General features: G+C 43.7%; 8 protein-coding genes and 1 long non-coding RNA gene across 26 annotated transcripts in view; 5 read left to right on the top strand and 4 right to left on the bottom strand.

Moving 5' to 3' along the window:
• Positions 1-10713, top strand: part of map3k12 (mitogen-activated protein kinase kinase kinase 12) — an 11951-nt gene extending 1238 nt beyond the window's left edge. The window contains exons 2-14 of one of the 3 annotated variants that reach the window (XM_056423088.1): positions 202-722; positions 2139-2322; positions 2447-2638; positions 2730-2888; positions 3592-3750; positions 3906-4014; positions 4890-4999; positions 5212-5328; positions 5829-5960; positions 6062-6785; positions 6872-6939; positions 7108-7405; positions 8808-10713. In XM_056423088.1, the coding sequence (XP_056279063.1) occupies positions 263-722; positions 2139-2322; positions 2447-2638; positions 2730-2888; positions 3592-3750; positions 3906-4014; positions 4890-4999; positions 5212-5328; positions 5829-5960; positions 6062-6785; positions 6872-6939; positions 7108-7405; positions 8808-8957 (2862 nt within the window). In that variant the 5' untranslated portion in view covers positions 202-262 and the 3' untranslated portion in view covers positions 8958-10713. Of the gene's footprint in view, positions 1-201; positions 723-2138; positions 2323-2446; positions 2639-2729; positions 2889-3591; positions 3751-3905; positions 4015-4889; positions 5000-5211; positions 5329-5828; positions 5961-6061; positions 6786-6871; positions 6940-7107; positions 8003-8807 lie in introns of those variants that run through there. The other 2 variants (XM_056423089.1, XM_056423087.1) reach the window with 2 other exon arrangements.
• Positions 10714-10798: 85 nt separating this feature from the next.
• pcbp2 (poly(rC) binding protein 2) lies at positions 10799-17649 on the bottom strand. Of its 3 annotated transcripts, XM_056423093.1 has the most exons (14): positions 17523-17649; positions 16849-16972; positions 16578-16704; positions 16392-16415; positions 16265-16297; positions 16009-16125; positions 15159-15290; positions 14944-15072; positions 14751-14825; positions 14448-14507; positions 14057-14129; positions 13902-13957; positions 13605-13774; positions 10799-12034 (listed from the first exon to the last, which is right to left on the bottom strand). In XM_056423093.1, the coding sequence occupies exons 3-14, from the start codon at positions 16644-16646 to the stop codon at positions 11998-12000; spliced, it is 975 nt and encodes a 324-aa protein (XP_056279068.1). In that variant the 5' UTR covers positions 16647-16704; positions 16849-16972; positions 17523-17649; the 3' UTR covers positions 10799-11997. The 3 variants fall into 3 exon arrangements, with proteins under 3 accessions (XP_056279068.1, XP_056279065.1, XP_056279067.1); XM_056423090.1 differs by lacking the exon at positions 16849-16972 and having other exon boundaries at positions 17523-17613; XM_056423092.1 differs by lacking the exon at positions 16849-16972 and having other exon boundaries at positions 14466-14507; positions 17523-17613.
• An 80197-nt stretch (positions 17650-97846) lies between these two features.
• On the top strand, positions 97847-126256 carry dlgap4a (discs, large (Drosophila) homolog-associated protein 4a). The gene is made up of 10 exons (XM_056423379.1): positions 97847-99031; positions 99666-99901; positions 101329-101476; positions 103585-103831; positions 118806-119266; positions 119372-119469; positions 121451-121896; positions 122811-122902; positions 123301-123453; positions 123845-126256. The coding sequence occupies exons 1-10, from the start codon at positions 97847-97849 to the stop codon at positions 124061-124063; spliced, it is 3285 nt and encodes a 1094-aa protein (XP_056279354.1). The 3' UTR covers positions 124064-126256.
• Positions 126257-128581: 2325 nt separating this feature from the next.
• LOC130199582 (6-phosphofructo-2-kinase/fructose-2,6-bisphosphatase 2-like) lies at positions 128582-141145 on the top strand. Of its 8 annotated transcripts, none has more exons than XM_056423221.1 (17): positions 128582-128665; positions 129527-129713; positions 130685-130810; positions 131884-131980; positions 132231-132297; positions 132383-132457; positions 132540-132596; positions 132725-132849; positions 133523-133730; positions 134683-134829; positions 134916-135020; positions 135423-135552; positions 138333-138395; positions 138475-138539; positions 139381-139566; positions 139928-139979; positions 140067-141145. In XM_056423221.1, exons 2-16 carry the CDS (start codon positions 129614-129616, stop codon positions 139961-139963), a joined length of 1587 nt encoding a protein of 528 aa, XP_056279196.1. In that variant the 5' UTR covers positions 128582-128665; positions 129527-129613; the 3' UTR covers positions 139964-139979; positions 140067-141145. The 8 variants fall into 8 exon arrangements, 5 of the variants coding, with proteins under 5 accessions (XP_056279196.1, XP_056279201.1, XP_056279198.1 ...); XM_056423222.1 differs by lacking the exon at positions 128582-128665 and adding an exon at positions 128686-128817; XM_056423226.1 differs by lacking the exon at positions 138475-138539.
• A 1834-nt stretch (positions 141146-142979) lies between these two features.
• LOC130199562 (complement receptor type 1-like) lies at positions 142980-148591 on the top strand. The gene is made up of 11 exons (XM_056423182.1): positions 142980-143099; positions 143196-143393; positions 144376-144475; positions 144562-144635; positions 145863-146066; positions 146161-146352; positions 146597-146693; positions 147708-147781; positions 147867-148049; positions 148130-148306; positions 148404-148591. The coding sequence occupies exons 1-11, from the start codon at positions 143045-143047 to the stop codon at positions 148427-148429; spliced, it is 1380 nt and encodes a 459-aa protein (XP_056279157.1). The 5' UTR covers positions 142980-143044; the 3' UTR covers positions 148430-148591.
• A 2-nt stretch (positions 148592-148593) lies between these two features.
• scube3 (signal peptide, CUB domain, EGF-like 3) lies at positions 148594-225723 on the bottom strand. 2 transcript variants are annotated; one of them, XM_056423180.1, is made up of 23 exons: positions 225410-225723; positions 205988-206110; positions 201993-202118; positions 192752-192886; positions 180859-181005; positions 178097-178213; positions 172743-172790; positions 168167-168283; positions 166368-166490; positions 162027-162143; positions 157257-157379; positions 157011-157127; positions 156817-156912; positions 156591-156707; positions 155548-155709; positions 154843-155046; positions 153887-154048; positions 153630-153797; positions 153373-153534; positions 153088-153285; positions 152819-152971; positions 151320-151399; positions 148594-151046 (listed from the first exon to the last, which is right to left on the bottom strand). In XM_056423180.1, exons 1-23 carry the CDS (start codon positions 225507-225509, stop codon positions 150894-150896), a joined length of 3048 nt encoding a protein of 1015 aa, XP_056279155.1. In that variant the 5' UTR covers positions 225510-225723; the 3' UTR covers positions 148594-150893. The 2 variants fall into 2 exon arrangements, with proteins under 2 accessions (XP_056279155.1, XP_056279156.1); XM_056423181.1 differs by lacking the exon at positions 172743-172790.
• Positions 225724-233532: 7809 nt separating this feature from the next.
• LOC130199949 (specifically androgen-regulated gene protein) lies at positions 233533-240261 on the bottom strand. Of its 5 annotated transcripts, none has more exons than XM_056423822.1 (4): positions 240171-240261; positions 236029-236220; positions 235383-235533; positions 233533-235233 (listed from the first exon to the last, which is right to left on the bottom strand). In XM_056423822.1, exons 2-4 carry the CDS (start codon positions 236131-236133, stop codon positions 233864-233866), a joined length of 1626 nt encoding a protein of 541 aa, XP_056279797.1. In that variant the 5' UTR covers positions 236134-236220; positions 240171-240261; the 3' UTR covers positions 233533-233863. The 5 variants fall into 5 exon arrangements, with proteins under 5 accessions (XP_056279797.1, XP_056279796.1, XP_056279798.1 ...); XM_056423821.1 differs by lacking the exon at positions 240171-240261 and adding an exon at positions 239504-239594; XM_056423823.1 differs by lacking the exon at positions 240171-240261 and adding an exon at positions 239431-239500.
• On the top strand, positions 240098-241639 carry LOC130199950 (uncharacterized). Its single transcript, XR_008832916.1, has 3 exons — positions 240098-240184; positions 240262-240337; positions 241335-241639. It is a non-coding gene; the product is annotated as an uncharacterized LOC130199950 (long non-coding RNA).
• A 581-nt stretch (positions 241640-242220) lies between these two features.
• On the bottom strand, positions 242221-269139 carry LOC130200120 (ankyrin repeat and SAM domain-containing protein 1A-like). 2 transcript variants are annotated; one of them, XM_056424108.1, is made up of 14 exons: positions 268599-269139; positions 260177-260233; positions 258928-258997; positions 255918-256030; positions 249901-249999; positions 248974-249120; positions 248454-248561; positions 247540-247710; positions 247331-247468; positions 247117-247188; positions 246915-247001; positions 246402-246539; positions 246123-246305; positions 242221-244736 (listed from the first exon to the last, which is right to left on the bottom strand). In XM_056424108.1, exons 1-14 carry the CDS (start codon positions 268878-268880, stop codon positions 244620-244622), a joined length of 1782 nt encoding a protein of 593 aa, XP_056280083.1. In that variant the 5' UTR covers positions 268881-269139; the 3' UTR covers positions 242221-244619. The 2 variants fall into 2 exon arrangements, with proteins under 2 accessions (XP_056280083.1, XP_056280082.1); XM_056424107.1 differs by lacking the exons at positions 258928-258997; positions 260177-260233; positions 268599-269139 and having other exon boundaries at positions 255918-256310.
• Positions 269140-281083: the final 11944 nt, after the last annotated feature.

Raw genomic sequence — 281083 nt, 5'->3', positions numbered from 1 at the left:
ACAGAAGTAAAGGGATCAGTCGTTTCAGCACTGGCCAGCTCTACACGGCCATGGAGCTGTCCAGTGCTGATATGAACCTAGACTTGATTTTTATCTTGAAAAGCCTGAAGCATTAACTATTAACACAAAGATAAAATACGGCCATGATCACGATTATAAATAATTCTGCTGTATTTCTTCTCGTACCTCTTCTTTCTTCAGGCTTACTTCTCATCGTTCCATCCTCCATCCACCCTAACCTGCCGTGTTGGGGAAACCGCTAATGAGTGGGACCTGTATCCATGAGGCCCGTGCCCCTTCCCCCTCCCTGTCAGGCTTCAGCACCCCCATCTCAGAAACACCCTATCGAAGAATCGATGGAGACACCCCCGCCTGCACGCCCGAAACGGACCTGACCCCCACACAGTGTGTCCTCCGTAACGTGCTGTCCATCGACACCGGTGGGCAGGCGGCGCCGAGCGGCAGCAGCCCCACTGCCAGCGATGGACCCTCAGCCCACTTTGACAACAGCGTGCTAAAGCTACATGAACATGAGGCCTGCCAGTGGGGCGGCGCCGAGGCCGGGCACAGCCCCGAGGCCGGTGCTGTCCGGAGCCAGTCGGACAACATTCGGCTACAATCGGGAAGTGGAGGATTTTTGGAGGGACTGTTTGGGTGCCTGAAACCAGTCTGGACCATGCTTGGAAAGGCCTACTCCACTGAAAACAAACATAGCTATGAAGGTATGTGACTGCGCATGTTTCACCTCTGCTGAGTTTTTTTTGCAAGTGTATTTGACAAACAAAGAGAAGTGTGCGACTTAAACATGTGATGAAATTATTCCTGTGCCTGCGTAACCATGGAGATGCACAGTAGGACATAAATATCTGAGCTGATGGACGAAGCTTGAACTCTCAACATTGGTTGAAGGAGTGTTCAGATCCTTTATATACATTAAAACAACACGTCAAAGTCCTGCATTTGAAGTCCTCAGTGAAGTGTTATTAGCAAAATGTACTGGAAGTAACAGTTGTAAAAGTACTTTGCAGAAATATGTGACGGATATATTATTTTATAGTACGTGTGTTTGCGACGCATCGATGCATACTATAAAATATAATATAATATTTTTATATTTAATTTAATTTTACACTGCAGTCATTGGTATTGTATTGTGTATGCATATATGTTGTATATATACATATATATTTTACTTTGTATACTTCTTGTATACATCTATATCTTTCACTTGTATACATCTATATCTTTCATCCCTGTTTTTTATATTTTATTTTTTATTTTTATTCTCGTGTGTTTAGTTTATTGGTGCTGCTTACTGTGACGACAAATTTCCCCTTGGGGATTAATAAAGTATATATCTATCTATCATACGCAGCCGTTAGAGGCCTCGATGGTTTATCTACTTTATCAACAGTCAGGCGGCTTCTATGGAGCGTAAGATGAGTCATGCAGAAAGGAAGAAGGAGAAATGCAGTGTTAAAGTAAGGTATTTTTAAAATCGTACTTGGGTACAAATACTTTGTTATTTTTATTGCTCTCTGACCGCCACCATCAGCCGGGTTCATCCACTATCATCATGCTGCGGGGAGTTTTCGCAGCTGGCCAAGCAGGAAGCGTCATGTGCATCTGCCTCCTGCTGCAGCAGCTCTCCAGAGATCTGGAGACTTCAGTGGACCTCATGAAGAATTGATCTGCCCGTCTCTTTTATTCCGCCCGGCCCGTCTCTCTCCTTAGTGACCGCCGCTCGCGCAGTCGCTAAAGTCGTGTCGGTGTGACGGATGACAGACAGATTGGACCGCGAGTGGATTGTTGTTTCTCCCTCGACTCTTCTCTAATCTCTAGATGTCAACGTGCTGCTCTGATGGATAAGTTGTCATTGTCGCATTTGTTTGAACATGACAGGCTCTTTGTGGGACGTAATTGTGCCCTGCCAGCCTGTTCTAATGTGTCGCATGGACAGCAAAGCCTCTGACTCTCCGCTGCCCAAAACTGACTGGAGTGCCGATTGACATTTGGAGGAGAACAACAAAAAAACAACAACAATCTGTCCCATCGCCCGCGTTAATTCTGTGTGACGCTTCAGGCGTTCACATTTATTCATTGGGCTTCTTTCTGTGGACTTGTTGGTCTGAGTTCAGAGTCCTGGGAGGTGCCTTTTGAAGAAATCTCCGACCTGCAGTGGGTCGGCAGCGGGGCGCAGGGCGCCGTCTTCCGCGGCAAGTTCCACGGGAACGACGTGGCCGTGAAGAAAGTGCGGCACATCAAGGAGACGGAGATCAAACACCTGCGCAAACTCAAGCACCCCAACATCATCACTTTTAAGTGAGGAGAATGCACGACAGCCACACAGGGTCACGTATCATTTAGCTGCATGAATCTCTTGTGCGTTCCCGTTTTTTTTGTCCACTTGCGCATCGTCTCATCTGACTGCCGTGCTTCCTTCCAGGGGCGTGTGCACCCAGGCTCCTTGTTACTGTATCTTGATGGAATACTGCGCCCAAGGCCAGCTGTATGAAGTGCTGAGGGGGTGTCGCAAAATCATCCCCGCGCTCCTGGTTGACTGGGCCATGGGCATTGCGGGTGGTATGAACTACCTGCACCTCCACAAAATCATCCATCGAGACCTCAAGTCCCCCAAGTAAGTGGACAGGCCCAGCGCGGCTGCTTTAATGAGACACTCGGACAAACACGAGGCCTGATCACTTCCGTGTAATCTCCCCCTTTTGCAGCATGCTGATCACACACGATGACCTGGTGAAGATCTCAGACTTCGGCACCTCGAAGGAGCTCAGTGACAAGAGCACCAAGATGTCATTCGCCGGCACCGTAGCCTGGATGGCTCCTGAAGTCATCCGGAACGAGCCGGTGTCGGAAAAGGTGGACATCTGGTAAGTCCGACGAAAACATCAGCAAATAGACTTCCCCTCCAGCAGGAGAGCAGATCAACATTGTGAGTTACTAGTTTGTTATTTCGCTGATTCAAAGACAGATATCTGATATTTTGTGTGACTGTCCAGTTGCGATGTTCTACGTGCATATTTTTTATTTTTTTATTCCTCTAATCCAGGGGTCAGGAACCTTTTTGACTGGGAGAGCCATAAAAGCCAAATATTTCTAAATATATTTCATTGAGAGCCAAATAGTATTTTTAACGTATAATAAATTAAAATGTCTCGCTTTTAATGCGACTTCTGATGCTGCATGATGCTAGGGGGGGGGGGGGGGGGGCTCACACGCTGGCATCGGAGCTCTGTGGCGTGCAAGACGGAGAGCCGAGAAGTGTTAACGCGACACGTAGAGACAGAATTACATGCTGCTGTGTAGAGACGATCAATAACAGACTTTTAGTTTAATAAAAGAACAAAGACGTCTTTAAGAAAAGGACCTTAAATTACTTCTGCTGTAATCTGGGCTATAGAATTTTTTTTTTTTTTCAACTCAAAATTGTCTCAGAGCCATATGCCGTCACCGGAAGAGCCATATTTGGCTCGCGAGCCTTAGGTTCCCGACCCCTGCTCTAATCCCTTTGGTTAAAGAGGTCTCAACCTCAATGAGACTTCCTGAAGGAATACAGCTTGACTTCCCTTTAAGGTCCTTTGGAGTGGTGCTGTGGGAGATGCTAACTGGAGAGGTCCCTTACAAAGACGTGGACTCGTCTGCCATCATCTGGGGTGTGGGGAACAACAGCCTCCAGCTGCCCATCCCGGAGAGCTGCCCCGACGGCTTCAAGGTCCTCCTCAGGCAGTGCTGGTGAGTGACGTCTGAAAAAAATAATAAGGGAGGACGAGAGAGGCAGAAAACAAGCAGCTCAGAGTAGTAACCACGAGGAAGGCGTTTGCCTCTGTTTCAAGGACTTTGTGAATTTGACAGTGTGTTGTCAATGTCCCTTCTTGTTTTATTTGCAGGAACTGTAAGCCACGGAATAGGCCCTCTTTCCGTCAGATCCTTCTTCATCTGGATATCGCGTCGGCCGATGTGCTGTCCACTCCGCAAGAGACGTACTTCAAGTCTCAGGTATGGTTGCTTTCCTCCGATGAATCCCCATCTGGATGTGGAAGCTCTGCAGCTGCACGAAAAGACACAAAAATAATACATCGAAACATTACGGACACAAGGCTCACGAACAGTGTGTCATCAGACTTTAACTGTTGTTGCGAAAGGGTGAGTTATGATGTGGGTCTCTCGCAGCTCAATGGAAATCAGGACTAGGATGCGGTGAATCAAGTTTAACAGTATTTAATGGCAAGGAGTGTAAACGAAAGTTTAACAAATAACCAAAAGCTCACGATCGTGGGTTCCGGTAAAAGCTCCAAGGAAACAGGTGTTGCTGCCTAACCAGCATCAAGACGAAAATATTGATTTCCCCCCTACGTTGTGTTGTTAGTTGCATATCAGCCAATCACCTTTTCTCAAAGGTTAGTTAAACCTTTAACACCTTCTCGTTGGTTCAAAGTCCCGCTAGGAGTCAAATGTCATGAACCACGGGTCAAAACGTAACTTCCGGTCAAGTCACTTAAACGAGTATTTTCACAATAAAAGTCCCGTCTTGTTATTGTCCGCATTAAAGTCACTTTCACAGGCTTCAACTGGCTCCGACAGTTCTGAAATACTAAACTAACATTCACTCCATGCACATACATAACATTACCTCTTGCCATTGACATACACATAGAGTAAACATTACCCCTATGCTTCATAACACATTAACAACAATATCAATATTCTCCCTGATATTTCCTATATTACAAAATCTTTCTATATGTATTCATTTAAAGCATAAGACTTCCTCTGTACATGTGCAATATCAAAATAAACTATTACAACCTAACATTGCGAAAGGGAGTTGGTTTGAAAGTCAGCTCTGGTTAACAGCAATGTGCTCCCATCAGGCTGAATGGCGAGAAGAGGTGAAACAACACTTTGAGAAGATTAAATCTGAGGGCACTTGTATCCACCGACTCGACGAGGAGCTGATCAACCGACGCAGAGAGGAACTCAGGTCTGTTTTTTCTTCTTTTATTTTTAGATCTCGCATGCGTAGTCGGCTTAGATCGGGGTTCACTTCCATGTTTGAGGCCACTTCCACACACTCACATTGCTCCATGTCACGCGGGTGAAATGAGCGCGCTGAGTGCAAGTCTTTTGTGGAGGATTCGAAGCTCCTCATGCGGATGCACAATGACATCAGCAGCCTCTTTTCTTTTTCTCAAGGCATGCTTTGGACATCCGCGAGCACTACGAGAGGAAGCTGGATAGAGCGAACAACCTTTACATGGAGCTCAGCGCGGTCATGCTGCAGCTGGAGCTCAAAGAGAAAGAGTTGCAGAGGTACAGATGCAGCCACGGACAATAGGTACACACAGCAGGGCTCTCAAGTGTCACGCATTGAGCGTGACACTCACGTATTTCGGTCTTAAATCACGCACTCCCGCCACACATCGTATTTCTCACGCTGAAAAAAACTCTCGGCTATTTAATGTTTTAATGTGCCAAAGCGCGCAAACATGAGCTGGCCGCGCTGCCCTCACCGTGGAGGAATCAAGCGCTCCCCTGGAGTTCTGCTGTGAGGAGCCACTTATCAGCCAATCAAAAAAAAGAAATGGGCTACACAATAGCCAATCAGAAAAAAACCCGTATCTGTTGTATCTGGGTAAGATTTAATCCAGCAACCAATGAAAATAAAGCATCCTGGAATTGTGCGCGACTGACTGATATCCGAAAATTTCGTTCTTGCCTGTCTTCAAAACTTGAGAGCCCTGCACAAATTCTTGTAAACGAGCCACAACTTCGTCACACTTTGGTTTTCTGTGGGTGCTTTTTTCTTTAAGGAGAGAGCAGTCTTTGGATAAAAAGTATCCCGGTTTGTTCAAGCAAAGCTCCAGGCAGAGCAGCTCCTCCAACACCATGGACAAACTCATCAATAAGAGAAATGTGCCACAGAAACTGCCCTCAGGAAAGAGGTGCGAGATCTCATGTCACTCTGTATTTAATTGAACGATTGGTACCGGAGTGAACATTGTCGTGGACTGTCGTTGTCGACTAATCCCTCCCACTCTTCCAGGCCAGACATCCTCAAGTCTGAGGTAATCATTCCAAAAATGGACTCCTCTGTGACGCAAGTGACGATACCAGCCTGTCCCAACAGAAGCTCCACTTCTCCCAGTCGGTCTCGGAGGGTGAAGACCCGCCATCGCAAGCCTGGTAAGGGCAGCAGCGGGGACCTGGCTGGACTTAAGGCAAACCAGTCCTCCCCGAATCGGGACAAAAGCGCCGAGGCTAACGGATCGACCACCAACGCCTCCAAGCAGCTCCTGGAGCCCTCCGCAGCCCAGCGGGGCCTCGGCCACGAGCAGCAGCAGAGGCAGCTGTCCTCCTCCAGCCCGGACCTCATCTGCACCGCACTGGAGGCCGAGGGCCAGAGGAAAGGGGAGGTCTTTGTGGGCGGGCTGGAGAGATCGGGGAGCCTCAGCGCCTCCGCGGGGTTAGGGGGTTCAGAGGCGGGGGCGGCCGGTCTGGACGACCTCACAGAAACGCCGCCGCGCAGCGACACGCCGAGCGAGGACGCGGCGTCGTTCCCGTTCTCCAGCAGCCCCGACTCGCCGTGCGGGAGAGGGGCGGCGGCAGGGCGGGGCTCTCTGGGATCTCCTCGTCTGCCTCACGACGGGGAGGAGAAAGAGGAGGGAGCCGGCGCCGTCCGGTCGCCCCGCGGGGCGTCCGGAGGGATCGGGAGTCAGCACCTCACTCCTTCAGCCATCCTGTACAGGGCGGCCATCTCACGCAAACAGGTACGCGGCCGGACGTCCGGTCATGTTCCTCTGGCGACGCTGTGACACACGCTCAGCGGTTCATCTTTTCCTTTTTCTGACTACAGAGGCGTGGAGTGTCATCAGAAGAAGAGGAGGGTGAAGTTGACAGTGAGGTTGAGTTACCACGGAGACGGTGAGTAACTTCCCTCGAGCCGTTTTTCCGCTCTCTGACAGAGTTTCTGATTCATTCACAGAACAAAAGATTTTTTGGGGGAGTATTTGCGTCATTCTTGTACGTCCTCAATTCGGTGATATATAAAATAAAATAAAACTTTTCCGGTTTATTTTTATTCTCTTTCAGACGTCCGACGAGCATCACCAAGTGCCCGTCGGTGTCCACCTTCAGCTCAGAGAACCTGTCCGTGTCGGACGGCGAGGAGGGCCACACCACTGACCACTCTCACAGCGGCACCCCCGACGTGGTCAGCACCAACACGGACGACCGCTTGGACGACCGCAGCGACGACCTCCTCTCTCAGGGGTCGGAGATCCCGGCGGACAACACTGATCCGGCGCAGGCTTCCGGTGGCCTGTTGGAGAGAGACCCAGCGCCGGGGCCGGCCAGGGCTCAGCTGGACATCGGGCAGAATCCTAATGAGGTGAAAGCTGTCGGTCTGTGTCTTCTACATTTAAAAATGACTAAAGTAGATTTACTCAAGTTGAATATTAAATGTAGCCCTGCCTGTACTTTACATGGGTATATATATATATATACACTACCGTTCAAAAGTTTGGGATCACCCAGACAATTTTGTGTCTTCCATGAAAAATCACACTTTTATTTATCAAATGAATATAAAATATAGTCAAGACATTGACAAGGTTAGAAATAATGATTAATATTTGAAGTATTAATTTTGTTCTACAAACTTCAAGCTCAAAGGAAGGCCAGTTGTATAGCTTATATCACCAGCATAACTGTTTTCAGCTGTGCTAACATAATTGCACGGGTTTTCTAATCAGATATTAGTCTTCTAAGGCGATTAGCAAACACAATGTACCATTAGAACACTGGAGTGATAGTTGATGGAAATGGGCCTCGATACACCTATGGAGATATTTCATTAGAAACCAGACGTTTCCACCTAGAATAGTCATTTACCACATAAACAATGTAGAGAGTGTATTTCTGATTAATTTAATGTTATCTTTATTGAAAAAAGTGCTTTTCTTTGAAAAATAAAGTCATTTCTTAGTGATCCCAAACTTTTGAACGGTAGTGTATATATTTATTTTTTATTGTTTTATTATTTATTTATATATTTAAAAAAAATTATATATATATATATATACAAAAATGAAAAAAATTAGAATATTGTTATTATTTTATTTTTTATAATTTGTAAAAAAAAAAATGTCATCATTTCTGGATTCATTACAAATCAACTGAAATATTGCAGCCTTTTTTTTCTTTTAATATTGCTGATTTATGGCTACAGCTTAAGAAAACTCTAAATCCTATCTCATAAAATTTTAATATTTCCTCAGACCAAGTAAAAAAAGCTGAGTGTGAAGGTTTGTGAAACCCTCAAAGTGTTGTGGGTGTTAATTAGAATTTGTATGATTTGTTTAATTGTCTAATAGTGTACTACTTTTTTAAATAACTTTTTTAATAGAGAGAATATATTTTTTAAGCTTGCTGTAGCTAGCAAGCCATAATCAGCAATAAATCAGAAAAAAAGGCTTGCAATTTTTTTGTAATGAAATAGAATGCACAATATTTTTTTTTTTTTTTAATTGCATTACAGAAAATAAAGAACTTCATCACAATATTCTAATTTTCTGAGACAGTCCTGTATATATGAAAATATATTTATATATATATATATATTGTATATATATCCATTTGATGTTACTCCACATTTCAGAGGGAAAAAAAGTGAATGTTTCTCTGCCTCCTTCCCCCCCTCCCCCTCTCTCTCTCTCCCTCCCTCCCTCCCTCTCTCTCTCTCTCTCTCTCTCCTTCCCTCCCTCTCTCTCTCTCTCTCTCCATCTCTTTAGTGTCGGGCCCTGTGTGACGACTCTGACTGCGACAGCGCAGAGCTGGACCAGTCGGGTAGCGGAGAGCCAAGTCGTCCCCCCAGCGCCGGAGCGTGGGGGTCTCAGCCCCATCAGGGGTCTCCACTGGGCCCCGCTACAGGACCTCCATAGATCACTGGCTGCGAGCCAACACCTCAAACTACTAGTAATGCAGTACGTTACCGTGGTGACGAGGGATCACACCTCCTGCACCACTCAGACTATGACAAGTGGACTTATGGTGTTGGCATAGGACATTTGTCATAACCTGACATCCGATATTTTGGCAGCTTGTGACATCCGATAAATGTCATTTAAGTTCAGTAGTTTTTTTTTGTTTCAGGCAAAATAGTTACCGAGGTAACCATAGTCACTGCTCCAGCAGAAACCCTTCCACAGACGCACACGCACGCACAAGGTACCACACTTGTTGTCCTTTAAACATTAATCCTCACTCTGGGAGCATCCTCCATGATACTCCGCACACTAATGCATCAAATATCCATGACATACCACATGAGAAATATCTAACTTTATTTTATTTGTAAGATATAAAAAAAAATGTAAACAGTATGCAGCCCTGGGAACAAATGCATGACTACATGTTTATAATTTATGATTCGAATGTGTCGGTTTTATATTTTGTGAAAGTTTACACTTTTTTAAATCCTGAAAGTATTACTTCAGTTACTTATTTTTTGTTTTGTTAATAAATGTCAGCACTCAAGAAAAAAATAATGGAAAGAAAATCTCATCAAGATGTCAATCATGATGCTTAATTAGGATTCTCAGTAGGTACTATATTATTTTTTAACCCTCCTACTACTGAGTTTCAAATATACAAAAGACATGAGTTTTTTAATTTATTAAGATTTATCAAAGAATGATATGAGACCTTTGGGTTGACTCAGAAAATGCACTTTTGCCATTGTATGGTTTGAACATTGTCGTTTGTGATTTTATTCGTAGGATGTGAAATGAGTCCCTACCATTGCTAACCAAGGTACTATATAAGTAACACACTGGTGCTCTAGTAAAGGAGTACTTGCCCTCCTATAACATTGTCAGACTCCTAATGAACTGTTTAAGAAAGAAAAGTGCAGAATCGATGCAGCAGAACCAGAAATAACGGCATCTTTAATCTTTCTTTCTGGTCAAAGCCTCGCACCTACATTACCCACAATGCAACTCAATTCAGTTTAGCATTACGCTGGCAGCGACTGACGTATCCAGTGATGAGGAGCGTAAGAACACCTCCATTGTAACTCCACACCTCTTATTTTAATCCATTTCTCCAAAAACAATGCAGACTCAAATGACATCACACGTAGATGTATAAAAAAGAAAAGGAAAAAAGATTTATACAACTTTGTAAATCTTCGCGTGTAAAATGGGTGAGAGTTCCCCTTTAAGTTTAGAACCAAAAGGACTCCTGTAGTTCATAAGCTTCATAAGAACCTCGACGTTCCCTTCACCCTTTAAGATAACTGCTGATAGCCAGATAAGGAATAGAGCACTTCTCCGTGGTGGTTATTAGAACTGTAAGTATCCTTTGGGTTTAAATAGAAATGTTTTCTTTTTATACAGCATTGCACATTGTACCTGTAACATAGGAATTATATCGAAAGCAAAATATGAGTAACAATAAATAATGTATTGCTTAAAAAAATAATAAGTATGATGTTTGTTTAAAAAAAAAAAAGCGGGTCGTGTCATAGCTAGTTTGTTCTGTTGCGTCGATAAAGACAGCTGAACGAGAAATAAATGCCTATTTTCAATGACTTTAAGCATGTCCAACCTGTTCAAGTGTCTTTTCTTGATTTACAACATTTACACACTTTACGATAATAATAATAATTCCACAAGACAGAACCATGTTTTTTGATTAACAAATCGGAGCTTGACATCAGGGTAATGTAGTCGTCTCATCAGCTGCCTTTATGAATACGTGAACAGTACAACATACAAAAGGATTGTTTAAGCATTTCACATCTTTTTTATTTCTGCATTTCATTTCTTCAACAAATTAATTGCACCCAGATCTACAATAGTTTGAAAACGTGCACAAAAAACTTGAGTTTCTTCATCCTGCAAAGAATAATAAAAAATAAATCTGACCCAGGCAAAAAAGGATTGCAAGAAACTAGTGTTAATTCTATAATTCTCCTTCTAGTTCATAATGTAATACCTCAGCATAATATACTTATAAAGACCAATACGTCTTGTAGTTTTTGCCCCTTGCAGCATTCCCCAGCCCTGCAGTTAAAAAAAATATTTTCTCTATTTAAAACAAACATTTCAATGTTATTATCGTCATCATCGTCATTACTGTGGTCTTAGTAATTTCAGAGAAAAGAAAATATTTTCCTCTCATTCAGGCCCACACCTGGTGACCATGGCCCACCCACCCTTATCAGAATCCAATACACAACAATGCCAGAAAAGTCCTGATTGAGAAATAAAACGGATGGAAACACAGGAATGACACAAAACAAGTACTCAGCAAATTAGAGCAGAGACAAAACGTAGCTTAAAATTCTCCTTTGAACCAGCACTCAACGAAGGATGAATTACCTTACGACTAAAAAGGTTGTTTTCCTGCATACAGCTTCACCTGGACATCATTTACACCCACCGAAACCCGTTAAACCCACAATGCCTCATTTCGGAAGTACAGCTTCAAATAGAAGATGGCAAATATCAATGAATTCTACTCTTACACAGAGCTGTGTATTAAATAAAAAATAAATAGATATTTAAAAAGGGAAAGAACAGTCCATCTATAATGTTACAGTGTGTCTTTTTTTCTTCATTTTTTACATTTTAAGAAAAATCTGACATAAGAGAAACATTACTTATGCCTTTTCAGATTTTTCTAAAACTTTTAACTATATCAAGAAGATCATACAGATATACAGTAAAATAATAGGAACACATACAACAGAAGGAAGTCTTTAGAAACTATCAGCAAAGGGAATTTAAAAACATAATAAATAAATAAAATACCAATATTATGATGATGGGGTAATTACAACTGAGGAGATGTCAAACCAAAGCAGAGGAGAAAACAGTGAGTTTATAGTACTTGGTTTTTGCATTTAGTTCAATAAGGGACCTCTTGGTAAAAAGTAGGGGGAGGGGTTACGTTAGGTGCTGATGAAGATCCTCCATGTCAGTTGGCTGCGAGTCCAGTGGCTTCAGAAGAGAGCCTGAGGAGGAAAACAGGAACACTTTAATACCGTAATAATGTTGGGCTCTAGATACTTAAGAACACATAGAGCAAACTTAAATGTGACAAATTGCTTAATGGCTGCGTCTCTCGTGCAAGTCGCGTCCACACAGACCGCGCGCGTTGCTGCAATCCAAAAGTCTAAAAGCCGGTAGTCTCCGTGTCCACGGAAAGACATGGGAGGGCTTTTACTTTGAAATGTAAACAGGAGCCGCAGAGTTGAAAATAAATATTGTTACTGGTTTGATGTCAACACCCCGCCAAAAGAGCGCATTATTGTATTTTTGCTGAAAACGGCGTGCCTCAAAACAAATATTTAAGATCTCGAATCTCTGTGTGGCCCGGGAAGTACGAGCTCCCTTCTGCAACTCAGCAAAAAAAAGCCTCCCAAAATGACTAAGTGAGGAGCAAGATAAATATTTGATCGTTTACATCCTCTTTGGAATGTACCCAATAGTTAAAGCTTTGTTTACAACATCGCGTGCCTTTCCCTTCCGTTTAAACAGCGTTTCAGCAGTTGCAGGTAAAGATTAGGAGACGCTAATCTGTTATCTTTAGGTGTATTACAATATTTCAATAGTGGCGATCTAGAATTTAGTTGCGGGCACTTGTGAACCACATATTTATTAGATATTTGAAACTTAATTCAAAAACATCAATAAAAAATTAGGGTCAAAATATTTGCATGTGAACATTTTTTTAATTTATTTTTTACATATTAAGTACAGCCCTTTATTTTCTGATATTTTCATCCTGAACCAATGGGACTTCCTGGCTATGAACAGCGACCTGGTCAATGCAATAATGAATACATTACCCCTAATAATAATCATAATGGATTCAATTTATACGGCACTCTTCATTCAAGAATCTCGGAGTACCCCTCTTCGCACTCTAATCCCTTTAATAAATCAATCACACTTTATTTGTACAGGACCTTTCATAGAGGCAACTGCTTTACAAGCACACAGGAGACGGTGCCAATCTGAACAGTAAATACATTTAGACTAATGCACATTACAAAATGGTTCAAATGAATGATATTAATGGAATTCCAAATGAAGTAAAATAGATAAAAGCCAATAAACAAATAGTCTATAAGAGGGAATTTAAAACCAAGGCCGTACACATTTTAATAAAAAAAACAAACAGGCTAAAAAGGAAGGTTTTGTATAATCAAGTTATTTTAAAACAGACATCATTTACTGATGAAGTTCAAAGTTTGACGCCAATTACAGTATCATCACCAAAGTAATGGAACGGTCAGTTTGTACCATTTGTGATCTTTAAAGCATCTTCTCCAGTCTTTTCTCAGACTATCATGAATAAGGATGAAGTGTATTTTCCTTCTTATGTCATTGACATGACCAAAAGGCAAACTAGACATACTTTAAAAAAAAATACTCCAGAAAATAAATTGAAAGGAACCCCATTATCCAGTGGATGTTAAAATTCCTGTAAACGGCACACTAGATTATTTAAAAATGTCATACACAAAGTAATCCGCCTGCTGCTCTGTGGATGTGTTGCAGTGGCACAAAGCCGCTTACCGGGCATTGATCAGGTACTCAGCCAGGCTGATACTGGCATGGGTGCCGGTGATGGTGACCTGTCTGTCAGTGGAGCCCTCCACGGGGTTGGCAATCTTGATTTGAGCCCCTGACATCGAACGGATCTCGTTGATCTTGGTGCCCTGACGGCCAATGATGCAGCCGATGAGCTGAGGGAGACGAAGAAATATGTGAAAAGCGCATCGGCACCTCCGAGCCCACGTGGGCAAAAACACAAACGGCAGTGAGAAATAAAACAAAGAGTAAAGTGGCAAAACGGACACGAGCGAGACTCACGTCGTTTGGAATGGTCAGCTCGTGAGAGCCAGTTTGTGCAGAGGTGTCCATCCCAGCTGAAGAAATGCAAAGAAAGCGCCATGAGAGTGTGTTGACGAGGTGGATTATTATAAATCTACAGTCATCGCGTTCCCTCTTTCAATCTGTCCACCTACCCTGGAAGCCCTGGTTGCTATGTGCAATGGGGAAGGGGCTCTGCTGCATGGCCAGCTGGTGAAGTTTGGTGAGCTGTTGTCACAAACGGAGGAAGGGACGCGGAGAGCGAGCAAAAGCACGAGTGAGGACATTCCAGAATGCACGTCAACGCTGAAATTATTTATTTTTTGCTAAGGGGTTATAGTCATGAGGAAAATGTGAAATGGGACTCAGGGGTTAGACAAAAAAGGGGGTGCAATATATATCATTGTCAACATGTTTAAAAAGTTTAGGATTGTTAAGTGGATATCAGGCAGTAGAACGGGGGGGGGGGGGGTTGTTTGGAAAAAGTGGGATGACAAAGGAAGGTGGCATGGTTTCCAAAAGATTCAAATATATTGGATCACTTACAGAGGGCCCTTCACTTACATCAGCCTGTGGCATGGCGTGCTGCCCTTGGACAGCGTATGCCTGCAAGGAGACAACAGTGCTTAGGGTACGTGGCAGTGTCACACACGGTTTACTCAATACCCATCAGGGCCCTGTCTCACGACCACAAAGCCCCGGGCACGCTACACAGACACAGCACAGCGGCAACTAGAGGATAATTAAATTGCATTGGAAAGTGGAAATATTTCCACCCCGAATCGCGAACACTGCCGGTACAAATAAAACGAGCGACAGATGAAGAGAACAAAAACAACCGTTGTTTACCTGACCACCCGCAAAGATGACAGGAGAGCCTGAGGGTTTGGGTCTGTACGGGATGGTCACTCCCTTTGGTGGGGACTGAAGAACACAGAAATAGCCACCACTTTGTATTAAAGAGGCAACTTCAACAGGAACACGGGAGAACAATAAAGCATCAAAAGCGTCGTGAACAAATCATCACAAAATGTGTCCGTACCTCAAGCATGACGACGCAGATCTGCTTGACACACTCGATAATGGACTGGGGGGTCCCTGCAACAGTGATGGCACGCTCCGTTGAGTTGGGCAACATGTCCCCTGCTACTTGTACCTGAGCTCCTGCCGACTGCAAAGACACACCCACAAGCAGACAACAAGGGTGAGGACCAATCAGGGATGAGATCAAAAACAAAAAGCAGCGCGGCGACAAACCTCTCGGATTTCCTTGATCTTGCAGCCACCCTTGCCAATGAGTGAGCCACACTGGCTGGCAGGCACGACGAGGCGCATGGTGACCGGCGGTTTGCTGGTGGCTGTACTGTTAGTCATTGAGGTGCTAATGTCCTGCAGGGAAGGAGGGAGCCCAAGAAGAGTGAACCCTCCTGTTACCTTAGGGTCAATTTGACCCCATTCAATGTTTAACCCTCCTGTTACCTTAGGGTCAATTTGACCCCATTCAATGTTTAACCCTCCTGACCTTCTCGTACTCTTCCTCACGCCTCTCGCACGCAACCACACAGAGAGGAGAATATTCTGAGAACATATATGAGAGCACACATAACAGTTCACCTCTCCACCAGATCACCTAACCTCTTTATATTTGTGTTTTTTTTTTTTCTTGTGTGTGTGTTGCTACTATGACAAAAATTTCCCTTAGGATTAATAAAGTATATATCTATCTATCTATCTATCTATCTTACCTTTATATTTACTGACATATTTTACCCTCGGGGTCAATTTGACCCCAGCAATTAAAACCTCCAGAAAATTATTAGAATTAATATTGTTTTCCAAGTTTAAGTGTGAGGTACTTTATGTTTGTTTGATGACTACCTAAATAGCCCTTTAAATATATAAAAAAGTTGATATTTCTTATGTTTGACACAGTGAAAAACAGCCTGGGGTCAAATTGACCCCAAAGAACACCGACATTAAACATTGAATGGGGTCAAATTGATCCGAAGGTAACAGGAGGGTTAAGAAAAAAATTAAAAAAAAAAAAACCTTGAGTGTCAAATCTGTTGCAACGTGTCAGATTTAAGATTCAGCGAGGAAAACTAACCTCCTCCAGTTTCTCGATGATCATGGAGAAGGCTTTAAAAATGGAGGTGGTGGGTCCCGCGAGGGTAATGATCCTCTCCGGACAGTTCCCCTCCGAGATGTTGATGCGAGCTCCACTCTGCACAGACGGGAGGGAGGGGGGAGCAAAACAGGAAGTACCTTCAGACACAGAGGTATCATATGACACCTGGTCACTGAAAGTACAGACATATTTCACCTCTTTTACACGCAGCTTCATGGAAAAACTAAACGCTTACCTCCTCTCTCATCTTCTTAACCGACTCTCCTTTCTGTGAGGAAAGCACAAATACACAATATTCACAAAACACACAGAGGGGGCCAGATGTAGATAGTAATCATTCTGGCAGTGAAAGAACAACTCACCTTGCCAATGATGCTACCGACCTCCTGCAGAAGTAAACACAATGCATGTTAAAGCAATGATCCATCACTTAGAGAGTACGAAAAAAAAACAGTTATTTGTGTACATGGAGATTGCTCTCAATAAAAATGCAAGCTTATGGGGTCTTTTGAACTTGCTATCAAACAATGCATGCAGTCACAACTCACCTTTCCATGCATGAGTAGCCTGATAGTAAGGGTGACATTAAGTCCTCCTTCGACCAGGCTAGAGTCCATTTCTTCTGATAAATCCAGGCTGAACGACGAAGTGGGTCTTTGGTCACTGGGTGAATGTCTGAAATAGAGTGGAAAGTGTGACCGCCAGGGACAAATATAGTGGCTGGAAACTATGAGGACATCTCGGCAGAAAGCCTCGTTTTCTAAAAATAAAATAATGTCAAGAAGGTGCCGTCAGTGCAGCTGTAACATCGTAGTGTACCTCGATAACTTCAGCGCGTCACGCCTCACTAGTGAGTCGCTTCGGTGCAGTAATTCACTGGCCCCGGTGCACTCAGTCACATTAGCACAATGACCCACTGTCTCTCCGAGGCGACGTCTATGTCCTGGCGTCACACAGTTGTGGCGGCATTTGCATGACGATTTTGTTTTTTAAAAAGAGCATGAAAGCAATCGTTAACAAATAAATAAAACACACACGCGCGCGCACAAGGTCTTAGCCGCCTTGAGCCGGAGCGCGCATCGATCGCGTGCGTAGCGACAGGGCTCGTGAACGTGAGCACCGTGGAGCCGATTTCAGAAAGAGCATCGCAGCCAGTCACGCAAGCAACAAATGGAGGCGAAGTAAAGCGTCGTAACATTCCTATATTTCTACAGCACCGTGAGAATAATTACGTCACCACGTCTGTGAAACACACTCGAACGAAAGCGCCTCGCAACTCACTCCGAACCGGCCATGGAGTAAAAAAAAAAAAAAAAAAAAGACATCGCTATGGCTTTCCACCCAGGTCGCTAGCGTTAGCATCGCCGGATCCAGGAAATAGTCGGATCCCGCGGCCTACAGAGGTAACGCCGTGTTATCCCCGTCCTTCACTCGGAGGAGGGGAAGCGAACAGAAAACAAAGCCATGATGGGGTGTTTTTTGGAGGGTCTTACCCGAGCGGTCCCTCGAAGTGCGTGCAGGGGGTGGGTAGGGTGGAAGGGGAGAGGTTCGGGAGGGAGTTTTAAAAGGATCCGGGGAAGAGGGAAGAGACGCCGCGGCTCGATCAGACTCCACTCTCCTGCTTGGCACAAAAGACAAAATGCGTTCAACTTTGACCTCTCAACTGCCCCGCCCCCTTTCCCGGGTCAGGCCCGCCCCCCTTCACACAGGATCACATTGGCCAGTCCACATAGGAGCTCAATAAATGTGGAAAATGTATTACGTTTTAGACAAATAGTAACAAATCAGTTGAAAGCTGGTCAGAGCTGTACTCATTGAGCACAATTATTATGGCTCGTATTAATTGCTTTTAATCGTTTTTATTACTTACTTTTGACAATTTGTATTACTTACTTTTAATGTTTCTATTACTTACTTTTAATGGTGTGTATTACTCTTAACGGTTTTTAATACTTACTTTTGAATGGTATATTTTTCTTGAATTTAAAATGATGTACTGCAACTTTGCATTGTGTGTATTTATATTACTATTAACAAATATACTATTTGTTATTGTTTTATGTTTTATGTTGAAAGGTCTGTCAGGGGACTACAGATGCAAACTACACTCTGGTACAGTGCATTGAATGGTGACAACTTTGTTTTAACTGTACATGGCCCCTTTTAAATAAAGATAATAATAATAATATTAAATTTAAATTAAAATAATAAAAAATAATATGTATATTTATATATATTTCATTCAGGAAAGAAAATGCTTAATTTTCTTTTTCATGGTGTTTAGACTTGTTTACTTTAAGACAGATACGCAGAGCGTTATTAATATTGGTGATTAATAAAGAGCAGATTGATGTATTTTATGTGATGTTGTATTTTTTAGGCAGTATTGGAAGTGGGTATTTCATATATCATTAAGTTCATGATCATTTTGGATAACATTTCACATTTAAAAACAACATCCAACCCAAAATTCACCGCTCTCAACCAGGTAAATTTGCAAATTTCATTCATCACATGTTGTCAGTCGACATGGCAGTAGTTATTGTTTCCATTAGTACAACTTTAATAACAAGAGTTGGACTGCTGAAGCATTCCAACTAATAGTAGTTATTGGCTCACTGATCATCATCAGACAATGTGCTGCCACGGACCCCACCAACCACACACTCTGCTGCAGTTCTCTGGAAATCCAGCAGGTGGCAGCCTAACTCTGTGAGTGTCTGAGATCTGAGCTGGTTGCGGTCCTCTTTTAAATCCTACATCATTTCTGACGTTTATTGAACAATAAATAGCACTCACCGTAGCCTTATTTAAAAATAATAATAATAAAATGTTCACTCAATTAAATATATAACGTGAAACGTTATCATTCCCAGGAATATTTGGTTGAATGAGTCAGTGTTGTAATAGGCTGCTAAAATAATTATATTAATTATCTTAATCTCTCAGTACTGACCTGGAGGCTTCTGTAGGCTTCAATGTTTCTAATGTAGATTAGACAGTTGGTCAATAATTGGATTACATGGTTAGAGCAAGAGCAGAGAATTAGCCATAAAATGGGCCTTTACTGTGGATGGCAAATTGATTTCACTAAAATCCAGAGGCATGTTCACTAATGTATTTTAAATCTAAACTAAATATCAGTGTGATGTGGTGCCCACCAGGCTGTTTAACCCTGATGATATTTGAAAACTGCTGATACAGTATCAATGTATACCCAAACGGCAGAAATAAGAAATTTTAGCTCTATTATAAGGTGTTTAAAAAAAAAGAGTAAACAATGAATATTGACTTTCTGCTTTATGGTTGTTTTGTGTTTTTTGTCACATGATTAATGGGATACATGAGGAACACGATTGTCAGAAGACAATCAAAACACTGCGTTGTACGGTTAAAACTTCCCAGCCGTGATGTTTTTATATCAGAGCGCAAAACAAGTCAGGAAAGCAGAAGAGATCAAATGGAGCAGTAGAGCCCTAGACCATGTGTTCATGGTCTGGTTGACAGCATATCTTGCCTGAACTCACTCAGCTCATGCTCATTAATCTGGTGCAGATCAGAGCACCCACAATACAATGATGAGAATAGCTCGCTATTGTCTGTAACTTATCTTCTTTTCTCCTGAATCGTAAAATCTTCCATAAATCCGATTCTGTATCAGAGCTGATGTCCTATACCCAGCCAGGATTTCACACTGTTGTTTACATGCGTGACTTATGATTCACGTCTCAGTTTCTTGGGTTCAAAATCACCCTCCGTTGGATGGATCGCCTCCTCGCTGGAAGAAATCGAGCTCAGCTATTCTGAAAGTAGTTTCTTCTTCTTTTTTATTTTTTTACTCAAACATGAATCCAGGCTGTAGATGTTGGAGCTTGTTTTACAAAGCCATCTGTAGTCCAGCCTGGAGGATGCCAGGCGTACGAGGCTGGTGCTGTTTTTATTTCAATAGAAGCAGAACCAATTTTTACCGAAGACAATATTAAGCTATAGTAACAAGTACAACATCCACTGTAAGCTCTCTTCCTGCACACTATACAGACACTGTTGGTTACCTTCGCATTGAAAATGCGGAAGGTTATGTTTTGATCGCCGTGTATTTATTTATTTATTTATTTGTATGCGTGTTACTCGCATAACACAAAAAGTATTGAACCGAATCGCATGAAATTTGGTGGGATGATTGGTTATTATCTGGGAACTATTTGATTAGATTTTGGTATCAATCGGGTCAAAGGTCAAGGTCAAGGTCATGAAAAGGTCAACATCTTCTTTTTACCATAGCACGGTCAATTGTTATCCAATTGGCAGTCGACTAATGCCAACATGTTCATAATTCAATACCCAATCTTGTGATATACGAAGGTATGTGCTACCGAGTGCCCGTTATAGTTTTTAGTACACTGATGGGTAAATAAATGGAAAACACACAAGAACAAAGAACACATGTCCGAACAAAAGACATTTAATTAGGGGTGAAAAATAAAAGAAAGAAGCTTGTTTCTTTGATCTCAAGAGCGATCACCGAGAGAAGGATTATATAAAAGACAGGAGGTGCGAGCTCTTCAGCTTTTTCAATCAGTCCTCTGGCCCTTCATCTGTGTCTTCCCCTGTCATGTAATAATTTATATAATCATCTGCTTACTTTAATCTCAGAATATTTCCCACATTTTGTGCTCTTTTTTTCGGCGTCCCAACTTTTCTCAGTCGTACCCCTTTCTGTCAAATTCAATGCAACCGCCTCTTGTTCCCGTTTTTTTTTCTCTCCTTCAACACTTTTATCTGACATGCCCACTGGCACTCTCACTCTCTCTCTCTTCGGTCTCTCTTCCCTCCACCAGTGAGTGGTCATTGATTACTGTCCATGAATTGTATGATGAAATGCCACTCGCCCACCTAACATCCTCTTGTCGGCTGCCCCTGACATCCCACTGCCTCTGCAGACTGTCTTTGCCCGCCTGTATAATGCTCACCATGTTACATCTCTACGTGATGGCCCTTTGATTCTGGCATCCCCTTTCTGTTTCGTGAGTGCAGCGTAGCTACGGTGATCACGCTTATTTGCTGCACAGGTGCAATTTTTACATCATTGTTTACAATGACAGAAATCCTATGTGTTCTCCTCCGCTGTTAATTGTCCGCCCGAATTAAAGTCAATGATCCGGATTACAGTGGGAAAAACCTGATGACACACTCAAGGCCAGAGAGAGGTATCCAATTAGTCATCTAATTAGCAAGTGAGTGCCGTTTTAGAAAGCAGAGGTCCTGAAAAGAGATAGAAAACTAAAGGACAGCTGTATTCAGAATATGGTATCACAATCACAGTGTATTCGCATTTCTGATTTGTGTTGCATCCACATAAACACTGAGTGTGTGTATGTGTGTGTCTGTGTGTGTGTTGCAGAGGAAAGGTTGGGTGTCATGTTTGACAGAGCCGTGGGCAACTTGTACAGATCTGTTAACTCGCTCAAATGGAGATGCAGAGCTGCACAGTGGGACTGAATTCTCTCTGCAGGGGTGTGAACACAACCAAAGAGCTCGAGCTCGTACGGCGACCGCTGCAACGTCACAATACCTTTCCACAGCCGTCGCGGGATGGTGGGCCTGCAGGGGCCACAGCGAGCGGTGACACGGCGCCCACGTGAACTGTCCAGTCGGGAGCCAGAAGGAATATCGAGTGGCTGCGACTGCCCACCACCCTTATTTTAAGGAGATCTTTCCACAAATAGGTTGCTCCCACCGAGAAGAATAATTGGCGCGATATCTTGGGGGCTGGAGCGCGACGAGTAGTGTGCATTGTAATGCCAATCCTCCGCAGGAAAGAAACGCAGTTTTGCATGCCAGTGGGCTCGCTCTCTGGACTCTTTATACTTTTCATTTTTTCCAAGCTCAAAATGAAATATTCTTTGAACACAAAATCAGCATTTTTAAACACCATGCAATTAAACAAATCATTTCACCATTGCCGTCTTTGGGTTGAACCGTGGAGTGACCTGAAGCGTCCTCTCTCTGCTGCTTGTCTTTACAAAATGCATCAGAGCATCCCCACAGGTGCTCCTAATAAGCAACACTGATTGCTGCTGCTGCTCCTGCTGCTGCTGCACTCTGGGAAATGTAGTCTCACACAACTACCTCAGATTCAGCTCAACAATTTGACCCCAGGCTGTTTTTCACTGTGTCAAACATATAAGAAATATCAACTTTTTTATCTATTTAAAGGGCTATTTAGGTAGTCAACAAACAAACATAATGTATCTCACACTTAAACTTGGGAAACAATATTAATTCTAATAATTTTCTGAAGGTTTTAATCGCTGGGGTCAAATTGACCCCGAGGGTAAAATATGTTAGTAAATGTGAAGGTAACAGGAGGGTTAACCATATATCAGTATATGGTGATTCATACAATTATTTCCAATTATCATGGTTACGTGAAAATATTGTGATTGTGAAAATGTGCAGTTCAGTTGTATCTTTTTTAAATGTCTTTCCGATATATTTGTTGTTTTCTGTGTGTTTAACAGTTGATGACTCGGATGGCAGCTGGAATACACAGCTCACCCTTAGTTCATCTCCACCTTACATTATTGACTCTATCTCCAACAATGTTGGATGGATTACCATAACATTTGGTGCAGAACATCCTTGGAGCCCACAGCAGTTAGAGTCCACTGATCTCCTGACCTTTCCACTCCATCATTAGGTGACATTCTCCTGGTTTTCTGTGAAATCTTTCAACAATTGTTGGATGGATTGCCCTGAAATTAGAGGCATTGTTATTCCCTTCAGGCTGAATAACCCCAGTAATCACCTTACATTTTATCCAATGCCTTCATCAGGTGGAAATTGCTTTCAGATTTCTGATCGGAAAACCTGCAGAAGTACAGCGACGTTCCGATTGGCCTCGGCCGTACACTGTGTTTACTGCTATAAACCTCAGCATATTGTCACTGATCATGTTAGCATGCTGTCTAGACCTTTCTTATTTGACCCTGTTACACTAGAACAGCAACACACACATCCCCATTTAAACCCAAAAAAAATCGCAGATCCAGAAAGTGTTTCTTAAGCAGCGGCACGGCTTAGAAACATGGAAAGGGAAAGCAACATGCGCACAAACACCTGGCAGATATGTTTTCTGAGTCATACTAGAATGCAGTTTGTTCGTCCTGGAGCGAACACCGAATATGGGAATTGTTACGTGAAACAGATTGTCGATGACAGAACGGACCGATCTGACCAAGCTCATAAAGAGTTTGGCAGTTGATGGTGGAACAGCTTTCTCCCTCCTCCAAAACACTCACTATACATCATACAGCACTCACTGGGAGGCCAGAGACAAAGCAAGATCCATCCCGCTATTTTCACTCCCTCTGCCAACTGCTGAAAAGAATACCTCATTTTGTTACTTATTCCATTTCAAAGGAGAACAAACCCGCACGCTTCGCTTTCATTTGAAATCCCTGCCCGCGGACTAAATGAACCACACAAAGTACACTAACAATGACGAATGGGTCGCGAAAGCAATTCCTGTTTTTCTCCATCGGGAAAATAAATTGTCGAAGATTGAATGGCGATAGTTGTCCAAACCGCTGCATCTTAAATATTGAAATCAAATGTTGCAAGGAGACTTTTTTAAATGTGTTTGTTTTGCCTCTACCAGCTTAGCACCCAGGGCGCTGGGTGCTAAACTGGTTAGACGTGGTCTTCTTATCTCATAAGGTTGAACGGTTTATTAAAGAAAAAATAATGTGCCACATCAAAGCTGTTGAATTGTATTTAACTCCTTGTATTTTTGTATTATTTGGTTCTCAAATGAAAAGCAAATCTTATGCAGTGTTATATGGCAGTGTTTGGTTTTAATGTTTGTCGAAAAATATTTAATTCAAAAGAAATATATATATATTTGTTATGCATGAAATGCAATCGAGAAGACAGGCCATGACCAGATGAAGATCACTTTATTTGTTTTTAATTTTGCTACGAGGAAAACACATTGGAGCTCCTGCATCTCGTGAATACCTGTTACTCAATTACTCTCAAGCTAAGCTAAGCTAAACATAAATAAGCTAAGATAAGTTAAGATAAGATACAGTCTGAAGATAAAAGGACACAAGATAAGATACCTATAGATAAAATAACATACAATCATTTCAGATATAGTCTAGAGATAAAATAAGATAATATACAGTCTATGGATAAGATAAGGATTATAGATAAGATAAGAAACAGTCTATAGATAAAATAAGATAAGATACAGTCTATAGATAAAATAAGATAAGATACAGTCTATAGATAATATAAGATAAGATACAGTCTATAGATAATATAAGATAAAATACAGTCTATAGATAAAATAAGATGAGATACTGTCTATAGATAAAATAAGATAAGATACAGTCCATAGATAAAATAAGAAAAGGATTATAGATAAGATAAGAAACAGTCTATAGATAAAACTAGAATGGGCACTCGGTAGAGCGCATACCTTCGCATATCACAAGATTGGGCATTGAATTATGAACATTTTGGCATTAGTTGCATGCCAATTGGACAAAAATGTATCGTGCTATGGTAAAAAAAAGAGTTTGACCTTTACATGACCTTGACCTTTGACCCGATTGATCCCAAAATCTAATCAAATGGTCCCCGGATAATAACCAATCATCCCACCAAATTTCATGCGATTCAAGAACATTTTGACCTGTTCATGACCTTTGACCTTGACCTTTGACCCGATCGATCCCAAAATCTAGTCAACTGGTCCCCGGATAATAAACAATCATCCCACCAAATTTCATGCGATTCGGTTCAATACTTTTTGAGTTCTGCGAAAGATTTTGACCTGTTCATGACCTTTGACCTTTGACCCGATCGATCCCAAAATCTAATCAACTGGTCCCCGGATAATAAACAATCATCCCACCAAATTTCATGCGATTCGGTTCAATACTTTTTGAGTTCTGCGAAAGATTTTGACCTGTTCATGACCTTTGACCTTTGACCTTTGACCCGATCGATCCCAAAATCTAATCAACTGGTCCCCGGATAATAAACAATCATCCCACCAAATTTCATGCGATTCGGTTCAATACTTTTTGAGATTTGCGAATAACACGCATACAAATAAATAAATAAATAAATACACGGCGATCAAAACATATCCTTCCGGCATTTTCAATGCGAAGGTAATGAGATAAGATACAGTCTATAGATAAGATAAGATACAGTCTATAGATAAAATAAGATACAGTCTATAGATAAGATAAGATACAGTCTATAGATAAAATAAGATAAGATACAGTCAATAGATAAGATAAGATACAGTCTATAGATAAAATAAGATAAGATACAGTCAATAGATAAGATAAGATACAGTCTATAGATAAAATAAGATAAGATACAGTCTATAGATAAGATAAGATGAGACATAAAGGTAAGCTGAATTCAATATCTTTAAACTCTGATACAATACCCACTTGAAATATTCTTTTGAAATATGTTGATGTTATGTACAAATTTGTCAATAAGTACTTGCGATAAAAATGTGAGATGCAATTCTGTGCCAGGCGGTTAAGACAGACATCATTTCACTACACTTTGTCAACACATGGGCTGTGCAATGTGCATACAGGGCATTTTATTAGAAATATGCTTCAGACAAATTGTAGTTTATTTTAAAAGAAAATCTCCCACCAGAGTGTGGTCACTTCAGGCCGAATGGCTGGTGGTGCACATGTCACATGACCCACATCCAGTCAGGTGTTGCAGGCTGTTAAAAGACACATCGGATGCCTTTTAATAACAACTCAACCCCCCGGACCAAAAGGCTGCTCATGTAACGATCAGCCAAAGGTTGAATCTCACCGTGCAGATGCAGTCACTGTCCACTAGGGCTGAATTGTTTTATTATGACAATATATGAGGAGACCACTGTCAGATAACTTAACTCAGCCCCATGGAAGAGGACAAGTTGAATCAAGAAAAGTGTTCATCTTACGACCGGGGCCCCCTTTTTGGATATCTGCTCTTGGATCAGATGTAGAGTTATTATTCATGGTTTTATCCAATCAGCCATCTTTATTGCCTGACAGATTGTCTTTTATTGTCGGCTTGATTTCCAACTGGAGATTAGTCGTATACTCACACATGCAGCTGTTGGCCCACACCTCTCCTTATGTGTGTGTATGTGGACGTAATGTTTGCGTGTGTGCCATCAAACATGTGTGCGGACATCATTCACTTTGACAAACGTTCATGAGTCGCCATGGAGTCAGACACTAAAGGGTATGTGTGTTATTGAGATGAACATAAACATACACACAAAAGAAATGGAGCAACTGTGAGCTTTATAACAGGGATTTTGTCTAGAATATGGAGACAGTATATGATAATGATCATATCCTCTATCCTCTATTTTTTCATTGAATTCGGGGGTTTGACTCCAATTTAATTTGACTACTTTGAAGAAAATATGAATCGATAATGGACTAATCAGATGTTGAAAGAAGAGGGCTCTTAAACAGGCCTTGGTTAATAATTTTTACTATGAAATACAATTGAACAATTGACAGAATGAAAAGAAGATGACAATACACACACAATTATGAATAAGAAGTCTCATACAACAGTCCTGCAATAGAGCCTCGGTTCAACAAGGTATACTATATGGGTAGGGTATAAAGTATATATAATATTAACTTTAAATACAACAATTTGAAACAGTTTATTCTGTTATTGAGGCTACACTCATTGAAATGTATTATCACGGTGCTATTAGAGTGGACCCAAAAGCACGACTCAGACAGGAGTAACAAAGATGACTGTCTTTAGTTGAAAACAGGCTGGGTCAAAACCAGGAGATCAGTCCAAGAAGCAAACAAGTCCAAAAAGGAGCGGGGCAGAGAATCAGAGGTCAGGACAGGCAGGCAGGGTCAGAACAGGCAGGTCAGGAATATACTCTAATAACGCTGGAGAACTTGGCACGAAAACACAAGACAATCTGGAAGAGGACAAGTGGAAGTGAGGGAACCTAAGTAGACAGGAACTAATGAGGGAATGGGCAACAGGTGAGATGGGCATGAAGACCAGGTGAAGGGAATGAGGGACTAACGAGGGAGTGATCAGAGGCAGGTGAGGGGAGTTGGACTGACGAGATGGGAAGCAGGATCTGGAATGACGTGATAGTTAGTGAGACAGGATGAAAACAACTAATACAAGAAGGAAGGTGTGGAGCTAAACTGTTACATGAATGGGGTGGACAAAACCTCCAAAATGACCATTAAGTTAAAAACAGCCCCTTCTCTAAAACATTTTAACAAAACCAGAACAGCTTCTAGCAGATATATTGTATTATTTAAACTGCATTTATTTTAGCTAGATGTACCTATTATACTAACAACAGAGTGTGAGGTTTAAATTGAGAAAAACACCATATCATTTATTTCTCAGCTCGTTTTTTTGGGCCACATGGGGGCAGTATAAACACGCTGTGAACAGGACCCGGATGTCTCTTCAATATGTCCAACTTGTTAGCATTCAAAAACATTATCATTCATTTGGAGTTGTGTGTCTCAGCACATGATGAATGTACGGCCAACGTTTGCCCTCTTTTCCATCTGTTTTTGGTTTCTCCAAACTCCTGAAAGAAAGAAATATTCCTGCTAGCTGAAACGCTTCTATTGCCGCTGGAATTGTGGCCAAAACAACTGCCTGCTATTGTGAACAATATGAGAGTGAACATAAATAGTAAAGTTTGAGCAAAATCCATCTATGATGACCACAATATATACTGTATATGGCTGAAAGTTGCAGAACAAATCCAGTATAAGTTCCATTATTTGTTTGTGTTGGAGCTCAACACGATCATCATGTCAAATAAATATGAAAGCAGCTTGTTCTGTGTTGTCAAGCATTCAGTATGTAGATGCCTCACAAGATAATTAGTATACACGTCAACACTTAAAATATGCTTACGATGACATTACGCATGTGTTGTGGACTCTTCAATATGTGCTTAGGCCATACTGCTTTTAAATGAGCCCGTAAAGCGATGTCACTGTCACCAGCATGTGTTGCTCTTGACGTCAGTATTCCTGTTGGGGATTTTTTTTACCTCTGACTCATTCACATAAAACTCATTTGAAAAGAACATTTTACACAAAAAGGGATTGAGTCCATGAGTCAGTATCTTAATATATATATATATTATATTTACATATATATATGTGTGTATATATATACACATATATATATATGTAAATATATATATATATACATATATATAGATATATATTTATATACATATGTATATATATTAAGGATTGTATATACATATATATATAATATATAATATATATATATATAATATATATAAATATATATATCAAGGATTGTTTGGACAAAACAATCCATTGAATATGACACTTTTCTCATGACGACTATAAACGATTAATCGAGAAAATAGTCGGCACATTAATGACAGTCGCAGATACTTGACTGCAACGCAGGTATTTTTTTGAATGAATGTTCCTCTTTCCTTGAGTCATCAGAGAGCAGCGCTCCTCAGACACGAGACACGCGCATGCTGCCTCTCCGTGCGCAGAATGATTCATCAGCCACCGTTTGCTGCACGCGACAGTGATTTCGGGTCTGATAAGTTCGTTTTGGTATAGCTGAGCGTTTTGTCGCGCCTCCCCCCCCCCTCCTCGGATGCCTCCCTCACCCAACACCACCCACCCACCCAACACCACCCCCCCACCCCCACCTCGCTCATCCCGCGTCTCGACGGACCCAAACGCTGCTGCTGCTGCAGCGTCACCAGCAGCCTCCAAACTGCGTTTTCCCCGCCGCGATGGATCCGTCTGTAGACCGGTGAGACCGGCTGAACTGGCGGCGGACAGACCGAGAAGAGCAACGTTGACCGCTGCGAAGATGTGCCATACATCTAAGGGATAACAACAACAACAACAACATATATATTCGTCTTGTTTACCTTCCAGACAGACACATACAGCCGGGGTGACAGTGATATTACGGCCGACATGTAAGTGCTGGATAACTATTCCTGCGTGACCAACACCCATCTGCAGCAGATCGCAATACAATGAAAAAGGTAAGCTTGTTGTCAGCCTCAGGATTTAAACATCGGGCGTTGCGGGGTTTCTGTCACACACCAAACAACTGACGGCTCGGTGATCGGAGCTCATCCGGCTGCGTTGTTGCGTCGACTATCCATCTCTATCCTGAGTTGAAATGGAGAATATATATATATATATATATATATATATATATATATATATATAGGTGCAAGATGCCGGTGTGTGACTTGACGTGTCAACAGTCAAGTTGACTGCCAGAGCCAAAGTCCTTTTTTTTTTACCGTTCAGGGGGGGGGGTTAAATCCGTCGCGTTCGTGATGTCTCGAGGGGAAAAAAGAGCAAATTTAATTTTAGAGTTTTGAGAAAGGAGAACTATTTTCTCTTTTGGGAACAACTATGGACGCTTTTTAACTCGGTGCAGATTTGTGAATGAATCAGCGCTGAATTACCATTTTACTTGCACTTGGTTGCATGGCATCTCCCCCCCCCCCCCCCCCCCCCACACACACCCTCCTGGCTTTTGATGAGTACAACACCAGAACGACAGCAGCATGCTCCTTCTGTATATATCTCTCATCTGGAAAGTTTCCTCAATCTCGCTGCTAGAATATTTAGAAGTGACCACTGCTTTCTGGTACCTACATGTTACTGGAGGCCCCAGAACATCCTCTGGATCCCCGAGTGGATATAAAGCACGCTTCTCTTCTGTTGCTGAGGATGAGGCTGCACGGAAGGTGTGTGTGTGTGTGTGTGTGTGTATGGTGGGGTGGGGTGTGTGTGTGTGTGTGTGTGTGTGTGGGGGGGGTGTTGATCAATAGCCAGTTTGTATCGAGGGCCTGTATTTCAGTAGTAGTTGTCGAACACGAGTCACTACAATTTAAAGCCCATTTTTACATAGTGGAAGGCTGATTAATAATTCATCCGCGGCTCAATGGGACCGCAAATCTGTGGATGGCCCACTGAAGGACGTCAGTGTGGTGTCGGGCTGCCAGAGGAGCGCTCTGGGCAGGCTAATGGGTTCACACGTCATGATGCAAGCTTCATATTTGTTTCCATTTCTTCTGTTTCATGAACCTGTGTGATAAACAGCGAGAAATTTCAAACACACACACATGTATAAAGCAGCTCTGTGGTGGTGGACTATCGGCTCTCACTCGGGTGTCAAAGTCATATCTGCTGCCAACAGCCGTGATGATACTGTACCAGAGAAAAACTCAGCTGGCTCTGATCCAGAATGAAGGGTGCTTTTTAAAATATATATATAAAATATATATTATCTGGCTTAGTCAGCGCTACTGCAGGGAGTGATTAGACTTAGTATGACGTCAAAGGGCACGGAGCTTTAAAAGTCTTTTCACACCAGTACCCTGTGGAGTCTTGCAATAACTGAACCAGTGCTGCGCAAACAGTGATATTGACTACATTAAAGGGACAGTACACCCCAAAATCAAAAGCACACGTTTAGCCTTTTATCTGTTGTGATGTTTATGAATATAGGTCATTTTTGGTGTGAGTTGTAGATATCGACCGAAGGGATGTCGGCCTTCTCTTTGATATAATGGGACGAGACGGACCTCCACATTTATCTTTCCAGAAATCATGACGCGGTTAATCAAGATAATCCACAGGCCGGGTCATGAGATACTGGAAAGCAGCGGCTGGCTTGTGATTTAAAGTATTGGGGAGGACAGGAGGAAACCCAAGCCGCCGCATCATGTTCCTATATTTACAAATTTTCTCTAAATTCTTCTTTATTATATGTATGCTTCCTATATGTGCTCTCATGCTCCAAATGTGTGTTTTATAGGTTTCTGCTGTTTATTTTTTAACTACTAATCTTTTCATTTGGAAAGCCCTGCTCAAAACTAAATGGTTTAATATGTCAAAGTATAATTAATAATTTATTTTCTAATGTGCTACTATCACTTAACTCCCAGTTCGTCACGTACATCCCGAGAGAGAGAACTAAAGGTGATGTTTGGACCAACGCAATGTCCATACTGTATCCTGGTTGTTGATTGGTAGCTTACTTTGACGTGTTTTGGCCCAAGAGACATTGCTGTTGAGTTTTTTTAGATGTATTTTTAGTCCAGTGCCCTCCAATTCCATTATATTTGAGAGAAGGCCGACATCACTACAGCCGATATCTCCAAAACAAACCAGATTGAGGAAATATGTATTTGTGATTTCGCGGCGAACTGTCTCTTTAAGTTGACATTTAGATTCCTGTCATGCAAATTGTCGGCGTGAATGTTTAAAAAAGCGTCCAGAAAAGGTTGTTGTAGTTGGATTGTGTCCTCTGAAAGCTCTTTACAGACTCACTGTAACCAGCAGAGGAAGAACATTTTCTGTCCCTAAATACAATGTTCAAGTACTTGTTAACTTAAGCGCTCATTTTATGTTTTTTTATTTTTCTATCCCATGATATATTTCAGACGTAAATTACTTCAGTGATAGTACATAAGGTATTACCATTAAAATATGCTTAACCCTTGTGTTGCCTTCGGGTCATTTTGACCCGATTCAATATTTAAAGAAACTAAATTAAAAGTAGTCATTATTCATGATGGAGCATTTCATATTATATGTAGCCTATTAGATGATAATTACGGATGCCTTAATGTGTGTACTTTAATGTGGCAGCTGGTAAAGACAAAGCTAATTTTCATTATTTGATATACTGCCGCCTGGTTTAATCCATAATAATGCAGCATAATTGATTGATTATGTTTTTATGAACAATCTGAATCTCCAAAGTTAATGTAGTTAAAAGGTACAATATTTCCCTCTGAAAAGTGTAAAGCGGAATACAATGAAAATATCTTAAAATCATACGGAAGCACAGCATGAGTACATGTAATTAGTTTATTTCCACCACTTTGTTTCATTTGACAGCTGTTGTTCCAAATTACTTAATAATATACTTAAGATACAGACATAAGATCGATTTATAAAACATGACATGTTAAAGATTACCCAGCAGGATACAATTTAGTAGCCAGCTTCAACAATAAAAAGCATTTCCACATTAATACCTCGGTATCATCCAGAAATGTAATGAACAGCAATTAGCTGAGCATCTAAATGCTTAACAAAAATAAACTACATATTCCAGTAAACATCACTGACTAAGTACAATAGAAAATGTGTGGGTGCATGAATGAATACCCCAGTGCGTACAGACAATACAATAAATATTAAACACAGTTACACTATAAAAACTATTTTAAAACATGAAACTAATCTGCAGGCATATTTACAGTCACATGTATGTACATATGTACAATGATAGGGGAAATCTATCATGTAGCTGACTGTTGACTTTTTACCAATAATACGTGTATTACTATTCTGGATGCTTTTTATTGAAGTATTTTTTACACTTCAGTAAAAGGTCCGAGTACCGGTCCTCTCGAAACAGCAAATTAACGAGAAGAAGAGTTTTCCAGAAATGGAAACAAAGCAAAGAGTGTTAACATCTTGTGTGTGTGTGTGTGTGTGTGTGTTGGTGTGACTTAGAGCAGGGGTATCAAACTCATTTTCAGCGTGGGCCACATCAGCATCATGGCTGCCTCTTAAAGGGCCGGTTGTAACTGTATAAACCAGTCAAACATATTGTTAAATAACTCTCTTTGCATTTGATTATTGTTTATTTGAATGTACAAATATTGTACATAGGAACACGTCTCTAATATTATAACATATATCCATTGAATTTGAAACCTTCAAAATAAAAGCGCAGGATAATTTTCTTCAATTTCTTTAAGGAAAGGGGATCGCGTGTCTTTCAAGCCGCCAGGGGCCACATGCAATGACGCGGCGGGCCCAATTCGACCCGCGGGCCGCGTGTTTGACACCTGTGACAGAGCGTTCGAGCCGCGTTGTGCGGCCTACTGAAGTACGCCTGCCCGGGGCGCGTTCGCTGCATCACGAGAAGAGAGAGAGCAGGAATGTCACACGGTACTGGCCGCTCCAGCTCGGGCTCTTCTCTTTTCCCTCTTCATCTTTCTGGCTCTCTACGATATCAGGCGTACATTACGGTGTCAGGGTGTAAGGTCATCCGACAAACACAACAACGTATAGTCTAAATACAGTCGATTTTCCCGAGCTGTTGTTTGCCATAGCAACAAGCCGTCGGCGTAACTCGAGTTCAGGCCGCTCCGAGCTCAGAGACGTGCACACTTCCCGCTCTCCGTCGCGTCTCAGAGCTCCATCTGATCGGCCGTCGTCTCCTCGGCCACGTTGGGAGAATCCGTGGATGAAGAGGATTCAGACGGAGGAGCAACGCGGTGGGATTTGGTCCCGAGGAGGAGCGCCTCCGCTCGCTCTACAGCACTTCAGGGGAGAGATATTTTATGACCTCAGTCATGCAGGAGCTGATGAAGTGTTTGGAGGTGATTAAAGTCTTCCTCCTCCTCCTCCTCCTCCTCCTCCGAGGCCGCCCTGTGCTGCCGAGTCAACGACCTTTCCTGCCATCGGGTCACACTCTCCCTCCTCTCCTCTTTTCTCTTCTCCTTTCCATTCATCTCCTTTTTCTCCTCCTCTCATCCCATCACTTCTAATCACCTCCCATCGGCTTTCTCACCCCACCCCTCTCTTCTCCTCTCTCCATCCTCTCCTTTCCTTTAGTCTTTTCTTACCCTGCACCTTTCCCCCCCCTTTCCCCTCCTCTTTTCTTCCCACCCTTCCTTCCGTCTCCATGCCCGTTTCCTCCTCGCCTTCCTTCACCTTCCTGCTCCTGCCCTCTCCTTTTTTCTCTCCACTCTACTCCTCTCCTCTCTATCGTCTCCTGTCCTCATGACTCCTCAATGGTCCTCTCCTTTTTTTTTCATGCCCTTTCTTGCTTTCGTCTCCTCCCCTCTCCTCTCGTTGTCTATCCTCACACCCTCTCCTCTCCTTTCCTGTTTTCAGCAGTGTTTTTTAAGGACAAACATTTCGCTCCGTCACACCGAACAACCGTCTTTCCCTTTTTTTTTTTTTAAAGCATCTCAGTATTCGTCCAATCCAAGTTCCACTTCTTGTATAAGAGCTCAAAATAGAAACAACTGTTTTACAGGAGGCCCCTGACAAGCATCTTGTTATCTCGCCTCTATGTGTCATTTGACAATGAGTCCCTGCCTGGGCTGCGTTCGCTGAATGGATGCTCTGACACAAATTTGCATGTTAAGCCGAGCGCTCCTCACCAGGGACGATTAATCAGCACACAGCGATTAATGAGTCTGTGTCCCCTGGGGATTAATTATGTCTCATGTGTCCAATGTGAGGAGGTCCCAGAAACAGCTGTTTGTACATGTCAGTGTTGTATGGAAGTCCATATTTTTCATTTGACTTTTTTATTTATTTATTTATTTGACTTGAATTACAGCCTTCTCGGGGATATTAAAACATCCAAATTGGGTATACATCTTGTTGATGAAGATTTGGCTTATTTGTTCTGCTCGCGGTTTATAATTACATGCAATAAGAAAAACCAACGGACAAGAAATGAAACAGCCTTGACGAGGAAGCTGCCTCGCACGACTCGGAGAGGGATTTGCTGTGTGAAAGACTGGTGAACTCCTTTTTGGTTTTCAAGGGAATTATTTATAAAACAATTCTTGAGAGTTATAAATGTAATTAAAAACGTATTAATATGGAAGATGTATGTGGTAGTATATATACATATATATTGTTTTTTATTTTGTTTATTGTTGTTGTTTTATTTTCTTTATTTTATATTAATTTTCTGATTTATTTTGATTTCAATTTAGGATAGGAATTTATAAGCATTTTTTGCTTCTACCTATACCTTTTCAGTCTTTCTCTTTTGTATATTATAAAGGAGAATATTGTTTTGTATTTGATTTGATTGACTGAATAAAATACACAAACACAAAGAAGAGGCAAAGGATGCTGCAGGAATAATGCAGGGTGTTTTTCAAAGCTCAGGGATATTTTGTTTCGCCACTACAAAGAGAATTTCTTTAACCTTTGCTTGAATTTCATGGGGCACTTCTTGGTGATTGTGTCTGGTTTGTGTGCATATGTATATAAATATACTTGTTTGCACGGGGACAAAGCTCACAGGGGTTCATTGTAATATCCGCTACCCTTGAATCAGAAGTTGGCTTCAATTACTTCGCTGCAAATAAAAGAAAACTGGTGTTCAAAACAGATTTTTGTTTGTTTTGCCTTTTGGAAACCTGCTTCCCTCTGGCAGGTCGAAATCAAAAATGCATAAATTCACATCCATCGTCCAGAGAGCCGCAGGATGGCGGAAAAACATATTGACTTCAGTGTGTTGATGGACCCAGCATGTGGGAACACTGTGGCGACAAGAATGCAGACAAGATGGGAGGGGAAATCAGACTTTATCGGAATATTATTAAGTTCTTGCTGCATCTGTGCAGAGAGAAATAGGAACATTGTCGTCTCGCAACCGGCCTGCGGCAAGAGTCCCTCCTATTAACGGCAAGTTAAATAGATCGCGCCTTCATTAATCTCACTCGCTGACCGGTGATTGGCTTTTCTTAGCTGAAACGTCCGCGTGCCGCTTCACTGCGAGGTCTCCAGTTTGATAGGGAGTCAGAGAGCAGCTCTGTGCCCTCTGAAGATTAACACCATGGGACGGCTGCCTTCTGGCTTCTGCCGACGATTACATTCACTCAAACCGAGACCTGACCCCGGGTGTGTGTGTGTGTGTGTGTCACAGGCCCCCCCTGCCCCCCGAGCACCATATGGACGCAACATCTCGTGTTGCCACGCCAGTTGCCATCGCTGCTTCTCCCTCACCACGCCAGAAGACTGGCTTCACCTTTTGACACGCACGGCTCCACATTGTCTTCATACCGGCGTCGATCAGTAACGCATGCGACCAATGACCGGCGTCGATTGGTAAATGTGGCTGCAGTTGCATTTTTTTAACATTTTTTTTTTTAAATGAAAGAATAATACATTTATCAAATTTGCTAGAATACATGCTTGGCGGCTACTCACCTTTACACGGTATCGGCACTTTTGGCGTATCGTTACGTTCTCACTTTTTTTTCCGCCCTCGCCGAATCAGTTTCTCCGCCTCATGAACATAAACACACAATTCATCGATACGGTGTTCACGCCCCTTTCGTTAAATAGTTCATGAACTGGTTCCATTGGTGAATAAATATGAATAATGACACATTTTTGTCACCAGTTTTCTAAATGTTCTCAAGATGATAAACAAGGGCAGAGATTTCCAAAAGACTCAAATGTTGAAATGAAGTCGGTGAAGCGTGTTAATAATAAAATAATAATGTAAATATAGAAAGTTGTGGCTTTAAGCTTTTCGTCCGTTTGCTAGTTTGAAGTCAAAAGCCTTTGAAGGACCCCAAAATCCAGTATCTTTTATTCATCTTTTACACACGTCGACATGTGAATCTTTTTTCGGCGCTTTGGCTTCAGAGCTGCAGGCTGCCTGCTGATTGGTCCTGAACGCGTCGTTACTGGATCCAAGTTGTGAGTTGTTGAATAATTACGAGGCATACAGGTCCGTTTAAAATATATATTAAAGAAAACTATTATATATCTTGCAGCCCAAAATATAAGAGCAGAGTCTCTGTCATAGTTCACGTGAATGTTAGACCTCAGGTAAGTTTTCCCCTGAACTTGACATCTGGCAACCGAAACGCAACATCTGGACTGTGAAAGTTCCCCACGCCTTTGTGATTTAGACTTCTCATCCCACATGAACCACGAGAGATTGTCAGAGTGTACAAAGAAATCGAGGTCTTCATGTGCTAAAAACGTTCCCCTCTCATTAGTCGGCTTTTTGATTTGAAAGAATCTCCCATAACCCACGGAGGACAATGACCTTTAATATGTTAATGTGACTCTAGTGCGACAGCAGTAACCCGGCAGTCAGTATCCTACTCCCATTAAATGATTTACCCACCACAAATAGACACTAACACACACACACACACACACACACCATACTTTGCATTTTGCACACTGTCTATATTTAATATTTTTATATTTAATTTAATTTGTCATTAGTATTTTATTGTGTATGCATATATGTTGTATATACAGGACTGTCTCAGAAAATTAGAATATTGTGATGAAGTTCTTTATTTTCTGTAATGCAATTAAAAAAACAAAAATGTCATGCATTCTGGATTCATTACAAATCAACTGAAATATCCTATCTCTAAATATTAGAATATCATGAAAAAGTATACTAGTAGGGTATTAAACAAATCACTTGAATTGTCTAATTAACTCGAAACACCTGCAAGGGTTTCCTGAGCCTTGACAAACACTCAGCTGTTATAAATCTTTTTTTTTACTTGGTCTGAGGAAATATTAAAATTTTATGAGATAGGATTTTAGAGTTTTCTTAAGCTGTAAGCCATAATCAGCAATATTAAAAGAATAAAAGGCTTGCAATATTTCAGTTGACTTGTAATGAATCCAGAATGCAGGCCTTTTTTGTTTTTTTAATTGCATTACAGAAAATAAAGAACTTTATCACAATATTCTAATTTTCTGAGACAGTCCTGTATATATTTTATTTTATATTTTACTTTGTATACTTCTTGTATTCATCTATATCTTTCATCCCTGTTTTTTATATTTTATATTTTATTCTCGTGTGTTTAGTTTAGTTTATTGGTGCTGCTACTGCTACGACAAATTTCCCCTTGGGGATTAATAAAGTATTTATCTATCTATCTATCTATAAAAGGGTCGTTCTTGGAGGGCGTATACAATGTGTAGCTGTCATGCTAAGAGAGTGCAGGAAGCATCACACCCAACAACCTTCCAGCACTTCAACTAGCATTTACCGGCCGCGTTAACTGGTAATGTAATCACTTAAGGTTGATGTGCACTTTCATTGGCACTTTCACATCACTACACACACACACACACACACACATATACACACACACACATGCATTTGAGTTTGAGGATTTCAGCAAGGAATACTGTAGGACGTCTTGGTGAACTGCAGATTAAACTAAGCTCGAATCGGAGACTCGGAATCGGAAATGACCCCACGGGTGATGTCATCCTGCCCGTGCTCACAGTGGTCTTGCATAATAGCGTGATGTCACTGCCATGGTGGCTTGAGATAACAGGAAAGTTAGAAAAACTGCAGCGATGTAATAACTTTCAGTTGCAGCGTGCCAAAGCATCGATGTCGTACACCCTCTCGTCTCCGAGAGACGACGGCCGCGAGAACCCGAACCTCTCTTTTGTTTTGCTGAACATGTTGCGTAACGTCAGTGCCCGTGGATTATGTTCAGCGACGTGTTTTTTAAGGAGGGAAATTCCACATGCAAATAACTTTAACTACACGTGGTTTGAGTGCCGGGAAATAACCATAAAAAGTAAAAAGACGAAAATCATGCTTTAGTTTGGAGTTGATACTGTTATCGGATTTATTTTGTCATTGACGTGCTGCTGAATTAAAGTGTTCATGTTGTTCAGTACTAATTATTAGATATCCAGTAACCATCACCTGGCTGATTTGTCTAATTTATTTTGTTTCTTGTGTGTGTTTTTGTAAAGTGCTACCCGCCTATTTTTTGGACATTTGTATTTGTACGTCAGATTCCTTAAATCTTCAATAACGTTAAACTTTGTGAACACATCAGTTATTTATTGTGTCTTTCATGTCAGCAGTTGCTAGTTTAACCCTCCTGTTACCTTTCGGATCAATTTGACCCCATTCAATGTTTAATGTGGGTGTTCCTTGGGGTCAATTTGACCCCAGGCTGTTTTTCACTGTGTCAAACATAAAAGAAATATCAACTTTTTTATATATTTAAAGGGCTATTTTGGTAGTCCACAAACAAACATAAAGTACCTCACACTTAAACTTGGGAAACAATATTAATTCTAATAATTTTCTGGAGGTTTTAATTGCTGGGGTCAAGTTGACTCTGAGGGTAAAATATGTTAGTAAATGTGAAGGTAACAGGAGGGTTAAGGAGCATTATCATTCATTTGCAGTTGTGCTGGTGGACAACAAAATATTTACTCTCCTTTTTAGTTCTGCTAACTGATGAGTTGTCTACTTTGAAATTCATCAGCAACTATTTTGATAATTGATGAATCGGTTGGAGTCATTTTTTAAAGAAAAAAAAGAGTCCAGCTTCTTAAATGTCCTCGTTACTTTAGCTTTACAACAGTTAACTGAATATCGCAAACAAAACAAGACGTTTTAAGAAGTTATCTTGTTCAGTTTTCATACTTTTCTGATGTTTCTTGAGACTAAACAACTCATCGATTAATTGAGAAAAAAATCAACAGAAACCAGCATGAAAACAACCGTTAGTTGCAGCGAGACGTGTACTGTATCGGTTTGATTTGATCAAACATTATGTCGAGAGCAATTTGTATTGTTTTGTATTTTACGTTGCAAATTAGAACTCTACCTGGTTCCGACATGTTTCGTCCCTTATTGAATTACTTCGCTAACTCGCGGCTGATGTTGGGATCAGGAGGGACGCTCGGGCGCGCCCACACAGCCCCTTCAGCCAGGGCCGCAAAGAGTCGACAACAACACTCGACCTTGTGACTTCACAACACCCGCATCCTTTCACCGTATCGCTGGAAGGAGTTATCGTGCGCTGTGTCATCCTCAGCGGCGAGGCGATTTGAAGTCCGTCTGCCTCTTCACAGATAGATGCAACACGCCCCCGAGGACTGCTAAGCACCAACGCCCTCATGGTCACTCACCCTCACTATAACCTTGAAGCTAAGTGGAGCAGTTTGCCACATGGCACAAGGTGTGCGACTATTTATTTATTTATTTTTTTGTGAAAGTTTTCGTCCCTCAGTGCATCTGTTGTTTCAGTCCGGGAGGCAGACACAGTCACCTCATTTAAGAGTAGTGTTAAGTATTCAGAAATCCCCTGGTGCTGAACCGAAGAAAATGTCCGGAGTCGAAAAGTTCTAATAAAATGTATGACTCAAGATTTTCCTCTTTGATAGTCTTATAGTTAGGGCTGAATCAGGTTCACTTGGTCCAGCCCCTAGAGATGCTGCTACAGGCTTATAGCTGCTGGGGGAAGTTTAGGATACACTGAGCACCTCTCTCCTCTTTTCTCCCTCCTTATGGATGCATTTTCATCTCTCCATCACACATTACTAACTCTGCTATCTCCCCGGGGTCCTTTTGACTTCACGCCTCATAGGGTCATCGGACCCTATGAGACGTCATAGATCCCATCTGCCTGATGGATCGTCGAGGTCTGGATCGTGGAATATGACTCCTCCCAACTATTCATACACTCTGTCATATTCATTAATTGTGTTGTTACTGTGTTTTAATTTGTGTATAATGATTCCTTCTGTACATATGGCATCTATTGTTCTGTCCATCCTGGAGAGGGATCCTCCTCTGTTCTCTCCTGAAGGTTTCTTCCCTTTTTTCCCCGTGAAGGGTTGTTTGGGAGTTGTTCCTGATCCGATGTGAGGTCAAAGGTCAGGGATGTCTATGTGTACAGATTGTAAAGCACTCTGAGACAAATTTGTAATTTGTGAAAATGGGCTATACAAATAAACTGAATTGAATTTAATTGAAATTGAATTGAATTGAATTTGATTGTTCTATGAGCCTGGATGCAGTTAGTGTATTAAGTGTGTTGCCTTATATAACAGTTTATACCTGTGTCTATATGGACAGACTACTGTATTTTCTCAACTGTGTTTCAATTCGCGAAACATCGTGCTTCATTCTTTGGCATAAATAAATCCTCTCAAACTAAATTGAGACACGATCCACTGCTCCGAGTTTTTTTATTTTATCTTGCAAGACATTTGCATGACAATGAGATCCCGTCTTCACGCTTCTTCTTTAAAACTTAAAACGGCGTCGGCACACGGACGTCTGCCCGCGTGCGTGTGCTTCAGTGTCCTCTCAACATGTATTATTCACGGATGCGTTCGTTCGCTGCCCAAAGTGGAGCTTGTTGTGTTTAAGTAGCACTCGAAGTCGCGGATCTTGACGCGCGAGCTCCAGACAGTGATTGTGCAGTCGCCTCGTAGGTTGAATGACACAGTGAATATTTAACAAACAAAATAATATCTATTAACCAACCGCAGTGTTTAATAGATGCATTTGTTCCCTGTTCTTGACATCAGCGCTGTGTGTTTTCACTGGATTTAGAGATGTGTGATGTCATAGAGAAACTTGTGTTGCTCGGCCACTGCGGCAGGATTAGCAGCCGAGGCGAAGAACGGACTTCTTGCAATTCCTCTGCTGTCTTGTGTGTGTGTGTGTGTGTGTGTGTGTGTGTGCCTAAACCTCTCCGTTTGCCACAGCGGGCTGTCTGCATTGCTTAGAATATTTCCTCAACATGACTTGACCTCCGGTCTCACTGTCATCCAGTGTGGAGCGACGTCATTCTTGGAGCAGGTCACCCTGAGCTGTAAGTTCCTCTCGGGCTCTCCGGTGTCGGTGTGTGTACGTCCTCGTTTGTGTTTCAGCTGTGCGCCTTTATTGTAAACACCTCTGTTGCATACTTTACAGCAGGAGGGAGGCAGCTGTTCCCGAAGACTGGCAGGTAATGGGGCAGCGAGGTGCTGTGCCTGAGCCTCACAGGAGGCTGGAGGGCAAATCCAGGATGACTCGGAGATGGAACGCAGTTCCAGCCTTTCCTTAACCCTCCTAAGGCATTAGGGTCAATTTGACCCCATTCAATGTTTAACCCTCCTGTTACCTTTATATTTACTGACATATTTTACCCTCGGGGTCAATTTGACCCCGGCAATTAAAACCTCCAGAAAATTATTAGAATTAATATTGTTTTCCAAGTTTAAGTGTGAGGTACTTTATGTTTGTTTGTTTGTTTGTTGACTACCTAAATAGCCCTTTAAATATGTTGATCAAATCAAACCGATACAGTACACGTCTCGCTGCAACTCACGGTTGTTTTCATGCTGGTTTCTGTTGATTTTTTTCTCAATTAATCGATGAGTTGTTTAGTCTCAAGAAACATCAGAAAAGTATGAAAACTGAACAAGATAACTTCTTAGAACGTCTTGTTTTGTTTGCGATATTCAGTTAACTGTTGTAAAGCTAAAGTAACGAGGACATTTAAGAAGCTGGAATCTTTTTTTTCTTAAAAAAATGACTCCAACCGATTCATCAATTATCAAAATAGTTGCTGATGAATTTCAAAGTAGACAACTCATCAGTTAGCAGAACTAAAAAGGAGAGTAAATATTTTGTTGTCCACCAGCACAACTGCAAATGAATGATAATGCTCCTTAACCCTCCTGTTACCTTCACATTTACTAACATATTTTACCCTTGGGGTCAATTTGACCCCAGCAATTAAAACCTCCAGAAAATTATTAGAATTAATATTGTTTTCCAAGTTTAAGTGTGAGGTACTTTATGTGTGTTTGTTGACTACCTAAATAGCCCTTTAAATATATAAAAAAGTTGATATTTCTTATATGTTTGACACAGTGAAAAACAGCCTGGGGTCAAATTGATCCGAAAGAACACCGACGTTAAACATTGAATGGGGTCAAATTGACCCTAAAGGTAACAGGAGGGTTAAAGTCGGCGGAGAAATACGAAAGTGGGTCTTTGATAAGCTGCCTCAGACTTTCTCTCGGAGCGCTGTACATCGACAGCAGCGGAGGAGTGGAGCATTCGCAGCTGAGTAATGACAGAAGCGGTCCTCTCGGATTTGCCACCTGCATGGAGAGCATCTGTCCGTCAACACCAGGCAATCTAACTCGTTATTAATCTGTTGGTGGCGGTGGTGATGAATCTCATCTGGAGAAGTGCAAGGGCTCCCAAAGGTCACTCTATGCACTCTTTGCTTCCTCTCATCTACCTTCATCTCTCCATCTAATCTCTTCGACTTTAATTTGTACATCACACAGAAGCACATGCGTGTGGAGAGTAAATGCAATCGGGTTGTGGCGTTGTGTTTATTCTCTGCTGTGCAGGCTGAGAAAGGATCCCTGAAGTTCAGTCTTGTTTTGACTGCATGGTTGGAGAGACAAAAAAAGCAACAATGCATTACTAAAATAGAAATCGTTTTCTAGAGATAGATGGTACAAATTCATGCTCATGAAAATATTTATTTCACACAACTTCAGCATTTCGACATTATATCTTTGACGTGAAACAAACAAAATCCATTTCTAGAGTTCATGCCTGATTTGCTTCAAAAAACAATTAGAGACTGCAGTCTTTCAAAAGAGCAAAGATACGTTTTTATTGTGTGTAAAAAAACAAAAAAACATGTGGAAAAGAAATAAATGTTATAACTAAATAAATATACACCACTACTTAACAGTTTCATATTAACTCAAGCAGATATCGGAAATATATTTGTTTCAGCGCACGGCCGAAGCGACCACTTAAAATTGCGATGCAAAGTATGAATGTAAGATGAAAATCTATACGTGTAATATTTAGATGAAACAAACACAACAGGGAGAAATGGCACAAATATCGATTTCTGTTCCAAGAAGTTAAGACGGAGATAATGTTTCTAAATTCTGTCAACATCCAGTGTTTGAACTCGGATGTGCAAAATGTCCCAATGCAATTTATTATATGCTCACGAAACAGTGCAGTTTATTTTCCACTGTAGTTTGGCCACCAAATACATTTGGATATATATATATCTATATTTATTTATTTATATATAAATATCACAATACTTATAACAGTTTGAAATTAGCATATAAGCAGAATAATGTTATCTTCTTTCTACATCGTCACTGTGCTAAACTAAGACATTTTTATTAATTCATCACTTCAGGGTGCAGGTGCATTTCTCTGAAAATGTTAACTTCTGTAACAGTTTAGCTCCACACCTTCCTTTTTGTATTAGTTGTTTTCATCCTGTCTCACTAACTATCATCTCATTCCAGATCCTGCTTCCCATCTCGTCAGTCCAACTCCCCTCACCTGCCTCTGATCACCTCGTTAGTCCCTCATTCCCTTCACCTGGTCCTCACGCCCTTCTCACCTGCAGCCCATCCCCTCATTAGTCCCTCACTATTTAGCTCCCTCACTTCCACTTGTCCTCTGCCAGATTGTCTTGTGTTTTTCCGGCGAAGCCCTCGAACGTTCCATAGTTTGATTATGCTGTCTGTTCCGATCTTGACGACGCTTTCAGTAAAGAATCTTTATTTGAATTATCTGTCTCCTGAGTCGTGCATTTGGGTCCACCTTAATCCCGTCGTGACTCGTGACAACTTCGGCCTCACGCCATACAATATTACATTTGTTACACACCGAAGTAGCTTCAAGCGAGCCCGTTGTGTTTGACTTCTCATCTTGATGATACTGAATGAAAGGTGGTGTTTAAGTCTTGCTGTCATGCTGCTGTATAAACATTTTTTTTGAACAAATAAAGATGTATTTCTTCGTCTCCGTCAAAGGTCAGCCCCCGACGGGGAGAGAAAACCAACTCGGCAGTGGATCCATTTCAGCAATCTGTAATAGAATATTAGGCGGCCTGCGCTCAGCCTGCAGCATATCCTTGAACCGGCTTATGCGAACAGCGGTTGTTGCTCCTGCGGTAACAAGATCGATGTGTGGTCGTTGTCGGGGAGGTGTTGTTGTGAAAGGGTGTGCAATAGATTTGTCAAAATGCTTCAAAGGTTGAGAAGATTGAGACGGAAAGAGAAGTGAGGGAATCACTTCTTCTTGTTCTTCCTGAACGACGGAGGGTTTTCAATGAGGCACTATGCTCTCTGGTGTAGCTGCGTGTGTTTCTGCCTGATCCTCCTGGTCACTGCGCCGCGTACGGTCTCATTAGTATGGGTGTCAGTGCCTCTCCTTCAGCTGAACCTGCCATGGCACTACTGTCATGGAGCCGCTCGCCCGCCTGCCGCATTGTCCCTGGATGGCCGATGTGAGGCTGCCAGCTCTCTCTCTCTCCTCAAGGATGACTGAAATGTGGGCGAGTGTCAGAAGCTGAATGTCATGATTCAAGAAAAGGAAGTGTGTGTGTGTGTGTGTTGTTGCAGAACAGGCCAACATGAAAGAGGCCTTTATCACTATCTAGCGTGAACAAGTACAAATGTAAAGTCTATATATATAATATTAACTTATGGGCTGTAAATTAATATTTAAATGAATGTGAGAGGGAGAAGACAGTTCTTTGCACACATCTACTGTATGTTATAAATGTACTGTGTGTATGGTGATTGGAGGCTGGAGTTGTTGTATTGAATACACAGCTTTCACCTAAGGAGCTAATCACAATGTCGATTCCAGGCTGCGATTTATTGCATTTCATACCCGTCTCTATCCCTGCCCTCGTTTCCTGTCTCTCCTTAGAGTTTCAAAATATGGGCGAAATGAAATAAATATATATGTTCTAATAAAATAAAAAAAACTGAGCCGTGCTTTTGAAGAATCTGATCTCTTATTCTCCTTCTACGAGTCTCAGTTCCACCAGGAGAGACTGCATTTTAGAGTAGAAAAATATATGTATTTCATAATGCACAATAAAGTAAGAAATGTGGAGACTCTTTGGCAATTAGACCCCATCGGGGGGGGGGAGGGAGGGGGTCATTATTATTCCTCACCTGCAATTATCGCTAAAAAGTATTTTAAAAGCTGACTAATGCCCAGTGGCCAGTTACGCAGAGCCTGTCTACACGTCTGATTGTGGACCTAAATAGACCCCCTCCGGCCAGATGTTACCCACCCAGTGCCTTTTGTGAGGACCTAGAATAAAGCAAGACATTGTCCCTCAACTAGAAGAAGAGCCTCTCTGCGTCCGGTTAACGAGAGACAGACGAGAGCTGCAGTTTGTATTCTGTTGCAGGTCGTTGTTATTGTTGTGCGATATATAAATATTAGGGCTGTCAATCGATTTAAAAAAATTAACTAATTAATCGCACAGTTTGAAATTGCGATTAATTAATCGCGATTAATCGCGATTAATCGCAATTACAAGTTAAAAGTTAAAAGTTAATTCTTTTTAAAGACAAAACTTCACACAGAGCTGTGTTTTCAAAGGGGCTCCTACATATACAGTGCCAGCGAGGTATTTAATATCGTGGATGATAAATTGTTTCTTCAGTGAAACATCAGATTAGTAAAAAAAAAAGAAGTATATTGAGACCCCATTGGTCCTGTCATCTTTAACATTGAACACAGCAGAACCAGTGGCCTTGATAACTGACTGACATTCAAATATGTCACGTTAACCCTCTGGAGGCTGGGGGCATTTTACAAAATAAATTAAATTCACCGTTTAAAGTTTTTTGCATGTGACACACCCCCACGTGTTTTACATCAAACATTCCAGAACAATCTCAGCTCTGAAATGAGGCTCATTGTCCTCGCGCCGTGTCCTCTGGTTCTCTGACTGAAAGGCTGCTAAATGAGCCTAACCTGTGAGGTAGTCCTTGTGATTTACTGAGTGTTCATTGGTTTTCCGAAATGTTGGACACAAACGGATTGACCAATCACGGTGAAGGTTTCGCACGAGTTCTTTCCGCGCTGCGTGTGTATCAGACAGACGCCCTCCGTTCCCGATTCATCCACGATTTCGCCTTATTTTCGCGGAGAAATGATTGTTTTAAAACACAGTGTCAAAACCGTACTGCTGCTTAAAAAAAAAAAAAAAAAAACTTGCGTTAATTGCGTTAAAATATTTTTGTGCGTTAACGCGGCCAAATTAATCGCATAGATTAACGCGTTAACGCTGACAGCCCTAATAAATATACATATATACAGATATATTTACATATACACTACCGTTCAAAAGTTTGGGATCACTTAGAAATGACTATTTTTCAAAGAAAAGCACTGTTTTTTCAATAAAGATAACATTAAATTAATCAGAAATACACTCTCTACATTGTTAATGTGGTAAATGACTATTCTAGGTGGAAGTGTCTGGTTTCTAATGAAATATCTCCATAGGTGTATAGAGGCCCTTTTACAGCAACTATCACTCCAGTGTTCTAATGGTACATTGTGTTTGCTAATCGCCTTAGAAGACTAATGGATGATTAGAAAACCCTTGTGCAATTATGTTAGCACAGCTGAAAACAGTTATGCTGGTGATATAAGCTATAAAACTGGCCTTCCTTTGAGCTTGAAGTTTGTAGAACAAAATTAATATTTCAAATATTAATCATTATTTCTAACCTTGTCAATGTCTTGACTATATTTTATATTCATTTGATAAATAAAAGTGTGATTTTTCATGGAAGACACGAAATTGTCTGGGTGATCCCAAACTTTTGAACGGTAGTGTATATACACATATACAGTATATATATAAAATAATAATAGCCCCAATGATGTGTCTTCAAAGTGTGTAGTCTTGTTGTCTTGTCTCGGCTTCCATGAAATCTTGAATATCAAGGATTGAGTCTCCCCCCTAGACCCCTAAACCGCCAACAGGGTATTTCTCACACTGGGGAGAGTGAAGCCAATGTTAGTACTGAGGAGTGTTGACAGAAGATCTGGATGATGAGATGAGAAGCGGGATGGGATGGAGACTGGAGGTGAAAGAGGAAGAGGAGGGTGGCCTGTGTTCATTCTGTAACTACAACTGACAGCAGAGAGAACACATTGTATTTAGTTGACAGCGATGATATGATTGTCTTTTGGAGGTCGTGATAAAGAGTGAACTCCCAGAGTCAGCTGTTGGAGGATAAACTGGAGAGCGAGAGGTTTTTGAATGATGGATGGCTTAAAAAGAGTCTTCTTCCTGACTTCTGAGCTTTGTGTGTCGGGAAACTGGCAGCCTGACGCGGTTGTTTGTTCACCCTGACACCTTCTTCTTTTTTGCTGTATCTCCACCGTCTTCCAGGTTGTTACGTACGGTAACAATCCAAGGACAAAACAAGCAAAGCGAGTATTCATTCAGAAGATCCAATACCTGTCTCGGAACTAAGCATATGCGTTCGCGGGACAGGCGACGCTTTTGGGAAAGGGAAAAACAACATAACAAGAGTGTGAAAAGGAGACATCTGGAGTACACACTGAGAAAGAATAACACCAAAGAAAAAATAAAAGACACGCCAAGTCGTCAATCTCAGTTCAATTGCAAAGGAGCGAACCGCATCGTGGATCGGGACGGAACCAGAACTGACTCGCCATGAAGTAACGCGATGATGTAACTTACTTTAAGGAATGGTTTGACGTGTTGGGAAATGCTGGTATTCCTGGCTTAAAGTAGGATGAAAAGATTGATACAATCTGAATGGAAATATAAGGCAGTAGCCAGTTAGCTGAGCATATGTAATGAAAATAGCTGACCTGACTCCACCTACCTATTCTGTGCATCTTATTCTGTCTGTATATATATAGTATTCAGTTATTGTGTATTCTTTACTGTTTTTATTGCTGTTGTCTATTATTTATATGACTTGTTTTTACCCCCTTTGCTGCTATAATCCTGTACATTTCCCCACTGTGGGATTAATACAGGAATAACTGCTCTATCTCTTACCAACCCTCAGCAATTAAAATGTCTTTTTTATTTACTCTGTAAAAGTCAAAGTGGCCTCCTGGAGTGTCGCCATGACCGCGAGGTTGCAGCAACCAGCGGAGACGTCCTGGAAAACCACAACGTTTTCAAAAGTAACCTTTAGAGGTGATAGAAGGCAGGTTTAGTTCCCTTTGGACAGTGTTTCCAGTCTGTGTGCTAAGCTAAGCACCTGCTGATGAATCCCAGAACACATAGCTCCTTGTCAAACTGTTCCTTTAAAAGCAAAAATCCCAGAGTAATAACAAAGTAGCCCCACACCTTGAGTATTTAATAATCAGGCCTGAAGAATTTGGATGTAACAAGACTTTTAACACGGCTTTCGATTTAATAGTCAGCGGTCCGAGACCTGAAGCATCTGCAGTGGCACAGACGTGACTTGAACTTGCCCTGAAGGACTCGAGACTTGAGCGCATGATATTTGTCTCATTTGATCAAACTGCTTACTGAGCAGCTCTGTTGTGATCTTCCGTCAAGACAGACGGACAAACAGGCTGCCGGCCTTTCACGAAGAGCCCTCACTTAGAACTCAAATTCAGCCTGACGGGGCTTTCAAGCTCCTTGTTCAAAGCATTCAGGTAAAGTGAGGTTGATACTGGCAATGAATGGGAGGAAAGGATGATTGTATAAGCGTGGAAAAGAGCTGAGTGGTGAGATGTTTATACATTCTCTCTCTCTGTGCACTCAGAGTCATTGTCCTTTGTCCCTCCTCGAGGCCAGAGGATAAACTCTCTTGTCACTCCCTGCTGCTATGTCATCGCTCCTGGCCTTCATTCAATCAGTGTGACAGTAAGACAATGAGGAAAAAAATGCACTGCAAAGTCACCCGATTACGCAACATTCTGTTTTTAGCCTTCACCGCATCGGCTCATTGATTCACGTGTCAACACAGGAAATCCCAGATAAAAACCTGTTATTATGAGGACTTTCACGTGGAGGTTCATCGATGTAATATTGCATTCGTCGGCGGACCACGTTTGGCGTCGCCGTGCTGCACCGAGGCCCCGCTGCGTGGTTCGCCATGTTCCGACGAGATCGAATTTTTGATATCACATTTCCGTCGTCATGGTTTCTTGGACCCTCCTCCCACCTGCTCCATGTGGAACGCACGCCGCCGCGTGAGAGTTTTTTTTCCCCCAGGCATGACTGAGACACGTTTTTGTTCCTCGTGCTCACAATAAGAGATATTGACGTCTTGTCTCAGTGTCTGATGATGCATTCGGTCCCTGCAGATGAGAGGCCCATACGTCAAGCCCGACAGATCCGTCTCGCAGCAGCCTCACATCATCGCTTATATTCTGTCACGTCGTCTCTGGCACTTCCACGCATTCCTGTTTACCTACTTTTTATTTTCTGCTCTCTGTTGGATGTTTTTCCATCTTAAACGCTCCCTCTTCATTTTTCGTTTCTCTTTCTCTCAAGGGTTTCATCCTGGCCTCCGCCCTTGTTAGGACTCGATCACACCAGACGCGACTCTAAAAAAACGCAGCCGCACCAAAGACGCCTTTGGCAAAAACCTGCCGGGCAAAACAGCGCGGTGCGCCTGTGGAGCGGACCTGCGTGCGCAACCAACCATTGATTTTGGGTTCAATATATTTTTTTTAAAAGAAAGGAAAGAGTACGGCGAACACCACCATCTATTCCATGAGTTGTGTTTCGATGGCGAGGCTTTCAGCTGCACTTCCGACCGAGCAGGAGTCAGTTTGAGTCGTGTTTAGATTTAGAATTATAAAAATCTTCGGAATTAAATACCGCTAATATAATATGAGGTTCTCCTCGGGAAAACAGGAAGGAAAGCCCGCCTCCTGCTCGATTCGATTGGCTGCCTTGGCCGAGTGTGACATTGATGAGCGGCGCGCCTCCGCGCCTCGCGATTAAAGTTGAGAATATTTTAATTTTTAAGCGCGCCTGAAAAACGCAAGAAAACCGCGCCGCGTGGCGTTTAAAAGGCGCGTCTGAAAGTTGCGCGTACCAGAGGGAATCAATGGTTTTGCGCGCACTGAGACTCGAATTTCGGTTTCTCAAACTTTCTTCTCTCCTCCTTGTGGCTCCTGAATGACAACGCCGTTCGATGTTCCCCTCCTTCTGGTATGGACGAGATGAGAGATGGAAATACCTGATGGAAAATGTGTTTAAAAATTAGGGAGGCCTGGTTTTGTAAATTAGCAGTGTTAGCCACTCCTGGGAGTAAACAGGGCAGCAGAGGCTCATTTGTCACCCGCTGAAGCCTTACAGGCAGAGAGGACTCCTATGCCACGGAGGAAAATGTCTGCTTAAGTAATGGAGGTTGTTGCATGGAGATGAGGCTGTGATTCATTTCTGTTGGTATATTTGAACGTCACATGTCGGTTTTAAATGACGCCGTCTGTCCTGGCGCTGATGAAGATGAACATAGTGGTGAAATGCGTTAGCTAAACATTTTATTTCCCCAAGCGTTGTTTTTTTCCCTTCACATGTTGAATCAGTTTACATTTCAATAGTTTGTGGACTTTACGAATAGCATATATATACTCCGTGTGGAATCTGAGGCTCTTTGGGGGAAGTTAAGACTTCCGTCAGCGTTAGCTCAGATAGCCTTACGCTACGCTTGGCAAACAAAATGGTTGATGCTAATCCTTGAAACATTTTGTCTTGAAAACATTCTCTTTCAGGAACTAAGCAGATATGTTTGAATGTATTAGTCTTACATGTTTTCTTACCGTACATATAATAGGACTATATTTCGTTCCATGTCTTATACATCAACGATTCCAGAGAAGGTGATTTCAACTAACTTATCTTATGTTAGCTGAATTAGCTAAGTTAGCTAGAGCTGATAAAACCTGCCACTGACAGTTGTCATTCTAGCCAACAAACTCCAGTCGTTGGTTGTATACTGTAAGTGTGACTAGTCTGTGTAGTCTGTGTGTGTGTGTGTGTGTGTGTGTGGGGGGACAGTTGGGTCACGGGATTGGTTTTTGTGCTCGTTAGCATTTAAGTGTTTTTATTCTACTTGTAGTTGGGCGTAGAGGCCGCACTTTATAGAAAATTGCACAATGATATCGATTCTCCAAAACTCATCAGTGTCGGTTCTGGCCGGGTTTGATTCACGCCACCTCCTCTATTGATTAAGCCCGCTTTGTTCTGAGATCAAGGCCTCCCCCCCCCCTGACTCAACATGTGGTCACAATTTGCATTCAGTGTTTATTATCAAAGACTATTCAGCACGCTGGCGCCCAAAATGCTGAGCCCTGGTCCTGAGTGATGTATCCTTGAACAAAGAAACTGTAACTTTTGCATTATTTATGTGCTCGATGTTCGGTATTCTAATAGTGAACATTATTATTTTCCCCATGACATATTGCTGCTCTCATCTTACAGTTTAAAGTTTACAGAGACCGTCTGTGATACAATAAACCTCTATTTTATTCCCAATTAATAACTTATAATACAATTTGAATGACAGTATTTAGAAGTCACCTTCTAAAAATAAGGTGTTCCTCCCCAACTTTATTATTTTGCTTAACAAACCAATCTCTTTTTTTTATTGTATCAACACCCACGAACAGATAACACACAAGTGCCCGTTTATCTTTTAACGAGCAATTTATCTCTTGTATGAGAATTTAACCAGCGAATCTGCTTATCAGAAACTGGGCGGCTGCAGCACAGTGGGGTAAGGGGGTCGTCCTGCAACCCCAAGGTCATCGGTTCGATCCCCGCTCTCCCCATTAGTTGCCAGTCGAAGTGTCCATGAGCAAGGCACTGAACCCCCAGTTGCTCACTGGGCGCATCACTGCAGCCCACTGCTCCTTAATAACTAAGGATGGGATAAATGTCACGACGGGATTAGGGTGGACCCAAATGCACGACTCAGGAGACGGATAATGCCGATAAAGATCCTTTACTGAAAGTGTTGTCAGGAACGGAACAGACCGAATAAACAAACACACTGTGGAACGCTCAAGGGCTCGGTCTGAGAAACACAAGACAATCTGGCAGAGGGCAAGTGAGGGAACCTAAGTAGACAGTGACTAATTAGGGAATGGGCAACAGGTGAGATGGGCATGAAGACCAGGTGAAGGTAATGAGGGACTAACGAGGGAGTGATCAGAGGCAGGTGAAGGGAGTTGGACTGACGAGATGGGAAGCAGGATCTGGAATGATAGTTAGTAAGACAGGATGAAAACAACAAATACAAAAAGGAAGGTGTGGAGCTAAACTGTTACAATAAATGCAGAGAATGCATTGTGTTACCTGTGCAATGACAATAGATTTAATCCAAACTACTGCAGCATCAAGATGAATTTTAGGTTTGTTAATGTGAATCATTACTGTTTAACTGGCTAGCTGACTGGTGGCGTGTTATTTGCTGATCAACCAGTAGTGCTGACGTCAGTAATTATTCCAGCTCGACTCTGCAGTCACTTGTCATGATTCACCAAGTGCTTTTTTTTAACCGTGTAAAGTTTGATGTTTATCTGTTTCAAACTGATTAAGAAAGAATATGTCTTCTCAAATTAAACACATGCTCTAAACCATTAACACACATAAGTACTATATAGATGTGACCTTTAATATGAGCACAATTAACACAAACATAATAATGTGCTTGACAACAACAGGCAGAATAACACAATTGATGGTCCACAGCTCCAGTGATAAATAGTTAATCTGAATAGATACAGCCTCATTTATATTTCATTTTATATCAGCGTATGCTTCCAGACATTAATCCTCTAAGTAACAAAAGACATGCAATGAAATACATAAATTAATAATCAAACAGAAGCACATTCAGCCAATGGAAGCTACATATTAGGCTGTAAACATGGCCACAGCCCAAGGGTGGAATAACTGCAATAACAATAGCTGACAGATTATCAGTTTAAGCCAAAACCACTTTGACAAATTTCCCCTTGGATTAATAAAGTATATATCTATCTAGATTTCAGCACACAGCTATATCATATTCTTTGATTATTGGTATTAGAACAATACAAATGCTCTCATGTTTCTTTGGTTTGTAATCCCTTCAATATAAAATCTCACTTTAAACTCATGAAAGGCCACTGGTGGCCGAGTGTGGTCTTAATGTCGGACGCCAATGCCAAATCCTACGAACAGGGATAAACTAATTGAATTCCTCTATAGTGGTTCTTTTTTTCCGGCCTGTCCTTAAATCGAAGGGACCTTCATTCCCATAATCAAATACATTTTAAGTCATTCAAGACATTTGAGTCATGCAAAATCATAGGTTTAAACCCATGACATATCTCTGAAATTCAAGATGTTTTTTTATCAGTGTTGATATGGTTTGACCTGTCTGACAAGCTCGCCGGAATTATAGTAAAATGACTTTCTTCAAGCAGAATACTGTAAATACACTAAATACAATTTACAAGTTTCCTCATTCCAGCTGCACATTAAATCTCTTCAATCTGAACTGTATTAACATATTTGTTGATGGTAGTGGAAACAAGCTGTAAATATGGACTTATTACCTCGTGAAGTTGGTGTGGCAAATGTGTACGCAAACATTTGCTTATTTGCACATTTGGCAGTTACAGAGAACGTTAAAATGAAGGAATGTGAGTCCAATATTTACTTTTTTGTTTTTGGTCTCCACCAACTCCAGTAAACCCTAAATACTCAGTCATGTTAACCAGCTATGCCAACTTGGTTTATTGGGCTTTATAGCTGCGAGTATGAACTAAAGCAGTGAAGTTAAGAGGTACAAAAGAACAAAACAGTGAACCGAAAGACACAAAAATGCTCATAAACAGAGATAATTTGCAGTCGTTTGATAATTCTCTGAGTTTTTATTCCTACCAGCAGCTACTCAGCTTTAACTAAACTCTTTCCTGCTAATTACAGTACATCCGTGTTATGTAACACATGGAATATGTACAAATTAGATAGTTCCCCTTTATTCCATACTTTAAAGTAAAATCTTGAAACCAGTGACATGATTTCACAGCAATCTGAGATTTTATTTGTGTAATTTCATGAATCAGTAGATTACAGCCAATTGATCATCTGACGAGAGCATATCAATCACAATGCCTGTGATGAACACTGCCCGCCAACGTGTGTAATCCTGGCTGGAATGTCCAGATGATTGGTATTGATTAGGACATTGCTCACTCTCCCGTCAGTGTTTAGTATTCCTTCATAAAGATATGACTCAGCAGCAGTGTGCACGTCCAGTAAGAGCAGCGACTACGCGTCAAGTAAGCCATTCAGGTTCCTCTCATGACGAGTGCGAGCGCCACTTTTAGTTTTTGACTAACTCGTGGCGTGAAATGCTCGGTGATAAGCTGTGGAACCCAATACTCCTCCTCCTCCTCCTCCTGTGTGTGTGTGTGTGTTTCGGTGCAGCTGGCTTGACAGCAGCACGACGGCTGTGTGTGATGGAGTGCTCACAGCAGGCTGACCAGAGTAATGAGAAGTGCATGGCTGCAGCTGATACTCCAGGGCCCGACTCCACCCGAAACGCTCAAAGACCCACACAGCCTTAACCTCGCCCCAATACAATACACTTAAAACACTTTAGAGGACGCTCATATCACTTCATTTATCAAGCTTCTTCTTGCTTTCTTTTTTTTACCACCTTGCCACCGTGAGCAGGATTTATGTGTGATGCTATCAAGGCTTTAATGGCGTAAACCCTTCTTTACTTTCTCAGGGATATTGACCAATCTTTCATAAATGCTGCTGTGGGAAATTGCGCAGTTTAAGAGGATTGCACCCTAAGGAGACGAATGGATGAATCCCTCCTCTATTCGCCACGGCTGTCGCTGTGTCAAAAGCTTGCATGTAGTTCCTGTGGTCACGCACTCGCCGGTTCAGACTTCAGGCCGGCCACTCTGGCTTGATCTCACTGTCAGATCAATACGATGTTTGGAGCTGTCTCCTGGGCGTTGTCCTCTAGAAGCCCTTTGGCGGACCCTTGCTCCGGGGGCTGGGGAGGGGGAGGAGTTATCTCACACGGAAAGATAGTGAGAGTGGTTAGTGTAGCAGAGTGACCAGGTGGTGGTCCACTGATCCTCCAGTGATTGTTGCTTCCTCGTGGCTTGATGGAGCCGGTATGACCGAATCAATTAGTTGCTTCTGGCTCTCCCTCACACTCATCGAATACCGACACTTGGTGAGTGGCCCTCAGGTCCGAACTGGGATGTTCTGGACCTGGACGGCATATTAGTTGACACTTGGTACATGCATAGTGTCCTTTCAAAATAAACTTCTGTCTTCACGGGAATTTGGATTTTGGCAACAAAAACACGACAGCAGTCTTCTCCAAGAAGGTGTTGCATTCTGATATGATGTTCTCACAGCAGTTGCACAGGCAGTGATCATATATATATATTTCGGATTTAGGAAGTATGAAAAGTGGACCAAGTCTGTTTGGAAAAGATGTAATTTAGTGTCATGGTCTGGGTTTTGGTGTCTTATTCCCTTTGTTTTATTTTGAAGTCCTTGTCTCTTGTGTCCTCCGCTTCCCTGTACTTCACCTGCCCTCAGCCACCCCTCTGCCTCCTGTTTAATTGCTGATTGTTTCCACCTGTGTCTCGTTCCCCTGTGTATTTACTCTGTGTCTACTCCTTGTTCTGCACCAGATAGTTTGTGTACTTCCCGTGTTCCTCCTCGTCGTCGTGTGTCTTTTTTGTGTAGTAAAGAGTTTTTTCTGCCATTGCCCTCAGAAATGTTTGCGAATGTGACATGTGCCACATAAGAGGAAATAAATTGAAATGTGGACACAGTTGGATGCACTGAAAAGAAGTCAGACAGGTTTTCACAACTCTGGGTGGTTATCCCTTTTGTTTTCACTTTCGTCATGACAAAGCACACAAGGGTATCAGTAGAATCTCGGCGTAATGGAACAAAGCGGTGGACCGACTTTACCTTCCTGGGAGCCATGTTTGTCTAAAAAGCCGTGACGTTCACACATTCGATGTAATGATTGGGTTCTTCTGCCAAATGGGCAGATCTTGCAAGTAGATGTTCTCGGGCTGTGGACTCCACGTGGCGAGCACGGCCACCATTACAAATACCCACGTTCAGGGTAATGGAGAAGGGACTCGGCAGAGTAGTGAGCGCCATCCATATCATCTCCTCGTTCAAATAGAGGCGATGCAGCTTTAAGACCGTCCCTTTGTAGCACATTGGAGCTGCCGCTTCCCCGCGGGGTGTAATCATTTGCGTCGTAAGAATTCTGCCTCACGTGCAACGGCGACAACAGCCCCCTTCCCATCTGTCCATGTGCTGATGCATGACGTAATGTCACACACTCAACCAACGACGTCTGTCAACTTTAATGTGCAAAGTGAATGGCTTTCATATCAGGTGCCGCAGCCCCCCGAGGGGGCTCATGCTGGAGTTTGTTTGAAGTGCCATTTTGTTGTGAGGCTGACCACTTTCTGCAGGCACACCTAGATATGAAAACATTTTACACATCTGCGTTAGTATGATTTCTGGAGAAGCTGCATTTATACTTAATCAACTACATTTGTTTTTACATAGCTAGCCAAATATCATCGATTTTTCTCCAGGGACTCATCTGTGTCCGCTATGGTAGTCAATCACAAGGTGGCCACGCCCTAAAATATTCCCTGTTTTCTTGTCTATTTTACTGTAAATGGGATCATAGTTTAGTAAACTAGAACGGGCACTCGGTAGAGTGCATACCTTCACATGTCACAAGATTGGGCATTGAATTATGAACATTTTGCCATTAGTTGCATGCCAATTGGATAGAAATTATGGTAAAAAGAAGATGTTGACCTTTTCATGACCTTGACCTTTGACCCGATCAATTCCTAAATCTAATCAAATGGTCCCCGGATAATAAACAATCATCCCACCAAATTTCATGCGATTTGGTTTAATACTTTTTGAGTTATGCGAGTAACACGCATACAAATAAAATATAATAAAAATAAATAAATAAATACACGGCGATCAAAACATAACCTTCTGCATTTTCAATGCGAAGGTAATAAACATCAGGCTGTAATGAAGAATACTTGAAACTAGAGATTTAAATCCAAAACTCATGTTTACAATGTTTACTGAGAAGTAGGAATATTTGATCATATTCTTCTATACAATCAGAATTTTATTTTTATTTTTATCAAAGTAGTCGCCCCCTTATGGCCTTTAGAGAGAATGCAAGTTTATGGCACTTTTGCATTGGATTGACTTTTCAGAACGGCTTCAGGAGCACTCATTGAAACAACTCGTTCTCTCACATATAAACACAACCAATTGAATATGAACTGTCTGTTGTATCTTTTCTTTGCACAAAGTTTCGCACTGCGTCTCGTGCCTCTCTCTCTCTCTCTGTTTATTTCCTCCACACACTCGAGAGATAACACATGGCAGATGCATGCACTGTGTCAGAGCCGCTGGTTTCCCTGACAACATTAGCGGCAACATCGGTTGCGCTCCGCTCCTCCGAGTGTGGGGATCACACTCTGTTCAACCGCCAGTGCACCTGCTGTACAGTATTTATTAGCGATTTCCCGGCATGCGGAAGTTCCTCCCGATCCGAGCACAACCGGCATGCCCGCAGGATATCATTACGGCTTGTTTTGCGGGCCGTAAACGTCGAGCAGCGCCGCACGCCGTCGGTGCGGGGAACCGTGCTGCATCGCTTGAGAGCGCCGCTATCTCCCTTCTTCTTCTGAGTGATCTCGGTGGTTCTTCGTGGGTTCATGCTGCTTTACACTGAGAGCCTTTATCTGTTGTATTCCTTTGTATTTTACCTTGTTTTGTTAAAAAAGAAGAAAAAACGCCCCCGGGTGCCTCGGCTCATCGGTTGGCGTCGCTGCTTCCTGTTCTTTCCACTCCACAGAAGTTGGTGCCACATATTTGTGTTTGTGATGCAACTGATCAGCATGATGCCTGTGCAGCGCACAGATTTTGTTTAGCTGTTTGCAGTCTGCTGTCATGTGCCTCTCTCTCTCTCTCTCTCTTCAGATCCTGGCTCATTGAGTCTGCTGTCACTGACATCCCCCCCAGCCCTGCTTATAGATGGCTGAGTGATATTTGAGAAATGTATCCTGGTGCTTATTTTCCTCTAACTTTAGCTCAGGATTCAAGAATCTGTCGCACACAGAGAAGATAAGTATCAACTGATTTTGCTACGCTCACATGGTTAACGTATCTAACTTCTAATTAATTGACTCTAAATGGCATTACTGCGCACACATGCATGCTCACACACAGATTCTGCTTTACACCCTGTACCTATTTTAGGGAGAATAAGGTCTCTGGAAGACGTTCCTATTAGTGCATGATTGACAGTGGAATTTCTTATGTAACCCCGTGGAGGGACAAGGACATTGTTATTGCTCGCTTTCTCTGTCATCCGAGTTTAGCGGCGGAGTTTGTCCCCTTTTTGGTTCGGCTCCCAGGGCCAAATGATTCAGAGATGGCGTCACATGACACACGATAATGAGTAGGCCTGGAGGTCTGCTCAAATGCATTGCGGCAAAGCAAATGTATTGTGTGTGCGTGTGTTTTGACTCGTATTCATTGTGTGTGATGTACAAGCGCCTGTATGTATGTGTGTGAGTCTGGGAGTGTGTTCTACGTCCTTCATACCAAATGCATATTAATATACTGCCAAGGGGACATGTCAGTGCAGCTTCAACTTGACACTCGGTCTCCTTCATCCATATGAAATACAAGTTGGATGCAGATTTTGGTTTGTTTGATCCACCAGGCGGCCAACCTCCGGTTCTGTATCGTGAAGCCAATGCGTAAGTTCCTAAAAACCTGCATTATTTCTAATAGCCAATCATGGGGCGACTGATCTGGTTTAAAAAAGAAGTCTAATTGTCTTTGATGAGAAAATAACCCAATTTCTCACCGGATTCATTACCTCAGTTAACATTTTAAATCTCGATCGCTCGTTTCAAGTCTTCTCTCATAGAGGATGATGCATGATGGTCCCATTTACAGTAAAACAGACAGCGAAGCAGGCTCTGCTTCCGGGCCTGGCTCCCTTGTGATTGACAGGCCGCTAACACGGCGTTGTCAGGTCTGGGAGTTGTCCGTTGTTTTGTCTTTCAAGTGTGTTTTCAGTTCATGAAAGTTACTGTAACATGTTAGTCGCCTGAAAATGTCGTATCCAGCGTTCGATTGTACTCGGCTCTCTTGTGTCACTACTGGTTGCAAAAAAAACAAGACGGCGACAACCAAAATGTCGATGCTTAAAAAAACGTAGTCAACAAACCGCCGGGTGACGTCCACTTGTGTGTGCCATCCAGTCCAGACCTGGTTTGAATTGGAACATAATGCAACGCATCCTTGGATATTTATCTTCCTGAACTGAATCCCTGAGGACCACGGTGAGTTGCCAGATGTGCTCTTTACCACGTCTCATTTTGTCTTAGTGCGCTGTGAGATGTGATGTTTGGAAATGCTTTGGAAGTTTATCTCCGCCAGCTGCAAGGGAGACAATCGTGGCATGACAGTTATTATCAGCTTGCTTTTACAGACGGTTCCATTGGAGATTGCAGCAGTTCTCTGGAGTATAAAATTGAAGTTACCGGGTATGACTTCTTTCTCGGGGTACAGGAACAAAATGGTGCATTTAATCACGGCCCTTTCATGAAGAGTTTCTGTTTTTCTATTGTTGTTTTTTAACAGACAAACTAGTCAGAGGAAGGCTTTCATTGACGTAGAGGTTATTTGGTAAAGCAGATAACAGAAGACAGCTGATTCTTAAAGGAGCAATTTATCACCCCCGTAAAAAAAAGAGGATCAAAATGAAGACTTCAATATATCCTCACCTGTAGACTTTAATATGGACCTACACCTCCCACAATGCAACTCAATAGCCCCAGCTTGACATCATAACTCATATAATCACTCAAAGATTGTGACATGTATACAGGAAAATACTTTCAATTTGATTAGATTGCAAATGTGGGGAAAGACATATCTAAATTGGAATATAGCAGCGCATTTATTTGTGTACATTTTGTAAATCTCAATTTGTCTTGAATTTTACTTAATAAAAACCTAGATAAATTAATTATAAACCTAGATACATATAGCTGTGTACATCATTGTACTATAAAGAGTTGTGAGATAAGACCTCTGACTTTTTATATATATATATATTTAACTTATTGTTTATTTGATAAAGAATTGTTCAATATTATTATATATATATAAATTATTTTATTATTACAGAATCACAGAAGACACATCTGTGCCCCTTTTAATGTTGTTCTCCGTCACTTGGGCTCTATTTACAAAGATTTTAAATTGACATTGTTGCCATCCAATTTCATGCAGCTCAAGTTATTGTGTATTACGCAACATCCTTTTTAATCTTTAAAATGCCTGCTTATTTTCTGCTGATTACTTTGGCGAAATAACCGCCTAAATATAGCAGGAGAAATAATCAGAAAACCTACATTGAACTGAGACTAATAACAACAGGAGTAAAGTACCGGCTCTGCACTCTTTTTTGTTCTGTATTTGCGAACGCTCCACTGAACCTTGAGACGGACTATTGGCCCATGTTCTCATAAATGTAATATACATGTCTATGTTCAGCGTCTTAGTCTTTTTTTTTCTATGCAGAAAGAGCAGGGGAAAGATCAGTCTGGCCACTCATGTGTATTCAGGCAGAAGGAACAACAGCCGGGTGCATTCTGTAGTGACTTCTACCTCCCCTTCCCCATTTAGAAAGACCATGCAGAATCAACCTGCCGGAGACGAACACATCTTCTGTTCCCTCACTCCCAACGCTCACACATCACACACGCGCATTTATAGCACATAAATAAAAGCACACGCACTCTGCATAAGCCCCCATCATGAATATAGAGAGTAATGAGCTTTTCCTCTGTGTCTGGGTCCATGCTGCTGAGAAGGGATTGTCCCTTATGGCCGCGGTGGCACTGTCACCAAATGAAGATATGCAGTTCATCTAAAATTGAATATCACCGCGGATGGGATCCATAATTCATTATCTACGTGAAGACGTGACTCTTGTGAAGTGGATGAGATTTAAAGGCTCAGTGGGAGGGGTTGATGGAACAACGGCCCGAACCAGGTGCCCTCATTCAGACGGCAGCTGAGATCGCTCCCTCTGTCTCTCCCCGTATCCCTTTGAGAGGTAAAGTTCAAGGCTTGTCATTCCAGGAGGTTATCTCTGTCTTCTAAAGAGTGCCTGCCATTCGGCACTTATGCTAATGAGCACGAAGAAGCACTTAGAAGCTTTTCATTTCCGCTGTTTGACACCGTGCCACATAGGTGATACGTCTGATACGCGGGCGGCGCGGTCGTACGCGAAAGAAACACCCAGGGGTGTCAGTTTGCTTTTATTTGCATTTATTTCGCGGCGGTGAATCAAATTAAAGTGTCTCCTCGGGTTTTTCCATTGTGCTGGTGAATACACGATAATGTGGATGTATTCTGCCACGTTATGTAACGGGAGCCTCCAGGGGCCCGCTGGCGCTCCGAGGGAGATTCTAACGTGAGCACGCACTCACAGGGGCGACGCCAACACGGTGTTTACCATCATTCGCCACCCTGGTTTAGCGTGCTAGCATGCTAATGAGGGATAAATGCAAAGTGAAGCTGAGGCTGATTGGCGTGTCATTTTAGGTAATGTGTCAGAGGAATTTAAGTGGTGACCTGATGGTGACACTAGACAGAAGGCAGGCGTCATCAAAGGGCTTAGGATTCAACCCCGAGGGGGACGTGAGCGTCTGAAACGGGTTTCAGGGCAAATCCATCCAATAGTTTTCCTTCGAATCGCTCGCTGGCTCGAAGATACGTCGATGAATACAAATCATGAATCCACGCATCCGATCCATCACGTAGACGTTGAGACATTTCACTGGATTAGGGAAAACGTTGACCCGTTGATGGTCACCAAAGACAGTAGGAGTCTTCATCTGGGGACTATCAGAACATGTGATATTTAAATCTGGACCAACACACAAAGAACTAGAACGGGCACTCGGTAGAGCGCATACCTTCGTATATCACACGATTGGGCATTGAATTATGAACATTTTAGCATCCAACTGGATAGAAATTGACCGCTATGGTAAAAAGAAGATTTTGACCTTTTCATGACCTTGACCTTTGACCCGATCGATCCCAAAATCTAATCAAATGGTCCCCGGATAATAACCAATCATCCCACCAAATTTCATGCGATTCAAGAAGATGTTGACCTTTTCATGACCTTGACCTTTGACCCGATCGATCCCAGAATCGAATCAAATGGTCCCCGGATAATAACCAATCATCCCACCAAATTTCATGCGATTCGGTTTAATACTTTTTTAGTTATGCGAGGAACACGCATACAAATAAATAAATACACGGCGATCAAAACATAACCTTCCGCATTTTCAATGCGAAGGTAAAAAGTGTTTTAGTTACAAATATTAGTCTTTTAACTTTACATTAATTTCGACCTTTAAACAAATGTCTCACACACACGGCTGTGGTCTCTGCTTCCTACCACGCAAATTCAACCCGTGTAGCTGAGAGTCGTTCAAAGATGAATGTAGAAAAAGATCGAACTTGGCCTTTAGCGTTTCGGTGTTTTATTTCCGGTTCACATTTGCAAACGTGAATCTCCCCAGTTGGCGGGATGAGGTCCAGATGAGGAATCATGTCCACATTTTCACCCTGCAGCAGGTGCCACTTGTCTCGGTCTGTAGATTCAGGATCTCATGTCCGGAGTGTTTCTTTATGCCCCTCTGTCTGTTGGGAATTGAAGAGTTGAAGGCTTAATTTCACGACTTTGCTTCTGACGACACCGTCTGTGAAGCCAAAGCTTGGCCCGACTTCTCCCGGTGACAGCGCCGGCTGGGAAGCTGAAGGCTGCATTCCACGGGAGGCAGAAAGAGACGAGCTCCTGAGGAGAAAGACCCGACGTAAGACAGTCGGATATAATCACAGGGGAAATAGGTTTTAACAACACTAACACCGTTGAAAATAACAAACAACAAAATCCTTTCAAGAAATAAATAAATACACTTAAACCTGCATTATGTTACAAGAGGAGGAAGAAATTGCCGTTTGTTGTACATACACACGGCTGTGTATGAATATTCACGAGTACGTGCAGTATGTACTTTTTATGCGGACCACATACCCTATTTCAGTAATCTAACCAAAAAAGGATAATACAAATAAAAAAGGGCAAAAAGTATTTTATAGGACTTACTCCAGCAGCACTCTATTATACCAACTATATTGTCTCCATACAAAAAAAGAAAAGAAAACACACACAGTAAAAACCAGTCAGGCTGGTCCATGGGATAACATTGTTATAAACAGCTTGCATAGCCATCAGTGATCTGCAGGCAGGAATTAATAAATAAACTTTAACCTGCATTATGTTACAAGAGGAAGAAGAAATTGTCATTTGTTGTGCATACACACTGCTGTGTATGAATATTCACGAGTACGTGCAGTATGTACTTTTTATGTATATATTTATTTTTCAGGCCCAGTGCACAAGTTAGTTAGCTATAATCTAAAAGCTTCTGTCGCGCTGGGTGGAAAACCCAATAACATTGTAGTGTAAAAACACAATAACCAGACAGTACATCTTCTCTCTACTATAAGAATACTGTGTCGCTGTATTTGACTTTGCTGGTTCGATCTGTACTATGTTTTTTGTTTTAATGTTAAAGTCTACATCTGCATACGTGGTTTTGTGGGTAACTGTTTGTTTGCACATTTGATGCTATTGAAGTATCTCATTCATTTTGGAGCGTTGTAGGCCGGATACAAATTAAATCCATGCCTCTGAATCCTTTAAAAGGACCGTCGATCATTTATTCCTTGAACACTTTCACCGGAGTAATCCCCCCGACTGTAACTGTAACTCAAAGTATTCTGTAGTCGCAGCTGCATCCAGTTTCCCCTTATGAATAATTCATACCACACACAAGGCCCCTTTTAATTTAGATATTCAGAGCAGCTATGTTTACTGCGTCACCCCTTTCACAGTCAGCACTTTTTCTATTTATTTCCTCATTTTGTGTTACGCTCTCGGAGCGGGGTGGGGGGGGGGGGGGCGAGAGGACGACAATGAGATGAAAGTGGAGGTGTCACGGGAGTATTAGGGTGGACCCAAATACACGACTCAGGAGACAGAACTGGAAAATAATTAACTTTACTCCAAGTACCGGCAGGAACAAAACAGACGGGAACAGATAAATACACTTTGTAACGCTGGAGGGCTTGGTCAAGAAGAACACAAGACAATCTGGCAGAGGGCAAGTGAGGGGACTTAAGTAGACAGGGACTAACGAGGGAATGGGCAACAGGTGAGATGGACATGAAGACCAGGTGAAGGTAATGAGGGACTAACGAGGGAGTGATCAGAGGCAGGTGAAGGGAGTTGGACTGACGAGATGGGAAGCAGGATCTGGAACGATAGTTAGTAAGACAGGATGAAAACAACTAATAAAAAAGGAAGGTATGGAGCTAAACTGTTACAGGAGGAGAGCGTGAGGAAGCATTTATTCTACAGCGAAGTAGAGCGCGGCGTCTTTGCGCTCGCGGCTCTCGGCTTGATCGTTGAGATGCGTCTCCTGAACGTCGCTCTGATGGCACCGTGACCGAATGAATAAACGGGGGGAATGCACCGCTGACACAATCCCCAGCATCACTGTTGCATAAAACCGTCCTTTCACCGTTGGACTCCCTAATTGAGAGTCCTGCCCCCAGTTAGAAGAATAATTATACCTGCAGTTTTGTCGGAGCCATTCAACTCCAGGGGGTTAAAGGAAATGTTTTGTCTGTACAACTTCCCCTTCAAATTACCACAATGATGCCATTTACTACACTGTACAATGAAATAAAAACACAGTATTGTCAGTCTACTACATTACATATCGATTTTTAGGGTTACGTTATCTGTAATTATTCGTCCGTCTTGCAGATAACATTAGATTGGAGCCGACTGAGTGAATGAGGTCTGCTGTAAGAAATCATGGCGGGCAAAGTTGGATGGAGAAGGATTTCTGCCTCTGTGAGCATTCGCCTCTCGCCTGCCTGCACTCGCAGCTTTAATCATCCAGAAAGATGACTTTGCTGCTCATCGGGGCTCAAGCAGCAGACCGGTGATGGGCGTAGTGGACGCAGGAAAACACCACGCAGATCCACCGCCCACCTCTCAACACGGATCCCGTGTCAAAGGTGATCAGCCCGGTGAAGGAGGAAGTAAACACAGCGTCCAATTTTTTTTAGTGCCTCGTATCCTCAGTGAACATTTGTACATTTAAAGACTTTTCTCAAGGAAGCCGAGATGCGGAGACTGTTTGCACTTAGAGTAAAACGTAATGGTCTCGGGCGCACTTTCCCTATTCTGAATCAACCCTTTTATCAGGGAATATTTTTAGACTGACATTAGTTTTGGGAAACATAAAGAAAAGCTTTCCCCTTTGAATAATTGATAACTAACCAGAGACGGAACCCAGTCTATGGTTTGTTTAAAAGTTGACTTGCTGAATCTCTTAACTCTGGAAGTGCGTTTCCGCCACTGTGAGAGAAGAACATTAGCATTCTGTAAGTCATAATAATGAGATACTATCTCATAATAAAGAGATAGTCGGGCTTCCATACTTAAAAAGCTCAGTGTTGACCAAGTAATTTTTTTTTCGACGGGAAAAAAAGTGTCTGGGACAGTGTATGTATGCAGTAGAAAAGACAGAATTGTCACATCCTGTGTGAGACAGCTTGAAAGTTTTTCAATTTCCCTCTAAATATGTATTTTTTAAAACAGTGTCCTCTGGCTGCCACAGCTCTCATCATGACACACAGTCTTGGCACAACCTTGTGGCCCCATAATTAGCAGCAGTCCAATGAGGAGCCGTCTCTCCCAACGGCCTGACAGCCCCGTGTCCACGTTGAGCCAGTGTGTCGGATCTCTGCCCTCTAAACTCTCTGCTGTTTCATGAACTATTATATCAGTACAGTGACCGGGCACGTGCACCGACATGTTGGAAGGGCAGGTGCTCACACCCCCAAAAAAGGGCACCCATCGCCAAAATTATTTTTATATTCACTGTAACTTAAAGTTAGCAAGTAACACCTGAGACACATTGTGTCGTGGGAAGACATGAGAGCTGAACAAAATGACAACGGGGACTTAAGAAACCGAGCGCTCGGCAAGATTTGGCACATTTTTGTCACTCGCCATGCTCCGGTAACCCATGTCACACACTGGGTCGACGTAATCCACCACGTTTCTGCAGAGCTATTTCCCGGAGCCGAAAGGACGATAGAGTTCGACGTGCAGCTGGGGTCCGTACGTGTGAACCAAAGCCACACGGGTAACAGGATCTGGCTCTGGTGTGGACGAGCTCTGACGTGTTGGGGAAAAAAGTCCAAACGGCCGGGTTTGATTCACTTCGTATTCAGTGCCATAACCTCGATAACTCTATCAATCGATGTCTTGACATGGTTGTTTACTCTCACAACAGCTCCTCCCTCTCATCAGCATCCATTTCTTACTTTACCCTTCACGTCCACACCTGGACCGCAACACACAGCGAAGCTGCAAAGACGGGGGGGAAAAAAAGTAACTTTGAGAAGCTGCCTCAACTGCAAACTGTGGCATTATCACCTTCCCTTGGGATGCTCTGATGAACTATTCCTAACCACAGAGATGTATGCGCTGCTTCTTTTACATAATTCCTTATCTCTGCTGCAATGAATAATGCATGTGAAACTGGAGAAGTGAGAAGACATTGAGCTCGGGAAGGCCGGGAGATGAGCGAGGACATCTCGCCTTGTCTTCTCTGCAAGTTTGGGACCTAAAGTTAATACTGGGTTTGTAATTGAAGCACTTTTCAATTGGAAAACCACAGAAGTCTGGTTCAGTCCTGAAATTAAAATAAGGCAACTTCAGCATGTTTGTGTTAGATATTCATAGCCTTGAAATTAATGAAGTCATACACAACGTCGTATACAGATTAGTTTGCCTGCAAATGGGCGCCATTTGAAGCATGTTTTTGTCATATTTTATCAATCTCCTTCCCATTATGCAGGGCTACATTTCCATTCAAACTTAGCAGCACTTACTGGATGTACTAAAAGCAGAAGAAAAAGCCCAGTTTGGAACAAACCTCAAAACTTCTATATTGTCTTTAAATTGGCTTTTCGATTCACGATTCAGGAGTGGATAGACATCGTAAATGACATCTATGCTATGGAAAGGATCACCTTCTCCCTCCGCCTTCAGAGAAGTATGTTTATTCAACTCTGGGACAAGTGGGTGAAATATGCAAATCCAATACGGACAGATCCCGTGGAGATAATAAATGAATGACCCTGCAACGCTGCTCTAGTTTAGGAAACCTCTCCGACCTCTATCCCTCTCCCTCCCTAGTCTCCCCCTTGTCTGATGTATTTCTCTGTTTGTATGTACACTCTCCCAAAAATGTTCAATGTTATTTAATTTGAAAGACTGGATGGTATATATTGAATACTACACCTGTGCTGATGTATACTTTATAAATTAAGACACTATCCAAAAACGAAAAATATAAAATTATAAATAAATAAATAAATTGGCTTTTCACCACCTCTTTTGCGCTGCAGGGATGACGTACTTTTAAAGACACGTAAAAGCTCCTGAATGCACCAACAGGATATTATCTGATGTTTTTTATTCCACAGACCCTATTTCAGGAATCTAATCAAAAAACAATCATTAAAAAAATAAAAACTTGACTAAAGGGCAAAAAGTAATTTCCATGTTAGAGGACTCACTCCAGCAGCACTCTATTATTCCAACTATATTGTCTTCATAGAAAAAACGAAAGGAAAACACACACAGTAGAAACCACAGTCAGGCTGGTCCATGGGATAACATTGTTATAAACAGCTTGCAGAGCCATCCGCGATCAGCAGGCAGTAAACATGATTGCAGATTAGCTACCGGCGGCGCTGAACGACTTGCAGGTCCGTTAACTCCTCCTCCCGGGGTCGGATGTGAAGAGTCCCCGGTATCTTTTTCTGGTCGATGCCTCTTCACCGACGTGGTGTTAAACCGATGGTTGTTGCATGTGGTGTTGTGTACTCTTCCTCTCAGGCTGGGTCCCGTCTTTAAGGTGGTAGTCACAGATACCTGGGGTGCAGTTTAAAAGCAAGAGTGGAAAGTTAGTGAGTGGACCTAGAGTTGGGAATCTTTTGTGCCGTCAAAACTGACGGGAATAAATCCCAGTGGCAGAGTTGCTTTCGTCTCCTGGGTAAACTAGTAACACTGTCACATCAAATTGTGTCATGTCACTCACACCAGAGGTGGTCTTGTGTCTCTTTTGTGTCATTTTTCTTACGTTTGTGTCTTGTATTCAACGGTGTTTTGGTGAAGGCTTTTTTTTCCTCTAAAAATGAATTCAAAATCTCCGCCAAATGACTTTGGGTTGGAGCTATAAGTCTTTTTTTTCTTCCGCCTTATGCATTTTCAATCTCAACTTCTAAATCTTTCACACAAACTCTTTTTTCTCTCCGTCAGCCTGCCTCACTCTTCTCCGCTGGCTTCATATTCAATTTTTCTTCTGCCTTGAAAGTCAATGATTCAGCCAGAAAGAATGTCTCTGGGGGGAAAAAAGACACCAAGGGCTGGTAGAGACCTCGAGGGCCTATTCATACATATACAATGACAGAAGGTTCGCTAAGGTCTCCTGGGTTTAATGTGTTGGTGCTTAATCCCCCTCAATTCATGCAGACACTGAATAGCTTTTAAAGTAAACTGCTTATTGTGCCTGTTGTTTGCTATTTGGTTGTAACACTATTACAGATGCAAAGTACTTGCCTTATGCTACCCGTCCAGCCTTTTACATATGCCAGAAAACCAGTTAGAAAGTTGGTGTTAGTTCAGGTTTGATAACTCTGATTGGGATCAACTTGATGGTTCATTTGCCAGACATGATATGTATTTACTGAAGAGTTGTCATAGATCAGGTTAAAAGCTCTATGCATCTTTTTTATTTTCAAAACACTTTTTATAAGTTCAATAATGAATGTTTTTGAGATGGATTCATTCATAAAACTGGAGGTGCATAACATTATGTACTATCAGCTGTTCAGTTGCTTGAGAAAACCTTTTTGTTTTTGCAATAGTTTATTGAATTTTCCTTTAACTGTTTAAAAAAATAGCCTAATCCTCCGAATAAAAATCCAAGCTTAGTCAAATTGGTGTCGATGAAGGATTTAGTTTAGAAAGGGAAAACTTTGCTTAGTCATCTAGCTTTTTCTTTTTTCATGCGGATGCATAAGAAATTGTAATATTTCTGATTCAACGTTGATGGCGTCTGATTAAAGCTTCACATCGTGGACCGGATTCCAATTAATTTAAATGGTTTCATGTCAAACACAACAGCTTTTTGGGGGGGTTTGCAATAAAGTGAGGCCAAGTTCCTGTTGGGGTTTAAAATATAGTGAAATACTAAAATATATTGAATATTATTGCAGAAAAAATGTCACAGTCGATGTAGATACTCTGCTTACGGCTCGTTAGATATATCATATGAACACAATTGGTTTGAGTGTAGTCTTCATGTTGTGGCATTAATGTCCAAATTGAAATTGGACAATTGTTTAAAGAGGAAGTTAATAAACATTTTGAGAAATATGCTTATTCATTGTCTTGTGAGGTGTTCAGTGGATTTCGTTACCTTCGGACAGAGCTAAGCTAGCTGCTGGCAGTATCTATGCTAAGCTAAGTTAGCCGGCTGCTGGCTGTAGCTTCATATTTAGCATTCTGGCTTCAGTCATCTTGAGGAATGTGTGTCTTTGTGTGTTATCCCCAATAACTGGGGAAGAGATGAGCTGCTACTGCTGATTTTCACTTAAAATAGTTGGTGTTGTTTGTTTGTTGTTTGGTGTTACCACTTTGTGAATAATAACACATTTCCACATTTCTGATTACACATGTCAATGTTATGAGTAAAGTGGATTGTGAAGGAGTCCTGTGCTGTTTCACTGTCATGTTTACATTCAGTGTTACTCACCAACGTGAATTGTGACATGAGGATAGAGTCAATGTTTATCTTTTTGTACTATTTTGTGTGATGAGTGTGTGTGTGTGTGTGTGTGTGTGTGTGTGTGTCGCTGAAGAAAACTGACTGTCTGAACGCCAGTGAGGTGGTGATGGAGGTGTTAAAGAGGTTAAGAGAGAATCTCATTGTCCTTTCGCAAAGCAATCACAGGGACAGAAGAAGGGTGTGTGTGTGTCTGTGTGTGTGTGTGTGTGTGTGTGTGTGTGTGTGTGTGTGTGTGTGTGTGTGTGTGTGTGTGTGTGTGTGTGTGTGTGTGTGTGTGTGAATTTACAGTCTGTGTATGTGTGTGTGTGTGTGAGACAAAGGAAAAGAGCTGGAGAGAGGAAGAGGTAAAGAGAGAAATGGGTAAAAGAGAGAGGGAAGGAGATGAGGGGATGCTGAGGAAGAAGGAAGCGAGGTGGCAGGCAATAAAGCGCCCCATCAATCTGGTAAATGAGTGTCCTTCCCCCGGAGGGTACTCCGTGGAAAATGCAGCCTGCTTGGTGTTCATCAGTCACAGGTTTAGCTCTCGTCCGCGATATCTCACCCTCCGCTCCAACACTTCCTTATCGGAGGAAAGTGGAACAGAACAAGTGCTTCGCGTTCGGGCCGCTCTGCCAATGAGACCTCGTGATCCGCCACGGGATGAACCGGTCCACGGGACCCCTCCAAGGAGAGAAGCAGCATTAGTTTGTGGGGTGTACCCACTTTTAGTCAATTCTGTCTTTATCATCATACTTTTGTATATGATATTACGAGGATCAACACAGGACTCTCACGTCTGTTTATATCTGCAAGGATTCTTCATCTGCAAATGGTGTTAAATACCCGGTAGTTGGCATTGTTCTTGTCAAAGAACACAGCATGTATAAAACGTGTACTCCAATTAAATATTGAAGAATATTGGCAAAAGTGTCTCGGTAAAATGTTCCCTTCGGATTAACACTGAATCTCCGGTAAAAAGGTCTGAAATGGATCAAACTGCTGATAATGAAGCTGCACTAATTGGTATTTTTGATGAACAATGGCTCCAGTCGCTCTGCGTAATGGGACATGTGTGATGTATACACACCTGACTGCACTTCCTCTCAGTTCTGCTGATGTGCTTTTTTACGCCTGTCGTCTCTTCGTTGTGGTTTTTAGTTTTTAAAGTCTCAGACTGTGGTTCTGGTTCACTCTTCCCGCCTTTTTCAAAGCAGTTTTTGGCTACGGCCTGCTGCTTTTTCTTCAGCAAACAAGCGTGGATAAACCACCGGATGCTTCATTCTCTGCACCAAACAGCAGACAGCGAACATTTAGCAGCTAATTTCCTGAAGTAGTCGGCGGAGACCGGACTACTACTACTGTTAAAAGTGAGTGAGTAACAATCTAAAAATCACCACGTAGGACCCAAAACATGAATAAATTAGTGCAAATGTTGCTCTGGATTTGTACTCTGGACTTGTACTCTGGACTCGTATTCTGGACTTGTAGTCTGGATTTATATTCTGGACTTGTACTCTGGACTCGTATTCTGGACTTGTAGTCTGGATTTATATTCTGGACTTGTACTCTGGACTTGTATTCTGGACTTGTAGTCTGGACTTGTATTCTGGACTTGTAGTCTGGATTTATATTCTGGATTTGTACTCTGGACTTGTATTCTGGACTTGTATTCTGGACTTGTAGTCTGGACTTGTATTCTGGACTTGTAGTCTGGATTTATATTCTGGACTTGTACTCTGGACTTGTATTCTGGACTTGTAGTCTGGATTTATATTCTGGACTTGTACTCTGGACTTGTATTCTGGACTTGTAGTCTGGACTTGTATTCTGGACTTGTAGTCTGGACTTGTATTCTGGACTTGTAGTCTGGATTTATATTCTGGACTTGTAGTCTGGACTTGTATTCTGGATTTGTAGTCTGGATTTATATTCTGGACTTGTACTCTGGACTTGTATTCTGGACTTGTATTCTGGACTTGTAGTCTGGATTTATATTCTGGACTTGTATTCTGGACTTGTACTCTGGAGTTGTACTCTGGACTTGTACTCTTTGCTAATATGTTGGACACATCATGTTTTTGCTCTGTTTTTGATCTCCACCTCCTCCTGACATGTTTGGCTCCTCACTATGTTCACCGTGTTGATGCTAAATTATTTTGTGATCTGTTTGGCACCGAGCAGGTAGTGTACAGAGAGTTTTTAGATATATATAATATTTTTGTAATCGTTACCTTGTCTGCAGATGCAATGAGAGCGGAGTGGATCAAAACATGAAAGTTGAGTCAGAAAAGCAAAGAAAGTTCTGGAGAGTTTGAGAAGAACTGCAGTCAGCCAAATAATTATCTGTATAGGTTCAAGCGACACCTTTCACATGCATGCAGTCACGTGATCCATTGTTAATGTAAGGATATTGTTGATAGCAACTTTAAGGAAATAAATGGTAGCGGCAGCAGAAGCAGCGGGTACTTTCTGCCTCTTACATCATCACGTCTCAACCATCGAGCCTTCTGACCGTGAACTCATCTCGGGAAGAGTTTGGATTGTTCTCGGCGTCAACACAAATCAGCGTCAAAGGCAACAGAAGGCGCACAAATGTGGCCGCAGATGGACAACTTTCATGAAATGAAATCTCTGAGGAGCAAAGGACCCACACTAGGAGAGTTTGTACCGTGAATTATTTGCTCAGTAAAAATGTTATGCGTTCTTGGAAGCTTTTGTCATTTATTTTTCTTAATTTTTTTTAAAGAAAGGCTGGCGTCAAAGGCTGAGATTTCTATCGGTGGAATTGCTTTGCGGTGATCCGATGCTCGTGGCGTACAGCGAGCCGAGGCGTCCGTCATTGTTGTTGCGAGCATTGTGACTCGACCGCAGATTCCCACGGCTTCTCGTGGTGGGGACAATATGTGAGAATCAGCCACTCACTTCTGAGAATAATGTTTAAGACTCTATCTAAACTAAACACACAATGGAGTTTGATGATTGGGGCGCGCCGCTGTTCACGTCTGCGTGATTTTGTGTTTTAATATAGACTTTTTGTGTAAAAATTAAATATTTACCGGAGGTTACTGCCGTGTGGTAGTGAATGTTTGAAAGCATCTATTTTTTCTCTATTCCTGGGGAAAATATGACTTGAAAAGTGTCCCACGAGAATGTCTTCAGTGAATAATAAGATATTTGTTTACTGATTTATTTTTCACCTTTCACAAGATAAGATGGACGATGCCCAGTCAGAGATAAAAAATAAAAAAAGTGTTCCAAATCATTTTTAGATATTAGACGTCTGAAAAATAAAACAAATGACTGTAGAAAAGAGAAGGCAGATTTTAGCTCTGGTTCGGCATCACCAAGAGCTCACCGCATTAATTTAACTATATACACACCCACTTAACAAGCACGATAGCCAATATGTTAGTTGTTATTTATATATCCAACTAAACAGACACTCTAATCACCAGGATATATCTTCGTGAATCCCCAAACGGCAGCTTTAACTGTCGAGACTTGTGAAACTGCAGCCGCGGCAGCTTCCGCTGACCTATGAAGGTCACGCTGATGGAGTTCAACGAGGATCAAACAAAACTTCTTCAGTCATCCGGTGACGTCAGCTCATGCAGATGTCTGGGCTCTGTTTGAAGCGCTTCCCCGATAACAGTAATTTACTGGATGCTGTGATTGCTTTTAACAATTGCTGTGATCCATGTGGTCCACACACATCTATCCACCGCCCACACTGTGTGTGTGTGTGTGTGTGTGTGTGTGTGTGTGTGTGTGTGTGTCCAGTGCACCAGGCTCATGGAGACACGAGTACCCAGGAGACGGGCCTATCTCCAAGCTCCGTCCCGAAGCTTAAAAAAGTCCCACAGGGATGGACTCTCACTTCCCCCTCTGCTTTTCTTTTTTAAAAGCTGCCGGACCATCTGGCTGCAGATGAAGCGAGAGCAACCTGCCCTCGGCTTTTGTCCCCTCAGCTTCTGTTGTAACTCAAAGTCCAAGTGAAATGAAATTGCTTTTTTGGGGTCTGCTACAGAACACAGAATCACTTTCCTTGTGTTCACCTTTAAGGGGGGAAAAAAGGGATTTCTGTATATTTTTAAATGTGGGTTGATGATGGTGCCCCCCTATCTTTACCTTCACATTGAAAATGCGGAAGGTTATGTTTTGATCGCCGTGTATTTATTAACTAATTTATTTGTATCTGTGTTACTCGCATAACTCAAAAAGTATTAAATCCAATCGCATGAAATTTGGTGGGATGATTGGTTATTATCCGGGGACCATTTGATTAGATTTTGGGATCGATCGGGTCAAAGGTCAATGTCAAGGTCATGAAAAGGTCAAAATCTTATTTTTACCATAGCGCGATCAATTTTTATCCAATTAGCATGCAACTAATGCCAAAATGTTCAAAATCCAATGCCCAATATTGTGATGTGCGAAGGTATGCACTCTACTGAGAGCCCGTTCTAGTACACTGAGAAACAGCCAGCCAGCAGCCTGCTCCACGGCACAAGAGACAGCCACCCATGCAAGCCTTTCCCGCTAGTGTCGTTACCCAACTCACAAACAGAAAGGCTAGATAGCTCATTATCTGGTCAGTTGCATGACAACATACCTCCAAATGGCACTAAGGTGCATTTATATATGACTGTTCTTCAACAACTCTGCTCAGAGTGTCTGCTCATGGCTTGTGTGGCTCGTTGTACAATTAGAAAACGTGTTGCCGGCAGAACTCAACAATAAAGATTACCTTGGGCAAGTGGTGCAAAAAGAGTGAAACATAAGTAGCTAAGGAGGGAGGTATCTTGCTTTTTTCCCATCTCTGTGGAGACTCGCACATGGGCATCGATACTCAAGGATGATCTGGTTTTAGCTCGCTCACCATAATGCTGCAACTCTTGTCCCTCACGCTTCATTGAGCTGACTCTCGGTTAATCTGCTCTAATCTCAGGTGGACGTCTCCCTTTCAAACACTTTTTTCTTGTGTCTCTTTCAATATTAGCCTTGCTACACTCTTTGATTGCCCAATGTGGCAGAATTACTCAAATGATTGATTTTGGCAAGAATAATTGTACGCCCTTGCTGGTGCCGTTGCCATGGTAACAGTCCTATCAAGCTATTACTGAAATGCGATTTCTCAGAAACAGAGTTGGAAAGTTAGCAGATATAATATATGTATATAATACATATCTGTACAGCAGGTGTTCATAACATAACCTTCTATTGTGGTAATAGAAGATAATCTTTTTTAATTTAGGAATCCATTACCTTCAAAAATATAATATAATGAGGAAGAATACTTTCAGAACCAGCCGTATCCCCTGGATAGTATTTAGGAGCGACTTATTATCGGAAATAAAAGCCACAGACTTAAGTCTGTGGCTTTTATTTTCGTCTATTTTCTAAAGCTTTGATCATAAAAGGCTTTTTTTCTTTCATAATGACACAGCTCTGCATCACTGGGAAAGTAAATTATGTAGATGCTCCACTGTACGATAATCCCAGTGTGTTACACATTCGCAGACTCGTTCTTCTGCTGTTGCCAAGAGCCGTGCCCGACCAGCGACATCTACAAAGCTGCAGGATAAGCAACGTGACCGTGGATACATTCATGTGCATAAAAAACCTGGTTCTTTCAAGAAGCGGGGGGGGAAAAAACAAGAACAGAAAGAAGAAGAAAAACATCAAGCTGTGTCCCACTGTCTTTACTTCTTTCTGCTCGTGACTAAAAATACATCTAAACCCCCAGAAAGATGCTCTACGTCCACGTTGCCCGCTCCACTCATCTCAGTCGCAAGATGACAGAAGCAGTCGAGGATAAATGAGTCTAAACGCCGGCCGTCGTTCCTCGTCTCGGTGGCGCGTCGTTGATCCGCGCTCACTCTTCACTTCATGGCCCTTTGTGTCGAGCACACATGCGATCACAGACCAGCTGGAGCGCACTGACTGACGAGCTCCGTCAGCAGTGCGATGGCGGCGGCGGCGGGCGATGGAAGCGCTCCCGCGTAGGCTACTGGCGAGGCGTACCGGCAAGTATATGCAGCGTTCACCTCCAGTTCGTCATCACGGCACAAGCTGCTCGGAACAGGTGTCTGAGGATTTATGGACGACGATGGCGGAAGTCAATCAGGGCTCTGGTTGTCGGATTTGATGGGACGCATTCCTACATCGGATGACGCGGTCGCCGCAGACTCTGCGTCAAGTCGGGCGAGAGACTTGGCGACTGGTCAAGCTCAACACACGTCTGGCCGAGGAATAGGAGCTGGTGGAATGTGTTTACCAGATGTTCAGATCCGGTAACCCTCATCGGGATACAGAGACAGACACGTTGACCACGTGTTCATCGCCCTGTTCTCACTCATCGTTCGTCTCGACAAGATCTCCCTTCAACGCAGGAACAGGAACGATCTCAGAGCATCCCTCCTCCTCACCGACATGGCAGCATCGGGGAGAGAGGGGGAGAAGGAGGAGAGGGGGAGGAGAGGGAGGGAGAAGGAGGAGGAGAAAGAGTGGGGGGAGAAGGAGCAAAAGAGAGGCGAGAGAGAGAGAGGGGCAAGAAGGAGAAAGAGACAGACGAGAGAAGGAGAGAGGGGGAGAATGAGGGAGAGAGAGGGAGGTAGAGAGGGGGAGATATAGGGGGGAGAGGGGGAGAAAGAAGGAGAGAAGGAGGGAGAGAGAGGGAAAGGGAGAGAGGGGGGAAAGAGAAAGAGGGAGGGAGAGAGGGAGAAAGAAAAGGATAAAAAGAGAGGCTAGAGAGGGGGGGGGGGAGAAAGAGACAGACGAGAGAGAGGGGAGAATGATGGAGAGAGAGGGGGGAGAAGGAAAAGGATCAAAAGAGGCTAGAGAGAGAGAGGGGGGGGGAGAAAGAGAAGGTGAAAGAGAGAGACGAGGGAGAGAGAGGGGGGAGAGAGAGGGGGAGAGAGAGGTAGAGAGAGGGTGGTAGAGAGGGATATATAGGGGGAAAGGGGGAGAGGGAGGGAGAGAGAATGAAAGGGAGAGAGGGGGGGGGGTAAAGAGAAAGAGGGAGGGAGAGAGAGGGGGGAGAAAGAGAAGGAGCAAAAGAGAGGCTAGAGAGAGAGAGGGTGAGAAAGAGGGTCGAGAGGGAGAGAGAGTGGGGAAAAGAAAGAGTAGGAGAGAGAGAGACAGGCTGTAGAGAGAGAGAGAGAGAGAGGACATCTGCTCCTTTAAACGCTGCATATTCCAGACATCTTCGTGGAGCAGAAGACGGGGCGTGTTTCTGCCTGGAAGGAGAGCGAGTGCTGAGCCGTGGCCTCGCACATTGTGTCTTGCTCTGACCCCCAAAACTGTCCGGCAGCCCGAGTCTGCCCCGTAGTGACCGATGCTCTGGACCTCCACCGTCCTCCGGCTCTCACAGTATCACCAGCCTGCTCTCGCAGCTGGTCAACAAGAGGGCTTGTGGCCGAGGAAATGTTCCTATTAGTTTACACTATTTCCTTATTGAGCGTGATACATGAACAGCTCCCATCTAAAGTTTTTTCCTTTAGTGACCGTTGTCACTACATGAAAGATGTGCAGATAATTCACTCATAACTAGATTAACACATTTTAAACTAGAACGGGCACTCGGTAGAGCGCATACCTTCGCATATCACAAGATTGGGCATTGAATTATGAACATGTTGGCATTAGTTGCATGCCAATTGGATAACAATTGACCGTGGTAAAAAGAAGATGTTGACCTTTTCATGACCTTGATCTTTGACCCGATCAATCCCAAAATCTAATCAAATGGTCCCCGGATAATAACCAATCATCCCACCAAATTTCATGCGATTCGGTTTAATACTTTTTGAGTTATGCGAGTAACACGGATACAAATAAATAAATAAATACACGGCGATCAAAACATCACCTTCCGCATTTTCAATGCGAAGGTAATGCCGCATATGGGGAGTTCAGATGTACACTTCTGTAGAGGGGGAGCAGTTGGAGGAGTAATTGGTTGGCGGGGTTCAACCTCAGCCTCAGTTGTGACATGGAGAAACTGTAGCAAGAGGTTGTGCTGCTGGTCAAATGGAGGCAATGACAACAAAGTAAGCTCATAGGGCACCTTCACTTATTTCCATTTTGATCATTCATAAAAGCAAGTTCATGATGAAGTGAAGGACTGATGGAGAGCACTGTCTGCATCATATTACCATGTGAAGACCTGCCAACACTGCTCTATATGCAGTACTAATCGTCATAAATCTGATCCTGTTACGTCCATTGCCGGCTAAACAAGCTTTCATGTTCACTCTAATAAGACCACTTTGCAGCACAGATGAAAAAAGAAGAGAAAAAGGAATCCATGCATATTTGATATGACCGTGTCATGCTCTCAACAGTGTGTCCTCTTAATGGTCAGATAGGCTCCTCCGCATCTTCCTTTTTATTTATTTTTGGAGTGCCGGGGACAATGAGCAGCGAGGAGACGCTCGCTGTGTGGCTGCCGCTCTGATCTTGCGTCCCGTGGGATTTACGTCGAAATATCTCTGAGAAATCCGTTTAATGTGAGACCCCGGGGCTCGAATATGATGTGGATTATGGTAATGCAACATGCAAACCCCCAATGCAGCAATATGTTGCTCTTTATATTTACACAGGAGGTCAATTTCAGGGCATGTTTTTGTGGATAGGTCGTCCAGATTGGAAATATATTAATTGTTTTGCTGTATGTGCGCTTGATGAGAAGATGTAAACTGCGGCATATTAAGTCTAGTCCTACTCAGCTAGCATCAAAGGACATAATTCACACAATATTAATTGGATATATTTAATCCAGCCTGCAAAGATTTAACCCCCCATAGTGGGTTAAATTTAGAACAACTCGGAGCTACTCGTATCTATACTCTGATTTTCTGCTTGACACAATAATTGCTTTGAAAAAAGATGTATTGCATTTTTAAAACAAATACATTTTGATCAGAGTAGAATTTACAGTATATTTAAAGTATATCTAGATATTGTTTGTAGAGCAGTTGTGTTTACACATGTTGACAACAAAGTCATGATATAAAGTTATTAACATAGCCATCTTTGAATCGAGCCTATTAATTAATCCTCAACCAAAATTACACTACACCTCATTTGAAAGCCTTGTTCTTAGTCTTTCACATCCAACCTGGAAAACACTACAGCCAATTTGATTTGTGATTCTGTACCGGCCACCAGGTCCATATTCAGAGTTTATATCTGAATTCTCAGAATTTATATCAAGTTTGGTTCTTAAAACCGATAAAGTTATTATTGTTGGAGATTTTAATATCCATGTGGATGTTGATAATGATTGCCTTAGTGCTGCATTCATCTCCTTGTTGGACTCGATTGGCTTCTGTCAGAGAGTACAGAAACCCACTCACAGCTTTGGCCACACGCTTGATCTTGTTCTTACTTATGGCGTGACATTGAGCATTTGAACGTCTTCCCACAGAATCCTCTTCTGTCAGACCACAACCTCATAACTTTTGAATTTATACTACCGAGGTACTCCGTTAGACAAAAGTTTCTACACTAGATGTCTAACTGATAGTGCTGTAGCTAAATTTAAAGAAGCGATTCCTTCTGTATTTGATTCGATACCACGTCTCAATATAACAGAGGACTCCTGGTCTAACTTTAGTCCGTCCCAGATTGATCATCTTGTTGACAGTGCCATAGGCTCTCTGAGAATGACACTGACTCGATAGCCCTCTGAAGAAGAAGACAGTGAGGAAGAGGAGGTTTGCTCCTGGTATAACCTCAGACCCGCAAACTGAAGCAACGTCACGAAAGCTTGAACGCATATGGCTCAACTAATCTCAAGAATCCCGCTTAGTTTGGCGAGATAGTCTTAAAACATATAAGAAGGCCCTCCGTAATGCCAGAGCAGCCTATTACTCATCAATAATAGAAAAATAAAAACAACCCCAGGTTTCTCTTCAGCACTGTAGCCAGGCTGACAGAGAGTCACAGCTCTGTGGAGCCGAGCATTCCTATAAACCTTAGTGGTAATGACTTTATGAACTTCTTTAATGAAAAGATTTTAACTATTAGGGACAAGATTAATAATCTCTTGCCCATAACCAGTGCCAATCTGTCCTCAAGTGGAATGGCCTTGGAAACCGTTGTATGCCCTGGTGTATATTTTGTGTGATTTTCTCCTATCAACCGTGACCAATTATTTTCAACGGTTTCTACTTCGAACACGTCTACCTGTCTCTTGGACCCCATCCCGACGAGGCTGCTTAAAGACGTTTTGCCTTTAATTGGCGGCTCTCTATTAGATATTATCAATGTGTCTCTGCTAACAGGCCACGTACCACACTCCTTCAAGGTGGCTGTTATTAAACCTCTCCTGAAGAAGCCCACTCTGGATCCAGAGGTATTGGCTAACTACAGACCGATCTCTAACCTCCCCTTCCTCTCCAAGATCCTTGAGAAAGTGGTCGCAAATCAGGTGTGCGACTTTCTACATCATAATAGTTTATTTGAGAAATTTCAATCAGGATTTAGAAAACACCACAGCACCGAGACGGCACTGGTGAAAATTACAAATGACCTCTTAATGGCAGCAGATAAAGGACTCCTCTCTGTCCTGGTCTTGTTAGACCTTAGTGCTGCATTCGACACCATTGACCATGACATCCTGTTACAGAGACTGGAGCAGTCGATTGGCATTTCAGGCACGGCACTAATTTGGTTTAAATCCTATTTATCAGATCGATCTCAGTTTGTATTTGTAAACGATGACGCCGATAACCACCAACGTTAATCACGGAGTTCCACAAGGTTCTGTGCTTGGACCAATTTTATTTACCTTATACATGCTTCCTTTGGGCAATATTATCAGGAAACACTCCATAAACTTTCATTGTTATGCAGATGACACTCAACTATATTTATCGATAAAACCAGAGGAGAGCTACCAACTCTGTAAAATTCAAGCATGTCTTAAAGACATAAAACATGGATGACCTGCAACTTCTTGATGTTAAACTCAGACAAAACCCAAGTAATTTTAATCGGCCCTGAGCACCTCAGAGATCAATTATCTGGTGATGTGGATTCTGTAGACGGCATTGCCCTGGCATCCAACACCACTGTAAAGAATCTTGGCGTTATCTTTGATCGGGACTTGTCCTTTAACTCCCACGTAAAGCAAATCTCAAGGACTGCATTCTTTCATCTACGTAATATTTCAAAAATCAGGCACATCTTGTCTCAAAAGATGCAGAAAAATTGGTTCACGTTCGTTACTTCGAGACTGGATTACTGCAACTCCTTATTAGCAGGCTGCTCTAATAAATCTCTTAGGTCCCTCCAGTTGATCCAGAATGCTGCAGCTCGTGTTCTCACTAAAACTAAGAAAAGAGATCACATCACTCCTGCACTAGCTGCTCTGCACTGGCTCCCAGTAAAATCAAGAATCACTTTTAAAATTCTTCTCTTAACCTACAAAGCCTTGATTGGTGATGCTCCATCATATCTTAAGGAGCTTGTCGCACCATATTGCCCCACTAGAGAGCTACGCTCACTAAATGCGGACTACTTGTAGTTCCTAGAGTCTTAAAAAGTAGAATGGGAGCCAGAGCCTTTAGTTATCAAGCTCCTCTTTATGGAACCAGCTTCCAATTTCAGTCCGGGAGGCAGACACAGTCACCTCGTTTAAGAGTAGACTTAAGACCTTCCTCTTTGACAGAGCTTATAGTTAGGGCTGAATCAGGTTTGCCCTGGTCCAGCCCCTTGATATGCTGCTATAGGCTTATAGCTGCCGGGGACGTTTTAGGATGCACTGAGTACCTATCTCCTCTTTTTCTCTCCTTAAGGATGAATTTTCATCTCTCAATCACACGTTACTAACTCTGCTTTCTCCCCGAGTCCTTTTGACTTCACGTCTCATGGGGTCATCGGACCCTATGAGACGGCATAGATCCGATCTGCCTGATGGATCGTCTGGGTCGTGGTATTCCTGCTCATGACTACGCCACTGTCCTGTTGAGACTCCGCCACTCCTCCTCCCCACCGCCATCTGCCTGATGGATCGTGGAGGTCTCCATCGTGGAATATGCCTACTATGAACTATTCATACACTCTGTCATATTCATTGAATGTATTTTAACTCTAAATCTGTCCTTCTGTACACATTACATCTATTGCATCTGTCCATCCTAGGAGAGGGATCCTCCTCTGTTGCTCTCCTGCAGGTTTCTTCCCTTTTTTTCCCCCCTGAAGGGTTATTTGGGAGTTTTTCCTGGTCCGATGTGAGGTTTTGGGGCAGGGATGTCTATGTGTACAGATTGTAAAGCACTCCGAGACAAATTTGTAATTTGTGAAATTGGGCTATACAAATAAACTGAATTGAATTGAATTGAACATCTCACTAACAATAATAAAAAATTGATGTTTATAAAGATCGAAGAACACACATCTATCTAGTTTATGTTATTCCTCTGTCCTCTCTCCTCTGTCCTCTGACTTCTGTCCTCTGTCCTCTGTCTTCTGTCCTATGTCTCCTGTCCTCTGTCCTATGTCATCTGTCCTCTGTCATCCGTCTTCTGTCCTCTGTCCTATGTCTTCTGTCCTCTGTCCTCTGTCCTCTGTCATCTGTGATCCGTCTTCTGTCTTCTGTCTTCTGTCTTCTGTCATCTGTGATCCGTCTTCTGTCATCCGTCTTCTGTCTTCTGTCATATGTCTTCTGTCCAGTGTCTTCTGTCCTCTGTCCTCTGTCCTCTGTCATCCGTCTTCTGTCCTCTGTCATCTGTGATCCGTCTTCTGTCCTCTGTCCTATGTCTTCCGTCTTCTGTCCTCTGTCATCTGTGATCCGTCTTCTGTCCTCTGTCTTCTGTCCTATGTCATCTGTCCTATGTCTTCTGTCATCTGTCCTCTGTCTTCTGTCCTGTGGCATATGTCTTCTGTCCTCTGACCTTTGTCCTCTGTCTTCTGTTGTCTGTCCGTTACCAGTGTCCTCTGTATTCTGTCCTCTGTCCAGTGTCTTCTGTCTTCTGTCCTATGTCATATGTCCTCTGTCATCCGTCTTCTGTCCTCTGTCATCTGTGATCCGTCTTCTGTCTTCTGTCCTCTGTCTTCTGTCATCCGTCTTCTGTCCTCTGTCCTATGTCTTCTGTCTTCTGTCCAGTGTCCTCTGTCTTCTGTCCTCTGTCCAGTGTCTTCTGTCATCTGTCTTCTGTCTTCTGTCCTCTGTCTTCTGTCTTCTGTCTTCTGTCCTATGTCATCTGTCCTCTGTCATCCGTCTTCTGTCCTCTGTCATCTGTGATCCGTCTTCTGTCCTCTGTCTTCTGTCCTATGTCTTCTGTCATCTGTCCTCTGTCTTCTGTCCTGTGTCCTATGTCTTCTGTCCTCTGTCTTCTGTCCTGTGTCATATGTCTTCTGTCCTCTGACCTTTGTCCTCTGTCTTCTGTTGTCTGTCCGTTACCAGTGTCCTCTGTCTTCTGTCCTCTGTCCAGTGTCCTCTGTCTTCTGTCATCTGTCTTCTGTCATCTGTCTTCTGTCATCTGTCCAGTGTCCTCTGTCTTCTTTCCTCTGGCCAGTGTCCTCTGTCTTCTGTCCTCTGTCCAGTGTCCTCTGTCCTCTGTCATCTGTCTTCTGTCCTCTGTCTTCTTTCCTCTGTCCAGTTTCCTCTGTCTTCTGTCCTCTGTCCTCCTGTCACCTGCCCATCAAGACTAACTAACATTCACACAGCTATTGGAGGACACATTGACATAGGCTGGCGGAGCTGGGGATCGAACCGCCGGCCCTCTGATTGACCCCGCTCACCACTGAGCCTCAGTCAGGGCTCATCGATACTCCAGTAAGTCGGAGTCCGTTCTGAGCTGCCGTGAAATACACGTCGCCGCAAGATGGCGGACACCGCGGAGGACGACTCGCTCCCTTTAAAAACGAGTGCCCTTTTCTAAGCTGACGAAAACGCTACGATTCTCAACGTAGGTTTGAATATCAATGTTGCAGACTGTTCCTTTAAGATATAATTGCCAGAAAGCAGAACACCCAAACAGAGCACGTGTGCTCCATCCTCTGGCGTAGCGCAGTCTGTTTCGCCTTTTCTGTTTCCAGAGTCGACTGAAGCGTTTCCTTTCTCAACCCAAAGCCCCCGGGACTATTAAAGCTTTGACAGTATTTTAAACGAGCACCGGCGGAGGTCCCTGGCAGCGACTAACCGATAGCGTGCAATAACTCCCAGAGGCCCAGGGGCCGTGCTGAATGTACGGGTCGCGTGCTTTAACAGCGAAGACACTGGGCTGTGCATGTTTCAGCATGCATGACACAACGGCACACGACTGCAGAGGCTAACATGCAACAAGCAGCTTATTGGGTGCTTTATGTCTTGTTTTCGCCCGAGACCAATAGAGTGTCAAAGTAATTCTGTCAGGGAGGGAAGTTCACAGTTCTCATCACTCACCCTGCAGCGCCCGCTACGGTCCTGCTTCATGAAGACAGAAATACTCATTCCAACTCCAGTCCTTTCTTTTTCAAACCTATAGAATTGGCCCCTTTTTCCCCTTTTTTATTTCATTAACTAGAACGGGCACTCGGTAGAGTGCATACCTTCGCATATCACAAGATAATTATGAACATGTTGGCATTAGTTGCATGCCAATTGGATACAAATTGGCCGCGCTATGGTAAAAAGAAGATGTTGACCTTTTCATGACCTTGACCATGACCTTTGACCCGATCGATCCCAAAATCTAATTAAATGGTCCCCGGATAATAACCAATCATCCCACCAAATTGCATGCGATTCAAGAAGATGTTGACCTTTTTCATGACCTTGACCTTGACCTTTGACCCGATCGATCCCAAAATCTAATCAAATGGTCCCCGGATAATAAACAATCATCCCACCAAATTTCATGTGATTCGGTTTAATACTTTTTTACTTATGCGAATAACACGCATACAAATAAATAAATAAATAAATACACGGCGATCAAAACATTACCTTCCGCATTTTCAATGCGAAGGTAATAATGTCGAAACACTAGCAAGTGGCGGTGACGATTTGAACGTCTCTACATTCGATGTTAATGAACGGCTCCTGCAAACCGACGCCGTTAGGATGACAGCCTTGTTTTTTATTTATTTTTTATTAAACCCATCTATTCGAGCGCTCCCCCTGCATTCAATCATGCAGAGTCACCGAAGTGGATCTCCGTGGTCCGGCGGTGCTGTAGTGCTGGCACAAGATGTTACCGGATGAAAACATGCAGAAAGGAACCAGCAGCAGTACAGTAAATGGTAATTGGCCCAAGGGAAATGTGCAACCTCTCACTCTAATTACACTTCGGTGCGTGCAGCGGTGGAGGAGAGAGAGCGGCGCACTGGCATCGCTTTAATGGCCAAAGCACTGATGAGAATCCTATGAACGCCAAATGCTCCGAGCTCTGAATATTTCAGCGGGCTTTTGAGAGCAACATACCCCCATGCACAGCAACCTGACGAAGAGACGCTTTCAGATTTTGGAAGGCGAGCTTGCATGGTGTTCTGTGATAAGCTTCTACCTTCAGTACATAGTCAGCTGCTCCAGCTCGTGCTCGAACGTAAAGTCGCCCATCTGCTCGACTTTCTGTCTTTCCCTTCGTCTTACCAAACTCAATAAAGCAAACTCAAAAGTCCTGTGCTCACAATTTTTTTTATGAACCTGTACTATACTATTTCTATTTTTTTATACTTCTACTCCACTACATTTCAGAGCGATATATTGTATTGTTTTACTTCACTACCTTTAGCTGTCAGCAGAAGTTCATGGCAGAGTTCATGCCCTACAAGGGTATCCTTAAAACGCTGCTCATCCAAATCCATAAATATATATATGTGTTTATATATTATATATATATATATAATTTATATATATAATGTATATATATATACATTATATATATATTTAGTGTAATATACAACATCTAATATATATATTATATTATATTACTTCTGCACTTTATTTATGCAATAATAATAATATTGTTTTCATACTTTGGTGTTCCTATTTTTTGCTTCTAGCACCACTGTTTAAAACACCCTGAATTCCCGCATTAAGAGGCTGGTCTTCAGGTCATATCTATAACATCTGGTCAATAATAAAATGTGCAATCAACTTAAAAAATACACACTGTTTTATTAATTCCAAAAACCATAACCATTTCTAAACCTTGAATAGTGCTAACCTTACCGCCTAATGGTTGTATGCCTCCATCAAACACTCAAATTGCAGTTTACATCCATGTGTGTTGCACAAATGTCATCAACTAATCATTTAATCCTATTGGACTATTTGTTTGAAATTATAATTTTTTTTTTGTTCTGGCCAAATACCTTTATTTGTGAGATTGCAGTGACCTTTGACCCCTAATATATATTATCAGTTCACCCCTTGAAGAATGTTGCTCTGAGCGTTCCTGAGATATCACGTCTGTAGGATAATGGATGAGAAGTACGGACACAAAGCCTCCTCGTCTCTATCGCCGGCCTGGAGGCATTACAAGATGTCTCAAGTTTTTCAAGTTTCAAGTTTTTATTGTCACATCCCCTTTTATACAAGTATAATCGGTTCGTGAAATTCTTATGTGCAAAACACCCGACAGCAGTAGCAGACTAAAAAAAGAATAAGAATGAGAATAAACTATACAATATCCACACACAAAAAAGAAGAAAGTATTAACAATATATATATAAAACAGTGTAATAGAATATACATCATGACAATATATATATATAAAACAATGTAATAAAATATACACTTTTTTGAGAATAAACTATACAATATCCACACACAAAAAAGAAGAAAGTATTAACAATATATATATAAAACAGTGTAATAGAATATACATCATGACAATATATATATATAAAACAATGTAATAAAATATACACTTTTTTGAGACTGCAGGTCAACTGGAGACAAAAGGAATCAGTAGAAATGAAGTCCTGATTAATACATGTTGTATCAAGAAGTACGATTCCCCTGATTGTCGTTGATTCGTTCTTCTAACCATCTTAACAAACGTTGCCTCTTCCTGTAACGTGACCGACATTCTCCAGTTTGATTCTTTCTACGCAGCAGTGTTGTCAGTTGCATCTTAGTTCCCTTTAGCTTCCAGCTTATCGGCCACTCAATTGTTCTGATAATCCCTGATAAGCAAAAAGCCTGTTTCTATCGGAACATAAAGAAGCCGTATTGTGTAACTCGTGTCCCTCCTGGTTACAGACACAGAAACAGAGGAGAGGGAGGAGTGTATTTCGTCCGGCTGTCACTCTCGTGATCGTGATCTTTCAAAGTTGGCATCACACCTCCTCCAGGACTCAAGGATGACCTGATTACATGTTGGAGGTCAAAGGTCAAACGTCAATGTCACTGTAACCCAATGTCCAATTCTCGTGAATGCGATGTCTCGGGAATGCTTTCAGTTAATCGTGTTCAGATTTGCCACAAACATCCACTTTGGACTCGAGTATGGACTGATTACATGTTGGCGTTTAAAGGTCAAGGTCACCGTGACCTCACAACACCCCTTTGTTGTGCATAACTCAAGAGTTGATATGCTAGATGTAACAATAATATACAAAAATGTACGTAGACTACAAGCTTCAGGTGTAATGGATGCATATTTAATTGGCCTCTTTTCGTCATGTCAACGGAATAATTTGACATTTTGAGAAATCTGCTCATTTTCTTCATGGCTGAGATTTAAAAGAGACGTTTGCTACCATGTCTATATGGTAAATATGAACCTCCGGCATGCAACCGTTTAACCCCCCTGTTACCTTCACATTTAATAACATATTTTACCCTCGGGGTCAATTTGACCCCAGCAATTAAAACCTCCAGAAAATTATTAGAATTAATATTGTTTCCCAAGTTTAATTGTGAGGTACTTTATGTTTGTTTGTTGACTACCTAAATAGCCCTTTAAATATATAAAAAAGTTGATATTTCTTATATGTTTGACACAGTGAAAAACAGCCTGGGGTCAAATTGACCCCAAAGAACACCAACGTTAAACATTGAATGGGGTCAAATTGACCCTAAATGTAACAGGAGGGTTAAATAATATCATGTGGCTGACTATTCTTTCGGAGATGACCGGTCCTAAAGATATAATCGGACACATGACTCCCCAAATAAACAACAGATTGTAATTTTTCTACTACATAGCTATATTGTGTTAGTTGATGTACCTTTGGTTGCGTAAGTGTTGATTGAACACGGGCGACACCGAGACACATTATGCATTATGTGAACCGTCATTAAAAAGCTTCTGGACATTCTTGAATGAACAGGGGGAAGAACAAAAATCTAACTCTAGAAACAATAAACGCAAAGTGCGTGTTTTGTTTCTCCATTGTAATTTAGAATACGTGTATAACAAAGTAATAACATGTTGTACGTGATTAGCCCTGCTGTCTCCAGAAAGGAGACTTGTTGCCTGCTCTTCCCCAAGGCAGCAGAGAATAACACTCGCAGAAGTAAAGAACAACACGTGCTGTATCCACAGGAAGTCCCCGATGACATAACTTTGTGACTGAAACACGCTATTAGTAGATTCTCACCAGTTCCGTGGGGATAGCGGATGGTGTTGGCTCAGCTGAAGGTGTTAATGCTGTAAACGCAGACCTTTTACTTGTAGCGGCTTTACGGAAGAGAGTTAGCATTTTCTACATTTTATTCGACAAATATGAAAAGCCTTTGTGAAACCTGGATGTTTTTGTATCGGAAAAAGCAATACCATGAGCCACAGGGTCCAGCTTCTGTGTAAATGTCCCGTACATTCGTCTGAAAGAGAGTCGATGGAATGGAAGCAACGTGTGAAAAGAAAGTGATTCTTGAAGGAGACTGCAAAAGCCAATACCCGGCTGCTGTATGTGCACCCTTAGAACAAGGAGCGAGACCAGATCAATACCTCTCTCTTTCTTTCAACGTCCCTCTCCTCCCTCTGCTCATCACCCGAGGCAGGAGGGGAACTTCACAGCTACAGGAGACATTTATTTACAGGCCCGCTTGGTGGCTCTGTGGGACGCAGTCCAGCGACTCCGTGTTCTGCTTGTTAGAAGGCCTCGTTTAGATCTAACAGCATCGGATCGCCTCCCGATGGACCAGTGAGGGGGTTTAGAAAAAAAAGTAGCAGCAGTTTCACCGCCCCTGTGAGGATGCTTGGTTTGTCGATGTACATTTATGTTCAGAGTTCTGTCCTCGTGTGTTAGATTTTAAAGATTTTAAACCTCTGTGGGGGTAAAATGTGCCGTTCTCTCTCCAATTTGACTTGATGAACTTGGTGCTTGAATGGAGACGTTAAGATGACATATTTTTGTAGGGGTTGAGGTTGTACACATACAGTGCAACTGCAAAACAAAGAGGTCTATGAAAAATATGGGTATGAAATGAATGTCTGTTGATTTGTAATGTATTTATTTTTTTATTTTTTACTTTTCACATTAATGCCTTTTACCTTTCTTTAGTTCTTTTACTTTGTACTCCATGCTTATCATTTGGTTATATGTAGTTTGATTGTTTGGTCCTTCCCTCCCTCCTCATTGGGTCCTACTCTTGGAGGGTATAAACATGTGGGAGGGGATGGGTGGGAATCTTTGGCGGGTGTTTATGTGGATATGGATGGATTTGGATGTGTGCTGATTTTATTTTGTTGTAGATATATATTTTAAAAATTCTTCTCGATGTCAAGGAATAATCTGTTTGTGGAAAATGCTAAATAAAAAGTTATAAAAAATAAAAAAAGATGACATATTTTTGTAGGCCAAACTTTTAAAAAATAAGCTTTTTGGAAAACAAACATTTGATGCTTACATGTTTTGTTCAGAGTTGAAGAGTGAAGGCAAGCTGCAAAATTAAAAAGCTTATGTCGAGCTATCAACAAATGAAACCACGCTCTCGCGAGCACGAGTGTGCACAACGAGGCCGTGACGTTGGTGTGATCATGTTTCGTGGTCTCATTTAGCCGTGAGCAACCTCTTCTTTTAAGACACGTAAAAGACTCTGAATTAACTGCTGTGTTTTATATTGTAGAGAAAAGAAATTGTAAGAAAATGTTAAAATGTCTTATCTTGTGTTGTGTAAATTGCTGTTTTCAAGTCCAAGTAAAAGACAATGTCATGGCTGTTCATCTCAATGATCTTGAAAAATTATGTAAACTACTGAATTATGGAATGGTTTAATGATTCATTTAGCTTTTTTGTTTCCAATCATATGACAAATGTGTTCATTGCACTAAAATGTGCAGTCTAGTAGGGAGGAAGTAAAAATACAGCGGCCCAATCCCAATGACCCCCCTAAGCCCTGAACCCTGACCCCTCAGGGACTCCCTGACGTCACCCGGTATGGTTGAGTGTGGATGGGACCGCACTTTGCTGCTACATGTCACGTGACCATCCATGAAAAGATATTCTGTACAGTTGCGGATATATATTTTATGAATTGATTTGAACGTCTTCAAGGTTTTTTCCTCATGAGATGAGACGTCATTTCAAATGATCTATTGACTAGTTCTTGTCAAAACAGCTTCAATAACAAAACGAAATATTTGATGAATGTGAGTAAAATAAATTCTCTATATATTTAGTACTTTTATGTTCCATCTTTACTCCCTTTTGTTGTTGTGTGAATGTAATTTATCGGGCTGAACACCCACGTGCCGTCCTCTTTGTTTACCTTTTTTTATAACGTCTCCATGCTTCCATTGGTAACTGTGTGTTTAACATCGCATTGCAATGAATTGTGGGTAATTCCCTACGGCAAAGTCAGCGTCTAATGCCGACTTACGGAAAGGGTCCATAAAGGGCTCAAAATGTCTGCCAGAGAGCCCTCAAACACTGGAACTAAAGTGCCTCAATGTAAGAGATTGGGATTGGGCCACTATCTAATGTCATGTGACATGTCAATGTTGCCCTTCATGTGTTTACTAGTTCAGCAGGAGTGACCTGATCAGCAAAAAACATCTTGACAGTTGAAACCTCTATGCATAGCTGAAACTTTTACGCATTGCCTTATGCAACACGTATTATTTTCCTCTGTCAGAGCGAGCTCTAGAAACATTCTTACATAACTGCAAGATATTGGACAGTCTGAAACATCTTCCAACGATGAGCATTATTCGAAGCTGCAGCCTCGATCACATTTGTGCTTGCTTACTGTCACAGGAGAACATGTACGCAGTCTACAAGAAGAGCTAGTATCATATAGGACTACTTAACTGTGATGAATCATTTGGTGGTTTGATCCACGATGTTAACATTTAGATTTCAAGTCATCACATGGTTTTTGTAACCGGGGTCTGAGTCAGTAAATACGGTATCTTCAGATTTATTAAGTGGACATTGTTCATCTGAATTTCCTTTTACATAAAGAGTGACACTTTTGTGTTTTAAATGTGTTTTAATCTCTGAACCAAGACACCAAACTTCATTGATCTATCTCCAGATGCCACTAGAGTGTTTGGGAGAAAGTGTTGTGAGAGAATCGATAATGAACATATTTATTAAACTAGAACGGGCACTCGGTAGAGCGCATACCTTCGCATATCAAAAGATTGGGCATTGAATTATGAACATTTTGGCATTAGTTGCATGCCAATTGGATAGAAATTGCTCGCATCCTCTTCAAAACACTGGTTCTGGCGTACCGTGCTCTAGACGGATCGGGCCCCGTCTACATCCGGGATATGGTCACACCGTACACCCCGGCACGTTCGCTCCGCTCGGCAACAGCCAATCGTCTTGTGCCTCCTGCACCTCGAGCTAATCACTCTACATCCAGACTGTTTGCTGTCCTGGCTCCTCAGTGGTGGAACGAGCTCCCCACTGACATCAGGACAGCAGAAAGTCTCTACATCTTCCACCTGAGACTGAAAACACATCTTTTCCGACTATATCTGGATTAAAACACAGATTTGCATTTCAGTGGCACTGGGATGGCACTTATTGTGGTGCTTGTGGTTCGACTGAGTTGAGGAAGTGTTGCTTCCTGTGTTCTTGTTGTTCTAGGTTTGTACTCTAGGTTGAAATGCACTTATTGTAAGTCGCTTTGGATAAAAGCGTCTGCTAAATGACATGTAATGTAATGTAAAAAAATTGCTATGGTAAAAAGAAGATTTTGACCTTTTCATGACCTTGACCTTTGACCCGATCGATCCCAAAATCTAATCAAATGGTCCGCGGATAATAACCAATCATCCCACCAAATGTCATGCTATTCAAGAAGATTTTGACCTTTTTCATGACCTTGACCTTGACCTTTGACCCGATCGATCCAAAAATCTAATCAAATGGTCCCCGGATAATAACCAATCATCCCACCAAATTTCATGCGATTCGGTTTAATACTTTTTGACTTATGCGAATAACACGCGCGCACGCATACAAATACACGGCGATCAAAACATTACCTTCCGCAGTTTCAATGCGAAGGTAATAACAACTGTCGGACTATAATGTCTGAAATTTGCAATGAACTCGACGCCCCCCCTGAGACATGCGGTGGGACAGTTTGAGAATGAACAGATGTAGATCCAATCGTCGCTTAACATTCAGCAGCTGGAGAGACAGATTTAAAAGGAGCATCAGTATTGGACGGCATGGCCAGAAACAGGACTCAATGAGCAACTCGATGCTAAGGTTTGGCATAGTAACGTCAAAGTTGATAATATGTAAATAAATCTATTCATGTTTATTCCTTAAAGACCCCTTTGACAAAAACAAGTCATTTTACCTCACAGAACATTGCCTCGGTCCGTTAGTTTGTGTTTCTGTTTTAACGGGATCATTTGGATTCACCAAAGTCACACAATAACCAAGATAACATCAACTTAAACTGAGTTATTTCAATTTTTTATTGTGGGCCTTTAAGGTGGCTGCAATGCGCTCCATGGGATCCACCCCGCAGTATATGGCTTTGCTTGTGCAGGCATTCTTGTTTCTTTTTAATAGGCAACACTTCTTTGATCTGATCTCGCTATAATTAGGGACTCACCGCTCCAACTTTTACAGTCCCGGTACCCAGTATCTGATACCAGGGTAATAAGTTTACCTCACTGTGTGAAAATGACTATAGGATCATTATTTGTATGTGTAAGGCAGCACAAGTAAGGCTTGGCATATAAACATTGCTTTTTTAAACTATTTAAAACAATATGTAACAAATAAATACATGAACTGGACTGAATAATTATTTACTGTTATAATAACAAATCATGGACCAGCAACTTGGTAAAGAAAGTGTTTACCTTTATAATACAACAAGAAATTAGTTAACACAGGAATAATTACAGTATTTAATGTTTATATAGAATTGAAGTGAATTGTCACGATACCTGATCGATTATTTAGCATTGATACCAATTATTGGTATCAGCACATCCCGAATCAAACTGAATCCATCAGTGGAGTCGTCACTATGGGATCATTTGGCAGTAGATTGACAAAACATTTGAAAAGGTATAGTTAGATATGTGACTGTAAATACAACTTTTTCTATGATTCTGAATATATATATTTAATTATATCTGTGTCAAATAAAAATGAATTAATTTCATCAATTGACTTTCCATCTATTAGAACGATAGATTCATAATGTGAAGTGTCCTGTTTCTCTTTAAAAGACTCATACATGTTCTTATTTCAGCCTTAGTGCTCAGTGCCTTCTTGTTGATAAGATGTACATCAATAAGGTGTTGAAATACGACGTGTTATGTAATATGCAACGGAAACACTCACGGTGTAACGGTCAAATATGTCCAGAATGTTTGATGATTGTAGTTTTCCATATACAGATCCCCTTCATACACCAATCAACCAATTACCACGCGCGTGACTTTTCACCCTCCAAATGACCCTTCCGCCACCTGCATGCGCAAACAGCCCGTGACGTCACCCTGAACGTTACATAAGCGCTGCACTACAACTGCAACCAATGTGCAGCACGTGCGTGCTCATGAGATCATTTGAGATTGCACGTCCGACGATGCACGTGTCGCTGCACGGAGAGACGAAGCGCGCCGCCGTCACTCAGTGAGCGTGCCAGATTCCCCCCGAGATGATTCCCGCAGCCGGTCGTCGCCTCCCTGCATGCGGTGCGTGCGTGTGACGCGGAGACATATTTGCCAACTTCACACACGCAGTCCAAGGATTCATTCATCTTGCAGCTAAGCAAAAAGCCTGCATGACCACCACATCACACACACACACACACACACACACACACACACACACACACACACACACACACACAGCGCCGCCGCTCCCATAACGCGCACTACGCGCTGTGCGTAGGGAACCAAGTCCTGAGGGGGCACCACAAAATAGGCAACTAAAAAAATCCTCATAGTTATAATAATTATAATGCCGATATTATTTCAGTCTAGAAATATTAGGCCCCTTTTAGGCATGTATATCACAAAACAGGCAGAACAAGAGATATATTTAATCGCTTACACCCCCCCCCCCCCCCTCGCCGTGGGTACCTTTCCTATCTCAGGGGGGGCATCATGAAGGAGTTATGCTTTAAGCTACCAAAATAGCGGCACAGACACACAGACACACTTAACCTGTAACATAATTGTATGGACATGGGAATGTTATTTCTTTCCCATCATGCCTTTCCCCCCCCCTTTTTTTTCTTCTTTCGTTGGTGGGTGGGCGGTTTAGCACGTTTACGCATGTGTCAGCGGGTGTCGGTGTGTCACTGTGTCGGTGTGTGTCAGTTTGTCAGCAGTGGGGCCTATAGGACTCGAACTGGGTGGGGGGAGGAGATGAATTACAGCCGTCCAGGAGCTCTGACTCAGATACATGGCCGCTGCAGAGGGTGTGCGGGAGGTCAGAGACGCATAAGACGTGGAGAACCAACACAGTGGAATGAAAACGTTGTGTGCTTAACGTTCCGCATTCAGCTCCCAGGCGAGATGTCATGCTCACTGTGTCTGCGTGTGTGTGTGTGTGTGTGTGTGTGTGTGTGTGTGTGTGTGTGTGTGTGTGTGTGTGTGTGTGTGTGTGTGTGTGTGTGTGTGTGTGTGTGTGTGTGTGTGTGTGTGTGTGTGAGAGAGAGGGCTCTTACCATTGACTGATCAGTGAGTCACTCCATGTGATACAGACAGCATCTGTTGCAGTGAATTTAATGCAGCATGGATTTCTGCTGTGCGAATTATGAGTTTTAATAACTTGGCGTGCAATATGACTGTGTGTGCATATTTCGTGAGTGAGCTCTGAGAATGAGAATATAGAAGCCATGTGATAGAAGAAGATGACACGGTCGCCTTAAAATATATCTGTTTGCAGTTTGTTTTTACTGTCCGAGCCACTTAGCCTGGGCTACCATGTTTCTGTTTATGGGAGAGATGTATCATATACTGTGGATGACAAAAATAGATGTGTTGAATTGTATTCGTTGCATTGGAAACTATACTGTAAGAGATTTAGCTTCATTCCAGGTGAGAAATGACCAAAGCAGCTATTTTCAAAACCTTATTCCCAGAACAAGGAACTCTGAGTAATGAAAGGAAAATATGCTCAGGTCGTAAATAATACCACGACAGTTAACAAGGTTTTTTCAAATTGAATTCAGCATTTATCTCTGCTCGTATCTGGCACTGAGATATTTGCTTTCGCCAGAGACTTCTTCCATTTTTAGTGGGCATTAAGGGAGATGTATCCCAGCGTTAGTGGATTCGAGAGGAATGGCGAAGAACCAAAACAAGGATTTGTTGAAACAAATAGCGCCCCTTAAATATAAAGCTCATCTCCATATGTGAGTCACAAAAGCGCTCTTCTATGCATTGTCAGCGTAGGAGCTGCAGGCCGTACATCACTGTGGTGTTTTATATATCGGGCCCCTGGGCGTCTGGTCCCCTGCTGTGGGGGAACAGTTCACGCATTAGACTGAATTGGTCGTCCTTTTTCAATGAGAAACAATCTGTGATTTCACCTGTTTGTCTTTTGATTGTCATCATGTCTCCATTGTTCGGTGGCAGAGACAGAAAATCAAAAAGGAACCGTGTCCTCATGTGTCTTGTTCAGTGTTTGCTTTTAAGATCAAATCATATTTCTAATTGTTATAATGCACACATATATATATATATATATATATATATATATATATATATATAGGGTTTTGCAAAACTAGACGTATTCATTTGGAAATGTACTTAAAGATAATACAGTGTGTGTAAGTGTGTGTGTGTGTGTGTGAAAAATTATTTGAAAAACAAACTTCTTTCTCGCGGCTGTGACATCCTTTAATATCTATGTTTTATTGATTTATAATTGTTATTATGCACATATATATATATATATAGGGTTTTGTAAAACTAGACGTATTCATTTGGAAATGTACTTCAAGATAATACAGTGTGTGTAAGTGTGTGTGTGTGTGTGTGTGTGAAAAATTATTTGAAAAACAAACTTCTTTCTCGCGGCTGTGACGTCCTTTAATATCTATGTTTTATTGATTTATAATTGTTATAATGCACATATATATATATATAGGGTTTTGTAAAACTAGACGTATTCATTTGGAAATGTACTTCAAGATAATACAGTGTGTGTACGTGTGTGTGTGCGTGTGGTTGTGTGTGTGTGTCCCCCCCAATCCCAAATAGTGTTCTTGTGCTATTGCTCCACCTGGTGGTTTTCTGTGCTAAACAATTTACATGGGAGCTCACTGGAGGGGAACATTGCTCTGTTCTCCACATTAAGTGGCTGTTATGCTGCCTTTGTGAAATGCGCCACACAGCAGAGACCGTCTATAAAGTTGTTTGAGCTCAATTAGTGTGCTGATATTTCAAGGACACACAGAGAAAACACACTTTTAAATGGGCTCTGACTCTAATGTCTTCATTAGCTTTAAGTATTGATGTGGGGAACTCCTCCTCTGAGCCTTTGTATTGTACGCAAATGGCTGTTTAACTGTTATGCACTGTTAACTGTAATCTCTATAAAGGGACAAACTGGCTGCTTTTTTAAATTTATTTTTTATACACATTCCTGAGAGAATCTACCACGAAAATAGAAAAAAACCACACAGTTTAATAAAGAGAAAAAAAACATGAAAGCGTTGTAAGTGTAAAAGTTGTACTTTTAATATACACAATTATCCGAATGCATTGCTAAATAGCATTACTAAGCAGAGCTCTTTCTTAACAATAACTTTCCATGTCTCATAGATAGTTTCTGCTTCACGTTGCAGGATGAGCCCTTCAGGTCCGTAGACCCGTGATGATTGGAGACATGCTCTAAGGACGACCTCTCAGCCACCATGAAAGGGTTAGGAACCAACCGCAGTCGGCACATGTCTGACTCGTGCGAGCCGGCGGGATGCCACCAGAAGCCGCTCTGTGCGATGAACTCTGACCCCCACGGCTCCTTTCTGTTGAGCCCCGCCATAAACCACTATGGCACCCTGGACCCACATCTCCACCTGTGCCCTGCCAGCAGCCCCACCAGCCTGACCCCTGACTGCCTGCTGCCTTTCAGCCAGATGTCCAACAGCAGCACCTTCCCTCGTCTTCACTTCAACTCCCAGACTGAGCAGGTCGACTGCTCCCAGGCCTGCATGGCTGGCGGCGGCCTGGGGCAGGGCGGCCGAGCAGGGCCACTGTCCTCCTCTTTGTCCATGGGCATGGGCTTAGGCCTGGGCCTAACCGGGGCTCCGATGATCACCAGTGGATCCGCCACCATCTCCTCGGCGTCGGCAGCCAGGATGAATCGGTTACCCTCCAACCTGTTGGATCAGCTCGAGAGGCACCTGCCCCTGCAGCGCGACGGCTTCAGCACGCTGCAGTTTCATCGGGGGCGCATGTCGAAGCAACGCAGCGAGAGCCCGGGACGCATACGCCACCTGATGCACTCTGTGCAGAAGCTGTTCGCCAAGTCCCAGTCCCTGGAGAACTCTGCGATCAAAGGCGGCGCCACGGGCACCGGGGAGGACGGTGGCCGACCGACGCGCAGGAGCAAGAGCAAAGACGGGGCTAAAACCGAGGGGCCGAAGCAGAGACCTAGGCCCAGTGCGCTCGGCCTCTGGAGCTCAGACGATGCCCTGGACACTGACACAACCCAAGCGGGCACTATCGCTGTGGGTTACCGCAACCCTCTGACCATGATGTCCCTCGGCAGAGCGGTGTCAGACAGCCAGGCCGCTCACAGGCACATCCCACAGGGCTACAACACCATTTCTGCACATACTCTCAAGACCTCGAAAAGCAGCAGTGACCTCAAGTTTCTGGCGTGCCAGGCGACGCAGGTCGTATCCAAGGACGGGGAGGGAAGATTCAGGGGAAGCAAGGATGATATACTGGTGAAGAGGGGCTCCTGGTCCACTCTCACCCTCAGCCAGGCCAGGCAAGTGTTGCAGAAGGGCTCCGCGACAGTTAATAAGAGCCTGCTTAAGTCTAAGTCGTGCCACCAAGACCTGGCACAACGGTTCCTTCAGGTAGGAGGACCAGTAAGTATTCATTTTTATCATCATTCTTGTGTATATTTATATAATTTCTCTCAGGTTTGTTGATTTTCCGTGTTGAATTGATTGTAATTGGCCCTCATTCTGTTTAGCATATACTGTATAAGATAAGAAAAGTCACATTTGTAGATTTTTTTATGACATTCATCACATATATATTTTTTACAAGTACCATTACTGCACAATCAGACGGTGAATATGTAATAAAAGAAAAATACACAAAGCATGAAATACATAGAGTGTCTATACGGGTCACACCTGAGATGACTGCAGTACGTGGTTTAACCCTCCTGTTACCTTTAGGGTCAATTTGACCCCATTCAATGTTTAATGTCGGTGTTCTTTGTGGGTCAATTTGACCCCAGGCTGTTTTTCACTGTGTCAAACATATAAGAAATATCAACTTTTTTATATATTTAAAGGGCTATTTAGGTAGTCAACAAACAAACATAAAGTACCTCACACTTAAACTTGGGAAACAATATTAATTCTAATAATTTTCTGGAGGTTTTATTTGCTGGGGTCAAATTGACCCCGAGGGTCAAATATGTTAGTAAATGTGAAGGTAACAGGAGGGTTAAGAGTCTCAAAACAGTATGCATGTCTTCCCATGATCCAGGTCCCACTGGGGGACTGGTCGGGAACTCTGGGTCGCGGCCGGGGCAGAGGAACTGAGATCCCCTGTCGAAGGATGCGCAGCGGCAGCTATGTTAAAGCCATGGGAGACTTGGAGGACAGCGAGGACTCAGAGGGAAGCCCCAAACCTTCCCCCAAAGCCACCGCCCGACGCCAGAGCTACCTGAGGGCCACACAGCACTCCCTGAGTGAGCAGCAGCCACCTCCACCTCAACACAAGTGAGTCCCACGGCGGAGAGAGCATCAAGTTCATCATATTGAAATGAAAACCTTGATTATCGAGCTTGTCGTTTTGCCATATAGTTGTGTTTGTGATTTATTTTTGTATCTTTCATTAAAAAAATATAAACTAGAACGGGCACTCGGTAGAGCGCATACCTCCGCATATTACAAGATTGGGCATTGAATTATGAACATTTTGGCATTAGTTGCATGCCAATTGGATAAAAATTGACCACGCTATGGTAAAAAGAAGATTTTGACCTTTTCATGACCTTGACCTTGATCTTTGACCCGATCGATCCAAAAATCGAATCAAATGGTCCCCGGATAATAACCAATCATCCCACCAAATTCCATGAGATTCGGTTTAATACTTTTTGTGTTATGCGAGAAACACGCATACAAATAAATAAATAAATAAATACACGGCGATCAAAACATAACCTTCCGCATTTTCAATGCGACGGTAATAAGCACCGAAGGGGTGTTTTTTGTTGTTGTGGAAAATTGTGGGAAGAAACATTCTCGAGTCCCCGAAGGTAGTCAGCAGGTGGCAGCATCCTGTCACAAATCATTTCTCTGGCTTGTGCGGCAGCATTCAGTCAAACGCCAGCGGATAGAAGCTGTACGGCGACGGTAGAGATGTGTATCGATGACGGGGCCCGAGGAATGACAAACAGGATCCTCTTGTACGAATGCGGCGGGAGATGAAATTGTGCCGTGTGTTTTACCCCTACATCCACACGGACAGGCCCCGTTGCTACGCTCTCATGCGGGAGGATTATCTGTGGTCTCCACTACAGAGTGCATGCTCTATGCGGCATCTGAGGTCAGTGTCACCCATAGGCAGGCAGTGTGCCCCTCCCCCCCCCCCCACACACACACCCTCACTTGCCCCCCCCCCTCCCCTCCCCACCACTACCCACCACCTCTTTTTGGCTAGCCTTTCCCAGTGCTTTTCCCCCTCCGCCCTTTGTTCCTTCACTTACCTCGCAGGTATACCCCGAGTAGGTGTGTTAGTACTTTTCACTCTTGCCTGCTTCCTCAAGCCCTGATGTCATAACATGCAAATGTCCCATGGAAATCACTCAACCACACCCCCGCTGCTTATGCACACACATTTTCACTCACACCAGGTGCCAGAACAGAGGAAACGTTGCACTTCCTTAGATCAATCGTAAAGCCAATTTCATATTCATCAGTGTTCCTCGTGAATCATTGTTTCCTCTGCGCTGCTATTTTAAACCCGAGCACATATCACTTTCCGCACGTCCCAGTAGTATTTCATTCTAAAATCCCCGGGGGGAACTTTTTTCGGAGTGTGATTTAAAGTTTCTCCTGGATGTCATCAATTAAACACAGCCCTCCTCACTTATTCCGCTCTCTGACTTCTGGGAGGTTGATAATTACATTTGCTTCCACAGCTCCCTGCCGTCCTTGAAGGAGCTGTCGACTAATCGGAGCCTGGATAACTTAGATTGCCTGGTGAGCCCGCTGGAGGCCCCTCCACGCTTCCGGAACAATGATTTCAGCCAATGCTCCGGCACACTGAGCAGAGGCTCGGCCGCTCAGGTACGTCTCTGATCTCATCGCGCGTTGCTTTTTACTGCAGTCAGGCATATTTTAATGTGTTCTTTTCCCAGCGTATAACAGACACATTCACAGCTTGCGAAGTTTCAGATCTCTTACATCAGCTTATTAGATCAGTGTGTAGATCATCGACTCCAGTGACCCATAAAAAGAGGAAGAGAGTTAACAGTCTATGAGCAAAAAAATACATTAACACACGTCGCCAATTATGAAGAATATTCGAGTGAGCGTAATGTCTGTTGAGATGTTCTATGAAAGAGCCAGCCGGGAATAATCTGGTGGAAGAGGAGAGATGCTTGAGAGTGTTTGCACAAGGTCAAAGTGTGACATATGCTTCAGCGTAGAGACCTGAGGCAACTTGTTATATATCTTCATCAGCAGGATTGGAGTGGGATGCAGGAATGACACAAGGTTTTTTTTACAAAGAAGCAAAGGCACCTGTGGGAGCTGTTACATGAATGATATCATCATCAAGGTCACATGACTGAGAGTTGTAATGTCCTAATGAGGAAAGGATTTGGGGATACTGAACTACAAGATTTCTAGTGAGTGGAGGAGTTATTCATCATTGTTTATACACCGCCCACAACTCGTCCCCATTTGCTACCAAACATAAACATATTTTTACGAGCTGTTTCCACTTCTTTTTATGTTCCCTGATGAAACATTTCAGATGGTGCCGGCTGTTATCACTTATTTCCCGTGATGCAATGACGAATCCACAGAGCAAAGACGCACTGAAACAACGCTATTTTGAGTAACTTGTAAAGTGCAGACACAACATGTATACTGTCCCTGCAGCAAGACGGAAATAGAGTCATACTTGTATTAGCTTTTAACTGAAAAGCACAAAAAAAGCCATTACAGCACTTGACCATTGGACATTTATAAAACATCACTCATAGTATAAACTCCAAGTGGACCTGCACAGTGGTGGAAAGAAGTACATTTAATCCAATGAAATATATGTACTTCAAAAGTGCTTGAGGTACATATAGTACATGCATTTACAAATGCAAAGTGTATAAACAACAATGCATTGTTAAAGATCAATATAGTCAATTGTTAAAACATAGTATGAAATGAAGATTAATGAAAATGTTTCCTATCCAACACTTTAAAGAGACACTTCCCCTCCAACATTCTCAGTTCATTTGGTGTAAATAACTGTTTCAGGCCTGAAGAGGTTACATTATCCAATATTTCCAAATATAAACAAAGATTGTTCTCTGCTCTCTTGTTAATTATCTCACGACAATAATCTCTTAAAACAGACTGTGTTTATATTCAATTCAATTCAGTTTATTTGTATAGCCCATTTTCACAAATTATAAATTTGTCTCAGAGTGCTTTACAATCTGTACACATAGACATCCCTGACCTTTGACCTCACATCGGATCAGGAAAAACTCCCAAATAACCCTTCAGGGGGAAAAAAAGGGAAGAAACCTTCAGGAGAGCAACAGAGGAGGATCCCTCTCCAGGATGGACAGAACAATAGATGTAATGTGTACAGAAGGACAGATTTAGAGTTAAAACACATTCAATGAATATGACGGAGTGTTTGAAAATATGCAGGCGTTGGTTTGCATGCAGGTCAGCAGTTCGAGTGGAGAGCAAAAGAGGCGTAAGGAGGCATTGGCTGAAATGCATTCTGGGAACCCACCGGCTATCGTGTTGCCAATGATATGGCTTTTTATTGGTTTGTAAATTAGTTAGGAAACTGCGTGACTTCTTGTGAAACGACCTGATCGCACACGTCGTCCCTCAACTCCAACTCCAGTCTCGCATCTTAAGTCGCTAATCGGACTGTTAACGATGAACAGCGCACAGAAAAGGAAGTCTTGGCCCCCGACATCCGTGATTAGTATTAACGATCTAGTCCTGTAATGTTCCTGTCGTGACATGTCAGACACAGGGTCCATTTTACTGTGGAATTAGCACTTCTAACTTGTTGATAGCCTACGTTGCGTACATTTTGCTGATTCTAATTGTAATTGAGTATCATTTGCACTGTTGCATTGTCTCTTTTGAAGACTTCCTCCTCTCCCGGTGAATGCATGTTTCTCAGTCTGCCCTCTGCCCCTCAGCGTGTGAGTCTGCACACGTTCTTTCAGGTATACGGGCACGGCTGCGGCCACTCGATGCCGTACTGTGAGGGGGGATCGCAGGCAGTGCAGGCTCTGGATCTGCCCGCGCCCGCGTGCTTCCGGTCGCGCAGCCACAGCTACCTGCGTGCCATCCAGGCGGGATGCTCCCAGGACGAAGACACGGCCTCGGTGGACTCGGACTCACCGCCACCCACCACTAAAGGCTACAGTTACAGCTCCAACACCAGTGAGTACCAGTGAGGACAAGTTGGGGCGGAGCAGCATGAGGATAGTCTTTGATAATAAAAAATAAAAAAAAGTAAAAACAGGAAAGGAAGTCTTATTTTCCATTAAATATAATCCACTTTTCTATTTACTCTGCTTCATATTAGCAACATGTACATTTAGGAGGAAATTGAAAATGTGTGGGACAATGAATGGTCTTCAATGAAATCCAACACATATACAAGTAGGTGTATAGAAAACATAAAGAGCACACATCTTTACAGTTTAGTATACTTCTACCTGCACTATAGATTCAGGTATTCCCCCCACCAGGCACAAATTCCTATATCAGATTAGTATTATTTGTTGTGGATTATCTCTGGGTTTAAAGAAAGCTCTGGAAAAACACATGAGCTGTGGAGGGAGAGCAGAACATTTGTTTGTGCAATGTTGTTCTTAAAACAATTTCATTTCAGTCTGAATAATGATGTCTGGTTACAGGGCGCTTTGGCTCTATTGGTAGAAGTCACTTCTCTCCTCTTTTGAATCGATGAGTAAATGTGAAAATAGAAAAGCAAGATATTGTCCATGTGATCATTTTTATTGTGAACCGTAGATCTTAAAAGCTTGACTGCACAAGATGCGTGTATCGTTTTTAAGTGCGTATGTTTAATTTATGACACATTTTCAACCATCCGTCCTTTTCAAAAGATAATCGTTCGGTTTACAACGCACATCTGAAATAATGTCTCCAATGAGTGTCTTTAATTTGTAGATTACACCAAATGATGTTTTATTGTTTGTTGTAAAGAATGATGTGAGCAATCACGCCAATGCTACGACATGACATGTATTATATGTTTTATTGTTTTGGGTTCAAAAGAAATTTAAGAGACTTCCCTCAATATTTTGGTCTTGAGTCAATATACAATAATCACTCCGAGCAGAGCTCAAGTTATATTTATTATTTTTGTGTTGTGAAGTGACGTTCATTTTGACTTGGAAGCATCCACTGATTGTAAATTCGGGAATTTTATATGAAATGCAAAAATATGTTTATATATTTTTCCTTAGCTCTTTTTTTCTGATGATATTTGTGCTGCTTATGACTGGATGATATGGCCTGAAACTAAAGACACAAAATATGTTGTCATATTTATTATCATCGTAAGCATATTAAAGAGGAACTCAATTAGCAAACAAACTAATAATATGGACGATAGTAATCTTTCTGGTATACCTATACGATAAATAACAACTCTAGTCATACCAGTGTAATGTATTATTGCTTCACATGTCTAAATGCATTACATATTAATATATAAAAATGCGTATAGTTACATTTGACTCGCACACAATGCACATATATCGTTACCATAATCTATTGATACGAACCCTTATTTTCAGTCATTTGCCATATCGGCTGTACTGTCTACTGGTTCCTTACAACGACGATAACATGTTAAAATTATTAATTTGATGAACTATTTTAAGTTAGTCCCTGTATATTAATGTTAATGATCCGATTTACAAATGCATGTAGGCTATCTGATTTTGTGTAACACTGGAGGTGTTTGTTTTTTGGTCTTTATTGTAAAAAATACCGTTTCAAACATAGACTGTGGTTTCAACATGCGCGCCTTCAAACAAAGAGGGGAGGAAAAAAAAACGCCTCAATTTACATAGAGCCCCATTGTTTAGGAGACGGACGGTCACGGTTGATCAAATATGTATGAGCTTTATGTCAAGACTATGGAGTACTTTCCCGCGCCGCCGGGGACCAAAATGAAACGCACCTATCGCGCAGCCAGGCAAATAAGACCGGAGCCAATCACGTTCGTTTCCGATTCCACCGAGGAACAGAACCAACCAATACGCTCGCAGAGAACGATTACGGGGGAAGCGTAAACTCCAATCCTCGTCGCCGAGGGCGTGTCTTACAGATCTTTTCTTCATTGCGCCGTTGTGTGTCTTACGGCAGGACGCCCGTCTGCATCTCGTCTGTGTTTCATGAATGAACCAGAACATAAGGATCGTACGAGTCCACCCACCACACAGTAAGATGTTATCGCTTTTCCCGCCTTGACTGAACGTTAATATCAAAACTGTTCATTGTTGTCGGTAGGCTAGCAACAACGGCAGACTAACGTGAGCTCCCGTTGTTGGTCTGGTCGGTTAGCTAGGTAACGTGGATGAAGAAAGGATGGAACCCTCACGCGAGGCGTTAGCGGGCAGACAGGCGAGGCGGGTCCACCGGTAATGTGGCTGCCGCCGTAGAATTGATGGTAACGAGGCACGCCGCTCTTCTTGGTAAGCTCCCTTCCATCGCGACTATGTAGTTAAAGCCACGTTAAACGCCCGGTGTGATGTGCGGTGAACCGGCTAGCAGCTCAAGCTAACAGCCGGAGTATGGACAGCTTGGTACCCGGCCGACGAGTTAGGCGACACCGCACACGTCTCTTATAACAGGTGGCTACTATTGGCTTACACAGTATGGAATAAGAGCGGTATATCTTTACGTGACCAAATAATAATAATAATTTGACGTTGTTTATTTACCAATTGGTCTCTTGGATTAAGATAAGTAAGGTGCAATTATACTTCTTTCTTCCCCTCCAAGACTCAACATGTGACTGTGATCTCAGCTCGGAGGCACGGAGGAGGATCAATGACTCACGATCAGCTTAATTTATCTACTCGTCAAACTGACTGCTCTCTCTCTCTCTCTCTCTCTCTCTCTCTCTCTCTCTCTCTCTCTCTACTGTATATCGGGTTTTTATCTCGTTGAATGGCTTTCTCCTGATCCGATTAAAGTCCCTTTAACCCTTGTGTTACCTTAGGGTCATTTTGACCCGAATCAATATTACACCCTCCCCCCGCCTTTGGGTCATTTTGACCCGATTCAATGTTTCACCCTCCTGTTACCTTTATATTTACTAACATATTTTACCCTTTGGGTTCAATTTGACGCCAGCAATTAAAACCTCCAGAAAATTATTAGAATTAATATTGTTTTCCAAGTTTAAGTGTGAGGCACTTTATGTTTGTTTGTTGACTACCGAAAGAACACCGACATTAAACATTGAATGGGGTCAAATTAATCCTAAGGCGGGGGGAGGGTGTAATATTGATTCAGGTCAAAATGACCCTAAGGCAACACAAGGGTTAAGATTACTGTTAAATTGACTCCAACTGCATTTTAACATTTCAGTTTTAAAGACGTGGCATGGATCAATTTAGTGTCTAAAAACCTACCTTCTAAAAAGGATTTGATCTCTGCTGCAAAGGTTTTTTTTTTTTTTGGACCGGTCCATTTTTATTCAGTAGCTAGCTGCCATGTGTTAAGACCCGAGGACTCAATCAATAATGTATGAGCTTCCTGCCTTGTTTAGTGCTTTGCAGTTAGGATACTTTACTGAGCTTTTATAAGGACCACCTGACAAGGAGCATGTGCACACAAAAGGAGTGTCACATAGCCTGACATCTGCTCTCTGATGCTATGGTTTCTATTTGGTTAAACAAATTCTACTAATCTGTTTGGATAATGTGTATTTTGTTTTTTTTAAATATTGCCTATTGTTTGGTTTAGTCATTACTGTCTGTCAACGTTTGAAATTCTTCTATTAGGTTCGCTGTGTCTCATCAGAAATGCTGGCCTTGAAGTTTCATTGTGGCAACAAGGCGTGTTCATTGTTGTCCCCGAGCCATAGTGTCTGTATCCCCATGGATAGACTGTGAGTCGTCCTCCACAGCATTGCACACTCTTTCTCTCATTGATGAGGTAATCTCTGAATGAGCCAACAGTCGTTTCACAGTCGGGTCAACAGCAGGCGGGCTTCCTGATGATGTGTGTGGAGCTCTTGGTTCACATGGTGAGCCGGTGTAGTCCAGGCCGATCCACTTCCTGCACTAATGGCAGCCGCTGAGGAGAAAGCTGATTTATCAAACATTTATTTTGCACCTTTTAAAGGTTGTGGCAGCCACCGCAAATAATACATTTCAGTAATATCACATTGTGAGTTTATTACGTATTGATAAATGTTCACAATGAATTGGAGTACGACACATTTCAGTAGCATGCTTTGTTATTGAACAGAATTGTCGTAGCTTAAACAAATAGGTGATTCATTGATTAGCCAATATACTAAAATGATGTACCACCCTTTTGCTAATCAACCAATTGTTTCAGCTTCTTTGTTGTGAGGATTTCCTTCTATTTCTTTGTGACTGTAAACTTGATAGTTTAAGTCTTTTAAGGATTGAATGGATACAAGCAAGCAATTTGTTGTCACACATTTCTTCAGAGTTGGGACATTTTTGTGGTCCTCTTTCCACCAAAAGAAAACGGACGTCCGATTTATCAGTTAATTGCTGATAAGATTCTGGTTTCCAGCATTACTTCCAGCCTCTTGCTGTAGTTTGCAAAAAGCCGAATGCAGGCTTGTGGAGGCCCTTCCGTGGTTTTCAAAGGGAGACGCTGTACTTATTCAGAGCAATATGCTATTTGTCTCTCGGGGGAAAGAAACTCTCGCACTTGCCACGTCTCTTTTCATCAGCTGACTAGGCAGCAACCCAGACCAAGATCAGACCGAAGGCCAAAGGAGGAGGAGGATATCAGACTGTACAGCCGATAAGAATGCACAAAGTCACCAGAAGTGTAAAGTGTGGACGAAATGTTTCACATTCTGTCTCGATTGGAAAGATTTTTCTCAAAGCAAGGTGTTCTTTTCATTTCTAAACTACATTTATTTTAACGGTAGTACTTCAACTGAAATCGTATGCGTTTTTTGTTTTCATATCCTATTTTAGTTTTTTGGTATTGTCGTTTTATTTGATTTGTGTTGTGTTCGGGGTTTATTTTTCCCCATCAGTATGTGTGCATTGTCTGCTAAATGGCTGCATGTCTGTCTCAACTGACAGCATCTTTTGTCATGAAGTCTGTCCACTGATCTTGCTGCCCCTCTATCCATACCTTGTTTCTCTTATTCATTAAGCTATTGTGGACAGGGTTTGTCATGGAAAACCTGGAAAAGTCATGGAATTTTAAAATGGTTATTTTCAGGCCTGGAAAAGTCATGGAAAAAAACTTAAATCATAAAAGTTTGGGAAAAGTCATGGACATGTGTTATAATCACATGTTCATTTACGCCGAGTTTAAAATAATAAGTTTAAAAAAAATATAAGCCGGCGTACGCTCTCAATACGCAACATTTTCATAAATGTTCACGTTTATACCGAGATTTCAGTTTGGTCATGGAAATTTTGTTTAGTCATGGAAAAGTCCTGGAAATCCACTGGTCAAAATGTGTAAGAACCCTGTGTGGAAAACGGCAAAGATTCAATACATGATTCTTGAAGCGTTGTCTATTAAAACTTCATTAAAAAAGATAAATATATGAAAAGCTGCAGTTGGTATCAAGACATTTAGAATTTCACAATGACTCAAATTTAAAGGAATACCCAGATGCAATCCAGTTGCCCCTCGACTGGCATCAACTGGCTCTTTCCCATCGGAGTGGGCCTTCGTTGGGCATACAGTCATGTTGTATCATATCTAGGTTGAATACTTCTGATGACAATGTCCTCAGACTATATTTTTAATCTGAGCAGTTTTCCCATGCATCAAGAACATATGCGCTTCCCCGGTGACATGAGGTTATTGGGCTACGGCAAATTTGGATCTATTTGGCACCGGCCGTCATTCTGACTATATTTACAGTATCTGGCTGAATCGTGTGCCAGGTGTGCTTCATCTGTTTGTCAGAAGTCATGCTCAGCCTTGTGTCCTGGTTTAATCTTTTGAGTCCACACGTCTCACAGCCTGTCAGCCCGTCATGCTATTTCACAATAAGACTCTTAATCGTGGACAGATCTGCTGCTAGGATACTTGGCTCGTAGCCACAGTTTCACCAAAAGGTTCATGGACGATAAGCCGCAATATTGTCGTCAAGGCCGCGTTCGGAACGATCTTTTGTGTGTATCGAGCACGGCGCTCCGCTAGAAACTAACGTTGAACTTCACTGTCGACGCTTAGGTGGAAAAGCTAGTCCTGCCGCTTTAAATCAAACCTTCACTAACAGCAGCAGCATTGAACGTAATCATGTTCATTCAAATGTGAGCCTGCCGCGGAGAGCCCATTAGTGGTCATCGGAGAGCTCGCAGACAGACCTGCTGGCGGAGCGGAGCGGGCGTGAGAGACTGCACGGCTCTCTTAAGTAATGCAGTCCACATTTTATGATCATAGCAATGTTGACAGGCTTGTGATTGTTCTTAATTGTTTTCAAAGCAAGAGGAAGATTTACTTGCATCTGCTGTCCGTTTAACAAATCCACTTGAGGATGTAAAGAAATCAGATTTTTATTTCCTGTTTTTATAGCGTAACTGGCTTGTTTTTCCCCCCTTCAATAGCTTGTATAGGCCATGTTTTTAATCTGCTGTCCACTCCAATGAATAACAACGATGATTTTAATTTATCACTCTTTAAAATGTTGTAAAATCTCAAGATCAAATTAATAATATATATTTATTCCAAACTAGTTAAGATATTTTAGTAGGACTGGAAGGTTGCCAGTTGGAGTCCACGTTGACCTGCGTGGTGAATGCATATTCCTTCAAAATATTCCACATTTTCTGAGAAATTTGAGTTAGTATATGGTTTTTAATCGCATCTAATAAATAAATAATAGAGGGTTTATTAGCAGGTCCCGCCCTAGAGGACTACGATGGGCAGTTTATCCAACTAAATGTTTGCAAACAGCGTTTAGTCTTTTCATTTTCATTTAATTACCTTCGCATTGAAAATGCGGAAGGTTATGTTTTGATCTCCGTGTATTTATTTATTTATTTGTATGCGTGTTACTCGCATAACTCAAAAAGTATTAAACCGAATCGCATTAAATTTGGTGGGATGATTGGTTATTAAGCCGGGGACCATTTGCTTAGATTTTGGGATCGATCGGGTCAAAGGTCAAGGTCATGAAAAGGTAAAAATCTTCTTTTTACCATGGCGCGGTCAATTTGTATCCAATTGGCATGCAACTAATGCCAAAATGTTCATAATTCAATGCCCAATCTTGTGATATGCCAAGGTATCCGCTCTACCGAGTGCCCATTCTAGTTTCTTTATTTATTTGTACAGGGACCGTACACATTAATCAACCATGGGTAAATGTGTTAACGTTAGCTAAGGCTAAATTTCAGCTTTGGTCCCTGTGGCCAGATGTTACAGCCTTCACTAAAGGAGAAAGGGGTTAACACAGTAACCAAATAAAAAAAGCATTAAACATACAGGTTACGATAAAATACTGGCCTCATCATAAAATCATTAAAAAAAAGACAAAAAAACTAAGTATTTACACAATCACTGAGGAGGGAGTCACAATTCATGCTCACACATCTGATTGGTAAAAAGTCTGTCTGTTGTCATTTCATAAACATGTGAAAACTGAAAGTGTGGATGTTTGATATAAAATAGATCTATTGTTACTGAGGAAATAATGAACTTTATAGCTCGGTGTGTGAGTAAGAGGCGCATTGCAGCCTCATGGAGAGCGAATGGGACCGAGGCGTGTGTTGATTCAGTTCCAGGGTGGAGCTGGACAGGATCATTAACATGGGAATGTCATGTATCTGTGTTCCCCGAGTACTATAAGAAGTGTCTCATTCTTTGTGAATAAATGCTCTGTTGTTGGTTGGATACGTTCTCTGAGTCGAGAGGTCAGGGCTGCTTGGATTCCACGGCAGTGTTTGTGTATGTTGGGGATTCAATGAGGGCCCGACTGGCGCCGCGAGTCACTGGCTGACGACGGAAGTGCAGCACCCTCACAATTACAGGGTGTTGGGTTGCAATTTACATTGAAACTATGGAGGACTCAAAATGACTCATTTGAATATAAGGACACGTAAATGTCACACATAAATAAATGAAGAAATACGTGTGGACACATAAATAGAGAAATGAAGAAATACAGAAATGTAGAAATATATTTATTTAATGATGTCCTGTTGATTTATAACTTATATCTATTCATTCCTGTATTTATTTATCTATACATTTATTTATTTATTTATACGTTTATTTATTTATTTAAGCATTTATTTAAGCATTTATTTATTTATACTTAAGTCATTTTGAGTCCTCCATATGAAACCACTATTAGGAGAGGATAAACACTCCATTTTTGTCATTGATCCAAAGCCGTGAGCCCTAATATGCCTTCTAGGTCGTCTTATTTTAAAGGAATGTTCTTCGTCCATCACGCGTGTTCCTTTTTGAAAGGTGGAATTTGACCTTTGTTTTGTTTTGCTACGCCTCCATTCATGTGTATGTATGACAGCATGCCAGCTATTTAGATAGCATCTACACAACCACCTCACCATCATCCACTCAATCCTTGGAAGAAAACCTGTGGGTCGTCATGGTTACCTTCGCATTGAAAATGCGGAAGGTTATGTTTTGATCGCCGTGTATTTATTTGTATGTTTGCGTGTTATTTGCATAACTCAAAAAGTATTAGACCGAATCGCATGGAATTTGGTGGGATGATTGGTTATTATCCGGGGACCATTTGATTAGATTTTGGGATCGATAGGGTCAAAGGTCAAGGTAATGAAAAGGTCAAAATCTTTTTTTTACCATAGCGCGGTCAATTTTTATCCAATTGGCATGCAACTAATGCCCAAATGTGGCTGTGGCGAAGGTATGCGCTCTACCGAGTGCCCATTCTATTTTCTCATGTTGTACTGTACTTAACTCTGCATCATCCACCGCAGCCCTGCAGTCAGACTGATGACAGAAAAGGAGGCACCGGTCCCATTCCATGCCCCCGAGTCAAATTGTCTTGACCTCATTTCAGTTTCTGTTGAAAGAATGTCCTAATCCAAGGTTTTCGTGGGTCCGTCAGCATTAAAATGTCACACTTATGTTAAGTAGTTTACCATGTGATGGCGCTGCTCTGATTCATTATAATACGGTATGATCAGGCACGTGCACAGACATTTTGGGGGGCAGGTGCTCAAACCAAAAAAAAGGGCACCCAATGCCAAAAAAAATTTCTGACAGAGTTGAAGCATAAGCAGCAATACACTGATGAAGCTGTCCTCGACATGCGCTTCCTCTGGGCAGCATCAGACCACTAGCTTACATTTTCTTCATGAATAAAGATGAATTATTATATAGCAACAACAGTACAAGCGTTCTGATTGGCTAATGGGTCGTCATGTCAGCCACATATTGCCCTCCTCGCTGGTCTGATACGGATCCGTACTGCCCTCTTACGTCATTTTCAAAATGAGCGATATTGATAGACATCAACAGCCAAGAGCAGTGGTCCTCAAACTAAGGCCCGCGGGCCGAATACGGGCGTCTCCACATTTGGCCCGGCCCTCTGAACAAGAGGCCTTATGATTTTTTTTTTTCAGTCTTGCCACGCAAATCCTAGACAAGCCCCTGTTAAATAGAACGGCATAAGAATTCTCTCTCTCGCTCTCTTCGATCTCTTCTCTCCCTCTCTCTATTCTCGAAACATAACCAACGTCAGTAGACAGCTGGACGAGGCTTTGAAATCACATAGTTTTTATTCATTTTTTTAGGAAACGTCGGACCAGTTGTGACGTCATGTTTTCAGCAGCGCTAATGTTGTCGTTGATTTATCACAAAACAACGTCAGGGGACAAACACCGTCATGATCTGTTTGCAGGGCTCTCAAGTGTCACGCATTGAGCGTGACAGTCACGCATTTCGGTCTTAAGTCACGCACTCCCGCCACACATCGTATTTCTCACGTTGAAAAAAAACTCTCGGCTATTTAATGTTTTAATGTGCCGCAGCGCGCAAACATGAGCTGGCCGCGCTGCCCTCGCCGTGGAGGAATCAAGCGCTCCCCTGGAGTTCTGCTGTGAGGTGCAGCTTATCAAATAAAACTCCCAAATAACCCCCTGAAGGGTTATTTGGGAGTTTTTCCTGGTCCGATGCAAGGTTTTGGGGCAGGGATGTCTTTGTGTACAGATTGTAAAGCACTCCGAGACAAATTTGTAATTTGTGAAATTGGGCTATACAAATAAACTGAATTGAATTGAATTTAATCAGCTGATCCAAAAAAAAAGAAATGGGCCAATCAGAAAAAAAACTTATCTGTTGTATCTGGGTAAGATTTAATCCAGCAACCAATGAAAATAAAGCATCCTGGAATTGCGAGCGTCGCGGAGCATGTCGGGGCGAAATTCTCACAAGAACTCAAATAAATGCCACGTCGGATATTAAAACACATTTGGGGGGGACTTGATGACAGAGAGAGTAACTTTTATTCTTAAATACTGATGAATGAAAAAAGTGGGCTCCAGCAAAAAGGGCACTTCAGCCAGAATTTTGCAACAATGCGCGCATTTTGCCGAGTAAATTTAGACGAGCTCAGTAAATTACGCGACAAGTAAATTATAGCAGATTTTTTGTTATGAAATATTTTGTGTATGAAATGTTTTGTTTTTGATACAACTTAGCCCACTATAGTTAGCACTATAGTTAGCGGTAATGGTTGTTTGATAACTGAGAAAGAAGAAGAAGAAGACAGAAGAAGAAGAAAGGAGAAGAAGCGCTGTGGCCTGTGTGGGCTGGCCTGTGTGTGGCGGCGGGGGGGGCGCAGCGAGGCGCGAGCGAGAGGGCCGCAGGGAGAGAGAACGAGATCCCACCCCCCATCAGGGATCTGTCCCCCGTCCCCGCAACCGGTCAACTCCGCCGACTCTCATCCTCTCACTCCCTCCAGCTGTCGCTCACACTGCTCACGAACCACTGTCGGAGCGCGAGAGCGTTGATAAAGTTAGAAGATGAGGATGTCGGTTAAGAAGACATTTGCGGTTTGAGCGAAAGAAAGGAAAGAACAAAAGTGAAACAAACAACGTTTATCAAAAAAAATAATAAAACATGAACATATAAAAGTAAATAAAACATGAAACTGATGTATCTTTTATGATCATTCTGATTTAGCTTAAACATTTCTGCTAATTAAACAACATTTTACAACCAAGGAAGAGAGTTTAAAAGTTTAGAAAGACTTTATGTTAAGAAAATGTTAAGAATAAAAAGTTCCAAAGAGTCCAGGGAATGAAATGATGAATGAATATTCCATACATATCACAATATCAATAGCAATCACACAATTTTAATTTATCAATTGGAATTTTCAAATTAAAGTCCCTAAATGTTAAAAAAATCTGTAATTTCTCTAATGTTTTTTAATTGCTTTATATATATTTATTCATTCATAGTCCTCCAAAAAAATCTACACAATAAATGCAAAAGCTTCAATGATTTCGGGTGATTGGATATCAGATACTCAGATACTGATTTCAGTGATCGGTGATCGGTATGATCGATGATGATCTGATTTGAGTGATCGGTGAGATCGGCAAAACATGAAAATTGAATCGTGCATCATCACAATCATATCAAACCCTAGATGGTATTGAAAAGAAACGAACTGATGATTATTTATTTATTGATTCCTAAAAGAATTAAATTATGAATGCATTCAATCAATGGGTGGGGGGGGGCGGGGGTGGTGGTGGTGGTGAGTGCAGCAGCCGGCAGAACGCAGAACTGAGAACGAAGTCGATGTCGCGCAGCATCGCTCTGCCGAGAATTGAAAGGGTAGACAAAAGAGTGTAGGGGTGTGGTGGAGTGGCGGTTCTGTTATAATGGAAACACTGGAGTGATAAGCGTGTCTTCTGTCTGAATCAATACACAACAGTGAGGACAGTGATGAATGGATGAACCAGAGCTGCATCAGCCACTCAAGCTCGACCTGACCTGGATTGGCAGTGGCCTTGGCACATTTTTTTTTTTTTTTGGGGAATCAAGACCCATGACCCAGGAAAAAAAACCCTGTGCCTAAATTTTTTTTGCTTGCTCCCTATTATTTTTAAGGGCCACTGTGCTCCTAGTAAAAAAAGTTAGTCTGGAGCCCTGCACTTTTCTCATCCAGGGCAAAGGGGCTGGTGCTTGAGCACCACTAGGGCTCTATCTGTGCACGTGCCTGGGTATGATTGTTGGTGAGAATAGCTTAAAGGCCGCCCCACCTTAAGTGAGCCTCAGCCACGGCTGTTGCTAAGTTTCACTTAATTCAACAGGTGACAAACCATACCTGGCAACTTGACATGTCCTAAGGAGTTGAAGCAATTATTGGATCCTGGATTAAACCTGCTGCCTGAGTGCCAGATAACAAGCGCAAGCAAATAGTCTAAAGGAACGGCGTCACGCTGCCATATAACACGGATAAAGTTACCGCCAGCAAAATACCTCCTTAGTTAAATCCGTGCTTGGTGTTATAAGTGGTGGTTAAGTTAACGCAAGCTGCTAATGCGCCTTTTTGGAAATGACCTCGAGTGTATTTCACCAATGTATTTGACCGTCGGGAAACCCTGTGGCTGTGTTTTTCTAGGTCAGGTTTAAAGATTAGAAGGCCAGACAAAGGCTGCCTTGTTTCTTTCAACTTTCCTCTCTATTTTCTCTATTAACCGTGAATCAAAATATTAATACCGCTCGATAAAAGTCCTGCATTGAAATGTTGTCATGGCAGCAAAGCATAAACGGCACAATACGCTTAGATCTACTTGTAGTCTGTTTTAAGGTGGAGCTTTCAATTGTTATGATGTTGAAGTTCACGTGTCATTCTCTATGGATGAATCTCTACGATTAACCCTTTTCACATTTCATTCTTTTGAATCATGATTTTAAAATATGCTGATTATGGCCCCATAAATACATGCCGTAACGCCCAACTCCAGTTCTCGGAAATTTGCTAATGGGGGTATATCACTGGAGAGATGTGCACTCATCATTTATGTAATGCTGTGCATGAAATTGGAGTTTGCGGGGCTGAATGTCACTGATTGGTCAAACACACACAGAGAGAGAGACACACACAGAGAGAGACACACAGAGAGAGACACACACAGAGAGAGACACACACAGAGAGAGAGACACACACACACAGAGAGAGAGACACACACAGAGAGAGAGACACACAGAGAGAGAGACACACAGAGAGAGACACACACAGAGAGACACACAGAGAGACACACACAGAGAGAGACACACACAGAGAGACACACACAGAGAGACACACACAGAGAGAGACACACACAGAGAGACACACAGAGAGAGACACACAGAGAGAGACACACAGAGAGAGACACACACACACACACACACACAGAGAGACACACACAGAGAGAGAGAGAGAGACAGAGAGAGACACACACACACGCACAGAGAGAGAGAGACACACACAGAGAGAGACACACACACACAGAGAGAGAGAGAGAGACAGAGACACACACACACACACAGAGAGAGACACAGAGAGAGAGACACACACACACACACACACACACACACTCAGAGAGAGAGAGAGACACAGAGAGAGACACACACACACAGAGAGAGAGAGACACACACACACAGAGAGAGAGACACACACACAGAGAGACACACACACACAGAGAGAGACACACACAGAGAGAGACACACACACAGAGAGACACACAGAGAGAGAGAGAGACAGAGAGACACACACAGAGAGAGAGAGACACACACACAGAGAGAGAGAGATCTTTGCTAATAGTCATCAGTGTTACGTTCTAAAGCAGAACTAGATAACAATCGAGCACTCAGCAGATTTATTGAGATTTCCAGCTCTGCAAGTCCTTTTTTATTGATTCATACCGTCGGCTCAGAGCTGCTCCCCAAACGTCGATGATTGTAATTATCAATGGAGAAGCCCAGAGGTGAATCTCATTTTGTCTGTCAGATCATTCTCTCTCTCTTTTTAATTTAAGCTTCGTCATTGTACCGACAGCAGCAGAGCAGTTTATGAACATCTCTGAACCGAGTCTCGTCTGGAGAAACACGCCGTGGGCTTCAGAACTGAACTATGACCAGGAAGCACACTTCTTTTACCGCAGGCCTACGTGGAAACGGGATGTTTTAAAACGCATTCCAATGCATCTGCTGCTCTACATCCACTGTGCCGGAAACGGTTTGCTCTAAAAGAACCACGAATGGAAACGGCCGAGTTGTGTCGTGTGATGGTCCCCAGAGCAAAAGGACCTGTGAAGGCGTGGCGTGCAAAGGAAGGTCTGCAGGGACAGTCTGACGTCGATGGGTCACAACCACCAGCAGGTGCACAGGGGGCGCAAAGGTCGCTCTGAGGACACTCTGATAGAGGCAGCAATAAGGGCAAAGTGCAGGTTGTTTATTCAGATACGCCTTATTTATGGTACTTTATTTAACTTTCACTTTCTTTGATGTATTAACCCTCCTGTTACCTTTCGGGTCAATTTGACCCCATTCAATGTTTAATGTCGGTGTTCTTTGGGGTCAATTTGACCCCAGGCTGTTTTTCACTGTGTCAAACATATAAGAACTAGAATGGGCACTCGGTAGAGCGCATACCTTCGCATATCACAAGATTGGGCATTGAATTATGAACATTTTGGCATTAGTTGCATGCCAATTGGACAAAAATGTATCGTGCTATGGTAAAAAAAGAGTTTGACCTTTCCATGACCTTGACCTTTGACCCGATCGATCCCAAAATCTAATCAACTGGTCCCCGGATAATAAACAATCATCCCACCAAATTTCATGCGATTCGGTTCAATACTTTTTGAGTTTTGCGAATAACACGTATACAAATAAATAAATACACGGCGATCAAAACATAACCTTCCAGCATTTTCAATGCGAAGGTAAATATCAACTTTTTTTCTATATTTAAAGGACTATTTAGGTAGTCCACAAACATAAAGTACCTCACACTTAAACTTGGGAAACAATATTAATTCTAATAATTTCCTGGAGGTTTTAATCGCTGGGGTCAAGTTGACCCCGAGGGTAACATGTGTGAGTAAATGTGAAGGTGACAGGAGGGTTAAGAGGCAAGGAGCATGTTTCTCATCCTGTGCTCTTTTCTTTGTTTCTTTCCCCGTCTTGTCCGTAGTCGGCAATAGGAAGGCTCCTCCCCCGGTCCCGCCCCGCACCGCGTCCAAGCCTCTCATCTCGGTGACGGTGCAGAGCAGCACCGAGTCGGCCCAGGACGTGGACGTCGACCAGCAGGACCGCGGCAGCGAGGCCAACAGCCAGTCGGGACGCAGCAACTCCTCCGACAGTCTCTGTAGCATCCTCACGTGCAGCCTGGCCCAGAGGACCCGGCCGCTACCAGTTCCACTTCCTGTTCCTGTTCTTGTCCCTGTGCGTGTCCCCATCCCCGCCGCAACCCCCGTACATCCTGTTCCAGCCCCCCGTGACCTCCCTCCCACTATCACCACCGCCACCACCACCACCCCTGTCGCCACGACTTCCACATCCACCCAGTCCCAAAATGACACCCTGAGCATCGGGTTCACCCTCGAGCAGGCGCCGACCGCAACCAAGAGGAAACTGTCCTCGATCGGAATTCAGGTGAGAATCGTCTACTTTCTGCATCGGGATGCAATATTGTACTGGGAGGAGACTGGAGCCAAAGTGTTCGACTGGCTTTCCATTATCCGTGATTTCCTTCTTCAGGTGGATTGCGTTCTGCCAGTCTTAAGAGAGGAGCCACTTCCCCTCCCTGCACCCCTCACGTTTCAGTCAATTGGAGTTCAAGTGGAGAACGGCAGGCCGTAAGTGGACAATGACATGCGATGGAGCGGTGACCGGTTTACATGTCCAACGGGCATGCTGTGAAGACGGGATATTAACCTATACACTACCGTTCAAAAGTTTGGGGTCACTTAGAAATGTCTTTATTTTTCAAAGAAAAGCACTGCTTTTTCAATAAAGATAACATTAATCAAAAATACACTCTATACATTGTTAATGTGGTAAATGACTATTCTAGGTGGAAACATCTGGTTTCTAATGAAATATCTCCATAGGTGTATAGAGGAACATTTACATCAACGATCACTCCAGTGTTCTAATGGTACATTGTGTTTGCTAATCGCCTTAGAAGACTAATGTCTGATTAGAAAACCCTTGTGCAATTATGTTAGCACAGCTGAAAACAGTTATGCTGGTGATATAAGCTATACAACTGGCCTTCCTTTGAGCTTGAAGTTTGAAGAACAAAATTAATACTTCAAATATTAATCATTATTTCTAACCTTGTCAATGTCTTGACTATATTTTCTATTCAATTTTCAATTCATTTGATAAATAAAAGTGAGTTTTCATGGAAGACACGAAATTGTCTGCATGACCCCAAACTTTTGAACGGTAGTGTACATGTGGTAATATTGCCCCGAATGGAATCATGTTATGAAAGAGTATTGAGATCTCTACTGGGCCTCTTGAAAAGACCGTTTTAATTCTCTATTCCTCACATCTGTCTACACATCTTGCCATGCTGAGCTAAACGACGACATCGTATGAACGAATGGAGGGAAGAGCATAAAAAAATGAATCTCATGAATATATTTGTATTCAATTGTTAATGGGTGGAGCATCCGGACTGGAGGCAGGGCTATGTGTCAGTGCGGCGAAAAAGAGTTTTCCTAGACGCTTGCCACTCTTCTGCTTAGTAAAAATGTTGGATTAAAAAATAAATACATTGTTTTAATTTAAGGTGACGGCCATAATATCCCTGTGGTGTTTTTTGCCGAGTGGTCCTATGAAGCCGTGTTTTTAACCAGAGTCTCTTGTTTACCTTCGCATTGAAAATGCGGACGGTTATGTTTTGATCGCCGTGTATTTATTTATTTTTTTGTATGCGTGTTACTCGCATAACTCAAAAAGTTTTAAACCGAATCGCATGAAATTTGGTGGGATTATTGGTTATTATCCGGGGACCATTTGATTAGATTTTGGGATCGATCGGGTCAAAGGTCAAGGGCAAGGTCATGAAAAGGTCAAAATCTTCTTTGGTTGGCATGCAACTAATGCCAACATGTTCATAATTCAATGCCCAATCTTGTGATGTGCGAAGGTATGCGCTCTACCGAGTGCCCGTTCTAGTTGTTTCTGTTCTGATGTCAGTTTCACGCTATTGTGATGATGAACAGTTGATGGCGCTAATGCGCCAGTGAACGGAGCAATGTGCTCACAAAGGCGTCGACGAAGACCACAAGCGAGCATCCCTACGTGCTTTCCGTACCACGCCGTACCGGCACACGCTCCCGTTGCCATTCTTTCTATATCGCCGGTGGTGAATCTGCTGTCGGTGCAGCAGCCGGTTGCTCGGCTCCGTCAGCTGGCGGCCGGGCCGCAGTGCTCCGATTGATGTCCTTGTGCTCTGGCTTTGACTGCAGGGAGCTGAAAGCACCACATTTAAACTATTCCGGTCCACTGTAATTTCCTCCTGATGACATTGGTTTGACGGCCTGCTTCCGTTCCCCCTGCTGATTACCTCCGAAGCGGCAGCAGCAGCCCGCTCTGGGTTTACGTTGTCGCTCTAATTTGTTGTCAATTTCCTCGTGCGGTACATTTTTCCGTTTCTTCGTGCTCCCTTTTTTGCAAAATATGATATGGCGCCGTCTGCAGCCACTCGGTCCCGTCGACGCACCGACCCCAAGCTGCTGCTGCGGAATTAGTTTGACGCGTCACTTTATCGTCTTATTCGTGTTGCCGTCGCTCAGAAGCTGACGTTCGTGCTTGTCTCCGCAGACTCAGCCGGGAAAGCAGCATGGCCTCCAGACAGAACACCGAGACGGAGCCCCAGGAGCCCCAGGAGCCCCAGGACGCCGCACCCACAGAAAACAACACGGCCGACTGCGCCAACAGTCAAACAGTGAATGCCCCCGCGCCCAACGGACAGGACAAAGCCATGGGACAGCAGCCCCTCAAACACACCTCAGTCCCCTCCAGGGTATCCAGCCCGCCCCCGGTGACTCTGGACCCGGCGTTGGACCCCTCCTCGCTGCCACCGCCGGATCCCAGCCTGGAGACGGGAAGCTGCGGCGCCCAGGGAGACGCCGTTCGGCCCTGCACGCCGGCTTGCCTCCGAGACGGCAACTGGTTCCAGAAGCTGCTGCAGGCGGAGACGGGGCGCATGGAGGGCTGGTGTCAGCAGATGGAGCAGGAGACCAAAGAAAACAAGCTGTCGGAGGAGGGTAAGGAATAGAGTTGCGTGACACGGCAATGAAAGAATTTCGGGCCCATTCAAACGTGTCGCGAGAGTCGCGACACTTGTACGTACTCTTGTGCACGCACAGTATAATCGGCAAATCTCATTGCAACCCGTCTTAAGTTTTGTTCCCGTGTCTCATGAGAATCCGGGTTACTTGGGTCTTAGTATTCCCGCAACCGTATTATTTATAAAATCACCGCTCTGCATCAGACGTCACAAAGTGCTTCACGATAACGGACTAGGGGAATAAGGACAGCTCATGGTTGTCAAGTCGGTAGCATAAAGAAGTAAACTGACGTCCCCAGTTCCAACGGCGGGGATTAAGGTCGGGCCTCGTCCTTGTTGACCACGGACAATGCAACAGAGCACGGCAGCCATTACTCCCATTCACTCGCAGCTTGTTGGAGGGAGGGTGCTCTTTGTTTTCGCTGTAACAGAGCAACTGCGGAGTCATTTCACTTTTTTCTTTTCATCTCCCAGAATACCACTCAGGCCGTGAGGCAGACTCGTCTCTACAGCGTCTTAAATATGAATGAGCGAGGCGCAGACTAGATGTAGAGAGGCTCCATCGGATCATCATCCCCTCTGCTCTCTGCGGACCTGAATTATGAATTTCCATATCCATGCAAATAGCCGAGTAAAGAGTAACTTGTTATCCTCCCGAAGATTGCGTCGCTGTATTTGCTGTCACAGAGTGTTAATGGATATAACAGGATGACATCAACAAACTCTCCATAGTCACTCCCCCCTATGTCTTGATGCAGCGCTCTAACGTGTATGTACTGTCTCCCAATTTACTCTGAATCCCCAAGTAGCTTTTTCTCGTTCCTTTCTGTTTCATTAATTACACATTTATTGTAACTTGTTGACGATTTATCATCATCTCCTCTTTCGTAGTGTTGGGCACGATCCGCAGTGCAGTGGGCAGTGCTCAGCTCCTCATGACAAAGAAGTTTGAGCAGTTCAGAGGGCTCTGTAAAGAGAACTTGGTGAGTGGCTTCATTCCATCCTCTTGATGCACTACCCTCCTTCCGGCATTTATCTTCATTACAGTTGGAGAGAAACGTATCTTTTTCAGGCAGAAACATGAACTCCGTGAGAATTTATCGCATCAGATAATTGCTGTGATGGATTCAGGTCCTCTTGTTTTACTCGTATCGCTGTCCCTGCCTGCCAGATTGTCTAAGTTACAAGTGCAATAGTGTTGGAATTGAATCGTCTCCGAAAAGTTGATTGGTGTCCAGCGTGTTTCTCGTCTATTTGCCAAAAGGGAGGCTGCCCAGGAGATCCATGTGGGGGGGGGGGGGGGGGGATTAATTATCTCTGATTTTGACTGACGCCATTCATCTACTCTAACTTCTCGACTGTCTCATTTTCCTCCCACTAGGACGTCAATTCCAAACCTCGACCAACGGCACAGGACCTTGCAGGATTCTGGGATCTGCTCCAACTCTCAATAGAAGACATCAGCATGAAGTTCGACGAGCTCTACCAGCTGAAAGCCAACAACTGGCAACTGCCTGAGAAATTAGAGAAGAAGGTGAAGTTTGGCGTCCGATTGATTTCACACACGTTTAATTTTTTAGGGGAAAGCAGCCAATTAAGTAGTTTCTTTGGTTTTTTATTATTATTAATTTTTTCCTTTTTTTAGTAATATTTCAAGCTACAACATTATCTCTATTTATTGAAAAGTAAGTGTGATATAAAGATATTAACAGATATAATTTTTTTAATTAAACAAATTATTTGACAAAGCAACTAATCAATTAAATGAGAAAAAAATAATTAGCCGATTTATAGGGAATGAAACATTGAGCTTTTAGTCAAATTTTTTGACGTGAACTTGATGAATGCTTAATGTCCCACAAATACAAGTTCATTCACGATAGTCGCGGTTGCGTTTTCAACTGTACCCGATTCCTTTTCCTCAGGATGAAAACAAGCCGCTTCCGTCATCTGTGCCAAAGAAGCAGACCAAGCTGTCAGCGGGGAAGGACCGGAGCGTGGACTCGGCCGTGGACAAGCAGCGGCAAGAAGCCCGGAAGCGTCTGCTGGCGGCGAAGCGGGCGGCGTCCGTGCGGCAGAACTCTGCCACCGAAAGCGCCGACAGCATCGAGATCTACGTGCCCGAGGCCCAGACCCGCCTCTGATGAGAGTGAACCAGCGAGACGACTCCGGACTCCATTCAGACATTCATGACACACACACACACACACACACGCGCAGACGGATCTGAGACGAATAACGCATAACGCTCAGAGGCCGCGTCACGGAATAACGCCGAGCAGCGCGGCTGCAACGGGGGCAGAGATATCCTTGACATTTGTTTAATACTATTGTTATTATTGACATTAGAATACTTATCTCCTAAAGTATATCAGGACTGTCTTAAGCGTGCAAGTATCTCGGATAAGGACACTCCTGTACCTTGTGAGCTGAAGAATCTTGGCATCCCAGAAGTTTACTCCCCTCACTGCTGATTCTACCGGCAAGTTGTGGCTGCCTGGTTTTACGAGCCGAGCGACCATCTCCACACACACACTCAGGACACACACACACGCAGGGGTACTCGCCGTCCACAGAGTCTTCCTGTTCTCTTATTTGTATTGGGCTGCCACTTCGTCGAGTGCGGTGTGCGCGCGCGCTTCGCCGCGTACAAACTCTTTTAAGATGGTGTCGATGTACTCGGGAGGGTTAAAACGTGCGGAGAACCAGAAGAAGGCAGTAGCATATATATTCTAAATATCACACTATTGCGATGTTGATTTTGTAAATGTTGTATACCAGATTATTTGTTAGAAAGAGGTCAGTGTTCAGTACCAAGGTAGTTTTTTTTATAGATCGAGTACATGTACTGTCATGATATATTAGCACTTGATGCAATCATTCACTCCACCTCTTTTCTCTTCCTCCACGCACACTCCACAGTCTGTGTCTGTGGATCCCCATTGTTAAAGTCTTACACCTTTTTCTTTCTTTTCGTGTGTGTGACGGGATGTGAGGATCGACTGCCCTGCCAGTGAGCTACGGAGGAATGTATGCATTTACAGCTCATGTCGATTTGAACACTGCACTTTCCATTCACCTCCAGATCAAGTCGGCTCACCTTCGTTTGCCTGATCATTCTGACTTTCACGGCATCCTCGAGCGATGTAGGGGACCAAGACATTCACCACTTGAAATGGCATTCCCAATCAACCAGACTGCGTGTGTGACGGGGTGGGGGGGGGGTTTACACGGCCACTTGAAAGGAAATGGATTAGCATAGCAATAATTTTAAAAAATCGTATTAGAGCGTTCTTAAATTATTTAATTCAACCTTTCCAATAAGACTTTCTTAGTATGATGATGAAGAAGAATGAATGTTTAGTTGTTTTTAATGTTAATTAATTTAATTTAACTGCCCTTGAAATGATTACAATCTCAGGTTGAACACACTCAACAGTTTAAAAAAAAAAAAAAACCTATGGAAGGATTATTTATTAAATAACCACAATTAAATGTTTGACTGCTTTAGAGCCTTTTTGTCAAATATTATAAATCCAGACCAACTTGGTGCTCTCCTGTAAGGAAAAGCATGTGCAGTGCAGGCTCAATAAGATGGCTACAGCCGTCCAGCTTTAACTCCCCACCCATGTTTGTTGAGAATGAACTGTGGTTAAAAAAAAAATATTATTTAAATTTGACTGTCATTTGACACGTTTTTTGTTTTCTCCATTCGAAGCGATGTCAACCTAAACATGTCAATTATTATTGTTATGAGTAATGGTGCTGCGAGGGGCTTCATGTTGTGCCAAGGCGGCAAAGATCAACATTTCAGTGTCATTTGATAAAGCTTCTATTTAAAGTTATTATTTTTAATGATTCTGCTTGTGAGTTCTTTTACTCGTCTGTATGTGCATTCTCAGCCATGTTTTTTTGCGTTAGTATCAGCTCACTCTACATACGCTATGCCTTTGTCGGTTTTCTCAACTCATGACTTCTTGAGTACAGGATTGGAATATTTTCCATGTTTTGGTTTTCTCAAATGGAAAACCAGTGCCAACGGGTTCATGAGAGGAACTGGGCATCACATGCTCGTGCACAAATGTAGATTGTGACTCACTAGTTGTTGTTTTTTAATTTAAGAGCTGGCTCTCCCCCTACTGGTCAGTCCTTGTGTGACACTCCAGATATCTTGTTCCGCTCCATTTAAAATCTTTTAGTTCACATAACACAAGAAATGACATTGAACTGGGAATGCCGACACAACACCAAGTTGTTTATTTTCTTATGTTCTTGTTTGTATGACATCAATGGACATTTCATTGTCCAAAGAAACCATTAAACATCCCTTTGCTACATGTCCTGGTCATCATTCTTAATGTTTTTTTAATTTTATATTTTAAAGCCCTCATCCATAATACACTGGTAATATTAGCTGCTGGGTTAATATTACACAAATACATCATAAGCATTACGTTAGACATTTTATTGTTGCTGTATAATCTCTAAAAGCATGGCCTTCTTCTTACATATAGAAATATACAAAGATCCTTGCCAATGACTGTTCAGCACTCCTTTAAATTGGTCTCGCAAATGATCTGAAACTACTCAATCTGTGTAAGGCGGGGTATGTACTCTATGTAGGGAATTATTACGGTGGCTGACAAATGGTGGAAAGTCCTCTCCGTCTTCATTTGAGAGCCGGGTCCCTTTATTTGCCCACACACTGAACTTTTAAGAGGGAATGACCTGATCAGGGATCTTCAGTTTGTTTACTAGAATACTTCCTGAGTTTCAAAGGGCTACTAAAATGGACAAACGATGACCAGAAGTTACAACTCTTGAGGCAGATAATGTGATCGTGCTATTCAACCATGCGGACAAGGCAATGTTCTCTGGTTAAGAGATTTTTCTAGAATTTATCAAGAAATATCTTTGAGGTAAAAACACGCTGAGAATTATAAGCCCATTCTGACTTCTCTCTCGCTCTCTCTCTCTCTCGCTCTCGGCATCTGTCCTCTCAGAAATCCAGCTAGGAAAATGAGCAAAAATGATCTTGTACCGACGAACATTATTTTACAAAACAAGCACATGTCTTACAGGCGAAGGGTTGTTTAATGTTATGGTGTGTTAGATAGACACTGAGGCTAGTTTCTTTTAAGAGAATAAAGAAATTGTGATTGCAATGAGTTATGTGGAAGATTTTCTGTATGAAATAATCTGTACAATTGAAGAAAAATGCCACTTAATTTGGGAACGCATGTATGTTTTTTCCTCTTACATATATTCAAGGTAAGGTAAGGTAAGGATGTTTATTGTCATTGTAAAAACATACAACATTAAGTTCAAACAAATGACCCTCATTTTATTAATTGTTCTTGGGTCCAGAAAACCTCTTTAGGATCCCAAAGCCGTGCTCAGCCGTTGTCATTGTTTTATAACTTACAATAAAACAGAAAAAAACCTTACATTTGCTCCACCTTAGTGAGTGATCGTACACGTTATACTCTTTCTAGTAATGACAGCGAAATAAATACATAGATATATACAGTATATGCACTATGTGACCAAAAGTATGTAGACACTGTCGTCCACACTTTTAGGTTTTTTGGGGGGATGTAGGTCTAGATATCTTAGTTTCAATTAAGTGAGATTTTAAAGTACAAGTGAGGATTACCTCCTGGTGAGGATTCAATGGCTCTGTTGCTGACCACAGCGCCACCTGCAGGCCTTAATGATGCATGCACAGTAAGGACTCTTGAGCAGGTGCATCAAGTCAGCTGAAGGTGATCAAAACAAGACTGTCTTCAAAAATAAAAGCGAAGAAATCTGATCAATCATCTTCAAGGACTATGTTTACATAATACAACATTATAGACTTAATCAGTTGTGTCCAAAAACGTTATCTCTGTATTTGGGAGTTTCCAAAGAATTTAAATCTGTTATGATTATGGGACCTTTTGTGTCACAACATTATAACTGGACAATGTCATTTTTTTCTGTAGCTTTTAGATTAATATCCAATCAAAGTCAATCTGAGATGGTTGTGAGATTTCTCCCGCAAATACTACTGCAAACGTGTAAACATATCGACAGGAATACAATTAGTCAAGTACTATTCATATTATTCTCACATGTTATGCTACGTTGTACTGTCTCTTCTTCACATTTTTTAAATATTGTTTACTCCACTATCTGACAGCTGTCAGCAAAATTTTGCATTTGCATTAATGCATCAGAAATATTAATCCAAACCAAAAATATTGACAATAATGATATTATGATCATTATTATTATTATTATTACTAATAATAATAACACTCTGAATGGTGCCACTTTATGTAGAGACTACTTTAACCTGTGATACCTTTGCAGCAATGCTTACCACTAAACATTAACTTTTAATGGAGTCAATTAATTGATTTACCTGTATGTACAAAAATGAAAAAGGGAGGAATCTACAGCCACAGATTAAAATGTGTTGAACATTTTTTCATTTAACTATATACTAATTTAATATGCTAAATTAATTGTTCTTATTCCAAATATCCAGAATATTATTATATTAATATTTTGGAAAGCACAACCGGAAGTCGCTTGGATGACAGCGCGTTTGACATCGCTGAACTTCCGGTAGACGCCGGGCAGGAGGAGCCTAAAACATCCGAGAAGAAGAAGAAGGAGTCGTCCTGTGAAGGTGGAAGCCGACTGAAGGCAGCATTGCAACGAGGAAAATAAGAAACATATTACTCGATAGCTCGTTTGTGGTAAGTTTGAACATTTACACGTTTTGTCCACGTTTCGCGGCACAGTTTCTGTTTGAGTCTTTTTACAGAACACGTACGTAAAAAGCAGAAGTGATGAACTTGACGTGAACGTCAGGACAGTGTTGAGGCAGCTCTACTGTATGTGACAGGATGTACGTATACCTTCAATTCACTACAGTATACTTCCCTAGCGTGGACACATACTTCTGATACTATCAGAGTTTAAGGGTGACAACTAACATCATAAGGTCATTAAAAAAATGCAATGCCAACTTTTTTTTAGATATTGTCAATAATTCACTGGCTCGACCTTCTCCATTGTCTCCTACGATGTTTAACTGCATATGTGGCTTTTGGGCTGTGGTTTCAAACAAAACTAATATTTGAACATATCAGCTTGATTGTTCCCACTATTTTCTGATTTCTTTTTTAAATTTCTTTTTTTACATAGTTTTACAAAACTAACAAGTCGTGAATGAAAATTTTAAACCAGAGAGCAAGCAGTGCTCCCCAGCTAATTATTTGACATAAGACAGTGCTAGAGTGAACCTTATAGGTCAACTTTAGGAGTTTTTCCTGAACTGATGTGAGGTCCTGGGACAGGGATGTCGTATGTGTACAGATTGTAAAGCCCTGAGAGGAACATTTCTAATTTGTGTTATTGGGCTATATCAAATAAATGTTATTTTATTTAATATAAAAATAAAAGATTATCCATCCACTGTACGTCTTCATCATCCTTTAACATATGCCACTATTATCCCCTTACACTGAAACACGAAAGTCGAATGGTATTTCTTGTGTCGTCGGGCAGCTTTTTGTTGTTGTTGATGTGACACAGCAAAGTCCTATCCTCAACAGAGAGATGCTGACCTCATCTTAACAGCGAACAGAGCTCGCCGTCCCCGGACCAGCCGAGACAGGACAGCGGGAAACGGGATCGGACCGATGATGGCTGGCAAGCCGCAGAGAACCGCGGCTCCTGCCGCCGCCGCCGACTCGGCGGAGGCCAAAAGGACGGACCTCAGAGCCACCGCCAAGAAGTGCTGTGAGTGCTCTGCTTTTCCTCTGTGTGTGAAATGTCGACGCGTTACCCGAGGCCTGTTCTGTATTAACTACGCAACTGTGCGCCGCACGTATCTGTGACATCATTCAATATAATGTACTTCCAGCGGCACATTGTGAACTTTTAATCACATTTCCTGCTCTGTTGGCCACGAGTAAAGAGAAGGGATAAGGTGTCAGCAGCCACTGATTGTTGAATGTCAACTCCCAACGCGCCGTTTTTCGTTATTGCTGTGTATACAGTGTGAGTGATTATGTGAAGTCAGCTACTGCGACACATACTGTTCCTTTTTGAGGCGTAGTAAACACTGCAAAGAGGGAAGTGAACATTCAGATTCAGCTGGTAAAAATGTCACTCAGTTTGGCTTCTTTTTAACTTCAGACTTTGAGGTATCTTTAACCAGGGAAATGTTTCCATCTACAAATAAGTTGAATCCAGAAACCTCTCCTGCTTGGTCCACACATGGAGACATCCGGCCGTACAATCGCTACGGGGCAAGTCTTGTTTCGCCACATCTTTGTTTCGATAGATCGGTTTTCCCTGAGCTGAGGACACCGAAAGAAAACGGAATCTGTGAGAAGTATTTTCCACTTCGGGTCCCAGTCAACGAGGCTCCACTGGATTACTAAACTCGGTTGCTAAGCAGCTGGACTTTGAGAAACATTAACCAGCAGTCAGGAGACGACGTTTGTATGACGGAAATGTTTAACTAGGCGGCTAGTTGAACAGGGCAGGGGTGACATTGGACAACCTTCCCTCTGCTGGCTGTCAGCGTACACTCTACCATGTGTGTACAATATGCATATCGGCCCTATTATTGTTAGAAACAAGACATTTCAGGGGCAAGTTGAAAGGAAGAAGGACAATTAACAGTTTGAGAAGTGGATATGGATAATAAAATACCTGTGAATGCTTAATAACTAATATTGTATGTGTGTGTGTGTGTGTTGCAGCTTGGGCCTCCTACATGACCAATTCTCCAACTGTGATCGTGATGATTGGGTTACCCGCTAGAGGAAAAACCTACATGTCCAAGAAGCTGACGCGCTACCTCAACTGGATTGGAGTGCCAACTAAGGGTCTGTACGGAAGCAATGCATGTTTTAGTTTTATAAAGGTTGTCATGTATCGGTCCTAAAAAAACAATAACAACAACAACAACAAAAACACTTCAAACTAGAACGGGCACTCGGTAGAGCGCATACCTTTGCATGAACATTTTGGCATGAGTTGCATGCCAATTGGATAAAAATTGACCGCGCTATGGTAAAAAGAAGATTTTGACCTTTTCACGACCTTGACCTTTGACCCCATCGATCCCAAAATCTAATCAAATGGTCCCCGGATAATAACCAATCATCCCACCAAATTTCATGCGATTCGGTTTAATACTTTTTGAGTTATGCGAGTAACACGCATACAAATAAATAAATACACGCCGATCAAAACATAACCTTCTGCATTTTCTATGCGAAGGTAATTAGATGCTGAGTTCTGTGAAACACCAGAGGAAGGGATAGTGCAGGCGTGGCGCCATGAGGCGTTTCTCTTCTATGAAGACGGCATTCTCTCGTTATCTAACCTGGACTATACCTTATTATTCTTTTTTTTTTTTTAAAGGTCTTTTACAAACTGCCCTGAAGTTGTTCACGGTGTTTTGGGGTTTGTGTCCTAACGTGTGAACAGGATGACCTTTTCCGTCTAAAATGAGGATACCGAATTTTAAAAAATGCCACGCTTAACCCTTGTGTTGCCTTCGGGTCAATTTGACCCGATTCAATATTTAACCCTCATGTTACCTTTATATTTACGAACATATTTTACCCTTGAGGTCAATATGACCCCAGCTATTAAAATCTCCAGAAAATTATTAGAATTAATATTGTTTTCCAAGTTTAAGTGTGAGGCACTTTATGTTTGTTTGTAGACTCCCGAAAGAACACCGACATTAAACATTGAATCGGGTCAAATTGACCCGAAGGCAACACAAGGGTTAAGGCAATGCTTTGTTCATTTAGAGTGTACTATACGTCACCACCCGCTTTCAGCTGGCTCTGTTTGGAGTTCTGAGATCATGTTTTCACCAAAGTGGAATGCGGGAGAACGGGTTTTTTTTTTCTGACTCTTTTCTCTCTCTCGGCTCCCTCCGCAGTATTTAACCTGGGAGTGTACAGGCGGGAAGCGGTGCAGGCGTACAAGTCCTACGACTTCTTCAGACATGACAACAAAGAAGCGATGGAAATCAGAAAGTGAGTGAGACATTGTCGTCGATTGACTCCTCCCCACACGCTCGCCCCTCTGCACGTGTTGCAGGGTCGTGATTGCGGCGCCCAATAGGAGCACCTGGTTTCTTTGTCATGTAAATGCATTTTTTTTTTGGCTGCAGAGGGTTTGTTTAACAAACAGGTCAATTATTATTTCAGCACATTATATGTATTTTTAGATGCATTTAAGAGCTTCGTTGACTTTCTGATCAATACACTGATTGTATTTCCACAGACAGTGTGCTCTGGTGGCGCTCGAGGATGTCAAGGCCTATCTGGAAGAGGAGGGAGGCCAAATCGCTGTAAGGGCACACAACGATGAACGGTATTGCTAATGGATGTGAATTTTTGATCGGTTTGTTCTGAATATCCTGTGTCGGCCGTCAGGTTTTTGATGCCACCAACACCACCAGAGAGAGGAGGGAACTCATCCTTAACTTTGCTCAGGATAATTCATACAAGGTCCGAGTTACATTCATGATTTCAATCATTAAAGGTCATTATATGTACTCTGAATTTGTAATGATTAGCGCTTTCTGTTTAGGTGTTTTTCGTTGAATCGTTATGTGACGATCCCGAAGTCATCGCGACGAATATCCTGGTAAATTATGTTTAAAAAAAATAAAATAAATACAAGCCCAGTGTTGTCCTTGTTGGACGTCATTATGAATCATCTCTACAAATGTCTCTCTCTCTCTCTCTCTCTCTCTCTCTCTCTCTCTCACACAGGACGTGAAGGTGTCCAGCCCCGATTACCCCGAGAGGGACAGAGAAAGTGTCATGGAGGATTTCCTGAAGCGAATAGAATGTTATAAAGTCACCTACAAACCGCTGGATCCGGACGAACACGACAAGTAAGAAGTCCTTTTGTTGAGAGAGCTTCAAGTTCTACGTCTTTTTCTTTTTGGCCTCGACATTGTTTCATACTTCTCGACACTAGAAGTCTTTTGGGGGTTAACTGTCCTCAATCATTTCCTTGTGTCGGCCTTGTAGATTATTTGGCTTTTTGTGGATAGGAACAGATAAGAAACGGGCCAATTTATAATCTTGTTGGTTATTGTTTATTATTTAATAGGTTTTAATTTGAGGAGCTGCTTTACGATGAATCCTAAAGTACTATATTAAGTTGGCTTACTTTATTAATTTTAAATACACATAGAATAAAAATATTCTCAGTTATTTTTTAGAAAGAAATCTAACAAATGTGTGCTTTTCTTGAACGTCATGAGCTAACACAAATTATTAACAACTACCAAATGTGTGTTAGCTCACGATCTTCGGGGACACCACACATTTGTTGGATTTCTTTCTAAAAATAACTGAGAATATTTTTATGCGACGTGTATTCAAAACTTAAAATAGGCCCGCATGCTTGATCTTTGTTTGCGGAGCAGAAGAATACTTGCTGATAGTCTTGAACCTCGTCATTGTCTGTGTGATAGATTAAATATATTCATTTAGACGACACCAAAAGAACAAGGTACCCTTTCTCTTGACTCTCTTTCTGTTGTCCTCGTTTCCTCTCAGGAACCTCTCCTTCATCCAGGTCATCAATGTCGGCCGCCGTTTCCTGGTCAACAAGGTGCAGGACTACATCCAAAGTAAAATAGTGTACTACCTCATGAACATCCACGTGCACTCCCACTCCATCTACCTGTGTCGGCACGGAGAGAGCCATCACAATGTGGAGGGGCGCATCGGGGGAGACTCGGAGCTGTCCGAGAGAGGGAGACAGGTGAGAGAGAGACGGGTGCTCTTACCACGAGACTCGCTGAATGAAGAAAGCAGCAGCTCCAGAAGTCTTAGAGGAGGCGTTTGACTCTCCTCATGTGTGTATTCTTTAACCCTCCTGTTACCTTTAGGGTCAATTTGACCCCATTCAATGTTTAATGTCGGTGTTCTTTCGGGTCAATTTGACCCCAGGCTGTTTTTCACTGTGTCAAACATATAAGAAATATCAACTTTTTAATATATTTAAAGGGCTATTTAGGTAGTCAACAAACAAACATAAAGTACCTCACACTTAAACTTGGAAAACAATATTAATTCTAATAATTTTCTGGAGGTTTTAATTGCTGGGGTCAAATTGACCCCGAGGGTAAAATATGTCAGTAAATATAAAGGGAACAGGAGGGTTAAACATTGAATGGGGTCAAATTGACCCTAAGGCAACAGGAGGGTTAAATATGAAGCAGCATCTTTGATTAGTAAAGACTGGAAACGGGGAAACGGAAACTCTGGCGCTTCTTTTTTGACTTTTTATTTCTTATGTACGAAACAAGAGAAATATAGTGTGTTAGAATTAGCTAGCAGTTTCCACCTGTTTCCAGTCATTGTGCTAAGCTAAGCTAAGTTGAGATAAAGCTGCTGGCTGTATCTTCATATTTAATGGACAGATATGACGGGGGCGTCAATCTTCTGAAATAACAAATAAGATAATAAGCGTTTGTGCCAAAATGTCAAGCTAGTCCTTTTTGATATAATGTCCAGGACAACTTGAGAAGCTTTTGAAAGTTATAAAATCAGCAAAGTAAACTCAAGCAACGCATTGTAAACTATTTTTATAGCATGGAACCAGGAAGATGAAGAGAATGAAATCCTGCTGCCACAAAGCAACACGTTCCTCCACTGTGTGACTTCTGGTCTCCGTCCAGCATTCATGTCTCTCTCAAATGTCCCGTCGGCAGTTTTCCACAGCGCTGAAGGGTTTCGTTCACGAGCACCATCTGGCGGACCTGAAGGTTTGGACGAGTCAGCTGCGACGCACCATCCAGACGGCGGAGGAGCTGGGCGTTCCCTACGAGCAGTGGAAGATCCTGAATGAAATCGATGCTGTATGTCCTCTGATGGGTACCTGAGGTCCCTGGAGTTCCCCCGGGAGGGTGTGTGTTTCATTCGCCTCCTTTGTGTTTCGTTTCAGGGAGTGTGCGAAGAATTGTCCTATGAAACTATTGAGGAGACGTACCCAGAGGAGTTCGCCATGAGGACCCAGGACAAGTACCACTACCGCTACCCGGGAGGAGAGGTACACGCCTCCTCTTTTTCTATTCATCTTGAATCTGACAGATGAGGGTCTGTTGTGCGTTTGACCTTTAGGTTGTTTCCGGTTGTCGTTCTCGCATTCACGAGGTTACTTTAGTGGTTCTCAACTCTTTTTTCCGCCTGTGCTTGTGACCCAGGTCTCAGCTCTATTTGATGAGGTTTTGCTTCAGGGACCTCCATCTGAAAAGATTTCGGTTTCTAGATGTGATTAAAAATATAGTTGCCATGTACAGTTGAGGAGAGAACCATGAAGGAAGTGAAAACCACGATCAGAATAGTCACTGTTATGAATGTTATGATTGTTATGACGTTACATGACCGCAAGGCGCTAAAAATCTTGTCAAAACAAAACCAAATTGGATTAGATGTTCCTTTTTGGCTCTAGTCCTACCAGGACCTGGTTCAGCGGCTGGAGCCGGTCATCATGGAGCTGGAGCGGCAGGGCAACGTGCTGGTCATCTGTCATCAGGCCGTCATGCGCTGTTTGCTCGCCTACTTCCTGGACAAGAGTGCAGGTAACATGGCCCCTTCTCAGCAATTAGATCTCTAACAGCCATTTACCTGTGTGTTGTTATAAGGAATAGACGGTGGCTGTAAATGTTTCAGCCGAATTCGACAGAAGGATAATAAGAAAACAACAGAATTATTTTAAAAACAATGAATTGAATCGTCTGAGCAGGTGTAATTCTGTGTGTCACCACAAGAGGGGGCCAAATGACTTTTAAATTGCAGTTCATGTAAATGTGACTAAAGCATTTGGTTCTACCCGAACAAAAATACTTTTACCACAGACAATTAAAGATGACAAATAGATGTTTTTATAGGTTAATCAAACTTGATGAGCAACACCATCAGCTACACAAGACTTTTATGGACGTTTTATTATATTCAGACTCTTGCTGAAAGTTGTGTAGAGATGATTCAAGCAAGACTAACGATATTCATCAGGCACTGAATCATGACGTCATACATAAACTACCAACAGAAATTATGATTTCCAATTTTGCAGATGTCCAGGCAGTTTTTTTTTTGCACTGTTTATTATTTTTTTCCCAATTAAAGTGTAAAAACAACAAAAAACACAAAGAAAAGAATTACAGAAGACGATTGCACACTATCCGTGTTGAGAGTAACTGTTCCTATGTTTTAATAAAAGAACAAGCACGCCACAAATAAATACATATTCACCAAAGGGATACCAGTTTATCTGCTTTTCAAGTGATCCACTTAAAGTGAATCTCAGTTTCTTAATATGAGTCTGCTTGATCCATCGTATAAAAGGGAGCCTCCCACCTAATGATGATTATTCCTCAAGCTAACAATGCAGCTAATGCTGTTCCCTTACAAAATGACAGAAAATCTGACTGGATCATACATTTTTGTAGTTTTGTTTAAAACAAAACCAGTGAAGTCACAGGGTTGCGGTCCAGAGAGCTCTCGATAGCAGACTCAGTCTCTTGGGTTGCATTGATGCATTAAATAAAGCAGATGTCTAGAGTCGATATTGGATGTAGATGTTATAACTGAGAGGGGTTGAGGTTGTACACATAGAGTGCAACTGCAAAACAAAGGTCTATGAAAAAACTGGGTATGAAATGAATGTCTGTTTATTTTTAATTGTAATTTTTTTTACATTAATGTCTTTTACTTTTCTTTTAGTTATTTCATTTTGTATTTAATGCTTATCATTTGGTTGTATTTAGTTTGATTGTTTGGTCCTTCCCTCCCTCCTCATTGGGTCCTACTCTTTGAGGGTAGATGTATAAACATGTGGGATGGGATGGTGGGAATGTTGGGCGGGTGTGTATGAGGATATGGATGGATTTGGATGTGTGCTGATTTTATTTTGTTGTATATATATATATATATATACACTACCGTTCTAAAGTTTGGGGTCATCCAGACAATTTCGTGTCTTCCATGAAAACTCACTTTTATTTATCAAATGAATTGAAAATTGAATAGAAAATATAGTCAAGACATTGACAAGGTTAGAAATAATGATTAATATTTGAAGTATTAATTTTGTTCTTCAAGCTCAAAGGAAGGCCAGTTGTATAGCTTATATCACCAGCATAACTGTTTTCAGCTGTGCTAACATAATTGCACAAGGGTTTTCTAATCAGACATTAGTCTTCTAAGGTGATTAGCAAACACAATGTACCATTAGAACACTGGAGTGATAGTTGATGGAAATGGGCCTCTATACACCTATGGAGATATTTCATTAGAAACCAGACGTTTCCACCTAGAATAGTCATTTACCACATTAACAATGAATAGTGTGTATTTTTGATTAATGTTATCTTTATTGAAAAAACAGTGCTTTTCTTTGAAAAATAAAGACATTTCTAAGTGACCCCAAACTTTTGAACGGTAGTGTATACAGGACTGTCTCAGAAAATTAGAATATTGTGATAAAGTTCTTTATTTTCTGTAATGCAATTAAAAAAACAAATGTCATGCATTCTGGATTCATTACAAATCAACTGAAATATTGCAAGCCTTTTATTCTTTTAATATTGCTGATTATGGCTTACAGCTTAAGAAAACTCTAAAATCCTATCTCATAAAATTGTAATATTTCCTCAGACCAAGTAAAAAAAAAGATTTATAACAGCTGAGTGTTTGTCAAGGCTCAGGAAACCCTTGCAGGTGTTTCGAGTTAATTAGACAATTCAAGTGATTTGTTTAATACCCTACTAGTATACTTTTTCATGATATTCTAATATTTAGAGATAGGATATTTGAGTTTTCTTAAGCTGTAAGCCATAATCAGCAATATTAAAAGAATAAAAGGCTTGCAATATTTCAGTTGATTTGTAATGAATCCAGAATGCATGACATTTTTGTTTTTTTAATTGCATTACAGAAAATAAAGAACTTCATCACAATATTCTAATTTTCTGAGACAGTCCTGTATATATATATATATTTTTTTCTTCTCGATGTCAAGGACTAATCTGTTTGTGGAAAATGCAAAATAAAAAGTTAAAAATAAATAAAAATAAAGCAGATGTATATAAATAACATAAATGAGCACGAAGGGGAAAAATAACAAACCGTGTGGTGTAGAGTGGGAAAACGCTGCTCAAATTCAAATCCATAATTAGGCATGGCCATCTCGCCAGTCAGCAGAGGAAGTGGCTGCAGCCTCTCAACCGCAGTCTGACTGCAGAAGCCAAGCAGCGTGGGCGCAGCTCGGCTCATCCCACTGCACCCCGAGCGGGACATGCACCGCCCCAACCACGACACACGGGCTGACTGCTGACTCTCTCTCTTCCTTGTGGCTCAGATGATCTCCCCTACCTGAAGTGTTCCCTGCACACTGTCCTGAAACTGACCCCCGTTGCTTACGGTAAGTCACTCCCCCGGTCAGCTCCCCGTCCTCCTCGGTCGGGTTGTGACGTGTGTTTCTCCTTGTCGCCCTCCTGCAGGTTGTAAAGTGGACATGTTTGACCTGAAGGTCGAGGCCGTCAACACTCACAGGGACAGACCATTAGTAAGCTTGGGACCTTTTTTTAATTTTTTTTATCTGCCATAAACACACTGACGTTGGTCTGAAGTAAAGTGCACGTTTCTATTGCGTGTCATCTTGTGTGGATGACTGGATGAAGATGACCACGGCTATATTTATATAGTTCAAAATGAAAATTACACAACTTCCAGGAGTTCTATATCCAGTTTTTTTCCCCTCAGAGGTCCTGGTGAAAGATGCCAGGAAAGTGTTGTGTATAGAAGGAGTGCTGTGTAGCCTGCGAACAAGAAAAAGAAAACAGCTAACGTTTTATTTTGGTTTCCTTCTCAAATCCCCCTGGGCTCGCTCTAGAAACATCGACTAAAGTATTTGTGCACATTTTCATCACAAGATCTTTACAAATACCTCTGTGTGTGTGAAGCAGGCATACTTCACGCTGTTGACATGTTTTTGTATCTTTTCGACATCTCTGCCCCCCCCAGCAGTGAACTGGATGTTTATTAGGGAAAAGGAATCTGTGTTTAATCGCACATTCAGAGCCTTTTCTTCCTTTTTTTTATTTCCCCATCAACCCGCTTCATATCTACGTCGTGGTTGCAGAGTTTTATTCTGTCGAGTGTTGATGGTCGAGTCCCAGACGGAGTGGGTGTTCACACATAAACACGTTTACTGTGGAACTTCTTGTTAAACGGGGAGAGAAATATTCTGTCTGCTGCGACCAAAATAACAGTGGTCTTTATGTTCCGGGCTGTTTGTCTCCGTGGTTCTCAAACAGTCACAGCGTGACTTCAGAGCTTCGGCGGGAGAGGTTTAATTAGCACCGCAGGCGTTGACCCGCCCACCTTGTCTCCTCTTCACCGACCAGAATGCCGTGCGGCCGGCGTTCATCCGACGGAACAGCTTCACGCCGCTGTCCAGCCAAGACCAGCTGAAACGACCTCGCCTTTACAGCGTGGGCAACCCTCCACACGCTCGCATGTCCCAGGCCCCTACTTTTCCCAGCATGCAGTTCTCCGAGGTGTCCGAAGGGGCGGAGATGCTACAGAGCGAGGTCGGTGTAGTCGGAGAATACGAATAGTCGTGAACATTTGAGTTTAGATTAGAGAGGAAGGGCAAAGTGTTGTGTTCAATTCTATGACATGGCTATTATTAGTTTATTATTATCTATATACGTGTTAGTTTGTTTTAATCTATAACGGTGTTTAGAACAAACAAAGTGTCTTGGATGTGATGTGTGACCCCTCAGAGGGGCAGAAAGGGAGCGTTTCACTCCAGCTGGCGACCTCAGATGTGACTTATTAGCTCAAGTTCAGTCGCTGCCAGTCAAAACAAACGCCGCCGCCGCCCTCTCCTGGGTTGATGTATCTCTTAACGGCGTTTTTTTTCCTCCTTTTTCATTTTCCGTCCCCCAGGACTCTGCGGACACAGGCGACCGTGTTCGGAGTTAGAGGACCACAGAAAGAGGTATTTCCAGCCTCTTCCTGCCATGTGTCACGTGGAGCGTCTGTGATCTCACATATCTCACCTCTCTGTTTTTGCCATCTACCCCAGGCGTTACTCCACACGGATGTGCCACCAGTTCTGAGGACCAGCAGTAAAAATGCACATTCTTAAACGCTGTTTACGTGCACGCATATATGTGTTACCTCTTTGGTTTCAGTTGGGTAGTTTATGTGTGTGTGGGCGCGTACATACATGAACTCAATGCCTTTGCACAAAAGTCTTCATATCAAGGCTGCAATCCAGCTCATACATATATAGATATTTATTTTTATATATATGTGTGTATATATAATATATATACACAAATGTAGAGATTTATATGAAGTAGAAACTCTGAAAAGCCGTCCACTCGTCACTTGTACACTCCACACACTGTAGTCTCCGGTCCTATTATGCTTATTAGATGTAGAACACGTTGATTGTGGAAGCTACTAGCTTTTTAGGTTTAGCGGAAGCCATGTTCAGCCTTCGTTTCTCCTCAGATTCTTTCTTTAAGTTTCCTATTTAACATTCCCAGATGACGTGCATCCTTTCTCGGGGTGGTCTGACAAGGTGTGGTGCTCGTTTTATTTTGAAGTGTAATTTAAAGCTTATTATGCTTGAAGCAGGCAGAGACACGGGCTGTAACGAGTGATGAAATGTTCGGTCGAGCCTTGTACAATATGTCAGCGGCCACTGTGCTTATTTCCTCTGACAATTATTCTGTTCTTCATTTGTGTTTTGCCTTGAAAGAACAACTTTAGTATTTTTAGCTGTCCACTTTGTTAATGTCAAAGTGTGTGTGTGTGTGTGTGGGGGGACATTTGGGTTCCATAAAACGGATGCAAATATTTCAAACACATATATGCATTTTAATTCTTTGTAGCTCAAACTAAATCAATCGTGTACTCCTGATGCAACACTTCACATGTTTGTTAATTAGTACTTTCATAGTAACCGCATGGATAACATCCATTCACTTTGATTAGGATATCAGCAATAAATCAATATTTGGAAAAAGTGCCTTCATTTAAAAAGAACTACAAGGCTGTGACAACCGGATCGAATGTCTTAAAAAAAAAAAAAAATGAGCTTTAATTTCACTGCACACTGTACAGTTCACGTTAATAAAATGAATTTGATCGCAATTTTTTTACATTGACGTCTTGTTTATTTTGACCTGAAGAAAGTCTTTTATTTTGGTGGGGAAGTGTTTGTGAGCTCACTGGGAGTCGCCTTTCTGTTTGCCAAACTTCCTGTCCCCAAAGAGCTGGAGAGACGACCCCGCCCGAGCTCAAAGAAGGAACACTGTAGACTTCAGACATCTTCCAAATCCAACTGAACGATATGTTGACAGTGATTACATACTTCTTTTTTGTAAATGACCAAAGCGATGATGCAACTCTCATGCCCATTAGGTTCTTAATGATCACATACTGCTCTCATGATTGACATCGTCTTACTGATCCAACTCTGACGTACGGCTCAGGTGACACCGGAGTTCTGTTTTAAAACAGAGAAACTAGAATAGGCACTCGGTAGAGCGCATACCTTCGCATATCACAAGATTGGGCATTGAATTATGAACATTTTGGCATTAGTTGCATGCCAATTGGATAACAATTGACCGTGCTATGGTAAAAAGAAGATGTTGACCTTTTCATGACCTTGATCTTTGACCCGATCGATCCCAAAATCTAATGAAATGGTCCCCGGATAATAACCAATCATCCCACCAAATTTCATGCGATTCGGTTTAAAACTTTTTGTGTTATGCGAGTTACACGCATACAAATAAATAAATACACGGCGATCAAAACATAACCTTCTGCATTTTCAATGCGAAGGTAACAAACGCCGACGAGTTGTGACTGGACTGAGTGTTTACGATGTCACAGGCCTTTAACGACCGTGACCTGACTTTTCCATTCTGCGGGGTGAGTCACCAGTGACCCATCGCTTGTATTTCAAAAGGTTTTAATCTGCACGTTGCTTTGACGCCTGAAATGATCCTTGAATGTGTGGATTCAGATAATACAAGAATGTCCACACTGATTACCGATATTAAACAAACAAACAAATGGATCAAGGTCTCTTAAACCTGAACTACATAACACATGATAAAACACACACACATACGTGAATAAACAAAGGAGAGAAGAAGACTCAACAAACATTGAGCTGGATGACAATCAGGGTAGTTTACATATTATAGAGGGGGCAATTTTTGCCCCCCCCACTGACTGAAATCCAGGGGCATTTATAAAGAAATTGGGGGCACTTTTTGAAACTTGTGGAATAACATTTAACCTTTGTTCAAAAATTATAAATATACTTATTCAGGCTTACAGTATATGAGCAATTGTCATAAAAATGGCAATAATAAGACTGCGAAAATCAAAACTTGACATGGCAACTGGATCGGGTCACAGGCTACGATATTTTTGACAAGTTCATTTTTTGTGTATATAGAGGTGTTCATTCAACTGTGTGATCATTTATAATCTAAATGATCACATCTAACATAGGTTTACAAAATATTAAGAAACACCTAATACACTACAATTCACTTAGCCTATATGTATTAAACTGGGTTAAGACAAACCATAGTAAATAGTAAACTTAGCATTCAGATATCGTATTTATATTCCTTATTTTTATTATTAAAAGTGCACTGGGCTTGACATCTGATGCGAGTTGTGTTCCCTTAAAATCTCTAAACATATTTTAAGACTTTCTTTCCCCTCTAATGAAGAAAACAATTTTAGATATGTTTTTTTTCTTCATGTTGGATGCATTACTTTATTTCACGTGTTCACGTGTGCTTGTTTAGGATTACATTTAATTGGTTCAGTCCAGGTCACCAGATGACTGGTTTTGTTGGAAAGTTATTGACAGGCGGCATAATGTCGCTATTCCAATCAGCCGCGTCACAGCCCTCCTCTATAAAGTGAGTGATCTGCGTCCACTGGCTGCATTTGATTCACGGTGATCTGCCTCTGAGGAGCTATTTGCTGTCACGGAGGGATACACACGCGCCACGAAACATGAGGACGGTCGGGTGGAACCTTCTGGTTTTGTCGTTCGCCTCCTTCGCGTCTGGTAAATTCAAATTAAAAATAAAAATGTCGACAAAAATTGGGATTCTTATTTATTGATATTTTAATCAATTTTTTTTTATTATCCTAAACTAAATAGCTCAAGTATCAAATGAATGTTCGGCGCCACCGGAGTACCCGAACATCCGACTGTTGAGGAAATACACCGGCGTGCAGAAGTTCTCCAGCGGGCAGAAGGTGTATCACGACTGCGCGGAGGACTTCGCTCCGCACAGAGGGAGCCGAGTGGCGCAGTGTGTCGGCGGCTCGTGGACCCGCCTGACGCTGAAGTGCCAGAGTAAGTACGCATGCGCGAGCTGTTCTAATAAGCTGCTAAAGAGACTGTTATGTGTTTTTAATTTCAGTAAAATATTCTCAGCGTTAAGTGATTAAAAAAATAAATTGAAATGACAGATGGCTGTAGCCCCCTAGTGGCCATGGGGGAAACCTGCATTCCAACACTCCTATTGAGATATTGTCTGAATACCTCACACAAATGAATGCATTCATGCCATTTGTATTTATGCAGTTTCTTTTTAATTCAGATTTTCTTTTAAAATATTACACAAATAATGAACCCAATGGAATATTACGTCTTTTTAAAAGCTCTTCCAGACTAACGTTTCCAACACTTATTTTGTTGTTTAGCTGTTATGGTCTGGCTATTTTTAAACTTTCAACGATTGGATAATATTATTATAAATAGTCTTAAAAATCCCTGATGTTGTCTAACATTTACTTTGTATGTATAGTCTTTAACTGGCTTTGTGGTGTGTGTGTTACTGGGATTCACTTGTCCTGAACTTTCTTAATGTTGAAAAAAAGGGACGTCTGCATCTTTATCAAAGAGAGATGTCTAAAAAACGATGTATCTTCTCTTCGTCGATCATCCAACACAAGAGCAAACAAATAAAAGCTCATCTTCGTAGACTCAAACACAAACTAATGCGTACATTATTTTAATCCCACGGATGAGACTAAACAATGTGAAATCCTGTGTGATTTATGATCGGTGCTCGGAGGAGGGAGGGGGGGGGGGGGGGGACTCTTTTGTATGGAGTTGAAATAACCTCAGGAGCACTACCACATACCCGACTTATGCTGTCCACCAAAAGTTAAACGATGCCCAGTGAGGCACACGGGCGTTCCAGCTGTGGCTTGTTTGGCAACATGGTGAAATAAAGGCGTCTGCCATGTTTTAAAAAAAATCCCCCTGACAAATCATGGTTCTCCCTTGTTTTCCTGTTGTGGCTCTTACTTTACAATCTCCTTTCCCACAGAGAGGTCATGTGGCTATGTCGGGGATCTACCGTACGGGGAGTTCCTGTATAAAGGGAATTCATTCCTCGGGGAGAAAGTGTACGCGAGATGCAATGAGGGGTAAGCTGAAGCCCAAAAGGAAAATCCTTTGAAACTCCACGAGAACAATCTCTGAATTTGTGATGTGTCCATCTCCATGTTGGCAGATACACGCTGAGAGGACTCGACTACATGATCTGCAAGAAGGCCGGCTGGGCCGGTGAACTCCCGTCTTGTGTGGGTGAGCATCGGAGCGTCATCAATTGCTCGGCTCGCGCTGTGGGCGCCACACCTCAGACGTGATCTAAAGTGGCCGGTGTTGCGTTGATAATTACCACACACTGAATGTGACGCACAACTAAGGTGTTTTTATTTAATCCCTTTGTCTGTAGTTTTCTCCTAAATTCACCAAAAAGTTAACATTAGATTACGTCTCATCTGCATATTTAAACAGGGAGTGTAAGTAATCAAGTTGTGTGGTAATATCTATTAATTCAAATGTTCAGTGGGACATTTTACAATATACATCTTTACAGGTTTATTTCTCAATGAGATCCTTTTCTTTTTTTTAAACGGAGCCAGAAATCGACACTTTAATAGCCAAACTTCTCAGTTTAATTTATATTTGTAAGGTCCTGTTCTGTGTTTACTCTGTGTCTCCTCTGTCTTCTTTGTCTCCTTGATTGGTTAATTCCCTGCACCTGCCCTCAGCCACTCTCCCCTCGTTACTGTCTCATTTCGTACACCTGTGTTTCCCCCCCTATATATCGTGCCACTCTTTCCCTTGTCTTTTGCTGGATTGTTTTTTTTTCCGTCGTCCTGTCTTTCGTGCGTATTTCTGATCCTGCCCTGAACCCTGATTCTCTGCCTGCCCTTTTTTGGACCTTGTTGGGGTTTTTTTGGAAACTTTTGCCTCATTAAAGAGCGCCTTTTGTTATTCACGTTGAGCCCTGCCTGTTTCTCTGCGCCTGAGCTCCTGGACCTCGCTACCTGTGACGTCAGGCGTGACAATATTAAGTTGACTATAAAGGTTTTTACAGAGGGGTTAGTTCATACGTTATTCATATCCTGATTTTATATAACTTTGTCCTAAAAACATGGCAAGAATGTGATTGGCAATGTCAGTTAAATGTTTTTTACAGTTGGGATTTTAGATATATGTCATACACCATAAATGCAAAACTAATGTCAATCAAATGAAACAAGAATGTGTAACCCTGGTTTTATTCTGGAATGTATGCAAATTAGTGCATATTTAATAATATAATGCCCCATTTGTATGAACATTTTCAGAAAACTCACCTTCTCAATTCATTTAAACATAAAGCTTGAAAAATTGTGATATCATATATAGTCATATATATAAAGTCTTGTTTTTGGATGTAATCTGTTATCCAGGGCTTTAAATGCCTTTTTTTTAAGTGTTTCTTTTATCAGACACCAGAACAAACAATGTGACTTTCTTCAGAGGGTGAGGACACCTGCTCCGCTCCTGCCGTGGCCAACTCGGTGAACGGCACCGGAGACGTTTCTGTTCACCGCGTGGGAGACCGCGTGACCTTCACCTGCCGACGGGGTTTCCAGCTGGCTGGAGCTCGGCACATCGCTTGTGGACCCGGTGGCCTGTGGCAACCTCGGCCCCCTCGATGCCAGCCGGCCCCCGAGAAAAAGAGTGCGTTGGCCGGTGGTGTGGTTTATTTAAAAAGGAGGTGGTTAAAAAAAAACGTGCGCTTACCCAGACCGTCCCTTTCCTCCGTCTTCATCAGCGGGATGCGGCGCGCCCGTCGACGCCCGCGACTCCATCGCCAACCTCATGGATAAGTACGCCGCGATGACCTCTTTCACCTCCGGGGACAAAGTCTATTACAGGTGTGCCCTCGGATACGTTCCCTCCGGCGGCAGAAGGTATCGCAGGTGTGTCGAAGGCGAGTGGACCCCGATGCTGCTGAGATGCCAACGTGAGAGCTTTGACCATCTTTCTCAGTCCTTTAAAAAATAATAATAATAATGTTGGATTCATGCTGAATATCTAAACGTCTTTACTCTTTGAATTCCACGTTAAATTTCATGCGTGTTTCGAAAATGTGAATTTGTGTTTATTACCGAAGAACAGTATTTGATTAGTCGGCTGAAAGTTATTGCTGAGACGTCAAAATTACCTGTTTTTTTTAAACACACTTGACCTTTTTTCTGGCTCCAAAGGAAGGCTGTGTGGCTCAGCGGGAGAGATTTTAAATGGACTGTTCACCTACACTGGAGTGGAGTTTGGAGACACTGCGACGGCCGTCTGTAACGAGGGGTGAGGAGCCTCTTAAACACACGTTTGGCTATTTGCTCTGGTCATTTGAACGCGCCACTGGGCAACGATCATAGAAATAGGAGTGAACGTTCAGTTCTTAAGTCCACATTATAATGATTTTTTTAATGACATACTTATGACTTTTTTCAATGCATTATCTTGTGGTGATTTTAGGACTTTTTGACGAGCTGTACTACAGCGTAGTATACAAATGCTATAATGGGACTTTTTCAACCTACTACCATTATTTTAGGGCTTTTTCTTTCTTGCCCATACACCAGGGTAGGACATTTACATATTATTTTGGGGGCAATTTTTTCCCCCACTGACTGAAATCCAGGGGCATTTAAAAAGAAATTGGGGGCACTTTTTGCAACTTGTGGAATAACCTTTAACCTTTGTTAAAAAATAATATATATACTTATTTAGGCTTACAGTATATGAGCAATTGTCATAAAAATGGCAATAATAAGACTATTCAGCAGTAGTCTACAGCGTCAAAGTGTTTTCTTAGATTTTTTAACAAAAAACAAACATAAATCAGACAATCATACTACTTTTATTTCTTTGGTTATTTATTGTTATTACATTTTGTAAACAACTATTAACAATTCTAACTTATTTGTTTTTTATAATTACAAATTATATTTATTGATTGTTTTGTGTGTACCTAACTAGTACAGGCAATATAGATAGGACACACACAACAAAGAACACAAATAAAACCTTATTAAATTATCTAAATTATGGGGGCTTTTTTTGCCCCTCCTACTGATATCAGGGGCAACATTATATTTCTTTGGGGCAGTTTTGCCCTTTGACCTCGTGTATTTCCAACGCTGCCATACACCATAAATTGGACTGCTGCAACGTTACACATAAAACTGGTCGCTGAGTGTTAGCAGCATGGTGAATGTTGATACCATGTTGATTTTAAATGGGAATGTCATCTTTTTTTTCAACTGAAAGATTTTGCACGATCCATTTCAAACTCTCTGAATTTCTTCCCATCAGGCATCTTCTCGTTGGACGGGCGACCAGAAACTGCTTGAGCAAAGGCTGGGACGGCCGCGTTCCCGCCTGCGAAGGTGCGGCGATCTCTCATTTCTTTCCGTGGCCTTCTGAGTTTCCTTCCTCTCCCTCTCCGCCTAAACACTCCCGCTTCTCTTCCAGCCGTGGTCTGTGCTGAGCCTCCAGCGGCGACGAATGCCGAGAGGACGGAACATCAGGAGGAGGCGGCGTACGCGTACAGGAGCGTGATCCGCTACAAGTGTCCCGTGGGAACCCTGATTGGACGAAGCGACATTTGGTGCACGGCGGCCGGGACCTGGAGCGGCCCCGCTCCGACATGCAAAGGTGCTCGGACACTTGATGGCAACCGCTCGTATTATCCGACTTTATCTTATCTCATACGACTATCAACTGTTTCCTCACAGAAATAACATGTGCGGCTCCAAAGGTGGCCAACGCCTACTGGACGGGAGGCCACGCCACGTATAAAGACCGGGACACCGTATTCATCGAGTGCGACGCGGGCTTCACGAAGACCGGCCCGAGCGCGGTCAGCTGTGGTCGGGATGGCCGATGGTCACCTGGCCTCCCTAAATGTACACGTAAGTAACCAATTGTTTAAGTTGCGTACATGTTTCATCGTATTCTTATTTTTTCAACACTATATTTATTAATTCCGATCACATTATTTGATTTCAGCGCGTCGTACCAACCGGAGGAGCTGAAAGACGTCCAGCTGGCGTCATCGGAGGACGGAAATGGTCTCTTATGCTTCTAAAAGTAGTCCATAGAACACCTAGAATAATGCACCAATATGTATATTTTCTTACTTGCTCAAAGACTTGTATAAACTCATTATACAGACATTAAAATATGTTTGAAATGAAGCTGAAGTACAGTATGTTTATTTCAATAAGTGTCCTGGGCAGTAACAAGTACAAACCGGTTTCATTCACCTCTGTACATAGTTTTTTTTTTTTTTTTTTAAACAGTTGATAATGTTATGTCTCATCTCTATAGACTAAACGGTGAGTGAGCATTTCATGAACAAACAAGCTACAAGAAAATAAGAACACCAACTCCATTCATTTAAAAAGACAAATACAAAATCCAGACATTTCTTTACATGAGCAATAACAATTCAAGTGCAAATATCATTATCAACTCTATGATGCATCATAGCAAACTCTCGTTAAAAGGCAACAAATTAAAAGGGGAAAAAGAAACTTATCGGGTTGCAGGAAAGAAGCTGATTCGGGGGGGGGGGGGGCAGGTACGGACATATCGACCTGACGTGAGTTTTCTTCGTGGCTCCGCCCACCATCGCCCCGGTTTGACAATGTGGCCAAAATCCCTTTAGTCATCCTAAAATGTGGGTAGCCTACTTTAATAGAGTCTGATAAGGTACACGTCATATCCTGTACCACTTATTTATATTTACACAAGTGGCCCCCCCCCCGAAGCGTTGACGCAGTGTTGGCATTATTCTAATCGCCACGCAGCCATCTGGACCAAATTTGACAAGCGGCGGCGCGAAGGATTTAGGAATAATGGGACTAAGGAACAGTCTCGACATATAGAGGAGCACGTGTTCCCTTTCTTGCCGAGCGTCCTTGTGGAGCCTCTGATCCAACGAGCGGCGCATATGACCCCCCCCCCCCCCGCGATTAGCGATTCCTTTTATCTAATTGGCAATATCCTAACATGGAGCATAGCGTTAGATTTGTAAAATAATTTTACCCTGTCGTGGTCGTTTTCAGTTCTCTTTTTTTTTTTTTACACACCAAATATTCAGTTTTTACTACATTTGACAGACGTTACATTTTTTAAACGTTTTTTTAAATTTCTCTTAAGAGCAGTTACACGTTCCAACCTAAACATCTTCTGCCCAGTGACCGATACATATTTAATACAAAGAATGCGGCCCATAAATCCCATTCCACGAGCTCTGTTGTGGGTCACCAACGGGGCGTGACCAAAATGAAGATGTTTTCACTCGTTGCACTTATAAATGTCGGATGACGGGCTCTAAATTTAGTGCACAAGACAAAGTGACCTGTCCTTTTTTTGGGGGACGGTCTTTGGAAGAGCTGTCTTCATTGGGACAGAACGGAAAAAAAAGAAGTGGGGGTGTTAGACGGGAGCACTGGGTGTCTTTGGACTTGAGGGGTGGGACATGACGGGCAGAAAGCAATTGGGGGGGCGGTGGGGTCCTGCGTACAAAATTTATGGTTAAAGAATTCAACCCTCGTCTAGTTACATTTTTCATTATTTACAAGAATGAAATAAAAACACAATAAAACTGGCAATGTGACAAGATGGACTTACTGTGTGTAAGAACTAAGTATTTCATGCATGGAGCTTCCTTAGTTTCAACTAGAGACTATCGGTGCGTCGAGTACATCAGAAAGACGATATGAGATTGAAGAATTAAAGTGACCTTTTTAAAAGAAGCAGCAAACATGTCCCTTGAAGACATTTCTCTCTCTGAGACGTGTTCCACCAGGCGTCGCATTGTCTCACGTCTGTGGCTCTCAATTATTAGTTTGTTATTAATCTCCCGAAATGTCCACTATGTTCCTGTCATGATGAACCCACCTATTTCGTATTTGCTTTAAATTGGCTTAAAAACAACAACAAAAGGGCAACAGAAGTGATCTGAAGGTTGGAAAACGCCGGAACGAAACACAAACTGTTTTAACAGTAAAACCCTTGGAACCGCTCTAAGAGCTCAAATGTAGGACGGCATGCGGCCGCTGAAGATGGGCCTCGGGTTACACAACACGTACACAACACGCACACTCATCCTTAATGGTAGGAGCTCATTGAAGCAAACACGATAACTAGCTCTATGGAGCTCGAACCGCACACGCGACGTCACTCCTACGGTCTGAAACGGGCGTTTCTATTGATTTTTGTTTGCGTGGTTTCATTGCACAACAGAAACCGACCCCACTACACGCCCATTAAATGCTTGAGTTTGGGATTGCAGACCTGCGCTGAATCGGCACCAAAATAAACTAAAAAATAAAAAAAATGCCGTCGTTTCTCAGGTCTGCATAGTGTTTATTGTCAAAGCCTATGGGGAATAAGAGACGGGGAAACACACTAGCATGTTTGAGTTGCGAGTCCTGTGAGAGTTGTGGGACGGCCTGTAGGGGGGGGGGGGGGGGGGGCGGTCAGCGGGTTTTACTTGTATGGCCGCAGGAACGCGGACACTTTGCTGCTGATGAGGCGGATGAAGGAGCGAGGGAGCATCTCGTTGGACTCCCGAGTGGTGTACTTGAAGTAGTTGTTTGGGTGAGCCAGCACGTCAAAAAGAGTCTTAATCAGTTTTTTATCCTGCGGGGAAGAACAGACACGGTGTGTCAATGCAGGTTTTCATTAACACTCCTTTGAATAACTATTTGAAGCTATTGCACAATGCTGGAAAACAAACAACACGCCTACTATAAGACAACATCAGCCGATCATTTCAGGAGTTTCTGACTCATGCAAGTCATGTGTTTGTTAGCAGCAGCTTTGTGTGGCCGAGGAGCACCCAAAGGTGCAGCACCTCGTTGGCCTGAGTCTCCTCTCCCGGGTGGTCTTGAGTATTGAAGTGGATCTGCTCACCTTGAGGATCTCTTGGTGATTTTCCGAGGCGTAGAGTCTTCCATCTCGCACTATGTCCTCTACCAGCTGTTCATAGTCCTCTGAATTTAGAAACACATAAGATACAAAAAGAACTTCTGAGAGACACTTTTTAACTTCATCCCTCACAGAGCAACATTAAAGGGTCAGTTCACCCAAGTCATGTTCCCGTATTCTCACCTCTAGTAATATCAGACAAGTGGCTCAACATGTACTCCCCATCGTCCTCTTGGCCAAGGCGATTAGTTAACGTAAATCTAAGTGTATTTCTTTGGAACAAAAAACTGCCACATTGTAACTGATGAATATTTTTGTCTGATTGTTGTAGGAAGAGATAAAGATCCTCTTGTTTGGAACATGTCGATGAATGCATGTCTACCTTTTTATTTAATCTTATTTTGTATTTTGTATTAAGAAAACTTAAAATCAGCAGAATTGTGTGGCGTTGCATATTGTCTTGATACCAAACTAGTTTATGTTCTCACCTCTAGTGATATGTCTAGCAACAGTCTACTTCGGTAGGAAGAAGGTCCAATGACAGAGAGACACGGTACAAAAGGCTAAAAAAGGGATTAAAAGATGTATTTCTGTTGTAGGAGTCCAATTATGGAATAATGTTGAAATGGATGTAAGAATGGTGAACTCCTTTTTGGTTTTCAAGGGAATTATTTAGAAAACAATTCTTGAGAGTTATAAATGTGATTAAAAACGTATTAATATGAAAGATGTATGTGGTAGTATATATAAATATATTTTGTTTTTTATTTTGTTTATTGTTGTTTTTGTTGTTATATTTTCTTCTTTATATTATATTAATTTTCTGATATATTTTGATTTCAATTCAGGATAGGAATTTATAAGCATTTTTTGCTTCTACCTATACCTTTTCAGTCTTTCTCTTTTGTATATTATATAGGATAATATTGTATTGTATTTGATTTGATTGACTGAATAAAATACACAAACAAACAAACAAACAAAGAGCCGGTGATTCCTCAGTGTCTGAGGAAATCTTTTTAAAAACTTTTTTGGATCCTTCTGCGTTTGTTCTTTTTATTATTAAGCATTTTTGCTAAATTACTCCGTATTTAAGTTTGTATTTAACACTTTACATGTCATAAAGTCACCTTATATTATGTCATTGCTAGAATCACCAACCTGCCAACCAGTCAGATTGTATTTTACGTCCATGTGTGTCCAAGATGTCATCACTTCATCGTGTTATCCTCTTAGAAATGAGTATGTAATTGTCATAATTAGCTAATCATTTCTTGAGGGTGAATTGATGAGAATATGGTCGTCAAAAGGTCACTGTGACATCACCAAGCACGTTTTGTCCGTAACTCGAGTCCAGGTGGAACGCTTGTTGCCAAATTTGAATAAATTCCCTCCCGGTAATTTTCTGGGGCATTTCACACGCACGACAATGTGACGACACGAAAGCCAGCAAACACGCGGCTCGTGTCGTAGATGTTCCGTACCATCGTAAGTAACGTAGGGGATCTGGAAGCCTCTGGCGCTGTTCGCTTCGTTGGACTTGAAGTTGATCCAGAGGCGCCTGGAGCGAGCGGTGAAGGCGATGGGCCGCTCGTACGTCTGGCACGTCTCGTAGGTGGTGATGGACGTGGCCGACCCTTGGCGAAGGCGCAGACGGGACAATGGTGACTAATCGGGTTTGTGCGGCGCCATTATATCCAGCGTGAATACTGAACGTGTCATGAAATATCGACAGGAACAGAAAGACACTCACAGTTCTTCCTCATCACCAGCACATCTCCGCACTCGTCCTCCGAGGGCAGGAAGATCTCCGGCACCACAATTAGGATTTTGCGCTTGCTGGGCGGGTTGATGTTCCAGATGCACTCGACATTCGCCGGGTAATTCCCGGGATAGTTGGGCGACTCGATGTAACCCATGAACTCGCCCATCTCGCCGCCGCACATCCTGTCTAGAAGCACACGGCGCAAACGACACACGTCAGGCTCGTGTTTTTACGAAAAACCCGAAAACACAAAGCAGTCCCTCCGGTCCTCACTCTTGCACTGCGAGACACTTGTGGCACCATCGAAATCAGTGGTGGTGTTCCCGGGGCAGGAGATACAGTAGTTCTGCCTGAACTCTGTCTGATACGTCCCCACTGGGCAGCGGATACACCGGTGGACTGTGGTGTTGTAGTAATGACCTGGAGAACACTGAACTGCAGGGCAGACATGAGGAGATATTTATTAATTAGGGACGTTTTTTGCAGAATTATTTGAGATTATTTGTATAAAAAAACAGCACGCGGCGAACCTTTGACTTCGCAATCGTGGAAGGAGCTGGCACCTTCCCGCTTGGTGCCCAGTCCTCCGCCACACGGGAAGCACAGGGTCCGCCCCAAATCCGGTTGGTAGGAACCATTAGGGCACGACTGGCAGGGTTTGAACCCGTCGTTGGAGAAGGAGCCCGTTGAACACTGGCCTGGATTTGAGAGATGGTTTACGGAGTCGGAACACACGGTAACTATCAGAAAGACACGATTAATGTCCGTTAAACCAGAACTAGGCTACCTGCACAGGAGGAGATGTTTCGTGCCCCGACAGGCCCGTGGCCGTCACTGCCGGGGCAAAGGTCACAGGCCAGCTGCCCCTCCTTCTCCTGGAAAGTGCCAGGTGGACACTGGACACAGCGCTCCTGCTCACCGTGGTAGTACGACCCCGACAAGCATCTGACTGAGAGGGTATCCACAACAGCTCCGGTCAGAGAGGACTCACGCCCGGCAATTTAAATAAATCACAAAGCTTACGATGTCCCTTTTTGTAATCAGAAATGTGTAAATTAATTTATGATTATTAATGAATGTAATAATGAAATATATTATTATTATTATTTTCCGTCCTCGTTATATTTTTTTTGTCACTTACATTTTTTTATTTGTTTAGTGATATAAACATAAAACAAGTAAAAAAATGTCAGACATAAACATAAACATATATATACACACAGACATACATCTACACCCATACATACCCTCCTCCCCCCCTCCAAAAAAAACAACAATAACAAAAAACAACCCCGGCCCCCCCTTAATTATCTTTTACTTGTCAGTGTGTATACACCACCCTGCATCTGTATTTGCAATCCCCTCAAAATCCAAATCGTACCCCTGAGTATTTGACCCCTCCTCTAATTTGTAATAAAAGCCATCAGACTTTTCCATGCTTGGTCAGATTGACTTGAACTGTTTTTCACCCTGGCAATCATACTTTCAAAAGCAGCCGTCTCCGTCATGAGTTTTAGCCAGTCTGTGAGCGTGGCCGTATTCGCTATATTATAATAGCAGCCTTTATGGATGAACTGTAGTATTGGACTGTAAAGGTGTACCTAATGAAGTGGACACTGTTCATAACCTTGCATTGCAGATTATGAAAGCATACGACACGGGACGACATTCACATCACGTCCCAGTAGCTCAGCCAACACTCCCAGTCCAGCCAACACTCCCAGTCCAGCTCCCCAGGCTTACCACATCGCCCGCTCTCCCTCTCCCAGCCCGGGCCGCAGTTCTCCTGACTGGGCGTGGCCTGGGGAAGCTTCTGGGCCACCTCGTACTCCAAGCCGGCCACTCGGATCAGGAAGCGCTCCTGGTTGATGGACTTCTTCAGCGCCTTGAGGTACGTCTTCACCTGCTTCTCCATGCGCTGCCTCAGGCAGCTGAGATTGCAACTTCCTGTTCACGGTCCAATGAAACCCATTCGTTTGAGTCACGAGCACACGGCAGATACCCGATTGTGTTGGACTGCATGGAATGATTACTTTCAGTACGGATTATTATGCGGATTTTCTACTCGATTAATCGATCGTGCACAAAACATTGTTTGGTTTGTAAAAACTGGTGAGAAATAACATCACGATTACCCAAAGCGACAGATTCACAAGACTGGTCTTGTTCGACTAACAGTAAAAACATCACAAACATTTGAAATAAAGTCAAGTTTATAAAATAGCCGATTCTTTTTCTGTCATTCGGCAAATTGTTTCATATGTCCTTCTATACTGTCACTTTTTTGGGTGCAGAAATGTGTAAAGTAACTAACAACATAGAAAGGACAGTATGAGTAAATGTACGTGACTGACTGTTTACTTTATTTATTAGGTTGCAGGCTTTGACTGAAGATGAATCCTCTGTTGGCTGAACAGTAAAATCCCCCGACAGGAAGTGATGACTGACCTGTCGTGTCTCCGGGTTTGACCTCAGCTTCCAGCTCCAGAGTAATGCGCGTCACCTCTTTATTCGAGGGGTTGCGGGCACGCCGCCCTTTGGCTTTCTTAGAGGAGTCACATTTGAGGTTAACGAAGGTCACCAGGCAGTTGCTGCAGGGCTGCCCCCCTCCTGCGGACGACCGGACATCAGTGAGTGACAATCGCACGCCAAGACACAATAATGCATGTTGACTCATGTTTGACGGTCAAGATCCATCATTTCTTGGCAAAGTATGACTCAAATGTATCAGAGACATCATTAGCAGTTATAATAGTCCTGCAACTAGCACTTGTTGTTATTTTTGACTCATCTGCAAGCTATTTTCTTCATTATTCGACTAATTGTTTGTCAAAAAAATGTCTAAAACAGACTCTTTTTTTAAACTATTATCTTTTTCTTAACCCTCCTGTTACCTTTCGGGTCAATTTGACCCCATTCAATGTTTAACGTCGGTGTTCTTTGGGGTCAATTTGACCACAGGCTGTTTTTCACTGTGTCAAACATATAAGAAATATCAACTTTTTTATATATTTAAAGGGCTATTTAGGTAGTCAACAAACAAACATAAAGTACCTCACACTTAAAGTTGGGAAACAATATTAATTCTAATAATTTTCTGGAGGTTTTAATTGCTTTGGTCAAATTGACCCCGAGGGTAAAATATGTTAGTAAATGTTAAGGTAACAGGAGGGGACCATGTACAGTTAAAACATAATTGACACCTATTCGATGAACTGTACCAGATATTGTAGCTACAGCTCATTTGCATCTGTAGTCTCTTGACAATTACAGCCCAACAATATAAATTATATATGAAAAAAAATTAAATGCTCAATCTTACTGGCACCAGTGAATGTTTGACATTGTTTTGTTTTTTTACAATTATTAATATCCCAAAAGGTGCATTTTAAATGATTAAGATAACTGCTTCAGCTATCACCGACACTCTAAACCCCTTTACATGTCTATAAATATCTGCATATCCACACAGCAGCGCACGCCACACTGACCTGGTCCGAGGGTCCGTCCTCTGTCCTCCGTCCTGCCGGTCAGCTTCGGGTGCAGGTGACATTTGGCGTTTTTAATCTTGAAAGAAGCCGTCTGCTTCACCGGGGGGGTCAACGCCTCTGCAGACAAACACAGCACAGTGGGTGGGAGGCGGCGCGCTGCGGCCGCGGCCGAGACGCACCGATCGCTAACAGCCGTTTGATCGTCGGAATCTGGAGGGCAGCGAACCTATGCAGCTCTGACTGCTGCTGGAGTTGTGCCTGGACAGGGACTTCCCTCTGAAGATGGGGACCCCACAGCTGACCGAGTAGCTGTTATCAGACTCTGCAAAACGTCACACGCGCAAACAGAGTACGTCTCGAGAAAGTTCCGTTGCCGCTTGCATCCGTTTTGTGATCGCACGCTCCCCGTGGGTGACGTACCTGCCAGATAGTGAGCCTTCGAGGCACAGGTAAGAGAGCAGCTCTCTTTCTTGCCCGTCTTGCTACAGGTCAGCGTGGCCTTTGGTGCCATCAGTCCAAGAGGACATCTCATCAACTCTGAGGGGGAAATAAAACCCACAGAGGATCACACACTGCAGGCAAAGCAAGTTATTTGCCCAAGCACTGGTATGTGTGTGTGTGTGTGTGTCAGTGAATTGACCACAAGGGGGCAGTGCTGCTCCATACCGACACAGTCCTTCCTGTTCCAGTGCAGCTTGGACCCTGGTGGACAGGTACACTCGTAACTCCCCAGAGAGTTGATGCAGCCGGATTTACAACCTCCGTGGTTTATGCTGCACTCATCAATATCTGTGAATAAATAGGTTAGACTTTCACAAAAGTTTCACGAGGACAAATTGCACACACACACACACTTTAAAACTTAAGAGGAGGAAAAAGGCTCTTCAGTTACAAATCTAAAGCACTGAGAAACAAAGTTGAAAACGATCCGCAGTGAATTGCAAAAGCCAAACTGACTAAGTTGATGTTAAGAAGCAGCACCGATGTGACCGAGGAGCCCCTGAGAGGTCAGGTCTCTCCATCCTGACCAGAGTCCCATTCAAGGAAGATGAACGTGTTTGCGTGTGAACAGAAGTCATTCTTCATGTTGCTGTTGCTCGCACTCAACTTCATGGTCAAAACCCGCTTTACTCCTCAGCGCGGAGGAATTGTGGTTGAGCAGTGAATTACAAATCAGCTTTTCAAACACACACGCTGAGCTACAACCGCTTAAAGCGTCCCGGGACAGGAAATGAGTTTCGCGGCCGAGCGTCGGAGACACGGGGGGAAGAGGGACGGTCATCGATGGCCTGTTCCCGCAGACATTAAATGCTCTTTCTTGTCTTATTATGAAAAAAACCAGTCTGATGATGACTTCATCAACAGCAATGTGTTGCCAGAGCTGCTTGGAAATGCAGTGAGAGGTCATCCTCCGCATCAAAGCAGTCAATTTTAAAAGGACAAAGAGCTCTCATGAATATCTGATGGAAGTGCCGCTCATCTGCCAGCGTCTGTTGTTTTGACTTCTTTGTTCCTCCCAGACTTGAAACAAAGCCAAATTACTTGTATTCTGACCTTCCTCCAAAAGGCTTTTTCTCCCTGCGTGCTCTTAGAGAAGAGAGCAGAGATGAGCAGGGGGAAAGAAAAACAACGAAAAAAAGACAAACTGACAGTTAGACTCAACAATGGCTCTGTGTAATTTGAGAGGAATTTCGTGACGGTTTGGAAAAGAGTTCGCGGAAATCGTGCCATCCTCACCGCCGCGTGCTGAATCATCAACGCCAGAAACTCCCAGTCCAAACAATCGCAATGTGAGTATTCAAGAGGAATTCTCCTAAACGCATTCTGGACAGCTTCAGTGTTAAAAAAAATTATAATACAACAACTGAAAGTGGGTGGTTGAGGTTTAGGATTAAATTCATCTACATACATTTCTCAGCACCAGCAGAAAGCCCGTCTGTTGAGGTCAACGCTGGCTGGCTCATTAATTAAAAAAGAATTACAAAGTATTTAGTCCCGACTGCTTCGAGTCGAACTATTTTCCTACCAGTTCAGCAGAAATGAGTGGATTGTTTTGCTTGCCGAGAGGGAGAATGGCTGGATACAATCTCACTTGGGAGGAATGTTGACACAATGCTCGACAACAGGTCACTGACCTAATTGGGTTTGTTTAGGCTGAGTCTATTGTTAAACACTGAGCACAGTTTTCTGGATTGTTTGGCAGTTATATTTCGGTTGATGAACCACACGTGGAATAACAACATGACCGCGGCTGTGGCCAGGGGTGAAAAAGTACAACAGGGAGCGCCGTAAATCTCCGGGGATATCTAACAGTTCTGACAGCGCCGATGAAAAGCGAGAGGAAATCATTCATCGCCTTCTCTCGCTCCACAATGGAACATGGAGCCACTTACGCCTGACCACCTCCTCTCCATTCAGCGGCTCGCTGTGGCCCCATCACAGCCCATCAAGTGAGGAAAAACCCGACAAATCCAATTCGGGTGCTTTTTGACAGCTCATGCAGCCTCCTGTGTGAGGGTTATTTTCTGTGTGTTATTCACCCATATACACTACCGTTCAAAAGTGTGGGGTCACTTAGAAATGTCTTTATTTTTCAAAGAAAAGCACTGTTTTTTCAATAAAGATAACATTAAATTAATCAAAAATACACAATATACATTGTTAATGTGGTAAATGACTATTCTAGGTGGAAGTGTCTGGTTTCTAATGAAATATCTCCATAGGTGTATAGAGGCCCATTTCCATCAACGACCACTCCAGTGTTCTAATGGTACATTGTGTTTGCTAATCGCCTTAGAAGACTAATATCTGATTAGAAAACCCGTGCAATTATGCTAGCACAGCTGAAAACAGTTATGCTGGTGATATAAGCTATACAACTGGCCTTCCTTTGAGCTTGAAGTTTGAAGAACAAAATTAATACTTCAAATATTAATCATTATTTCTAACCTTGTCAATGTCTTGACTACATTTTATATTCATCTGATAAATAGAAGTGTGATTTTTCATGGAAGACACAAAATTGTCTGGGTGACCCCAAACTTTTGAACGGTAGTGTATACAGGAGTGGGTGAGATGAACCCCTTAGGATATTACGCAACATCTCAGCAGCATTATGACCATCTCTCAGAGTCTCAACTGAGCATTATTTGAGCTTCAGAAAGAAGGTATTTATTGCTCGGACACTTTAACCCTTGTGTTGCCTTCGGGTCATTTTGACCCGATTCAATATTTAATGGATCGCATGATACTAATACAGATGTTCCGCCTCCAGCATGTGCAACGTTTTTTATGCTATTAATAATTATTTTAAATCATACTAATCTCAATATATATAGAATTTCTGTCATGTGGATTGACTCTGTTGTAAATAAATGATATTGCACTTCTATTGCTTTTCTCATCTGGTTTCTTCCATTATTTTCTTCAACCCCTTAAAGGCTTTTTCCTTCCCCGATGGTCCATGGGCAGAGAGGAAGTCCTTTGTTGTACGGATTGTAAAGCTCTCTCAGAAAAATGTGTGAAATTGGGCTCTCTTAATGAAATGATATGTGTGACTCTTACACAGTAGGAAATAAACATGTTCAAGGCATGTTTCCCTTTATTAGACTGTCAAAATATAGACCGGAAATATGCAGAGAAATAGGAGTAAAACATGCAACAGTCCTCAATCTGGCGACACTGTTGTGTTTGTGCCGACTTCATGATATCGTACGTCTACACGTTAACGCTCTCTGGTGTCATTCTACATTCTTTTGCAACAGTCTGATCAGTCGACCTGTCAAACTACAGACCAAAAAAGAAGAAGAAGAAAAAAAACAAATCACTGTAAAGCTGTGTATTTCAAGTGCATATGCCGTCTCTCTCCGTCTCTCCCAGAACTACTGTGAGGCCTTGAGGCGCTGGAGACAGCAGCAGATTCTCACTGGTGATACACACTCCATCAAAGGGCCGCCGCAACACCTCCTTCTGACACCAAAGGCTGCTTCTGCTATCTATGCCACACCAGAGCACTGTGGGTACCTGCTAATGTTGAATGAACACGGTGCTACTGCACCTCCACCTTCATGTAACTGCGGCACAAATCACCAACACGCCGCTGCCAAAGTGCGGCAAAAGGTCTTAAGATTCATTTCCTGCCACCTGTTTTCTGCACGTTTCAAAATAGATTCATAAAATGAACTTTCCGGAAATTTCAAACTGGCTGGAGAAAGATAAAATGTAGTTATTGTACGAGATCGCAGGACCATTCGATGTGACATGCAGAGTGAGATGGTGAAACGTGAAGTGTGAGTGTGAATGGCTCGCTGTGAGGAAGGCAACTCAAAATCATCACATGATGGAATTAACTTTAGCTACTTAAAAAAAGACAAGAAAAAAGCGATCAAATGTTCCCTTTGATGAAATACCTTTCAAGATAGAGCATATCAAGTTGACCAATGACGTTGCCTTTCATACATGATCGAACAAAGACTAAGAATCTACAGCCGGGCTAGCGACGCTGTGAGCTACATGCTAACACCAGCATGCTAACATGCAGTAAAGGGTTATTAGCATGAATGTGTGTGTCCAGAATTTCCTGGTAATCAATAGAACGGTTGTTCACTCAAAGCCACACATATCAATCTCATAAAAAGTCAGGCGATCACCAAAGGCTTCAGGATTCATCCTCTTGAGACCACGGATATCTGTATAATGTTTCCTGGCAATGTATCCTTCAGTTGTTGAGACATTTCCATCTCAAATTGAACTGACATGTTGCTAACATGGCTAAAAACAACCAATGGCTGAAAAGTAGTCGACCAAACTAAATCAGCAGTTGTCTCAAAATGCAATCATCTATCTGATCTGGTCCTTTACTATCCACACAGCATGCAGGGAGCTTCAATCTGTCGGTCGGAATTTAAATGAACAACAAGCGTCTATTGAAAGCGTAGTTATGTTTTGTTCCTGCCAAACGTGTAAATCATGTGCCAAAAACTGGAAGGGATTTTCTCATGAAAGACAGTAAAACACAGTTCAATGAAAGGTTCGTGCAGACAGGCTGTATCCATTCGTACAGTTTTACACATCTCTGCTCGTCTTTTGCTGATTTTTTATTCATACATTTCAGGGATTTACAATTCAACATGTCTAGGTCCCTTAATACATAATCATCCTTGTTTGAAAACTCATTGTTCACTGAAATAAATTCTATCTTATTGCATTATAGGAAATCCAGTGTAGAAGGAGCTTTCCATGATAGGGACTAAAAGACTTTAAAAAAAGAGATTCTAGCGCATCGCATTATAGGAAATCCAGTGTGTACGGAGTTATGTTTTGTTCCTGCTAAACATCAGAGCGGCTAACGGAGGGTTAGCGAAGAGGCGTGAGGATGCAGAGGAAGAGCGACGGACAGGAGAGATTGACGTCTAGAGACAAGGCGTGCTGGCTCACCCCCGCAGTGCGCCAGGCCGTAGAGGATGTAGCCTTTATGACAGAGGCACTGGAAACTTCCGGCGGAGTTGATGCAGAGGTGGTCACAGGTGCGATCAAAAGAGCACTCGTCGATGTCTGCACAGAGGGAAAGACATGGCGTTAGAAACCTCTCGAAAAATCACAAAATCACATTCAAAGATCTTCAAACGGCACTTTTCTTTCTTCTGTTTTCATCATGAATTGAAATGGGTCAAAAGACATGTTGCAGCAACAACAACAGCAACAACAACAGCAACCACAACAGCATCGACGTCTTCGGTTTGGTACTCGGTAAAGTGGTTGACCTCCTGCCGTCATTCAGTTTTCCATTTTGATCAACCGAAATGGACTTTTCTGAAGTATTTTCGAAATAACAAGCGACGACAGCGGTAGTCAAGCTCTCCTCGTAATAATGGGAGTTGAAGTGCTGTTTTCTCTCTGCTCATAGAAACCTGCCAATCCCTTTCCCTTATCTCCTCCTATCCATGCCGTAAGTTAGAATCCCCATCATGGGACGTCTCTTTCTTTGGTTCTGAGGGCATATGGATTTCATATGTTCAAAAAAAAGGTGATTATGTAGTATTTTAATAAATATCAGATGCAGATAGGAGGTCGGCTTTTACTGTCTTTGGTCCCTTCTGACCCAGTCAGCCTTATCAAAGCTGCACATCCACATAGCAAGAGGTCTTTCCTGCCTGTCAGTAAAGCCTCTGCTTTCATTTCGCCTCCACGTCTCATCTTTTCGAGATTCTCTGCTTCCTTAGACAAGTCCCTTGAAACGTCCTGGGCTCCGAGACCAGACGGATTGACACATGAAGCTACAGGAGACGGGTGATATTTGGTTTTTATTACGATCAAGGTTGTCTTTAATGTCAGCAAAAATCGGAGTCAAGCCCGGGCAGCACATGGTGGGAGAAAATGGGGACGTGCTGCAACTTTGCTGGATGCCTACTGTAATTGACTAATTTAAAAAACGGTTCCCAGGATTTTCCCCAGGAATAACCTGCTTTTATCCACATTATCTCAACCTCCGCTGGGTTATGAGGCAGCGCCAGCCGCCATTAAACAGTTGACGCGGGTATTTCACAGCAATTACAGGAGTTTGGTTAAATAATGGGTTACCTTGAAGAAACCAAAAAGACAGACAGATTAATGTCTGCGCAAATCTTGCACAGAATTGCACATAATATCCACATCTTCCTTTGTGTATACGGCTAAACTCGACGCAGACCATTCAGGTTAGTGTATGTCAAGCATGTTGTGAGAGCATCAAGAAGATGAAGATGTTCTGAGGTTAAGAGTCTATGAAGTGATCGGTTTATAAACAAGCTTTGCAGGAGATCAGTAGGTTGATGTTCAAATGTGAAAAAAAGAAAAAGAGTATATATACACTACCGTTCAAAAGTTTGGGGTCACTTAGAAATGTCTTTATTTTTCAAAGAAAAGCACTTTTTTTTCAAGAAAGATAACATTAATCAAAAATACACACTATACATTGTTAATGTGGTAAATGACTATTCTAGGTGGAAACATCTGGTTTCTAATGAAATATCTCCAGAGGTGTATAGAGGCCCATTTCCATCAACTATCACTCCAGTGTTCTAATGGTACATTGTGTTTGCTAATCGCCTTAGAAGACTAATGTCTGATTAGAAAACCCTTGTGCAATTATGTTAGCACAGCTGAAAACAGTTATGCTGGTGATATAAGCTATACAACTGGCCTTCCTTTGAGCTTGAAGTTTGAAGAACAAAATTAATACTTCAAATATTAATCATTATTTCTAACCTTGTCAATGTGTTGACTATATTTTCTATTCAATTTTCAATTCATTTGATAAATAAAAGTGAGTTTTCATGGAAGAAATGAAATTGTCTGGATGACCCCAAACTTTTGAACGGTAGTGTATATATATATAAAAATGTAAAAACATTTCAGCCTGATGCACTGATTCTATAAGTGAAAGTCAAAAGTTATCACAAATAAAGCTGACAATGTTTCTGGTGCAGTCCTCGCTGTGTCCCCCCCAGGAGATTGTTTTCTTGGCATATTGGGCATAAACTTTGCTCAGCACACTTTTTAAGTGAAGAGTCGAAAAGAAAAAAAACATCTGGGGGAAATGGGCGTGGTGACTCAGTTTATCCACACAAAAAGAAAGAAATGATGCAGTAAGTGACGCCAGAAGTCGATTTGCAACTTATCATTATATCGTTTTGTGTTTGCGCTGCACCACAAAGGGAGATGTGTGAAGACATCTGGGACTCCTGCAGTACAACCCTTATTTACCAGGCAGCTACAGGGAAGTATGCGGTGGGTTGGCGAGACTGAAGGGGATGATGTACTGTACATACGAGAGAGTTCCCATCAATTATTCCTGCTCTTTGCTCTCGATTAATCTGCCCACTCATTGCAGAGCTTCACTTTAACCTCCATCCTTGCCCAGTCCTACAGTATAAAAGGAGACAAATGAGGTTAACTCGGAGGTATAAAAGGTCATTTTTTGAGTATAGGGAACAGATAAGAGCTCTATCAAAAGAAATGTTCCTTCTGGTGAAAACATGGCATCTGAATCTCCCTGAGTGCCCTCATGTGGATTAGGAGCTTGTTGAGGGAGGAGGAATGCTGACAGAGGCTCAGCAGACATGCCCCATCCTGATTTATGGGCCATGGTCCACTGGCAGCAGGGAAACACCATGACTGTTTAAACCAAGATAAAGCCAGAGTTCAGTTTACACATCTCAACACCTCGTGGAGACAGCAAACGTCTATTTAAGTGTCACAGAAAGCCGCGACTCACCACGAGCCCTCATTAAAAACTCTGTAGCGTCTGCACAGATCTGTGGCTCGTGAGGAGTTTAGTCAACTGTGCGAAAAGGCTTGCGTCGAGCTTGAAGACACATTTTTATTAAATCGTGTGCCAAAAACTGGAAGGGATGTTCTCATAAAAGACACTAAAGCACAGTTCAATGAAAGGTTCGTGCAGACAGGCTGTATCCATTCGTACAGTTTTACACATCTCTGCTTGTCTTTTGCTGATTTTTTATTCATACATTTCAGGGATTTACAATTCAACATGTCAAGGTCCCTTAATACATAATCATCCTTGTTTGAAAACTCATTGTTAAATAAATTCTATCTTATTGCATTATAGGAAATCCAGTGTATAAAGAGCTTTCCATGATAGCGCGGCCCCGGCTGCTCTGCCTATGACTTTTCTTATTTCTTTTTCAAAATATGTCTCTTGTGAGTTCCCCAACTTTATGGAAGTGCAGTACTAAATCCACGGAGTGCCCCTTAAATCCAAGTGTATAATACCAACAGCAGGGGGTAAACCACCAAGAATCAGCGGAGAAATCATGAAGATGAAAAGTGCACTCTTTATCGAGAGGCCCTCTGCTTTTATTTTGCCCGGATCTCGTTGCGGGGGCGAGGGGGAAAAAAATGAAAAGAATGAGCGGAGAGGATAAGCAGCAGACAGTGGAGTGTGTGTGAGCCTGGCAACACCTCACTCAACAAGAGGTGAGCTTTATCACAACCCGTCTCTCCAGACAAAACACACAGCACCAAACAAGGACAACACTGTTCCAAAGTTGCCCCCGTGCAGCCAAACGGCACATGGCGGAGTGGGTTACGGCACGGCGCCACGGAAAAACAAACTGTGATTTACATTCCTACATGCACGGACCACATTTTCTCAGCTATCTGTGCCAGTATGGCAAAATAAACCTTGCATTGTTTTTGCTAAGATGTGTGTGTGTGTGTGTGTGTGTGTGTGTGTACTGCGGAAGAGAGCGGTGAGATGCAGTGCAGCCATTCTGAACCCTTTGCATGACATTGATGTGTACCAGGCTGGATATTGATCGACCACATGAATAAAGAAAAGAGAATTTAAAAAATAGCATGTCATCTGTTTTTCCACTCGGGAGAGAGAGGCTGAGCTCCGCCTGTCTACCTTCACCAGATGTTTCTGTCGTGGGGCTTGATTCATCCAGGAGCCAGAGGTTTTAGAGTCGCAGCACTAATTCCCCACACCTGTGTTCGACCATGGCAAACTCTTTATTTGTTCTGCAGCTAGTCCCCCCCCCCCCCGCCAGCTCCTGCTGAGCGATGGCTACCACCAAATATAACAGACAAACAAACTCGGAGAGGCCTGGTTTGGCTTCTCTGCCGGCTGGAGGGTGCATATTTCTGTGCTATTTGGAGCACATTGTTGGTTCACCGTCCTTGGTGATCAATGCAAACATCACTATGTTTCAGGAAGAAAGTGTTGAGGGTGAAAACCGTCTTGGTAAAAAAGATGCTCCAAAAAGGGCTACCTACCTTGACATGTCCTCTCATTGGTCAGCAGCTTGTAGCCTTTCTTGCAGCTGCACTCGAAGCTGCCCACCGTGTTTCGGCACACGTGGTCACACCCCCCGTTGTTCAGACGGCACTCGTCGATGTCTGGGGGCAGAAGATCATCAGCCGCGGTCCGTGGATACATGTACCCACGCATCGCAAAAGCAAAGTAAAGACACTGACATTTATTTTTCTTTCAGCGAACAGTAAAAAGATATATAAACATGGATCGACATCCGGCCATTACGAAGCAGCAACATCGTTCATGTGGAGTTTGTTCTCATATTTCCTTTCGCACTGTCGTTGATCTTCGCCGACTCCTGAGAAAAGTATCCGCTAACTGTTTCACGAGGCAGGTAACGTACAGTCGGGGGTCACATACATGAAGCCATGTGATCTCTTGTTGATGTAAATATACCGATGATTATAGGAGTTCAGGACAAGTTGTTAAATCGGAACAGCAAGGAAGAGATATGAGAACAAAGGCAGCTGAGCTAATGGTGCAGAACTATGTCCGTGAGAGTCTCGTGGAAAGTGGAAATAGGCTTTAGGGATTTCCTCAGTGGCCCTCAGAAGAGCTAACATCAGTTAGTTTGTGGCTGTAATGGGACGCAGCTCTCACACAGCGAAGCCTGGCGGCAGAGGACTCTCAGTCATCGTTGTCCACCTCCCTCCAGTCACTGTGCTCTTCATTTCTGGAGCCAATACGCAATCAATATATCATGTGTTCATCATCCCCCGATGGTGCTCAGCCGTGGCGAGTTTGGCGGCGGCTCTGATTAATTCTGAATCGCCGTCACTAATGAGGCGTCCGTCTCTTGAGGGAGAGTCTTCGTCATCTGGTTGAAATAAATGCATCGGAAAAGGAATAAAATAATCCCCTCCTTGCTCCATCTTTGTCTCTGTTCAACAGAAGTTCCTGTTTTCTTGTGCCAAATCTGCCCGGGTTCTTCTTCTTATTATTATGTCTGAAGCCAAACTAATACAATATGTCTTCTTCTTCTTCTTCTTCTTCTTTCATTTTCTTCTTCTTCTTGGCCTTCTTCTTCTCGGCCTTCTTCTTCTTTTTCTTCTTCTTGGCTTTCTTCTTCTAGGCCTTCTTCTTCTTATTATTTTTCTTATTATTTTTCTTCTTATCGGCCTTCTTCTTCTTTTTATTCTTCTTTCGTTTTCTTCTTCTTCTTCTTTCGTTTTCTTCTTCTTCTTCTTCTTTCGTTTTCTTCTTCTTCTTGGCCTTCTTCTTCTCGGCCTTCTTCTTCTTTTTCTTCTTCTTGGCTTTCTTCTTCGAGGCCTTCTTCTTCTTCTTCTTTTTCTTATTATTTTTCTTCTTATCGGCCTTCTTCTTCTTTTTAGTCTTCTTTCGTTTTCTTCTTCTTCTTTTTCTTCCAGATATAATTCTCAATTGCGCCTAAGTCGATTTTATTAGACATATAAAATAATAATAAAACATTGCTCCGGTAGGGAGGTTGCTTGAGTTGAGGATGCTCGGCCTGCCACACGGAACGTGAGGATGGGAAAAAACTGTGGAGGTAATAAGTGGCATCACGAAATGTTACTGAAGATAAGCAGTTGAAAAGCAAAAAAGACGTGTACGATTGGTGCCGACGGACAATGTCGATAATGTCGTCTATGCGGAGAAAAATCCAGTGGTTGCAAAAGGTGGGAACAGGGTAAACTACTTGATCCTCCCTGGGAGCTCCGGGCGGAGGGAGACGCTCCAGTGTGCCGGGCAAGCGGGAGAATCATTTCAACAGGTGTGGTGCGAAAGGCGTTGCTTTTACCTTTGCAGGTCTTGCGGTCCGGCTGCAGATTGAAGCCGACGGGGCAGCTGCAGCGGACCCCCGTCACTGAATCGTGGCATGTGCTGTCGCAGCCGCCGTTGTTCACTGCACAGGTCTCTGCAGGGAAACAGGCACTCGCAGTCAGACGAACCCCTCAGAGGAGAAATGCACCGCAGACAGCAAATATGCATCGTGGTGCGATGGCAATAGTCTTACATTACGCATCCCCTTGTTTTGTGCCAAACAATAAGAAGCAGAGCAGGCGGTCAGGAGAAAATAGGAATGAAGGAAACGAGGGAAGAGAAAATGAGTAAAGGAATTGAGAAGATGCGTGTGAAAAATGAAAGGAGACAGTCATGAGGAAAATATTAGATCCAACACAGCCAAATATAGGGTGACACGATAGGTGTTGTAAAGTGTGTGTGTGTGTTTCTCTTTGGTCTAATGGCATTACGACCTTCAAAAGTACTTTGTACTGCAGGGCATCTGTCTTCCCTCCATCATGAGGGCAGAGATTTGACTTCCAAGACAGATGTGACAAAAACTGCCACTTTCTCCTGGTTTTTGACAAAGCCTTCCAGGCATTTTGGGGATAAAAAAAAAAAGCAATTTCATCTACCCCCACCCCCGCGTTGCCAAGGCTGCTTTGAAAAGGCAGGTCGTCATTGAAGACGGGCGAGCTGAGGTCTCTTCTCAAGACGGTGACACATTTCACTGAGACTTTCATTTTAAGCAACAGCACAGGATACATTTGCTCCCGCACAAGGGAGATGGTGTGTGTGTGTCTTAGAAGTTCCTGCCAGCTTTATAGAAAGCCTCACACCCACCAGAACAACAAAACAAGTAAAAACAACAACATTTTGCGACTTAAAATACCACTTTAACTTGCTCTAAGGCAATTGGTCATCCTATCTCTCTAATGGGCTGTAGGATGCTGGCTGGCAGCTCTTCTAAAAAGGAGCCAGCACAGCTGGGCCGGTCGCAGAATTCCCACTGGCAGCGAGATGGCAGCTCACACGTGGCACTAAAGAGGGAATGCAGCTGCACTGGTTTCTTTTTTTTATATAGCAAACGAGGATCCCTATGGGGAAACACCTAATCCACTCCACTTCAAATCTAAAACTGCACCGCCTGCAGCAGCCGTACTAAAACGTTGCAAAGCTCCGTCTCCACCGTGGACTGTAATTATGCATCAAAGCAAAACAGGTGCTAACAGTGATGTCATTTTGTGTTTTATAGTCTTTTCATAGATAACAGCTCTGTTGCTGAAGGCGGAACATGATGCATTGATGTACTGTACCAGGACCGGTGAATATTACATTAAGTATTAAATATTAAATGAGGTTCGTGATCACTTTTTAACGTGTAATGCATTGCAACATCGCAAACGATACGAGAGGCGGGTTTGTCTTAGGTTACATGACAAATAGCTGCATTTGTGACACTTTTTGTCGATTTGAATGGATTTGGTTTGTGTTGTCATGATCTATACAAGGCAGAACTATCAGCGAACTATTTTGCTTCATTTTTTTTCTCCTATGGTTTTTAAAAAGTCCAAAAAGGTATAAAGTTAACCTCCTCTAAAGCTGTCAGATGTTTGTTTTATCCTAAAATGACACACTTTTCCAGCAGTGTTTTGATTATAAATCGGTAAAAGCGTGACTGACGTTACCGCTTCCAGTCAATACCTCAGTGCCCAGCCGGGCCCGGCGGCACGGCGGGTTCACATAGTTGCAAAGTGTGAGCAGAGACGGGTAGCAGACGAGACGATAAGACGGCGACGAGACGATAAGACGGCGACGAGACGCGCCTCGGTCACGCTTAGTCAGGCAGCCGTCTCAGCAAACTGTAACGATCGTGTGTTGAAGAGAGCAAAGACATTTTTCTGACATTCTGGCTTTTTGGAGACACACTTCTCTGGTATGCGTGTGGGTTTGTGTGTTTTGGATTCACACAGCGCACCGGGTTGGGACCCGCAATTACGGGAAACAGTGGGCAGACTTTTTGTATATATTCTCAGAGATGACGTGTCGGGTGTTTGGTCTCACGCTGAGCCTCCGCAGTATACGTTTCATACAGGCAGTGTCCGTAATCTTTTATCAGAAGCCGCAGGATGTCTCGCCGCGGCACTTCTTCACTTAAATCAGGAGTGTTTACAAACAGCTTGTCGTCAGCCATTTACGACGACCGCGAACTAAATAAGTCGACCGGGAGAGTGGATCGCATTTGCAGAAAGGCACAGGGCAGAGAGGTTCTCTGGGTGTTGATCGGCGAGGAAGCAATGGCTTTGATTGAGAAGATCTTCTTTTTTAATAAAAACATTTGTATTTTTTTTAACCCTTGTGTTGCCTTTGGGTCATTTTGACCCGATTCAATATTTAACCCTCCTGTCGCCTTCGGGTCAATTTGACCCGATTCAATGTTTAATGTCGGTGTTCTTTCGGGAGTCAACAAACAAACATAAAGTACCTCACACTTAAACTTGGAAAACAATATTATTTCTAATAATTTTCTGGAGATTTTAATAGCTGGGGTCATATTGACCTCAAGGGTAAAATATGTTAGTAAATATAAAGGTAACAGGAGGGTTAAACATTGAATCGGGTCATATTGACCCGAAGGCGACAGGAGGGTGAAACATTGAATCGGGTCAAATTGACCCGAAGGCAACACAAGGGTTAAAGACATGCAGGTAGAGTAAAGTTTCTCCGAAGATACAGTTGTTGTCAGAAAAAAGAAGAAAAACGTTGCCATTTCAGAGGCGAATGCTCTCTCAATAACATGAACCACACGCACATAAAATAAGACCACTGAACACTTTGTTAAAGTTATCTCGAAGTGCAACTGTGAAAGTCGGATAAAGGAGGATGCAAAATATGTCTCTTGCTCCTAATGTTTCGATTTTTGATAGAGGATAAAAAGAACAGAAACTAGGACACTAAATACTGAAATAGGTCAGACTGTTATAGCGTGGCATGAGGGGAACTCGGTGTACATACAGTAGCAACATAAAACTAGCAACTTAAAATCCTTTTGTTTCGTATCTTACCTTGAGCAGGCTACTCCTCCGAGAACAAGCCTCCTCCCTCAGTCTCTAACGTGGTATAATTAAATCCTACATCTCTTTGAAGTATCACAAGTTTGATACATCGTCGCAGATCTATGAGTTTATTTCTCCTGGCGTCGTTGCCATGGCTATTAAAAACACAGCTCATTTGTGAGGTTATTAAAATACAAAAGGTTTCTATACTATGTATTTCTCTGCTTTTGCCCAAAACTTGTCTTATTTTTCATTTCTATGAAAGAAAAGCCAGCTTAGAGGGATTCCGTGTTTTATCTTTTCTCTGAAGCAATCATGGACACACTATTGGCTCCCTCACCAAAGCTAATAGGCTGTGATGATGGAGTTCAGGAACACCACGGCTGAGTGTTTAGATCCGTGCATGCTCAATTTAGCTCATTTCAGTCGTATCAAAACACAAATAAAACCGAAGACTTTGGTCTGCCTCTAAAAAGCCAATCCCATTTAAATTGATTTGGACTTCTGACAGAGGCTGTGTGCAAATAAGTCCAGATTCAGTCGAGCAATCAAAATGCAGAAAATATATTTGCATCCGCTACTTAGGTGCATGTACTAATGGATAAATAGTCCTGCATTCAAAGTCTGACAAGGGTACAGAAGTATTATAAGCCAACATACTAAAAAAGTAAAAGTACTCATTCTGGTTACAAATCTTTGAGTGATTTATTATCATCAGTTTTAAATACTTTATTAGATTAGATTTTACTTTATTCATCCCCAGGGGGAATTAGCAGTGGCAAAAACATTTACTGTTGGATGGTTTAGTGGTTCCAAACCTCGGGGTTGGGCCCCTCTAAAAGGGCTACTACATACAAATGAGAGGGTAAAAAATTAAAAAGAAATAAAAAATCTGTTTACATTTTTAAGCGTTGCTTTAAAAAAATTTTTTTTTTTTATTTTACCTCTTTGGGTCGCAAACATACATGAAACCATCTGCTAACAACCAATTCACACTTGAAATGTGACTGTTTTATTTTAAGGGACTATAAGCCAAAAAAGTTGGTAGCCACTCATTAAATCTTTTATGATAATTTTTATACATTTATTATAAGGTTTTCTTATGAATGTAAGAAGTGGGGTGAAAAGTACAATATTGTTCTCTTAATTGTAGTAAATAAAGTGGTATAAAATGGAAATACGTAAGTATTTCAAAACAACAATACTTACGTACCATCACATCAAACAGACTGACATTGTCATAATTCTCTATTTGATACAGTCAATCTGTATCTCTTTATATAATGTTCATACTGCTGCTTAGAGACTCCCTGTTTGCAGCTATGTTTTGAAAAGGCGTGGCCACGGCCAGCAGTTGTTATTGAGAGGGCATTCACAGAAGGAAGAGGAAGGTAGGGGAGTGGGGGTCAGAGGTCAAGGGTCAGAGGGATGATGCCCCTGTGGGGAATGGCCTGCACAGTGCCTGTAAGGTTGGCTTCCTCTACTCCCCACACCCACAGACTCCCAGAGAGAGGAGTCAGAGGAACACATATTTACCATTGGGGAACAGCAGTTGGGCTGCCTGGGACTGGACACTCCTCTCCCCTGCATGCACGCGCACACCCACACACACGCACACATTGTAAAAAACACCACTTTAGTTCTCTGTACACTTGAACCACGCGGCACTGGTGCCGTTATGTAAATCACGAGCATGTGTCAAGAACTAATCCGATGTAATTTACAGCATATCCAACTTTTTCTCCCCTCGGTGAATTATGAGCGCAACTTCCATTTAGTCCCGTCACCAAAGAGGCGTCCGTGAGAGTTAGCAGAATGCTACAGGTGTCTTTACTTTTTTGATTTTAGGGAAATACATTAGGTGAGAACTCAACCTGTCAATCCTTATCTGGGATTGTGTGATTAAACCTCCGTCTTGTACTGCAGAGAGAAGTACAGACGAGCATGAAGAAGTGTACTTCCAGAAGGAAAAGTAGCATATTTAGCAATTTTATTTATTCTGTTGCTACAGATGGTGAATGGATGAACGGTCTGAACAGCTCTGAGGATTATCAGAACCTCCGTAGTAATAAAGCCACGGGCCTTTTATTAAATGAGGTAGAACACAACCGTGTGTATTTAAAAAGCAGACATATAAATCATAAGAGCAGCAGATAAGTTTGGCTTCTTTTAGGAGATGAAAATGTGCCATTGCTGACGGGAACGATGCCGTCTCATTTTCAGTTTGTGTTTGTTTAACCCCCCTGTTACCTTTCGGGTCAATTTGACCCCATTCAATGTTTAATGTCGGTGTTCTTTGGGGTCAATTTGACCCCAGGCTGTTTTTCACTGTGTCAAACATATAAGAAATATCAACTTTTTTATATATTTAAAGGGCTATTTAGGTAGTCAACAAACAAACATAAAGTACCTCACACTTAAACTTGGGAAACAATATTAATTCTAATAATTTCCTGGAGGTTTTAATTGCTGGGGTCAAGTTGACCCCGAGGGTAAAATATGTCAGTAAATGTGAAGGTAACAGGAGGGTTAAATGAGGTAGAACACAACCGTGTGTATTTAAAAAGCAGACAAATTAATCATAACAGCAGCAGATAAGTTTGGCTTCTTTTAGGAGATGAGAATGTGCCATTGCTGACGGGAACGATGCCGTCTCATTTTCAGTTTGTGTTCGTTTAAGCCACACGTGTAGTTCAGCTTGACTGCTGGTGCAGTTGCAAACGGCACAACTTCTGATCTCCGTACCATCTCCGCTAAAGCTAAGCTTACGTACTCAGGTAGAGCCGTTATCACATTATCCCATTTGATAGGTTGTGTTCCCACATTATTTATTTCTCCAAAAGTTCAAGTGAAATAGTAGATACACACATAATTAGACACCACAGGGCTAGGAAAAAGGTGCATAGCTTGGATGACGTTAATAGCTATTTACACCCACAGGAGGCAATAATGACATGAGAGTGACATTATGTTGTTGGTTTTAAAATAAAAGGTAACCACTGAGCAAACTTCTGTGATTATTCTCCTAACAACAAATTGTTTATGACATCTCAAGGAAAAAAGTGTTACCTCGCCACATGCAATCATGCAAATGAAATATTCCGCACAGTGCAGGCCTGTTTGTGCGAGATGAGGCCTCAGTTAGTTGGAGCGCCGCGAGCCTCCGCAGACGGAGCGAGTTGGTGGTTAGTGCTGCAAGCTGGAAGACGGGGACAGCCAGATTCACGTCTGCGCTTTATGGTGTCTTTTTATGGACGTATCATTTGAGAATTAATGTTGCCCGGGCTGTTATATCAAGTCTTAAAGCACTGGCAGTGGGCCCAGCTGTGCGATGTATGTGTTGTCATTAAAAAGCTATTTGTGTCCATCATTTCTGTCATATTATGATTTTTAATTGATTGGCTTTTGATTTGACAAAAAATCCACAAGCCAAATCCAGAGGGAATCCCATTTCTGCAGTCCACTGAATGTATATTTAGCTTTACACGAGACTACGTGGCACACATGCAGTATGCAGACCACGCACACTCTCTCCCATGACCCAGCTGGGATGACGGATTGGGCCTTTAAGCGCGTCGACAAAATGGCAAAAACTAAAAAGACCTTCTGAGGATCTCATTTTAAAATGCAGTAAGAGCTATCATGTGTATCCTTGAACTAACAAAAATCATCCGAGAATAAATCAATCTCCGTATGTGTTTAGGCCCGGATGACGGAAGCAGATGCGGAAGCAGATGCTCGACTCACAACGCGTGCGCAGTCCACGTCAACTGCCACCGTTGGACCGACGTGTCCCCATCCCGACACGCCGCATCCAGACACAACGGCTTCTACGCAGTGAAGAGGACAGGGAGCACTGCGAGGTACACATCTGAACACGGCAGCATGAACGCACAGACCACCCGAAAAGGAGAGCACAGCGTGTTTATGTTACGGGCATATGCGTGTAGACAACATGTGTTTACATGCATGTGATGCATGCATGCTGGATATGTACTGTTTGTGTGGTTGTTTGTATAGCTTTCTGTTTGTATTATAAAATGCATCTCTTGCCTGCTTGAGTGTGTGCGTGCGTGCGTGTTTGTGTGTGTGTGTGTTTGGCATAGTGTGGCCAACTCTTCAGATGATTGAACTCCTGAGCCTGTCTGCATCTGCCTGCTATTTGTGAATGTTTATGATTTGCTGTGCGAACAGCATAAATGCTGCCACATGACGGTCGCTCCTTCACGATACTACTTTAACTTACTCGACGCACAAACAAATAAACCGGACTTTGTTACATTGCGTTCATTTCAGTCGAATAATCCGACATCATAGATCGAGTCGGCGAATTGAACAAATACCTCTCAGAGTGTGTGTGTGTGTGTGTTTGTGTGTGTGTGCTCGTGAGTATGAATGAAAGAGAACGATGTGCCATCCATAACGGCCCAGCAGACATGAAACTCCCACCAACAGGTATGCAAGGTATGAACAGAGGTGAAAAGAGGAAGCATAAAGAACCAAGACTTCCAAACGGAGCGCATGTGGTGTTTTATTACAAAATGCATGTCCAAGCCCGGGTGAAGAGAAAACACCACGAAAACTATGAAAATGTGTCCCAAAATGATATGAAACCTCCCACAAGATGGATTGAACGGTGCTGCTACAGCACACCCAACGAGCCCGCCAGACTAACGCCGCCGCCGAGGCGAGAGCCGCGTTGCAATCGCGCCATGTTTGTTTTTTAATCTCATGCATACTTTTGGATGAAGTAGGCAAGAGACTCAATTAATCATGAATGTTACATGGAGACCCTCGACACTCAGCGCACCATTTACGTCGTAAGAACGCAGAGACAGAGAGGTTAATTATCACTATGGGCCATGAATACGGCGCGTCAAAATAAAACAACCCCCGCCGGCTATTTTTTATCTCTCGCTCGTGACATTCAACACTATTTGAAACTTAATTCACGATTAGAAATATGATTTTTTTGTTTCCGAGAGAAAAGCATTTGTTTTGAGCCTTGAACTAATCAAAAATGTAATTCCCTTCCGCAAAGCAGAAGTAGCTGCCATATCTTTTTCCCAGAGGGATAAGGTTATTGTATTCAAGCCTAGCACACCGACTTGAAATATTAGTGTACACTTGTGTACTTTTGATGAGCTACACAAAAAAAACCAAAAAAACAACCACAGTTGGTCTTGAATAGTTTTTCACGGTGGAAACCCGACACAGTTACAGTCGCAGCGCACAGTAGTGGAGCCTTGAAGGTCTTCAACCGCTGGTGTCACTCACTCTACCGTCAGTGGTGCGTTTGGCAGAGTGTTTGTTTCATTGGGGTTTTATTAACTAATAGAGTGTCTGGGAGATGGAGCGCCCCCGTGTCGACCGCAGAGCAGCCCTCCCCTCCCCCCTCTGTAACCCAGAACTCTCAAAGGGAAATCAGAGATTTTAAACTGGCTGACTGCGTCTTAATCTGGCACACCAGAATGTACATTTGCTCTGTCTTGGGAATACGCCGACGAGCTGAGACGTATAATTTGGTTGTGGTCGACCTTGTGGCGTCCCCCATGGCTTAGCAGGGTACAGCAATAATGACAGAACGGCTGACCAGACCTTGACATGGGTCTGGCTCTCGTCGGGGCTGCGGTAATAAAGGGGGGATCAAGAAGCACCGAGCTAGTCAGCCGCTACCCAAACCGAGCCCCCAAACTTAACAGCCATCGAAACCGAGCAACCACCACACCCGTCTGCTCCGCAGGCATAGCCTCTCATTCTATTACCAAGTTCGTCTTCCTGACAATGAAAATATGTCCGAACCAACTCACCGAAAGCTTCCATTACAAACCCACGATACAGAATCTATTAAACGACACTCTGCTTAAAGAGGCGGATGAATTAAAGACCTGTCTGCAGTAACGGTCGGTCTTAAATCTAACAACTTGATTGGTAATCGCCGGTGCAACGCTGCACGGCGAAGCGCGATCCGTACGTGGTCATTAGACCCGTGCTTCGACTCCACGGGCCCCAAACAGATAGAAAACTGCCCTTCAAAATGGTTCAATATGCCCGAGAGGCCGAATGATTTTTATTCAACTTAAGTCAACTGAGGTATGGAGGACTCAAAATGACTTAAGTGTAAATAAATATATAAATAAATGCATGAATAAATATAGGAATAAAGGAATAAATTGTTAAATAAATGTATAAATAAATAAATAAATGCTTAAATAAATGTATAAATAAATAAATAAATATAGGAATTAATAAATATAAGTTATAAATCAACAGGACATCATGAAATAAATATATCTCTACATTTCTGTATTTATTTATTTATACATTTATTTAAGCATTTATTTATTTATTCTTGTATTTATTCATGCATTTATTTACACTTAAGTCATTTTAAGTCCTCCATACTGAGGCAAACGCCGATAAATAATTCCAGTGGAAGGTGAGGTCAGGTGTGTTAATCCCCAACGGGAGGCGGTAGAGGTACTGAACCGAGGGCTAATAAGAGGTGTGCGTCTGACTGCGTGGCTGAGAAGCAGAGAGCTGATGTGTCCAGTGAAGAGCAGGAGGAGGAGGAAGAGGAAGAGGAAGAGGAGGAAGAGGAAGAAGAGAAGCCAAAGCAGATGCAGGGACTGAGAGGTTACTGGAGCAGCAGCAGGGGGGAAAGCACAGTGGGTGGTAGCCTTTTGTCCTTGCATGTCACAGATCAAGAGCTACTGGAACCAGGCCCGTATCTCAACTTGTGTCACAATAAACCTCATTTCAAAACTCAAATTAAATTTGCCGTCGGGATATCGCGTGCCGAATTAAACGGTTTGTGGTTCTACTGTTTTCTCTTTTCAAAAGCCATTATTTCTTGCCCTTGGTGCTTGTATCGGGATGAGGTGACTCACCTACACAAGTCTTTCCATCGCTGTGCAGGACAAACTTCATGTGGCACGAACACTTGGGGACGTGGTCCGTCTCCTCGCAGATGTGCTGGCAACCCCCGTTACCGTAGTTACATGTCACTATCGAAGAGCACAGGTCATTAACATACACTGCACATATACAGACAAGAAGTTAATGAATAGTGAGGACTACCACATAATACACTCTGTAAGGGGTATATGTTCTGGAACATCATTTTTTTATTTTTTATTATTGGATTAACAAACTCAGTACTAACACTTTAACAATATGGAAACGACAGATTTCAAAATGTTTTTATTCGTATTAAAAACTGGGCTCAGATTAAAAGCACATTTTGATTATTTTTCAATTTGGACCCTATTTTTTCGATCTTTTTGTTTCTAAATGACTAATGGGGAAAACATTTTTGATACTCTTCCAATATTAAAACAGGCTTCAATGGAACTCCTCACCATACAATTTACGTTCCCCAAAAGTGCTTGTTTTTGCCAATGACGAGCTCAGATATTGATCTCCGCCAGGAGAATCACGAGATCGTGTGTGTGTGTGTGTGTACGTCTGTGAGTGAGTGTGTGTGCACCTCTCTGTCTGTTAGAATGACTAGGAAGGCACTCAGGAGAGTTACTCAGAGAGCTCACAACTCTCCAGTAAAATAAAGTGTTTTTATTTACCGTTCACTTCACTCCGTTTGTTCATGAATCTTATCAAGTCGAACACTGAGCTACACTTTTCTTTTCTCCGTCACAACAAACTCTTACAACACCAATCGGAGCCTGTCAGTGGTAAAAGCACTTTTAGTCAACACTTTAGGGCCGGAGTGCATTGCTGCTCGTTTAACCACGGCAGCTTTCTCCCTCAATACTGAACCCAATATTCTTTTAAAAGTTGACACCAATAGTCACAAATAATGTTTGGGTATCGTGGAGAAAGGCGTTCCTTGCTTTGTGACTGGTGAACTATGTTGATAACGTGTATCACCATCATGGTTTTATTCACTCGTTACGCTACTAATACGGAGAATTGTGGCAAAGCAACTCAATGAGGATTACTCATTACTAGTACTACTACTACAAACTATCACCACCACACACTACTACTACTACTACTACAATACCACTACTACTACTACTACTACTACTACTACTACTACTACTACTACTACTACTACTACTACTACTACTACTACTACTACCACCACCACTACTACTACTACCACTACTACTACCACTACTACTACAAACTACCACTCCTACTACTACTACTACTACTACAAACTACCACTACTAATACTACAAACTACCACTTCTACTACTACCACCACCACTACTACTACTACCACTACTACAAACTACTACCACTACTACAAACTACCACTACTACTACTACCACTACTACTACTACTACAAACTACCACTACTACTACTACAAACTACCACTACTACTACTACTACCACTACTACTACTACTACCACTACTACTACTACTACTACTACAAACTACCACTACTACTACTACTACCACTACCACTACTACTACTACTACTACCACTACTACAAACTACCACTACTACTACTACTACAAACTACCACTACTACTACCACCACTACTACTACTACCACTACCACTACCACTACTACTACTACCACCACCACTACTACTACTACTACTACCACCACCACTACTACTACTACTACTACCACCACTACTACTACTACTACTACCACCACCACCACTACTACTACTACTACTACTACTACTGCTACAAACTACCACTACTACTACTACTACTACTACCGATACTACCACCACCACCACTACTACCACTACTACTACTACTACTACTACAAACTACCACTACTACTACTACCACCACCACTACTACTACTACCACTACTACAAACTACCACTACTACTACTACTACTACTACCGATACTACCACCACCACCACTACTACTACTACCACTACTACACGCTAGTGAGACCGTCTTCATTTTTAATACATTCAATAAATTCTGCGGAATAGGCATTTTTATATGTATAAATAACATAATTTCTGACATTTCTTACACACGCAGCACAGGACTCGTGTCAGTAACACATAGATGATGGGGGGAGAAAGTATGTGTCGTGTGTGTTCGCAAATCTTTAAGTGCAGATGCATTTATCTCCCGGCACCTCGAACACACCTGTGATGACAGAGTGAAAAAGAGCTGGAAGGAGCAGAGGCTTCCACCGCCATCCTGTCTGCACCCTACCGTCGCAGCGCCTTTTGCCCTTTTCCTGGGCCGTCAAGAGAAGAAAACTATAGAATAACACTTCTCCAATCCTTATCCAAACACGGACAAATCCCCCATCAGCCGTGGCCCCGGCTCTGACAGGATGATCTCCGTTGCACAGCAACAGGAAGTGTGCGCTGTCCGTCAGAGCGGTCCCCTTCGAGTAACCTCCCTGCTTGTATAAATGATCGCTCCCGATTTGATAAACATGTTTTTCTTTACGAGGACCATTCAGGGGATTACTCACTGCTCGCTAATGTAACTTAAACGTCAGTAGCCTACTTTAAATCCGTTGGAAGGCATGTGTGGAATGAATGGAAGTATCTATCATCGGCAGGTTTCCAACCCCAATTACCTTTTCGTGAGGAGCCTATAAATCCTCCTTCTGCTGTGTTTCCCTGAGTGTTTGCGTGTGTGCGCGCCTCTCACAGAGGGGAACGATACGCTTCATGTTGACGAGACTTACATTTGCACTCCTTCATGTTGCGCGTGAGCTGGAATCCAGGCCGACACTCGCAGGCGATGCCACCCTTCTGCGTTTCCCGGCAGATGTGTGCACATCCGTGATTCTTGTCCATGCAAGTGGGTCTGTCCTTTGAGTTTTCTGATTGCACTGCGAAAAGAAAACAGGCAGGAGAGTGAGAGAGCTCGTCTTTTAACTGTCTTTGCAGATTTTCACACACGGTTTTTAAAAGCCAAAGACCGTTCAGAAAACTTTTAACATAATGTCACAAAGCTTATTTGCCTCTCGGGCTTCCTTGGCCCTGAGTCGCACACATGCCGACTGCTGGTGACTGACATGTACCCCTTCACAAAGATTCAAGCACTTGTTGGAGCACGCTCACTCACTTCGGGCTATAAAAAGTAGGCTGCCTACAGAAAGGATAAACCTCCCAGCAGGAGCTGATCCCGTAGACCTGTAATTTTTATTGAAGTAATCCCCCATAAAGAAAAGAAAGGTGGAACACACTGGGGGGAAAATAACTCCTTGGTTAAATTCTCCCAGCAGAGACTCAGATCAAAAAGGGGATTGCACTACAACAAGGGAGGGGGTCAGCGCTCATTTCCATCCAGGTTGAAGCACTTGGTGAAGAGGTGCAGCAGACACATGGCATGGACGTCTTGAAACCCTCACGTCATGAATTATTACCCAACCGGACGCCGCGCTCTCTCTGCTTCACTGCGACGACACAGTTGCCTTCTCGGGGAGAAGACTGATATTTGACTTATTTGTTGGCTGAGCTGTAGATGCAGGAGACAACCCCCCCCCCCCCCCCCACCCCAGCTCTGTGGCTCATTAAAAACCAAGCGGATCTCTCTCCTTCTCTTCTGGCAAACGGGGGAGTCGGCGAGCAAGAAGACATCTCCATTAACGTCTCATTAAATCTGATGTCCCAATCAAGGGTGTTTGGAGGTCTAACTTTCTTAATTAGCCAACTTTTCCTTTTTGCGCATTAATGGAAGCATTTGCATATGTGTGTTTGACACAAGTGTCAACACCGCGTGCGGCTCGTATAACCTTGTGCGCTCTTCCGCGGAAGTTCAAATGCGGTGTGCCAGTCATGCAAAGCGCGTGCGGTCATACGGCTTCTACGCGTCAAGGGTGACGAGGAGAAAACAATCTCCGCTCCACAGCGCGTCACATCAGTCCGTGCTCAAAGGGAGAAACCCACATCTGGTATGTGGATGTTAAACGTAGTCAATTGAAGCGATACATTCCGAAACGATGCTGTACGGACAGAGAAAGCTGAGAAGTGCTCGTGGAACCGTGCCCACCTTGACTACATGTACCAAGATGCATTGCGCACACACTCCACATGTATGGTATGCCGAGACTCATGCCCGTAATAAGACAGAAAACGCAGAGGCTCCGTGGTACAAATCAAGAAAACAACAACTACTGTAGTTCTTATTTTCCACATTGTCAACAGGTCATCGCAGCTTCTCACCCTCTGTTTGTACACTACCGTTCAAAAGTTTGGGGTCATCCAGACAATTTTGTGTCTTCCATGAAAACTCACTTTTATTTATCAAATGAATTGAAAATTGAATAGAACATATAGTCAAGACATTGACAAGGTTAGAAATAATGATTAATATTTGAAGTATTAATTTTGTTCTTCAAACTTCAAGCTCAAAGGAAGGCCAGTTGTATAGCTTATATCACCAGCATAACTGTTTTCAGCTGTGCTAACATAATTGCACAAGGGTTTTCTAATCAGATATTAGTCTTCTAAGGCGATTAGCAAACACAATGTACCATTAGAACACTGGAGTGATAGTTGATGGAAATGGGCCTCTATACACCTCTGGAGATATTTCATTAGAAACCAGACGTTTCCACCTAGAATAGTCATTTACCACATTAACAATGTATAGAGGGTATTTTTGATTAATGTTATCTTTATTGAAAAAACAATGCTTTTCTTTGAAAAATAAAGACATTTCTAAGTGACCCCACATTTTTGAACGGTAGTGTACCTTTCACAATAAAAGCCCAAGTGAAATTTACTCAGCCTTTTGCTGAGAAGCAACTCAACAAAAGAGCTTTACAAAAGTGTGCGGTGACAAAAATGCTCATTCAAGGGGAACCCGGCCTCTCGCCGCTGCTGGTCCCAGTTGTCTTTTTCCAGTTAATCTGTGAGACCCTGAAGAAGCATCCTCAGTGCATGTGAGGAGTAAAATGTGCATGCGCAGTAACTCACTCTCTCTCAGGGTTGCCGTCTGCATCTGACAAAAAACTGCCCACGCTGACATTGATTGCAACAGAATGATTCTTGTTTCTGTTGGCAATGAAGGGCAATTGGAGCTACGCCGCCACTAGTTGGTGTTTGTTCACGGCAGCTCAGGGTCACCATCAGCCATAACCTCAGCCTCGTCATGCTGCATTTCTTTGGCTGCATATTCTGGCTTGAATAACATCCTCTGCACTCATATTTTCTCGGTTCGAAAAATGTAGCTTGTTTGCAACATTAGGAGAACAAAGAATTTCAGTTTTTGAGCGGCATCCGGAGAAATACAATCTGAAATCGCCTTTGGATCCACCCCGGCCTCCAGCTACTTCACCGTCACATCAACCGACGGCACTGGATGCAACTAAAACAGCACGCACTGAGGAATTTATGGCTTCAATCAACTACATTTACCACCAACACTGATTGGATATCCACATAAACAGGTAGCAAATGTCCTCTTTAATACTCATTTATGTACGATTACCCCTGCCACCATAACCTCATTTAATCATGCCCTCTTGTTTTCCATATGTTTTGCCCAGAACTTAAAGTGCCCGTTTATGTATTTCCACTCGTGCTTCAAGTAGCTGACGATGTTTTGAGTTTGATGAGCCCCCGGTTAAATACTTTCCATCACTTTAAGTCTGTCAACAAGTGCCACCAGCTCATCCAATCCTCTCAGACTTTCCTGCCTGAGCTCCCGTCGTTGTTGCAGACAGAGAGAACCATCAGACGCTGAACAAAGACTCAGCGCTGAACAAACACTGGGCCAGAAAGAAAAGAAAAAAAGCACGGCAGGACTGAGCTGAGTGACCATGAATGAGCGTCGACCGAGCAGCTGCTGTAAAGTGCTGCGAATTTCACTGCGAGGCATATGGATATTTAAGTAGGATGTGGCATTTCAGTGTTCCCTCTCCTTGGCTTTGTGTCTATCCAGAGCAAGAAACAGACATCTATGAACTCAGGAGAGGATTGCATTTCCAGCTAAGTTACCCCAAAAGAGTAAAGATGACTTACTAAGGTTGTATTGAGCATCCCAAAACTCACTTCACTCCCCATTTTATTTCGATGTAGCCTCTTTCTCTCGAATGCTACAGAGCCATCCATCAATAACAAACTGGGGCCAGAACCTGGGCCTTCATTTCTCTGAGGACCAATAAAAGCCAAAGTGTTGACACAATGGCTCTTTTCTCCAGGCCGGGCCCGGCTATCATCCACCGTGTGCAGTTCCCCGTAACTGGCTGCCAAATAGCTTCAATTTTTATCATTAATAAATGATGGGAAGCAGAAAGAATAACATCATTTCACGAGGAGGTGAATGGGAAAGTGAAGGAGAGAGAAAACAGAAAAGAAATGCACGATCATATGCACCCGGATCCACTAAAACAAGCTGCTGACCCATAAAATATAACTATATGTAGAAAGTAATAAAAAAACATCGCAGCTTTATTAGGCACAGACCTGGACAGTCTTTGGGATTGAGAGGAAGGCCTTTCAAAAAAGATAGCTAGCAGAGTGGGTACGGGTTTTCACACAGCTCGACACCGACAGGCGTCATCAAAACTACTGCACTTGCGGTAAAATGGGAACACTGCAATTAACCAATAAAACAAGTGGGAGTGTTCCCTCTGCAAAGGAGCCACAACTCTATCCTCACCAAGAGAGGTCGTGACCTCTGTACCCAACACTAAGAGCTCACATTGTTGCCAGAGGCCAATAAATCCCTCTTTTTGTCCCGTTCGCCCAATAAACAGCCCGGATGTTAAAGAAAGAGTTTGGCACTCTGGGAAGTATGTTCAACGGCTTTCTCGAGTTAGATGAAACGCTCATAGATAATTGTATTAGCATAAAGATTATTCCATAAAATGTTTTCACGTGTCTGTTTTTGTACGGACCGGAGTCTTTGTTGGAAGCTGAGCTCTAAACTAACGTGTCGAGACTGTAGCTTCATATTGACTGGACAGAGGTGAGAGGTATCGATCTCATCTTACTCATGTCAAGAAAGAGAACAAGTCTATTTCTCAAAAATGTCAAACTATTCCAAATTTCTTATGATTGTATTTACGGTAATTGCATTTCTAGGGCATTTAATTGCATGCCAAGAGTGATGTAATGCATTTCATTTTGTTATTTAAAATAATCATTCGACCTTCTAAAAAAAACTCTCTTTGTCGCATATTCATGACTAAATAAGAATTACTCTAAAAACCAACAACAGCACTGCTCGTATTTATTAAGAGTTAATAACAGAAACTGTCCTCGGATTCTAATTAAAAAATATTTCCAAATCCTGATCGGTGCATGGAAGCATAGTACATCCCCTTTTTCTAACTGAACCCAACACTGTTCTTTCTTTGGCAGAACATGTAGTTTCCCAATTAAGAATGATATTTATAATCAGGGCCTTTAAGAACACTGAGCCACTGAGATCAGGTTGAGCATGTTACATTTTGAGCTCTCACTATTCTCACCTAAAGAAACAACAGCATGATCCTTGACCAGAGTAAATTATTCTTCGATCTCTTGAAGCAGAATCAATTCATGCAATTAAATCAGTGGAATTCAACTTAATTTGCGAGATCTGCTTCAGCACCTGCGGGACATTGCATCAAGTGCAGGTCACTTCACAGAGCCGCCTTTCTGAAAACCAGCAGGTCAGGACAACAGAAAAAGGTAGATAAAGATTTAACGATGGCGGTGACTCCTGAGGGCGAGTCATTGTAAATGCATCGATGTGTCGAGGGATTGATTGGAGCTCAACTCACAATTTCAGCCAGTGGCTTGGAAATGTAAACTCTATCGCTCGTCAAGTCAATTATTTATAGAAAAATGGACTTGACAATATATATATATATATATATATATATATATATATATATATATGTACTCAAGAGAGCCAACATTCCCCCAAAAGCAAGCAGTGTGACCAGCAGCAAGGAAAACCTCCCTTAGTGATAACAAGCCAGTTTCTCACAAGCATGCAGCTCTAACTAAACTGCAAAAATAATAAAATATCTTCTGACATTAAAGCATCTGTAGGATGCGCACAGGTCCTCGAGGCTCCTTAGGACTGTCCCCCTGAGCTAGAAAACTTTCAAAACGAAACGAAACGTTTTGACATCACAGGTGAAACTGCGCTAAAAGAAGCAAAGTTAACGCGGGTGCTCGAGCTGAAATGCCAACGAACAAGATCCCGGAACAAAAGATCCAAGGAGGCCACGAGTTCCTCACCGCAGCGCTGCAAGCTCTGTTAAACCTGAGAACCGTGTAGTGGAGAGACGGAAACAATGGGGCTGAAGTAGTGGAAGGCATGCCAAGGGTTTATAGTCTGCTCTGAGTGCTTAGGGGAGAGAAAAGAGGGCTCACGGTCCATGCTGAGACGCTGTCATACGTCTCAGAGGGGAGACGGTCCCCTCTTTGCCTCGACGCTGGCTGGAGGACATTAAGAAGCTCGCGTTGGTTGGTTACAAATTGAAAAGAAGGGGCCTAAGCATGGAGCCACCACACTATTAAAAGCAACATTCCTTCCTCTTAGATAATGGGCTCTTAAAAGTTTTAAGAGGAGAATAAAAATGTCAGCGCATGAAAAGGAGAATGGCAAAGGATCTGGAACCTGGATCGGGTTGAGCTGAGCTGTGCTGCGACGCAGATGGCCGGAGAGAGCGGCGGGGGCAGTCAAAGTCTGTCAGGGGAGTCGAGAAAACGCACCAGAGTGCTACCGTTTGGTCCGCCGTGCGAGCGCCGATTTTCTTTCCAGCTCCCCGAGGCCTTTTTTTTTCGGGGAGGGCTGCTCATTTTCTCAGAGAGGAGCCCCTGACGGCGCTGAAACTGGCGGGTGGAAGAAGCGGCACAGAGCGTTCTGGATAGATGTCAGTGTCAGATGTCTGGTGCTCCGAAGAACAAAGCACACGCTGTATAAAAAGGTGCCATATGCTCCGTTAATCACAGTTTTCTAATCAGTTCAAACTGGTGTACGGCTGAGAGTGACTCGTAAAAAACAGACGACGCGCGTACGCGTTGACACGCAGGCGTATTTGCATAATGCATGCAGGTCGTGTGCGTCCGCCCGTCTGTGTCACAGTCAGTCGTTCAGCGCCTGCTGGGGACGTGCCGCTCTCGCCTTCACTCCTCTCGTTCTATCAAGGTCACCTCGCTGTGCTATTCCCCCGAGGAGCCACGCATCCTCCCGGGGCGCGGCAGCGCTGCTCTCTTTATGGAGACAACAGATAGGGAGGTACAGTATGTTTACGAGTCTCATTCTTTCCATAATCAAAGAAGGGAGAGAGGCAGCTGAAGGAGGCATCAGTCTGGCCCGCTGGTTTGATCCACGACAGCCGAGTGTTAGTGGATAAACCCCACTGGCAGCTGAGTGATGGCCTTCAACAAACCCACGAGCAAGAAAAAAGGGATGCCCGTCTCAAATGAGGTACGGGGGAATTCAGTGGCAAGGCAGCCGACATTTGCTAAAGCCAGAGCCGCTGATGTATATTTGTTCAGGGTTGGGGGAGACGCGGGTGGGAAGACATGGTACGGTCTGGCCAAAGAGGGAAGATAATGTAGGGAAGAGACGGGATGGGGAAAGTAAGAACAAAACACACGGAGGGGTGGACGGAGAAGGACAAGCGGGACGGTAAAGTGTCCCGGATGTCTTCGTCCACGCTGCTGGACTAACGGGGGGGGGGGGGGGGAGAGGCTTAAGGGAGCAGCCGGCGTTCCCTTCGCTCCACTTCCCTAGAAAAGGAAAAGAGCCTGGTTATACGGTTGGGCTGCAGAGCAATGGAGCAGCGACTTCTGCACTTGTAAAAACAGTTCTGTGGCCAACGCTCAGACAGACAGACAGGCAGGCCCGCCGAGAACCGACAAGGGGAACACGCGAGAGCCCGGTCGGCTCCCGCGCGGCGGGGCGTCCACACAGCGCGAGACGCGACCGTACATTTTCCTTTCTTTTTTTTTGCAAATACAAATGGCTATAAATTTGGAGTTTTCTGAATTAAACATTGCATCATTGGAATGATGGAAATTGGCCGTCGAGCAGCGCGTTACTTCATGAACTTAAAATGTCCAAACAGTCTGCTACAATGGACATCGCATTCAAAGAGAGTCAAGTCAGTTTATCCGTTGACGATAAGAATGAAGCATCAATAAGGCAGGGTGCGGTGACTCCATGTCTGCATTCACAGAGGAGGAATGTGAACAGTTGACGAGGAATACGATGCAAACATTTATTCGGGATTTGAGCACAATTATAGGAAAATTCCTTCCACGTCTGCTGTTCTGGCCAGGACAGAAAGCATAAATCGTGACGTGGACATGCATCAAAATGGCATTTAAAAAATGCAACCGATTATGCCTCCAGTAGAATTAAACAAAAAAAACCAGAGAGCAGAGAGGGACGCGAATGGAAGTTGTAAACACAGAAAGTTTCTTCAACAAAGTAAACATTTCCTGGAAAGAAGAGGCCTGTTGTAGAGAAAAAGAGCAACGCTTGTCACCACCGTCAGGGGACTGATAACAAAGGAATTGCTCCAGAATAGGTCAATGCATTGGCAAGAATGATTTGTACATCCAACAAAACACTTTGTGTTTAGTGGTCCACAAGGAACTCAAAGTTATTGATTTTTCTTTAACTTTTCTGCTCAGAAAGTAGAAGTAAACGCCATCTTTCCTTCTTGACCGCAAACCTTTTGAAAAGTTTCCCCGGCAATGAGCTTAACACTTAACTGGCTGCTTAAACAGCTGAACGTCCCCCCCCCCCCCCCCCCCCCAGAGCTGAAGATTCAAATTTCAACTCACATAATCACATTTGATGTATTTTGAGCGGAACAAAATCTACAATATGTGATTCATAACAGCCCATCAGTGCACACTTACGGTAATTACCCATCCGGATGATGCATCAGGACAAATATTCTGGACGTGTGGGTTGACCGAGCTTGAATTTCCAGAATTCCAATGTGCCGGATCCCATCTCACGTACACACACACACACACAGCACGTCCCTGTTATCCTCAGATATAAAAGAGACAATAAATCAAAAGGCACCGCAGTGGAACCCTTCTTGACCTAAATGGCATTCCTATGAACCACTAAGCACCTTGGCTGGCCTTTCAAAGGCTGTATTTCTTGAAGGGGAGAAATGTTTGGGGAGAATAAATGAACTGTTACATTTTGGCCAGCTAGACGATGGAGCCTTCATTTGGCCGGAGTTATTCCTGCTCAGGGGGGGCCGGGGCAGGTCTAATAAGAGACAGGCCAGCAGCAGCCTTGTCATTAGCTGAGAGGCTGGCAGACCCCTGCTGCCTAATTGGCACAGGCTCGCTGCTAACAAGGGCTCCCTCCCAGCGGGGGAAACAGACCGCTAGCGACACACACACTGACAGACAGACACACACACACACACACACACACTGCAATGACCGGCTCTCCAATGTCCCCAGAAAGACTTGCAGAAGTTGCCCGGGGATCACCTGAACCATTAATGAAAGAAATGGAAAGCTGATGTCTTTTTAATGAGAACAATAGTGCTCATGAGCAAACTGCACTCCAGAGGCTGCTCTTGAAGAGGGGCCGCTGCAGAATGGATGGAGGGTTAGATCAGTTTTAATTTTCTCAATGATCCCCCCCTGAGCCACTTGGATATACTTTTCTTTTCCAGTAAGCAAGGAAAGTGATATTTGCAGCAATTCTTCAGGGTTATTGTCCAATAACTCGGCGAGCCACTTCCTCACTACTTCCATTCTCCCTCGGACGCACACTGTTGTAATGAGAGCAGTAATAATAAGCAGATGAGTCGTTGTTCTGTATGTTAGTCTTTCAGAAAATAATAAAACAAATGACAGAGCGGCTGTGTGAAGAAAGTTTGGAGATTTACGGCATCTTTAATCTCTCGCTCCAAATGGGTCTCATCTGGATGCAATAAAGACACATTTTCATATGGAAACGGAAGATTAACAGGAACACGGGGCATTTATCAAGAAAGAAAAAGAAAGGACAGAGGAAGTGAAAGACGGGGGTGGGGGTGGGGGGAGGGTTGGCGAGACTGGACCGGTGCTCACAGATATCGCAGTCGTGCTTTGAAACACAAGAACCAGATTTTCGCTCCACTCCAATAACACGGCGTTTATGAAATGTAAACATTGACAGTTCAAGGCCAGACTGATCTCATATCCCAGACTTCCAAGATCCTCGGTTCCCCATCCAGGGTACTCGAGGGTCATCACAGTCTAATGACTCCCAGCACCGAGCAGCCATCGCACAAAATCATCCTCGCCGCCTGATGAATGTGCCGTCACGGCCTTCTGGATGACGAACGCATAAAACCCCGGGAAGCCAACGATCGACAACACGGTGCCGGCCCGAACTGGCGGAGCCCGGGAATGTGTGGACAGCTGAATGATTACCCCTTGAAAAAAAAAATGCGTTTTGGGATGGCGATAACAGCTGCTCAGCTCCTCTGAAGTCCCTTAAGGTCGGCCAAACAAAGAGCAACAGCACAGGGAACATAATCAATTATATTCTATAAAGTGAAATCCCAATTTGCCTAAATCTGCGGGAACAGAATATCTATATTTTGTATAATAATTAGTAGGGATTTCACTTTGATTCAATGCTTTTTTTAGCACCCATGGCCGGCCATAGTTAAGACTATGACGTCGCCATATGGTCTAATTAAAATAAAGGAATTTAATATGTTTCAACAATATATTCTCCCAGTCTATTGGGAACAAAAGAAGATCCACTTTCGGGGTTTTCAGGATGTTGGAAATAAGGTTTTGTATCATCATTTCTCAGATACTAACTCTCTCCAGACCAAGTAGCTCGTCGCAGAAATTGACAGTGCATCTCCTCCCAACACCCAAAGGCCTGACTTTTAGACATTGTTTTCACAAATATGCAAAGACACGGTTTTATCCTCCTTTGAAAGATGAAAATGTACAGTGGAGTATTGTTATTGTTTGAAAGAATTGTAGGTCCGCTTTAAGTTGGTACATTATAATGATAGTAAGAGTCGCCGGGAAAATAATGCACCAAAAATACCTTTGGCGCTGCGACTGGAAATGCTGACACGGAAACAATATACAACAGTCCAAATGAAACGGACTCAAACCTTTCGAAAAAATCCGGGCACTTCGACCTCCAGCGCCTTCTTTACAAAGGTCGACGTGTCCTTGGGCAAGATACTGAACCCCTAATTACTCCCAAATGCCGTATCTTTGGTGTGTGGGTGTACGAGAAACATGAATGTACATTAGTTTAGATCCTGATGGGCGGGTGGCAACTTTCATGAATGTGTGTGTGTGTGTGTGAGTGTGTGAATAAATGTTGACCATGTAGAGTGAGGCGCTTTGAGTGGTCAGAAGACGAGAAAGGCACTATATATATATGTGGATATGTATATACACATATATATATATATATATATATACACTACCGTTCAAAAGTTTGGGGTCACTTAGAAATGTCTTTATTTTTCAAAGAAAAGCACTGTTTTTTCAATCAAGATAACATTAATCAAAAATACCCTCTATACATTGTTAATGTGGTAAATGACTATTCTAGGTGGAAACGTCTGGTTTCTAATGAAATATCTCCAGAGGTGTATCGAGGCCCATTTCCATCAACTATCACTCCAGTGTTCTAATGGTACATTGTGTTTGCTAATCGCCTTAGAAGACTAATATCTGATTAGAAAACCCTTGTGCAATTATGTTAGCACAGCTGAAAACAGTTATGCTGGTGATATAAGCTATACAACTGGCCTTCCTTTGAGCTTGAAGTTTGAAGAACAAAATTAATACTTCAAATATTAATCATTATTTCTAACCATGTCAATGTCTTGACTATATTTTCTATTCAATTTTCAATTCATTTGAGAAATAAAAGTGAGTTTTCATGGAAGACACGAAATTGTCTGGATGACCCCAAACTTTTGAACGGTAGTGTATGTATATAAATGCAAAGTCCATTTAACATGTTACACTCGACAATCTCTGGGCTGCTGTTTCATAGACTTTTTAAACTGCTACGAGACAAAATTCAAAAAATGGAGATATTTTCCTGACAGCTTTGCTTTGCTTCCCGTGCAGCGGTGACATTATAAATGTCTGCATCTCCACAGTGCGCCTGCAGTCTGTTTGGCTCTGTACCTTCTCCCGTCACGTCTCCGTCCCACAGGAATGCTCCATAAACAAGAGGTGTGTGTCTGCACCTTTAATTGTTTTCTCTGCTCGCAGTCCCCTGAAGGCCACTCTCACACCACCGGTACCTTAAAACGCTGCCAACCACTAGATTGGTTCAATTCGAAAGGGTGGGAAGAAAACTAAAAGAGATTTATTCCTTTTCTTCTTCTTCTTCTTCTCCCTCCCCACCTCTCAAACTTAAGACACCTACCATTGCTCACCTTTCATTCAGCCCTGTTTGAGCCAATCACATTCTCAACTTAAATCTGCACACGTCACATAATGATTCAACGGCATCATCGACCAAATGCTTAAAATAATGAGCTTTCTCAAGATACAGTCATATCTAACCTCGAGTCAAATATGTAATTACTGACAAACATATGTTCCCTGCTATTTTCCATAAGGCATCAATGTGTGTGTCTGTGTGTGTGTGTGATTAACCTTTAGGCCTTTGGATACAGGTATGCTGGTTGTCGCTCAGGAGGAATCCTTCTCTGCAGCGGCACTCGTAGCTGCCCATCATGTTGACACAGATCTGCTGGCATCCGCCGTTGCCTTCTGAGCACTCATCCACATCTGCAGACGCACAAAACAGAATTAATAAGACAGACAAAACACGACACAGATTACCGTTTGTCTGAAGGTTGTCTGGGATCAAATCAGAACACAGTAAACGGGCAAATAACTCAAAATGACAAACAGAGACGGGAGGAACACATATACGTGATACATAGAGAGCAAAAGGAATCGTTTATGAAAGATCTTCTCTGAACCAACAGTACTTCTGAAAGAGCAGACAGTCTTTTGGATTTTAAGGCAGTATTGTTTTATTTTATTATTAGGTGCTATGAATAGTCTGTTAGATGAAAAAGTCCTGAGTTGAAATGACACTTAAGTAAGAGGCCGTATCAACTAAATGTACTTGAATTATCAAAAGTAAGTCATCACAATTCAGAAAGAAATGGCCCATGGATGAACATTATACTTTTATATTATTTGATTGTTAGAAGTGCATTAATGTGTAAGCCGAATTTCACGTTTATAGTTGGTTGAGTAAGAGCACGTTTGAATTATTTTACATAATGTTGGGTAGTTTAATCTGTAAAAGTGCATCCTAGTTTATTTCATATGTTCATTGTATGTTACATGTATGTTAATTCATAAGCACATCTCTCAATAGATGTCTGAAAAGTAGAAGAATAGTATAATGCAATGTAAATACTTAAGTAGCTCAAATGTTGTACTTAAAGCTCAATACTTGAGTAAAAGTACTGCGTAACAATCCACCGCTGAACATAATGCTAACTGTTTGATAAAGAAAAAAATATATGTTGTTTTATTATTTGACTGAAGACAAAGTAAAAGAAAAGTTGTTATTCCTCCCTCCCGGAAGAATTTAAAATGTATTTTTCTTATTTAAAGTGTTTTAGATACGCGTTTTTTCTCATTTCCAAACTCAAAACCAGAACAATAACCACAGAGGTTTTACTCTGAGTGCAAATGTCAAACAAAAGGAAAACACAAGGCACACAAAAAAAGTGGTTTGTATGTTATGAAAAGCCAGAGGAGCTCGTCTTAAGCCGCTTGAGGAGGCCGTGTCGGTCTTAATGGTTATCTGACAGGGCAGCACACTGAGAACCTCCAACTGTGCAGCACTAAGCCCTAAAAATGCACACGCAGCAGAAACTCCAGGCAAGTGGGAAACCTGATCCACCTGGGACAGAGTACCTGCTGATGACGAGTGTCTGTCAGCCCCATGACGGGAGGAATGCAGAGAGAGGGAGGAAGGAGGAGGAGGAGGAGGGAGAGGAAAAGTAGAGATGGAAAGAGGAGAGAGTATGAGACACGAGGAAGGGGGGTGGGGAGGAGTAACAAGCGACCATGTGAACCCACCTCAAGTGCATACAAAGGCAGAGCATTCACAAAGGTGTCGCCTGAGGCCTCCGGCTGCCACGGGGCACCACACGGGAAACTGACCACAAACGAGAGTCGCCGACTTCATTTCCACCGATAATGAATCGTGCACTTCCAGCTGTTCTCTCCTCATGGCAACCAAACATATATATGTATATATTCTTTGCTTTCCAATTCAGTGTGCGACTCAACAAAGGAATAGCGATGGAACAACTAAAAATCTTCAACATGAAAGATATGGCACGATGTCGTTATTTTCTTGCTGCCCCCCCCCCTCTGTGCAGGACTGTGCTCTGGAGGTGACTCTTCCCCCGGAGACCCGGACCCTGTCCCCCACTACCGACCACACTGGAACATTATCCATCCCTCTGCTCGATGCATCAATAATCCGCTGTATACACAGGTTTTTTTTCTTTTTTTTATGAAACCGTCATGCGAAACTAATTTACTGTCTATTTGTCCAGTCTGAGAAGGCGTCGAGATTAAGTTTCCTTTCTGGGGAATTCTCAGCCCGGCAGAGTTTGAAATTAAACTTCACTCGGTCCTCCTCCTTTCTTCTTTTTTTCCCCACATAGATACGCAGGGACATGTGGATTCACCACACACACACACACATAAATACACGCACACGCACACGCCAGTTGAGGTTGTTGGGACGAGCATCGCTCTGCAGCCAGGCGAACCAGTGCGATCATCGAAAAATAGAAATCAGTAAAGTTCACAGTTAAGACTTTATATCAGAGGAAAGGAAGGTTGAGAAAAAAGAAGTTGGACGGGGCTTTCGTCCAACTTTGTTGCCGCCTCGGTGTTGACCGCACGGTCTGATTCCCCCCCCCCCCCCCCCCATCATCATGAAAGTGGCAGCGACAGAGCGAAGACCTTTGAGCCGACAAAAGCCGACAACCCACAGCTGCACCTTTACAGATAATCTGTTCGCAGGCACAAATAAAGAAGCCAAACTCCACGACTCAGAGGGCAAAACATCCTAACACACACACACAAAGTCTCTCTCTCTTTCTCACACTCACTCACACACACACACACACACACACAAACTCCGAAGATCCAAACATGTAAGAAGGCTACACAAATAAAACAGTCCTCTCGGCGCATGCATAAAGAGGCCCACGAGAAATGCGACCGGTCTCCGAAGGCCAGGGGGAATTCTCTTTCCATACCTGGAGCGCATCAATGGAGGTTTCATGTCCGGATTCCTTCGTCCCTCCAAATGAGACGTCGGCCGTCAGTCGATCTCTCTCCTGTTTTAAAAAGCTCTCATAATTGCCCGTGTTGTGTGCTGGGCAAGGCGGGCGTCCAAAGCAAATATTTCCAAGCGGAAAGGGGTTCTGGCACGGCCGGGAGAAGTACTCGTGTTATTTGGTCTTTAGAATTCTTCTCTTTTTTTTGTTGGAGTCTCTGGAGAGAACGGGAACGGGAACCCCCCCCCTCCCGTCCCCCCATCTTAATCAAGTTAAAAGGGCTGCCTCACTTCTGAAAAATGAGACTGGCCTCTGCTCCGTCCCTGCTTCACTCGAGGAGACGTGGGGAAAGGGAAGGTTCAAACGGAGAGAGAGATTAAGAGATTGGCTGTGTTTGCGGAGGCCATGTCCGCTGGTTTCTCAGATAGCCTTGACTGTATATATAACATTTGGCCTCGCGCAAAGCTTTAGTCATGTAAACACGGCAGTTGCTTTGCAGAAACTCCTGAACCCTTATTTTAGAGGAACACTCAACTCTTTTGCTCACTTTTCTTTAAGGTGCAAGGACTTTGGGGGCTATTTATTGCTGACTCAGAGTTGGGTTTTTTTTTCCCGGATAAGGGGAGAGTGAGAAACTAGCGCTGTCGATGCATCCGTCCCACATGCTCGGCTTCTGCCTGGGTCGGACAGGACCGTCTCTGTGGTCTAGACGGGCCAGAGACAAGGAGGTGAGGGGACGGACACTGGCCTCTTTGGGCATTTCCTTTACAGGAGTCCAAGAGGCACACACACTCTTTAATAGGGCAGGAAATCGGAGCCATGTGCGGCGAAAACAGCTGCTGGACTGCAGGAGCCGACCACGTCGCTCCGGGTCGGCGAAACAGGCACCGGCTCGGCCCGGCTCCGTGTCGGCGGGGCCGGAGTGGCACACGCGCACAGAGCCAGCGCCAATTAAAACCAGAGCGCTCTCTTATTTTAAAACAGGATTACGGGATTTCCTCTCTATATCCCCGGTCGCTTCCGAGGGTTTCAATGACACGGCGCCGGGCCAAGGGTTTCTTCACCCGACTCGCGTCAACAGCGAGCGAGGAGGAGGCGCCCGGTTTGACCCCTGGCCTGAGGGGGGAGGCGACCGAGTTCAGAGACGCCGATAGTGGCTTTGTGTTCACGAACATCCGGCCTCGCTGCGTGACGCGCGCCGGCTGAGGTTCATCGGTTATGGATAAGTTGCGGGAAGTCCGGATCTTTCATCTGCGGAGCACACGCTCGCTCGAATCACAGACGTGCATTTCGATCTGGAGGTTGATTCATTAGGACACTTACAGCACTGAGCTTTGAACAATGTATTAGTTCCAGCGCTTCCTGTCCGACGAACACAACTGATCCACAAACATGATTTACTGTCGCCTCCAGCAGCGAGGGAGCTGTTTTATGCCGCTACGTAAACAAAACTAATTCAGCTTTAATTGAACTCAGACCTTTTCAACTATTTGGGTAAATCAGCACATGTCTAGATTCCACCGCCAATCTTTCCCTCTCTCTGAGTTCGGAGCTAAGATCATGCTAAAAAAAAGAAAAAAGGCCTTTCTACGTTCCTCCAAAACAAGTCTGGAAGTATTTTAAAAACAAAAGCCCCGGATAAGTGTTCGGGAGACGAGAGGCCCTGCGCTAGACGGCTCCCAGTCTGCTCCGTCCCTAAGCCCAATCTCAGGCTTGAGTTTCCCCCAAAGCCCTGCCAGTGGGCTCAGCTGGAATTGTTCATTTCATGGTGGATGGGACCGAACAATCCCGAGAGAAGAGCGTGTGTGTGTGTGTGTGTCGATGTACTCTTCAGGAGCCGGCTAATGCACCAATCTGGGATCCGTCCTCTAACTCATCACTCTAGCTCTCCTCCTCTGAACTGTGGAGAGAGACTCTCTCGTCCGAACTCGATCCGTGCATGTCACAACAATCAAAGGGACTTCTAACGGAGGGGGGGGGGGGGGTATTTGCATCGGCAGCGGGGACGTGAGGAGGGTCAGTGCTAAGCCCCGGCAGTGTCTCTCCTATCCTGAACTCCTTTGGGGTTGTTCTGATTGTCACCTCCCCGACTCAATCCCACATATTCAGGAGTTGGCGGCGAGGGTTAAGAGCGCCTTCTTCCAGACGAGAATCAAACGTTGAGGACGTGATCGCCGACGCAGTTTAAAAAAGGAACGCAGTTAAAAGGAATGCATTTAACAGCGCAGCAGAGGTTGCAGAGCAAATCAGGGTGACGCTCTTTAATGACTACTTTTCTTTTCTTTTCTCCCCCCCCCCCCCCCCCCCCATCAAGGACCTGGTCAATAACACATCACTCTGAAACCTCCCGTTTGATTAGTCAACCTTTCACCGGGATCCCACAGGATTACAAGAGCGGGGAAAGGGGCTCGGCCAGGCGGCGACTCCAGAGACTTTGTGCCGGGTGACATACGAGGAGTTATTTTTTGTCAAAAAGATTGAGGGACACTCAAATATAAATGAGCAAAAACACCAAACGGTGAGTTAACGGGCGTGACGGTTACGCCCGTTTCAAAGCTGGATAGACGTTGGCGTTATAGATCATGTCGCGTCTTTGGGGAAGGTTAAAGCAAAAGGGCATTAATTTCCCTATAGATTGCACAGGGAATTGAGCACTACTGAATCAATACAAACCAAATCAGTGTTGATCAATAGAAATCCGAGACCCCCACAATCTGTAACGCGGGGGCAACGGGGAAGACTTACAGAGTTGAGCATGATGAATACGAGTAAACGTGCGATGATAAAAAAAAGCGTATCCTTTACAGCACACGGTGGCTCTCTGTCAAACATCTGTCTCTCTCACTCATCCTGCTCTTTATTCCTCCCACCGAGTCACGCTCGCTGCATGGGATTGTGGCATTTACACTTCATGGGAGCATAAGAAAACATCTTCATTTGTGTCTCTTGGTTCCAGATCGGCTGTGAAATATTGTGATTTGTGGTTTTGGTGCGATGGGGAGTATTTGCGCAGATGCTTGCGATATTACTTGGGAGAGTTCAACGAAATAGCAATGATAAGATGGTATTTGGGTTTCTGTAGGAGCACAAACCAAAACACATACACTGCCGTTCAAAAGTTTGGGGTCATCCAGACAATTTCGTGTCTTCCATGAAAACTCACTTTTATTTATCAAACGAATTGAAAATTGAAAAGAAAATATAGTCAAGACATTGACAAGGTTAGAAATAATGATTAATATTTAAAGTATTAATTTTGTTCTTCAAACTTCAAGCTCAAAGGAAGGCCAGTTGTATAGCTTATATCACCAGCATAACTGTTTTCAGCTGTGCTAGCATAATTGCACCAGGGTTTTCAAATCAGATATTAGTCTTCTAAGGCGATTAGCAAACACAATGTACCATTAGAACACTGGAGTGATCGTTGATGGAAATGGGCCTCTATACACCGATGGAGATATTTCATTAGAAACCAGACGTTTCCACCTAGAATAGTCATTTACCACATTAACAATGTATAGTGTGTATTTTGGATTAATGTTATCTTTATTGAAAAAACAGTGCTTATCTTTGAAAAATAAAGACATTTCTAAGTGACCCCAAACTTTTGAACGGTAGTGTAGGTCATAAAATGTGGGGACGGTAGTGCTACAGTGGGGAGCGAATAGCCTTCCTGCATCTGGGTTTCATTCTAAAGAGGATGTGTGTTTTGGATTAAATTGACATTGATTCCTCTGTTTTTCCTAAGACTGTAAAAATCCTTTACAGCCTCGCGAATGAAAGAAGTGCGGTGATTCAACGCCGTGCCTCCCTTACCTCTGCGAGATAATAGTCGTGACAGTTCTCGAAGATGTAATCAAGTTCTCATACGCTTCGCTTCCTCTCCTCGGTGTGTTTTCAGAGGGCACAATCGCCCCCCTGCGAGGTGAATTATACAGTGAGTGACATCTCACTCCGCACAAGCAGGAGCAGTGTGCTGTGATATTGCATTGCTTCCACTTTGCTGACTTCCTGACATCTTTGTGGGATTTAGGGCAGTCAGAGGAGACCTTTAGAGAGGGGGGGGGGGGGGACAGAGCATCCCGGGTGAGGCGCACTCGGCGGCCTTCTGCTTCACGCTCCGCCGCCTGCTGCCACCGCCCGATGTCATTATGCTGCCAACACATCCAATTACAAGCGGCCGCGTGGCACGCGCCGCGGCGGGCAAACAAAGAAGACATCGACGGGGATGAGCCTGCGTTGGCCTAACTCGTGTCCCTGAGCTCACACACACACACACAGACACACGTACACACACTGTAGTGCAGGGGTCAGGCACCTTTTTGACTGGGAGAGCCATAAAAGCCAAATATTTCTAAATATATTTCATTGAGAGCCATATAGTATTTTTAACGCATAATAAATTAAATATGTCTCGCTTTTAATGCGACTTCTGGTGCTGCATGATGCTACGGCGGTGGGGAGGGGGGGGGCTTTTTCTTTGCTCTGCCCCAATGCGCGCACACCGGCATCGGAGCTTTGCGGCGACAGAAATGACATGCTGGTGTGTAGATACGATCAATAACAGACGGCTGTTTAGTTTAATGAAAGAACAAAGACGTGCTCTTTAAGAAAAGGACCTTAAATTACTTCTGCTGTAATCTGGTGCTATAGAAAAAATTACAGGGTGGCGGGCGGAGATTTTTTTTTTTTTCAACTCAAAATTGTCTGGGAGCCATATGCCGTCACCAGAAGAGCCATATATGGCTCGCGAGCCGTAGGTTCCCGACCTCTGCTGTAGTGCCTACTGGCTAAAGAAAAGCTGAGAGCTGAGAACAGTAAGCATGAAAAGTGGCTGAAAGAAATACAAATGATTTGAGCTTTTTGGAGGAACAATATGGAAACGGATCCAAAGAGAAGCCCCTGAAAGGTCTCAGAGTGTAAAGTGAACTTTCGAGGACCAGGTGAATGTCTCTTTCTCTGCAGCCTCGGCCACATCTGGTCTTCACAAGGGTTCTTAGGGTCTGACCTCGTCTGGGAACCAGCTGCTTAGGCTCTCCGCTCCAGGGCCAAGGGGACTAATCTTTTTTCTCGGGGTCAAAAGAAGCTTAAACCTGGAAGAGGAAGCTGGGGCCCTGAACATGAAACCTTGGCTATACCTCTTCCTCTCCTCCCTTGTGTTTGTGCAGAGGATTATTGCCTTTAGCGGAGCAGAGCAGAGGCATTAGAAGGAGTTAAATTCTTGAGAAAAGATGTCTTTAGAGTCCTTTCAGGTCTCAAGCAAAGAGTCGGATTTGTACTTGACAGCTACATACGCGTACACCGCTCTGTGGGTACGTCTGCTCCGTTTGCCATGCAAACATCCACTCATTTAATAATGAACTGAATCACAGGAGAGAACTTCTGAGTCAGATCTCTGCCTCCTTGCGGGGGTGAAAAACTCTTGTGTTTGTTCGTGTGTGTTTGACTCTGAAAAATGATATTAAAAAGGTATTAATGGATGCAGTTCTGTTGGAAGAAACAGCAGCAGCCACACAACCATGTAGTGCAATTACACAGCGAGCAAGCAAAGGCAGGGGCTGATCCAAGGCACAGCGAATGATCCACGCACGACTAAAGCCGCTGCTAAATGGCTTGGAAAATAGCCCCGCTGGACACTGGAGGTACGACGCAGAGAGACAAAGAGACAAGCGAGGGTGTGAGAGAAAGAGAGAAAGAGAGAATCTGAAACGTGAGGGCATTGACAAGTCGGAGCAGGTTTATGATCGATCGAAAAGATGGGAGTTTTCTTCCATTCCACTTTAATCCCAGTTTTGAAGAAAAAAAAAAAAAACTCTAAGCAGCTATGAGTGCGAGCCGGCTTTTCAAAATCAAGTTTCAGTGAATGTGGAGGTTGTTACCGAGAGAGGTGCTTTTCTGAGGAGCAGCGGGGCCAGACTTTCACAGCAAAACAAAGGAATGTAGGGTGGGGGAATGGGGGAGAAGCAACCAGACAGAAAGATAGCATGGGAGGGGTGTGATGTCTTTGTTTAGCAGCTCCCAGCAGCAGGAAGATGAGTTTTTTCCCCCTTCATTCCATAACCTTTTAAGCCTAATATGTTCTATAAGAGGTTAATATGAATGGCACACTGGTGAAATATTAAACCATGGGAAAGTACGGCTGGCCGACGACTCACTCGGAGCGCTCGGCTCAGGGTCAAGCTCTTCAGAAACTCACCACTTTTCGTGAGACTTATTGGTCTCCTTTTTTTGTTGATTTTTTGCGAAAACACATTCGGAGACTACCCGCTATGTGAAATGAGGAACTGGTTCCAATATGAAGCGGCAGTCTAGCAAGAGCTCAATCGAGCACAGAAACATATATTACCATTCATGATGTGACATTACCAATGCAGAGAGAAAAATTGCAACCACATGGGTTCAGGCCGAGTGTGAAATAGGACATTGTGCAGCACACATGCATGACAAAAGGTATATAAATTCACAGATTTCCTGCATAATCAAGTCAGCTGTGGAAAATGTACGTAAAAAACAATTAATTAACACACAGGATTAAGTGCACAAACACACACGCTCACACACACACTCACCGAGACAATTGTGCCCATCATGTGCCAAGCGGAAGCCATCATAGCATGTGCACCTGTAATTTCCCGGGATGTTGATGCACTCGTGGACGCAACCGCCGTTGTATTCAGATGCACACTCGTCGACATCTGCGGGGAGAAGATACACGAGGATGTCAGAGCAGGTCCTTCAAAGCGTTACACAATCAAGATCCAGTCAGGAGTTAGGAGTTAGTAGTTAGGATGTAGGAGAAGCATAAAAGGAAAAGCTAGGAAATACCACTCTCATATCTGTCTGTTAAATGAGTTAATTAAGATATGAAGTTCTCTCTTAAAGGATATTAATATGCACATTAAAATCTGCAAGAAGGCAAATAAGCATGTTTACTAATCTGTTAAATATAGTCCTATAAGATCTGAGTGCGGTTAGGCCATTTTTCACAACACAGACAATTAAAATGATCTCTTTAGTTCCATCTCCACCTTCACAAGAGCTCTTATGAGGTAAACGGGGAGGAAGCAACAGCGGTGGCAATTAGTTGGTTCACCTGTTGCTGGGTTCACCGGGGTATATGCCAGAGCTCCGCTGGTATTGTGTTTTTAATTGCCATCTAGTGTATGCCATATATACACACATTTAAAATGTAAAAAATGTTATGCCAAGACATTGCTTTTACTGTTTCTGTCATTTTTTTGGACTAGCAGGATGCAAGAAAGCATCTGAAACTGCCTTTTTTTGCAGAATGGGGCACAAAAAGCTTTGAACCGAGACCCAACGCAGGAAGTCAGTTAATATGTAGCTATTTATAAGGAAATGTCCATTTATACATATCGAAAAGAAAAAAAAATTAAATAGAGTTGCCAATGTACGTCACCCGACACAATTCTCCATTACACTAATATTTACGTTTATAATAGGCAAATATTGACCATCAGGCTGATACATTGATCGATGTAAAAAATGTTATGCCAAGACATTGCTTTTACTGTTTCTGTCATTTTTTGGACTAGCAGGATGCAACAAAGCTTCTCAAACTGCCTTTTTTTGCAGAATGGGGCACGAAAAGCTTTGAACCGAGACCCAACGCAGGAAGTCAGTTAATCTGTAGCTATTTATAAGGAAATGTTCATTTATACATATGCAACAAACAAAAAAGAACCAAAAAAAATAGAGTTGCCAACTCTCCATTACGCTAATATTTACGTTTATAATCAGCAAATATTGACCATCAGGCTGATACATTGATCGAAACCCTGAAGTCCATCAGTCCGAGGCTCTAAAACAAAGAAATGTGACACGTAAACGAGAGCCGAGGCCGTGAGATAAAGACAGACTGACATCCTGAGAGGAGTTGTCCGTTACGGTTATGATGACAGTTGAGGGGTCCGTACTGAGGAGACCCAGAGACGGTGCACAGAGAATACATCGCACTTCCCAGTCGGCACTTACGGGCCCATTTAGGGCCGACGATGCCGGTCGCTCGGCTCCTCTATGAGGCCGTCTCGCTCTGGGCCTAATTGGACTTGACAGCGGCGGCGTGGCCCTGAAACAAGGGAACACTGTGGTGCTCTCAGCTCCTCCACGTCCCACACGCCTGTCATCCCCCGATCACAGCACTCAATCAACCTTCACTGGTGTCCTCCTCTGAAACGCCCACCGCATGAAAACAATGGGATTGTTCTACGGTTGCTTTGAATGTGTGTTCATGCGGCACTTGTCAGGTCCTTCCAAGTCAACTCGGAACTTTTGTCCCTTGACGAGATATAATGCACAATTTACAGATTTGTCTTTTGTGTAAAACAGTGTAATATTCTAAAGCTTTAGCTTGTGCCAGACTTTAGATAGAAAGATGAAGTCCTGGACTTATTTATGTGTTAAGAAGATGAAGAATAAAGTAAAACAATTATGATAATAATAAAAAATGTAAGTAATTAAAATGTATTTCAAGAATTCATTTAATCAATTGACCTTCACAACATTGTGTTTTGGGTGGTCATTGGAGTTCATCGTCATATTGCGTCCACTGAGGAGGCTCAGAATACCTTAAAAAGGGTCAAATGTGGAAGAGATGGCCAGAAGTTTTATTGAAAACATTCATCAAACACGTCTATGTATTTATTGAGTTGCAGAGATATCGACTGAACGTTGCATCATAACCGGCTAACCCCGGCCCGTCCTGTCTCGTGTGGCCACTTTTACCTCGAGAGGCGATAGCGAGTCTCTCTCTAGACCAGGGGTCGGGAACCTACGGCTCGCGAGCCATATATGGCTCCCAGACAATTTTGAGTTGAGAAAAAAAAGATCTCCCCCCGCCACCCTGTAATTTTCTCTATCGTGCCAGATTACAGCAGAAGTAATGTAAGGTCCCTTTTCTTAAAGAGCACGTCTTTGTTCTTTTATTAAACTAAACAGCCGTCTGTTATTGATCGTATCTAACCAGCAGCATGTCATTCTGTCTCTACGTGTCGCGTTAACACTTCTCGGCTCTCTGTCGTACGTTAAAAATATATTTGGAAATATTTGGCTTTTATGGCTCTCCCAGTCAAAAGGTTCCTGACCCCTGCTCTAGACTGTCCTCATGAGCCCTGGGATGGCCCTTCAGTTCGCGGCTGATCCCAGACCAGCCGGACTCCACGCCGGAGTGTTGCCCACTGGCAGTTCATTGAGGTTCCCGCTGTCACCCCCGGGTTATCAAAGCACACGCGGATGGCCCCCGCTAATGGCACAGTAAACACAAAAAGGCCGAATCCCTCTTTTTGTTTCTGTCACTCTGGAGTTCAGCGAGAAAATTAACACAAACAGGGAAACTTGGACGATGCCGAATCTTTTGTCACATTGCCTCATTTCTATGAAAATAAATGTGTTTACTATAAATGGGACAGCCCAAGTATAACGGCCTTGAGGAGCCACCATCTGACCTTCAGTTCAGTGGAAACCCAACCTCGCACGTATTTATACAATAGATTCAATAAAGCAAACTTGAATGACCAACAGGCAGGAGGCCACGAAAAATACTCTGTAATGAAAGAAAGTAAATGAAAGAATAATAGTCTATAAAAATTTTTTTAAATGACATTTTTTAAACATGTTTTTTGTCATAATACGAATAGAAATGCTGGAATATAATGATCCCGAAGCTTTGGCCGCATTGGAAAGGGCTAGAACAACAGACAGTCGACGAGGCCTCTGGACATGTCCCTGAGTGCTTGGCAGGGCCTCCGACCGCCGCTTGAGCCACTATCTTAATTCTCTCCTCCAACATGTGTAGGAAATGTAACGATTCATTTCATCTCGTCACAAAGGAGCACTCTGCACCTGGCCTCCCTCTCTCTCTCGCTCTCCCTCTCTCTCTCTCTCTCTCTAGCCTCTCTCTCCCGCCTCCTCTTTCTTTCCCCCTCTCTCTCCTTCTCTTTCTTTCCCTTCTCTCTCTCTCTCGCTCCTTCTCTTTCTCCCCCCTTCTCTCCCGCTCCTTCTTTCTCCCCCCTTCTCTCTCCCTCTCTCTCTCCTGTCTACCTCTCCTTCTCTTTCTTTCCCCCTCTCTCTCCCTCCCCCCCCGCTCTTTCTCCCTCGCTCCTTCTCTCTCTCCCTCCCCTCTCTCTCCCTCAATCCTTCTTCCCCCCCTTTTTCTCCCTCCCTCTCACCTTTTCTCTCCCTCTATCTCCCTTGCTCCTTCTCTCTCTCCCCTCTCTCTCCCTCAATCCTTCTTCCCCCCCTCTTTCTCCCTCCCTCCCTCCTTCTCCCTCCCTCTCACATTTTCTCTTCCTCTCTCTCTATACCTCTCACCTTTTCTCTCCCTCCTTCTCTCCCTCCTTCTCTCTCTCTCTCTATACCTCTCTCCCTCCTTCCCTCCCTCCTCAGGAGTGTCTTAAAGCTAATGAGTTATGTTGAGTGAGACAGAAGGTCTTATCAAGCCCGTCTCCGGCCCGGGGGGGGGGATGAAAGTTCCCTCTCCCCGTCCAGTGGACCGTTTTCCCCGCGCTGCGACAAGATGAGCCGATCGATCCGTCAACACGGTTACCTTCGCAATGTTTGCCGTCCCCTTTGTAGCCCGACTTGCAGATGCACTTGTACGACTTCAGGGTGTTCTGGCAGATGGCGTCGATGCTGCAGTTGTCGAGCGCCTCCGCGCACTCGTCCACGTCTAGGGAGGAGGAGAGATGGAGCGGGCGGTTAGTGGATGAAAGATGAAACATTGATTGTTCTACATTTCAACGCTCAGAGTAAAAGACCAAATAGGCTACTAATTAAAACAATTATATTTCTTTAAATTGTGAGGTTAAGCTCGGCTACATTTGCACCCTTTTCAAATGCATTTGTCCAAAATTAGAAACACAAACACTTGATTTGGTTGCCGTGACCTTTTAACAGACCCGCTGGACATTTGCCTTTTGGAAAAATGGTCATGACATTTTGAAAAAAAAACCTGAATAAGAATTGGATTAAGCAAGAAAAAATGGTTAAGACAATACAGCTTTGTGGGCAATGAAGATGCCAACTATGAACTGCTGTTATAATGAATTATAAAGCAATATTTGGTCAAACTTCAATCCAACAGACCAACATTGCCGTCTCTCCAAAACAAGCAGCCTTAAATGGGGATGAAAACACATTTGAGATGTACGGTACAATATTATCGCCGATCAAAGTGGGATGTTCAAGCACGGACTAATGGATCAACGTCCGTGCTCCACTAGTTCTCAGAGCCCTGAATAACAGATGTGGGCAGACATAAAATAGCTCCATATAAAAAAAGGAAACTGTCGTGTTGAGTTTGAGTTCTAAAAAGAGAGAATGTGAACAGATAAGAATGGAAATGGATTAAACCAGAAGCATGATCACGTTTGCCTCATGGAGCCCCTAATCCCACCAAATCCCAGTTAACTAGCCCAGGTGTTTAGGATTACCCCCTGCACACAGGGGAAGGGCAGCTTAACAAGGTTTACATAGCTTCCAATATCCACTCTTATCACCGGCCCTCTGCAGGAGCCGGCTGATCCCACTGGGAAATGACCTGCAACCTAAAGCCCGGAGCTTAGTTTATTGCCTCTATCTGCCTATTCCTGGAGGTCGGGAAGTCTGCTGTGGAAAAAAATGAGACGGTGGAGGCGCGTCGTGCACCAAACTTGCAAAAAGTGTCACGATGCTGAACGTTAAAAAAATATATAGACATTACGAGGGGTTTCAACACCTCCAGGCCAAAATAGTGGAAACATCACAATAGCACTGAACGCTGGTATTGCTACCTGGAAGGATTCATACTTTCACCAATATGACATTTCACTAAAAGGTTTGCAGAGGTTTCAGGGAAACTCGCCGATGGTGTGTACAGAGGTCATCGTGACGCACTCATCTTTTCAATGCAACGTTTGCGTGACACTTGACACGTGACAATGAGACCTGCGTGGTCGTGTATCGATCGCCTGCAAGAAGCAGCTGTCGTCGGTGGATATACACATTTAATTTCCGATACGTTCTTGCTCTTTTTATTGAGGAACAAAGCTCTGCTAATCGCGGTTGAATTCCTTTCCAAAATAAAAGTTCTGTAATTTTATGAGCTTTTATTTTGAAGCGGAGAAATAAGGAAAAGTTGTGTTTTCGTCAGCAGCAACTTAACAGCAGGTCTTATTCTCTGTCTCTTGCCTGAACTCCCGTCACATTGGAAGTGTAACCAACGCGCAAATCAGAACGCCTTCACGCTCACGTGTTAATTGTTAAAAAACTGTATCTTCCTGATTTAATTCCAGAGGTAAGAAAACCTCCTTCTAAAAAATAAATGTGCAAATAACCACACATGCAGCCCTGGTAGAGAGCCCGACTCAACAGCATGTTGGTTCACTCCAAATGGCTGGTATTTTTGTATTTATTAAGGATGTATTATTGTTGCATATTTCATATTAACCCTCCTGTTACCTTCACATTTACGAACATATTTTACCCTCGGGGTCAATTTGACCCCAGCAATTAAAACCTCCAGAAAAAGTTTAAGTGTGAGGTACTTTATGTTTGTTTGTTGACTACCTAAATAGCCCTTTAAATATATAAAAAAGTTGATATTTCTTATATGTTTGACACAGTGAAAAACAGCCTGGGGTCAAATTGACCCCAAAGAACACCGACATTAAACATTGAATGGGGTCAAATTGACCCGAAAGGTAACAGGAGGGTTAAGAAGGTTACAGGATCACCAAAATGCTCACAATACTAGGGGCTACATACATTTACATTTCAATCTACCCAATGGTTTCATTTCAGTTGCTGGCGGCTCTCGAAGAAAAGTCAAAAGGGATCACCAAAATCAGTCTTTATTTATTCCCCTTAGGGCCCGGGGTTATATTTGCACAAAATGTCATCTTAAATCCAACCGTTCAAAGCCCGACCGGCCGACATTACCATCCAGAGGCAAAATGACGTGTGAAACATCTGTTTTTACTCATCCGATACAAAAAGGTCGAGCATGAACATGGAAATATCCAAATGATACCAGCTGAGGTTGAATTTTCATACATCTGTATCGTTCTTGTAAAGATTTGTCAGATTTTGTGTGTTTACATTTCCGTGCAACATTAAGGAATATAGCACCCGAGACAGTTGTAAGCAGGGTTCTTACACATTTCGATAAATGGATTTCCATGACTTTTCCATGACTTTAAACCAAATTTCCATGACCAAACTGAAATCTCGGTATAAACATGAAACATTTTGAAAATTTTGCGTATCGAGAGCGTACGCCGGCTTATATTTTGATCGTCTTCCTTTAAGAAACACAATAATTATTTCAAACTCGGCGTAAATGAACATGTGATTATAACACATTTCCATCACTTTTCCAAAATGTTTATGATTTAAGTTTTTTCCATGACTTTTCCAGGCCTGGAAATGACCATTTTAAAATTCCATGACTTTTCCAGGTTTTCCATGACCGTACGAACCCTGTGTAAGGCTCCTCTCGTGCCAAGTTTCCACAAAGCCATTTAGTGATGCGAGCGCTGCATTGATTTATATTATGCGAGAACAATAAACAGAACAATATATGGACCGTCCTTAAGGAGCAGCCGGGGTCTTTTCTCCACGCGGGCCGTCGGCCAGGAGGAGAGGCCGTGTGAGGAAGTGTTTTTCAATAGAGGAGGCATTAATCACAACAAATTATACCTGTCTCGTTGTCAGGGTTCATGCTGCCAAATCTCTGTGGTAATTAATATTCATGATGACAGAATCTCCAAGAATCCATCTTTTCATCTCGTTATTAATGTTCCCATCTGGAGCATCAGTTCTCTTTATCTTTACCAGTCGGCAAGGTTGCCAACGCTCGCTCACTTTGAGAAGCGCGCACACACACACACACAGACGCACACACACACACACAGACGCACACACACACACAGACGCACACACACAAGGTCGGAAACTGCAAGCACGATTCAAAGAATGACAACTGAACACATCGGCTAAAATGTGAATGATGAAATTAAAACACAACTATACGAGTTCATAAAAACACTGAATAATGCCAAAGCGTTTTTTCTTTTATTTTATTTTCTTTTTTTCCATTTGCATTCAGAAGAGTTTATATTTTGTCGGTCGAGCGAGTGCCTCTCTGTGTCCGTCGACCGAGTTTTCTTTGTGCTCATTCATGACGACGCTCCTGGACCTCTGGCGGTTGCAGGTATTCACACGTTTGAGGAAACATTATATTTATTGACTATTTTATACAGTCATTGATTTTCTGACCTCTTCCGACTCTCAACTGGCCGGACGTGTTCAACAGCTGCTTCGGTTTGGATTGCTAAACACTCCTCTCTTGATGTGCACGCCTCTGTCAGACAATTGCATATATGCATGAACACATGTCGGAATAACTGAATTTAACTGAACCACTTGCATTATATTAAGGCTTAAAGTCGAGCATAACTTAGGCCAAGGTCACACCATGCGGAGAGCTGCACTTTTCTAGCTGCTTCAGGCATTTGTTGAGTGCAAAAGAATAATGTGCATGCAATGCAACTGCCATCTTATGATACATCATATTATTATATTGGTGGATTTAAACAATGATCAAGAGCAGCTCGCTGTGCCTTCAGGGTTTTTATACAGACAGAACAGCATGTTATTACATTACATTACATGTCATTTAGCAGACGCTTTTATCCAAAGCGACTTACAATAAGTGCATTCAACCTAGAGTACAAACTAAGAACAACAAGAATACTGAAAGTAACATTTCCTCAACGTAGTCGAATGACAAAAGTACCATAGTAAGAGCTATTTAAGTGCCACTGATGTGCTAATCTGTGTTTTAATCCAGATGTATATGTGTAACCAACTGTGAAAAAGCTGCTCCAACCTATAAAAGAGTGCTAACTACTGCACATCTGTGTGCACGTATTTACTTGCGACATCCAACTTTTGGTGGCATAGTGCAGTTACAGCACCGGCTCCCACTTATCTAACAGGGAATTTGAAAATAACGGTCCGCGAAAAACTGTTTTTCTACAGTGAAAAAAGCCATTTACCGAGATCTGGAAATCAATCCTGGTCCTCAGACAACAATAGCTTGTGTCCGTCAAAGCAATTTAAAAAAAACAATCCAGCCATAAGAGTTACTAGGAGCGCTGCAACAGACACACGGACGACAAAGGATGATTGTGCCGGTCTTGTTGGAAAACCCAACATGTCTTTGGCGTGGAAATAAACACGTCAGAATCAATACGCTCTTTGTAGACCCTGCTGCTCAGTCCAGAGGACGCTCCTCTGAATGCTTGAGGATAAAAAAACACATGCAGTGTGCCCAGTAATGCTGCCTCGGTAATTGACTCATGCCCGAGATGAATTCTTTTGTGTTGAGGGATAAAAGTTATTGGGAACAAGTTAAGCCGGCGGAGGATGAAGCCGGCGATTCGAGACACGGATGAATAAATAAAGTCAAAACAACAAAAACCAAAAGAAGAAAAGAGCTGTTGGGCAACGCTCAGATGTTGAAACACTTTCCTCCGGGGGAACGTGTCATTTTGAATATCGGTATCTCCTCGGGTTCATGCACTTGAGCGCATTAGAACCACAAATAGCTCGCGTCTGTGTTCAAACCCATCGACATTCGCAGAGTTATGAATTTACCGATTTTGTCGGACGGAAAAAAAACACGCCGCGCAATAATGAGGTCGTGTTCTCTCTCTCTCCCGAAACCGACTCCCCTCGTGCCCCATCGCATGCTCAATAAAACGTTAACCTCTGCCGTATGTCGAACTCCCGAAATGCATCATTACACGCTCTCAACTCAGCAAAGGCAGACATTCCAGTTATTGGAGGGCGACGGTATATAAACAGGATTTATGATAACGATGTCGCATTTGCGAGATAAAACATCCAAATGTCCTCAGAGATAGTTATTAGGAAAGTTACTCTGAAAAGCCATGAGTGCATTTCTTCTAAAGCAGTCCCTTCAGGGGTTGCCGACTAAGGGCCGCTGGCCGTGGAGGTGAGACCCTGTCAGAGGTGCTTTTGCTCCCTGATTTATGAGACGGCCGTGGGATAAGCAGTGTATTTAGCTGGGTGTTAGCGGGAATAAAACTCAGAGGGCAAGCGCGAGTGTGTGGGAGAACTGTAAGGCCCAAGGCGTGTAGTTCAAACATGGCGTAATGTTTACTTGGAGTGTTGAGACTCTCGCTGTTTGCTTTGCCCCAAATCTGCCCCCCTCCCCCCCACCCCATCCCATCACCTTTCCTTCAGATACAGAAATAGACTGAGTGGAGCTGGGACACCCTTAGGTGTAGCTTTACTCGCACTGACGCCAGCAAACTTAAATACTTTTTTAAAATTATATATATACACTACCGTTCAAAAGTTTGGCGTCACTTAGAAATGTCTTTATTTTTCAAAGAAAAGCACTGTTTTTTCAATAAAGATAACATTAATCAAAAATACACTCTACATTGTTAATGTGGTAAATGACTATTCTAGGTGGAAACGTCTGGTTTCTAATGAAATATCTCCATAGGTGTATAGAGGCCCATTTCCATCAACTATCACTCCAGTGTTCTAATGGTACATTGTGTTTGCTAATCGCCTTAGAAGACTAATATCTGATTGGAAAACCCTTGTGCAATTATGTTAGCACAGCTGAAAACAGTTATGCTGGTGATATAAGCTATACAACTGGCCTTCCTTTGAGCTTGAAGTTTGAAGAACAAAATTAATACTTCAAATATTAATCATTATTTCTAACCTTGTCAATGTCTTGACTATATTTTCTATTCAATTTTCAATTCATTTGATAAATAAAAGTGAGTTTTCATGGAAGACACGAAATTGTCTGGATGACCCCAAACTTTTGAACGGTAGTGTATATATATATATATATATGGACCGAGTGATGGGGAGCCCGACGAAAAGGTACGGTGCAACATTTGAACATAAATCAATCCCGCTCGGCAAAAAAAGTAATTTTAGACAAAATCAGTCATTTCCATGAACTCCGGGCAGCAGAGGAGCAAAGGGTGCCGGGTTCAAGTCCATAAAAAGGTGTTCCTCGGATCACAGCGGTTGTCGTACTGCGCATAATTACAAAGGAACAAGTATTGTAATTATCCGTCTCAGAACCACACTTACACTATACTTAGGGCTGTGGTGGTGCAGGATGGGGTTACGGTCAGGGTAATTACTTTAGGTACAGAGCAGAGGGGAGAACACTTAAAAAGAGCCTCGAGATATGTTCTAAGACAACAGCAAAAAGACTCTAAATTGAATCAATTCATTTTTATTTTGCAACACATAATTAAGAACAATTATTTAATTGGCAATTATTTAATTGGCAACTATTTCATTGCGATGTTTGAAGCTGAAATGCAAACAACTTTTGCCAGGTCGAACTTTCAATGAATTACCTTTTTGTAAAGTTCTCAAAATCTACTTCGACTCCGTCCCCGTCATCGGTAAAACCCGAATCTATGAATATGCAAATATTATTTAGTTCATTTCCAAAGTTTAACCACTGGGTACAAGACGCCTCCTCGACTGGCTTCCAAACCAGTTGAGATTTCACAACATGATGCTCGCGCGTTCACATCTTGAACTCAGATTAAAGTGAAACGTTTCCCCTTCGGCAGATGAATACGAACTCTGCACACACACGTCATTCTGCACAGCACACACATCAAAGTGAACTATAAGCAAAACACATTTTTGGATGGAGAGGAACATCAAAATGAGCTCATTTATAACAATAATGTACAGACGTAATGCTGCTATGTGCGACGAACAAACATCAAAACTGCTGAATTGTTCAATTAATGTCGGACGTGGCCAGCACGCCACGTTAATATGAGCGGAGTGAATGTGTCCACGTGCTGCATGTATATATGTGTGTGTGTGTTACTCACTAATGAGCGGAAGTGAGGACAAGGTGGGGGAAAGGACAGGAACTAAGGACAGGAACTAAGGAAAGGACAGGAACTAAGGACAGGAACTAAGGAAAGGACAGGAACTAAGGACAGGAACTAAGGACAGGAACTAAGAACATGAACTAAGGACAGTCAGGAACTAAGGACAGGAACTGAGGACAGGAACTAAGAACATGAACTAAGGACAGGAACTAAGGACAGGAACTAAGGACAGGAACTGAGGACAGGAACTAAGAACATGAACTAAGGACAGGAACTAAGGACAGGAACTAAGGACAGGAACTAAGAACATGAACTAAGGACAGGACAGGAACTAAGGACAGGAACTAAGGACAGGAACTAAGGACAGGAACTAAGGACAGGAACTAAGGACCGGAACTAAGGACATGACAGGAACTAAGGACAGGAACTAAGGACAGGAACTAAGAACATGAACTAAGGACAGGACAGGAACTAAGGACAGGAACTAAGAACATGAACTAAGGACAGGACAGGAACTAAGGAAAGGAACTAAGGACCGGAACTAAGGACAGGAACTAAGGACAGGAACTAAGGACAGGAACTAAGGACAGGAACTAAGGACCGGAACTAAGGACCGGAACTAAGGACAGGAACTAAGGACAGGAACTAAGGACATGACAGGAACTAAGGACAGGACAGGAACTAAGGACATGACAGGAACTAAGGACAGGACAGGAACTAAGGACCGGAACTAAGGACAGGAACTAAGGACCGGAACTAAGGACAGGAACTAAGGACATGACAGGAACTAAGGACAGGACAGGAACTAAGGACCGGAACTAAGGACAGGAACTAAGGACCGGAACTAAGGACCGGAACTAAGGACAGGAACTAAGGACATGACAGGAACTAAGGACATGACAGGAACTAAGGACAGGACAGGAACTAAGGACATGACAGGAACTAAGGACATGACAGGAACTAAGGACAGGACAGGAACTAAGGACAGGACCGGAACTAAGGACATGACAGGAACTAAGGACAGGAACTAAGGACAGGAACTAAGGACATGACAGGAACTAAGGACAGGACAGGAACTAAGGACAGGACCGGAACTAAGGACAGGACAGGAACTAAGGACATGACAGGAACTAAGGACAGGAACTAAGGACAGGACAGGAACTAAGGACAGGAACTAAGGACAGGACAGGAACTAAGGACAGGAACTAAGGACAGGAACTAAGGACAGGAACCAAGGACAGGACAGGAACTAAGGACAGGAACTAAGGACAGGAACTAAGGACAGGACAGGAACTAAGGACAGGACAGAAACTAAGGACAGGAACTAAGGACAGGAACTAAGGACATGACAGGAACTAAGGACAGGACAGGAACTAAGGACAGGACCGGAACTAAGGACAGGACAGGAACTAAGGACATGACAGGAACTAAGGACAGGACAGGAACTAAGGACAGGACAGGAACTATGGCTCGGTGTTGCAACATTATCACATCATGCTGTGATAATGTTGTGGATATTAAAAATGCGCAGGGCAGCAGAAGAAGAAAAAAAAAGGTTTTGATGAACTGCAGACGTCAACATTAGCACAACATTTAGCATGTCTCCCCCCCCCCCCCTCTTGCCCAGAGCCCCCTTGGCTAATGAAGGGACACAGTGTTGGGCTGTCCGGCAAGCCGCGAAAAACTTGTGAATAAAAATATCAACTGCTTCCATCGGGGATATTTACACTCATCCTTCACACACTCTAAATGTTTAGGAATCACGACCGCTGACTGATCCTGTGCTTTCAGAAAAACTGCGATCGCAAACTTCAAAACCCCGGGTCCCTCCCTGCTTGTGTCCACCAACCATGAAGCCTCAGAATAATCCGAGGCCGAAGGGAAAATGAACACGCCGAGTTGAAGCGGCTAACATCTGAGCCTTCACCTCGTTTGTACCCCGGCCTCGTCTTTCATTACTTATGTCGACTGATTGACTATCATTTCAATTTAATGACTTGTGAGACAATGACATTCATGACCTTGCTGTGCTTGTATTTTTCTTAAAGGGGCACTTCACCAATTTTACACATGAAGTTTAGATTACTGACGAGGAAGAACTAGTGAAGACAGCAGAATAACATCATGAAGGGAGTTCCTTTGTACTGAATGAAATCAAAGTTGTACCCATACTTGAGGTTTAAAGTCTGGATATTTATGACCTCTGCTGCAAATATTTTGTTAATTCTTTTGTAATATTCTTTTTGTGAGTCACCCAACTTGGGGAAAAGTGCAAAAGCTGGAGTTCCCCTTTAGATACATAATTGCTGAAACTGAAGATTATTTTCGTAATTAAATTGAAGGCTTTTGTCGGCGAAAGTTATTGTATTATTTTTCCTATTATAATCCACATTTTGGGGCCTTTTTTGGAGTCAGTTTTCATAACCGATTAAATCGACCAATCATCGCGGCTTTAATTTAGAATTTCCACCCGCATACTCTTTGTGAAATGAATTCCTTGAGATTGTTTATTCATTCATTAATTTTACACATTTCAATCAAAACCAGTGCCAAACTCCGGTCTATTCAACCACATTACATTTGAATGCAGTCGCAGCTTCCTCCATCGGGGATTTTGCCCTTCAACAAAACTATTTTACTTGTACCCCAAGATTTCTAATACATCTTATGTATCCTTTTCCATTTATAGTGGAAACTAATTAAAGAAGCAAATAGTGACCCTGTAATATTCTCCAATGTTTCATAAAGCTTTCGAAGTCTTGCTCAGCTCAGGTCTAAACATAATAGTGTATTGCTTAATTTCATCTTAAAAACTGTCCGATTCTTTATTACTCAAACACCGATACATCACACACGTGCATTTGGGTTGTCTCACTGACTTTAGCCAACACATTCGAGATCTTCAATCTGTTGACGACAACAGTGCCGAGTAAAGATCACGTGGACTCGCACTGCTCAATTATAAGGAGAAAAAAAATCAACTCTCTAATTACATTATGGTGATTTCTTGTTATTTGGATCATATACCGAGCATCTGGTGCTGGCCTTTTAATAGACTATGACTACGACCTCCGGACCACCTCCAGAAGAAAAACACTTATTACAGTAATTAGGTGAATCATAGAGTAATACGAAGAGAGCGTCGAGAGAGAGAGGCCATCGAGGCACACTCAGAGCGTCAAGAGGTCTAATACATAACACGCTGAATAATTGAGCAGAACTCGTAAGCGTTTCCCCGTGAGGAGCCAAAGTGACAAGAACTTCATTTGTACCTTTCAAGAGCTTTTTCACCCTTCTCGCCATGTGTCGTCCACTGTTAATAACTTCGTGGCTTCGTGCGGCATTTTTTATATACGGAAAGGGAGGCACTTAGTCCAGCTGTACGCCTTATATTTATACAGCCAGAGCTAACTGACATGACATTCTCCCCTCTGCACACAGCAATTACATTCATTGGCGGTTGCTTTAACCAGATACAGCACCAACTATAAGAGATGCCAATGTAGCAATTACAGCGCAAGTGTGATATTTTTAGTTGTTTCCTGTCAAACGGAGTTATGAAGTGAATGGTTCTCTTGTGTAAACTGCGACGCAGACGTCAACTACAAACGCTCAGAAATGGGAAGTGCAGTGGGCTGCGACTGACTGGATGTACGCGTGGTTTAGAAGCTGTGATCACTTAATGCCAACGCTTCACTCACATGGATGAATCGAGTGTTTGATGGCCGGCTCCGAGCGGGTTTAGTCGGACTGCGCGAGGGGACTCTTCTCAGAGAACGAGAACATGCAGGGGAGAATCTCTGGGGCAAAACTTCCTTTGGAGATTTTCCTGGGATTATTATTTGCCATTGAAAACACATTTGAAAAGTAGACGTTTGGTCAGGTGACCTGCATCCAAATGAAAATATCCTCACAGCAGACAATGTAATGTAATGTAATTTAAGTTTTAAGGTGTTATAATCCATCTAATGGTTGAATATAGGGGCTGAAACCCGTTATTATTTTCATTATCAAATAGTTGATTCATTATTTTTCTATAAAATGTCTCAAATACATTTAGTCAGAGCCTAAATTGACATCTTTTATGCCTTGCTTTGACTGACCAACAGTCCAGAACCCAAAGATATGAAGTTTTCCATTATGCATGAGCAATAAAAGCCTCAAGCCAATCCTCGTCTGAAACGCTGGAACGAGAAAAAGTTTGGCAATTTAACTTAAAACATCACAATCAAATAGTCGCCGATTCATTTTTAATTATTATTATTATTATTAAAAACAAAAATAACCATTGTGAGAAACTTCAACCGTGGCAACCTTTTTGTTCCTCTCAAATCTCAAATTGTCCTCCTTCTGCATAGTTTCCATAAAAACGAGTGCATCATCACATAATTCAAACTGTACCCTGTAATTATTCACTAAAGCACAATTTCAAGTCTGGCAACTCTAAATATGTTTATATAATTATAAAAGATAATAGTTTTTACAGGTTTTTATCATTTTTTTAAAGCTAAAAATGCTCTCTTCCACTTATCTAGACTACGAGTTGAAGCAAAGCACGTCTCCATCCACTAACTGGCTAATGGAAGAACCCAAGATGTGCTTAGTTTATCAGAGTAAATTAATCAGCAACTACTCTGTTGATCAGTTAACAAAACTAATTATCTGATTCCAGCAACTTGAATTTGAATATTCTCTGTTTTTAAAGAGAATAAATCGTTAGATCATTCGATTCTAAAAGCAAACTTGAGTTGCATGCCTGCATGATGGATGGTGTAATGATTTAAAACAAAAAGCCAACAACCAGTGCTTGCCATTAATCAACCGTGTGCAATAAATATATATATGTGTGAGTTTAGCGGGAGTGATTAAATACTGCAGAGGGTCATGTGTTTTTCCCCCCATGCCTTTGTCCATTGAGGAAGTCTCATATTCATCAGTGAAGTCATCCCCCTTTCTACCCAGAATGCATTGGCCAGAACCCACCAAATAAATAACTAGGCTTTTTTTTCCCTGCTCATCTGGATTCCTTGATGTATTGGGTTGGATTTTTCCATTACTAAGCAGAATAAGAGCATTTCCTTTCACTTCCAGCAGTCTCTAAAGCTGGCGCTCACCATCAGGAATGTAAACACACAGTCTGTAAACAAGGCTCTCTCTGACCCCCAACCCCCCTCCAACAACGCTGACCACCGCAGACCAGCCTAATGACGTCCCTCGCTGACCCCCCCCCCCCCCCCCCCGGCCCCCCCTCGAACGCTCAAAAGAGAGACGCAGCCCCATTATTCAGCAGAGAGGTCACAGAGGGGAGCGGGGAAGAGGGCGAGAGAGGAGGAAGGATGGTGGAGCGCCAGCCGTGGGCCCAGGAAAGTACAGACGTGACACTCCCACTGATATCTTCTCCTGAGTCACAGTGTCCCCAATCAGTGAGTAATGGAACAGAAAAAACTAAACGTGGGCTCTGTGGTGGGGGTCCGAGGGGGGGGGTTAGAGGATTAATGATGAAGACGAGCCGCCGCAGCTGGCTGAAGGCCGGCACTGAGGCTCCTCAGCGAGCCATCGGCGCTTGTGAGGGCTCTGGAGTTGAGTTTAAGACTGTGGGGGTCAGAGTGCCGTCAACACTGACTCCATCCTCCCCCGAAACCAACGGGGACGTAGTCAGCACAGTGCCGCATCTGCACGGAGAACAAAGGCCACTGACAGGGCGAGAGGGAGAGAGAGGGAGAGACGGGAGAGACGGGAGCGGGTGAGAGCGCTCTAATTTTAACCACAATGCCGCAGTTGAGAGAAGCATCACAGGACTCATTGGGAACATATTGTTCAGATTAAAGCCTGGATAAATAAACAAGCTCTCTGCACGTCTCACTCCCGAGTGAGAGGGGTTTGCATGTTTTTTCGCCGCCTGACACTGGCGCTGCACACAAAGCAGTCGTTCTCGGGAACGTTTGGGTGATTTAACTACCTTTCTTGTATTGCATTGCAAAGGCTACAGCCGTGCAACCATTCCAAATGAGGTGACGGGGGAACAGCGGTCGCGGGGGCCTCACTAGCTGCCGATGAAGTGAGTTTCTCGCTCCAGAAAAAGGGAGAAAGGTTACCATGACAGAGCGATCTCAACAGCTGGTGGGTTCCCCCCGGGGGCGCAACACGGACCGGTTAGGTTCTGTCTGGCTGTGACCCGTCACTCGTACAGCATACACAATGAGGAAACTCAGTCTATGCATGCAGATGATGAGAAGAGGAAGTAGTTGCAAACTGGAGGAAAGGAGGATCATACTCATAAACACTAAGCATTCACAGGAGGCGAACTCGAACCCACGATTACTTTGTTCACCACCGTCCTGAGAAGAGCTGTAAATCACAGTCAGCCTACCCTAAAGCATACTCTTTATGGTCCATTTGACTTTAAAGGGACCATCATTTACTAAATGAGCATCATGCTGTCTTGAAGATGACATGAAACTCAAGATTGAGACCATAAACCCTTGTTTACAATGTTTGTCGGGGTAATAAATCAAGTGAGGTAAGTAGGATCATTTTCTAACAGACTTCTACGAGTTCTTTTTTTGCAACCGGAGAAGTTGCCCCCTGCTGGTCAGTCGAGATAATCCAAGTTTAAAGACACTTTCCGCATTGGCTTCCCTCATGCTAGGAGCGTGTCGTGTGGCAGAGCAACCACAAGCTCCTGGCCAGTAAACGAGGTGGGAGGCGGGGCTTCACTACAGACACACACACACACACACACACAACGCTGCAGTTATTCTCAGCTGCATGCAGAAATGCACCGGTGTGTCGTACCGTCACTACCGAAAGGGGCCGACCAATAGGGGAGTCCCGAGTGGCATCAATCTTAAAGTGGATCTCCTAAAATAAAACCATATTTCAATTAATGCTGGGAACCATTTATGTGATGCTGATGAATTCTTAAATGAATGCAATATGGATCTTTATCCTTGCCGGTGGAATAAAAAACATATTTCACATGTTAGCAAAGAAAGACGAGTCGAGGAAATATACATATTTATTATAAAAAACAATTTCCAGGAGAAGCAGATGGATTAAATGCTAATCATTTGGAAAGTGCACGTATTGAGATACTGGTCTGGAGACCTTGAGTGGGGAAGGCCAGACTCTTTTTGACAGTTGGTTGCAGAGAGGAAAATGTCTTGTTTTTTACATCCCAGTGGCTGATGATGGTGGATGATAGTGGGCAACAGTCCAAATTGAAGGCGCAGTGAATCGCCATGGGTCACAGCTTCCACTTTACATGTGCCTGTAAACATAGTCCTGGATCTGCTTGCCCGCCTTCCTGCCCTAAAACTGAACTAAAATAGGGACAATTAACTTTGAAGCATTTCGTTGTTTTCGTTTAAAGAATTCTCCGTCCATCGCGGAGCCTTATTCTGAGAAGTAAAAACACTTCTGCCTGCTATGTGCTATCATTAATATCCAGTCCAAAATCACTCATACGCATTCACTAGCACTCACAGCACACCCATAGATCAAAGTCTTGTTTTTTTTTCTTCTTCTCGTGATTCATACCGCATTCTGCTCTCGGACAGAATTGTTATCAAGTGTTTCACCACTCGAGTAATGCCAAGACAAGAATCTCTGGGCCGCTCTCCCGGCTGCTCTGTAACAACACGTACGGCGGTGCCGGAGCACCACTTGTCAGGCAGATGCTTTCTGAGTGCGTCTGCTGAGTGGTAGCGTGGAGCTGGATTGATCCGCCCACTCACCGGCGAGTGACCGGGGGGCTACCCCCGAGGCTCAAGCCTGCCCCCGACACTCTGATCAGAACGAGAACACAACTGTACAACTGTCGGACACGGCATGCCTGCTGGGGGGGGGGGGGGGGGGGAGAGAGAGAGAGAGACAGAGGCATGTGTCGCTTAGGAGCTCATCTGCTTTAATTTAGTGAGAAGTAATGGATAGGAGGAATTAAAGTGTGACATGTCACTTAAATTAAGCGATCCAAAACGCAATGTCTTCAAACACAAAGTGTAAAGTAAAGGAAACATATTAGGCTCGTACTGGTGTTGTGGGTTTTTAATGCTATAATGTCAAAGTCATTCAGTTATTGGATACTTTCAATATATATACACTACCGTTCAAAAGTTTGGGGTCACTTAGAAATGTCTTTATTTTTCAAAGAAAAGCACTGTTTTTTCAATAAAGATAACATTAATCAAAAATACACACTATACATTGTTAATGTGGTAAATGACTATTCTAGATGGAAACGTCTGGTTTCTAATGAAATATCTCCATATGTGTATAGAGGCCCATTTCCATCAACTATCACTCCAGTGTTCTAATGGTACATTGTGTTTGCTAATCGCCTTAGAAGACTAATGTCTGATTAGAAAACCCTTGTGCAATTATGTTAGCACAGCTGAAAACAGTTATGCTGGTGATATAAGCTATACAACTGGCCTTCCTTTGAGCTTGAAGTTTGAAGAACAAAATTAATACTTCAAATATTAATCATTATTTCTAACCTTGTCAATGTCTTGACTATATTTTCTATTACATTTTCAATTCATTTGATAAATAAAAGTGAGTTTTCATGGAAGACACAACATTGTCTGGATGACCCCAAACTTTTGAACAGTAGTATATATATATATATTGTACTTAGACCTGCTTAATATTTCTTTCTGACTAATCGCTTTCAACAACATATTTTAGTCTTGGATGATTTAGAATTTCTCTTTGCGTGAAAACAATGACGTCGTGCTCAGGTTGAGCAATATGCAGTCTTTCCGTTGACATGTGGACTTCAGGTTTTCAGAACTGTGAGCCTCGGTCCATTCTCTTTGTGGAGAAACACTGAGAGACACAGCATTTCTTCCAGGAATGTCACCATAGACGGCCAGTCTACTACAAATATTGCTATACTCTTATCAGTGGGCTATAGCTTCATTCAATCCCCATTGTGTTACCTCCTTCAGCGATAGCGACTTAACGGACAACCTTTTTAAACTCGTCAAAGCCACAGAGCATACTGATGAGGACGGCGGAAGCCTTTAATATGTCTTCTATTGGCCGGCTGTTCAAAATCCCATTGCCAGAGATCTTGGCAGGCAATTGGGGACTTTTCGCGTTGTCTTGTTTTAAAAACATTTTTTTTTTAAAAAGACACATCCAGTCTGAGAGGGGATACGAGAAACAGCTCGACAACTAGCACAGCGGGAGCCTGTCAGGGGCACGCAGCGCGGAAACCACACGGCCTCACACGCCAGAGCGAAGGTGATGAAAAGACGAGTGTGTGTCACCAGCTTGAAGCGAGACGACGTTCAAAGAAGACAGTGCTGCAGTGTGTGTGTCGACCCGTCTGTCTTCCCCTCTCCTCCTTCTCCTTCTCGCTGCTAGACAGCGAACCTTCAGAGAAGTTCAAGGCCACGGGCGGAAATTAAAAAAAGCCCCGTTTGAAATGGTTCTTTTAATGCGGCTCCACGTAAAGGTTTCAGAGAACGGTACGAACGACCACGGACACGGCCCCGTACGCTGCCTCGCCGTCTCAATTACGCGTACGCACACACACACACACACACACACACACACACACACGCACATACGACCGACACTCCCGCGCTTACGCAGACCTGCAGCATATCCAGCTTTCTGTCAAGTGACAAAGAAATGGGCCGGACACGACTGGGGGAAAGCGACTGGAGGGGGACAGAGGAGAGAGAGCTGTGCACTGGGAGAGGTTTTTTTGTTGTTGTTTTTTTTTGTTGCATAAAAATATAAATAGCACACGGGCTGACAGCGAGCGCTCTGACACACTGGGTGTAATGCAGTCATTGTTTATGGCTGACGGAGAAAGAGCACAGCTACTTCATTAAGTGCAAAGGAAGAAGAAGAAAAAAGCGGAGGACAAAGGAAACAAAGCAAGAGTTGGATGAAAAAGAGAAAAAGGAAAGGGGGGGGGGGGGTGTGGGGGTTCCTTCTTCATTTCCATCTCGCTCACAGTGGAGACTCGGGCAGCATCTCTATAGGTAAGCTTCCCCGTCACTCGGGCCTCACATTGCCAAGGCTGCTCGGTTCCCACAGTGTGTTCCCTGGATCCGGCCCTCCTACACGCTCAGGCCGCCCCGCGTCTTTAGACCCCCGGGCCCCGGAGCAGAGGTTACACCAACATAGCCAGCCACAGCGGCATGTCAGCCCCACACCAACCGTTGCCTTGGTGCCGCTGCATTAACGAAGAGCTCCCGACTCCCTTTCGAGGGAAAGTGATTTGCCGTGACGTGTATGGCTCCCCTCTTTCCTTTCCTTCCCTTTCCCTCGCTTGGTGCTGCTCGCTCACTGAGAAACCTCCTCTGTCTCTCTCTCTCTGTCTCTCTCTCTCTCTGTCTCTCTGTCTGTCTCTGCCCCCTTAATCTCTCCTGTTTTCACCCGGTCTCATTTTTCCCTTCTTTGTCATTCTCTCCACCACATCCTCAAATCTGCCCTCCCCTCATTCCACTGCTCCCTCGCTCCCTTTTTCTCCTCTAAAGTAACGACTGAGGCCACGATTAGACTGGCATTGATAAAAGACACAGATTCCTCACGGCAACATCTGCATTGAATAAATATTGAGATGACAAATGCCTTTTCCCTTTCTTCTCCTTCCCCCCCCCCCCCCTTAGTCACCGCTCATCTCTCCACTTTTTTCCTAAATTGTTCCCAGCCCGAAGACGTGGCCGTGTCCACAGAGTTGCCACCGACATCAAACACGATATTTATTTTCAGCCAGGCACAAAATGTGCTCACAAGTGACTCCGGAGCCGAGCGCGGAGAGCGTGTCGCCGGAGCGCCGCCCGCCTCGCCCGGATCACCGGGAGCCGGAGGGGAGGAGGCCGACCGCGTGGTCGTCCGCGCCGTCTCGCTCGGCGACCGGCAAAACAGGTGTGTGCCATTACCGCCCCCGACGCTCACGCAGCGGCATTCCAACGCCGCAAGCGGGTGTGAAATCGATGTTGTGGAAAATAAAGTGAGGAAAAAAAAGAAGAAGAAGAAAAAGGAGTTCTAATTGCAAAATGTAAATATTGAGTTTTCCCACAAGTGGGGGCAGACCACCCAGGATGCAAAATAGTCACCCACCCCCTTTTCCCCTTTCCCCTTTTTGCCTTGTCGGCCGCCTGAGAGATGTCTTTTTGTGTGTGCCGTGATGTGCCTTTTCGCATATACCTCTGGCAGCTCTGGCTTGGCATTTGCATTGTGGGGAAATTAAGTGGTGAAAACCTGGAGGAGAAAGGCTGAGCGAGGGGGGGTGGGGGGGGTGGGGGTCAGAAATCGGGTGTGTAACACCGTGTCTTTCTTGTTTCCGGTAAGGTGCCAGGGTTTCTAAATTCAGGCCGCCCCTCGTCTGGTCTGAATCATTTCTCACAAGAGGGGAGAGCAAGAGGGCAGCCAGCTGAGCCGGTCGGCACTGTAGCTGCAGTGTCTGACAGACGCAGACTCCTCCGTGTGTGTGTGTGTGTGTTACAGGCCTGTGTCAAATACTTGTCTGGGTCGTGATGAATACCTCCCGGTAGTCTCACTATACGATTACCTGCAGGATTAGCTATGAAACATAACTGTTCACATCGCAGATGACGTTTAAAGATCAGAGGAAACTTGGTTTGGGTTTTTTTTTGTCTGACAGAAAACTGTCAGCCAAAAACTTCATTTAAGCTTTTTTTTTTCTTCCCTTTTTTCATCCCTGCATGAACACAATCGACTGAGTGCACAGACGACAACAACAACAAAAAGCAATTTAGTGATTGCAAAAGAAGTCAGTGGATGAAAGGAAGGCGCCTGCTTGAATCAAACAGAGTAATCTTTTGATCCAAAACTTCACTTTAACCCTCTGAATCCTCAAATGCTCTTATTTTTACTTCTCTTAAACGAGCCTACATTAAAGTCCCATTCGTTTAGACAGCTGGTCAAGTGTCATCACCACCAGCCTTCTTTTTTTTTTTTAACGGCATCCAACAAACCGACCAATTAGGCACCAAACAGAGCATTCTCAGCCATCAGGAGTAAAACAAAATTAGCATTTTTTTTGTGTTGTTGTTTTTTTGCACGTGAAAAAAACTTACCTTGAGGGGTTTTACTTCCTGAAGCCGACTGTTGGACAAAGGCGACCAAGCAGAAACCTACAAATCCCAGGCTCGCGCGTATCAAAGCGTGCAGATACATGATAACTTCACCGCGACAGTGGAGCGCGAGCGCTTTCGAGAGATCTGCGATGCGCGAGGAGCACAAACACGGAGGGTATAAAGGTCTCTTGTTATTCCCCCTGAGCACCCGCTGGTGGGATACTGCGCGATCCGGTTCCCTCTGGACGCCTCACGCGAGTCTACAGTGACCGGGGTGCAGGACAGCCCGACAGCGCGCAGCGGAGCAAGGCTTTTCTGTTATCATGTTTCGAGCCAGACCGATGTCAATTTAAGAAAGGGAGAGAGAGAGACAGAGGGGAAAAGAGAGAGAGAGAGAGAGAGAGAGATGGAGTGGAGTGGAGCGGCGGGGTCTGAAGGGGGAGGAGAGAAGAAGAAGAAGCGTCCGCGCTGCGCTCCGGACTCCTCTGCTGCTCCTTCTCTTCTCTGAGTGGCCCTCGCCGTTTCCTTTTTTCTTTTTTTTCCTCCTCTTTTTTTTGTTTCTGCACGTGCACGCGTGCACACGCACACACACGCACACAGGTGCTGCGACTATACCAGGCGCTCGGGCTCGCGCGCGCGGTCACCTGGCTGCGGTGTCACCTATAGCTGCGGCGCGCAAAGAAAAGAAGAAGAAGAAAGAAAGAAAGTGTCCCCTCACGTCGGCGTGGTAAAAAGCAATGGCTGGGTGGGAGGGAGGGAGGGGGAGGGGGAGAGGGGGGGGGGCTCAGATGGAAAAAGTAATAGCCTGGAGATTGCGTTCTGCTCTCTTCCAGTCCGACTATCAGCCAATACGCGTCCGGTTCCAGCGGGTCGCGGGTGCAGCGTGGACGTGACGGTGCCCGCCGATGGAAGATTAATGTGTTCATTAAAACAGTTAGTCAACAACAAATGTTGACATTTAGAAACGAATCGGGACCCAACTTTGATTGGATGTGCGATGGCATTCTGAACAAAACTAGTTCATTTGTGGGGGTGAGATTACTTTATCCTCAATGCCTACTGAATGGAGTTAAGAGTTCAACTGAGGAAGGCGAAGCACTAGATTGCATATTATGGAACGTGAAAATGAAAATACTCTTTTTCATTTATACCTCCACTGATTTCCCTGCGTCATTATTCCAGGTCAAATCCATATCCCTGTTGTAGCATATCCCTGCATGAAGAACTGCAATTCAACTTGTATAACAGAACAACTCTATGATAACAAATGTTAAGTGTGTAGAATGAATAAACTACACCAGCTGCTCCAAATACACTGAGATGAATCAGTTCCTCGGTGATGATAACTAGCAATCAGTTATTGTTTACAGGGACTTCGATGAAAGCATTGTAATAATCAGAGGGATCAAAAAACAACAAAAAATGATATATATTTTTTGTGTCATCTGGTTCCAAAACCATAACCAACACCACATTATCCGCTCGTCAGTATCGAGTTGTTCGCGGCAGGAGATTCAGCTCAACTGCCACACTGATTTGTGCACCTGGCTTGGAATAACTAAAGCCCGGAAACCAGCAATAAGGAGAGTTGTCAGGTAGATGTGAAAATCGTTTCACGGCTACTTTTCCTGAAACCAAACATCACAAAGTGGATTAAAAGACAGCCTTCCCTGCAAAACAGAGATCACCAGGTGCTGTTTGCACACCATTACCCCCCCGACACACGAAGAGGAACGAGGCTGGAGGAGCTCCGTGAATCCAAGCAGACCTCTCACGGCCCACTGAGCGACTTGGACCCACATTTCATTCGGTGTTCGCGCATGAAACATTTGTTTTTCGGGGAAGGGAAGCATCTGTATCTCCACCCACCCCCGCACACCTGCTGGCTCCTCCCGCATTATCACCGAAATTATTCAGCTGCGCTGATGCGTTCGTGTTTGCATTTCGACGTACCGGCTATAATTATCGTGCCGGGTCCCGCGTGGGATATTTCTTCTCTCTCTCTCTCTCTCAATCAAATATAATTCAGGCCTCACAAAGAGGCTGATTGGAGATAACGACTTCGGAGGATGCAGAGCATCTGAGAATAGTGTTGGAAGGATCGACTTGTATCGTCCTCCATCTTATCAGACATTGTTTCATTACTTTATCTTGAAAGCGTCACACTGTAACTACCTTAGATTCAGAGGGATATCTCAAGGACAAGGACATATGGTTTCCCATGGTACTCCTAAGTTTCACCAGAGACGAGGGGCTCAATAAATAAGAGATTCAGTCCAACAAAGCAAACTTCAGAGAATCCCCTATTCACATCCACATGAGAATTAAAAAAATTAAAATAAACATGTAAATCCACAGCACAGCATCGAGCAGTTCAGTGTAATTAAAATAACATCCGTCAGGGATATGGAAATATCCCATGTCCCAGTGCCGAAATCTCTAGGTAATTGTGAGCACTTGTGTAACCAAAGGAGCTCAGAGTCACTCGGGGAGTGCGAAGAAAAGTCAGCGCATGGATGCCACAGATGCCCGAGCACAAGTCACACAGGAGGGATCACTTTTTACCCGTGGAACACTTCGTTAAAGACCGAGCGGACTGTGCGGCGGCATCGCACTGTGCACCAAACCAAGCTATTTTTACCCTAAGAGACACACGAGGGAAGCCGAACGTAATGTTTAACTAATGACGCGCGTCGTGGAAAAAAGACTCGGGCGAGCATCTCTCACAGATCGGAGGTCGATTCAGGCGCTACGTCATTGCCGAATCCGGTTTTTTTCAGAGACGGTGAGACCGTTTCCACGCATCGTGTTCATGAGGTTAGCGGCAGAGGAACCGAGGGTGTCCTTTTGGGCTTTTACTGGATTTGAGGGCAAAATCATATTGACATTTGTTCTTCTTCTTCTTTTTAAAAGTGCTGGAAGTGTGGCACAATTTGAATTTGTATGAAAAATGCATAATCGTCAGAGACGCACCATATCATTGTAGTAACCTACTTTTTTTTTTTTTTTTTTTACTTAGCTGTGTTATTCCGAGTCAGACGATGCCCTCACAGCTGCTGCGGTCTCAGATAAATGCAAGACGGATGCATGTTGAGAGGCGTCTGTGAGAGCCGTCGCTGCACTTCGCCGCATGCTAATGCGCTGAGGAGGTCGACGTCCTGCTGAGAGCCTAATGCTCTCGTCCAGATGGCGATACGCGGGGTCACGTCACCTCAGCTCCTCGTTCCCTCCGACACGTGTGCTCCCCGATCGTCTGAGAGATGCATGTGTGAGAATGCCGAGGCTCTGGCGGCTCATAAGTGTTCCCCTCTTTCTTCCCTCCTCTCTGCGGGGGCTTCATATGCGAGGTTACCAACACCACCGCAGGCCCAGCAGGACCTCTCGGTACTCACCATGCCAGCACCACAGGGGAGCGGAGTGGCTTGCTGAGTTCCACACTTTAGCACAGGCATCCCAGCGAACGCTGCGGGCTTGCCCCAGGAATGCCTGCTGACCACCGCCTCAGTCACTGGCACTAAAACAGGGAGCCGGAGAGCGAGGGAGAAAAAAGGGGAAATGGAGTTATCAAGTGGGAAGAGGTGGAGGTGTCACGCGCAGCCGCTTAAACAAAGTGAAAGACCTTAAAGGAAATGTATAAAAGCTGCTTTTGCTTCGTAACCCCGAGTGACACGAGAGTCATTCAAGTTGTGTTGCGCAACATCACAGCACTGAAAGTGTCAGATGAGATTCTCATGAGCGTTATTGCCACAGCACCCTCAGGCTCTGGGTTATTTGCGCTTCGTTGTTGTTGTTGTTGTTGTTGTTTCTTCTTGACACCCGATTCATATCCTGAGTCTTAATGCTGCAGCAGCGGGGAGGTAGACGAGCTGCAGACAGGCTTGTTGGCTGCGTGAGTGAGCCTGCGGGTGCTGGAGGGGATACAGGCCTGTGCGCTGTACTGCGTGTGTGTGTGTGTGTGTGTGTGTGTGTGTGTGTGTGTGTGTGTGTGTGTGTGTAAGAGAGACATTGTCCCGTTGAGATTCTACGTTTAATCTTTACCGATTGATCCCGAATCGTATCAAAGTATCAATCATCGTCGTGCAGCCGGATTGTATGGCCACGCTTACCGCCTACCCGAGCTCACCCACACAGGAAGGGGTGGTGGGGGGGGTAATACCTGTGTATAATTTCAGTAAAACTCTTTTGATGACACAGAACTGGGCCGGGCGTGCTGGAACCCCCAGCACACTCGCCTAGCGGCTCTGGGCCACTTTGTCTCCCACTAATCCTCCGTGATCAACTCCAGTGTGGAGAGAGGGACGGGTCTTTCGGCGGGCCTCTTTTCAGACACACACACACACACACACTAACGTAAGTAGGTAAGTACAGAACAGGACCGGGACAGGCGGGGAAGTCCCATGAGCTCACCGTCTCGCCTGCCGGTGCGCCGGCTACGCCCCGCTGTACCTGCTCCAATTACCGACTCCAGGGAGTGTCTCCGAGGTTCAGGGAGTGTGTGTCAGAAAAGAAGAAGAAGAAAAAAACAGCATGAAATCATACGAAGACTTTCAAGATTCTGGCCACGTTAGATTCCTCTAATAAGTTGGTGAACTAGATCTCACTCAAACATCATCGTCATTTTGACACTACGATGAGTACAACCCGTTCTACTCCTACATTCTTTGCTAATACTCCTGAGCTGAATCTTTCCTCTGAAAAGAGCAAGACAAGACTTTGAATCATTGTTTGGAAATATATATATACATATATATACATCTATATATATATAATATATATATATATTATATACATATTATATATATATATACATAGATATACATATATTATATATATAGACATATATATATATTATATATACATACATATATATATATATACTTTTTTTAATGCAGCTCCGGACTGATGCATCATAAAAGAACTGTAAAAAAAAAGAGCTATTCCCCCCCCCCCTAAATGAATAACGGTCTGTAAAGAATATGACGTAAAAACTAAAATGCTAAATTGGTACCGTTTCTCCCACAAAAGCCCGTTTTATGAGATGTTTCATGGATCAACAGCTGAACCAAATACATTTTAATCAGTCAATCAATTTCATTATTGCAGACGCAAGATAAAAGATGTGGGACATATGAGGCAAATAAAACTGGAAATTGAGTTAAAGTCTTTGACTCAGGTTCTTTTTTGGTTGCTTCAAAAAGATGTTGGACATATGAGGAAAATAAAATGGAAATTGAATTAAAGTTATTGACTCAGGTTGTTTTTTGGCTGCTCCGCATGTCTGGCAGTAAAACGTTGCCCTTTGGGCAAACTTAAAAGGGAAGGCCGATTTGTTACACTTTCCCAACTTACTTTTTCACCGAAGTAAGAGATTGATAATACAATTATGATATCAAAGTTTAATATGATTTTGTGAAAGCAAAGTAAATCTACAACAACTGATCTGACCTCATGTGATGTACATATAAATAAAGTGTAATCAAAGACAGAGTTTCACAATAAATCATTTTCGAGATGTTTTAACTAGTGAAGAGAAGATGAAGACTAAGCAAACTGAAGGCGTCTGTTGCAATCCTAAAAATTCCATGCACTACTTTCCCACTAGTCTAGTTCCACTTTCCACTATTTGTGGGTACATTATGTGCAGAAGTAGAACACTCATCATTCATTTTCTCTGGGTTAAGAGCAAATTCATGAGCAAGTGATGTTAAAAAACCTATTGTGACTGTAAGCACATTATTGAAGGCTGCCCATCATATGAAATCATAACTGTTCCAGCAGTAGTGGATGTTCTGGTACACACACACACGTGGGTCTAGACTGCCCTCTAGTGGTTCATACAGAATATACGTATTTTTTCAACACAATGGATAAAGGAAAGTGTGAGATTGTGTTACGCCTATTATAATTATAATAATTATTCAGTTTTATTATTTATTGCTACAAGTCGGGGGATAATAGTCTCTCACTTCTGGAACAGGTCCCACATTGTGGAGGCTGCTGCCATATTGTTAGTTAATTAGCTGCACCTGAGCCCTGTTTCTTGAAGCCGACATGTGTTATATTTCGACAAATTGACAACATTAAAATGTGCCGAAATATAATTTAGAAGTTCGGGTTTACAGTGCACCCCGTGAATGTACAGACATCTATCGCTGGATAACTTTGATACTGAAGAAAACCTAAAAAAACGTGCTTTGGCTACACGGAGCGTTTAAAAACAAAATTAAAGGTGCTTTTATTGATTGTATGGGGTAAGTCACAATGAACAAAAACAAAATATGTCTTTTAATTCAGTTATGACAACCATAAGGTACCTTGATGAGCCTCCACGGCCCGTGTGCCACTTCCGCCGCCTTCCGTGCTGATTAGCAAACTGTAACACGTGTGTCGAAGTGAGTTTCGGCTCTTCAGGTAGCGTCTCCCTCCGCGGCTGGAGTTAGGACCTAGTTTGTCTAGGCCTAGGGCCAAGTGTACCTGTCCCCTTTCTCCCCCTGAACACTCATCTTAGTGTGCCAAGTGCTAACCCCTGCTGTAGAATGATGAACAGACTATCTTCAATTTTTGGAAAACATGAACAGCTTGTTTTTCGTGATTATTAAAAAGGCTAAAAGTCACATTATTTCCAGATCCCATTTTTTGTCTTTGTGACTTCTTCACACCGAGAATGCAGATATGCAGACTGATGCGTCTGTTACTCACATAGCAGCTGATCTGTGATGCCTCGTAACACTGGAGAAGGTGACAGGTCCTGTCACTGAGTCCTTGTCAGTCAAGTGTGCCGCAGGCAGCGGGACAGCAGACAGGTGCGAGGAAAGATGGCTGCCATAGCAACACAAAGCAGTCCTCTTGTTCTGGCTTCATGGTGAAAGAGGATATTCACTCTAAACTGAATGCATAATACTGCAGCACAGCAATCATTTACATCTTAAAAGTACAATGAATTGTGTCTAATTCAGCTTTACTGCTAAAAATCCTTTTTTTTCCTTAGCAGATCAGGTGTTCACTTCCTTAGGAAAAATGTAAAGAAAGATATGGAAACAAAGAATGTATAGTTTTTCCTATAGTCTTGTTTAGTTATAGTTTTGTATATAATTAGACTAAAATGCATGCTGGGTGTGATCAAGACAACCAAAAGCTTGGCGCCGATGCAGTCGTCGTTCAGAGCCGACGCCCATGTGTGAAGTAGATCTCACGTCACAATGAAAAGATAACGTAATCATTATCAGTTTGGACACACTCCACCAGCAAACTACCGGTAGTGTTCTGATGTGGCAGGCCTCTAGAAAAGATCTAGAACATCTGCGTTGTGTTTCCCAATTCAAAGAAACGTCTTTCAAATGACTTACTTCTTCACAGCAGCAGGTTAAACTTAACACTGACGGCAGGAAGGAGCACATCTAGTTGTCTCTTTAAAAAAAGAATAGCCCGAAGCAGCGGGACACAGTTTTTTTTCATGGGGATCCCGTCTGCTCGTAAAAGTGCCACCGTGAGCTGAAAAGGTGTTGCACAAATGCTGCGTCGGGGAGGTGAGAAAACCGGTCGCGCCGGTTCTCTCGCCATCGCATCGGATAAAAGCTGCGGAGGCAGAAAACCGGTGGCCTCCCTTTTCTGATCTGGCACGCGAGGGCCGACACATCGCGTGCCACCGGAGGAAGTGAGGCGACGTAGAAGAGAAATGATTAAAAAAAATGTGTGTAAGTTGCAAGATCCACTCATATAGAGATCAAGATATACTCGCAGTGGCACCACACACAGGTGTGCTGTAACACACTCCTATGTTATGACGTGTGTGTCACTATGCAACCATGCAAACGGCATGTTTCAGATTCCTACCACCTAGTGGCCACTGACTATGCTTTCAGTTACAGGTTCTGGATATGCAGAGCAGGCGTTTCCACATATTAATTCATTTCACCAACGCCCTGGCATTGTGAATACAAACATCTTTTGTTTTGACAAAGTGCACGGAGCGATACACGGGTTCAATGCCGTCGAGTGCACATATCAACGAAGCCATAAAAAAGAAAAGAAAGCGTCTAGAAAAGGAGAACCGGCCTCGTGAAAGCAGACACTGACATTCAAAAGAAGTTCCTACCACGCAAGAAACATAATGACAAAACAACTTTTAAAAGTGACAGCATTTTTAATTTAAAAACCACATCCGCACAGACAGAGAGCGTCAGTGAATATCCAAGAAGTTCTTGATTGACAGTTTCACGAGGAGGAAAACAAAACGACGCTTGGCTGCAGGATATGAGGAACAAGTGTGGGTTCGACAGTCAAGGCGCACGAGGCGGTTTCACGCTCAACGCGGACAAAAGAACGAAAAATGCGGAAATTATGTGGTTACGCTGCTTCCCTAAAGCGTTGCGTTGCCTTCATCAATCCTGTGTTAATCTCCGTTGTTGTTCCTTTAAAGATATAGACTTCCAAACAGGGCGTCCGTGGGCCGCCTCAGTCCCTGAGCAGCCCCAGCTTCTTCAGGGCCTCGCGGCGCTCTCCTCCGTTTTCTGCACGCGGGCAGATCAGGACGCTGATCCCTTGCGATCGGGGCAGCTTCGGAGAGCCTCCGGATTGGGCCGGCAGGGACCTCCGGATCTCGGGCAGTCTGCTGGCGACTCGGTCCCCCGGCGGACCCTCTCGCACCGCGCTCGCAAACTCATTCTGGTTCCCCAGAGAAGCCGGGCGCGCCCTATTCCGATGCAGCAGGATGGAAGCGGCGGCGTCGGTGGAGTCTTGGCTCGCCATGTAGTCGCTTAGACCCAGACCGGAGCGCTCCAGGGTGGCCGATTTGACACCGGCGACCTTTGGTGACATTAGATGATGGACCAGGGTGGTAGGGGTGCGAGGGCGCTCTGAGGCGTCTGCATCGGCGGGCGGTTTATTATCCGAGTCACCGAAATCAGGAGGTGCCGGCAGGACCGCCCGAGCCGAGGAGGTAGCGGACGGTGACGCCGTGGGGGAGGCAGGAGGGGGTCTGTAGGCGGAGGGGTGCGGCGGCGTGAAGGTCAGCGTGTGCGGCGACCTCGGGCCGATTGGAGAAAGAGGACCGGTCCATGACTTCCTGGGTTTGAGAGAAAGGATGGGGCTCAGGGCGGGTCCTGAATCTGCGTCTGCATTCAGCAGGCCGAGCTTTCTGAGGGCCTCGACGTGGACCCTCTGGGGGTCCAGCGAGAGCCGCTCACTGAGAGTGGGCACCGAATGTCCAGAGTTGTCTTCGGAGATGGTCACCGTCCCCTTGTGCGACTTCAGAATGATGTTGGCGGGAAGCTTCTTGGGCTTAGGGTACACGGCGGGCGGACTACGGAGCGCTTCGGGAGGAGCGCTCATCGGGAGATCCGAGCCGAGGACCGGAAGACTCCGTTTTCGAGGCGGGTTCGGATGATTCGGGGTCAGAGATGAGCTCACGGTGTTTCTCTTCACAAGGGCTCTCTGGCGTAGCTGCTCCAAGTCCACAGCTGCTGCTGCTGCGGGCTCATCGGATATTGTCGGAGGCAGCGGAAGGTCCGGCTCATCCATGAAGTCCGAGGGAGGCTGGATCACGTCGATCGCAGAGGCCTCGTCGGACGGGCCGGGACAAAGACCGACGATCGGGACGATCTGAAGGTGGCCGTCTCCGTTTTGGGATACACACAACTGAGAAGCTAACGGGTGTTTTTTAAAATCCGGAGCGGGCGGTTTGGGTTGAGTCATCGCGCTCATCGGTGATGCCGAGGTCGGATTCGGAGCGCGATGCTCCGCTCGGTCTTCGGGGAAGAACGCTCTGGATCCAAACTGGGATGTCTCATCTTCTCCGGACGCATCAGACCTTAAACTGGAAACGTCTGAGAGGGGGGGAAAAAAAGCACAATTACTGCGATTAGTATTGTGAGGTATTGACGTCACCTTTCGCGAAATTTTTTCCAGTGTGCTTATCGACGCGAAATCGTTTTTAAGAATGCAAAAACGTAACATTTCAAGACCGTGAACATACCATTTGCTCCCCTGCCCGCCTGGAACGGAGGATCTGACTCATCGTTGGACAATCCGCTGTCCTCCTGCACCTCCAGCCCATCGATCATCTCCTCCAAATACATGAGGCACGCCCTTTCTTCTGGAGATAAGTGCTCCATGCTGTCTTGACTCTGCAGACAAAAGAAGAAGGAGACTGTGAAATCCCTTTAAAAAAAAAGAAGCTGCACACGTTCTCAACTCGCCCTCCATTCGACCCATAACACGGCCACCGGAGTCCAGACGGGTCAACGTTGTTTGGTCTTCAAACAGCAGCAAAGGAATGACTCATCTTAACACGCCCGTCCTGTCCTCGGCGAGCTTTCGTTCTAAATCAGCCTGTCGGAAGAATATATTTCAAGTGACTGCCGGTGCATGTGAACTTTTAAAGAAATCTCCGGCTGAAAAACCTTTAACGGCTTCTCTCCGCGCCATGAAACGGGATCACTTCCTCCCGGCTTCTCTCGCCACAGCCCGATGCACAGATCTCAGTTCTTCACTTTAAAAAAAAACGTTACACCAAAAGACAGAAGCGTTGTCGTTAAAAAAAAGGAACGTTTGGTTGGGAGAAGTGCGTCGATGTGTTATGCGACGAAGCGAGAAAGGTCCGCGTCTGCAGCGGCACTCACGTAGCCGGAGTTGGCGCTGATCACACTGTCGCAGCTCCCGGCGCTGTCCAGATTGCTCGCGGATTGCATGGCAACGCCGCCTGGCCACGTGTCGCTCTTCGGCATCGCACAGGGAAGAGGGCGGGACCCGGGCCTCGCGGTCCTCAGCCGACTGCGTTAAGAGTTCGTTAGGAATCGAGTCTGGGGAAGAATCTGGAGGGAAAAAAGGGTCGAGGAGAAAATGGGACAAATTGACCAAATCAGATGAAATTTGTGTGGCATCTCTTTCTCCTTTTATACATTACATCACATGTCATTTAGCAGACGCTTTTATCCAAAGCGACTTACAATAAGTGCATTTCAACCTAGAGTACAAACTAAGAACAACAAGAATACATGAAAGAAACATTTCCTCAACATAGTCGAACTACAAAAGGAGCACAATAAGAGCTATTCAAGTGCCACTGAAGTGCTAATCTGTGTTTTACTCCAGATATAGTCGGAAAAGGTGCGTTTTCAGTTTCCGGACGCAAAGACTGACCTCCCTAGATTAGCACTGACATATAGTTTAAAACAATACACAGCATACAAAACAATGACGCGTAGTTTTTCAGTTTATTTCTGGTAGCAGGGTTTATGTTCGACATCAGCTGACAGGAAATAAAGCTGCTGATTTACGAGCCTAAAACGGACCGTTTCAGACAGAAGGAGCATGCAGGTATATTCAGACAGACAGAATGAGAAACATACACACATGAGGAAAATATATCTCCTTTAGACGTCTTAAAGTGACCAAAGTCAAAACACTATTGCTGAGTGGCGGGTAAAGAGTGGGCAGACGAGCTCCAAGTGGGTCTATTTAACCCTCCTGTTACCTTTAGGGTCAATTTGACCCCATTCAATGTTTAACGTCGGTGTTCTTTGGGGTCAATTTGACCCCATTCAATGTTTAATTTGACCCCAGGCGGTTTTTCACTGTGTCAAACATATAAGAAATATCAACTTTTTTATATATTTAAAGGGCTATTTAGGTAGTCAACAAACAAACATAAAGTACCTCGCACTTAAACTTGGGAAACAATATTAATTCTAATAATTTTCTGGAGGTTTTAATTGCTGGGGTCAAATTGACCCCGAGGGTAAAATATGTGAGTAAATGTGAAGGTAACAGGAGGGTTAAACAATCCCTTCTGCAGAACCGTCACAGCTGATGGAATAAAGGATTTATTGTAATTGTTCTTCCCGGCCATCGGGACATTCAATCTGCGGCCCGATGGCAGCTGCCGACAAGCCGGGCCGGCGACGATGAATGGGGGTCATCGTGGATCTGGATTGCCTTTTTTAGGTTGTGGATTGAGGGAATAAATCGTGGAGGGGGGAGTCGTTTGTCTCCAGTGATCCCGCTCAGCTGATTGACGACCTGCGTCAAGACACCACGAGCCTCGATAGTCCCCACAATGGGCTCGTCCGCACCGCAGCAACAACTATTAATGTCTAATCTTTCCATTAACGTGATGAATAAATGCCATGAATTACAGCCAACGCCTAAATGATGCTCGTGAATGCAACAGCTCTCCTATTCAAGATGTCGAATGAGCCGTCACTGACATATTAAATATAACCATTTATGCAAATTGATTCATTCAGTAAATTAATTAATTGGTGAATTTGCGAAACAAACATTTACATTTTCTCACGCCCGTCTTAAAACAATGGCCATGTGCCTTATGGGCATTTAAACTGGTTTTACTTGCTGTTATGATGGGACACAGTCCTCATTTTATTTTATTATCTATTTTTATTATCTTCCAAAAGGTCCAAAAGGTATTTTCAGGACAAAAAGTGAACTTTGTCACTAAAAGAGGCTGTATGTTTTGGAAGATATCCACTTCATGGGTCAGACCGTTGAAGCCCAATAATATATTATGTTAAGATACACTTTGGAATACAGTTTTATGACTGTTAAAATAAGCAACAAATCAGTCATGAGCCATATGGTCTCGTGTGACCAGTAGCTAATGTTCTGCTTCTCTTGGTCTTATATGCTACTAGAGTCGGATGGCGCACGAGGGCCGAGAGTTATCGGAGTAATGACCGGAGCACGAGCCAGGAACAGACACTCCTTCGGTCGCGGATAATAAAATGTCTGCTCTGCCGGTTAGAGACCCTACTAAATACAATTATATGCGATACAGGGTATATGTTTCTGGAGGAAATCGAGGTGTAATGCATTTTCTGTCAGCAGCAGCTCAAACGGGGTCAAAGGTCGATCGGTGACGACGGGGCTGTCGCGGCCGTCGAGGACAGCCGGGCCATGTACTTTTTTTTGTTGTTACCTTGAAATCTCAACGGTGTTTATAAGGTCGAGTCAAGTTTTTTTTAAACTCAATATATTTATATACGTCTACTTTTTGACATGCGGTACCAGGTACAATATTTATTGGCATGAAGACGGGACGTTGCAGAAATTCTAATTATTGATTTCTGATCAAACCGTTCTGAATCCCCAGGATTTAGACCTCGGGATTTCTTAAAAATCCTGGCTATGACCTCGGTTTTATTGATTCATTTTAAAAATGTTTTTCACCTTTCACCACCTAAGCTATTATACTTTTGTCATGCTACATTTTTGGGCTGTTGACCTTAAAATGAAGAGCACTCGCGATTTATGAACAGTTTTCCTTCGCAGAATTTTCCATTTGAAGGATTTTCAGAGGCCGAAATCAGTCAAAACAAACCCCATATGTGCCATTGGAAAAAAAGATTTACGTAATTAGTAATTACTTTAATTAATTACTAATTAAAGTAATCAGTAATTACTTTAATTACTTAAATCTTAATTTTCTTCATTTTCGAAGTGATCTGCGTCTGAAGGTACAGTGCAGTGGACATTTTAAACGGTGTCCAACAGAAATGAACTTGTTCCTCCTGAAAGGAATGGCTGTGTTTGGAAAACAACAAAGCTGCACTAGAATTTCCTCACTTGCTTTAAGAAAATATAGAGTTTAAAGATTCAAGTAAGTTACAATACAAAACAACAACAGCAAAAAAGACAAAGTGAGAGGTATATATTTAGTGAGTGCTTCATACCGTGGCATCATAGATGACCCAAAACAATGACGTTATTGTCTTGTTGACATGACAAACAGCAAGGACAAACCCTGATCACCAACACCCACATTCCCTCATGTTTTCTGGCTGCAAGAACCTGTTGACAAAACACCGGCTGGCCTCCGCGTGAACGCTTTTAATAGCTGCTAATTACTGTCCCTCCCATTTAGTTTGGCACAGGGAGAAATAAACTGTCCAAACCGGGGCCCGCCAACGCCAGCTCACTGCACCCACAGCTGAGTCAGGAATGTCACTTTGCTTGCTTTCACGTCTTTATAGACAACTCTGAAAAATAAAGACGAGCGCTCTGACCTGACTGGGTGTTCGGCACGAAGCACAAGTCGGAAGACACTTTAAAGAAGGGGGGATCGGCCTCCGTGTTTACCTTGAGATGAACAGCTGCACAGTTATCCAAAGAATCCTCAGCGCAGAAATATAGCGATTGATAAAAGGGAAAAAAAGTGGTCCAAAATATGTGAAGTATTCATTCAAGGGCAGCCTATAGAGCTCACGAATGTAATGATTAACAGTAAACACAAGTTCAATGAGAACACCAGCAGTTTGTGGGTTGCACAATAGAACAGACATATTTCATTAATGTTTAGCTTGGCATCTCGTCCCACTAAGAAGACTGTATTATTGACATTCATGTGCAAATATTTGTACTTTCCCTGACTCAATCTCTCCTAAGCCACCAAATAGTCAGCGATGAGGTGATCAGCGTGTGCTCTTTGTGAAGAGATGTGAGCTGCTCTGGAGCATGACGAGCGAGTAAGGCTGGTTTTATGTGGGATTATGTATTCCACTCAGTCGACCCCAGGCTGCTAACTGACAGAGGACGATAGGGGGGGTCGGTCGCTCTCTTATAACCTCTACAGCTACAGAAAATTACAAAATAAAAGCCTTTAGCATTTTTATGAAACTTTTTTTTCTAAAATGAGATTGATTGCATTTTCAGAAAAAGCATTGACGAACTTCTTTTTGTTGTTGCATAAAAACAAAACAAAGAAACACTCACTTCGAAACCGGAAGTATTTTACTGAACAACTCACCGCAGATGTTTTGAGTGCGTAGAAGAAAATAAAAGATCTATTTTTTTTTATATAGAAGTCAGTCCATAATCGCCTCTCTCCCATCCGACAGTAGCAGCTCTGCTCCTGGAAGTGAAACTACACGAAGGGAGAACTCACGGCACAGGTAGGGAGATTGCTGCAGCCAGGTGAGTCGGTCCGCTTCCGGACATGCGCGGTGTGTTCTTGGCCAATCAGCGCGCGTCTGATCGAGAGGTTTCCACGGAGGAGCCAATGGAACAACAGCAGCCAAATAAACTCAAGAAACTTAAAAAAAAAAAAAATCAAATACTGAAATGGAAGCGTAAATAATAAAAAAAATCTTTAGATTTGTTTGCATTTTTAAAGTTGTACTTATTGGTTTACTTATCTTTGCAACACGGCAGGGTGCTTTAACATCAGCAGGCTAACATGCTCACAGTCAGCATGTCGAGACGGTATAAGGAAAGTTGAGGGATAAACCAAATCATGACAATTCACATGAGCCTTCAAAAATTCACAGAGATCCATCCGATATTTAACGAGATATTTCCACTAAAACCCCCAAACGCCAACTTTATGGAGACGCTATAGGGTGAAAGTCTGTGAGATACATCATCTGGAACATAAAGGCCTGAACGCGTGAGCGGATCACCAAAGTTGTTGGAGTTCATCCTCTCTCACCTTGCATATCTCTCACGAATGTCATTGTAATCCATCCGACAGTTGTTGAAATATTTAATTTTGGACCAAAACGATGGACTTCTGTTTATCGTCCTCCAGAATGACGCTCACCTTGTCCAATGGACTGTATTGTCAACAAGTTAGCAATCGACGTTACAATTTCTGTGTATCGATTCCTCTCTCAAAGTAACGTGTATTATTCTAGATTAATAATTTATTCAGAACAAGAAGCCGTGAGTATTATTGAAGGAATTTATTACATTTATAATCATTACCAAACAAAGCATGAGCACAGGCCTGGGGAATCTCAACAATTTGGTAATCCTGAATTGTTTTATTTGGTCTCATAACAAATATATAAAGCTTTGAGTCAATGCGTGTAAACTACATTTGAATAAATTAGAAGTGGCACGATACAACCGCGTCCTGTGTATATCCTAAAAAGAACCAGCGTGTTTTACGAGCTCTTCTGCTTGTTTACAGGCGGCTTGCTGTGAAGAGCGTGTCAGTGTGCGCCTGTTTCCTGCGTTGGAGAACAAAGCACACCTGTCTGACGATGTCAGCCTCACGATGAGGCCGTGACGAGACGCTCGGTTTTCCAAGAACAGCAGCAGACGTCTGTGACGTCCGTCGCACATCTCTGAAACCTGAGCAGACGTGCACATTCACATTCATATCTGGCCCCCCATAAATCATCATCAGTCACCGTTGCAACAGCACTTGTTGTTGTTTTACATACCATGAGGTAGCTGTTGTGCAGGTGATGAATAAAGGTCATGTTAAATATATTCTAAGGGAAATACTTTTTCTGTATAACGACAGTGTAATAACCGCTTCCTGTTTCCAGAAAACAAAAAGGTGTCACAGACAACATAAAGTTGTTTTTGGGCCAGCAGCTCCATTACTGGAAAACTAAATAAATAATGCCAATGCACAACCTGGAGCCGGGTAAATCTGAAAAAAAAATCTATTGGATACATATTTGTATAAATGTGAGCGTAACATTTTTTGTAAATAATGTTTCAGACCTGTAAAGTTTGTAAAGTCATAACTATTAAAGGATCTACATGAGGATAAATGAGGCCAAACAATTGAGAGTATTGAGCAGTAATAACTAAAAAATGTGCTAAAGTTAAACATTGAACAAAATAAAGAATGTAAGAACTTCCTAAACAACTTTAAAGGAACAGTGTGTCACATTTAAGGGGATTTATTAGCCAAAATGGAAAGTAATATTAGTACAAATGTTTTCTTTGAGTATAATCACATGAAAATAAGATTGGAATGTGCAGTTTATATGTAAATATGGCACAGGCCGTCCTTTATTGAGACACCGAGATCAGCTGATGGACAAATAAAGAGTCATTAGTCAGCATTTCTAATTGCGCCATTTATTAGTTGTACAGTTATGAAAAATAATCATAAAAAAAGACTGGAAGCCCAAGATTATTTACAATCTTTTTTTTTTCTGAAGTGAGGTCCCTCATCTGAGTCATTGTTTTTTTTAATCACAGGGTATTTTTATTCACGATATGTTTAACTTTATAAGACATAGTCCTTTTCTCTCTTTTGACAATCGTCAAAAATTACATACATACATACATATACATATATATATAGATATCTATAAAAGCAAAAATCATTCAAGTATTAAAATACAGACCGCTAGATTCATGTACAATATCATTCTTATCATTGTTTGTCATCAGATTAGTCCCCAAATACCTCTCCGGATCCGTAACAATGTGCAAAAGCAGAACGGGACCAGGCTGCTGGCCGAAGGTGCAGACACCAGCGAGCTGAAGACAGTGTACCATAAAGTTAATCGCATACTGGCCTGACAACGTACCACATACACAACAGTGAAATCAGAAAACGACCAGGCTATGTACCCATAAACACATCGGCTGACCAGCGAGTACCATGAACAGTGAACACACTGGGACCAACATGCTGCGCCCTGTTCTGTTCCGCAGCGATCATCTAAAGACGTACCAGCCCGCTTGGGAGGTGAATAACCGTGTAATGGTGCCGATATTAACTGAACAAAAGGGGAACAGGGAAGGAGAGAGCGAGCTGGGAACCACACCTGATCCAGGGCCAGCGTTAGGACACAGTGTCCAATAAAACAATTAAAACACAGAAGAAGAAAAAAACAACAACTTTCAAAGCAAATAAAAAAAAACACTCCCTGTTACATCATTCGAAAACGGTCTCTGTAGTGTCAGCTCCTCTGCCCTTCGAGTTATTTAAAGACTTCCTCCCGTGCACGATCACCTTGTTTATCACAGTTATTATGTTGAGGGTGACGAGCTGTCACAAAGAGACGCTACAGTGTGGAAACAGGAAGAATAATCCGGGAAGGACTGTGTACCTAGTGTGAGGTCTCTGTTGGATACTGTGTACCTTTGTATTATATATATATATATAAAATATATAAAAGAAATATATATATATATATATATATATAACATATATAAAATAAATATAAATATTTATATATATAAATATATCTATATATTTATAAATATAAATACATATATAAATATTTATATATATATATAAATATATATATATATTTATGTTCCTCATCTCCAGCCACTTCCCCTTTAGACACAGGTTCCTCACTGTGAGATCGTAAACCAGGTGTTAGAAGGCAACGGACATGTCTCAGGAATTACATAAAACACATAAAACCCATCTGACTTTCAAACATCACGTTCTGATGGACGGGAAGCGAAATGGAGTGTGTGTGCGTGTGTACATGTGTGTGTACGTGTGTGTGTGCGTGTGTGTGCGTTGGTGTCGGTGAGGTGAGAGGATCTGATGTTGAAAGCTTTTTACGTCGGCTCGTCTCCCGTTACTCTGGTGAGCTCGATCCAACCGGCGACGCGATTCTGCTGCATGCACGGGAAGTGGGTCGCCTGTCCGACAAAACAACCTACCCACCATGCAACAGGGCTCATTCTCGTCCCTTCTTACTGGCTGGGAGAGGCCACAGTGTTCAGCTATGGGGAAGGGACACAGACACACGCACACAAAGCACTGGGGTTAACATAATGTTGAAAAATAAAATATAAACACAGATCTAATGGCCACGAGCAGCGTGATCACCCCCCCCCTCCCTCCACCCTCATAATGATTCACTCTTTTCACTCGCAGCTGTGAAATATTAACCTGGTGGTGATTGGCAAAACAAAAGGCAATGCTGACGGGATGAACAGAGAAGGCATTGTTGTGAAGAAGAAGAAGAAGAAGAAGAAAAAAAGACCGGACGGAGGAAGATGCATCTGTTTTCTTAGGCGCTTGGGGATTTGGTAAAAAGTGCTTAGTTGTAGTTTCGTTCCCTCTAATAGAGAAGAAGCACCAGGTGTACGTCCTGCTGCTCTGATTGATAGACGGGGGGGGGGGGGGGGGAAGGAAGAGCTTATCGCCGAGAGTCAACAGCGGGTCGTCGACAGGGGAGGAAAAGAGGAAGTGTTGTACTCAAGAGTTCAGGAAGTACACACAGAGGGGAGAATAACAGCAACGGCGAGAGGCAAGCTGGAAGTGGGACACCAGTGAGAGGAGGGTTGCACTGATGATCCATAACTAGTGCGGAGGTCACGACGAGGAAAAGGAGCAAAGACGGTGCCGTTGTCAGACGAGGACCAGAGTGACGGCTGAGGGGAGGCGGAGTCACAGTGAAAGGCACACAGAGGGAGCGAGAGGAAGAGGGGTGAGGCCAGGCCCAGGGGTCAGAGGTCGGAGAGAAGAGGGGGGTCCCACTCAGAATATGGTGGTCTCGTACTTAGTGCTGATAGTGCGCTTGGATTCCTTGGGGTCCACGAGCCACGTGGAGCTGCTCCCGGACTGAGAGTCCCCGTCCTGCTCCACGATGTCGCCCTGCGAACACAAACAGAGGGGATCAACAATCTGTGGAAGTTAATTAAAGTGAGACACCAAAAAAACAACAACATGGTTTTCTTTTTTAGACTTGGATAATAGCTCATTTGCATATTTTAATATATAATTTCATAAAACTTGTAATACTACGAATAATTGTGTTATTGCAAATAATCAACTGGGAAAGTTGAATTTGGGTGATTGTCTTCACGCTCCAGGTGACGGGGGCACATTTATGGAATTTTTCAATAAATGTCAGAAATCTCTCTTCAGTCGCGCTCACATTCAGCAACCTTGCAGTTTCATTCATAATTACACTCTGGAGGTTTTTACTCACTTATCATTGATAGATTTATACAACTCTGTATCCCCCTCCCAACAAAAATGCCAAAAAATAGATTTGTTATGGCTATCGACAGTATTTTCTGATTGAAAGAGTGATAAAGAGATATCCCAAATTCCCTCTGTAAAAATCTTTGACCGTAATATGTCAACGACATTATCAAATAACGCTACGTCTTAATGCAAGTTGTCAACATGGGGGAGTTCCACACTATTCACCCGTCGTGTCTCCCCTTAACTCATTTAAAAACCAAAGTTTGGGAAATGACAGTCGGACGGAATCACAGACGTTAAACCAATTCCAGTGATCAGAAACACTATATAACATATATAATGCATTCATCTCTAATACCAGTAAGTCACTCTCTAAACCTTTTTCAGTGTATTTTAAAGGGCTAACTTGAGACTTTACTTTTATTCAAGTGCATTGACGGTGTGACCGGGAGCTTGTGCTACCACCACACGGCCACAAGGGGGCGCCTGAGGCAAAAGCAATATTCACAGCATTCATCAGTCCACATGTGGCTGATGATAGAAAAAAAGTGTCGCTCCTGTGTACTTCTACAAACAAAGGTAAAACATACAATTACAGCCATATGAATAAATTTAAAAAAAAGGGACACAAATGGAGGATGGCGGGATTTCGAAGGCGGTGAGAGGAAAAGGAACAAACAAACGGGAAGGCAGAAAAGGGAGGAAAGAGTGGAGGAGGATGGAGATGAGGAGGCAGCGGTAGGGGAAGGAGGGACGATGGCGGGTGCAGGTGTAACAGTAACAGCAGCGACTGTCGAGAGGAGGAGAGTCCAGGGAGAGATGGACACCGCCTGGGGGGGGGGGGGGAGAGAGAGAGACGAAGAGGAGGATGGAAAGTGGCACACGAGGCACAGGCAGGAGGAGGGTAAAGAAAGAGAGAGGAAAAAAAGGGAGAGAAATTGACAGCAGCCGTGTGATCGGATGGCTTCCAGCTGTTGGTGTGTAAACATACAAATACATTGTAATCTCTTCCAATCGATGACGTCGTGCGCTACAGAACGTCCGACTCACCGCCGACTTCCGCACGCTGCCTCGCGGTTTGGGCACAGGTCGGCCGGACTTGGTCTCGATGACCTCTGAACCGGGTCCCAGCGGGATGTGCTGGTGCTGTTTGGTCCGCTGGGCCTGCAGGGCCAGCTGATAGGCGACCTCGAACGCCTGGCCAAGCGTCAGTATGATCTCGTAGGTCAGATTCTGCACACAGGGAGGAGGAAGAGGAAGAGGAGGCGGCGTAAAAAGCGAACCGCTCCTGGTATTCTCTGGTGTGAGAATGAGTGGGCGGGGACTTACCACTTCCACCGTGCTGAACACGTGGCAGTAGTGGTGGCTGGTCTGCAGGTCCTTGGTGATGTAGGCGAACGTGCACAGGTCCTCCGGGTCCTGGGCCGCACACGAGATGTTACGGATCTCGTGCTCCGCGATGATGTTCTGCGCCGAGGAGAGAGGCAGCGTGAGACTCGATCGAGGCGGGCTGTAAGTAGTCGGGCGGACCACCAATGCTCCCAAGTAATAAGGCATTATGAAAAAAAAAATATATAGGATTTGTATATATATTATATTTTCTTTTTTAAGTTACGAGACCGCCAGTAGAGGAGGAGACATTGGGCCATGAATCATGTTGGAGTCGCACACTAATAGCGGGCTGGGTCTCTTTTAAAAAAAAATGAATGTCAAATAAATATAATAAGCGCCGACTCGTGAACAAATCTGACATCAACGTGCGGGCATGGCATTCACGATGACGGAAAAGAAGCAGCTTGATGCTCGACTGTCAACGACATAAAAACACACGTGGCGGCTCACCTTATTGGCTGCGTCGATGAACTTCACACCCTTGTAGGTGATGGAAAGGACGATGGTGGGGAATTTTCTCATTTGTTCGGTCGACCTCTGGGAGGGAGGAAAAAAAAAGAGAAGATTTTAAGACGTATCGCCGCTCGCTCGTACTGTACGCATCGTGTCCCGAGTCGGTCCCGCGAGACCGCGGAGGAAACTTGCAGCGTACCCGCATTTTGGCACAGGCGTCCTGCGTGGACTCGGTGCCCCGCAGATCCTTAATGAGCATGGAGCCGAGGTACTAGAAGGGGAACGGCAGGGAGAGAAAACGTGTTGGTGCATGAGTTCAAGGGCAACGGCGTCACATGCTGTATGAGGGATGGAGGGAGGGAGGAAGAGAGAGAGAGAGAGGAAGGGAGGGAGGGAGGGAGGCGTGGACGTACGCTGGCTTCGTAGGCGCAGCATTCGAAGATGAGCTTCTCGGGCGGGTGATGCCAGTTCTGGACCGGCGCGTACGGGGTCGCCAGACTCGGCGGCCGCAGGGTCAGACGGGGCTCTCGATGCCGATCTTCATACCGTTCCTGGGGGGATAAGAAATTAAATAAATATTCTACTCCAAAACCGGCAGAGGCCCACCATGACCTCAACGCACATGTAATCTCTGTTGTTCATTGCGATATCTTTGGGACACGTCGTATTCGTTATCGGGCACTTTTTTCCTCCCGGGCTCTCCCAGGGGCAGCAGAGGGTCCATTGAGCGTCCGGTGTAGGACTCCACATGACTGAGGGGGGACGAGGTCTGGGATCCAGGCAGGTCTTGGCACTGGGGAGGAAAGATAGGACACGGTTAGTTCTCGCGCGATCAGCGTCGGAAATATACGAGGTCAAAGGGAAAACATTTTTACCCCTAATATCACTAGAAGAGAGGCAAAAACTGCCCACATAATTTAGATAATTTAATAGCGTTTTATTTGTGTTCTTTGTTGTGTGTGTCTTATCTGTATTGCGTGTACTAGGTAGGTACACACAAAAAAAATCTATAAATATAATTTTGAATAGGAAATAACAAAAAAATAAGTTATAATTGTTAAAAGTTGTTTGAACATTTTTAATAACAAAAGAAATAAGAATACAATTGAATGATTGTCTGATTTATGTTTTCGGTTTGTTTTCTTTTTAAAAAATCTAAGAAAACACTGAATCATAGACGACTGCTCAATGGTCTTATTATTGCCATTTTTATGACAATTGCTCATATACTGTAAGCCTAAATAAGTATATATATTATTTTTGAACAAAGGTTAAATGTTATTTCACACAAGTTTCAAATAGTGCCCCCAATTTCTTTGAAATGCCCCTGGATTTCAGTCAGTCGGGGAAAAAATTGCCCCCTAAAAAATATGTAAATATCCTACCCTACCCACGATGAACATCACAGTGGCCTTCCTTCAGCTTAAAAAATATATATATATATACCGTCTCTAATTTGTGGACTAAAAAAAACAAACCAAGCGTGAGAGGGAGGAAAAGCATGAAACTATCAACCGCCCCGCGGCCGGTCCTCACCCTGATCTGAGACAACCGAGGAGGCTTGACTGGAGGCTCCTCGTAGGGCCTCTCCGCTAAGGAGGCGATGATGCGTTTCCTGTGACCAAGGAGGGAGATCTTTAGCACCTGGAGGAAAGAGGAAATGATGTGGTCAACATGTGGAGCAGCACACACGAGGACGCAGCGGGGTGCTAGAAAGTTGGACGTTTCCCAAGAAACACCAGACGCCGCTACTTAACATGTCGTAACAGCTTACCCTTCACTGCACGCCTCTAAATGAGACCCTGCGTGTCGGATTTTATCAGGCTTATTATATCTGACTTTTTTGAGGTGCAGGGGTGAGATATTGACTTCTTCAATGACTGGTTTGATCCCCCTTCCCTTTAAACCTTTAACCAAGCACTGGAAACTACCTCCCTGATATTTACCACCAAAGCTATGTGGAACTCCAGAGTCAGACTTTTGTTTTTCACACTTGGTAAAAAACAATTTCACCCTCCGGTACTCCTGGCGGCCCGTGTGCGTCACAGCGACTCACGTTGACGATCTCCAGCTCCCACAGGTTCTTGACACAGTCCAGCGTGCGGTAGCCGCTGGTCAGGAAGTTGTGCAAGTACTCGTGCAGGCCCAGATTCTCCAGCCAGGAGGAGAGGGAGCTGCTGCCGTCACAGCCCAGAGCTTTCACCTGTGGGAGAGGACTCGATCAGACACGGATGCTTGGCTTCGCTTCTGAGATAATGAATATATATATATAGAAATAAAAATAACAATTAGTTCTTTGAGGCATGGTTATCTCACAAAAAAGGAGAAAAAAGAGAAAAGTACAAAATAGAAGTACAATCTCCATGATTATATTTGTATATATATATATACACACATATATATATATATACACACATATATATTTACACATACACATATATATTTACATATATTATATATATACACACATATATATATATATACACACACACAAATATAATCATGGAGATTATACATTATTGTACTTTTTTTGGGGAGATATTTGAGCGTCAAAGAACAAATATATTAATTAAAATGAAACAATCTGAAATGTTTTAGAGCGAAATCCCTTTTCTATGAAACAATTAATGTTCATATGAAATGGGACACATGGCCCCGACTATTTTTCATTTTATTATCCAAAAGGAGGGCTCGAAACGACTGCATATCATATCATATATTCACCCGTAACTATAACTATTCGATAAATACGATGCAGTCCCCAATACAATACTTGCTTCTGAAATGTGTTGAAGTAAAAGAATGACCTAGATAAAGGGTTTAAAATGCTATCCCAGTACAGTACCAGGGTGGGCGTTACCTCCCACCACTGAGCTCTGCCTTGGTTTTAAAAGGGGAGATTAATTAGCGCCTCGTGATCCAACAACAGACGCAACGCACGATGAAGAAATAAGTATTGGAGAACCAATGAATGATGCGTCACCTTGGGTAACGAGCGCGATGCATGCAGGATCTTCTTCCTGTGGCTCGGGTCCGTGATCCCAATCTCTCTCAAGTCCTGGTCCTCCATTACGTTGTTCCCCTATCGGACCAAAAAACAAAAAAAGGACAAGATTGCGGTTAAATCAAAAGTCATATGAATAAATCTATATATACATATACACCCACTAAGATCAAATGTAAAACACAGACTCTGACTAATCTTGTTGCAGGGCAAGTATTGATCACACGGCGTGCTGCCACTGCAGCGGAAAAGCTCCATTACTCTCGAGGGAGATCTTCAAATCCTCCCTGGGACCCGACCGACTGTACAAAGTGGGCCCCGTCGATAACGCCTGAAATGAGATGTGTGTGTGTGGGGGAGGGGGGCAGGGGACCGACAGGGTTGTGTGTGTGTGAATGATGGTCAAACCCATCTTTGGTTACACACTGTTCCGCCTTTGGGACCGGGTGGCAGGTAACGGAAAACAGAGAAAGGAGCGATAAATCAATGTCAGAGCTTCAGAATGGTTAGCGGCTTTAGACGGAGGCGTAGAACGCCGATGGATATAAAAAGATTAAAAACACCCAAAACACCCAGACCAGTAACAAGTCAGTCAGAGCTCCCAAGTCCATCTTGTTGACCGAGTTACTTCAGCAGCTACATCTCACGAGTCATAGCATCATGGTGATGCTTCATTGGAGCAGGACACACACACACACACACGCACTAGAAATTGTGTGTAGGTCAAACCTGACAGCCTGTTATTCATGCAGATGCTGTAGCTGCAAACAAGGGGTGGAAAGGTGAGGAGAGGAGGAAGAAGGAGAGGGAGGAGGAGGAGGAGGAAGAGGCCCATCGTCAAGGTTAAACACTGCAAAGTAATCTTTGTAGTGCAGCTTGTAAAATCACAATGTTAATTGGGATTTAGCTGAGCAAGCCATTGATATGCAACATTTACGGCACAGTGGGGTTTACAGAATGCGTCCGTCTGTCTGGGAAAGAAAGAAAGATGGAAAGAAAGAGAGAAAGACAAAGAAAGAGAGACAGAAAGAAAGAAAGACAGAAAGAAAGAGAGACAGAAAGAAAGAGAGACAGAAAGAAAGAGAGACAGAAAGAAAGAGAGACAGAAAGAAAGAAAGACAGAAAGAAAGAGAGACAGAAAGAAAGACAGAAAGAAAGAGAGACAGAAAGAAGGAAAGAAAGACAGAACGAAAGAGAGACAGAAAGAAAGAGAGACAGAAAGAAAGAGACAGAAAGACAGAAAGAAAATGACGGACCGAAAGAAAAATAGAAAAAGGACAGAGAGACAAAGATAAGGAAAGATGGACCAACCGAAAAAGACAGCGACAGACACAGAGGACAGGAATAGAAAGGAAGACAAAGGGACCGTAAAGAGACAGAGTAAGAAGGTCAGCATCGAGAGGAAACGGTCAGGAGCTCCGTGAGAGCTCGGGCTCGGCCGTGTCCGGTTACAGCCGGGCTCGGACTGAGCGCCAGACACGGCGACGCGTTAAAGCCCAGAGCGTCTGAGGACTGGAGCTATTCGGGGGAGCCGGGATATGATAACGGCGCTCTCACACGGCGTGGATCACTGCATTACCGTCCCACTGGAGATGAACTGACGAACCACCCGACCGACTCGACACTCGTTGGTCCCGTCTTATTGGCTGCTTCCCGTAAAAGGAGGAGGGTTTTAATCCGGCGGCCATGATGGTTCTTATGTTCCGCTTTATGCTTCGTTGCACCCCAAAGTGTTTTTGAAGAGGCTTCGTAATGATCGCCATGACTAAGGGGGGTAAGCACGGGAGGGAACGCGTTTATTGGAGCTTGTCAGAGTGTCTCGTGTGAAAACGCCAGTTACGTTATATCAGAACAAAACGGGAGCTGAAAGGATGATTCTATTTATTATTAGGTACACTTTTCTTTTGCTTCTCTGTGGTTTTATCGATACGTTACGGTCTGTTTATTGATGAATCTTAGCTGCATTATGTTATTGGACATTTTGTAATTTCAGTCTGCCGTAAAAAAAAAAAAAATACTTTGAGCATTGTCCCTACAAAATAAATGAATAAAATAAACTATATCAACAAGTAGATTCACCAAACTAAATGAGTTTTTGACTGATGGTCTGATTTAGAAAAAAAAGAAGCTATAAAAAAAAAAGTCCAACGTTATGTCGCGTCAGTTCTTCTTTGTCGTACATGGAGCATCCTTCGGTTTCGGACTGTTGGCCGGACAAAACAAGAAAGGTAAAATCATAAATGTTGCTGCTTGAACTAAACCGTCCTGAATGCAAGAACTCAGCACCTGAACCCTCATGAAGGCGATAAGTTCCTTTACGGCGGATCATGTCGTCTTTGAAAGGTCTCGGTGTTAATAAGACTCCCACAACACAAACATTACATTCCCCTCCGCTCCATCTTAATCCATCATCCCCCCCTCCCCCCTCTGCCCCACACACAAACACACACTCTGAAAACACCACCGGCTCGAGAGACGTCCGTGGGGGGAAGTTCTGACTAATGTGGCTCCACCACATCTCAGCAGGTGGAAGCTGACATCAGCACAAACTTGGGGGGGAAATAATAGACGTGGAGTAATGTAAGCTTGTACGGCCTCATCCACCCCCCCCTTTGCTCTCATTAAAACGGGTCTCTATCCGGTGAGCAGCCACAGCGGTCCTAAGAACACAAAGGCCGCGTTTTAAAACGAACCGCCTTCTCCATCCGAGTCCGAAACAAATATTTCTCAAACATTCATCCCCCCCCAACAGCTACATCAATTAATCCATCCCCAATTCTTGAGAGACAGAAAGAAAGAGAGACAGAATGCATCAAGCCATTACTCAATTTCCAATTTTGACTGCAGGCTTTTTGGTTGCATTGAGTCTCTCTGACATCAAGGGTTTGGGCATTTATTCAATGGCGGAGAACAACGCTGAGGGCGGAGAGAAGGGGAGGAGCCCCGGCTGAGATGAGCTGAGCTGTAGAGCATCCGATTGGTTCCAGGAGAAGCTCGTCTTCGCCTCGGCGCTCGAACGCAACACAATCGCTGCCGTTATTGATCCCCCTTCCTGCCGGAGAGGCGGAGGATCACAGCGGCCCGACTGGCGGAGTAAACACTTGTTTGATTAGTGATGTCGCTGTTCACTCACTGCTCTTCAGCCCCGTTCACACCCGCGAGAAGATTAACGGAGGCCGATTTTTTTTCTATTTGACGATGAAAAAGGATTAGACTATTTCAGCCGGCGCATGAAATTTACTTCTTGACCATCCAGTGTAACAGCTCAACGACAGTGGAGAGGTCATGGCAGGATTTTATAGCAAAACTCGATCAATTCAGCCATGACTTGGGTAAATAACGGTGCCCCAAAGAGCTCAATATTAATTAAAACATAATGAAACAAATATGTAGATGAACCAATTCAGCAAATAGTTATAAAAACGAAGCAGTGAATTGTCTTCTTTTTTTAAATGATGTTAATAAAATGTTACTTAATTATTATTAAATGTTATTTATCACTGGTATTTTCATAAGAACAGTTGGTGATTAGCTGTAGTACAAAATATGATGAAATAAAAAAAAAATTTAATTAAATGTGAGACTAATGCGTTGCATTTTCATCAATTACAAATAAATGGTTAATTTATATATTTTACACAATTTATCAAATGGAAGAATCCTTATTTATTCATCCATTGTTCAACATTTTGAATCTGTGCTTCAAGTCTGGTACTTCTAATACAAATAGACCAAAGAATCAGAGAAACCTGTTCCTGTTCAGGGAAGTTTAGTGAAGGTGACTCATTTCCAAATGAGATCAATTCACGATTCTTAAAAAAATATAAAAAAGGTCAACATTTACAGAGCGAAAAACACGCTGCAGAAAGCCACACAGCTTTTATTCGAAATCCTCTCGCTGATTTCAGAAAGCCACGTGGCCTGAAAGCCGTGTTTAAAGATAGTCAAATTAAGGGCTGAGCGAGTATGAAAGACTCCAAAACAGTCGCAAGATTAAACCTAAAGAGCAACTTCAGAGGCTTCAGGACAGAATTAAAAACACGGGTGTTGTTGACACCGGGTGAGAAAGAGCGAGGCGGATGCCGTGCATGGGAAATGCTCCACTCTCGGGTTATGTTAAGTATGTTAAATGGCATTCACGCATCAGTAAGTACTGAAATTAGACAGACGCAGCTATGGGATAAGTCGCGAAAGCAAAAACGCATTTATTTTGGTATTCATCCGCGTAAAGTCTCAAGACGAGAAGTCCTGATATATTACAATATTTAAAAAGTCAAATTAACAAGAAGCAACGATCAACACTGACCTTCATCAGAGGCACATTGACATACAAGGGGAGGACCAGTACTTCATCACTATTGGAAATCCCTGGCTCACATACGGCTGCGTGAAGTCGACTAACGGCCTTCAATGTTTTCCATTCGTTTCCCCGTGGGTTGGCTTCAGCTCGTTTCTGCTGTCGTCAGCAGTTTTGAGTTAGCTGCCCCTGATTTGAACACTGGTTTAACCTCAGGCAAAAAAAAAAAACTTGATCTTTTCAAGCAAACAGAAAACATCCGTCGGATCACCAAAATACCTTTGAAGAAACAACACTCAGCTGGATACAACAGGTTCTCCTCTCAAGTAGGTTAACGCCGTGTGACCGAACCAAGGTTAGAAAGGCTTTCTTTGACATTGTGCCTTGTGAGATAAAATGGCATTGCCAGCGCCACAGGTAACGCCTAAAAAAAGGGTGTTAATTTGCAGTTATAAAACACTTAAATACACACATTTAGTAAATCGTGTTCAGTATGGAGTTACATACTGGGTAATGTGCAGCTCGTCTCCCTGGAGGTGCAACAGAAATAGAGCTATGTGGCTCACGGATCATCTTACCATTGCCGATATTCATTCAGAGTGTTCTCCTTTTCTTTTGTAAAAACCGAGATCGTTTCTGTAGAACGGCTTGATTCATGGTCACGTTCAATTTTGAAATGTTCGAGTTAGTTTACTTTGTCTCAAACGCCTGAAAAATAAGGCAAGATGGAGTTTCTTTGTACGGTTCATACATGATGTGCAGCATTCTGGATCTGGCCTGGATGAAGTGGCGGTGTCTTGGAAGCACATCTGGATAAGACAATAATACGTTCACGTGATCAGGGAAGTCAAGCATGGCGTTTGGATGGGATGTGAAACTAGAACACATGATGTGTGGCCGGCCTGATGGAGGAGGAAAGAGTCTTCATCTTAACAATAACGTCTGTCTCATTTCCAACATGCCCAGTGGCTCATCCCACCAGTCAGGTCCCTCATTCTCTCCTTCATCAGTCCACATCAACTCATGGCGTCGTCGCTCCTGCCTCCTGAGATGGAGACGGACTGTCTGAGAGCCTGAGAGTGCAGCTTAAAAAAAAACCCCGAGCCGACGCGCAGCCGGCATTTATAACGATATCGAGGTTCCCGTAAACTAAATATCTGACGGCACGGATCAAACTGCATATTATCTGGTCGAATGGGCGTGTAAATATAGCGAACGTCAATAAGTGCTCTGCCTGAGAGCCTGAGGGGGGAGGGGGGGGTCGGGTCATCGAATCACGCTCTGGATATTGTGAAAGCCTGTGATGTAATGCGAGGTCTTGAATTATGTGCCGAATCCACCCAGAATGAACAGTTCCGACAATAAAACCTTGCAGCCGCTGGTAAAAAAAAGAAAAGAAAGTCTGACTCGTTAAAAAGCGGGAGGGGTCGTGACAGGATTTCAGCTAATTGAACTTCAGACGGAGCTAATGGGATCATCTCATCTCACAGCAACAGTAATGGAGGGCGGAGTCCATCGGATTAACGCACAAAGACAAAAGTGCGAGCAGGCGGTGAAAGACGAGAGGAGGAAAAAAAACAAAAAATCATAAAAAAGTGAGCAGGGTCGTGAAGAAGTGAATGCATCGCGGGTCGATTCGGACATGAAAGAAGGGGGGTGGCTGTGCGCGCGTGTGTGTGTGTGTGTGGGGGGGGCTCACCATGTAGTGCAGGTCGTCGAACCCGTTCAGGAGCAGCTTGCTCTCGTACTGCGGCAGCCCCACGTGATCCAGCCAGTCGCCCACGGGCTGGTCCAGCAGCCGGCCCGCCGCACCTGCCGACAGGGGAAAGCGCTTCAGCAGGGAGAAACCCTTCAGGCGGTAGCAGCGGCACTCCGAGGACGAGACGCGGCACCGCCACATCATCCTCGGACAGCAGAGCCGAGCGCACCAGCAACAGGAGGGCGGGGGAGACAGCGTGCTCGGAGGGGGCCGAACCACGGCGGCTCAAAAAAGAAAAGAAAAAAAGGTACCCCTGAGATTTCAGGGCCGGGTGGAGGCGATGGAGGCGCTACGAGCTGGCGATCTACCAGCTAGTACAAAACAAGATGCCGCCTCACTTCACCGCTGCAAATGTGACGATAAAGTTCATATCCAACTCGGGGGGGGGAGGGGGGACATGTCCAATGTCAGGTGGAAGCGTTTTTCTGCCCGGGAATAAAAGCTTGCAGCTGATTTAATGAATCTCTAGTTTAGTGATGGAGAGCAACTCAAGAGGGAGGTCAACGCTTCGCTCCAGGGGGGGAGCAACGTCCTTCAGCCGCATCGGAAAAAACTTCTTCGGAAAACTCGTCGCCGAGAAGCCGGAGGCGGTTAATTGCCAATAACGGAGCTCTCCTCCGATTCCCCTACTCGGCATTTAATCCAGCGAGTGAGGGCGGCGGCATCGACGGGGAACCCGCCGCCTGTCCGTCTGTCGCGAGCCCAGATTGATGGAGAAGAAAAAAAAGCCACACTGACGGCTGTCGGCAGCCCGAGCCCGACGGCCGCCTCCTCTCATCCGTGGTTTCACTCACTTCCAAAGCCCAAAGCACTTTTTTTTTTCTCCTATCGGTATATCACACACTTCAATTCCCTTCATCGCATCTCAAACCACAGCTCAAAGTTACCGTGATCGCCCTGCCGATAGAAGAAGAGTTACATACCACCCGGATGAGTTCTACCTCGCGCTGAACAACACATTAACAGAGCGGACAACTTATTTTGAAAGCTTCTCTTTCCCTCGCCAGTGCTCTCGTCCGTCATCTATTCAACCCGGTGCCGACGCGATCCTGCTTTAGGAGGAGGCTCCCGCGACATCAATCCCATTTTTGGTCACGCGAGAAGCGTGAAAACGTGGAGAGAGACAAAAAAAAGAAAGGAAAAAGAAAAAAAAATCCAAATCGTGGATCCGATCGGCTATACTTCAAAGACCACTTAAGTAATAGCTACCTACCCCTCCTACCCCCACCCCAGAATGAACTCGAGTGCTACAACTGTCTCTACTCGGTCTGGCAAAGTCTTTGCGATGCGTTCAGGTCCACTTCGAGGAAACGGAAACAAAAGCCGGCCCTCAGTCGTCCCCTCTGAGGAGCGGAGGGGAACACCTAATCCTACAGATGCCGAGGCGGCGTCCTGCTAGTGTCCGGGCTGGTCACAATTCTGCTGCCTGCAATTCCTCTCTCTCTCCCCCCTCATGACATATGCTTACCAACCCTTCCCTCTCTCCCTCCCTCTCTCTCTCTCTCAAACACTGCAGGTGGCTGCTCTGTGTCACTGCAAGCTACCGCTACCCTCACTCCTCGTTACTTGCCGAAGCTCTTGGATATCAGTCTTTCTTTTCTCACACTCGTTAAGCCTCCTCCTCCTCCTCCTCCTCCTCCTCCTCCTCCTCCTCCTCCTCCTCCTCCTCCTCCTCCTCCTCCTCCTCCTCCTCCTCCTCCTCCTCCTCCTCCTCCTCCTCCTCCTCCTCCTCCTCCTCCTCCTCCTCCTCCTCCTCCTCGAGCAGTCTGCAGGCACAGAGACAATCCGAGAGAGATACCGCTGCTCTCCAGTCAACACGGAGGAGGCAAACACTGGGAGCGGTTGGGGGGGGGGGGGGGGGGCGTCCCTCGATGACCTCCTGACAGCAGCTTCGGTGAGACGGAGCCGAGGACGCGGCTCACACACACAGCCCAGTGGATTCAGACGTGTTCAGGCCAGACGGATGCAGCGAGTGACGGGGCGCCAACGGCTTCACTGCAGTGGTCTCGGCTTTCCTCATCGCCGCAAAGTGAGCATGTCGCCCCCCCCCACCCCACCCCCCCTCCGCCCGACATGCATACTGGTTAATATTTAAACAGCTCCCTCCCAGCGGAACAAACAGGAGGCTACGATGAGAGGACACACGACTCTGTGCGAAATCCACCTCTGGAATATGTTTAAAAAAGGAATATGTGGCCGAGGCAAAGTTTTATACTTGAGGGGCACGATGGAGAGGGACAGTGCGAGAGCTGAATGGGAGAAGTCGATCGTTTGGGTTTACCGCCACAGTCCCCGGGCATCATCCATCAAACCCCGACGACAGGCTTTTGAAAAGGGTAACAGGTACAGAATCCTTAACACAACAAAGAGCTCGATCTAATACAGCGTCTCTCAGGCATTTTGAAGACAGAGAAATATACTTTGGGTTTAGGGGCCAGTACTAAAAAAACAAGCTGGTTTGTGTCACACACACACACACACACACACACTTTTGTCAAAACAGACCAACTGCCTACCAGCATTATACTATTCTGCCCTCTTCTCTGATGCTAAATGGCTCGCATGTGGTTTTCGGATGCCTCCTTCATTGATCGTGTGTCATTGATTGGGCACCTGATTTCCCTTGAGCACGCATTGGGATGAAATGACTTGGGAGGATGATTTGAAAGGAATTCAATGCGGGTTTATAGTACAAGACAAGCAAACCACTGACAAAAGAGTTCCCGCGACAATAAACCCATGTGCACCACACACACATGCCAACTTCCAAAGGGTAATTTAGGGTTTCAACATTCAATGATGGAGAGCTCGCAGTAAAATGTACAAGAGATTAATAATGCAATGGAGGGGGGAAAAAAACATGAGAAATAAAACCCCCACTATATTTTCTCGGTGTTGAACTCTAACATTTGACAGCATGGAAACAAGAGAACGGCGATCAGACCGTTACCTGGTGTCGCATATTGCTGATCTCTGGAGAAGTCGATGCCGGCACCAATCAGCGTCATGATCTTCTCGATCTAAAGGACGGGAGCAGAAGAGGGAGGAGACCCGGTGAGGAGGAGCTGGAGGAGAACATCGCAGTCTAGCCTGCCGCCGCCACCTCTCACCAGCCACAAGCACACAGAAACGCTCCCCAAGCCGTTAGCACTAAACCACCAATTGTTACAGTCACCCTGCAAAAGGAAAAAACGACAGAGTTAAGGGAAACCGTAAAGCGAGAGAGAAGTCAGTCACATACGTGGTATCTACGGAGACGCATGAATAGAGATTCTGAAGGGCATCTTAAAGCAACCGCGCCACGGTTGATTGCTTTTATATCTCATTTATGGCCTCGGTCATGTCTATTGGCTCCAGACTGCAGGTAGCTGCGTCTCATCTGCGGCCCGCGGCCAAAACTATTCTAAATTTACAGAAACAATCTATCACTGAAACGGAGAAGAAGCCAACATTGCCAAGTTTTCTTGCAATGATGTCATGCATCCCCACGGAATGCGCGTGCGCGTCACCGTGGTGGGGTTTTTTCTTGGTGTATGGCCACTGATACGTGGACATACATAAAAAATATCCTCCAAAAGGCATTTATTCAAAGGGCTCTAATAAAGCAGAGGGTCACTGAGCTGCTATATTACACCCGTCACAGCCCAAAACATGGCTCGCCCCTTTCAACAAATCCACAGTATGCATGGACATCAAGAGTGGAAAGAATGAACAAAAAGAAAGAAAGGTAGAGACTGACAGTGCACCTGTCAGGTGGCGTCACTCCAACTCTTTTTATTCAGACTTTCTGGAAGGATTTCATTCGAGGCGATAGTCCCGGTTGCTGCTTTAAAAGCACCCGAGACACATTCCACGTCCCCATTAGTGTAATTATACAAAGCAATAACGCAGACTAAAGTCTACATTCGTCAGGTTCTCATCAATCCGTCGTGAAATGACATCTAAATTGGAAGAGAAACGCCAGAGACGGAAAACCGTGAAGAACGACGCATCTGTTCAAACGAGCTGCTGGAATCGGGAAAAAACAGAGAGCTTCTGGACTTAGAAGAAGAAATGAATAATCGCCGGGATTATATCATTCCAAAAGGGTTCACGAAGCCTGGAAAAGGATCCCATCTACCTCTACAAAGAATGCCCCAGAGACCCCCCCCCCCCAACAAAGGACCAGGAGACATTTATATGAAAGATGGACGTCTTACGCTGTCAACGGATTTAGATCTTCGGTGTTTTGTGGTGGAAGAAGTCGTCGGTTTCTGCTAAGAGAGAACTCAGGGTTTGGTTTCCCATATCGTCACTGTGCCCCCCCCCCACACTCGTTTTAGACACACATCCCATTAAACTGAATTAATTACTGTCCATGTTCAGTGCATGAGCGATATGTAACGGGTAAATAAGTGAAGAAGCCATCGACTTGCAGATCGCACTCTTCTCCTCCGCCGTCTCTGATATTTTCATATTCGACATAAATCAAAACAACTCGGACGTGCGAGAGGAAGGGCAGCGGGCGGAGAGGTTAGTGATCCATCTGCCCGACGCTCCCTCTCCGTTGATTAGAATACAGCTTATTGACCGGACGGCCGATTAGTCACGCCGGCTTGACACAACCTCCGCGCGTTCCCGGCCATCGGTCATTAAACGTGGGACGATGACGGCGGGATTGCCAGCGTCGCTCCCACCGGGACAAAAGACTCGCGTGAGTCAGCGAAGATGAGCGGCGACCGCGTGGGTGAAAAAAGTGTCGGTGGTTGTGCCGAATCAAAAAGGAGACGCACTGTAGAGGTGCGTTAGCATGAATATGAGCTTTTCCTATTGCAGATAATCACATATGAAGCAGTAAGTACATGCGATGCTTTCCCATAGCCAGACTTGTCCTATAAACAGGTAGATGGAGGACAAACGGCTGAATGAGAAGCCATATTTCTGGAATCATGTGATTTGGGATTGTGTGTTGGAGGTTATTATAGACTAAAATGTACAAATATTCCTTTAACCCTCCTGTTACCTTCACATTTACTAACATATTTTACCCTCTGGGTCAATTTGACCCCAGCAATTAAAAACTCCAGAAAATTATTAGAATTAATATTGTTTCCCAAGTTTAAGTGTGAGGTACTTTATGTGTGTTTGTTGACTACCTAAATAGCCCTTTAAATATACAAAAAAGTTGATATTTCTTATGTTTGACAGTGAAAAACAGCCTGGGGTCAAATTGACCCCAAAGAACACCAACGTTAAACATTGAAAGGGGTCAAATTGACCCTAAAGGTAACAGGAGGGTTAAACCGGCAATCTTTTTTTTCTTTTTTCGGCCACTTGATATGTTGGGGAGGGCAACATATCATCGCCTTCTAAATTGATAGGGCAAACAATTGTTTATTTACTCATACAATAGTTAGTTTTTTTTAATCGTGTTCCAATATCCTCTCCTTTTAGCTTTTATTTTGGTCTCCACCACCTCCTGAGGAAAATGCCGGCGACTAGTTAGTTGCAATTCAACCGTCGGTTATTTCTTGAGCTCACTGGGGGGAACACGACGCATGTGCTTTTAAACACGGAAGCAGAGGTTGTGATATTCTGTCCTCCCCGTTGTGTATCTGCGAGGGCCTCAGGGCACCTTCCTGAAACACGCTCGCAGTGCAGGTAAGGTCAGCGTATGGAGGCGAGAACAATAAACACACACAGCTGCATTCAGTCTTGGTGCGTCAGCATGTCCGCGATAATGAAAAAGGGAATTATATCTGCTCCAATGAGATTTAGAAGCAGCTACCGCGAAAGGCAGGTGCGATATACAACCGGAGCCGGGTAAATACATCCTTATCGGCCGGGGGACATCGTGATTTCCTCGAGGTAAAACACATCCACAACACGGGGGGGGGGGGGGGGGGGAAAGCCTCTGATTTTCATGGGTTGAGGGCTAAGAATGAGAATTGATAAAAAGGAGAGGGAGAGGAATGTGTTTTTGTTTGTGCCGCGAGATAGAATCAATAGAGACCTGAAATGGAGGGGGCGTGTCCTTTGTGCAGTGGGACTCGCGATGAGCCACAATGAGGAGGGTCAGAAGTCAGCGGCGAGGCCCGAGGTCGACAGCTGGAGAGCCGGCAGCGGTGGGGGAGATTAAAAGACACGTGAACCCATTCATCGGGCTTCTCACAGCAGGTATGTGGCTCCAGGAGGAGGAGGGGGGGGGAGGGGAGCTTATTCAGGCTGCCGGGGGAGTGTGTGCCCGGACCACCGCCCTCAAATTGAATCGAGCTGGCACCGGAGCAAAGGCCGGACGAAAACTACGGGCTAGTGGAACGGCGTCGAGGGTGGACACGAGCACGCCGCCGTCCAAAAGCGGGCGCCGACACCTCGATGCCAAAGTGGGACAAAGCGCCGTCAGCTGTCCCATCGACATCCTCCTGAAAATAGCCGCAACGGCATGTGGTGTTGGGCGCAATGTCAGCCCCTTTAAAAAGGAGCCTTCGGGAACTTTGCAAACTCATCCCCCAAAGGACGTTCCAACAGGAAGGACACCTATGTTCAAAGTCGAGGAGAGAAACACAGAGGAGTGGCGGCACGTGGGTTAGGGTCTACCGTGTGCCTCCCTCCTCCCCTTCCACGTCCCCCCCCCCACGGTGGGAATTAGAGAAGAATAGATTTCCCCCCGATTGTTTTGAGAGGCGTCCCTGCAACAAACACAGGCCACTTGTCTCCTCACGGAAAATAAGCACTGCCCCCGAAAACCACAACGAGTCCACGGACATGGCAATACCAGAATGGAGAGGGGGGGGGAAGAGATGCAACATGTATTGGCCCCTGTAGATTGTAAAATGCCACAGAGGACTAACTTTTTAAAAGAACACACTCCGAAGTAAAAGGAATAGTTAGTTTGAGGGAGGGGCTTGAGCTCGCCCCCCCCCCCACCCCTCATTCCATTGTGTTGCATTTAGCAATCAGCGCATACCAGTCACAGGAAATATAATATCCAGCATAAATGCTGGAAAGCGTCAGTTATTTCTCCCCTTCAGTTCATCGGTGGCAGGGAGAGGAGATGAATGAGCCTCCGGCGGCGGCGCTGCTGCCGGTTAGAGAATCAATACTCACAAAAGATGGTTTCATAGTGGCCACTGGATCCGTGGCGTGCGAGAACGGAGAAGTGGCGCTCGGAGTGAAACGAGGCCGTGCACGGCGGCCCTCTCCCTCGCTCTAAAAGCTCTCGGTCGCCCCCTCCCTCTCCTCCCATCTGTGGAGCGAGGCCTGCGGGCCCACACAATGCGCCCCCCGGATTGTCATCTTCAGTCTGATCCCGAGGACCAAGACCAACCCACATTAGCATGCGACACACACACACACACACACACACACACACACACACACACACACACACACACACACACACACACACACACACACACACACACACACACACACACACACACACACACACACACAGTCCTTGTCTTGAAACCAGAGGCAGTGTATCCGAGGGTGTGTTGCTCATGTGAGGAAAAGGAAAAGGGGGAGGGCCAATATAAAAGGAATATTTTAGCAGAGGAGATTAAAATAGGAAAATATGTTTTTGAAAAGTGTGTGTGTGTGTGTGTGTGTGTGTGTGTGTTCCTCAGGGGGTGGGTTTGGTAATGTCCTGGGACCCCGCGTCTAAAGGCTGTCACACAGCCAAGTAGAGTAATGCAGGCAGCCAGTTGGGACCAGCAAGATGGCTGCCAGCTCAGAGAAGAACAGGAAATAAAATAGATGGCGCAATATGGGCCGAAGAGGGAGGAGGGAGAGAGAGAGAGAGAGAGAGAGAAAGAGGAGTTGTTTTCCTTTTCAGAGGACCCTCCCAACATCATTAAAGAGAGTGCAGGCTTGGTTACGCCCAATCAAACTTTAACTACGTTCCCCACACACTCCTCTCAGATGCACTTTACATCGGCGGTGCGAATGTTTCCATTTCAAGCGCACGCGCGGCGGCCCTTTTCCCAGAAAGTAACGGGAGAAGAAAGGTTCCCGGGCGCTTGCCCTCCTTTTGTGCGCGCGTTGCTTTCAGCGAGGCATCCGAATGACTGTTCAAGTGAGAGAGAAAAGGCAGCAGGCCTCCGAGTTCATTAACATTAACTGAAGCTGGGAAATCGGACAAAAGAAATCGCCCCTTTCAAAAAAGGTACGAGTAGCAGACTGCCAAGCGGGGCTTCGGCCGACTCCAAACACATCTAAATCACATTTAAGAAATATATACGCAATCCGCTGCTGCAGCCGGCGTTTTAGGAAACATCCTCTCCGGATTACAGAACCGTCTGCGCGTTGCAACTCGGGTTGGAACGTCACAAATTCGTTCAATTCAATTCAATTCAGTTTATTTGTATAGCCCGATTTCACAAATTACAAATTTGTCTCGGAGTGCTTTACAATCTGTACACATAGACATCCCTGCCCCAGAACCTCACATCGGATCAGGAAAAACTCCCAAATAACCATTCAGGGGAAAAAAAGGGAAGAAACCTTCAGGAGAGCAACAGAGGAGGATCCCTCTCCAGGATGGACAGAACAAGAGATGTAATGTGTACAGAAGGACAGATTAGAGTTAAAATACATTCAATGAATGTGACAGAGTGTATGAATAGTTCATAGTAGGCATATTCCACGATGGAGACCTCCACGATCCATCAGGCAGATGGAGGTAGAGAGGAGGAGTGGGCGGAGTCTCTCGCTGCACAGCGTGAATGCGAGAGCTATTGGTCTCGCCCACCGGCTGCGTCACGCCCAAATACACGTGGTGTATATTTCTATATCTGACACGGAACATGTGCAGAGCAAAAATCACACATGTTCAAGGTCAACTGCATTGTTAGCTATTATATAGTTTTAAAAAATCTATATTTTGCGGAGAGCAGATCAAAATGCAGTCTGTACGAATGAATAATTAAGGCTGGGTCGTGATGCTCGTTGCCAGCAGCCTACTTTAGGATTTCAAATAAGCTTTCAGGCATTCAGATGAACTCAACAAGATTGGCCAGTAACACACACCAGTGATGGAGCAGGCCGCCAACGAGGCCGGTGCCTGGAGTGGATCTCCTTCGCACTGATAAGGATCTCTTTCTCCAGCCAGAAGCCAATAATACCACTGCTTCTCCCGCCACATGGGAGGTGGGCTGAGCAAGAGGACAGCGATACCTTCTGTTGCAGCCTCCTCCTCCTCCTCCTCCTCTTTTGACATTTTTTTTACAAAACAAAAGCCACTGAGGGCGCCGTGGGAGGAGCAGCAACCTGCAAAGCCCACGTGATGTCACGCCTGCCTTTATCCCTGTGAGTGAGGAGGCGAGGAGGTGGTCGTATAACTGGAGAACCACAGTGTGCTGTGCCCCGGGCGGGAATAACAGGATCCAAGCACACAGAAAGTTCCCTTTTATTGACCTTATTACGCAACTGGAGCACAATGTTCTGAAGAGGGACGTCTTTTTCTCTTTTAGTACTTTTTACTTTTAAAATAAGCATCGAGTTATAAACTGTATTTATAACACCACACTTTAGTACATTTTGATTGGAAGTTGCCATTATAGATAGACTGATATAAATCTACGAGGTCAATATTAGTTTGCAGATATCATATCTGCGTATGTGTCGGCCACCAACAAGAACAAGCATGAAAGAAATGCCAAAACTAGGTTTGAGAGACGGGGTCACCATCCAAAGAGTGTCCACCAGAGAGCACCGAGAGGTGGTTTTCATGAATAGAAAGCACCCCTTTTGGAATTTTACTTTTTTTAAATTAATCTAAGTGTCTGTATCGCTTACTTAATGCGTTTGTGGCCCGAAATTTTTTTCTTAAATTCCCAAATATCAATAGTCACAAAAAATCCACAATTGGTTGGGCTATATTTCATCTGATGACAACATAATTAATCACAACATTGGATATAAATAGATTATTTAAATGATTTGTGTGTGTATAATACTTAGATGCAACTTTAAGTTCTATATACACTACCGTTCAAAGGTTTGGGGTCAGCCAGACAATTTTGTGTCTTCCATGAAAACTCACACTTGTATTTATCAAATGAATTGAACATTTCAGAGAACATAAAGTCAAGACATTGACAAGGTTAGAAATAATGATTAATATTTGAAGTATTAATTTTGTTCTACAAACTTCAAGCTCAAAGGAAGGCCAGTTGTATAGCTTATATCACCAGCATAACTGTTTTCAGCTGTGCTAACATAATTGCACAAGGGTTTTCTAATCAGATATTAGTCTTCTAAGGCGATTAGCAAACACAATGTACCATTAGAACACTGGAGTGATAGTTGATGGAAATGGGCCTCTATACACCTCTGGAGATATTTCATTAGAAACCAGACACTTCCACCTAGAATAGTCATTTACCACATTAACAATGTATAGTGTGTATTTTGGATTAATGTTATCTTTATTGAAAAAACAGTGCTTTTCTTTGAAAAATAAAGACATTTCTAAGTGACCCCAAACTTTTGAACGGTAGTGTATAAAAAGCTAGATTTTTTTTTATGGCCGATCGTGAATTTATTTACTCATCACACAACATAAATTAACATTTTTATAGCTGAAAAATAAACATTGGCATTTCTTTACTACTTTGTTTTCATTCATGTATATACCCGTGATATACGCAGATAGCAACATCTGCAATTAACCAATATGAGCCGTTAAAAATAAGGAATAAAATGTGCACGCGGGTCAAACTCTGGCCTCAATTAGAGACGAGTTCTTTACGATGGAGCTCCCTGTTTGCATACAGAGGAGGCCTGAAGGTCAGTTTACGTGACCAACTTTCGTCAAATACCAGCTCCAATTTTTCGTGAGTGTTTCCTTGGCAGGCTTGGACGAAACAATAAACTAATGAGGTTGTTGGTTCGCTAACGTCTGGCAATGCCGACGGCAGAAAACCTTCCTCGTGGCGCTCACACCTGTAAAATCCCAAACGCGAGGTTGCACCGACGAGAAAGAACGCCGTCTCCTCAACTCCTCAACCATTAGAGAAAATATCCAAAAACAAGATCAGGTAAAAGGGATCACGGCTACGCGAGAATCTTGCAACAATAACACATAATTCAGGTCGTGGCAGGATAAAAAGAGACGATTGGAGCCCAGTGGCTCAACCTCTCAACGCTTTGAAGAGGTATTTGTCTTTCATTCAATTCTCCCAAACAGAATGACAACATTCACAAACTAGAACGGGCACTCGGTAGAGCGCATACCTTCGCATATCACAAGATTGGGCATTGAATTATGAACATTTTGGCATTATTTGCATGCCAATTGGTAAAAAGAAGATGTTGACCTCAGAACAGGAGGGGGGGGGGGGCATGCGAGGTATCGACCTCAGAGCCGCCATCATCTCGGCTCTCCGATGGCCTCGTGCGATGGAAACGCAGGGCGGCGCCACCTGAGGGCTCTGGCATCACTCATGCAGCGTGGGAGATGCACGAGGCAGAATATTAAGATATGAAAAATACCCCCCAAAAAATGTGAGGGAACATTACCGAGAGGAATCGCTTGAACCGATGGTGAAACAAGAGGCTCGGAGGACGTCATTAATCCTACGGACAACACAAGGAGTGTTGGGAGGACGGTGAAAGCGCCGCGGCCACGTTTACTGACCATACCGCTGATATACTCTCTATTTGTATTCATATGATGCAACCAAACTAAAAGGAAGTGCTTCTGCAAGTGAGGCTTCTTGTTTATCTCAGAGTCCAACAAGCTCGGACAAATTCAGGGGATTTTTTTGGGGGGAAAACTTTTTGAATAATCCCACACTTGCTCAGCGGTGTGTGTGTGTGTGTGTGTGTGATGAGCTGCCTCAACAGAGACTCAACAAGCGTTGTGAAGCCTGAGAAGGAGACGCGAGCTGAAGGGAGACAGACCTACAGCTCGCAGGTTCTCTCGGAGAAAGAATCTCCGTCTCTTGTCCTCCTCTCTCGGCTCCTCGGCTCCTCTATCCTCATCTTCTCGTCTCCTCTAATCTCCCCTCTCTGGGGCTCGACTCGGCTCTTTATCTCCACGCCAGACAAAGCAATAAAGCGCCGAATGGAGGGGTGTATGTAGTTTTAGCATCCGCAGATAATAACAAACACAAGACGGGAGTCAGCAAATAAAGCCGCACAGACTTGTAATAATGGAGTCATTGTTGTACTTGTGCTTATTGATTTTAGTGGAAGTTCCCTTCAGTCAACTGTTTACAGTTGGTGCTGATGTTGTCATGCCATTAGTTTCCTAGTTGCGGCGCAGCAATGGCTGCAGTACAGGCTTACTTCAGCCCAACAAGTGGGGCTTTGTGAAGAAACGATCACGAGAGGCTCAACGCTCATGCGACTCGCGTGCGTTCGGATTCATGCTTTCAAATTCCCGTTGAAAGAGATTTGACGTTTGTTCTTATTCAAATCTGTTGTATTATTCATGCTTTGCTTCTTGGGGCTCACGATAACTTTGTCCTTGAAGTTTTCTTTCAGAAAAGTACCAATATTTTACTTACTTTTTGGGTAAATAACTGAGGATTCTGTTACATTCGAACGTACGAGCGACCTTTAACATGACTCAATATCTCCAGTCTTGGCAAAGGAACCGAAAAGGTGTCCCCCCAAAGGGGTCGCGACACTTACCTCGTCCCATTCGGAGGTGAAAGAGGGAGACTTCTCAAGCCTCTTCTTGCCAGTGCTACAGTTAGAAACCGACTCGCTGCGGTTCCCCAATCCTCCGTCCTCCTCGCTGGGGGGCGACACCAGCAAGTCGGAGTCGGACTTGGAGAGGCTGCGCGCCAGCTTCAGGTCCCCGGGAGGACGCAGCCGTACGGCGGACGCTGCCCCGGCCCCGAAGTCCCTGGGCTCCTTGTTCACAGTTGCATAAATTGCTTTGGGATCACAGTCGGTCAGGATGGCGGCCATACTGGGGCGGCTAGGCGGCGGCGGCGTTGCTACTTCCTCTTTTACTTTGGCAGATTTTCTTGGTTCTGGCTGGTCCTGGTTGGATGATGGCGCAACACCTGGAAGCCTGAAGGGCTCCTCGCGGCTGTCGAAGACCGGGGAGGATCCGTGCAGGAGGCCAGTGAACTGCTCCGGGACACCTGCTTCTTGATCCTCGCCGAGCTGGGAGTTATCTAAGAGGAAGAAAGAAGGGGGGGGGGGGAAAAGAAGAATGGTGCAAAGTCAGTGAAGAAAGAGAACTGTTTGCGAGGGCTGGAAAGAGTGCTTCAGACTGGAGGGGCAGATCTTTAGAGCAGAGCTAATACGAAACCGCCCACACCAGCCCAGAAACAGATCTGTAATTGTTTCCAACTAGGAGTGACGGAGAGAAGAAGAAGAAAAATGAAGAAAAGAAAGCGGAGAGATGGCGCAAGGAGATGCGTATGTTGGCTGGAGCTATGAACTGAATTCCTAAACGCAGCTTGACGACGATCTGCTGGTGCTGGGGGGGGGGGGGGGGGGTCATCGTCATCTTTCGTGACGAGCCTCACCTCGCAGGACCTTTCGCCTGCGAAGGCCATTTCCCCCAAAATGACTCAACAATGAGAATCCCCCCCTCCCTCCCTCCCTCACGGCTACCACTGAAACACGCAAACACTCCACCAATCACAGGACGCAGCAGAATGAAAAAGAAGACCCCGAGATATCACCGAGAGGAGTGAGACTTACGTTAGCTTCTCTCTCCAAAGAAGAAAAACTGCTCCTTAATGAGACCGACGGGCAGGAGCCATTCAAAACAATCAGATGTTGCTCCTCCCTCTCCCTGAGGAACGACTGCCGCTAAAGCCTCGCCGGGGGCCTCCGTCCTCCTACAGCGGCTCTGGAGGAGTCGCTCGCCCGTGCGGTTTGGTCCTCATCTTCTTCTGCACTGCGGTGACGCGGCTCGTCGTCTGCCGTGTGACCAGCAGCCCTCTGTGTTTCCCGATTCTAATTCGAGCCCTTAATGGTGGCGAAGGAATGGAAATTTGAATCGGCTGCTCTCGCCCCAGCAGGCAGACTCACGATAATTAGCCCTGTGACACATGGCGAAGGTGTGTGTGTGTGTGTGTGTGTGTGGCCGGTCTCTGCCAGGCTGACGGGGTCACGGTGTTCGGTGACAGCGAATCTGTGGCCAGTGACACCACGGGGACCATTTCGTTTGTCCTTCACAGACGAGTTTTCTCTCAACCGGCCGCTCGAAGACGGAAAAAACATCAAAAGAGAGTGAAGTTTGCCGTCGCCGCAGCACACGAGGGGGGAGGAAGCGCGCGACGCTTAACCGCCCGACACGCAAACCTCGCAAGACTTCCCAAATTACCGTTTCAGGGCCCATTTGCAGCGCCACGGAATGTGCCAAACAACACCCTGAACTCCGTTTTCACAAGTTCCTCAACACTTAAACATCTCGTGTCTGTCTGTCCATGTGTGTGTGTTATAAAGAGTGAGTGAGCGTACTGCGTGCATATGTCAGGACCGCAGCCAAACACCCACCCCCACCTCTCCTTGGCAGCTGGGGAGCGTGAACGCCCAAATGAGCACATCCGTGCGGTTCCAACAATCACACGTGGTGCGTTAACCAGTGCAGCAGAGACCACCGCACACTCTGCTTATAACACTCTGGACGGCGGAAAGATAATCACAGACACAATCTGATGTTGCTGCGACTCCTATAGAGGGGTGAGGTCACCGCAGAGGTGGGAGATGTGTGTGTGTGTGTGTGTGTGTCATCTGGCTCCATGCCTCCCTCATGATGTCATGATGTTTGTTTTGCAGACACTGCAGTGCCGGTCCTGGCCGTCGGTCCTGGCCGTCTACGTCGTCCAAAGTCAACGCGCCTATGAGACCCCTGCTCTGTTTTCATTGGATCAAGTCAATGAGGAACTGAAGGCCATATTATTGATATTGGGAGATTACATGAAAAACGAGAGAACAAATGCATCTTTTGACAGTGCCGGTCAATGAAGAACAAATATCCATTGTATATATATATATATATATATATATATATATTTCAAAGTCTGGGTCTTCTTGAGAATTTCGTGTCTTCTTCACTTTTCAAAATTAAATCAATAGAATGAAAAGAAAGAAAGAAAAATATAGTCAAAGAAAAGTTTGAAATATTTAGATATAATTTATAATATTTTTCTTCAAACTTCTCAAGCTTCAAAGGAAGGCCAGTTGTTAAGGCTTATTAACTGTTTTCAGCTGTAGCTGTTTTGCTATGTGCTAACATAAGGTTTCAAATCAGACATTAGTCTTCTATTTAAAAACACAAAACACCATTAGAACACTGTACTATAGTTGATGGAAATGGGCCTTGATCTCTATACACGATGGAGATTCATTATATAGAAGTAGGCGTTTCACCCAGAAATTTCCATTTTACATTAACAATGTGTATTTTGTATTATTATTTTTATCTTATTGAAATTGAGTTTTTTTTTGAAAAAAAAAAAAACATACATAAGTGACCCCAAACTTTTGAACGGTAGTATATATATATATACAAATGGTCCGTGGGAGCGTTATCTAGTGTGCAGATTCCATTTCTCTGAATCTATTGTCCGGAAGCGAATATAATTTTTTCCACGAGAGGAAACTGAAACTGTAAAAGCTGCACATCCATTATGAAGAAAAGAATGTATGACTGTAAAGACTGAATCGGGATGCCACCACTTGTGAGAAATATCCCTGAAGAAAAGAAAGCCCGACACATGGGTGGAATTCTGTTGGGAAGCACTATATTCCTGCTGAGAACAGCAGTGTGTTTGCGACAGATGATTAACGCCCCGGTATCGCTGACCGTGCATTTCTCCTCCCACAGAGTGCCGAGGTCTCGTCCCGGACGGTCCACACGGGGGGGATTAAACGGGACCTCGGGTCGCTTCAAAATCGTGATGAAAATCCCGTCCAGAACTGGCTTCAGCCGGCTGTCCGCATGCTTTTAGGTCAAACACAGAAGTGGGAACCGAGCCTTCGACTTGCCGTCGAGCGACCTCACAAAGTGGTATTCATACAGAAACCAAAATGAGTGGTGTTTGTGGCTTTCAAGAAACGGGAAAGGAGAGTCACTAAAAGGATAATATTCAAGGAAAAGGGAAATTAAAGGCCCTCTGTGCTTTAGGAAGGGTTTCACATTCCCCTCCCTTCCCACAACACCAGCCTCTAAACAATAACTGACTCACGTATTCTTGAGTCATGTGGCCATTTCAAATGAACCAAACGGGGGCTGTGCATCACCACGGAGATGAAACTGTGTCCTCTTAGTTTTAACGATCATCATCATCATCATCAGTTTATTTTCAAGAAGCAATAAAATCAAGAAACCACATGCTCGAGGGAGGACTCCATCTCCCCGTTCCAGCTGTGCCCAACTACATTCGGGTCAAACGTCACGTTAAAAAACAAGTTACGAAAAAGAAAAAAAAAGAGCCCGGTTCCTTTTCAAACATACGGGAAAAATAATGATTCAATAAAAGATATCTGCACGTCTGTCCTGAGGCCCACGCTCCCTTACCTGCACGCCGTGCCTGACTGGATGACGTGGCATATCCAGCTTTATGTGCACCTGGAGACGGGGCGGTCACGATCTGACCAAGAATTATTTTCATGCCGGCAGCGAAATCAATCTTTTCCACTCGCAGTGAAAGTCAATCAGCCCCCCCCCCCCCTGCTCCAGAATGCCAATCACGCATTCCCTGGCAGCATTAAATCCTAGCCTGCACCAGCTCACCCTGCCAACTCAAAATGCATTTCTCCCGTTTCATTGACATGCTCCGCTTCCCCCCCGACTCCACCTAGAGTCTGATGTGTCCCGTCCATTCTCTCCCTTCCCTCGCAACATTTGTTGTCGTTGTCATTGTTGTTACTTATTCGGTTACTCAAATCGGAGGAGAGGGATCGATCTCACCTCCTGCCGGCCACGGGCTGCCCCGTCCGGGCAGGTGCAGGGTGTCTCTCGTCTTGCCGGGCGCTCTGAGGTCGTTTGGGGCGGCGTGTTTACGCTGAAGCGGGACAGAAAAGTACACTCATAAATAACAAAAAGGTTTACTTACATCTGTCAAATCCAATCTCACCTCCCAAACACAATCATCCGCAGGCAGCCAATGAATAATCCTGGCTAACGTGAAAGAAGGCGCCCTCTGATCGATGGCCGCGCGGCGGTACTCGCGGCAGGTCGACGTAACTCACCGGGCTCCACGTGAGACGCCACGCGGCTCATAAAGAATGATTAGGCTGCTGAGGAGCACAGCTAATCCAATAGGGGGCTTGAAATAAAAAGATGGGAGCGGATATTGTGGGCAGCAGGTGGGCTGGCGGGCAGCAATAATAATAATAAAAAAGAGCTAACTGGATGATAAATTGGAAAAGGCAATAAAATAAGACCTAATAGGACTATAAATAGAGCACAGGCGCCCAGTCATGAGGGCCAGTTTGAGACGACTTGGGCATTCTGCTGACATATGACTCAATCTCTGGATTAAATAATGTGATGAGGCCATGCTCCACATTTTCAAACTGCAGCTGGGAGACTGTTCTCTGACCGTCAAAGCATACGTTTTTTGATTTTTTTTTTTTAACTTGCAGGATTCGGTCACTTATGAGGAACGGGACAAGAGGTATAGCTGAGATTGATGTCGCGGTATGAAACACATGTGAAGGATGAAAGGAAGAATGTTAAATGTACCTGAGGTAGGACGTTGTTGGAAGACTGTTTAGTGGTGTTCTCATCTGAGGAATTAAAAACACACGGGTTAGAACACAGTGTTGGGCAGATGAAAGATGATCTGGGCCACTTCAGCGAAGTCAATATATCTTTAAAGTTACCGACGCTTCCAATCGTCAAGACAGACGGTCTGCTAAGAGGAAGCGAAAGGGATATATAATAAAATCATGCATTATGCACGGCGACGTATCGAGCTTCGAGTCAGACACACTTCAGATTAATCCCACTGCCATTTAAACAAAGTAGTTTTAAAACCGATGGGAAACTAATCATTTGACATTTTCTGTCTAACTAAAGGGCGGAGCACACGGAACACCATTATGTATGCATAGAGGGGGAGCGGGGCAAGATGACATCAGCGATTAAACTCCAACCCTTTAGCTCAGTGACGTTCCCTCATGGCGCCACAGTGGCGGGCCCCCGAGGGGACGGTTTTTAAAACTTTAACAGCAAAGGATCAAAATGGCCTCCTAATTTAATCCCATTGAATCTAATTTAATCCAATTACATGCGGTGCCATTCATCAGCGTCCACTCAGGTTGGGCACAAGTGTTGACCGTGTGCGAATGCGTGTGTGTGTGTGTGTGTGTGTGTGTGTGTCTTTGCAGGTGCTCTCGCTGATTTGGACAGCAGTGCACTCAGGTTCCGGAAGAAGAAGCATTTCTATTCTATAATCCTGACATGCAACACAATCTACCTTTATTGGATTTGGACTCGTGGCCGGGCGCCGGGTGTTTGGTCTGTGCAGTCAGCAACAGCTCGTACGTGTGATCCTCCTCCGGCACCTTCTCTCCCCGCTCGTCAATACTGCTGTTAGGATACAGGGCCTGCGGGTGCAGAGGAAAACGACTTGCTATTATGAAGCATGTCTGATATCTAATTAAAGATACAAACATCTCCTCCAAAACAATTCGCCGCGAATAAAACTCCCTCAACGGGACTTTTTTGTCGAAGGTCAGCCACAGTTGAGGCCAGACGGGTTCTCCCTGATTTCGTCTCCGCCCCACTCCCCCCGCACTCCTCGGTGAATATTTATATCTATATAATATTTTCATTTTATGTAAAAAAAATACAAACATCATCCTTGTGTGGTGATTTCTACAAGGTTATACATTTGTATATTTTCTTTTTGTAAAATAATATTTTCAGCATAACAAACTGTAAATGCTATTTCACTACAAATATTCTGTAAAAATAATTTTTTGTTAAAAAAAAAGAAATCTTTAAAAAAAAAAAACGGTTTTGAGTTGAGTGGTGGCCGTGAAGGGAGCGGTCGTGAAAAGGTCACGGCAACAACAAAAAATCTCTTCCCAGCAGCCCTTGTGACGTTGCATTACTAAAACCATGTCCAACCCCTCAGAGGACCTAACTTCTAAAAAAAGGCTGTATTATTGTCATGGTGCTAAAGACACGAGAGACTCTGAAAGTCGTCACTCGGAAAAACACGTTTCCCAGGCTTCATGTGCTTCACGGGGATCTCGGCTCACCTCGTCGTCGTGGCCGGGATGCGAAGGGTGGACCAGGCGGTCTTTCTGGAAATGAAATATAAGATGCGATTAAATATCTACGGTTGCTAATTGGCTTTCTGCAACAAATACAACAACAACAACAACAAAACTAAACGGAGAGATGCATTTCATAGCCACCTCCGTACAACGAGAAGGGAAACGCTGGAGGGTATCGAGGCCCCATGTGGAGAGAAGACCACTATCACCCTCTAGTGGGAGTTCTGCATTTCCTCTCCTGTAAAAATTGTTACCATTTTGCTTGCATGTGTGTGTTCATGTGTGTGTGTGTTGTGATGTCATAAGAGGAATGGTGATTAATGGGAGGTACATTCCTTCCCGGTGGTTGCAGCAGGGACTACAACCAGCATGACATCCAGTGTAAAAGACTACAATTCCCACTCAGCAGTGCAGGCGGGCGAAGGCTGCTGCACAGCTGAAAGGGATGAGGCTGATGAGCCTGCGGGGAGCTGGTGTGAGGGTGAAGACAGGAGAGGAGCTCAGGAGAGTTCTGATATCATGTTAAAGACAACGAACCAGGAGAAGACTGAAGCACTCATGTTTGTTTTGTACAACGACTTTTGTTGGCGTTAAGTTTACCTTTTTGTTAAGAAGAATCTAATTACAGAAACTTTGAGTTCAAGAAACCCTCGCCTGTCATCTTGATTTGTGTACCCACGCCTCACCTCACGATCCTGTCCTCTCAAGACATCACAGTGTGTTCATGTGTGTGTGGGTTTTCAGTTAAACTACTGCCGAACCTTGCCAGCTTCGCTATCCGGCCGTCCAGAGTCCCTGTCGGAGGACTTGCCGCTGGCGAGGCTGTCGAGGGAGTGACAGGAGGTGGCTTCAAACAGAGCCTCGTACGGGCTCTCCTCCTCGGGCCCCGGGGCCAGCCCCGAGATCAGCTCGCTCACCTTCTGCAGATCGCCTAGAAAGCGGGGTCAAAATGCAGAAAAAAGGCGCACAAAAAAGACAAACAAAGATCTCAGCCGAGCAGATTAAAGAAACCAGATCAAAGAAACCCCCTTCCGTTTTAATTTCCTATTTAAACTTCGGACTGGATCTCCGCGACGACAACTTTTTTCCCCCCTCTCTCGTCACATCTGGAAAGTCTTACCCTTTCTCCGTGGGCTGGGACTCTCCCGAGGCGGCGGGATTGGCGGCGGGGGGAGGTCAAGGTCGGGGGGCTTTCCAGTCACGTGACCTGCGGCGGACAAACGGGAGATTGTACCACGAGCCGGTAAACGGGAGGACGAAGAGGGGAAACCTCCCCGCGACAAGATTCTGCGCGCGTCCGATCCTCACCGAGGATGAGAGCGGCGAGCTCTCGGCTCTTCTGGGAGGGCATGTCCTTGACAGTGTCCAGCGCTGTCAGGCCCTTCTGGTCGACGACGTTGGCACCGATACCTGACCAGTGACGACAGACAATGGGCCGAGCGTTACGTGCATGTGTGTTTTTTTTTTTTTTTGGGTGCCATTTAGAAATATGACTTTACAGAAGCCACGTAGATTCGCCGCTCGGGCGGCAGCGGAGTCTGACCTGCGGCGAGAAGTCTCTGCACCACGTCCGTCTTCCCGTACAAGGCGGCTTCGTGGAGGGCGCTGCCTTTCTCCGTCTGAGCAGGACGACAGAAGACGGCAGCGTGAAGAGACGTGCAAATCTGATCGTCGCGACGATGTGATCTCATCTGCCAGATGAATCGGACGGCGCTCCGATATTTCCGGCGCTTGCATTTTTAAGTGCGATAAACAGCGTGCGCCAACGACCGGGTTCAAGCCCACCTCTGCTGACAATTATGTGGTTGAGAAATCAAAGCAGATCATTTCCCAGCTCACGGGGCCGCATGCTAATTGAAAGCTGCAGGACGGAAAGGCCTGGGGGGGGGGGGGACTGGATGGACTCTGAATCCGAGGGCGGAGTAAAAGATGGATGGCCCACCAGGGGGAGCAGCACGGCCCGCTCCGCTTTGATGCAGAAGCAGTTCCTTTACACGCCGAGAGCTCAAGAATTCGACATTTAATCTCATCGCTTTAGCAGGGAGTAGTGAGAGGGAGTAGCTGCGAGAACAGATTAAGTTACCCGGCATGATTTCGGGCCGCGGCAGCATATTGAGACACGCTTGCAAACCCGGATCTTTTTCTTCTTCTCGGGAGAGAAAACGCACCTCGTAGTTGATGTCCATGCCGGCGTCCAGCAGCACCTCCACCACGGGCAGGTGTCCGTTCCGGGAGGCCAGATGCAGCGGCGTGTGCTTCTTGGTGTTGCAGCTGAGCAGGTTGGGGTGGGCGCTGAGCAGCAGCTTGACCACCTCCAGGCGGCCGTAGAGCGCGGCCAGGTCCAGGGGCGTCTCGAACTTGTTGTTCCTCATGGTGGGGTCCGTCAGCTCCTCCAGCAGCAGCCGCACCACCTGGGTGTGGCCGTACTGGGCGGCGCAGTGCAGCGGCGTCTCGTTGTCATTGTTCTGTCGGAGGGGGGAGGAGGAGGAGGAGGAAGAGGAGGAGGAGGAGGGAGCGAACGGGTGAGAAGCGGGCGCAGATATGCACGAGAAGTGACAAATAGAAGTAACAAAGAGGAGACGGTGAGGAAGAGCGGGCGACTCGGCGGAGTCGCCGTGGTAAAGTTAAACCAATCGGCGCGTGAGAGAGACCGCCGCATGAGCAGATTGAGGAGGTCGTGGAAGAAAAGCAACGATGAAGCACACAGTGAAACCTTAGGGGGGGGAGATATGTGGCAGAGTGGGGACGGCGTGGGCCCCGGGCGGAGAACTGGCAGACATGCAGGGGACTAATGAGGACGAGGACAGGGACGGTACAGAGCGCCAGAGGCAGGTCAGTCGGGTGCTGGCGGAGGGGCCGTGGCACCCGGACAGGTGGGGAATTAAAACACAGACACGGGTCACGTGGCTGTCACAAAGAGGGAGAGGTAGCCCATTAGTTTTGCCATCGATGAGGCACCATCTGATCATTAGAGAGCGCCAAAGAAAACAGTTCATCGCCGAGCGTGTTTGCGCATTAAAAAAAAAGGAATTTGACTTTGCGATTGGTGGCAATAAACACAAAAAACGACATTTAGAATTGAAATAACAACGTCTAGATTTCAATGTGATGAACAAACAATCGGTATAGGAGCACGTTGAAATAAGTCATGTTCTTAAAGCGCCGTTGGAGAGTCCGTCTTTGGAGTTGTCGTCAAGGGGAAGGGACGAGAGTTCTTCCCACAGGCCTTGCCTTGTGACTGTGGTTGTGTTGGAGGAGCTGAGAGAGGAGCACGGCGTGACGTGGCCCGACGTCACACGCAGACTCACTGGCGTCGGATCGACAGCCAGAGATGAAACCGGTGTCGCGTTGTGTTTTTAAAAAAAAGTTCACGCTATGGTCGTTCACTCGATGTGCAACGGTGGAGCCGCTGCACTTCAGAAATCTTCCCCGTCGAACAACAAGCCACAAAGACAAAGAGGGCAACCGGCAATTAAAAGCAGTGAGTGCAACGTCAACCCAGTAAGTGGTGCTTATTGGACGCAATGACTCGCAGTAACTAGATCGATGTCTAATCGACCTGCGAGGCCCTCCAGCGCTGCTGCTGCTGTTCTCCGTCATGAGCAGCCAGCAGGGGGCCGACCAGTGCAGTCGACTGCATGGGCGTGAATACTCTCTGAAAAGAAAAGAAATCCAACAGTGACAACATAGTTCGCCCGGAAGAAATACCACTGTCCTGCTGGCATGCGAGTGGCATGACGGAGCCGAACAATCACCGCTCTCCATCTCTCCAACATGTGACCCCTGGCAATCGGCTGATAGAACCCGCACAGGCCTCCAGCTCTTTGGCTCCTAGTCGCTGATTGCGCATCGAAGGGTGCGGCGGACAATTCCAGCTGTTGTGGAAGCGCATGCTCCGAGAGCCGGTCATTCCAGACACACACAGCCACCTGCAAAGGGCTGACAGCTGGCTTTAAAAAGCCCCGCCCCCTCCGCATGGACACGCAAGATGCCAGTTTGGGCGACTCCCAGAGGAACATGCCAGCTGGGCCACTGAAGACATGGACATCATGTGGAGGGGGGGGGGCAGTAGCCCCTCAAATGAGACTCTTAAAGGACCTGGCAGCAGATGGGATCAGCAGGTATCTCCTTCGTTTTTGAGAGAGAGAGAGAGAGAGAATACCACGATACACTGGGAAAGCAGGTCACAGCTTGAGCAAAGAGAGAGGAGAGGTGGAGCTAAGAGGAAAAACAAAACGACACCTGCCTACCAAAAGAGGGGACGCAAAGAGGCTGGCTGCGAAAAACAACAACAACAACACTCTTCTCTCTGGTGAACTTAACTGAAACCATAGAAATGGGGGGATAAAAGCAGCCCGTCCGTGAGAACGGCCTCCAACTGCTGCGTACAATCATTGCCCCAACGTGTCCAACTCAAGTGACTCCAACAACAGGCCAAAGCGAAGCTTTTAAATGTGTGCCTTACTGAAAACCAGTGGTGTATAGTAACGAAGTAGAAGTACTTCGTTACTTTACTTAAGTAGTTTTTTTGGTATCTCTTTTATCTGATACATTTCCCTGAAACGGTTTTTTCGTTACTCGTTAAAAAAAAAAATAATCATGAGAAACATCGGACTGTTGTGGAACACGCCGCAGCGCACCTGAACTCAGTGGTCCTTGCGTGTTTTTTATTGTGTGATGCCCAGGATGTTAGCGAGCGGCTACAGATACGACTCATTTCTATATTTGAACTCTTTTTTTTTTGGTCGTGAAAGTTCCTTTCCCCCCGGATGAGTGCCTCTTATGCCGACCGAAAGCTACGGAGATATTGGCCTTCAACAACTCCAGGGGCAACAGTGATTGTCCTACGCATGTTGTACGTTAGGCTAAGGTTCGCTAGCTATCACAGCATGGAAGACCCCTCCTGCATGTCTGTAAGCTACACACCTCTACCTGCTGCATCATCAGGCCTGTGAAGCTAGACACACTCTACCTGCACCATCAGGTGAAGCTAGACACACTCCCATCAGGGGCCTGTGTGAAGCTAGACACTTACACCATCTCAGTTCAGGCCTGGCACAACACACACTACCATCAGGCAGCCTGTGAAGAAGCTAGACACTCTACCTGCATGCATCATGAAGCTTCAGCATCGCGCAGGACTGCCTTCAGCCCCAGAAGAGCGACACTGAAATGAAAATCACTTTTGAAGATGAATAATACATTTTACTTCAATACTTAAGTACAAAAAATCAGATACTTATACTTTTACTCAAGTAGTATTCTGAAAACATAAAAGGAAAAACTTCACAGTTCAACCCAAGATCGTGAACAAACGATTTCTTCTCAGGCAACTCGCACCACAACGGCCCAGCTCGATGACGAGCTCGACGGGTTCGAGTTTTTGCTTTTCAGGGGAAACTGTCCCTTTGAGCTTTTTCCCTGCAGTGTAAACCAGGAGACGCCGAGCGGGGCCGATGCCTGGATGCGAAGCGTCTCCCGCGCCGGCGTGGCGGTCGGCGCTCTATCGCGACGTGTCAGCCGGCATCTGATCGCGTTAAAAGCGGCTGACCAGCCGCTTGACTCGCTGATGGGAAACAAGCGGCAATGAGAAAGAAAATACATCTTATTTTAAAACATTGTTACACTAAATTAAATTTGTGATTTTGAAGGCGACACTTTCATATTCTTATGTAAGAAGGACATGGTGAGTTCCAGCGCAAAGTCTCCCTCGATAACAGAACAGCCTCATCTTCACACGAGCCGTCGAACAATGATGCACCGACAACACAGAGCTCTGAAGGCACCGATGACTGGCAGCTTGGCCGGCAGAGAGATTAGAATTCAGACGGCCCGGACCAGACTTCCTGGTAGGAAAAGCCCGTCTTCACTGGGGTGCTGCAAACCTCATCCAGATTTTAGACGAGGAGGGATTA

Source organism: Pseudoliparis swirei, chromosome 9 (genome assembly GCF_029220125.1).
Source record: "Pseudoliparis swirei isolate HS2019 ecotype Mariana Trench chromosome 9, NWPU_hadal_v1, whole genome shotgun sequence".
Taxonomy (NCBI): Eukaryota; Metazoa; Chordata; class Actinopteri; order Perciformes; family Liparidae; genus Pseudoliparis; species Pseudoliparis swirei.
Note: the sequence above shows the minus strand (reverse complement) of the source record. Positions and strands in the feature narration are given on the sequence as shown.

Excerpts from the sequence above, each read along its gene's own strand:
- LOC130199562 (XM_056423182.1), top strand. The coding sequence starts at position 143,045 with ATGAGGACGGTCGGGTGGAACCTTCTGGTTTTGTCGTTCGCCTCCTTC. Across the intron at positions 146,694-147,707 it reads ACGGCCGTCTGTAACGAGGG|GCATCTTCTCGTTGGACGGG; the intron begins GTGAGGAGCCTC and ends TCTTCCCATCAG. Across the intron at positions 147,782-147,866 it reads CCGCGTTCCCGCCTGCGAAG|CCGTGGTCTGTGCTGAGCCT; the intron begins GTGCGGCGATCT and ends CTTCTCTTCCAG.
- LOC130199582 (XM_056423221.1), top strand. The coding sequence starts at position 129,614 with ATGATGGCTGGCAAGCCGCAGAGAACCGCGGCTCCTGCCGCCGCCGCC. Across the intron at positions 129,714-130,684 it reads AGCCACCGCCAAGAAGTGCT|CTTGGGCCTCCTACATGACC; the intron begins GTGAGTGCTCTG and ends TGTGTGTTGCAG. Across the intron at positions 135,553-138,332 it reads CTTCCTGGACAAGAGTGCAG|ATGATCTCCCCTACCTGAAG; the intron begins GTAACATGGCCC and ends CTTGTGGCTCAG.
- pcbp2 (XM_056423093.1), bottom strand. The coding sequence starts at position 16,646 with ATGGACTCTAGCCTGGTCGAAGGAGGACTTAATGTCACCCTTACTATC. Across the intron at positions 15,291-16,008 it reads TCATCGAGAAACTGGAGGAG|GACATTAGCACCTCAATGAC; the intron begins GTTAGTTTTCCT and ends CCTTCCCTGCAG. Across the intron at positions 12,035-13,604 it reads GAGTACCTGATCAATGCCCG|GCTCTCTTCTGAAGCCACTG; the intron begins GTAAGCGGCTTT and ends TTTCCTCCTCAG.
- dlgap4a (XM_056423379.1), top strand. The coding sequence starts at position 97,847 with ATGAAAGGGTTAGGAACCAACCGCAGTCGGCACATGTCTGACTCGTGC. Across the intron at positions 99,902-101,328 it reads CCACCTCCACCTCAACACAA|CTCCCTGCCGTCCTTGAAGG; the intron begins GTGAGTCCCACG and ends TTGCTTCCACAG. Across the intron at positions 119,267-119,371 it reads TGTCCTCGATCGGAATTCAG|GTGGATTGCGTTCTGCCAGT; the intron begins GTGAGAATCGTC and ends TTCCTTCTTCAG.
- LOC130200120 (XM_056424108.1), bottom strand. The coding sequence starts at position 268,880 with ATGGCCGCCATCCTGACCGACTGTGATCCCAAAGCAATTTATGCAACT. Across the intron at positions 247,469-247,539 it reads ATGAACAACAGAGATTACAT|GAACGGTATGAAGATCGGCA; the intron begins GTGCGTTGAGGT and ends TTATCCCCCCAG. Across the intron at positions 247,189-247,330 it reads GCTGCGCCTACGAAGCCAGC|TACCTCGGCTCCATGCTCAT; the intron begins GTACGTCCACGC and ends TTCCCCTTCTAG.
- LOC130199949 (XM_056423822.1), bottom strand. The coding sequence starts at position 236,133 with ATGCCGAAGAGCGACACGTGGCCAGGCGGCGTTGCCATGCAATCCGCG. Across the intron at positions 235,534-236,028 it reads TCAGCGCCAACTCCGGCTAC|AGTCAAGACAGCATGGAGCA; the intron begins GTGAGTGCCGCT and ends TTTTGTCTGCAG. Across the intron at positions 235,234-235,382 it reads GGCGGGCAGGGGAGCAAATG|ACGTTTCCAGTTTAAGGTCT; the intron begins GTATGTTCACGG and ends CCCCCCTCTCAG.
- scube3 (XM_056423180.1), bottom strand. The coding sequence starts at position 225,509 with ATGTATCTGCACGCTTTGATACGCGCGAGCCTGGGATTTGTAGGTTTC. Across the intron at positions 192,887-201,992 it reads TGATGGGCACAATTGTCTCG|ATGTGGATGAGTGCTCAGAA; the intron begins GTGAGTGTGTGT and ends GTGCGTCTGCAG. Across the intron at positions 153,535-153,629 it reads CCACGATTGCGAAGTCAAAG|TTCAGTGTTCTCCAGGTCAT; the intron begins GTTCGCCGCGTG and ends TCTGCCCTGCAG.